At 38.4% G+C, this 282923-nt stretch overlaps 31 protein-coding genes, 4 long non-coding RNA genes and 2 other non-coding genes across 51 annotated transcripts; 16 read left to right on the top strand and 21 right to left on the bottom strand.

Annotated features, from left to right (window-relative positions):
- Positions 1–1361: 1361 nt before the first annotated feature.
- Positions 1362–39746, bottom strand: LOC136251419 (uncharacterized). Of its 2 annotated transcripts, XM_066043867.1 has the most exons (15): positions 39617–39737; positions 37764–37877; positions 37554–37629; positions 36495–36959; positions 29594–29788; positions 29361–29546; positions 28281–28517; positions 19566–19672; positions 17948–18312; positions 12901–13185; positions 12526–12685; positions 6351–6443; positions 4100–4213; positions 3279–3364; positions 1362–1734 (listed from the first exon to the last, which is right to left on the bottom strand). In XM_066043867.1, exons 3-15 carry the CDS (start codon positions 37612–37614, stop codon positions 1524–1526), a joined length of 2565 nt encoding a protein of 854 aa, XP_065899939.1. In that variant the 5' UTR covers positions 37615–37629; positions 37764–37877; positions 39617–39737; the 3' UTR covers positions 1362–1523. The 2 variants fall into 2 exon arrangements, with proteins under 2 accessions (XP_065899939.1, XP_065899938.1); XM_066043866.1 differs by lacking the exon at positions 37764–37877 and having other exon boundaries at positions 39617–39746.
- An 8975-nt stretch (positions 39747–48721) lies between these two features.
- Positions 48722–57596, bottom strand: LOC136248581 (uncharacterized). Its single transcript, XM_066040348.1, has 12 exons — positions 57567–57596; positions 57380–57518; positions 55414–55938; positions 54007–54246; positions 53479–53540; positions 53081–53391; positions 52597–52881; positions 52394–52550; positions 52250–52339; positions 52082–52195; positions 49307–49392; positions 48722–48937 (listed from the first exon to the last, which is right to left on the bottom strand). The coding sequence occupies exons 1-12, from the start codon at positions 57594–57596 to the stop codon at positions 48769–48771; spliced, it is 2208 nt and encodes a 735-aa protein (XP_065896420.1). The 3' UTR covers positions 48722–48768.
- Positions 57597–60100: 2504 nt separating this feature from the next.
- LOC136251418 (uncharacterized) lies at positions 60101–64973 on the bottom strand. Of its 2 annotated transcripts, XM_066043864.1 has the most exons (13): positions 64745–64973; positions 64440–64524; positions 63590–64237; positions 63409–63534; positions 62824–63213; positions 62684–62766; positions 62270–62634; positions 61933–62211; positions 61731–61884; positions 61391–61483; positions 60641–60754; positions 60498–60583; positions 60101–60440 (listed from the first exon to the last, which is right to left on the bottom strand). In XM_066043864.1, exons 2-13 carry the CDS (start codon positions 64492–64494, stop codon positions 60233–60235), a joined length of 2601 nt encoding a protein of 866 aa, XP_065899936.1. In that variant the 5' UTR covers positions 64495–64524; positions 64745–64973; the 3' UTR covers positions 60101–60232. The 2 variants fall into 2 exon arrangements, with proteins under 2 accessions (XP_065899936.1, XP_065899937.1); XM_066043865.1 differs by lacking the exons at positions 64440–64524; positions 64745–64973 and having other exon boundaries at positions 63590–63659; positions 63707–63766.
- A 6859-nt stretch (positions 64974–71832) lies between these two features.
- Positions 71833–77205, top strand: LOC136248617 (uncharacterized). The gene is made up of 12 exons (XM_066040377.1): positions 71833–71885; positions 72136–72214; positions 73732–74244; positions 74294–74416; positions 74605–75065; positions 75123–75490; positions 75547–75825; positions 75873–76026; positions 76457–76549; positions 76602–76715; positions 76775–76860; positions 76918–77205. Exons 2-12 carry the CDS (start codon positions 72151–72153, stop codon positions 77123–77125), a joined length of 2463 nt encoding a protein of 820 aa, XP_065896449.1. The 5' UTR covers positions 71833–71885; positions 72136–72150; the 3' UTR covers positions 77126–77205.
- A 3653-nt stretch (positions 77206–80858) lies between these two features.
- Positions 80859–84731, bottom strand: LOC136251417 (uncharacterized). The gene is made up of 13 exons (XM_066043863.1): positions 84560–84731; positions 84300–84377; positions 83378–83916; positions 83206–83328; positions 82861–83061; positions 82739–82812; positions 82310–82686; positions 81976–82254; positions 81774–81927; positions 81567–81659; positions 81400–81513; positions 81266–81351; positions 80859–81208 (listed from the first exon to the last, which is right to left on the bottom strand). Exons 3-13 carry the CDS (start codon positions 83802–83804, stop codon positions 81013–81015), a joined length of 2124 nt encoding a protein of 707 aa, XP_065899935.1. The 5' UTR covers positions 83805–83916; positions 84300–84377; positions 84560–84731; the 3' UTR covers positions 80859–81012.
- LOC136251416 (Fanconi anemia group M protein-like) lies at positions 84643–103325 on the top strand. Of its 2 annotated transcripts, XM_066043862.1 has the most exons (16): positions 84645–85168; positions 85304–85476; positions 85681–85758; positions 85948–86106; positions 86160–86285; positions 88099–88704; positions 91458–91582; positions 95905–95986; positions 96169–98673; positions 98726–99022; positions 99174–99285; positions 99603–99723; positions 101316–101395; positions 102406–102506; positions 102555–102646; positions 103001–103325. In XM_066043862.1, exons 1-16 carry the CDS (start codon positions 84688–84690, stop codon positions 103101–103103), a joined length of 5241 nt encoding a protein of 1746 aa, XP_065899934.1. In that variant the 5' UTR covers positions 84645–84687; the 3' UTR covers positions 103104–103325. The 2 variants fall into 2 exon arrangements, 1 of the variants encoding a protein (XP_065899934.1); XR_010699085.1 differs by lacking the exons at positions 102406–102506; positions 102555–102646; positions 103001–103325 and having other exon boundaries at positions 84643–85168; positions 99622–99723.
- A 1078-nt stretch (positions 103326–104403) lies between these two features.
- LOC136251415 (uncharacterized) lies at positions 104404–107024 on the bottom strand. The gene is made up of 2 exons (XR_010699084.1): positions 106873–107024; positions 104404–104606 (listed from the first exon to the last, which is right to left on the bottom strand). It is a non-coding gene; the product is annotated as an uncharacterized lncRNA (long non-coding RNA).
- Positions 106232–129453, top strand: LOC136251413 (meiosis regulator and mRNA stability factor 1-like). Of its 4 annotated transcripts, none has more exons than XM_066043857.1 (27): positions 106269–106833; positions 109383–109497; positions 109596–109633; positions 109697–109793; positions 110784–111337; positions 111398–111682; positions 113132–113310; positions 113542–114208; positions 115675–115931; positions 116572–116853; positions 117414–117586; positions 117705–117798; positions 118604–118818; positions 120258–120333; positions 120679–120766; positions 121931–122164; positions 122439–122484; positions 122651–122844; positions 125030–125248; positions 125323–125392; positions 125798–126018; positions 126327–126542; positions 127106–127178; positions 127290–127516; positions 127983–128207; positions 128363–128587; positions 128764–129453. In XM_066043857.1, the coding sequence occupies exons 1-27, from the start codon at positions 106459–106461 to the stop codon at positions 129322–129324; spliced, it is 6006 nt and encodes a 2001-aa protein (XP_065899929.1). In that variant the 5' UTR covers positions 106269–106458; the 3' UTR covers positions 129325–129453. The 4 variants fall into 4 exon arrangements, with proteins under 4 accessions (XP_065899931.1, XP_065899929.1, XP_065899928.1 ...); XM_066043856.1 differs by having other exon boundaries at positions 106270–106833; positions 117414–117595; XM_066043858.1 differs by lacking the exons at positions 106269–106833; positions 109383–109497; positions 109596–109633; positions 109697–109793 and adding an exon at positions 110447–110676 and having other exon boundaries at positions 117414–117595.
- Positions 122222–122293, top strand: Trnag-ucc (transfer RNA glycine (anticodon UCC)). Its single transcript has one exon. It is a non-coding gene; the product is annotated as a tRNA-Gly (tRNA).
- Positions 129386–134201, bottom strand: LOC136251414 (THO complex subunit 4-like). Its single transcript, XM_066043861.1, has 6 exons — positions 133808–134201; positions 133378–133515; positions 132284–132431; positions 129766–129841; positions 129575–129716; positions 129386–129520 (listed from the first exon to the last, which is right to left on the bottom strand). The coding sequence occupies exons 1-6, from the start codon at positions 133997–133999 to the stop codon at positions 129494–129496; spliced, it is 723 nt and encodes a 240-aa protein (XP_065899933.1). The 5' UTR covers positions 134000–134201; the 3' UTR covers positions 129386–129493.
- A 2400-nt stretch (positions 134202–136601) lies between these two features.
- Positions 136602–143558, top strand: LOC136251403 (uncharacterized). Its single transcript, XM_066043845.1, has 3 exons — positions 136602–137999; positions 139108–139222; positions 141795–143558. Exons 1-3 carry the CDS (start codon positions 136753–136755, stop codon positions 143301–143303), a joined length of 2871 nt encoding a protein of 956 aa, XP_065899917.1. The 5' UTR covers positions 136602–136752; the 3' UTR covers positions 143304–143558.
- On the bottom strand, positions 143403–145886 carry LOC136251408 (cerebellar degeneration-related protein 2-like). Its single transcript, XM_066043850.1, has 3 exons — positions 145736–145886; positions 144450–144562; positions 143403–144391 (listed from the first exon to the last, which is right to left on the bottom strand). Exons 1-3 carry the CDS (start codon positions 145791–145793, stop codon positions 143516–143518), a joined length of 1047 nt encoding a protein of 348 aa, XP_065899922.1. The 5' UTR covers positions 145794–145886; the 3' UTR covers positions 143403–143515.
- A 44-nt stretch (positions 145887–145930) lies between these two features.
- LOC136248580 (uncharacterized) lies at positions 145931–146995 on the bottom strand. The gene has a single exon (XM_066040347.1). It carries the CDS (start codon positions 146993–146995, stop codon positions 145931–145933), a length of 1065 nt encoding a protein of 354 aa, XP_065896419.1.
- Positions 146996–147083: 88 nt separating this feature from the next.
- Positions 147084–168329, bottom strand: LOC136251405 (H(+)/Cl(-) exchange transporter 7-like). Its single transcript, XM_066043848.1, has 27 exons — positions 168072–168329; positions 167954–168025; positions 167841–167900; positions 167720–167785; positions 167525–167657; positions 167268–167377; positions 165292–165372; positions 164278–164340; positions 162194–162277; positions 161571–161676; positions 161455–161519; positions 160984–161094; positions 160876–160930; positions 160061–160121; positions 159568–159706; positions 159426–159519; positions 159141–159307; positions 154424–154475; positions 151029–151156; positions 150813–150898; positions 150712–150757; positions 150260–150334; positions 149950–150027; positions 149789–149893; positions 149654–149743; positions 149518–149598; positions 147084–147323 (listed from the first exon to the last, which is right to left on the bottom strand). Exons 1-27 carry the CDS (start codon positions 168255–168257, stop codon positions 147231–147233), a joined length of 2487 nt encoding a protein of 828 aa, XP_065899920.1. The 5' UTR covers positions 168258–168329; the 3' UTR covers positions 147084–147230.
- Trnag-ucc (transfer RNA glycine (anticodon UCC)) lies at positions 150098–150169 on the bottom strand. Its single transcript has one exon. It is a non-coding gene; the product is annotated as a tRNA-Gly (tRNA).
- On the top strand, positions 168296–174546 carry LOC136251411 (large ribosomal subunit protein bL12m-like). Of its 2 annotated transcripts, XM_066043854.1 has the most exons (5): positions 168296–168428; positions 168505–168661; positions 169686–169760; positions 171011–171142; positions 174364–174546. In XM_066043854.1, the coding sequence occupies exons 1-5, from the start codon at positions 168364–168366 to the stop codon at positions 174478–174480; spliced, it is 546 nt and encodes a 181-aa protein (XP_065899926.1). In that variant the 5' UTR covers positions 168296–168363; the 3' UTR covers positions 174481–174546. The 2 variants fall into 2 exon arrangements, with proteins under 2 accessions (XP_065899926.1, XP_065899927.1); XM_066043855.1 differs by lacking the exon at positions 169686–169760.
- LOC136251402 (uncharacterized) lies at positions 174339–180277 on the bottom strand. The gene is made up of 17 exons (XM_066043844.1): positions 179856–180277; positions 178926–179803; positions 178532–178643; positions 178305–178476; positions 178224–178250; positions 177869–177958; positions 177721–177819; positions 177239–177472; positions 177154–177185; positions 175882–177106; positions 175653–175748; positions 175558–175597; positions 175362–175501; positions 175223–175312; positions 175067–175171; positions 174690–174822; positions 174339–174641 (listed from the first exon to the last, which is right to left on the bottom strand). Exons 2-17 carry the CDS (start codon positions 179758–179760, stop codon positions 174565–174567), a joined length of 3507 nt encoding a protein of 1168 aa, XP_065899916.1. The 5' UTR covers positions 179761–179803; positions 179856–180277; the 3' UTR covers positions 174339–174564.
- LOC136251409 (heparan sulfate glucosamine 3-O-sulfotransferase 1-like) lies at positions 179930–181374 on the top strand. 2 transcript variants are annotated; one of them, XM_066043852.1, is made up of 2 exons: positions 179930–180680; positions 180734–180900. In XM_066043852.1, the coding sequence occupies exons 1-2, from the start codon at positions 180033–180035 to the stop codon at positions 180755–180757; spliced, it is 672 nt and encodes a 223-aa protein (XP_065899924.1). In that variant the 5' UTR covers positions 179930–180032; the 3' UTR covers positions 180758–180900. The 2 variants fall into 2 exon arrangements, with proteins under 2 accessions (XP_065899924.1, XP_065899923.1); XM_066043851.1 differs by having other exon boundaries at positions 179933–181374.
- LOC136251410 (uncharacterized) lies at positions 180952–185002 on the bottom strand. The gene is made up of 4 exons (XM_066043853.1): positions 184358–185002; positions 183638–183791; positions 182023–182152; positions 180952–181206 (listed from the first exon to the last, which is right to left on the bottom strand). The coding sequence occupies exons 1-4, from the start codon at positions 184957–184959 to the stop codon at positions 181121–181123; spliced, it is 972 nt and encodes a 323-aa protein (XP_065899925.1). The 5' UTR covers positions 184960–185002; the 3' UTR covers positions 180952–181120.
- Positions 185003–185014: 12 nt separating this feature from the next.
- LOC136251404 (protein HID1-like) lies at positions 185015–195037 on the bottom strand. 2 transcript variants are annotated; one of them, XM_066043846.1, is made up of 25 exons: positions 194888–195037; positions 194669–194818; positions 194554–194617; positions 191565–191662; positions 190692–190745; positions 190585–190638; positions 190488–190534; positions 190117–190238; positions 189534–189654; positions 189056–189302; positions 188754–188810; positions 188624–188707; positions 188153–188243; positions 188003–188068; positions 187642–187727; positions 187516–187594; positions 187400–187461; positions 186969–187071; positions 186819–186871; positions 186598–186772; positions 185652–186181; positions 185499–185590; positions 185349–185448; positions 185243–185301; positions 185015–185187 (listed from the first exon to the last, which is right to left on the bottom strand). In XM_066043846.1, the coding sequence occupies exons 1-25, from the start codon at positions 194951–194953 to the stop codon at positions 185121–185123; spliced, it is 2727 nt and encodes a 908-aa protein (XP_065899918.1). In that variant the 5' UTR covers positions 194954–195037; the 3' UTR covers positions 185015–185120. The 2 variants fall into 2 exon arrangements, with proteins under 2 accessions (XP_065899918.1, XP_065899919.1); XM_066043847.1 differs by having other exon boundaries at positions 185652–186178.
- LOC136251407 (neutral ceramidase B-like) lies at positions 194991–197665 on the top strand. 2 transcript variants are annotated; one of them, XR_010699082.1, is made up of 11 exons: positions 194991–195144; positions 195195–195283; positions 195659–195761; positions 195926–196096; positions 196155–196238; positions 196285–196416; positions 196473–196622; positions 196668–196888; positions 196933–197009; positions 197057–197286; positions 197420–197654. XR_010699082.1 is itself a non-coding variant. In XM_066043849.1 (11 exons), exons 1-11 carry the CDS (start codon positions 195054–195056, stop codon positions 197565–197567), a joined length of 1383 nt encoding a protein of 460 aa, XP_065899921.1. In that variant the 5' UTR covers positions 194991–195053; the 3' UTR covers positions 197568–197665. The 2 variants fall into 2 exon arrangements, 1 of the variants encoding a protein (XP_065899921.1); XM_066043849.1 differs by having other exon boundaries at positions 197057–197173; positions 197420–197665.
- A 134-nt stretch (positions 197666–197799) lies between these two features.
- Positions 197800–205859, top strand: LOC136251394 (neutral ceramidase B-like). Of its 3 annotated transcripts, XM_066043837.1 has the most exons (12): positions 197800–197946; positions 198003–198097; positions 202451–202553; positions 203185–203355; positions 203406–203489; positions 203568–203699; positions 203756–203905; positions 204440–204660; positions 204726–204802; positions 204850–204966; positions 205525–205576; positions 205624–205859. In XM_066043837.1, exons 1-12 carry the CDS (start codon positions 197862–197864, stop codon positions 205663–205665), a joined length of 1329 nt encoding a protein of 442 aa, XP_065899909.1. In that variant the 5' UTR covers positions 197800–197861; the 3' UTR covers positions 205666–205859. The 3 variants fall into 3 exon arrangements, with proteins under 3 accessions (XP_065899909.1, XP_065899908.1, XP_065899910.1); XM_066043836.1 differs by lacking the exon at positions 205525–205576; XM_066043838.1 differs by lacking the exons at positions 197800–197946; positions 205525–205576 and having other exon boundaries at positions 198003–198087.
- On the bottom strand, positions 205802–207978 carry LOC136251401 (PHD finger-like domain-containing protein 5A). The gene is made up of 4 exons (XM_066043843.1): positions 207843–207978; positions 207679–207702; positions 207463–207629; positions 205802–205957 (listed from the first exon to the last, which is right to left on the bottom strand). Exons 1-4 carry the CDS (start codon positions 207892–207894, stop codon positions 205868–205870), a joined length of 333 nt encoding a protein of 110 aa, XP_065899915.1. The 5' UTR covers positions 207895–207978; the 3' UTR covers positions 205802–205867.
- On the top strand, positions 207953–216466 carry LOC136251388 (kinesin-like protein KIF19). The gene is made up of 21 exons (XM_066043830.1): positions 207953–208064; positions 208358–208424; positions 208519–208599; positions 209642–209752; positions 209805–209892; positions 210340–210476; positions 210762–210961; positions 211009–211135; positions 211337–211477; positions 211524–211646; positions 211705–211837; positions 212274–212352; positions 212400–212471; positions 212533–212866; positions 212924–213005; positions 213411–213542; positions 215022–215122; positions 215169–215217; positions 215386–216087; positions 216141–216176; positions 216223–216466. Exons 2-21 carry the CDS (start codon positions 208386–208388, stop codon positions 216390–216392), a joined length of 2937 nt encoding a protein of 978 aa, XP_065899902.1. The 5' UTR covers positions 207953–208064; positions 208358–208385; the 3' UTR covers positions 216393–216466.
- Positions 216412–218447, bottom strand: LOC136251396 (large ribosomal subunit protein uL3-like). The gene is made up of 10 exons (XM_066043840.1): positions 218288–218447; positions 217985–218177; positions 217767–217935; positions 217494–217629; positions 217358–217435; positions 217197–217305; positions 216901–217142; positions 216751–216846; positions 216584–216703; positions 216412–216523 (listed from the first exon to the last, which is right to left on the bottom strand). Exons 1-10 carry the CDS (start codon positions 218288–218290, stop codon positions 216464–216466), a joined length of 1206 nt encoding a protein of 401 aa, XP_065899912.1. The 5' UTR covers positions 218291–218447; the 3' UTR covers positions 216412–216463.
- Positions 218448–218473: 26 nt separating this feature from the next.
- On the top strand, positions 218474–222774 carry LOC136251395 (crossover junction endonuclease EME1-like). The gene is made up of 10 exons (XM_066043839.1): positions 218474–218616; positions 218674–219019; positions 219489–219608; positions 219709–219930; positions 220244–220345; positions 220705–220826; positions 221081–221354; positions 221403–221528; positions 221592–221648; positions 222557–222774. Exons 2-10 carry the CDS (start codon positions 218801–218803, stop codon positions 222650–222652), a joined length of 1338 nt encoding a protein of 445 aa, XP_065899911.1. The 5' UTR covers positions 218474–218616; positions 218674–218800; the 3' UTR covers positions 222653–222774.
- LOC136251400 (IQ domain-containing protein K-like) lies at positions 222645–223742 on the bottom strand. Its single transcript, XM_066043842.1, has 7 exons — positions 223561–223742; positions 223396–223502; positions 223300–223349; positions 223178–223255; positions 223050–223134; positions 222815–222871; positions 222645–222768 (listed from the first exon to the last, which is right to left on the bottom strand). The coding sequence occupies exons 1-7, from the start codon at positions 223574–223576 to the stop codon at positions 222697–222699; spliced, it is 465 nt and encodes a 154-aa protein (XP_065899914.1). The 5' UTR covers positions 223577–223742; the 3' UTR covers positions 222645–222696.
- Positions 223539–231537, top strand: LOC136251393 (transmembrane protein 104-like). Of its 2 annotated transcripts, XM_066043834.1 has the most exons (10): positions 223539–223798; positions 223846–223967; positions 224019–224130; positions 226937–226991; positions 227042–227085; positions 228811–228841; positions 229553–229652; positions 230211–230367; positions 230414–230507; positions 230712–231537. In XM_066043834.1, the coding sequence occupies exons 1-10, from the start codon at positions 223724–223726 to the stop codon at positions 231461–231463; spliced, it is 1542 nt and encodes a 513-aa protein (XP_065899906.1). In that variant the 5' UTR covers positions 223539–223723; the 3' UTR covers positions 231464–231537. The 2 variants fall into 2 exon arrangements, with proteins under 2 accessions (XP_065899906.1, XP_065899907.1); XM_066043835.1 differs by lacking the exon at positions 223846–223967 and having other exon boundaries at positions 223710–223798.
- Positions 231477–237171, bottom strand: LOC136251391 (dolichyl pyrophosphate Man9GlcNAc2 alpha-1,3-glucosyltransferase-like). The gene is made up of 12 exons (XM_066043833.1): positions 236994–237171; positions 236860–236944; positions 236149–236238; positions 236011–236099; positions 234693–234778; positions 234399–234640; positions 234236–234289; positions 233691–233943; positions 232211–232281; positions 231972–232040; positions 231800–231923; positions 231477–231748 (listed from the first exon to the last, which is right to left on the bottom strand). The coding sequence occupies exons 1-12, from the start codon at positions 237154–237156 to the stop codon at positions 231524–231526; spliced, it is 1551 nt and encodes a 516-aa protein (XP_065899905.1). The 5' UTR covers positions 237157–237171; the 3' UTR covers positions 231477–231523.
- LOC136251397 (ketohexokinase-like) lies at positions 237121–240735 on the top strand. The gene is made up of 8 exons (XM_066043841.1): positions 237121–237256; positions 237309–237425; positions 237480–237611; positions 238477–238555; positions 238602–238745; positions 238799–238887; positions 239004–239064; positions 240388–240735. The coding sequence occupies exons 1-8, from the start codon at positions 237174–237176 to the stop codon at positions 240583–240585; spliced, it is 903 nt and encodes a 300-aa protein (XP_065899913.1). The 5' UTR covers positions 237121–237173; the 3' UTR covers positions 240586–240735.
- Positions 240600–242967, bottom strand: LOC136251389 (gamma-aminobutyric acid type B receptor subunit 2-like). Its single transcript, XM_066043831.1, has one exon. The coding sequence runs from the start codon at positions 242945–242947 to the stop codon at positions 240632–240634; it is 2316 nt and encodes a 771-aa protein (XP_065899903.1). The 5' UTR covers positions 242948–242967; the 3' UTR covers positions 240600–240631.
- Positions 242968–243100: 133 nt separating this feature from the next.
- LOC136248578 (uncharacterized) lies at positions 243101–244631 on the top strand. The gene has a single exon (XM_066040346.1). The coding sequence runs from the start codon at positions 243165–243167 to the stop codon at positions 244629–244631; it is 1467 nt and encodes a 488-aa protein (XP_065896418.1). The 5' UTR covers positions 243101–243164.
- Positions 244632–244665: 34 nt separating this feature from the next.
- On the bottom strand, positions 244666–246878 carry LOC136251390 (uncharacterized). Its single transcript, XM_066043832.1, has 2 exons — positions 246541–246878; positions 244666–246412 (listed from the first exon to the last, which is right to left on the bottom strand). The coding sequence occupies exons 1-2, from the start codon at positions 246835–246837 to the stop codon at positions 244799–244801; spliced, it is 1911 nt and encodes a 636-aa protein (XP_065899904.1). The 5' UTR covers positions 246838–246878; the 3' UTR covers positions 244666–244798.
- Positions 246879–258408: 11530 nt separating this feature from the next.
- Positions 258409–261501, top strand: LOC136248616 (uncharacterized). Of its 2 annotated transcripts, none has more exons than XR_010697781.1 (3): positions 258409–258546; positions 258599–260541; positions 260588–261501. It is a non-coding gene; the product is annotated as an uncharacterized lncRNA (long non-coding RNA). The 2 variants fall into 2 exon arrangements; XR_010697782.1 differs by having other exon boundaries at positions 258599–260732; positions 260793–261501.
- An 867-nt stretch (positions 261502–262368) lies between these two features.
- LOC136251387 (gamma-aminobutyric acid type B receptor subunit 1-like) lies at positions 262369–264802 on the bottom strand. The gene has a single exon (XM_066043829.1). The coding sequence runs from the start codon at positions 264691–264693 to the stop codon at positions 262399–262401; it is 2295 nt and encodes a 764-aa protein (XP_065899901.1). The 5' UTR covers positions 264694–264802; the 3' UTR covers positions 262369–262398.
- Positions 264803–270328: 5526 nt separating this feature from the next.
- Positions 270329–273314, bottom strand: LOC136251385 (uncharacterized). Its single transcript, XR_010699078.1, has 3 exons — positions 273176–273314; positions 271601–271784; positions 270329–270844 (listed from the first exon to the last, which is right to left on the bottom strand). It is a non-coding gene; the product is annotated as an uncharacterized lncRNA (long non-coding RNA).
- Positions 272989–275395, top strand: LOC136251386 (uncharacterized). The gene is made up of 2 exons (XR_010699079.1): positions 272989–273420; positions 275194–275395. It is a non-coding gene; the product is annotated as an uncharacterized lncRNA (long non-coding RNA).
- Positions 275396–282923: the final 7528 nt, after the last annotated feature.

Raw genomic sequence — 282923 nt, 5'->3', positions numbered from 1 at the left:
CTGCAAGATGATGGTATACATAAAGAGTTTTAATACTGAAGCTAACAAGTTACTGTTGAGGGCTGAAGGCAGGAAGCGGGTGCCACTTCAAAGTGGGAAGTGATAAGGGATAGTGTCTTGAATGCTGTTACATCAGTCTTATCATAGATGAGAGGTGAGAGGGATCAGCTTATTAGATATAATGGGCAAGGTTCTTTAGAGAAGACTTTAAGAGTTGGATGAGGAAGTATTGTCTGATTCCCAGTCTGGTTACTGCAGTGGCAGACAGTGTGTAGGTTTAATATTTAGTGCTCAGCAGTTGTTGAAGAAAACAATTAAACATCAGCACTTTTCATGTTGTTTGTTGACTTGAGGAAGGCATATGATTCGGTTTCAAGATGTAGGTCTCAGAACAGCATGGTGTGTCTAAGGTGATGATTAACTTGTGGAGGTCACTGCATGATGGCACGGAGACAGAAGTTACAATTGGTAGTTGTTGTACTAGTCCAACATATAGTGTGTCTAATATGGCTTGCATCAAAACTGTACTATTGCTCCAAAATTAGGATCAAAAAGTATTTAAATCGGATGATCATGGGACCATTGCAAGGCTCAAGGTATAAAGATATTTTATAAGTATGGTGGAAAGCTGGCTAGTGAAAGGACAAGGAAGTCATGCATTGAGTATTGAAATAACTAAACTGCTGTTTGCTGATGATGTGATAGTATCTGTACTAGACCAGACATGGAGGAGGCTGCTCAAGTGTTTGATGAAGAGTTTGGATTAACTGTAAATGCAAGACCAGATTTTAAGAGCTTTTCCATTAGTGTAGCTTCAGAGAGGAGACAATTATCACTGAAGGATTAGAGTGGCTGGACCAGTCTCAATCAAACCCCTTTCATTGCGAGATTTGCTATTGGTCTTTTAGAGAGTACAAGACATATCTAGACACAAGTGTGTAACTACCTGCCCTCAACATGGCCAATGATTATTGGCCGTGAGATTATTATTCAGGATAAGCATTATTCATTGAATGGCTTCCTTCCAAATACAAGTGTGTGCTGATGTGTGCATGTGAGAGGGGGATGTGAGTTAGTGAGTATGCACATAGGAGAGAGATCATAGAACACTGGTAATCGGGAGGTCCTGGTTTGACGCTTGTTGTGCCCATTTCATTGCTGCTGTTGTTTCCTTGAGCAATAAACTTTTCTCAGCCTACCCAGCTGTTAAATTGATACAGGATATTAAACAGGGAAGCAAATGTATCTGGCATGGTGAACATGTTTGTGAAAATGATTTCATGCATTAATTTAACCACTACAAGGAATTATATATTAAGCTTCATGGAAGTCGCCATCTATATCTTCCTCTGAGTAGTTTAATAGTACAATGATGTCACAATGATGTCATAAATACATACATCAATATAAACTTGCAAGTGTATATATATTTCTGTGTTTGCATAACTATATATAAAATAAACTCATTGTATAATTACTTACTTACTAACTTTATGTGTAGCCAAGTTTATATAACTAGTTATTTACAGTGCAGACTCAGAGTTATCAGTTAAATACAGATCCTGCAGATCAGTGTAGAGGTGTACACCACAGGTGAGTGGAGCTCCCAACACTGCCACTTGTCCATCAGTCTGATCATCCGCAATTGTAGACCAGTGGAGTAGGTTCCTGTCAGACTTTTGTAATGTTCTCAACATTGCACTGGACAGTGGACGACCATTAGCATCAGGATGCCTGTAAGTGATAGTTCATAACAAGGAAGAGTATCTAGCTGTATAAAATATTCATGTCGAAATGAACTATGAAAACTTATGCCGCCTTCAAGTTTGAAAACCTATGAAATCAAAGGTGAATATTAGCTCTAATTCATTTAAATGGATTAGCATTAACATCGTTGCATCCATTACTTGGCTGCCACCTTTAATTTCAGGTTTGTGGCTTGCTTTACTCACACTGTAAACTGAAGAAAGAAGTGATAGCTGTAGCTAACTTGCGTGGTCTTGCTTGACACGCAGTTGAAATTTGTAAAACCCTTGTACAACACATTTTTGACTTCTAACACACACATATAGAATGATTTAGAAAATGCTAGAACCTTAATTACTAGAACTTTCATTTGTAAGGAAGAATGATAATTCTTATTTATGATTACTAGGCATTCAACACTGCTGGTAATCCCAGGAAAAAAAAAACAATTACAAGATTAGGTATAATTGTAAGTGTAGTGCTAATTTTTAGTGAGAAGTGATGGTGTAAATTCATTGTAAATGAACATTTTGGATGTTTGGGTTTGAAGGCATGTATTTCAAATTCTGTGCAGTTTTTCAACATTTTTCATACATGATTTAAAACTCTAAGTGGCTATTTTATTGCCGGCATTGTTTCAACCAATAATGTTCCATTGTAATTGTTTGGTTTGACTTTGCAACTCTGTAGCAGGTAGATTGGGACTATAGATAATCTACCTGGGTGTAGTTGCAGACTGATTTTCAGTTTTTCAGTTACTCTTATAAGCGGTTTACTTTGTAAGATTTAACAAAGATATTGTCAATCCCATACATACTCAAAGGAGCTTTGAGCTTGTAGAACACTTTGTCTAATAAACACTAAATTGAAGTACGTACTGTTTGAGCTACCGTATAGCTGGTAATTTTCGAAAGGTTTTTATTTTCGGATATTTTGAAGAGGCCCTTCTCTTCGAAAATAAATTCCCACGTCCGGTTGTTTTTCGAAAATAGATTCCCACAAGTGAAAGCAACCGTCCAACTTTCGGCGATTCGTTCGTGTATTCCTCGAGTTTTAGCTCAGTATTGCTGACGATAATGGGTAAACTGTATCATTACTGTACCAATAACCAGAAAACAGGTGATCCAGAATAGGAATTGATGCCGTCTGCTCTAGAATCTATGGTGATTAGGATACTATGAGCTAGCTATGATCGAGCGTGATCGTGCCAGTGAGTTCACTCCACCCGAGACTCCCTCAGTCTTCTCTCCAGTGCACAGGAATGGGGATTATTCCATCAGTAAGTCAGTTTTCGGCAAACATTCACGCATCTTCATAATTTGTGACACGAATTTCCGTTTATTTGAAATCCATTCGGACTTTGAAATAGCTATGCACTCTTCGAAATTAAAATTTTTCGAAATTCAGATTTTGCTTCTTGTACGAAAATTTCTGTTTCGAAAATAACCCGCTATACGGTACTTGACAGCGCCTCAACCTTCAACCTCAGGTTGATAACAACAATATCATACCAGTATAACTCCATAACTTACCAACACTGTATCATCAGTTCATATATAGATTTGGGACAACCAGGAGGAGGTGGGAGTCTATATCCAGTGATGACCTTTTCAATATACTAAAAAGCAAAATAACAAATACATGACCCACCGTAAACAACTAGACATGACAGTTTTGCTTAGCAAAAAAAAAAGTTCATTACATGTACAAGTGTACAATACTTCAAAAAGTTCCAAAATATTCACTTAAAATATCAATTAGGTGCTATGCATGGAAATGAAGAAAATTAATTTTGTATTCATAATTTTTTTATGTGTACAAGTATAAGGAAAATTAGAAATTTTACATTTGACATTGATCACAGATTTAAAAAGTAATTATTAAAGGGATACCTGTAGCTATATATGTGACCTAGTCTGGGAAACTGGTCTTATTGCCTATTTAGACATATCGAGAAATTCCAGTGTATTGTAACTTGCGAATAGTTGAAGCCAACTTTTCACACGTTTTATACCAGCTCTTTACTTTCCAGAGCTTTCACCATACAAGTAGCCAACAGCTAAGTTTCCTGCCAAGGTTGCTGTATCATGTGAGCTCCAATAGGGATGGAGGGAAGGGTGAGAGGTAAAATGAAAGAGGACAGGTATCAAAACTACCAAAAACAAAAGGAAATTTACTGCACAATTCTTTATTCAACACCACAGAGCTGTACAGCCACACATACAGCTATCCCAGGTATTTGGGCGATATTATGAGCCCAATCCTCAATATGTGAGGTACACGTATCAGTGCACACTGTATTAGCAAATTATGTAGAAACTTAGCCCCATGCCCAAGTGATAATTATACTAACCTCAGAGCCAGTAAATGTTTCAAATGGCTTGTGACCCAAACTCCATATCTCATACATAACACATCCAAAACTCCACACATCACTTTGTGTTGAGTACTTCTTGTAGAATATTGCCTGTAGAAGACAGCATCATTCAAGATATAGCAAAGTAAGAATTTTACAAGAGAGACATAACATGCTTACATCAACTTTGTATGTATATATTGCATTACATCATATCATACAAAGTCTTCTAAACATTTTAAAGGACCGTGTACATGAACATTTCTTATTCGATGAACTGTAAGCCAAAATGTCAAAATGAGTAAGGCCTTCAAAAGAGCTAGGGTTAATGTTTTGGAAATCAAAGATTAAACTAGGTGCCATGATTTTCCAACTTTCAACAAGCCAAATTTTATGGCAATCAAATTATGTATTTGCAATAAGGTGAAGTAGATATTTGGTATATGGACTGTCTTAAAACAACTTTTCTGCGACAATTGAAGAAGGCAGCATTGAGCGACATGTACACATGCATGAAAATTGCACTTTGTCTTGATGGTTATTGACACTGGTGTAGTGAGCCAGTTCCCTTGACTACATGACAGTGTCTTGAGTATTAATAAAGATACACAGTAGTGTGTTGTGTGGCCAAGAAAGCCAGTGTGCCACGCCATGCACGTATAAAGAAAATATGATTTTCATGCATGCGTAGTTCCATGGCCCCACACCATTTTTGTATTATAGTTGTACATAAACTACACAGCTGATTTGGTTAAGTTTGCTCTAGCTATTTGTGATAGGCAGCCAGAGTTTTGATTTTTTCTTCTTAATTAAGTTTTCGCACAACTGTTACAAAACACAAATGCGTATATATCAATTGCTTGAAATGTGGTACAGATAAAGAGTGTGTATAGGATGATTCAAATACTAAGTTTGCTATGAATCTGACAAATATCCATGATGCTATGTATGTTTATAAAAGATCAAACTTTTGTCATGGGATACTATGGAAATAACTTGAAAATGGTGTGTATGTACTACATAAGCCAATCATTGTAGCAGTGATTTTTGATTATTTGAAAAACAAAGGAGTAGAGTTGAAAACCAATAACCAAGTAGCTGTAAAATTGTAGGGTCAAGATACTGTAATAGAACAGTCACCATGGGGTAAAAGTGCACGAAAAGCATTGGAAAAACTTTCCAGGGTTCAAACCAGAGACCTCCACACTTAACACCCAGATGCATGAGCCATTGCTATCACTATGGTCCTCCTCACTTAATTTCTGCTTTATAAATTCTACTTAATGGTAAAAGTTGATATGGAAATTATAGAACATTCTATGTGTGTTCTATTAGAAGTCCTCAAAAATGTGCACTTATTAGCGTAATACAATAATATTAACAAATAGTCAAACAGACCATGCAACACAATACATTTATAACTTCTGTTTCTTCAGTATTATCATTGTGTCTGTAGACAAGAATGTGGGTAAAAACTAACCTTACAGTTAGAAGTAAGTTCACACAAAAAAGCAGCCAGGCTGTGAAAAAAGGGTACAGCCTTCAAAAGTCTGGATGAAAAAGTTGTGATATCAAAGGTGGCAGCCAAGAAATGGCTGTAATGGTATAAAGCTTTGAAGATCTTTGGTCACCGGAAAGAGCAAGAACATGGCTCTTTCCATGCAAATTTTCAGCAAGGCTTTTTTCAGTAGGGCTTTTACATGTTATTAACATGAAAATATGCTTGCTTCAATGCAAACACATGTCTAGTTATTGTATTGCTATAGAATGATGAACTTACAGTATGCAGTGAAAGCGTTTCTATTTTATTTTCAATGCAAATTGCTTTTTGAACACAAAAAACCAGCCAGGCTGTGAAAAAAGGGTGCAGCTTTCAAAAGTCTGGATAAAAAAAAGTTGTGATATCAAAGGTGGCATCATATTTGCATTAAAAACAAAACCATGAGAAACACTCATTGCATACTGTAAGTTCATCATTCTATAGCAATACAATAACTAGACATGTGTTTCTCCCAATGATTTTGAAGCAAGCATGTTTTCATGTTAATAACATGTAAAAGCCTTGCTGAAAAAAGCCTTGCTCTTTCAGCAAAGCTTTTACATGGAAAGAACCTCTTTCTTGCTCTTCCAGTGATCTAAGATCTTCATAGCTGTATGAAGCATTTTGACAGCTGGTCAATGGAACAAGAGGTAAGAAAAAACCAGATCACAGATGAGTACAGACTACAATATTCATTATTTGCACAACCTCAGGAGCTGTCCACTTCACTGGTATTTTTCCTCCAGATGCCACGTAATAATTTTCATCAGTCATATCACGTGCCATTCCAAAATCAGCAATCTGTAAAGGAGTACAAATTTATGTAGTAGATATACTATATCATATTATTACATGTGAATACTAAATATGACACTTGACAAGAAAAAGAGCAGAAGAGGTATTGTGTCACAAGCACGATTTTTTCATTACTTTTATCTAGTAAAATTTTGGTAGATTAATCAGTATTTGATAAATTATCCATGCAAAAATAGCCAAGCTGTATAAAAAGGGCACGGACTTCAAAAACCCAGGTGAAAAAGTTGTAAAATCAAAAGTGGCAACCGTGCAATGATGGTGATGATAATAAATTTTAATAATGCACAAAGCCATTATTAAAATCAACATCATTGCAGCCATTTCATGGCCGCCACTTTTGATTTCACAACTTTTTTCACCCAGGATTTTGAAGGCCGCACCCTTTTTATACAGCTTGGCTGTTTTTACACAGATTTCACTTCTTTTTGTATTTTAAATTGTACCCCAAAGCCAACCATTAACTGGCTTTGAGGTTTGTTTTTACACAAATCATTGTTCTTCTTATCTGCAGGTGCAATGAAGATGATAATATTATAAGACAAACTAGTGTTCTACCACTACAAAAAAATACCTACTGATCTGATGCCAAAGCCAGTTTATACTAATATCATTTGGTGTTTGCTTGTTCATGGCTATATAAAGTTGTATTATAGTACCTGTATTTATTTACAATAGTGATTGTACTATTTGTCCATCAAGATTTTGTAGTAACTGTTCTATTAGAGTATCTCGATTTTCATGCAAAACGTGATAAGTTGCAGTTGCTCAACTTTTATCAATGCAAATCATTACCTGCATCTTTTATGCTAGAATACGATCTCCAGCCTGTTGTCACACATAGCACTTATGATAATTATGATGATGACGATTGGTCTTACTAGTGTAGATTTTCCATTGGTAGATCTATGAAATTATGAACTTTACTATTGAGCAGATTTTAGCTAGAATGTTTATTTATAAAGTAGAAATTAAGTGAGGTGAACAGCCGTGATAGCAGCAGCTCAGTGGTTAAGGATTTGGGTGTTCGGTATGGAGGTCCCTGGTTCAAACACTGGTAAGTTTTTTCAACATTTTTCGTGCATTTTTTTTACCATGCAGTGACTGTTCTATTAGAGTATTCCAACCCGCAATTTAGTTGTTTGGTTTTTGTCTTGTAACTCTATAACTATCAATGTAATTTCTTTAAGCCACAAAAGGTTTGAGCTATGATGGATAACTTATACGCATACCAATTTTCAAGCAATTTTCATAAACAGTTTACCCTGTGGGCGTGACAAGTCAGCTTTTAATGCAAATAATCATCCATAACTTTACGACTATTAATCAGATTTTCACCAAACTTGGTATGTGATTGTGCCACATTACATTCTTAAAGTATACTAAAGCTCAAGAAAATCAAACTGTGCATTTGCATTTTATAATGGTTTTTGTAAAGTGTGCAAAAAGAATAATCTAAGCCCCTGACCCCCCTAAATGAAGAGAAAAATATTAAAAAAATTAAGCCAAATTTTGAAGGTTCATATCTCACAACTGCATTAGGCAATCTTACTTACATTAATATTGGTATGTGGGATGCTGAAGGTGGAAGGCATTTGCAATATAAAAATGATTCCAATTTAAGAAGGGAGTACAAAGCTACATATGCATGAAAATTGCATTTTGTTTCTTCCTGAAAATCATACAGTACAATAGTACTGTATAGTAGGGGTTGGTAAGAAATCATATGACTTAGTGGATTTTCGCACCTTAAAAATGGCCTTGCAATAAGATTTACCTGAAAAAACCACCTGGAATGCATTAGTACTGTTATAATGATGCTGTACCTTGGTTAAACGAAGCGAAAAGTCGAATGTTCAATGTACGGTGAGTTTTAACAATTTTGAAATTCACCTGGATTTCGTCTGCCTGCATGCCGGTAGCACTAGGCGTACAGCTCCAGAAATTTCAGACAGCCATGGTAATGACGGTCTGTTGTTCCGATTATGTTCTGTCCACTGCACCATGTTGTTTGCTTTCATCATTTATTCGTTCCTTTGTTCTTCTCGAAGGATAATTAATAGTTGCGGCATTTAATAATTGCGGCATACACCACAACTTCAAAACACGTGATTTTAACGAAGTGTGAATACGTGTGCGTAAGACGAGGGTGAACGGGTGTAGTACCCAAGGAGTTGTCTCTAGCACTTATTATCACTAGGTAGTCATTTTATATAGTCTTAATTACCAGTTTAGCTTTTTGTGAGGTAGCTAGTTAATCAGAGCCTCTGCTAGCTAATAATGTCCTTGAGGGGCGGATCCACCTCAGGATTCAGACTCCTAAAAGCGAGGGTTCCACTCTTAATGGTGAACTCTCCAGTGATGTTTTTCTGTGAATTCACAACATTTAGGCCATTAGAAATGCAGCTGAAGCCTTAAACAGTTGCTGTAATAGTTTTAAAAGACAAAACAATAATTATTTTAGAGGCACTTATTGTGCATGAAGGTAAAAGATAGCTTCTTCATACTATGTGGAAAACAAAAAGAGTATAATATAACATAGCTAGCTAGCTAGACAAAAAGTAAACAAACTAGCTATTTAAAAATTAAAAATTTCAAAAAGTAGTAGGGGTTGATATAATATACATGCTACAAAAGTAAGGAAATAAGCTCAAAAATGTTACAGCTGAAATGAGAAATTATCCAGCAGTAAAACGTAAGGAAACAAGATTAGACGACTACTTGCTAAAATGAAACATACTTTAATCCCTACTTTTAGCTAATTTGATGGTTTCATTTCAAGATGCTAGCCAAAAGTAGGCATTAAAGTGTGTCTCATTGTAGCAAGTAGTCGTCTAATCTTGTTTCCTTACTTTTTACTGCTGGATAATTTCTCATTTCAGCTGTAACATTTTTGAGCTTGTTTCCTTACTTTTTGTAGCATGTATATTATATCAACCCCTACTTCCTTTTGAATTTCTAATTTTTAAATAGCTAGTATATTCATGATGTGGTGTACTGGCTTTTTGACCGCACAACACACTACTGTGTGTCTTGATACTAAAGACATGTTAAATCAAATTAATCAACTAATTAACTTGACTATGGATACTACTCTCCAACAAATCATATCAGTCTATTTGTGCACTATAGCACAATTATTTGATTTTTCTGTACATAAATAGCTAGGAATTTGTTGCTATCCATGACTATGACTCAACAGTCACTTTTCCTTGAATCAAAGCTTTGCCAATTTTGTATGTATTTTGTAGCCTATTAAAGGTGTTAGTATGAACAACCTTTATAAAATCGAGATACTCTAATAGAGCAGTCAGTTGTATTCTAGCAGAGTAGTCAAAACTACTCTAACAGAACATTCATAAAAGAAAATGGGTGTTAAAAACCATATAAATGTAAGTAACTTGAAAGAATAATTTAGCAGCTAAATCTTGAGTTTTAATTTCATTTGGAGAATTTGGATAACTGGCCAGCCATAATTTACATTTAGGACTCAGAACAAAGCGCATATTGAAAATAGTTTTCTATCTGTGAGATCATCAATTAGCTAAGTAAATTCTGAAGTATTTTAATGCTCAACATCTATCAGTGGTTGGGGGTTGCACCCCCAGACCCCTGCAGTATAGACCAATCTGGAAACCACCTATGCCCCTGAGCAGTACCTATATCATATTCATGTCTTATAAGGGGGTTGCCTGGTAGGTATGACAACTAATGGTTTGTTTTTTTAATTTGAAAAACTTGATCACACTAACTGTCACAAAACTTGATTGCTCAGTCATTACACACATTTTGTTTTGGGTTATATCTCTATGGTCTTTATCTTGATTCTTTTCAAACCACCAAAAGGCGCTCCTACGATAGTAATATACCTTTTCAACTCATTTGATATAAAGCAGTTTATCCTGTAGGCATGACAACAGATCAATCTTTTTAAAGGGACAGACAACTATGTCCTATGGCTTCCATGAATAAAATTGTGCACTTTATATGAAGCCGTAAAACCAACACAGATATTGTTCCCCACCTGATGAATAATGCATATGTTGTAATTTAGATATTGAACAGTACATTCTCAATAAGCAACCATAGTAGCAATTAAGTTTATGGCTTCTGTGGGGTGCCTTCTTTTGGCCACAAAACCATGTTTTCAACGATGTATTTTAGCCTTGCTTGGTACTCCAGGATGTTGGGCTGTATTAAAGAATGCTACGTATAAAGTTTTAAGACTGCTCTCTAAAACAGACCATGTTGGTAGCTCATAGCATGAAACATGACATTAATATGCAGCAGCGTAAATAATTGCTCACACACACACACACACACACACACACACACACACACACACACACACACACACACACACACACACACACACACACACACACACACACACACACATATGTATATATGACATAATTTGTGTGCGTAATCTAGAAAGTACAGAAAAGAAAGGCTAGAACAGTAAGGAACCCTATCAGAAACAGTAGGACAAAGAAAACATCAATTACAACAATTACACTTTAAGATTTGATGGTCAGATTAAGGGAAACACCACTATCAACATGACAACTAGGTTTACTTAGATGGTGAAGCAATACAGCACTTGTTAATGGCTACAAAGCCAAAAAACTTCACCACAAAGTGTCTACCTCACAAAAGAGCTATCATTCCTCAAGACAACTTGCACACAAATGATGTCATAACTGATAGGTCATCAGTATCATCTCCATTAGTGGTTACAGCACCATTCAACAAGGATCAATTAATAGAGTGATTCTAGAAACTTCTGAAAATCCGTATCACTAATTGCTACACCAAAGTATGCTAGATCAACAGCTAATCAAAAGTGATGTCAAAATATATTGGAGCCTATGGAAAACAGGTTTTTGCAGTTAATTTAAGGTACCCCAGTAAAGCCATACAAGAAGCCAAAGAACACTGCATACTACCCTTATTGAAAATGGGCTTTCAGTGCAAATTTGAGTGAAATCCTCCAAGCATGTACAAATTATTTACCATAGTAGCATTATATACAAAACACTGTAATTTTAAACTAAAAGCAATTCTTCTCCAATGGCTAATTATGAAACTCCCCAAAAAATCTTGTAGTGGCTAGTAACAGTATTATCTCTAGAAAAGTATGGAAACAGGTTTTAGGTAATCAAACAGTATGGTAGTACTGTCTAAGTAGGCTGACCACAGTTGCAAAGCTGGAGGCCAAATGAAGCAGTGCACAGCCACCATTTTACGCCATGGTAACAAACTCACCAGTGGGATGTGCCTTTTGGGGTTCCAACAAATGTGTGCTCTCTGCACCTTGTCTTTCCTTTTATCTTTAATCACCTTGTTCTTCTTTATGCAATGAAATCATATAAAGGCATTAATTTTCCCTATCAACACTTTCCTTGAGATGCTGCAAACTTATTTACGCACTTCTGATAAGTTCAATACCACAGTAATGCAGGTTGGTTAATCGTAACAATCAGCACTGAGGCCACACCTCTTAACAATTTATTTACTCAATCACAATGACACGCCCCTTGGCCTAGTTGTATTCATAATGGTAGTACAGTGAAAATATGACCCACTGGTAGTGAAGGCTGACTCGAGATACTCTAATACAGCAGTCACACAGTCACACTTGTATAGCTGTATGCTATAACATTAAACCAAACGATTTTGTTATACTAATTTTAACAAAATGTACGGAACCAAGTGATAAACAGTAGTGAAACAAGGGATGAATGATGGTATCAACATAATATATAAACTCTTGATGGTATTACAGCACAATTCGGTGGGATTAATTCGAAAACCTACTTCCATATTTTTGTTACTAATATACTTAGGTAGCAGATGGCAAAGTTTGAAGAGCATACAACTAAAATTGAGAGACTAGTTTCAAAATTTGTAGAACTGTGTAAATTTCTCCTACTTTTTGGCCTAAAACACTAAAGCAAGTCTGATAGTCAGTACTTCTAACTAGAGATGATGGTTTTTAAGCACAACTAACATATAAAAGGAAGTGGAAAGCAAGCACATATCAGTGGAAATCAGTCATTTTTCCTACCTTGCACACATCATCAATTGATATTAATATATTCCTAGCAGCCAGATCTCTGTGTACAAAGCCCTTGCTGGAAAGGTAGTTTAATCCCAATGCTACCTGTCTGCAGAAGCTCAGTAAGTCATGCTTTAGTTCAAAATCTTGTTTATTACGTTGGATGGTTCTGTACAAAAATAAAATAACACATGTAAATGATAAAGATTTGGCAAGACCATAGTTTGGTGAATCAACTTGTTAAGTTATTAATAATGGGGTATTGGGGGTATTGTGAATAATGTGAACTATGCATGTGCAAGAGCTAATTGATAAATAATTTTCTTGATTGATTCAGTCCCACCAAACTATAGTAACTGTAAGAATATGTTAAGAAATTCTTACACTGTCTTAATCCTGATTAAATGTTTCAAGAGATCTCCTTTTGGCATAAACTCCAGTACAATCATTGTACTCTCCTCATCAGTTACTATTCCATGAAACTGAACTATACTATCATGTTGAAACTGACCCATAATGGCTGCCTCCCTCAGAAACTTCACCCTGTCTGACTCTGAACATTTTGAATTGAGTGTCTTCACTGCTACTTGTATAGGATCAGCAGAACCATCAGTAAAAGTGCCAGAATGGACCACTCCAAATTCACCAGATCCAATAAATTCAGCAACACTAAAATAAACAATGCAAATAAAAGCTATTACTATTTATGTACATTGGAAGTTTCACCCATGATACGAATTGTATAGACTCAACCCTAGTCTGACCTGTCCACCCAGATTACTGAGTCTATTTTAGCTTGTATCAACTAAGCCACTTCTACTAGTTACCCTACTAAATATCTCTAAAAGGGATCTTCCACACACATCTAATTCTATGAACTTGGAGTAACATAACGTAGTTTTCAAGAAACATACGAGCCTGAAATTTTCTGCATTTATTAAGCTGTGTTGGTGCTTACTGCTGACAAAATTTCAAAACAACAGCCTTTTCCAATCTGACGTTATGAATTGTTATGAACTGTCAAAATAAATACAATGGATGTGTTTGGAAAACCCCTCTTCACAAATCCGGTCACATCTTTACAAATATTTAAGAGCATGTGCACACATATTAGTAAAAGATGTAAAGGTCAAGCCATGTGTTAAAAGTTATTACCAATACCTACTATACACAAGGATTGATACAGGGTTTAGAAATGGGGGGTAGTAGGTATATATGTATAATGAGTAGGGATTGGACTAGGACACAGCCCTCCTCTCCCCCCTCAACAGATATTATTTTATAAGCTTTAGTACTGAATTTTTTGTATATAGCAGATTTTGTGTACAAATATTTAAACTGTGGTAATAAATTATGTTTTTTGAGTAGTGCTACATAATTTCCATTGAGTAAGTTTATGGCTCTAAAAGTAATTCTTTGCATGTGTTGTATGTTATAGTTATATCACAAGAGGAGTAGAATATCTTAGTTATTGACACGATTCCGAGATTAAGCTGAGTAACTACAATTGATTGCCAACATTGCACATTTGGTGTTTAACACCTCACTGAATAATATGGTAGTTATTGTCCAGGCAATAGCCACCATATTGTCCAAGTAAATTCTTTGAAGTATGGCTTCATTGGGATGGTATACAAAAGTGAGTCACTTCTTGATTTCAAGCAGACTTTTCTAAATTAAAAGAGGTTGGAGTGTTTAATGAGAAACATTCATTTGCTAAATTCTTGCAATGCAGGGGCTGATACAGGGGGGGGGGTGGCTAGCCACCCACCATGAATCAAGATACACGATAGTGTCTCGTGCGGCCCAAGAAGCCGGCGCGCCACACCGTGAGTATATTAACAGGAAGAAAGAAAACGCGATTTTCACACCTATGTAGCTCTGTGATCCCTTATCCGATTGGAACCAAATTTGCTACAGACGTGCCGGCCAGTTATGGGAGTCTACATACCAAATTTGAAGAAAATCGGTCCAGCCATTTCCGAGATACGAACGAACAAAATTTCGTTTTAATTTCTTCGTTTTTTTCTTCTTCATTTCGCACACTTCGCAAAATTTGCCATAAAACACGAATGCGTACTCCAATCGGGCTGAAATTTGGCACACTTTAAGGGCTCATTAAGGCGGATCTCAGTACCAACTGTAGTAGGAATCCGATGAACATTCACGGAGTTATGACCGATTATGTGGGTCTATGGTAAAATAAGGTCGAAGGTCTGTCACGCCTACAGAGTAAACCCCTTTGAGGAATGAGTTGAAAATTGATATATAGATGGAGTAACCATCGTAGGAGTGCCTTTTTGTGGTTTGAAAGGAATTGAGATAAAGACCATGGAGATAATGACACAAAACCCAACCTGTGTCAAAATTACGCAATCGATTTTTATGAATAAAAAACTATTAGTTTTCACGTCTACCAGGCAAACCGCTTAGAGCAATGAGCTGAAAATCAGTATGTAGCTAGAATAATCATCATAGAAAGTCCTTGCAGTAGTACAGAAGAATCGGATTACAAATCACTGAGTTATGATTCGAAAGACAACTCCCTGTAGCAAATGCGAGATCGAGATACTCCAGTCACCCTAATAGAGCATTCAGCAACGTTTATAACTTACTCCATTATAGAATTATATTACATTGCAAGTTATTCTGTACGGAATTCAGCTACATGCAAGTCACCCTGTAGAGAGGTCATCTAGAAACAAGTCACCCTGTAGAGAGATCAGTTAGAAGAAGTCACCTTGTAGAGAGTTCAGCTACAAAGAAACCATCATGTAGAGAGTTCAGCTGCAAACAAATCACCCTGTAGAGAGTTCAGCTACGAACAGATCACCCTGTAGAGAGTTCAGCTACAAACAAATCACCCTGTAGAGAGATCAGCTAGAAGAAGTCACCTTGTAGAGAGAGTTCAGCTACAAAGAAACTACCATGTAGAGAGTTCAGCTGCAAACAAATCACCCTATACACAGAGTTCAGCTACGAACAGATCACCCTGTAGAGAGTTCAGCTAGACAAAAGTCATCCTGTAGAGTTCAGTTACAAAGAAACCACCATGTAGAGAGTTCAGCTACAAACAAATCACCCTGTAGAGAGATTAGCTAGAAGAAATCACCTTGTAGAGAGTTCAGCTACAAAGAAACCATCATGTAGAGAGTTCAGCTGCAAAAAAAAATCAATCACTCTGTAGAGAGTTCAGCTCACCTTGTAGAGAGTTCAGCTGCAAATAAATCACCCTGTAGAGAATTCAGCTACAAACAAATCACCCTGTAGAAAGATCAGCTAGAAGAAGTTATCTTGTAGAGAGTTCAGCTACAAAGAAACTACCATGTAGAGAGTTCAGCTACAAACAAATCACCTGTAGAGAGTTCAGCTAGAAATAAGTCACCCTGTAGAGAGATCAGCTAGAAACAAGTCACCCTGTAGAGAGTTCAGCTAGAAGAAGTCACATTGTAGAGAGTTCAGCTACAAATGTAGAAAGTTCAGCTGCAAACAAATCACCCTGTAGAGAACTCAGCTACAAACAATTATGCCCTGTAAAAAGATCAGCTAGAAGAAGTTACCTTGTAGAGAGTTCAAGCTACAAAGAAACCATCATGTAGAGAGTTCAGCTGAAAACAAATCACCCAGTAGAAAGTTCAGCTATGAACAGATCAACCTGTAGAGAGTTCAGTTAGAAACAAGTCATCCTGTAGAGAGATCAGCTAGAAGGATCACCTTGTAGAGAGTTCAGCTACAAACAGATCACCCTGTAGAGAGATCAGCTAGAAAAAGTCACCTTGTAGAGAGTTCAGCTATAAAGAAACCACCATGTAGAGAGTTCAGCTGCAAACAAATCACCTGTAGAGAGTTCAGCTAGAAACAAGTCACCCTGTAGAGAGATCAGCTAGAAACAAGTCACCCTGTAGAGAGTTCAGCTAGAAGAAGTCACATTGTAGAGAGTTCAGCTACAAAGAAACTACCATGCATGTAGAGAGTTCAGCTACAAACAAATCGCCCTGTAGAAAGATCAGCTAGAAGAAGTTACCTTGTAGGGAGTTCAGCTACAAAAAAATCACCCTGTAGAGAGTTGCAAACTATTTAATGTATTATTATATATATATAATTTGTACATTTACTGATAAAATCAGAATTGTTAAAGTATTTAAAAACTTCTTCATCTTTCTCTTCTTCCTGTGGTAAAGAAAAAAAGATAGGTTAAAAAAGCCCCAAAGCCGGCCTATACAAATACAAAAAGAAGTGAAATCTAATCCAAAACAGCCAAGCTGTGAAAAACGAATGCAGCCCTCAGAAAGGCTATGGTGAAAAAAGATGTGAAATCCAAGGTGGCAGCCAAGAAATGGCTGTGATGGTAGGTTAATGGTAAAAATTTTAATAACGACAATTCAGGTGAATTTTGTGCCAAGTGGCACCAAGTTCACCAGAATTGTTGTCACAGCCATTTCTTGGCCGCCACCTTGGATTTCACATCTTTTTTCACCATAGCCTTTCTGAGGGCCACACTCTTTTTTTACAGCTTGGCTGTTTTGGATTAGATTGAACTTACACATGCAAATCAAAGCATTAATAGCTATACTCATACTAATCACACAAAACACTTGTAGTGCACATTTTTCTATTATGTTTAGTCACAAACTCTTTGCATATTTGTTCAACATTCAGTGGGAAACTAAATCCTGCATTGCCAACACTCCGAGGTTACCCAGTGTTTCATCACTCATAGTGGTGCACAACCATGAATGGATTTGCCTGAGACAAGAAAAGGTCCTTTCTGCCTCAGTGCTTCCGATGGGTAGTATTGCCAATATGTATATATTGGGGAAAAATAGGATCTGCATCTTCACTCAACAAATGAGTTATAGACTTATCCTTTAAAGTTGCACAAAATTTACTGCAGTGAGTTTTCCATCTAGCAAGCTCACTATCAAGGTTGTCATCTGCTTGCAGTAAATGATTCCATTTAGATTTTAAGATGGTACATAACTGATGCTCGTCTTTTGTGGCAATTACAAGTGTTTACAAGTACCAGTGTTTCTTTTGGTTCAGTACAAGTAGCCAGCACAAAATTTACATTTATAATTTTCAGTCAAAATCACTTCCAGATTCAATCTCAGGGGAAAATTTTCTAAATTTTCCTGGGGGGGGCATGCCCCCAGACCCCCTTAGTAAGAGCATGCTCCGCATGCTGAATGTACTTTGCACACTGAACCTATTAACACAAACACTTTGATAAATCCCCACTTCATTACTGTATATGGCAGTGCTCATTGTATAAAAAACTAGCAAAAGCATGAAACTAAGCCAGCCACCCCCTTTGATTTATTTCTGGATCAGCCCCTGCAATGTTGTGTACTGTAGCTATATAACAGTTATATGTGATGAGTGCTTAGGGCATACGCCCCCATTATTTGCATACATAATAATAGCTGAGTACCTGACATCATTTTTGTTGAGTTTACGAATCTTCTTTTGTTCAAACCACTCATATATCTCTTTTTTGACATGCCCTGGGTCTACATAAAACTCTTCATCCTCAGGTAGTCCCTCTCCAGGACGCAATGTCATACTACTACCAAGATTATTTTCATATGAAGGAATAGGAATAACTGCATAACGAGCATCATCAAATATGCCACTGTGTGGCTGTTCATACAGGTCCAAATTAGGAATAACTTCATAATCTTCCCCATTAGCTGCTGGCATTGTCACTGGATCCAAATAATCCATGGGTTCAATAGAGGTATTTCCATTTGAGAACTGAACCTTTTGTTCATAACTAGGATTGTCATATACTTGGTTCTAAACAAAATGTCATAAATGAATAAATTCTGCAACATGTATAATGCAATTGTGAGTAGCAGGGCTTATGACAATGGTCAGACAACAGACAAATTCCTGACAAATTGCACATTTTGTGGTCATAATTGGATTTGGCAGGGAATTATGTCCTTTCAAAGTATAAGGGGAAGCCTTATGGCTGAGTTGTGCATGACTGTTCTTCTACTAACAATAACTACCAGTTGTTGCGAGAAGATGCTACATTCTTGCAAACCAAGGGGGGGACCACAAATATACTATAACCAACCTCTCCAGTGTACTGAAACCCCATAAAAGCAGCTATACAGTTTTGGAGGGGGGAGCAATTGGAAACAGTAGCAATGGAAATGGAAAATGCAGAAATGGTCAAATCGCTATATAGGTGTATCCTAGAGTAAAAACCTCACTTAGTAGTCACCCTTAAAGACCATACAAAGACCTCCTCTGTGCAAAGACCACATTGTAAGACAGTTAAGGCATACTTAATGATCTGATTGATTAGACTACTTCATGGTAACCTTTTGTAAGTCCACCTCTTTACAAAGACCATCTTTTTACATGGTACATGTATTTCATGACTCATAGAAAAGGGTCAATGTCACCTCCCATATTTTGGTCCATAGTCATCTGGCTATCTGTATCGTTTAGTTTGTACCAGAATGTGTCATACAAAAACAGTCCATGTAATTAAAGTGTAGCTAATACACAAAGAAAAATGAGGTCTCATAAGGAGGTGATGATCTTAAGAGCCTAGCCTTTTTTAGCTGATTTGATAAAGTCATAGATGTTTGGAACTTAGCTAATATTACAATGTGAGGGGTGGTCTTTGTATAAAGAGGGTGGTCTTATAAAAGTGACCACAATATGGTCTTATTTATAGGGTCATTAAGTATGCTTTAACCATCTTTGAAATGTAATTACAATGTAGTCTTTGTACAGAGGTGGTCTTTGTAAGAAGGTGGTCTTTAAGAAGTGGCCACTAAACAAGGGCTATACTGTAGGGTACATTTATTATAATGGTTTGACCATTTCTGGTTTCCATTTCCACTGTTTCCCCGTGGCTGTTACAAACAACCTTGGCAGCACAGCAGGCAAAGTTCAGTGCTATACAGTGTATTTGTGTGTCCATCCAACTACAAGTTATCCAGCCATTTGTTGGGAAATTTGTCCTGGCACTTAGAAGTTCTTATCATAAGCCCTGGAGTGAATAATCTGATAGGCTAGTACTGCTATACCTTTAGTGTGCCTTTTCCAGGATTGTGAGTATCCTTTTGGGTAGCTACTATGGTATTCAGACCAGCTCGTGTAGCTGAATGTGTTGGTGGCTGTTCATAATCTTGATCTAATTAAACATATTATAAATAAGGTGGAAACCACAAGTACATATTTGACTATGCATGTAAAATTGAAAACCCTTTTTCCTCAGCTATGAAACTTTACCATAAATGAAACAACAATTGTTTGATGGCATATTATTATCATAAAGTATGATAATGTTGTATAGTAGGGATCATGAAGGTTGGGGTTTCATGCCCAAGATATCACTGAAAACTATCCTCACTTTTCTTTTGCGACAGCTTGGCAAAATTGGTTAGACACCCAAAAAAATAACTTCAGGGCAACCCAAACCCTTTCACCAAGTTTCTATAATTTTTTTATTTGACTGGATTTTCTGTTAGCTAACTAACTGATGCCTTCAGCCAAGCATAACTTGATTATGGTTAAAACTATATACTGGCTTGATTCTTCACTGTTTGATATCAAGTTGTGCCTATTCACCAACCACACAATTAATGCATGCATCATAGATTTACCTTTGTCCTCCTTTGTGTCCCATTTCTTTCTCCATTGCCTCGTAGGTCAACAATTTCCAATAACATGTGTCATGACTTCAGTGCTGAAATTATTTGTAATTTCCATAGTGACTGGATTGGACTGATTGGTTACTGAGGCACTTTTTGTACTGTTCTTTGCTTGTAGCAAACACTGTATAACAGGTGGAACATAGCTGAAAATGAAGCAGAATGGCCACTAACTTTTCAGTAATTGATAGTTAGAGCATACTTTCTGTCATGTTATTTAATATCCTGTGCCAAAAAAATCCCAACTGTAAAAAAAGGCAAGGCCAAGAATGCACAAGTACATATTCATGGAGTAACCAAAAGACATGATATCAAAATCTGGCCAAGAAAGCATTTACAGTATAGGCACTTTTGTGCATTCATTTTCTATATGCTTCACGTTATCACATCCAGCTAGCTGTACATGTGTGCTTGCAATATAAACAATACTACTGAGATGATAAAAGATATTACACTGCATTGTTACCAAAATTAATTTAACTAAAAATTTCTACTTGGCCATCTTTTTATTTTAATATACAGTGCAAAAAGATGGTCAAGTAGGAACCAATTGTAAATTTTTAGTTAAATTAATTTTGGTAACAATGCAGTGTAATATCTTTTATCATCTCAGTAGTATTGTTTATATTGCAAGCACACATGTACAGCTAGCTGGATGTGATAATGTGAAGCATATAGAAAATGAATGCACAAAAGTGCCTATACTGTAAATGCTTTCTTGGCCAGATTTTGATATCATGTCTTTTTGATTACTCCATGAACATGTAGTTGTGCATTCTTGGCCTCGCTTTTTTTTAAAGCTGGGCTGTTTTTGGCACAGGATATCACTACTTTTTGTTGAATAGAGAACATACAGTTAGGTATTATATTACATAGGAGACACTGCATGCATGCATGCATAATAACAGCTTCAGCAACAGATTAGCTAGCTAAATTAGTAGCAAAAGCTTCCAAGTTCAGTGTTTAGAAGTGCTACTAAAAGTGACTTGCTAAGAGAAAATTCATTCAAACTGAAAATAATGTTCAAATTCCTGCAAGGACTCACATGATATCTCACGTGATGTATCACGTAAATAAGAACTGGCAAAGTCGAGGCTACAGTCTTAACTGTTCTTGCTGAAGCAGTGGGTTGGTGATATAACTAGTCTAGTCAAAATCTGTGCATGACAAATGGAGCCGAATCAGCTGCGAGTTGTTGCTGAATGTATGCCTCGGAATGGACATGAAACCTGACGGCACTGAATGCATCACACTATTCTCCCAGCAAAGTCAGTGCCGGGTAAGTTTGTGTATAGCTAAGTCATTGTAAACGGCTATATAACTACCGTCGTAATTTTAGACAAGAATCTTCCATGCCATAGTAGCTTCCTGGGATTATATACTATGCTTATGTAGGCCAGAGCCTCGTAGCTGGCTTGTTCTAGCTGTGTGCGGTGGGTCCGAGTGTGGGTCAGACCGCAAACAAGTTGAGCTGCATGAACCCTGAGAAAACAGCTAAAAATTAAAGAGGATATTTTCTCAACGTTTCAACCAACCAAGATGGTTGGTGATGACAACAAAGATATCAAGAGCAAACAAGTGCTTCCACCAACAGTATATACTTTTATGGCTTCCTATAATGTATGGTGAAAACTTTGGCTATAAATAATGTGCCAGGCATTTGAATGATTAGCGGGTAAGTCAATACTACAAATGAGTTAATATTTTTGAGGGCTCAGCTCAATGTTGCATTATGTTCATTAACCCTGTATAGTATGTACGCGTTGAGCTGGATCCTCAAAAACATTTAATAACTCATGGATGATGCAATTACACACAATCTTGAAATTTGGCTCATTTGTAGTACCAAGAGTACATATTATTATGTACTCTTGGTAGTACTGCTTGACCCACTAAAAATATTTCAAAATCTTTTCGTTCAAATGTCTGACATAATATTTACGGCTAATCAAAATTTTCACTATACATTTCCTATGTGGAAGCCATAAAAGTACAGTGTCCATTACAGCCCTTCCTCAAACTTGTATTGGAGCCAAACTGTACATGTCTGTTGTTGACTCCTTTGCTGTCACCATTGATCATCTGGTTGGCTGAAATGTTTACTCTCTTGAGAAGAAATCCACTTTTATTCTTTAGCTGTTTTTCAGGATCCAGTTCAACTTGTACATACTATAGTCAACAGCTAAAAGCGTTGCCAAAAAAAGTTTTTAACTGGCAAATAGCCTGTTTTAAATAGTTTCAACTAAAAGTTAGTGTTTTAGTTAAAATGCTTTAAATTGTACCTGTATAATTGCTATAAATTAATCTAATCCAAAACAGCCAAGCTGTAAAAAAAGTGTGCGGCCCTCAGAAAGGCTATGGTGAAAAAAGATGTGAAATCCAAGGTGGCGGCCAAGAAATGGCTGTGATGGTAGGTTAATGGTAAAAATTTTAATAATGACAATTTAGGTAAATTTTGTGAAGAGCCACAAAAATTCACCTGAATTGTCTTTATTAAAATTTTTACCATTAACCTACCATCACAGCCATTTCTTGGCCGCCACCTTGGATTTCACATCTTTTTTCACCATAGCCTTTCTGAGGGCCGCACACTTTTTTTACAGCTTGGCTGTTTTGGATTAGATTTCATTTCTTTTTGTATTTGTATACCAGCTTTGGGACTTTTTTAACCTACGCTTTTTTCTTTACTACAGGAAGAAGAAAAGATGAAGTAGATGTACTTTAAATATTTTATCAGTAAATGTACAAATTATATATACTGTATAATACATATTTGACCGCATTTGCAAAAAGGGGTCTTCCACACACATCCGATTTGCCAACTTTGACAATTGATAACTTCAGATTGGAAAGAGCTATTGCCTTGATATTTGGGCAGTAGTGAGCACCACTATAGCTGAATACATGGTGAAATTTTCAGGTTAATATGTTACTTGAACACTGAGTTATGATCTCCAACGTTTACGGAATTGGATGTGTGTGGAAGACCCCTTTTCGCAAATCCGGTCACATATATTGATTACAGAAATCTCCATGGTGGTTTCTTTGTAACTGAACACTCTACATGGTGACTTCTTCTAATTGCTCTCTCTACAGGGTGAATTGTTTGTAGCTGAACGATCTACAAGGTAACTTCTTCTAGCTGATCTCTCTACAGGGTGATGTGTTTGTAGCTGAATTTTGTATAGGTGATTTGTTTGCAGCTGAGCTCTTTACAGAATGGTTTCTTTGTAGCTGAACTCTCTAAAAGGTAACTTCTTCTAACTGATCTTTCTACAGGGCAATTTGTTTCTGGCAGAATTTTCTACAGGGTGATTTCTTTGCAGCTGAACTCTCTACGTGGTGGTTTCTTTGTAGCTGAACTCTCTACAAGGTAATTTCTTCTAGCTGATCTCTCTGCAGGGAGATTTGTTCGTAGTTGAATTCTGTACAGGTGATTTGTTTGCAGCTGAGCTCTTTACAAAATGGTTTCTTTGTAGCTGAACTTTCTCCAAGGTAACTTCTTCTAACTGATCTTTCTACAGGGTGATTTGTTTGTAACTGAACTATCTACAAGGTAATTTCTTCTTGCTGATCTCTCTACAGGGTGATTTGTTTGTAGCTGAATTCTGTACAAGTGATTTGTTTGCAGCTGAGCTCTTTACAGAATGGTTTCTTTGTAGCTGAACTCTCTACAGGGTGATTTGTTTGTAGCTGAAATCCCTACAAGGTAACTTCTTCTAGCTGATCTCTCTACAGGGTGATTTGTTTGTAGCTGAACTCTCTAAAGGTGATTTGTTTGTAGCTAAACTCTCTACAAGGCGATACTTCTAGGTGATCTCTCTACAGGATTCCTTGTTTCTAACTGAACTCTCAACAGGGTGATCTGTTCATAGCTGAACTTTCTACTGGGTGATTTGTTTGCAGCTGAACTCTCTAAATGGTGGTTTCTTTGTAGCTGAACTCTCTACAATGTGACTTCTTCTAGCTGAACTCTCTACAAGGTGACTTGTTTCTAGCTGATCTCTCTACAGGGTGACTTGTTTCTAGCTGAACTCTCTACAGGTGATTTGTTTGTAGCTGAACTCTCTACATGGTGGTTTCGTTGTAGCTGAACTCTCTACAAGGTAACTTCTTCTAGCTGATCTTTTTACACTGCATATTTGTTTGTAGCTGAGTTCTCTACAGGGTGAATTGTTTGCAGCTGAACTCTCTACATGGGAGTTTCATTGTAGCTGAACTCTCTACAATGTGACTTCTTCTAGCTGAACTCTCTACAGGGTGACTTGTTTCTAGCTGAACTCTCTACAGGTGATTTGTTTGCAGCTGAACTCTCTACATGGTGGTTTCTTTGTAGCTGAACTCTCTACAAGGTAACTTCTTCTAGCCGATCTTTCTACAAGGTGATTGAGTTTTTTGCAGCTGAACTCTTTACATGGTGGTTGCTTTGTAGCTGAACTCTCTAAAAGGTGACTTCTTCTAGCTGAACTCTCTACAGGATGATTTGTTTGCAGCTGAACTCTCTACGTGGTAGTTTCTTTGTAGCTGAACTCTCTACAATGTGACTTCTTCTAGCTGAACTCTCTACAGGGTGACTTGTTTTTAGCTGATCTCTCTACAGGGTGACTTGTTTCTAGCTGAACTCTCTACAGGTGATTTGTTTTCAGCTGAACTCTCTACATGGTGGTTTCTTTATAGCTGAACTCTCTACAAGGTAACTTCTTCTAGCTGATCTTTCTACAGGGTGATTTGTTTGTAGCTGAATTCTCTACAGGGTGATTTATTTGCAGCTTAACTCTCTACAAGGTGACTTCTTCTAGCTGAACTCTCTACAGAGTGATTGATTTTTTTGCAGCTGAACTCTCTACATGGTGGTTTCTTTGTAACTTAACTCTCTACAGGGTGATTTGTTTGTAGCTGAACTCTCTACAGGGTGATCTGTTCATAGCTGAACTCCCTATAAGGTAACTTCTTCTAGCTAATCTTTCTACAGGGCGATTTGTTTGTAGCTGAGTTCTCTACAGGGTGATTTGTTTGCAGCTGAACTCTACATGGTAGTTTCTTTGTAGCTCTACAATGTGACTTCTTCTAGCTGAACTCTCTACAAGGTGACTTGTTTCTAGCTGATCTCTCTACAGGTGATTTGTTTGCAGCTGAACTCTCTACATGGTTTAATTCTTTGTAACTGAACTCCCTGCAAGGTGACTTCTTCTAGCTGATCTCTCTACAGGGAGATTTGTTTGTAGCTTAACTCTCTACAGGTGATTTGTTTGCAGCTGAACTCTCTACATGATGGTTTCTTTGTAGCTGAACTCTCTACAAGGTAATTTCTTCTAGCTGATCTCTCTACAGGCCAATTTGTTTGTAGCTGAACTCTCTACATGATGGTTTCTTTGTAGCTGAACTCTCTACAAGGTGATTTCTTCTATAGCTGATCTTTCTACAGGGTGATTTGGTTGTAGTTGAACTCTCTACATGATAGATTCTTTGTAGCTGAACTCTCTACAAGGTGATTTCTTCTATAGCTGATCTTTCTACAGGGTGATTTGTTTGTACCTGAACTATCTACATGATGGTTTCTTTGTAGCTGAACTCTCTACAAGGTAACTTCTTCTAGCTGATCTCTCTACAGGACAATTTGTTTGTACCTGAACTCTCACATGATTGTTTCTTTGAAGCTGAACTCTCTACAAGGTGATTTCTTCTAGCTGATCTTTCTACAGGGTGATTTGTTTGTAGCAGAACTCTCTACAAGGAAACTTCTTCTAGCTGATCTCTCTACAGGGAGATTTGTTTGTAGCTGAACTCTCTATACATGATTTGTTTGCAGCTGAGTTCTCTACATGATGGTTTCTTTGTAGCTGAACTCTCTACAAGGTAACTTCTTCTAGCTGATCTCTTTACAGGGTGAATTGTTTGTAGCTGAACGATCTACAAGGTAACTTCTTCTTACTTATCTCTCTACAGGGTGATTTGTTTGTAGCTGAACTTTCTACAAGGAAACCTCTTTTAACTGAGCTCTGTACAGGGTGAATTGTTTGTAGCTGAACTATCTACAAGGTAACTTCTTCTAGCTGATCTCTCTACAGGATGATTTGTTTGTAGCTGAATTCTGTATAGGTGATTTGTTTGCAGCTGAGCTCTTTACAGAATGGTTTCTTTGTAGCTGAACTCTCTACAAGGTAACTTCTTCTAGCTGATGTATCTACAGGGTCACTAGTTTGTAGCTGAATTCTCTACATGTTGGTTTCTTTGTAACTGAACTATCTACAAGGTGACATCTTCTAGCTGATCTTTCAACAGGGTGATTTGTTTGTAACTGAACTCTCTACAAGAAAACTTCTAACTGATGTCTGAACAGGGTGAATTGTTTGTAGCTGAACTCTCTACAGGGTGATTTGTTTGTAGCTGATCTCTATACAGGTTACTTATTTCTAACTGATTTCTTGAATTCTGTTCAGGGTGACTGCTCTATTAGGATGACTGCTCTATTAGAGTATCTCGATCTCGCACTTGCTACACCAAGTTGGATTTCGTGTTATAACTCCGTGGCTTTAAGTCTGATTCTTCTACACCATTGAATAGCCTTTCTAAGATGATAACTCCATCTGTACAGCGATTTTCAAAGCATTACCCCGAGTGGTTTATCTGGTAGGCGTGGCAAGCATAATAATATTAATAATAATAAAATAAAAAAATTAGCTAATCTCGATTGCGTAATTGTTACACACTGTTGATTTTTTCGCTGTATCTTCCTGGTTTTTAGCTCGATTTCTTTCAAACCACAAAAGGTTTGAGGTTCAATAGTTAACCTATTCACCCACCGATTTTCAGCTTCTTCCCATACGCGGTTTACCCTGTAGGCGTGACAACATATTGGTGTTATTTTTCGTGCATAATCGCTCATAACTCTTTGTCTGTTTATGGTATTCCAGCCAAAGGTGGTACCGAGATGCGCCTTTATACCCCCCTTCTGTGTGCCAAATTTCAAGGAAATCGGATAACGCGTTCGCGTTTTATAGCAGTTTTTGTAAGTGTGCGAAAAGAGGAAGAAAAATAAGAAGAAAAAAAACGAAGAAACTAAGCCAATTTTTGAAGTCGCATATCTCAGGAATGCCTGAAGCGATTTCGCTCAAATTTGGAATGTGGAGTGCTGAAGGTGGAGGGAATGTACACAGCAAAATTTGTCTTGTTTCATCAAGGCAGCACAGAGCTACGGAGGTGCGAAAATTGCGTTTTGTTTCTTCCTGTCAATATACTCACGGGGTTGCGCGCCGGCTTCTTGGGCCGCACGACACACTACCGTGTGTCTTGATTTTGGTGAACTTTGGGACATTGTGAAAGCTAAAATGGCTACAGCTTCTGGGGAGTACAGCCCCCCAGACCCCATGCTGCCAGAGACTATACTCCAGTCAGTCCCCTCTCATATCAACTACTTCCTCCACCACTGGACTTAGCAGTCCACTGTATAGAACTCCAAAGAACACAGTGTTATACACATGCATTGAGAAGTGCTTCATTTAGCTAGTTACAGAAGGACACTCCTATCATCAGTATAGATTAGAGCAAGAGTACATAATAATAAAAATTATGTATATATTATGTACTCTTGATTAGAGTGTTGGTGACATCAACATACGATAATGGAGCAGTCGTGCAGTGTAATGGAGAACCCAACTGCAATACTTCTAGCAGTCGTGATTCTGTACAAAACAAATTTTGGCAGGAGAAAAATTGGTAATTTGACTATATTGTGCTTTGGCAGAAAATCAATTTTTATATGTTGTAATGGGTTCTTGATAGAATTATAAGCAGAATTGGACAAGAAAATAGTTTTGACAAATCAAAACAAGCTTGCCAAGCATTCTCCCTTCAAACTTTTGTCTAGTATGGTACTATGCCATCAACATGATAGGATGGTCTCTTGGGGATTTGGAAAACCACTTATATCTTGGTATCCACAGTCCACAGCTCAGCCCACCTGTAACATCACTTCCCCAAAACACTACAATTAAGTATACATTAATGTATTTCTCCCATCAAGACAGCATTGAGTAAATTTACATGCACACTCTATGTTCCTAGTTGAGAGGGTGTACAGCACTATACCTTGGTTAGTTTTGTACTGCTCTTTCTTCTTAGCTCGATACCACAACAAGAAGACAATTACACACACAATGACAACACAAACTAAAATTCCAACAATGACACCAGCAATAATTCCACCAACACTACCACCACCACCACTGCTACCTCCACTTTGACCAGTTCCACCTGGAGTAGGAGTAACTGCTCCACTGCGGGTGCTAGTAGTCAGAGTACTGATGGTAGCAGATGCTATAATAACTGAAGTATGACATTGCAATAATACATTATATCCTACATACCTGCATGCAGTTATATAAAGTACACGACAGAATAGTGTGCATGCAGTGCTCGAAATAACGTTCAACAATCAGATAATTTCTGGTCAATATTACATATTCTTCCCTGGCCAATTTTAGTGTTGTAGAAACCTTGTGTCTAGGTAATACTACACTATAGCAGGAAAGCAACGTTACAGAGACAGAGCATTTCATTAAGCCATTTGTTAATGGTTTGTGGTGATATACACCTCAAACAAACTATGAGGTTGAAGCACTGGCCTACTTGTACTTGTCAGCTATGAAAGTAATTATCTTTGACTTGTGGGATATATGAAACATGATTTTAGTGATATCAGTTCTCTAATGTATTACACCAATTTTCCTGCTTGACTACAAAATGTGTGTATTATGTTACTCTACTATTGACATTTGCTCTATGTGTTAGATATGTCAAACTAGAAATTTGTGGTGCAGACAAATTTAAGCTATGGTAGGTCATAATTATACTGCTTTTGATCAGACATTGTAACAAATTATTTTAATAAACTGTATGGAGTACTGCATGTACATATGGTTACAATCTACCTCAATGTGTGTAGGGCAGTGTTCATGATATGTAAGACAGATAATTTAATTCAAAGCAACAATAAATTCTAAGTTCGTTCTGCACCTACATAGCTAGTACTCCATGTTTGTCTACTGAAGTTGAATTATATAAATAAAAGATTTTCTATGAGATTCAAGTTTTTATGATGCAAGCATACATAGGCACATAGTCATCATTGGTGTCAACCCTTGCTAGCCACACATTATGCATACCTACCTTCACACATTACTCCACTACCACTCCAGCTCCCATCACTCTGACAGGTCCTAGTGTCACTACCAGTTAACTCATATCCAGTGTTACATGTGAAACTACAAGTGTCTTCATAGGAAGGAACTCTATCATCTCCCAGTGAACAAGTGATCATTCCATTATTAGGATCAGTAAGTGATGGACAAGGAACTAAAAAGTTGATAAATACCTGGTAGTATTAAAGTATTAAAACATACCTCTTCTACACACAACATCACTACCACTCCAGCTTCTATCACCCAGACAGGTCCTAGTGTCACTACCAGTTAGCTCATAACCAGTGTTACATGTGAAACTACATGTGTCTCCCTCATAACCCACTCCTTCTCTACCAAAACTACATGATGTAATATCTCCATTAGATGGTGTTGATAGGTCATCACATCTTCTGGCTACAATAAAACACATGCAGCCATTATCATACAGTATGGTAATACTGTATAGTAGGGATCATGGAGGTTTAGGCTTTCCTGCCCAAAGGTATCACCAAAAAACCATCCTCACTTTTCCTTCATGCCAGTTTCACAGTATCAAGACACACAGTAGTGTGTCGTGCGGCCCAAGAAGCCAGCGCACCACACCGTGAGTATATTGACAGGAAGAAAGAAAATGCAATTTTCACACCTTTGTAGCTCCGTGATCTCTCATCCAATAGGAGCCAGTTTCACTGCAGAGGTGCCCACCAGGTAGGCCACCCCACATACCAAAGTTGAAGAAAATCGCCCCAGCCATTTCCGAGATATGAGTGGTCAAAATTTCATTTTTATTTCTTCGTTTTTCTTCTTCGTCTTTTCTCACACTTTGAAATACTGCTATAAAACACAAATGCGTTAACTGATCACCCTGAAACTTGGCACACTCAAAGGGAGTCTAAGGCTGAATCCTAGTACCACGTTTGGTGCAAATTCAATGAACAGTTCATGAGTTATGATCGATTATTCGCGTAAAACAAGATCAATTTGTTGTCACGCCTACAGGCAAACTGCTTTGAGGAATGAGTTGAAAATCGATATGTGGATAGACCAACCATCGTAGGAGTGCCTTTTGGTGGTTTGAAAGGAATCAAAGTAACGATCATGGAGATATGACTCGAAATCGAAGGTGTGTAACAATTGCACAACCGAGCTTCGTGAATAAAAATAACGTTAATTTTCACTCCTACCAGGCAAACCGCTTAGAGCAATCAACTGAAAATTGGTGAGTAGCTGCAATAATCATTGTAGAAGGAAGTTGCACTAGTACAGAAGAATCGGAATGCAAACCACTGAGTTATGATTCGAAAGCCAACTAATACCCTACCCTAATAGAGCATTCAGCTATGTTTATAAGTTTCTCCATTATAGAATTCTACAACATTGCAAGTTATTCTGTAGGGAGTTCAGGTACAAACATAGACAGTTCGGTTACAAACAAGTTACCATGTATAGAGTTCAGCTACAAATAGAGATTCAGAACATTACAAGTCACCAGTGTTGGGCAAATTACTTTGTAAAAGTAACTAGTTACATATTACATATTACTTGCAACTGAACTATTTAGTTACAGTTACATATTACCCATAAAAAAAGTAACTATAATAATATTACATATTATATTACTTTGTGTCCACAGCCTTAAGTTGTCACGTGTGAAACTACCACCTTATCACGTGACATAATTGCATTGTTGGACAATGTGCAAATCTTGGTTATAAGTAAGAAGCTGGTGAATAAGCTTCATTTAGTAGGCTCGATTACTTCGCTGTGGCTAGGCGTTACTCAGTGGATTACTAATGAGATCAGTAACTCCGTTACTTGTAGTAATAATATTATGTAATATTAGATTCGTTACAGTAACTATATTACTCAGGTAACGCGTTACATTTGTGAGTAAAGTAACTTGAGTTATATTACCTGTTTTATAGCGTATTTCGTTATATTACTTAGTCACCACAAAAGTAATAATATTATGTAATGCGTTACATAAGTAGCGCATTACTCCCAACACTGCAAGTCACACTGAAGAGAGTTCAGCTGCAAACAAATCACCCTGTAGAGAGTTCAGCTACAAACAAGGCACTCTGTAGAGAATTCAGCTACAAACAAGTCACTGTGTAGGGAGTACCACCCTGTACAGAGTTCAGCTACAAACCAAGTTACCTTATAGACAGTGGCGTAGCCAAGGGTGGGCCTAGGTGGGTATGTGCCCACCCAAATTTCCCTAGGACAACGGCACCCGCTCGCTATTGCTGTCACAAAAAAGAAGCAAGTAGTGTATACCTTCACAGCACGAATTTTCATTGTAAATCAGCTGAGAAATTACATCACGTGACCCAAATAATTTCAACAGTTTCTATTTAACGCACATTATTATGTGATCCAAATTTTAGCAGAGAAGAGAGGAATACAAGGAAGAAGGGGATCTAGTCTAGTTTTCACATCCGGAATACTCAGTTGTGATTAACAGCGGATTTTTTTTGTCGGCAAGGTTAATTGACCTAAAGTGATGAGACAAAAATTTACTGAAATCTCTAGTGTTAGGCAAGTTGGTTGGCCATACGATTATCTGAGGAGTTAAAGAGTTGTGTACAAGTAAAAAGAGAACAAGACAAAGAGGTGTAATAAGTTAATTTTCATTTCTAGCTTCTATATCATTCATGCAGTAGCATTATCTAGTGAATAAGCTGCAGGAACAGCAGCGTATAGCGTATTGTTAGCTAGTTACATTCATGCACAGTTTTAAAACCAAATGTATGTAGAGTCCACAGGGATGGACTCGCATTTTGTGCTAGTTAGTTGCATGGGGTGAAATGTGTGAGTGAGTGTGCCCACCCACTCCCGAAGCCCTGGCTATGCCACTGCTAATAGGGATCAGCTACAAACAAGTATAGCCCTGTAGAGAGTTCAGCTACAAACAAGTCACCGTGTAGAGACTTTAGCTACAAAAAAAACATCCTGTAGAGAGTTCACAAGCTATCCTATACAGAGATCTGTTAGAAACAAGTCACCCTGTATAGAGCTCAGCTAAAAACAAAGCAACCAGTAGAGAGTTCAGCTACAACCAAACCATCCTGTAGAGAGTTAGCTACAAACAAATCACCCATCAGCTAGACAAAGTAACCCTGTAGAGAGTTCAGCTACATCCAAATCACCCTGTAGAGAGATCAGCTAGACAAAGTAACCCTGTAGAGAGTTCAGCTACAAACAAGCTACCTTATAGAGAGATCAGCTAGAAACAAATTACCCAGTAGAGAGTTCAGCTACAAACAAATCACCAGTGTTGGGCAAGTTACTTTGTAAAAGTAACTAGTTACATATTACTTGCAACTGAAATATTTAGTTACAGTTACATATTACCCATAAAATAAAGTAATATTATATTACTTTGTGTCCACAGCCTTAAGCTGTCACGTGTGAAACTACTGCTTTATCACGTGACATGATTACGTTGTTGGACAATGTGCAAATCTTGGTTATAAGTAAGAAGCTGATGAATAAGCTTCATTCAGTAGGCTTCGTTGCTTCGCTTTGGCTAGGCGTTACTCAGTGGATTACTAACGAGATTAGTAACTTCGTTACTTGTACTAATAATATTACGTAATATTAGACTCGTTACAGTAACTATATTACTTAGGTAATGCGTTACATTTGTAAGTGAAGTAACTTGAGTTATATTACCCGTTTTTATAGCGTATTTCATTATATTACTTAGTTACCACAAAAGTAATAATATTACATAACGCGCTACTTATGTAACGCGTTACTCCCAACACTGCAAATCATCCTGTAGAGAGATCAGCTAGACAAATTAACCCTGTAGAGAGTTCAGCTACAAAGAAATAACACTGTAGAGAGTTCAGCTATAAACAAATCATCCTGTTGAGAGATCAACTACAAACAAATCACCCAGTAGAGAGTTCAGCTACAAACAAATCACCCTGTAGAGAGTTACAAACAAATCACCCTGTAGAGAGATTAGCTACAAACAAATCACCTTGTAGAGAGATCAGCTACAAACAAATCACCTTGTAGAGAGATCAACTACAAACAAATCACCCTGTAGAGAGATCAGCTATAGACAAAGTATCTGAACTCTCTACAGGGTGATTTGTTTGTAGCTGATCTCTCAACAGGGTGATTTGTTTGTAGCTGAACTCTCTACAGTGTCATTTCTTTGTAGCTGGTTGATTTGTCTAGCTGATCTCTCTACAGGATGTATAACCTTTAGAGAGTTCAGCTATAAACAAATCATCCTGTTGAGAGATCAGCTACAAACAAATCACCCTGTTGAGAGATCAGCTACAAATAAATCAACCCTGTAGAGAGTTCAGCTACAAAAAAATAACATTGTAGAGAGTTCAGCTATGAACAAATCACCCAGTAGAAAGTTCAGTTACAAACAAATCACCCTGTAGAGAGCAGCTAGACAACTTAACCATGTAGAGAGTTCAGCTACAAACAAATCACCTTGTAGAGAGTTCAATTACAAACAAATAACCCTGTTGACAGTTCAGCTACAAACAAGATACCTGTAGACAGTTCAGCCACAAACAAGTCACCCTGTAGAGAGTTTGGCTACATTTCAAGTCAGCCGGTAGAGAGATCAGCTGCAAACCAGTTATCCTGCAGAGAAGAATTGGCATGTAATAAATATTATATAAAATTTGTATAATTACTGATAAAATCAAAAATAGATAAAGTATTAAAAATATACTTTAACTCTTTTTCTTCTTTCTGTGGTAAAGAAAAAAAAGACAGGTTATAAAAGCCCATACAAAAGAAGTGATATCTAATCCAAAACAGCCAAGCTGTAAAAAAAGGTGCGACTCCTGAAAGACCATGGTGAAAAAAGATATGAAATCAAAGGTGGCAGCGATTTAATAACGACAATTCAGGTGAATTTGGTGCCGCTTGGTCTTGGCACCAAATTCACCTGAATTGTTGTTATTAAAATTTTTACCATCAGATTAGCATACCATCACAGCCATTTCTTGGCTGCCACCTTGGATTTCACATCTTTTTCACTATGGTCTTTTTGGGGCCGCACCCTTTTTTACAGCTTGGATTAGATTAGTATAACCAAGCTAAAAATGCCTTCAGATTGATCCTAAATCCTACCAACAAGTTTCTATGATTTTTGGCTTGAGCCAATTATGCTTTGAAAATTGCCTATTATGCTTTTGAGCAGTGCTAAAAAATCCAGCCTATTATGCTCAAAATTATGCTCTCAAAATCAAGATTATGCTCGAGAGCTGACTGTTTTATTAGAGTATATCTGCATTTCCTGACTGCTGCATTAGAGTAAGTGACTGCTCTATTACAGATTTTGATATGAAATGTAGTAATAATGTGCAGTGTGTTCATGTTGTGTAATATTTTTGACGTGCACATTTTAATGAAAATTCTTGAAAATCGTCCTATTATGCTGGCATAATGCTTGATGCTTTTGCTAGCCTATTATGCTCGAAGTTATGCCGGCATAATTGGCGCAAGCCTAATCATACAGTACTATCATACTGTATATTGGAATTTTCTCACCCAAAAACCAGCTTCACAATATACCATCCTGGTTCCTTGGCAGTACTGGTTAGGTATAACCAAGCCAAAAGTGCCTTCAGTATGGCTCTAAATGCTTCCAATAGATTGCCACAAAATTTTTATTTTTTATTCAGTGGAACTTTCTGCTGACCCTGCCTGTCTGCCCACCCACCCACCCACCTGCCTGCCTGCCTGCCTTCAGACAAGCATAACTCAAGGCTATGGGCTTGATGTTTTCACTGTTTGGTGTCACTTCACGTATCATGGGCTTACCTTTGTCCTCCTTTGTGTCTCATTTCTTTTTGCTGACAGCCAAAGGTGTCCAACAACTTTCTGTTGCACTGCAGCAAAATAATGCTAAAATGATCTGAAGGTATTGGGCTCTTCAGGACAGTGATGATGATGACAATCCCCTCTACCCTTAATTATTATATTTCCTTTATGTAGTAGTATAGTAGTAGCTAGTTATGTATGTAGTTGTAACATTTGTCTTTAGATTGCAGAGGCACTTCTTCTACTGTTCTTTATTTGTGGTGCTGTGAAATGGGCTGAACATAGCTGAAAGCGAAACATAATGGCCACTTTCACTTTTGAGTCAGTACTTGATAGTTGGGGCACATGAATCATCCATATTGTTTGTGGTGACTGGATTGATTGCAGAGGAACTTCTCCTACCTGTTCTTTATTTGTAGCACTGTGTAACAGGTTTTTATTTATTTATTTATTAAGGCTTTACAGCACAAGTGCTGAAGGTCTGTAGGACACCTGGTCCTACAGCCTGTTTAAAGTTGTTACATAAAGTATGTTTGAAAAGGTGGGGGAAAAAACATACCTTTTGAACATAGCTGAAAGTGAAGCATAATGGCCACTTAATTTTCAAGTCAGTAATTGATATTTGGCTCACCAGTCATGGTAATGTTACAAAAATAAACAAACAAGTATAAGGAAACATTAAGAACTTAAAGTTTGATTAGGGATCATAAAATAAAGTAGGGAAACAAGGGAGGTCATCTACACCTGCAGATATACTAGTGGACCCTAATTCCTAATTCAGTCCCTAATCCCTAATTTAGTCTACCTATCATGACTGAATTAGGGATTAAATGTCCATTAGTATATCTGCAAGTATGAGCAACCTCCTTTGACATGTTCCCTACTTTTTTTTCTATGATTCGGCCCTAATTGAACTAAAAATTCCTGATGCTTGTATAATATACATTCAATTGAATTTTCTGATAGCTGGCTGTCCGGCTGACTAGCTCATGCCTCCAACCAATTGCATAACAATTTTATAATGTGTGAGGTACCATTCTTTTGTTTGTTGTGGTATGCACTGGTTCACCAGTAATAATTATACACCTGTATAAAACAAAAAATTAAACAAGTGTAATTAGAAATTAGAGTAGGGATCATACACCTGTAGCTATACTTTAGTCATGAATATATGACAGACTGCATGATTAAAGTAGGAGAATTATGTCTACTAGTATAGATGCATGTGTAGATGACTCACTTTATTTCTATTTCTATGAAATTTCTAATACACTTGTTACATATACAACAAAGTCAAATATAATCTCACCAAACATTGCTAGAATCAGAGGTTGTCTATCACCAACAGTTTGTACATTAGTACCGTTAATATCAAAACTGGATAGAGCGCTGTTTGAACTGATAGTATAAGAAGCAGATCCAGCAATGTTCCACACAGTACGGCGTAGATTTTCTGATAGATAATATCCAATAACATCACCTGATTCAACATCAACTCCAGTAAATGTCACTTCTGCCAGATCATAACTTCCCATATTTCTTGCATCATTATTATTTATTGTGTACTGTGATCGCCTATTATATGTGGTCCCTGAGGGGCGCCATATCTCAATACTTGGGTTATCACCACCACCAGTACCCCTAGCCATACTTATCATAAAACCAGTCACTCTGCCCCTACATGAGAAGCCATTACTACTGAGCACTTGGGTGCCAGTATTAAATCTATCAGTTCCAGCTTGTTCTACATTCACTTGAGTGGTGCACTGTCCATCTATTAATGTATGACAGCTGTTATAATACAATAGGTCTAACATTTATACATGTGACAATAAAGCTGGACAATATACCAGTGCACATGTTATTGTTAAACTGGCACCGTTATTGATACTAGATGAATATGTCTAGTGATAACTGATTACAATTTTATATCAAATCAGGAGGTTTCTTTTGCAATCAAGCCTTACAATTTTATTAGAACACAAACTCATTTTAAAATCTTTTGATCACTTTGTACAGTATATTTTACAACATTTTCTAAACACCACACTTGATATTGAAGTATCACATATCACCAGCTCTTTGAAAACACAAATAATCTACAAACCAATCTGTTCTGCTTTTAATGGGTACATTAATATAAACAGAGAGTTACAGTATTGGCATGCAAACATGCAGCTGTTTTTTCAACTCTAATTAAGCAGATAACAGTAGCTACTATTTTATGCTAATTGATTTTACAATACGTGCAGTGCTTATTAGTGAAATACTGTTACACCACCATAAAATTATTACACAAGCCATAAAGTTTCACTATAGCTAGACACCTAAAACTGAACTATAAATGCATATGTTAGTGTTCACTTACCAGACACTGTCAGTAGCTGAACAGTAATAATAAAGACAGTCCAAGTATGTACAATCTCCATTTTCTGGTCTAATACCTGCAATTGTACATATACACAATTGAAGGCTACAATTTTCCAACGAGCTCATTAAATTTTACAAGATAAATTGTAGTCTTAGGTCAAGATATTCTAATAGAACAGTCACCCTACACAAAGAACAGAAAAATTACCTTAAATTAGAACCAGGAACCTCTGCACCAAAACTGACAAACTCACACGGCCCATTGAGCCACTGCTGATAAGTTTTCAAATTACCTCCTTTATTTCCACCTTATAGCCGGGGGCTACAAGATAAATGAAAGTTCTATTTTAATCTAGCTATACTGTACACCTTCTAAGTGTATAAAAGTTAGTAATAATGGAGGGTGTGTTCAGGAATGGACCAGGATAACTTCTTCGTGTGTACTGTACCAGAAACAGTGTTAATACTTATCAATTCACATGCACAAGTATTATTACCATACAGACTGAATTGGTAAACAACAATGTAGCTATTCATGTATCAGTAACCATATCTATCTTTGTCTTTTGTAAACAGTCACAAGTATTTGATAACTGGCACCAGCATCACACCAATAGCCACACACCATATACAGTAAAACAATGTAACTGTATCTGATACAGAGGTGTAGCTAGGTCAATGGATGTGTAACTAAAGATGTATTAATTGGCTTCTATTTACACATCCCACAAACACACTTGGTAATCATATATGCAGGTTGGTAGCATTTAGTAGGCTTGTTAACTTGGCTTCACACATGTTGCTGCATGTAATGATCTGTACATATATGTAAAAATATATAGATATCAGTGTTCACTTCGTAACTGCATTAGTGCCATGAATTGTAGCTATAACCACCATAAAAAGCAAACATTTGAATGAAATTATAGTTATTTAGCTACCAATTATTTATTGCCAGTACAAAACAGTGTCATGCATAGCTATCAGCACAATAATACCAGCTATACAATAATAATGTCGATGGAACACAGACTAGCCTGGATCATGCAGGCAGTAAGCGACTATTAACCCATCATATTATATGCTGTACACAATTAACAATGTGGTTTATAGCTAACCCAGCATCCAAACTATTAAAGTGTCTTATCACACTCTACAGTGATCTATATTGTTGCTATAACAACTATTATGTGATGTCAGCATGTATTTCTCTATGGAGAAGTCATATAGTAGCTATATTGGCAAGGTCGAACTCATTAACCTTGGATTGGAGGGACCTAGGATTGCATGTGTGGAGAAAACCCAAATCACTGAAGAACAATTAATAATAAATAATCACTGAAGAACTAAGTTAGATTTCTGAAGATAGCTAGCTGGCTATGTCAAGGCCATCTGTTCAAATTGGTTGTGCATGGTGAAGTGTTACTCTCATAATGAACTAATTATAATGGGAATGAACCTGCCCGCATGTAAATATGTCTGGGTACTGTGAACTACTGAGGTACAGGACGAGAACTTGCTATTTGGAGTGGCCTAACATTTATGCACTTGTCAATTTCATGCCCCACCCCCACACCCCAGGTGGGGATTTGACATTGCTTCTTGTCCCCACCCCTGGGGCAATTGACAGTTGTCCAATTCACTGACTGATTTTCGGTAGTTGCATTTCTAAACAATAAAATCGCACTCGCTATAATTTTACTAGCTACAATTTTACTAGCTAGCTACAGGTGTATAGTCGCATGCATGAAATATGTGCTTAGTTATCCTTGAGGTGTTGTCAAATCCCCTACTAAGGGGTGGGGATTTGACAGCCATTTTGCCCCAGTAGTGGGGAATTTGACACCACGAATTGTCAAATCCCCTGTATCCCCCCCGGGGGTGGGGCATGAAATTGACAAGTGCATTACAACGCCATTGCATTTTAACTGATGGCTAGTATAGGCGCTATATCTACCACATCCACGCAGATTTTAATTAACTCTATATGTACTTATATATGGCTATACACCCACATGAGTACTGCATACAAACAAGATCCATATAGCTAGCTAGGCATACCTCTGAAGGTAACTCGCTCGAGGTAACTAGTGAAACCCAGTCACTGAAGAAGATATTTTTTTCCAATCTAGCGTTTTAATGCTATTTCATCATATCCACTAACCGGCTGATCAAGCATAGAAATGCCAGGTATTAATTAACAAGAGGCATGCAGGAACTATGTGTGGCTTCAATTCGAGCTTCAATTAATTAGTAATTCATGATAAGCGCTACGTAAGCCGTGGTGTCCGTATTTTATTTAGGCCACTATTGGTGATTTTCTGTTTTTCATTTCAAATGTAGGGTGGCTTATTTTCATACCTTAACTCTCTGCACACAACTTGACCGGCAGTTTATAGCTAACTTGGATGACTACATAAATGTGGCCCACAAACAGGCTGGTCCACTTAATGCACCTATCGGCAATGTATTGCCCCACCACCCCCCCCTCGGGCGTAAGTGGGGCTTTACAGGGGGAATTGACACAAAACTGCTGCCCCACTATGGGGCATTTGACGATCCGGTTCCGTAAGCACCCAAATATTTTTTGTTGTAACTTCCTTCGCTATGTCAAATCCCGAGTAAATCCCGCGTTGCAACTGGGGCCAACGGTGGGGATTTGACACGATAGGTTTGCCCTACTATGGGGCATTTGACATTCGGCTGTGTCAAATCCCCACTATAGCCCCATATATGCCCGAGGGGGGGGAAGTGGGGCAATACATTGATAGGTCGAGGGGTCAGCAACGCAACCTGAATCTCGTACACCTTGAGCCTGAATCTTTGTGAATCTTTGAATCTTATCACGAGATTTTCCGGAGATTTTCGATAATTTCCCGGATATTGATCACGTGATCTACGAAAAATTCGCGATTAGCTGTAGGTGTTACCTCGTGTCGTTGCACTGACTTGGCTAACGCAAGAGCTCACCTTTGTCTGTTGTTAACACTGGTACGTTGTGATAGCTGGCAATAGCTCATGTGTTGACTGTGTTGTACAATAGTTGGTTATTCGATCAGTGCTAGCTCGATGTCTGAAGCTGCAGTGGATTTGGCTCAGGACTTGGACAGATGCGAGGGCAGCTCGGAGCGAGGTGTGGAAGGCAGACTAAATGATGACAGGCACATAGAAAACAAACCACTTCGCGTATGGACGCGTATGGAGGACAAAACTTTGCTGTCAGTTAAATCGTGTTAAATCCACGTTTCATCAAGAGGTTTTGTCAAGCTAGGTTAAAAGCCTAATCCTTGAATAAAATCAACAGGCTTAATAGTGTTGAGACTAAATTGAGGACTGAATTGCATGCCATGTTGTGTTTTTTCAATAATACCTAGCTATCAGTCAAGCTAACAGTCAAGGTTGAAGTGCCAATTTCCTCATATTCATTCTTTGCAAGCAAGATTTACAGAAAATGACACCAATGCCCACAGGATCTACATCGTTGCAGATACTTTTGGTAAACCGTAATCATTGGGTAGTAGCATCAGCTAGTGGAAATGCTGATAGTGCTGATGTTATTCTATATGATTCTAAGTACTCTTTGCTCCATGAGCACACAACTAGATTATCATATTATCCAAGCTCCATCTCTTGATTTATTTAACAATTATATAAATTTGTAAATAAGTAGCTAACTACATATGTACGAATATACTCATGATTGTGTTTGTACATTAACAAATATATATATATACAAGATTACTGCTATCGCAACTTGTGTTTACCAAGAACAAGTATTTTACCATTGGAATTGCTAATGTTAACAAACAATCTGGAGACAATGATTGTGGACTGTTTGCAGCCGCTTATATTACCAGTATTGCCCATGGACAAGATCCATCATCAATTGTGTACAATCAAGGCTTGATGAGAGAACACTTACTTACTTGCCTTGAGACTAAAAGAATGGCCCTATTTCTGACTATCAGGGAGAGAAGAGTGCTTCAATCAAAGATTGTGAAAACAAGTGTATTCTAGTGTTACTGTAGGTCACCAAATGACAAGAAAAAGGAAATGGTGATGTGGCCAAATGACGTGTAAAGAATGGTTTCACTTTGAGTGCATAGGCACTGATAACAATATTGTACCAGGACAAAAATGGTTTTGTAAAAACTGTAAATGAAAAGTGAAATCCTTACAGTTAATATGTTATGTTAGTGTACACATGGCATGATTACTTGTCATGCATGATCTTGATGTCAGTGTATAGATGCATATAGTGCATAGTTTTATTCTGAATCTCAGTCCAACTTAGCCATCTCCATGGCATGTACTAAAAATGGTGAGGTATATTTATATACATGATACATCTGCTACAAGAAATATTACACTTGTATGATACGAGCAGCTACAACTGCAAATTGCCTAATGGCACTCTAGTCGCAGCCTATATATATATATATATATATAAGCTGGACATTCGGTAGTTAAATTTTGGTACAAGGAATCATCACACTGAGTCAGTATGAAGAGCTAGCTAGCTACTGAGTCCATGCTGCTTGATCAGTGTTGTCCAAGTTACATAGCTACAATGCCAAACTTATTATATTCACTAACTGAAGAGAGAGAGAAAACCATCATTATTATATGAGACACAAACATTTACACTAACATTAAGGAATCCTCGGTCACATGCGACCACCAGACAGGGTTGGTTAAAAATGCATGGGTGGGCATGGCAAGGGAGTACAAAACATAAAGAAAGTATACATGCATGTACATTTAACTAACTAAAGAGTCAGTCTGGGGAGGCAGGAAACCACTCACGACAATCCCTAGCCATAAATATTCTTTGAGATACTGTGATACACTTCAGCGAAGCAGAATCCAAAACTTCCGTTATAGAGCTGCTTTTGACACTAATATATCCTGGTGAACATATTTAGTCGCTAGAATGCCGACCTCTGAGCTTTGGCCGGGCTAAATTTGATTCAGTGAATCCTCGAATCTCGGGTGAACCTCACTGCCTGAATCTAGGGTGAATCTCACTGAATATAAACTGAATCGGATGAATCTCACTGAATCTCGAGTGAATCCCACTGAATCTCGAGTGAATCCCACTGAATCTTGGGTGAATCCCACCGAATCTCAGCGAATCTGCATGAATCCCGGGGAATCTTAGTGAATCTCGACTGAATCCCTCGGAATCCCTGAATCTCCGGTGAATCCGTAAAGATTCTGAATCTCGTACGCGATTTCGCTGCGTTGCGGACCCCTCGTAGGTGCATAACTACTGTCAGAGACTATCTTTCACTTCTCTTGGGGACATTGGAAACAGCTGAGATTGAATCAAAACTTCATATTAACAGGTACCTCTTAACAAAGACCACGTCTGTAATAAGACCACCTGTATAATAAGACTGACCATCTCAGGGGCGGATCCAGGGGGGGGGGGGGGCTTCCCCCCCCCCTTCATATTTAGGCTTTACTTGATCAATATGCTGAGTATTATAATGAAATTTTGTCTTAGTATAATTATATGATCACTAATAATACAAATACTCATAAAACCACCTTATAAACATCTTTCCAAGATATTATCAGTGGATTTATGCTAAAGTTTATGCAACAAGGACCCGGATCAGCATTGGAGGTGTACAAGATCGAGGTACTCTAATAGAGCAGTCAGCTAACTACTCTAATAGAACATTCACTGGAAACATGTAGTTGGTTCTGTTATGGAATTTTTCCAAATCTGCCTGCACCTATACATACAATGAAGTGCAGTGGTCTGTTTAAAGGGCTTCATTCATCAACTTGTGTAGTTAATATGTATGGCAATACTTAATTCAGGTACACAATTTCCATTGAAAGTGCTCTCAGATTCAATCTTGTATTGTTCAAATTTCAAAATTTTCCACTTTCAACATTATTATTCTAACATGCACCTATTCAGTGTTGTGCAATTGTGAGAGGGTTGCATCATGTATTTGGTTGTCTGTATCTACCCAAACTTTTCCATTAGCAAAATGCTTCAGAGAGCCATACTTATAATCTAAAGGCAGTATATAAAATATCTACGGGCAGAAAATATTATGAATTTTATGTGGAAATGTCTCCAAATTGCAGTATTTTAGCATCTATTTTTCAAAATTTTCCTGGGGGGGCATGCCCCCAGACCCCCCTAGTTCCAGCATGCTTTGCATGCTGGGAAGTGTACTTCACACACCTCTACCCAAGAGATTAGTACCTTGAGTTAGCCCCCCCCCCCCCCCCCCCCCCCCCCTTTTATAAATCCTAGATCCGCCCCTGCATCTCATTATAGTAGGTATGCATGTCAAGTAGGTCCAGCAAATATGGCTAAGGTGTACCTTGGCTGTTTTTGTGCAGATACTATCTTACCGTGCCAAGACCTAAAGTCCATGGTTGTGTCACAAATAGCAGTTGCATGTGTAATTTACTCTGCTGATATTGGATTTGGTAATGGATTTCTCATGAATTGTGCATGATTTAAGAGTTGCATATAGCTAAATTGTGACCGGATTTGCAAAAAGGGGTCTTCCACACACATCCAATTTACCAACTTTGACAATTCATAGCTTCAGATTGGAAAGAGCTATTGACTTGACAATTGGTCCGAAGTGAGCACCAACATAGCTGAATAAATGGTGAAAATTGCAGGTCAGTATATTTCTTGAACACTTAATTATGGTCTCCCATGTTCACAGAATTGGATGTGTGTGGAAGACCCCTTTTCGCAAATCCGGTCACAATTAATGATCTTGGACTTTGTGTCTTGGTATAGTTAGACACTCGTAATAGGCATCTTTGAGGATTTAAAAACCTGAGGTGATGTCAATAATTACAGAGGCGCAGGTAATTATTGACATCACCTCAGGTTTTTAAATCCTTGAAGATGCCTATTACGATACAAGTGTCTAACTATTACCAAATACCAAGACACAAAGTCCAAGATCATTAATTTAACCATGCAACTCTTAAATCATGCACAATTCACGAGAAATCTATTATCAAATCCAGTATCAACGGAGTAAATTGTGCATGCAATTGCTAAGCACCAGCCGATTATGCCAGCATAATTTGAAACATAATAGGTGACCAAAAGCATCAAGCATAATGCCAGCATAACCTAACAATTGCTCCATTTTCATTTGTGACATGACCACTGACTTTAGGTCTTGGCACAGTAAGATAGTATATCATTTTGTACAACCCTGCAGCTGTCATTTTAACTTTTAAGTACTGTCTGATTGATTGATACTTTATTACATTATGAGTACACCTTAGCCATATTTGTTGGACTACTATAATAAGGCGGTCTTATTACAGGCGGTCTTATTATACAGGTGGTCTTATTACAGAGGTAAGGGGTACTTGTTAATATGAAGTTTTGGCCAATTTTAGTTTTTAAGTTTTCAATTTCAGTTTTCAATTTCAGCTGTTTCCAATGTCCCCTTCTCTTGGCTGTAATGCACATACTGTATGAGAGTGCAGCAATTTACAAACTGAACTGCACAATGCATAATGGGAAAATACATGTCAGTGGGCACTGATAAAAAGCAGAAAATCAATAATATTAATTTTTGATACAGTGCCATCACAGATTTGACCTCTGGAAACCTTTGCAGTCATTTTTGTACTTAAAAATATGTCTTTGTCTCCCTGAGGCATTAACTGATTCATTGATTGATTCATTGATTAATTTTTAGTTTAACCTCACAGTAGTCAGCAAAAGCCGTTCTTCCCTACCAGAGCACACAAAACAATAAACACAGTGCAAAACACAACCACTAGACAACCACATTATAAAAAACTATATACTGTATAACACAAGCTTATTTAAGTGAAAGTTCATATTACACCTGGTCTAGTGTGCAGTAAGCTCAAGTCATTGTCACCAAGTAAATCCCCAGGTCCTGATGGTTATCACCCAAGATTATTAAACCTAACTTCTGAACAGCTTTGTTTACCTTTGTGTCTAATTTATAGAAAGTCTTTAACTAAAGGGATTTTTCCATCTGACTAGAAAGAAGCAAATGTAATTCCTGTCTTTAAGAAAGGGCAACCTAATAGCTAATTATCAGCCAATCAGTCTCACATCTGTTGTATGTAAAGTGTTGAATCAATTATCAAGGATAGCATTGTTAGCCATATGATGAAAAACAACTCGTTTTCTAAGACGCAGCATGGTTTTCTTCCTAGATGGTCATGCATAACTCAATTGTTAGTGGTGACAGAATACTGGTCTAAAGCATTAAATCATGGGGATGCTGTTGATATAATATACTTTGACTTTAAGAAAGCATTTGATTCTGTGTCCCACAAGAGGCCCTTAAAGCATATGGCATTGATGGTCCACTGTTTCATTGGATTGAATACTTTCTAACAAATAGAAAACAAAGAGTAGTAGTTAATGACTCTTTCTCTACCTGGTCTGAGGTACTCAGCGGTATACCCCAAGGATCTGTGCTGGGTCCAGTCTTATTTTCTTTATATATTAACAGCTGAAATGCAGAACCCAGTGCTACTGTTTGCTGATGATACTAAGATTTTCTGTAAGATTAGTAAAAATGATGGCTTAGAAGATATAGCAAGGATTTAGCAAGACATTGATAGGTTGTTTTTATGGTCAGAGAAATGGCAACTGCTTTTTAACATCTCTAAGTGTAAATCTTTGCATCTCAGCAGGTTAAATCCCAAACATGTGTATCATATGATTGGACAAGACATTGCACAAACTAGTAATGAGAAGGATCTTGGTGTCACTATAGACGATCTGATGAAATATCATCTTCACACAATATGTTACTAGTAAGGCTAATCGTACCCTAGAGAAGTCATTCATTAATTAACATCTCAAAAGAAACATGTACATGTTTATACAAAACTGTTGTTCGACCTCAAATTGAGTATGGTAATGTCATTAGGGGGCTTTTTATTCTTTAGATCAGGATAAAATTGAACGTATTCAAAGGGGGGCTACAAAATTGGTTCCATGTATAAGACATCTTACTTACGTACCAGCAGAGACTAGAAGCACTCCGTTTACCATCATTAAAATATAGGCATTTGCGAGGAGACATGTTTACAACATCTTTAATCACAATTATGATCTGGATTTAAATGAATTTTTCTTCTTCTCCAACTTATAGTACCACCAGAGGCCACCCCTTCAAGATATTTAAGCAACATATATCTCATGATGTACGTACAAGCAAACATGTTATTGAATTAAAGTGGTAATATCTCAGTTTAACTACAATGTATTTATCTAGGTTTCTCATGGTCTCTTACTGCTGAAGTTTACAGACAACTGTAGTTAAACAGCACGTTGTTTGTGATGGCTTTACAAAGCTGTAGATGTGTACCAGTAGTGCTCCATATTTGGCCCCTTATTATTCCTTGAGAGTATATTAATTCTATTATTAGCTACACTGTTAAATTACGTAATTAGCTACCTAGTTTTGTACCTCACTAAGTACATGCATTCAATGCATTTGCAAAAGAGCAAATTCATTCAACAGAAGGAGAATATATATGTAATCCTGGAGTATGCAGCATTGTAAATCTCAGTATGTTCAAAGGAGAGCTGCTAAATTGATACATAATCTCAGAGCTTGTAGTGTTAGTGACATGTTGTCAACTCTAAAATTGGATGGCTTGAAGAAAAGCCAAAATGCTCAATCCAATGGCGGATCCAGGATGGGGCATTTGGGGCAAATGCCCCCCCCCCCCCCCCCCCCCCCTTCAAGAAGTTGCATACAAGATCGAGATACTCTAATAGAGCAGTCAATTACTCTAATAAAGCAGTCACAATGTTCATGAGGCAGTGTAGCTTACCTATGAAGCTATAAATAGGATTTTATTTTACATAACAGACGTGATATAGTTGGTAAGGATAACTAGCTATTATTGTCGTGACCTTTTTTTTTTTTTTTTTTTTGGTCTTCAACTGGTTTTCAGAAAGGTGCCCCCCCTCTTTCCAAACTCTGGATCCGCCCCTGCAATCTCTATGTGTGCTGTACAAAAATTATGTATAAATGGCTTGGCAACCCAATTATATACTAGAGGACATAAATAGACATATCCACAGTGCGACATGCAGTTGACAGTTATATATAAGTACAGCTTTTTGCTAGAAAAATCCCTCTATGAAAAGTGAAGCAGTAAATGCACACACGTGCCAATCTAGACAATTTTCATCACTTGTCTTGTACAACTGCCAGTTGATCATCACTTTTTAAACTTACTAATTGATTAACTGACTGACTGATGTCTTACTTACTTACTTACTTACTTACTTACTTACTGACTCACTCACTCACTCACTCATGGCACCCACTCACTCACTCACTTGCTTATTTACAGTAAACAATAGCAATTATTTTAACATACTCTACTGAATGCATTTGAGTTTTACAAATTACAATGAATGCATGCATTGCAATACAGTACATTCTCCATATCACACTCCATTTATTTTACTGTAATTAACCAGAGAGCTGGTATAGACACTAGCTATGCTACATTGTCTGTTAGTTATAGACTGCACAATATGTTACAGGCCTCAGTTGACCACAATGTCTGATGATCGTGGCTTCCTGCTATAAATTTTTAGCATAATGCTAATATTTAACACTGAAAATAGTTGGCATATCAAGTTAGTACATCTTACTAAGTGAAGACTAAAGAGTGCGTAAATGTTTAGTATGTTCCTTCATAAAGATTACACAATCCCTTTTCACAAGCAGCCCAATAGGGGACCAGAAATCAACTCTTATCAACCTGTCAAGTTGCTGATAATTCATATTTAGGTACATGTACACAATGAGATATGACATAAGTGTGGCTAATACCTGCATGGGGCCTGTCACATACATTTATGAGCTAGATCTGTTATCATGTGACATGCAGTTATTTTCAATGTTCATTCACTCTTTGTCCTCCTCCCTATTCATGTATTGTTACCATGTGACTGTCAGTCTTATGTACTTATGTCATGATTAACTGTAACTAATTAAGAAGCTTTGTCATAAGAGTTCAGTGAAGCTTGTCTATGTGTGAGCATGTGATTGTGAGAAACTTTAATCTCGATAATCTATTATGTGCAAAAATGAAACAATAATATACTAATTTGTAACACAAATCATGCTGTCTGTGGTACATAGCATTAATAACTTGTGCATAGCTACAGTTTAATACAAGTAACTTATTTATTGTTGTATGTACATGAACTGCAGGTCAGAGTAATCACATTCAGTGCTGTTTGAAATTGCTCCAAGTTCTAATGTTTGCTCTGTTTGCTGCAGTAAAACTCTGTCAGATTTCTGTAGAATTCTTAGCAGTGACACAGGCAAAGGGCGATGTTGTGGTTTAGGATGCCTGCATGTAAAATATACAGTATAGACTGCCATGATTAAGCCTGTATTATACGCTATGCACTATAATTTGATACAGGTCCAGTATAGTCATATGTGTACATGTAGAACTGAGTTATACAGCAATACATGTATTATTATATCCTGATATCTACCAGCCCAACAATAAGTGTTTGTTTTATATACTAAGGTTTCTTTGAGGGGGAAATTTTGTGATTTCATAGCATGAAAACTTCTGCCCTCAAAATTTGAATCTTGATCACAATGGCATTGTTTAAGTAACATAAACACGTAAAAGATAAGAGAAATTTCCCCCTAATAGTGGCAATCCACTCACTACCCTAAAAAAATAATCTGCTATAATGGTACTTACCAACACTGTATCATCAGTTCATATATAGCTCTGGGACAACCAGGAGGTGGTGGGAGTCTGTATCCAGTAGTGATCTTCTCTATGTACTAGAAAGAGATTTACATGCATACAAAATTCATATGTAATATTACACATGATATAGATGGCTTGTGATCAGTAAGAGCATCGAGGTATGTAATGGAAGTATTTTTGGCAATAATGCACATGCCCGAAAGTTGCCACTTTTGGAAACTTCTGGAATGTGTATAATTGCCAGTTTTGACAATTCCAGAAATTGCCAAAATTGGTTATTTCTCAGAAATTCCAAATTTGGCTATTCCTGTACACATTGTGGTAGCTTCACAAAGTTACCAACATTGGAACTTATAAGCAGTAGCTGAAAGTTCCCAAGTTTGGAATTTTACGTACTCTCTTTATATAATTCCAGGTGTAAAGAATTGATTGTGGGTTTTAGTATCAAAATTTGGTAAAAATAGTATTGGTAGCACAATTCTTCAATTTTTGGCAAGCAAAGATTGTGCCAACTTTGGCGAAATTGCTTTTTGGAAATTCCTAAAGTTGCCAATTTTGATAATCCGATGACTTGCCAATATACCGATTTTATTTTTAGTCATTCCACAATTTTGCCAATTTTGGTAACTACAAAACTTGCCAATCTTGGTAATTACAAAACTTGCCAATTTTGGCAATTACAAACTTGCCAATTTTGGCAATTACAAACCTTGCTAATTTAGGTAATTAAAAACTTGCCAATTTTGCTAATTACAAAATATGGCAATTTTGGCAATAATCGCTTGCCATCTCAATACTATGTAGCTCAATTAATACTCTTAATCATAATAATATTCAACAAGATGGCTGTGTTATTTGGGGGACTAATGTACAGGCACAGGCCTGTAGCCCAGGTGGTTCTGAAGAACTGCCCTCTTGGAAAAAAGGTCCACAATTTTAGCTAAAAGGTCCACAATTTTAGTATACAAGTCCAAATTTTCAGTAGCAAAAGTCCATTAGCTATGGTTTACTAAATACCTCTAATAAGTAGCAACATCAAGCTAAATGAAGTGCTTCGAGTAGCTTATTCAGTGCTTGAAACCAGGGCCGCCCAGAGAAATTAAGGGGCCCAGGGCAAAGAGTTAAAGTGGGGCCCTTCACCCAAGTTGTAAGGTGAAGACCAAAAAAAAAAAAAAAAAAAAAAAAAAAGGTCACAACCTGTTGGCAATGACAATAACTACCCATCACCAACCATATCTCCTTATCTATAAGCTTGCTACACTGCTCCTCTGAAGAATACTGTGACTGCTCTATTAGAGTATTTAGATCTGACTGCTCTATTAGAGTATATCGATCTTTTAAACAGGTATTCAGGGGGCCCTTCATGGGGCCTCCTGGGGCCCCTTTCAGGCTGGGGCTGGGGCAAAATGCCCCAGTTGCCCCCCCCCCCCTGTGGGCGGCCCTGCTTGAAACGGAAGATCGAGATACTGTAATAGAGCAGTCAACCACTCTAATAGAACAGTCACGTTTACATTTTTTTTTTTTTTTTTTTAATGTTATTTAGACAGGGAGACAGCATCAGCAAAAGCTGTTTTTCAGCTGTGCCCTGAACAAGCATACAAAAACAATATAGGTACATATATACACACAATTAACTAAATATGACTTAAATAAGCTAGCTTAAAGCTATTTGCTCTTTTCAAAGCTGTATATTGTAAAATTACATTATGGGGCTTGACCCCATGAATAACATCATACTTCAACTCTATGCAATGTGTGAATTTCATTGTCTTAAAGCATTCCTTGGCCTGCTCCGCTGCCCCTGCTGAGAGGCTTTCCCATCCATATTTACTGTGACATTCCAATACATTTAGACACAAATGGTATAATTACAGTAACAGTAGAGATACTTTGCCAGATGTCATCCACTGTGTATCTGGTCTTGAGCTTGAATTTGCTGCCTAAAAATAGTGTTATTTTAATTGATTGAAATGCCACCAAATTCAGCCTTTTAGTATCTATTTTCAAAACAAATTCCAGGGGGGAGGGGGGGGGGGGGGGCATGCCCCCAGACCCCACTAGCTTCAGCATGCTTTGCATGGTGGGGAAGCACACCCTAAATACTAAAAGGTCCACCTTTTCTTCTAAAAGAACATACCCAGATAAAAGTCTGGCTACGGCCCTGAGGCACCTGAAATTATGATCGATCAAAAGAATTTCTACATAGGCGCCTGACAGTGTACATTAGGCCCCCAAATAACGCAGCCATCTTGTGCTCATGACGTCATTGTGGATAAGGTCCATACTGTTTTGCCAAATTTGGATACTAAAACACTCACAAGTATTGTTCAGAATAACATTAAAAAACATGCCAATAGAATTGCCAAAATTGGCCAGTTTGAGAATTGCAAAAATTTACAAAAACAAAATTTTACTATTTTCTGCCAAATTTAGATACTAAAACCCACAAGTGATTGTTCATGTAGAAGAACATATAAAACATGCAATTAGAATCACGCAGTTGTATATAAGAATCGCCAAAATTAGCTAGTTTGAAAATTACCAAAATTGATTACTTTGGTAATTGCCAAAATTGGCAAAAATTAGCCTAAAAATTACCAAAAATGGTATAATCCAGGCATGTGAAATAAATTACCTAAATTGGCTAGTCTAAAAATTACCAAAATTGGTATAATCCAGGCATGTGAAAAGTTGCCAAAGTTGGACTTGTTTCATACCTGGAGCATCCATATATAGTATCATAATGTACTGGTGACTACTTACTGCTTTACTGTCATATTCATGAAATGGAAGTTGTCCAAGGCTCCATAATTCATACATCACACATCCAAAACTCCACACATCACTTTTTGTGGAGTATTTTTTGTAAAGAATAGCCTATGAATGACTTTGTATTAATTGTATACTATAATGTTACCGGATGTATAAAACCTCAGGTGGCATCCACTTTATTGGAATTTTCTCTCCTGAAATGTCCTCCAAAGTTTCATTTGCATCACGTGCCATTCCAAAATCTGCAATCTGTAGATGTGTTTGGCTGTATTAATATAATTCAATAATTAAAACTGTATATACCTTACACACATCATCACTTGATACTAGTATATTCCTAGCAGCCAGGTCTCTGTGTACAAAGTGTTTTGAAGCAAGGTAGTTCAATCCTGATGATATCTGTCTGCAATAGCTTAAAAAGTCATGCCTTGATTCATGTAACCGTGGTGCACTAATATCCCTAGTACATAATATAGATTGAGCTTTACATAAAACATGTATTATACCTTTTTAACAGAAGAAGGAAGCCGCTTCGTAAGTCTCCCTTAGCCATATACTCCAGTACAATCATCATGTTCTCCTCTTCAGTCACTACTCCATGTAACTGTACTATATTGTTGTGTTGAAACTGACCCATAATGGCTGCCTCCCTCAGAAACTTCACCCTGTCTGACTCTGAACATTTTGAATTGAGTGTCTTCACTGCTACTGGTATAGGATCAGCAGAACCATCAGCCCATGTGCCCAAATGGACTACTCCAAATTCACCAGATCCAATTACATGGAAGCCACTATTGATAACAAAATGCAAGCCACTGGCACAGTGGTGTTAGTGATGTCACACACACGCACGCACGCACGCACGCACGCACGCACGCACGCACGCACACACATGCACCATAGCCACCCACAGCATAAGGTACACATACACAATTACAAACACTATAAATATAAAAACAATCACCACAACTCCAAACAATACCTACATACCTTAAATGATTGTAATGAATGTTTTGAATGTTGTTAATTCTGCAAAACAGATCATTCTCTTGATGTCCAGGATCCTCATAAAGCAATTCATCATCATCTGTGATGATTGTATCGTCTACCTTTTCATCAGAACAAAATGTTTCTTTTGCATAGCCAACTGAATGGCTGTTGATAATTCTAAGTGTACTCTCAGGTTGTTCATAGTCGGCAGGCTCTAGCTGAACATCATCGATGTCAATATCAGTGTATGTGGTATCAATAAAGGATTTGTAGGGATCAATATTTAAGGATTGGCTAGTGGTGTCATCTGGCTGCAAATATAATAATTGACATGACCATCTCTACCATTACATATGTAGTTACACATGCATATGTGCACGTAGTGTGTGCCAACTTACCATTTCATTGTCACACAAATCATTCCATCTACCTGATGTAGACACCCGTACCTCTGTACACACTGTACAAACATGTGTAAACATAACAAGTGCATTAGATACAGATACATGCTATGGGCATAGTTGGGGGTTCCAAGATATTCAGGAAACCCCTTGAATTTTTGCACTACTTTAACAATTAAGAAATTGAGACTTTAGGCTTCAAAAATTAGGGATCCACCATGAAACAGGACATGTTATAACCCTTATACCATGTATTATGAACCACAGTGAAGACCAAGATACTCTAATAGAGCAGTCAGATAACATTAACTACAGTATTCCTGCACCATGCATCCTGCATGCACACTCTGTACTTATATACTATACACATACTGTTGTATACAAGTGTGTATACATTGTACACACACATACACACACACACACACACACACACACATACACACACACACACACACACACACACACACACACACACACACTATACGCACACAAACTATACACGCTCATAGCAACACATGCACATACCAGGTAGTTTTCTTCTTTTGTACCATATTAAAACTGCCAACAAACATGATACAGTTCCAATGACAATAACAATGACTACACAGCCTGCAACAATTCCTGAAAACACTCCTACATTTAATGAGTGATCATCAGTTGAGTATTGGCCAACATTTGTGTTGATGTGAAAAGTTGATGTCATCACCACATTGTGTGTAGATGTGAGAGTCAGTGTAGAAATTACCAATACTGGACTAGTCATAACTGTAACAAAATGTGTGAAAGTCATCAAGAACATGCACCATGCAGGGGCGAATCCAGGAGCTGGCAAGGGGAGGGGCACAAACAGGCTAAGTTGTAAGTGGTTGGGGAGAGTTAGTTCTCTAGATCAATGTTGCATTTTTGAAGCAGCCAATAATCGCCTCTTAGTAGTGTCTCACTGTTGATTTTTGTCATTTTGGCCTTTTCAGATGGTTGTGAAGTCTTAAAGGCTGTTTAAAAGGCTCTGAATGTCTTAAACAGCAACACGATAATTAGTTTAGAGGCGCTTAGTACGCATGAAGGTGCTGGGTGACAATTTCATAGCTAGTTTGACTTTTGTTCGCTTTGGTTTCAGGTGAATTTATAATAAATACTAGCAAAATGTGTATATTTTCATGAGTTTCTTGGCCTAACAAAGTTTAGTAGCTATTTTAATCGAAAGTATGGCTGGCTCCTCCAAAAGGAGGGGGGGGGGCTTGCCCCAAATCTTAATGCCCCATCTTGGATCCACCATTGCCATGGATATACAGTAGATATCCATTATATGTTACATGAGAATCCTTGCAACTATTTGTCCTAACCCCAAATCAAACGAACTATCACCCTAGCTAGCTATGAATTACAAACGTCTTTTAATGTCTCAAAATAGTTCCGTCGCTATATGCATAAAGCATAATAAACTTGCCAATATGATACTTACAGTAGCTGCAATGGTATCCCACTAGGGACTATCCCACTAGGGACTATCCCACTAGGGACTATCCCACTAGGAACTATCCCACTAGGGACCTGTGAGAAGGCTAAAGCCTGTGAATACAGGGAGTCAGAAACATGTGACTGAAATGTCGAATAATGCAGAAAAAATCCCAGACCCAGTGGTGACTTGATCCCCAGCAACATGCAGTCTAGGCATGTACCAGAGGAGCCACAACAGCTGGGATCTGAGATCTTCTCTGCATTCAACCTCTACTTAATCATTGACCTCTCGCCAGCATGGGGGTTTTGTTAAATTGTTAGCTGTAACTATATGTACACATTTTGTGTTTATTGTAGCATAAACATTTACCACCCATAATTCATAATTTCATGGAGTAGAATAGCTACATATGCCAGTAACAGTATTAACAGTATTGTGTACACACAGTAAACCAGTAGCATATATCCACTTGCCTGTGTGCTGGCTGCTAGTTTGCTTCAACAGTACTCTAACAGCAATGTTAAAATTGACAGTGTCATCTTGTCCAGCATTCCTTGCCAGCTCAATATGTCCATCATACTTAAAAGTAGATATTGGAGTATTCCTATTGGATCTCAGCAGTACAGTTGCTCCACTTTCAATATACAGGCCAACTGCAGAATCATTTGGGATGGTAAACCAATCAGATGTGTTTAATTCATACAATAGGCATGAAATAATGCCGACAGAATTAGGTGAAAATGTAATAGTGCTCATGTTCACAAGTTCATAATTAGTGTTAGGTCCATTCCTTCTAGTCACTTTCCATATACTGGGATAGAATGTCACTGGTGGACCTGCATCTGTCTTAAAACAAAACTCCCAACCATACACAACACCTTCACACATAACATCACTATCACCCAATATGAATGTGACATCTGTCTGTGTAACAGTCAAATTGTCATGATTAAGTGAACCAACTACATCCACACAAGAATGGCAGCTTGTCCATGGCCCTAGTAATGTAATATAGTACCACTAAACACACAGAGCAGGTTTTGATTATTGTGTATATATACTCCATAGCCTGGTGAATTTAGTTGATCAAACTACTCACTCAATGCATGCCTGTGTATGTGTTAAACTATATATGCAAAACCACACTTATACATACATTTAACCTGATACTATGAATTACTTAGTCTATTACTTACATAGCAGCACAAAATACAATGTCCAGAACATTTTTATTCATCACAATCAATGTTACTATCTCTACAGCCTAAGGATATACACCATATATGGTCATTATTTACTACACTCAAGCTGTCAAATATGTATATTTTAGACACTCAAATTGTTACTATAGTCAGCAATGCTACTAAATGGTAAGAATTGACATGCTCTAGAACTGTGCACGTGAGTCCATATACAAACAGCCTGACTTTTAGGAAGTGCCAATGTAATAATTATATTGTATGCATTATCTGCTTGCACCCTTACATAAAAAAATTAAGCATTATAATATGTACTAAATATTAGGAAACAGCAGTATTATATACAAATCAAACAATTTTACTGCCACATTCATACTTATATGCGTCTACTCTTTTTCAACAGCATGTATATGCTGAGGTTGGTACCTTCACAATACCATAAAAAAATTCTGCTCTCAAGATTCCACGACATCTAACTTTATCACTAGTCATTTCATCAACACACAACTCATACATAAACTACTAGCTCCAGTGGGTGCATAGGAAGTAAGTGCACCATCCTGCTCCCCTCTTAACCCTGCAAATCATATTAGAGCCATTCACACATATTAAATAGTGATTCATGATCACATACTAAATAGTGGTTCAACCAAAGCAACATAGTGGCTGATGTGTTAGACAGTAATTGGCCATATCTCTGGAATGCTTCAAGGTATCAAGTTGAAATTTTAACACAATATAAATAAACATCCAATGCTTCATTTTAGCTATAAAAGAGAAAATTGACCAATGTGCCAAAAAGGATGCTTTTCCAAAATTGGGTCAACATTGATTGTTATGTTGAAGCTGACCCATAATTTTTTTTTTTTCCCCGGGCTGGATGGACTGCCCTTGCCTACCACCCCCAGCACAAAGAAAGTACGTGCTGGACAACTGAATAAAAAGGACCAGATTGCTAAAAGTTTAAAAGTCCCTGTGCTCATCAATGCGGCCCATCTCAGGAGAGGCATCCGAGGAGCGATGCGAGATGGACCTACTTCCACGTATGCACATTGTAGCTGACCGAAGTAGAGAAAAAGACAATGTGCATCGGATAAAAGCCAGAGTCTGACTGTAACTAGTAGAGCCGCGGCGAGATAGATGGTCAGCCAAACGACGGTAGAAAACTATTGCCTCCCTTCCCACACAAGGGGAGTGAAGGAGGCCTGCTCAACCTCTCTGACACGGTCACCATACTCACGTTTCTTCTGTGCCTCGTGACGTGACCCATAATGGCTGCCTCCCACCCTGTCTGACTCTGAACATTTTGAATTGAGTGTCTTCACTGCTACTTGTATAGTATCAGCAGAACCATCAGTCCATGTGCCCAATGGACTATTCTAAATTCACCAGATCCAGTTTTGTGTAAAACAGTATTATAGTCATACATAAATATGTGGAGTTACAACAGGATGCATATTAAGTACTAATTGTTGTATACTCTTACGTGTAATGAACACCTATAGCTGGTTAAACAGAATTACTCCGGATTTAAAATATGTTTTTTGTGTCAACCCAGTGGCAGATACAGGGGGATTGCAATGGTTTCAGCTGAAACCCCCTCTGAAAATAGCGCGTGCCCCAAATTTATTGACGAGTCGTCGTGTCGGTGATAAAATCGCCACGTGTGTTATAGAAGGATTCTTTACTGGCGAAAATCTTCATAGTTTAGCTTTTGAAATCACAATTATGATGTTGTACAGCAGGTTGTGACCTTTTTTTTTTTTTTTTTTTTTTTTGGTCTTTGGCTTACAGCTAGGCTGAAGTTGAGTGGAATCTGAAACCCCCTCTGAAAATTTCTAGATCCGCCACTGCAACCTCTTGATGCATGGTACACACAAATGTTACACATATACACAAACAGTAAATTGTATCTAGATGTATATTTTTAGTAACACTTACTCTAGTTGATCGTAATGAGCAGGCTGCATATGTTACTAGTATTTTAAAAATTGTTAATTTAAAAATGAAGTAGGGATCTATGCAATAAAAAGTAGTGAAACAAGAGATGAATGATGGTATTACAACATAGCTCAGTGGAAAAGTCCCTACTTTGGCATTGAAAAAAATTATAGCTAATCATAATGTGCCAAAGTAGGGACTTTTCCACCGAGCTATGCTGCAATGCCATCATTCATCTCTTGTCAGTTTCACTACTTAGATCCCAATTAGCAATTTCTAAAATACTAGTTTTAGTTTTCTAGTTACAGTGTAACTTGTGACTGTTGTATTAGAGTGACTGTGCTATAAGAGAATCTTGAGCCAATAAACGGGTGTACAGCTAGGCTATACCAAAAAGGGAAAGGCGTAAAAACGATTTTCAGAGTGGGGGGACAAAGATAGCCATAACCATAAACTGCCATGCAGACACAAAAGGTCCCATTGATATTGCTCCTGTATCCAGTTCATACATGTGTTTATATAAAGGTATTGTGGAGTGTGTTATCACTAGCTAATAGCCCTACACCTATACTGCATAGCCATCTACATAGCTATCCTACTATGTTCCTCTATACCTACTGCATATATGCTCAATGCATGTATAATATATCACACAAGAAATCATGGTCACATGAAGGTCTTCTCTTTATGCTAGCTTTACTGACGTACTTCACACTACAAGGATTACAACATAATAGTTGCTATCCGCAAAGTGAAACATAGTTACCGATGTAGCACAGACCTTATAAACACATACTTGCACACACACACATGGACCTGCATCTGTCTTAAGCAAAACTCCCAACCGTACACAACACTTTCACAATATAATTCCCACATCCCTCTGTGTAGCAGTCATGATCAAGGTGTCATGCTGGATGGAGTGAACTGGTTACATCCACACAAGACTGGAAGCTTGTTCTTGACTATATTCTGATGATACAGCATCACAATTTTGACATATACATGCACGTGTCCTCTATCAGTGTATGTGCCGTGTATGTTATGTTTTGTGAAGCAGCATAGCCAAGTGGTTAGGGCATCGGCCTGGTAATGAAAAGGTCCCAGGTTCGATTCCACTTTGGCGTTGTTGTTGTTGTTTCCTGGCACGTTGCTCCAGTCTACCCAGCTGTTTAAATGGGGACCTGGTGGCCTGGTGTCAACTGGGGAAGCATCCCACCCAGCTATAACATCAATGGGTACCTGATATAAACTGGGGAAGCAAATTTCCAACTGTCCTTGTCTCACTTAGTGGTGTTGGGGTCATTGTGGAACTTTAGGTTTCACGACCTCTCTCCATGAGACCTATACAGTCCTCCTGCAGGTTACTAGCCCTGCCCCAGAAGGATTTGCCTGCACAAGGTTCAAATGCCTGAGTGGTGCACAGTCATTACAGTGCTGGTTCACTGGGTGGCGATAGCTATGTTTCGAATGGCTGCCAGAGGCTTTACTTTGCTTTGCTTTGGCTTTGTATACGTTGTGTCCTTGCATGTCCCTAGTGGGATAGTAAGCAGTAAAATCACTGGCTAGGCTCCTGGTTCAATGCTTGGAAATATTGTTGTTTCCTTGAGCAAGAAATTTTACTCATATTTATAGGTCACTATCACTACTATATTATGTATGTATACAATGGTGTAGGGAAGTCTTACATGGTGGAATGTAGAAGATGAGTAGTTTGTTAGGTTATCATAAATCACTAAAATCAAATTCACCTGCAGTAAGAATCAAGTTATGGAAAAATAACCCCACCAAATTAATGAACAGCTTATGCACATTGGAGCAATGTCTTCTAGGCCTATAGCTGTAATCCTAATTCTCTCCCAGTGTTAATTTCTCTTGCACAGCAATTAATTTTTAGCCAACTACTTTAGTATTAATATTCAATTGCACTGTGGTCCTCTCTGGCCCATTTGTCCCTCCATTTAATGTACATACTATATCCCGGTAGTTAGATAACAATGAGTTGACAGCATGCATAAGGTACAGTAACATTATAATTATGTTGATAAAAATAAGTGCATATATATTAGTGAGGTATATCCATATATTATCTTGATTATTTACATTATACATGTATATACAGGATATTCACAATAAAAACTGTTATTCCTATTTAACATGGTGTACTAGAGATATAGGAGGACTGCAGGTCAGTATAGAGTGATTTACTGGTATCAAGAGGAGCTCCTAACACAGTCACTAACTCATCATCAAATGATCCATCACTTTCTACTGGTGGGCGTAATAGTAGAGTCCTATCAGATTTCTGAAGTGTCCTCAATATTGAATCACTATGTGGACGATGATTAGCTTCAGGATGCCTACAAATAAACATTCACCAATAGTATACCATTCCTCTAGCTTGTTTATCAGCTAACCAACACTGTATCATCAATTGATATATAGCTCTGGGACAACCAGGAGGTGGTGGGAGTCTGTATCCAGTAGTGATCTTCTCTATATACTATAAAATTAGTGGTATGTGACTATGTGTTAGTCGTCATATTAACCAGCTGCTCACCTCGGGAATCCTGATAGTTTCAAATGGCTTGTGACCCAAACTCCATATCTCATACATCACACATCCAAAACTCCACACATCACTTTGTGATGAGTATTTCTTGTAAAGGATTGCCTAAAGACAATAAGACAATAATTAAGAAGTACTCACAATTCATAATTAAAGTAACATACTGAAGTGAGGATTAGCTGTGTACGTATGCTTGCCTTAATATGTGTACATACGTACAAGGAGACCATTCAGTATACGATATATCAAATCACCTCTGTAATCCAACATTGTACAATATCTGGAATTATGTCAGATTGTGCAGTAAATTACAGGTAAAACAGATCACACAATTTTTTAAACATGAATTAATTTTATAATTTGCAAGTATTACAGCTTTCTTCTATTATTTTTAACCAATTAAATGCTTTGGTTGTTTCAAAATTATTTTCTGTGATTGTTTTTAATACTACTATTATTCTCTGTCGGATTACCAAGGTCAAAAATAATATATTTCTAAATCTAGGGAATCACATTTTGTGTCAGATTACAGAGCATAGATTACAGAGGTTGTTTCCTATACAAAAGTGTTGGTAAATGACATTTTGGTCACATTATATAGAGAGGATACTGGATTAAAAAGGTGTTGGATTATAGAGGTTCAACAATTTAGTCAGTGATATGTGTGGAAAGCCCCTTTTCACAAATCTAAATTATCTCAAGTTGCCTTAGAGTATAAAATATTCCACTACTTATACACACCTCAGGAGCAGTCCATTTGACTGGCAGTTTTCCATTTGATGACATATAGTAACTTTCATCAATTACATCACGTGCCATTCCAAAGTCGGCAATCTGAGAAGCAAATAACATCAACTGATCTTACAATAAGTATCACTGTACAAATCAACAGGTGAATATATTCCTCCACATTTATCTTACTCTATATCAACAGAGCATAAGGTTACAAAATATTGGCTATAGATAGGCTATAAAAATAGTAAAAGGCTGGGAAAACATTGTGATATACTTTGTGATTAGGTTACCATAATTCTACTGTATACCCACCTTACACACATAGTTACCTTACACACATAGTTACCTTACACACATCATCACTTGATACTAGTATATTCCTAGCAGCCAGGTCTCTGTGTACAAAGTGTTTGTTAGTAAGGTAGTTCAGTCCTGATGATATCTGTCTGCAGTAGCTGAGTAGATCATGCTCTGATATGCCAACAGTAGCTTGTTGTGTCCTAAAGAGGTACATCTTCACCAATGAAGCAAGCTTAAATGTCATTTACTTTAAATCAATTAAAAACTCGCGAAGATTTCCTTTGAGCAAATACTCCAGTACAATCATCATGTTCTCCTCTTCAGTCACTACTCCATGTAACTGTACTACATTGTTGTGTTGAAACTGACCCATAATGGCTGCCTCCCTCAGAAACTTCACCCTGTCTGACTCTGAACTTTCTGAATTGAGTGTCTTCACTGCTACCTGTATAGGATCAGCAGAACCATCAGTCCATGTGCCCAAATGGACTACTCCAAATTCACCAGACCCAATGTATTGGGAAAGCCTGCAGTGATCAAACATGTGGTAACACTATTATTTAGTTAATATGCCACTTCACATACGTAATGCTCCTTAAGTTAATAAGTTGTATCCTTTTGGCCTCAAACCATGTATAGATTTCACTACTCTCAACACCAGGATCTTGGTACATTATAATACTGCGAGATCTCCTCCTGACTGGAACATCATATGGACTACTACAGCACTCTGTACTGCCAGATGTAGGGAGCATCGAACTACGTATTGTACTCACACTATCAACTGGTTGAATGATAAACTGGTCGGTGAATACAACAGACTGTCCATTGGGGAGATCATAGACACCATCGTGTGGGATATTACTATAACTGTCACTATCAGGGACATTAGTATTATCAGTAGTGCCAATGAGGGCCTCAATAGTGTCCAATGTTTCATAGTCACTGCACTAGAATTTGTACACAATAGAATAATAACACAATATCTCAAGTACTTACACTATAGTCATCTTGTTTATCACTACTTTTTATTGTTACAACTGACATTCGTGGCCGTAGGACATGCACATCATCATAGACTCCTGGTAAGACATTATACAACCATCATCATCAAAAGCTCACATTAATATATAGTGTACCTGTCATACAGTCATCAACTGAGTTGATTCTCTGAGACTTTTTCACACTCCTTATTTTAAACCAGATAAAGATTGTTATCACAAATACTAGCAGCAATAACAGAATGAAACATCCTCCAAATACTAAAGTAAAATTACGATTGATAAAACGTCGTGATCTGGATGAGTCTGAGGTATGATTATTACTTTCTGAGGCCTGAGATGATGCAGCTGGTAATAACTGTGTTGTACTTTTCAATGATAACAATGTAGATGACAAAAATGATTGCACCAATAACAAAGTTGGTTGTACAACTGGTTGTACAGATGGAAAGGATGGTTGTACAGACTCGGATGAAAAAGATGCATATGGTTGCACATTTGTTGATGATATCTCAATACTGGACATCACTGAAGGAATACAAAACAATGTAGGATCATGTTTGTGCACAGACACACATACAACATGCATCTAGTGTGCACGTGAATAAACTAATATACAAGGTCAATGATAACAGCAAATAAACTGCATAAACTACACATGGTTGTAATCCACAAAAAAACTCCCATTATATGGTACTTCTAGCAGGAGGTAATTGTACATACCATCACAGTCAGTTTGTCCTTCAGGTAGCACAGTACCATCTTCACAAGTGCACACAAAACTTCCAAGGGTATTGCTGCAGTTATCCTTACAGCCTGCTCCATTGTCATTAACACATTCATTGTAATCTACATGTGTGCACATAACTGAACAAGGATCAAATGATTGTCAATACTGACTAACCAATGTAAGCCTGGAGAGAAATAGATATGTGCTTTTTACTTTCCTTCAACAAATCCTCATTCAATTTCACCTGAATATACCTCCCAGGTACAGCAAAAACAAATTTGTAATTATCACCTTCTTCGTACGTGATATGTGCAGATGCATCACTCTCATCACCATTGTTACTGGCAAGAACATACAACCCCAAGAAGGAATCCACTGGTGCCATAAATTGTTCTTCTGGCTTTAAATCCATCGAAGTACACCTCACCCTATCATTGTCATCATTATTAGCATTGTTGATGTCACTTCCACCAAGATGTAGAGTAAACGTGTTATTTTGAATTAGTTCAAACATACCACTGATATCAGTTTTTTTCCAAACACCAGGGTAAATATCTATTGACACGTTAGCCTCTGTCTTGTCTACATAACAGAACTCCCAGGCATAAACAGTTCCAGGACATAAAATTTTGTACAGTGGCATGATGTATGTATGGTTGTTGTGGATTTCAGAGTTAGAAGTCAAACTGTCATCAGCAGGAGTTTGTGGAATGACAGTGGTGCGGTTATTTATTTCTTTACCATCAATGCCAATAGCTCTCTTGTCTTTAGCTGATGGCAACCATCCAATTATTCCATCACAATCTGACATTTGTTGGGTCTCTAAAGAATGATACAATTATTACAAGCTCTCTGTGCAATTCACACCAGCTTAACAATTAACTAACTAGCTATAATACGCATAGCATATTTGCACTAAAACTCTGTGTCAGGTCACTGCTTAGCTGTATAGTCAATAAATACTTTTACAAGCCTTCTAAGCAGAAAGCTACAACTGCTAGCTACTGATAACAACTCAACTTACCACCATTAGATATTAGTGTTGAACCAATACAGATCAAAATCAAAAGCAATTTCATGTCTGGATGGACTGACCGGATCCTAGTGATCTATATAGTGATGAAAAATAACCGGCACAAGGTCATGAGAATACACACAGTACAATTGTTAGCATAACACTATGATATATAGCTATAATTATAATTATTTATTATTAGCGCTTTACAGTGACTAGCACTGAAGGTCTGACAGCAACATGTGCTAATGCTAGCTATAACAGTCAACCTAATGATTTTACGTATGCTATTGGCAAACACAAGACACACTCACCTATTGAAAACTTGATCATCTCTTATTAACTGATCCTTGTTTCCCGAGGTCTGTAGTTTTGTTCCGTCGTAAGGTCCGAGAGTGCACGTGATCAGTTCGTGGAACGCCAGGATAACACATTGAAGCAACAAACCATTCGGTGGTTTAGCTAAATTGGGCCAACATTTATTAATTCCTTGTTTCCCGTCATACGCCTGCATGCCACTTGGGATCCCCCCATCCCCCTGCCACTTTGCCCACCGCATTGGTAATTATTATTTTGGTAATTGAGATTTAAAATTATTTAGAAATAGAAATTTAAAGATCAAGATAAGACTGTCCACTAGCCAACTTGTTTCAAGCAACAGGCTAGATGTTTCAAAGGGCTGTGGCATTTCATACATGTCACAAAGCACCTTTCCAAGAAATTTAGTAACAAAGGAAAGAAGTTTGAAACTAGTAAAATGCTTCCCATGCAGTGAATAATGCTGTAGGAGTGTTATGAGAGCGTATAGCCATTTTGAAGGCTCACCAAAAATAATGATAATAATGACCACCCGCCCCCTTACTACCTGATTTCTCTCAAGGTAATAGGAAACTTATAGTAGCTATGTTGGAACTGAATGGAACCGGGAAACAGAGTAGCATCCCTTTATAATTACATTGATGTAGAGCATATTGCAGTAATTATAAATCAATGTAGTGTACAGGTGTATATAGTAGGACCTCCATTACCTGAACAGTATAAGTGACTGCTCTATTAGAGGATTTAGTCATTAGGTGAACGTTCTATTAGAGTAAGCGCATGTTCTATTAAAGTATTTGAACAGAACTCTGTATATAAATGAATGGGCTTCATTTATCTGAACAAATTCACTTATCTGAACACTTTTATGATTTAATTGGGACACAGGAGGTCCTACTGTGTGTAGTGAATATGCAGACCTGTTAGTCCAAAACTCGTGGAGTGTGTGATTATTAGATTGTCGTGGACTTGTGGATAGGTATAATATAGTATTACATAACTCCTGAACAAATTTAATAAGATTTTTGTAGGTGTGACAGTATCTATTTAGCAAATTTGATTTTTCTTAATTTGTGAAACTCATTGGAAAAGGCAGGAGGCTAAAAGGCCACTAAGAATTCAGTAATAAGACTCTCAACAAATTAAATACTTACAACATTTTTATAGTTACATGACAAAAGAGAAACACAAAATAAACTATTACATACATAGCTAGCTAACTCATAGCTGCTGACCAGACTACTAGCTGTATAAAGCAATTGGCAAGGGCTTTTATCATATCAAATCTCTGTGTAGCCTAGCCAAATATATTTTATTCTAATTACTAGGCAGACAGCACAGCTGGTTTACCTAGGATGTAAAATCAACAACATTACAGTGTGTATGTTACAGAGTATGTAAGCATGTATGCTACAATTACTAATAAACAGTAAGTTGCAGTACCTTATTTGAACTCTGTGAACATTCAATTTTGAAATTCATTGAAATGGAAAGATCAAGTTTCACAGATGGCTTGACCATCAATTCATTGCTAATATTACATAAACTTGTGGACACAAATACGTAAGTATAAACTCCTGGTTAGTTTATAGGCCAGTACTTTAAATGATCAACTAATCTTTTATTGGTACACCACTTCACTTAAGTATGCATAACTGCCTATAGCTACTCATCTATTGTTTCATAGACTCTACATAGAAGTCAGTCAGTATGCATACAGAGTGGTAAGTTGTCTTTCCAGTTGTATATGCCACACAATAGCAAATTGAAGATCCTGTCCAGCAATGACAACCCACAGTCACCTGATTATCAACCCATGCTATGAATCTTTGAAGAAGTGTTAAGGTCAGCTTTAATCCTAACCCTCAGTACGTATCTAATCACATAACTAGTTATTTCTGTGCTTTCTCAGGGCTTGACACTGAATGTACACATACATACTAACAAAACCTACTAAATTGTAATATGTTTGGAAAGCAACTACATAATAATATATCATATAATACAAAGTCGTGTTAATGTGGAGTATGTAAATGTAAAATGCATCAGCAATTTATTTTGCTGTACACTAGCATGCACTGCCAACACATGCTTGTTGGCCAAGATTATACATTTGTGTAGTTACTAATGGGCTACTGTGTGTGTGTGTGTGTGTGTGTGTGTGTGTGCGTGCGTGTGCGTGTGCGTGTGTGTGTGTATGTGTCTGTTGCTTTGTGTGTACGAGTGTTTTAGACTAGAGCATCAGGAGAGAGTCAGAGATCCTTCCCCATACCTACTGTTCCTAGGCGTAGAGACCAGTAATTAAAAGCTACCAAAAGACAGTAACTATGACCTGTATACCCAAACTACAGCTATGGAATTTGCATTTAAGTCTGTACAACACAAGTGAACAGTAATTAAAGTTGAGGCTTAAAACACTCGTCCTATTATACAGTTCGCTGTCCATGTCTCTCATTTTCAATTGCTGCATTAACAATTCATTGTTGACTAAGAGTGATGAAATGAGATATCCATACCTTATAAATGAATTCATTGTCATGATACTAATTAGATAAAAGTATTAACTGGTAGGAGTTTGCCTTGTGTTTCATTTATTTAAGGATGAGACTGTTACACTTACAGTGTCCTATTACAGTACTCCATGTACTTAGTACCCACTAAATATTTCTTTGACTTTTCTGTATTTAAGAGAAGTCTACTCTGAACCTACTCTAATTCTGAGCCTTACCCAGTAGGAATTACTGAATGGTTCAAAATCCAAATGATGATTAAGACACACATAATATATTAAAGTGACTAAAATCTAAACCATGATAATAACATGACATACCAGCATATGAAGTTTGTCACATGACACATCAAACATCATTATTAATTTTATAGTCGACAGTGCCTACTGTATTCAGTTGCTCATAGCTACATATATACTCAATGGTAAAATGCTGCCAAGAGTAAATAATGTGCTACTACTAACTGGTGGAACCATTTGTCAATTGAGCTTATAAGTATGAGGAGTTTGTCACCGATGACCAAGACTTATTATCTAAATAAAATTTTCCATGCATGTTTGATTCTGTGTTTGTTCTTTGTATCTCACCTTATGTAGATTTATATTCCTTGTATATATTAATGACTTCAGGGGTGGATTGAGGAAGCCATTTTCCTTTTTGCCAAAGTCTGACAGCAACATGTGCTGCAGCCTTAGGATCACCTAACCTAATTTCAAGGACTTAGACTTATTGACTTGACTTGGTGACTTGACTTAATGACTGAAAAGGTGTAACAGAAAAGGGGCCAAAGTAAGGAAAAAATCCCTCCAACCCCAGGATTTGAACTGCAGGTCACCCAATGTCTAGTCGGGGCCACACTCAGTCTTCCTCCGGGAGGGATGGATTTTCTTCCTTAAACCTAAAGTATTTAGATTCCACTTATAGTATGATCATCCCTTACCATTGTTTCACTATTAAATCCTTTGCAGAAGGGTTTAAAATAGCTATTAAAGGTGCTTGATAAGATGTACTGTGTATAGTGCAAAAATAGCAGCTTCAAATGATAAAGGAACTTTTTATGTTACAATAAGTACGTATTTCCTTAAGTCATAAATTCCCTATTGGCTTAATACGTAAGTGATATATACACAATTTTCACAAAATGGGATTCGTGGAAGTCTTGAACTCCCCCTGAATCTGCTGCCACTGGTCTTCATGTATTATCTATGTTCCTTTTGCATACTAAGAACCACAACAGTACATGGACAGTATAAATACATACAGTTAACATAATCAGCTTAGCAGTCTATGCCAAATGTCATGAGTTTAAAAATCAAATTAAGAAAGAAAAGTTTCAACTATTCCCACAACTTTTCTTCACATGGACTTGCTGAATGAACTACCTACGTACCATAAACAATAATCCAAACCTATAACCGAATCATATGTACTTCAGCAAGTACATACATACATACATACATCTCTAATGAGATTATACTACTTTGAATGTGAAGAAAAACTGTAGCTAACTAAAAGTGAAATGTTCACATGCACACACACACACACACACACACACACACACACACACACACACACACACACACACACACACACACACACACACACACACACACACACACACACACACACACACACACACACACACACACACACACACACACACACACACACACACACACACACACACACACACACACACACACACACACACACACACACACACACACACACACACACACACACACACACACACACACACACAAATGCACTTCAGAAGTATATGTTGCTCATTTGTGAAGTAGTTAATATGGTACATCTATATAAGTAAGGAATTCTTTAGTATATAGAAACATTTTAGTCTTTTCCTCAACCAAATGAACTTATAGACTACGTTGGTGATGATAAGGCTGTTGTTATCAATAGCTAATCAAATCTTGATAGATGGTGTCTTAGGTACACTATAAACTTTGTACATTGTACCTTCACAATGTGATTCTGTTTTCAGTGAGACATTTGCCAGGTGCTCCTTCAAAGGTACATGGAAAATTTCAAGACCCTGTTGAAGGGGCGGATCCAGACTTTTGAAAAGGGGGGAAATGACACTACAAGTCTAGGGACATCTCCCCTAGGAAATGTTTGAAAATTAGACCCTCTGAGATGGAATCTGAGAGTTAGAGGTTCCACTGTATACTCAATCATTACAAAGACTCAAGAGGATGCAGAAGAGGGAAGTGCATGCATCTTTGTAGGAATTTGCAGAAGTACGATCACATCTTGGAGCACTACTAGCATCTTCTGTGGTTTGCTTCCACCAGACTCTTTCATACAGCATTTATAATTATGCTTGATACATCACCGGTTTTATGGAATGCAGTGTATACCACTGCAACCACCTACTCTGTTTGGTAGCCATTGCAATGGTGGAACGGATTACCAGATGATGAGAATTTTACTGTTACTATTAACAACAGTTGTTCTTTTCTGTTTTCATGTAATTTGTTCAATCATCTTTGTTAAAGTTGTTGCATTCATTTTGTTTTGTATTTGTGTCCATGTATTTGTTTGTATCCATGTGTTAAGTTTTTTACTTGTTAGCGAGCTATGTGTATTTATATTGTATGCTGCTCTGGTAAGGAAGAATGGTAGTTTCCGATTGTCAGAGGGTAATTTATAAATCAAATCAAATCAATACTTTGATTTTGATGTTTATATATAGTGTTATTGTTGATGGATAGGGTTTCCAGCTACCGAACTATTTTATATAGCCTGTACAGCAGCTCTGTACATGCACACGGCACTCAAATACAGTGGGAGCAGGATCTTATAGAATGCACTCCCTTAAAAATGCTGTATATTGAAGGTCGTACATTTAACAGATTTTGGTGTGTACAGTTATATAGCTATTTAGACAGCAATCAAAAGAAAGTTACTGTTTGTGCCAAAGATATTTTGTTTATTATATACAATCATTACAATGCTACTCATATACACACAGCTAGCTGTGTACTTTTATACAACAATCAATTGTGGGTTTTAATTAGCATGTGGGCTGGCTGTTGAGAGTCTTGAGTGTACGGCATTTATTGATAGAGGCTGGTAGTAGCTATTTACAACTAAAAGTCACAAATGGAAAGATAAAACATCACTGAATGAGATTTTCATAGCATATAATTATATATGATATATACACGTACATATAGAGCACAATTGACATGTATGCTAAAAATTTTTGGATGGGGGTCAAGAGCCCCCCTTGATCCGCCCACTGCACTATTGTAGTGTGACAACATGTTTTCAATTAAGTGAGAATTGTTTGGTATGTGCTTGTATCAGTATACTGTAGCTACATCCTCCACATATACACTTGTTGGAGTAGGAGTATCATGTGATAGTCTACTATAAGTCACATGTTGGTAATCAATATGCAGTTGTACTTACTGCTTACTTTACAAAATGCTCAGAGACATTTGCTACTAAGCTCTAAGCCGTACTTATGATAAAGTTGCTCGTAGAGTTTTTGTCGTGGTGTGTCAGTTGCTGTCAGATTTTGGTATTGCATTCTTATTATATCTGTCAACACACCTCTGTAAGTTATTACCCTCAAACCATACAACAGTATGATCCAAAGGATATGCAGTTAGCTTAATTAGAACTGTTTTAGATACATACGTATATATAGCTAATGTGACCTGAATCAAACTCATAAACAGCATAGTGCTGATCACCACTGATCTTCCTCTGTTTGGTTGCTATTGAGTTATTTTATTATTACTGTTACAATTGATACTGCTGACACCTGAACTGAACAGGATGTCACATGACGGTTAACTAGCTTATGTTTTAAGCAAGCAGACAAGAAATTATTCTCAAGTGTATATATATATAGACTCCAAGAATAACCCATCACCATCAGATTATCAAGCCATACAAATTGGACACAGGTGACTATAATACAAAATGCATAGTACAAGCATGGAAAATATGATACATATACAAACAAATGCACATACATAAAAAAGACAATGCATAACTGTCCAGTTCCTTATTTTCAGACAATTCTGTAGCTATACATGTGCTATACATGTGCTATACATGTGCTATACACAGGTTTTTGCAGAACTATAAACAAAACAGTAAACAGGGAGTTAATTAATTAATTAACTTATACTGCAGCATGTAACTGCCTATCCCAGTCCACTGATAATGAGTATAGATTGTTATCTACGTACTGCTGCTGCTTCCACCACCGCCGCTGCTGCTGCTGCTGACAGTTGACAGCACTTGAGGATGATTACCGTTATATTATATAGCACAAGAAGTGGAAAACTATAACCTTCCTAATAGCCGAGTCGTGTATGTAACTACAGTTTTACAAACCACTATAGCTAAATTGTAACTTTTAGGATGTAGTTAGCTACTTGCCTTAACAGAGCAGTGTACGTTTTGTCTACTTTATATAATACTAGGTGTAGTTATTAAAGTACAGGGTACATACGTCATTAATCACGTGATCGGAGTTCCATAACAATAAATAGGTGAATATTTTTCAGCTGGTATCATAGATTTATGTTAATGTCTTATCTATTATCTAGCTAAACAGTTGCAGATTTTCAACGGCACGTAACTCGTAAGTGACAGCGTGCAGTAGTTTAAATGTAGACTAGCTGAACGTTTTCGGGTAGGATTCAGCGAGTCAGCCATGCACCTATATATAGCTAGCTATAGCTAGTCTTTTGTGCATGGATTGGGAAAATTCGAGGGAAAAGTGTATTAGAAAAATAATACAAGCCCAAGATTTTGAGTACTATATGTCTAGAACAGTTGTGGACTCTAACTATAGCAAATTGCATAGCTAGTATGTTTCTTTCACTATGCAGCTATTTGCATAATATATGCTAGAGATGATATTACTTGCTACTATCTACAGTGTACTGGTACTGGTCGCTTCTGATGATGGTGAGTATAGTCATGCATATTATGATTATGATTATGATGTGATTTGGGTTGAGGCTTAGAAGCCTGTACACCCATTCAATTACATACATACACATACATAAATTAGATGCAATAAACAAAAATTAACTACAAATACAATTATTACTGACATTAACATAAATCTATAATCATAAAAGTAATTATCTATTGCTGATTTTAAATTATTTAATGAAGAATTTCCTACAATATCACTTGTAAGATTGTTCCAGTCATTAATTACTCTAGTACCAAAATAGTTGACCCGACATGAATGGTGGGCAGGGGGCTTAAGTAATTTATATATGCATGACCTCTAGTTTGTGTATTGTGGGAAAGAGTGAAAAAGTTGGAGTGATCCAGATTGAAGTAACCATTCAACATCTTGAAAAGAAATATTAAGTCACCATGTCTGTGCCTGTACAAAAGAGATGGTAAATTCATTAATGTCAGTCGATCTATGTATAAGGCTTATATTTGATGGGGCAATTGGAAACAGTGGAAATGGAAGCTGGAAACGGAAAGTGGAAATGGAAAACAGAAATGGTCAAATCATCATATAAATGTACCCTAAGTAAAACTCTTGTTTAGTGACCACCTCTTAAAGACCACCTTTTTACAAAGACCACCTCCATACAAAGACCACCTCCATACAAAGACCACATTACAATTACATCTCAAAATGGCTAAGACATACTTAATGTCGGACTTCATGGTCACCTTTTATAAAGACCACCCTCTTTACAAAGAGGGAAGTTCCAAACACTTATTTTCAAAACAGCTAGGTCAGCTAAAAATACTAGGCTCTTAAGGTCATTATCTCCTTATGAAACCTCATTTTTCACTTGCATGGACTATTTTTGTATGACACACTCTGGTACAAAACAAAACAGATAGCCAGACTACTTGAGTGAAGTGTGTACCAAAGTATGACATTGACTCCTTTCTATGAGTCATTACTTAATTACATGTGGTCTTTGTACAGAGGTGGTCTTTGTGAAAGGTGAAGAGGTGACTCTATGTGAGGGTTTTACTCTAGGATTCACATTTGATAAAACCATGAAATAGATGTTTAGAACTTAACTATTATTACAATGTGAAGTGGTCTTTGTAAAGAAGGTGGTCTTATAAAAGGTGACCACGAATTGGTGTCACAGTGTCATTACGTATGCCTTAGCCATCTTTGAGATGTAATTACAATGTGGTCTCTGTATGGAGGTGGTCTTTGTATGGAGGTGGTCTTTGTAAGAAGGTGGTCTTTAAGAAGTGGCCACTAAAGAAGGGTTTTATCTGGGTACATTTATATGACAATTTAACCATTTCCGTTTTCCATTTCCACTTTCCGTTTCCAGTTTCCATTTCCACTGTTTCCGAAAAATTGCCCTATTTGATGCTATACCTGCACAGTAAATTCATTATACCACTGAATACTCCAATAAATAAACTAATGAGTGACTAAAACAAGTACAATAGCACATATTTTATGATGTGTCTCCATATAGACAGTCACATCTGTGAAGGAACTATTGGAGAGTTAACTTTTAACAATAACAATGAAGAAATTCTTAACAACTACACCTATATCATTCCAGACTACAAGATCTCATGTAACAGTATTGTGTATGCTTGGGAGTTCTGTTATGCAGTTCCACCTGAGACTAATATTTCAGTGGATATGTATCCCAGTGTTTGGAGACAAACAGATAATACTTTTGAACAAATTAAGAACAATACATTCACTTTACATATTAATAGTAGTCACAATGGCACTGCTGAAGTTAAGTGTGGTTATATGTGTGTACCAAGAGAAGAGCAGTTTATGGCTCCAGCAGCTTCTGTTGTGGGGTTATATGTTGTAACTACACATCACTATAGTGATAGTACTGGGTTTATTTTATATGGAGAAAGTGATGATTATGACACTTATAATTTCCCTGGATATCATGTTCGTGTGACACCTAATGTAGAAAGAAACCGGCAAAAAGGTTGTTTCATTTCTCTCAAGGCACACATAGGTTAGTTTAAGCATGCATATATAGTTACATACTGGTGTTATGATTACAGATTATAATGATCATAGCTGTATCAAAAATGAAGACTGTGATGGCACCAACAATACATTTGGTAGTTTTGTGTGTACTTGTGAAGATGGCACCGAACTACCTGAAGGACAAACTAACTGTAATGGTATAGCCAGTTCAACTATATTAATGCATACAGCTACATATGTAAACTATTAAAAATGATGCATGGGTGCAAAGCAGGATAATTTGTATATCATATATTTTATGTACATATATAGCTAGCGGTGGCTGTGTTGTCAGCCGATGTAGATAAGCAATGTTGTACAGTCATTTTTTTTGCAATACTTATAGCTTTAAATGTCTCGTTAATACAACCGTCAACAACACTGCTACCGGCTACATCACTAATGTCATCATTATCGATGACAATATTGCTAGCAACACCCAAAACACAATATTTGTCAGCAACTTTATCAACATCATCAACAACAGAGATGACAGAATCATCTTCATTACCAATGCAATCATCAACAAATGCATTAGTTGTGCCAAGTGGTGAAACATCTGAAGAAGAAGCGGCATCTGATGATTCAACCAATTTCAATTATTTTATTATATTTGGAGGATGTTTTGTATTGTTACTATTGTTAGTACTTGTAATAATGATCTGCTTTTGGTTTAAACTGAAGAAGATGAAACACTTTCAGAAGAAAAACAATTGTACAACAGGTAGGTATGTCATACCAGCAGTGCAAGATGATGTTTGCATGCAGATGCAAGCAGCACTAGCAGCAAATGGAGATAATAATTTTGTAAGTATTTACTGACCAACAGAATTTCTGTGTGACCTCATCGTGTACTCATTTTAGGATCCTACTTTGTGTAGAGACTATGAGACACTGGATACAATAGAGCATTACATTGGTAGTAATACTTCAATGAATGTCACTGATGATGATGGCTATAGCAGTGTCCATCATATTGATGTTTATGACCTGCCTAATGGACAGTCCACCATATTTGGAAATCAGTTTACTGTCCAACTGGCAGTTGGTGGTGCAAATACAATTCCAAGTATATCATCCCTTTCAAGAGGAGAGCAGCAGTACTGCAATCCATATGAAACTCCATTTGGATCTCACACAATATTGTATGAAGACCCTGGTAGAGAAAGAGATAAGATCTATACTTGGTTTGAGGCCAGAAAAATGTTAGTTATAGATTCAAAGACTGTTACGTAAGTATAATGATGTAGAGATCCATCTTAAGCTTGCTGCCCGACCATTACTGCAGGCGATTTCACCATATTGGGTCTGGTGAATTTGGAGTAGTCCATTTGGGCACATGGACCAATGGTTCTGCTGATCCTATACAAGTAGCAGTGAAGACACTCAATTCAAAATGTTCAGAGTCAGACAGGGTGAAGTTTCTGAGGGAGGCAGCCATTATGGGTCAGTTTCAACACAACAATGTAGTACAGTTACATGGAGTAGTGACTGAAGAGGAGAACATGATGATTGTACTGGAGTATATGTTGAAAGGAGACCTTTGTGAATTCTTACTTGATATGAGGTTTGATTTCCTCCCACGTAATCATGGCTTTAAATATATTAATTTAGGAGGCAACAAGCAAATGTTGGCATATCAGAACATGATCTACTCAGCTACTGCAGACAGATATCATCAGGACTTAGCTACCTTGCTAACAAACAGTTTGTACACAGAGACCTGGCTGCTAGGAATATACTAGTGTCAAGTGATGATGTGTGTAAGGTAACTAACAAGCACACAAGGGTCTGGAAATTCATAAATACATGGTTAGATCCATATTTGAAGAGATATAGCCGATGCCAGTCTAGTTCAAGTCCCATCATGCACAATATAACTATACTGAATACTGAGTGGGCCGGTATTATACCATGAGCTACAAATTCCATTAAACACCTTACTATGCACATGGTACAGTAGCTACAAATGACTTCAAACCATGGATTAATTATTGACCAACCAGAGTACACTGTAGGTGCACGCCACCATGCATCAAATTCATAGATCATATACTTTTTTAAAATTCCAGATATGCATGGATACGCACATATCCTTTTGAAAGCTACATCTCCCTGTGACTTTATGTGGTGTATTATACCTGTGACTGGAGACAAATAGTTTAATAAAAGCAGCTGTTAATTATGTATGTACACAGATTGCTGACTTTGGAATGGCACGTGATGTAACTGATCAAAGCTATTATGAATCATCTGATGCTAAACTGCCAATCAGGTGGACTGCTCCTGAGGTATGATGCTACACTTCATTTTTTATTGTGAAGCTAACACTTTACTTCACAGGCAATCCTTTACAAGAAGTACTCAACACAAAGTGATGTGTGGAGTTTTGGATGTGTAATATATGAGATATGGAGTTTGGGTCACAAGCCATTTGAGACCGCTAAAGTTGCAGAGGTATACAAACATGCCATTACCTTATATGGCTGTATGTACACATCATAATTGTTATCTAGTGCATAGAGAAGATCACTACTGGATACAGACTCCCACCACCTCCTGGTTGTCCCAGAGCTATATATCAACTGATGATACAGTGTTGGTTAGCTGATAAACAAGCTAGAGGAATGGTATACTATTGGTGAATGTTTATTTGTAGGCATCCTGAAGGTAATCATCGTCCACATAGTGATTCAATATTGAGGACACTTCAGAAATCTGATAGGACTCTACTATTACGCCCACCAGTAGAAAGTGATGGATCATTTGACGATGAGTTAGTGACTGTGTTAGGAGCTCCCCTTGATACCAGTAAATCACTCTATACTGACCTGCAGTCCTCCTATATCTCTAGTACACCATGCTAAACAAAACAGCTTGAGCACACATAATAATTTTTGATAACAATTTTTCAGATTCAGATATGTACATAATTGCATGATAAGATAATTGTCACTATTGTGTGATTATTTACTGGTAATGTTGTGAATTACAATGACTGTGTTCTTTAGTCATAAAAATAGTAAAGTGAAGATGTATATAAAGAACAAAATGTCCATTTCCCTGGAGGAGACATAAGTGTGGCACTTGAAGTGACCTGTCAATCTTGGTGTGTTCTCATTTTGAATATATTTGCTGGTTTTATAGGTTAAGTTATTACTCTGCAAAAAAATTTACTGTTAGGCTGTCAGCATACGTCATCTGGCTTAGTATATACACATAGGAAATTTGTAACTAAAATGTTCCAGACCCTGTAATCTAATCTAAACTTTGGCAGTGATTCATAACAGGACAAGAATTTTAATGAAACACTTGATTGATTGATTGATTGATTGGATTGTTTATTACCTCTAAACAGTCCGCTCTTATCTGCCAGAGGGGCACACATACATACAACCAGGGCCGCCCAGAGAAATTAAGGGGCCCAGGGCAAAGAGTTAAAGTGGGGCCCTTCACCCAAGTTGTAAGGTGAAGACCAAAAAAAAAAAAAAAAAAAAGGTCACAACCTGTTGGCAATGACAATAACTACCCATCACCAACCTCCTTATCTATAAGCTTGCTACACTGCTCCTCTGAAGAATACTGTGACTGCTCTATTAGAGTATTTAGATCTGACTGCTCTATTAGAGTATATCGATCTTTTAAACAGGTATTCAGGGGGCCCTTCATGGGGCCTCCTGGGGCCCCTTTCAGGCTGGGGCCCGGGAAAAAATACCCCAGTTGCCCCCCCCCCCCCCCCCCCCCCCCTGTGGGCGGCCCTGCATACAACAACATAAAGTATAACAAACATACATAGAGATACTACAAAGACAATAAACACAGCAAACAATTAGCCGTTTACTCTAATAGAGCAGTCAGCATAAAACACTGATAATGCAAACAAACAATGCATAGAAGGATGACATTTTTATTTTTACAGGGATGACAACATCAACCAAGTATATATTTACAAATCATCAAAGGTCTTCTATATAGCTGCTCACTTGCCATCTGTTCATAGCTATAGTGTCGGATGATTAAAGGTCTAGCTGGGATGTTTTTCTGCATTCAACACAGTTCCAATGTAGGGAAGACTCCTTGTTACACAGATCTTCTCATGGGATTGCAATGAAGTGACAAATTATTGTTACTTTAAGTATAATGACATTCTTCTCTTTATTTCACTTTTACAGCAGTTTTTCTACCAATCTATGAACATCTGTACTAATACAACTATAAATTATATCTCACTGAACACATGTACCAAAGAAATAATTCAGTGAGATGGTTCTCAATGGAAGGTGTTAAAAGAAGCAGCAATACATATATACGTAAGTTAACAGAAATCTGAAATCATTTTAACCAGTAATTCAAGTGTCTTAATTATTTACATCTGTCTTCGGCTTTAAGATATTCTATGCTCCTACTGTGATCAACTACAGCTATCATGCATGGTGACAGATCCAATGGTCACCCAGTTGAATAATAAACCAGTCATTGAAATATGCATCTCACAGTTTTACATTGAATTAATGGAATAAGTCAAAGGAACCACAACAGCATGGAGAGATCTGAAACATCCTCTTGTGCTCAGCGTAAACTTAAACACATTAACTTCTTACCAACAAAGAGTTTTAACAGGTAGCTCAGCCAATACCTGAAATTGAGGTTGTTTATTGAATGTTCTATTAGAGTGTTTAAATCTTTTCTTGCAGTTATCTGAACCAACCACAACCATACTATTGCATGGCCCATTAGAATATAGTGCAATAGGCAGCATGCAAAGTGATAAATTCATTGATGCTATAAATTCCATTACAGCTTGGAAAGTTCTGAGGAAGAACTTTTAAAATGCCTTCCTTGAAAGCCATATGAATACTATTTGCATTTGTAGAGAGATTTCATTACAATGACAACTGCAAGCAATCTCTGCTTATGAGCCAAGTGCGTATCCAAAGTTTCCCTTTAAATCATTTTGGAGAAATGGATAAAAATACCACAAACTCTCAAGTTCTTTATTACTGACAAAATCTCTGTAAAACAGTTGATAGGAGAACGCACTCATAATGTTTGCATCATGACATTAATCAAATTATAGTCCATTTAGCTGATTGAATTAGCTAGATTCTCTTGCACATAAACTGTTTTATGGTAGAGTAATATATAAATCTCGAAGAACATTTTATGCAATAGCAATATCAAGAATTCATAAATCTGCATTTAACACAATTGAGGAGTTACTGCCACACCTCACTATCTGTGCATTGTCATAATTCATAACTTACTCTTGCAGTTTTATTTTGGTAATATCCACGTCATATGGCATATTGCATAACAATCTAAACTGCAGCAGCTGACGCACATATTTCCTGTCACATTCAGCAGGATATTGACATTAAAATATACAACACAACACCACAATTATCAGTATCATTATTACTAATGTGAAGTGTGCATGACCACTCTCTTCCCCACCTGTTGATCATCAGATTTAACAAAACAAGTTTTGGCAATGAATTTAAGCAAAACTGAATGACTCATTGCATGTTCATTGGTAGAGTGACTCCTACTAGTACTAAAGGTTATTTTATGCTTTTAGATATTTAACCTTGGGAACATGTAAATAGATAGCTACATCCATAAACATAATACTGGTATTACATTTACTGCATTAGTACTGCTCTCTCCTTTAGCATGTAATGTTAATCTTAATGCTATACAAATTCATATTTCAGTCAATGACAGTCATGCATGATCTCTCGGTCATGATACCATTTTATGTAAAATGTATGAATATTTGATCAGTTCCAAACTTTTGTGCACACCAGCAATTGAAAAAATATTGCCAGTTTTTCATAACTCAAGGGCATCCCTAATAACTGTTTCTAGTTTGTTATTGAGGAGCATGCAGTGGAGTATGCAGTCATGATGCATATCTGAAATCTCTGCTCAGTTGTAGGCTTAATTATCTTTCCTGGTATGTAGTTTTAGATGTTTGAGTCACATTTTTATGCAACTAACTCAGTTATGGTGGTTAATGATGCATGCAGTATATACATGTAGCTATAAAAAAAATAAGGCTAAAAATAAATGCCAGATGGCTATAGGCTTTCAGCTATATGTGTGTTATTATAATCTGTTAGTCTCGTATATATACTTGTATGGATCAAAAACTGAGTTAATTGCATAAAAACATGAACTTCTAAAACTATGTACAAGCAAAGATAAGCAGGTCACATGCAGGTCACATGCATAATGCGACTGAGCAGAGATTTCAGATATGCATTAGCCATATTAAAAAAGAAGGCTGAAACTAGTTAGTTAGACAGGTACAGACTTCCAGCTATATATATACATGTGTGTGTATTATATCATCTGCTTATCTCATGTAACCGTACTAGTTATCTGTGGACTTGGCTGTCTGTTTATGCTAAGCAATCTACATTGTAGTGTACACTTGTCCAGACAGTTAGTGTTAGCTACATGGGCAAACCTCAAGTTGAATAATATGTTTCATACTTGAGTATCAGCAGTTAGATGGTTTATCACCGAATGTAATTATATTTTCAGTAAAAAGCAAACTTAACAGTATAGCACTGATCATATTAGTGTTATCATAACATGACTTGAGACACAGATGTAATTTCACCATTGACACATTATAGAGTTAATTAATTAGCACATACACAACATACTGTCACTATAAGATTAGTTTGATGTATCTGCAAACAATGCATGTATGTAGCTAGATCAAACTGATATTATAACAATTCTACTAAGACGTATACAAAAATTGCAGGTCAGAATAGAGGGATTCGTTGGTATCAAGGGGAGCTCCTAACACAGTCACTAACTCATCGTCAAATGATCCATCACTTTCTACTGGTGGGCGTAATAGTAGAGTCCTATCAGATTTCTGAAGTGTCCTCAATATTGAATCACTATGTGGACGATGATTATCTTCAGGATGCCTACAAATAAACATTCACCAATAGTATACCATTCCTCTAGCTTGTTTATCAGCTAACCAACACTGTATCATCAGTTGATATATAGCTCTGGGACAACCAGGAGGTGGTGGGAGTCTGTATCCAGTAGTGATCTTCTCTATGTACTAGAATGTGTACATACAGCCATATTAGGTAGTGACATGTTTGTATACCTCTGCAACTTTAACGGTCTCAAATGGCTTGTGACCCAAACTCCATATTTCATATATTACACATCCAAAACTCCACACATCACTTTGTGTTGAGTACTTCTTGTAGAGGATTGCCTGTTAAGTAAAGTGTTAGCTTCACAACATAATTGATCCACTTATACAAGTACCTCAGGAGCAGTCCATTTAACTGGCAGTTTAGCATCTGATGATTCATAATAGCTTTGATCAGTTACATCACGTGCCATTCCAAAGTCAGCAATCTGTGAAGCAAGAAAAGATAGTAAATGACAGAGTAAACAGCAACCAAAGCAAAAATAAATCTGAAATGAAGGTGATATTGTATCATGCTCATACTGTTACTGTCTATTATTCACCTTACACACATCATCACTTGATACTAGTATATTCCTAGCAGCCAGGTCTCTGTGTACAAAATGTTTGTTAGCAAGGTAGTTCAGTCCTGATGATATTTGTCTGCAGTAGCTGAGTAGATCATGTTCTGATATGTTAACATTTGCTTGTTGTCTCCTAAAGAGGTTAGCCTTTACCAATGAAGCAAACTTAAATGTCACTTACTTTAATTCAATTAAAAATTCGTGAAGATTTCCTTTGAGCACATACTCCAGTATAATCATCATGTTCTCCTCTTCAGTCACTACTCCATGTAACTGTACTACATTGTTGTGTTGAAACTGACCCATAATGGCTGCCTCCCTCAGAAACTTCACCCTGTCTGACTCTGAACATTTTGAATTGAGTGTCTTCACTGCTACTTGTATAGGATCAGCAGAACCATCAGTCCATGTGTCCAAATGGACTACTCCAAATTCACCAGATCCAATATGGTGAAATCGCCTGCAGTATTATATTACACTATTGCACTGCAGTAAGTACACAGCTAATATCTTACATAACATTTCTTGGATTAACAGTTTGGATCTTCTTGTCCTCTAAACAAGCATAGATCTTATCTCTCTCACTTCCAGGATCCTCATACAATATTGTATGTGATCTTCTCACTGGAGTTTCATACAGACTACCACATTGTCCACCAGTTGGTGTATCAATCATTGAACTGCGTATTGTGGTAACACTACCGACCACTGGTTGAGTGGTGAACTGATTAGCAAATGCACTAGACGTGTGACCATTAGGGAGATCATAGATATCAACACAATGGACACAGCTATAACCATCTGTATTGTTTGTAGAACCATCACAGTTAGTGTCACTAATGTAACTCTGTATAGTATCCAGTGTCTCATAATCATCACTCACCAAAATACCCTGTATTGTACACATTAGTCTAATGCCATCATTTATTCTTGGATTTGCTAACGTGATTGTCTCTCTTCACAGCATTTTCTGTAGTTCTGGGAACAACTGGTACTGGAAGTACATCATTGTACACTACTAAATGAGAGGCCAATATAACACAATCTTTCAAATGTAGCTACGTACTTTCATTCCCATGTGAGACGTTCATCTTCCTCAGTATAACAAATATCATCACTAATACAAGCAGTGTAAAAATCACAACAGTTCCACCAACTGCTGCTAAGAAATAATATTTTGTTCCACTGTTTGATTTATTTTTGCCAGACATTGCAGATGTTGGGGATGGTTGTTCTGTAGGTGGTTGTGGTGAAGAATGAGAAGGTCCTTGGTTTGGAAATGGAAAAAGAAATTGCTATGATATACATAAACTTAATATGTTCATGTAGATACTTGTATTTATGAAAGCAGCTTCAACCACACATGTTATAAGCTATTTCTTGAAGAGTGTTTTTACTAATACATACTTACCACAGTTAGTTTGTCCTTCAGGTAGTATAGTACCATCTTTACAAGTACATACAAAACTACCAAGTGTATTAGTACAGGTATCTCTACCACAACCCCCATTTTCAGTAGCGCACTCATCATAATCTGTAATCATACAAGTTATTAGCTCTATTCTACATGATGTAATACTAACCTATATATACTCTGAGGGATATGGGATGATCCTGCTGATCTACTTTATTGTCACTGATATTGATATGGTTATGATTACCAGACAAATTGTAAGTGTTATATTCCATATTGTTTTCATATATAAGATATACCATTGTTTCGTCACTGTTGTATGGAACATGTAGTCCTACAACAGATCCAGTGGGAGCTGTGAACTGTTCTTCTGTCTCTATATAGAAAGAGTCACATTTGATTTCATCGTCATCATTGTTGTCATTGTCATCACTGCTAAGATGAAATGGAAGTCTGTTACTCTGAACTAGTTCAAAGACACCATCTTCAATTTCTCTCCAAATTCCAGGTTCTATCCAGTTGTCTTTGTTTGAACTATTTGTATGGCAGATGGTGTATGACCAGGCATATACAATTCCAGAACACCCGTGTGACATGATATTGTATTTGGGAATGATGTAGGTTTGGTTGTTCTGAACTTGCTTATTACCAGCACTAATGTCTGAAGTCAACTCTCCAATAGTTTCATCACAACCAAGGAGTATGTGCCTAAAGGAAAGGTAAAGCACAACCTATACCTGTGTAGTTGATCATGTCTTCCTAGTGAAACACTACACAGGCCACCTGTGTACTACTCAGGTGTTAACAGTCAGCGTAGAAAATCCTCCTGGGGTGAGACGGCTGTACCATGTCTCACTGGTGAAGGTGCGGGCACCCTGCAAAGCCTCAAACATGAATCTCACACAGGTAACCCATTGATGATACAGCCACTGGGTGAGATGCTTTCCCAGTTAACATCAAATAAGGACATGGCTACATATTTGTGCATTATCTTAAGTCACCTTATATAATCTTGCTCACACACACACACACACACACTTATGATTCTGTATTTAAATTAACTAATATCTACCTCAGGCTAGTGTACTCACCAAACAGTAGCAAGAAGCGGAAACTGCAGATTAGAAACAGTAGTAATCTCATTACTGGCAGGAGGAATGACAGATAGTCTATCAGTGTTGAAAAAACACACAGAGGTGACACCCACCATGTACTATACTGCAGCTAGTTGCTACCATAACTACTCAGTGACTGATGTTTTAACTGACGTGACACATTGGGAATTAGCTATAGCTATTGAGCTAGCTAGTAAATTTAATTTCCAGGCTTAGGTAACAAGCATATATCTCACCTCTTGAGCTAGTCGCTGTTGAACTCCAATCTGCACAACTTCCCCTCTGCTCTCTTTATATCAACGTGGTGCACGTGATTAATTGCAGCATTGTTTTGCTGCGCGTTAATAGAAATAATGTAATCACGATGCAAGCATGGAACGCTGACGTGGTAGAAATAGCACCAGAAGGACTTGACCTAGATGGATTTTTTGAAGACGACATAGCAGCATCACAACCGGCCGGTAATCCTGTAGAACCTGCTAAACGTGCTGCGGGACTGGATGACTCATTATCTTATGGATCACGTGTACTAAATATCAGCTCTGAGACTACTAATGGATTTGACCTCACTGCTGGTAACCAATGGATCTATCCTAACAACTTACCCACCCGTAGTTACCAGTACAATATTGTACAGAAGGCATTGTTCACTAACACTCTTGTAAGCTTGCCAACTGGTTTGGGGAAGACATTCATTGCTGCAGTGGTGATGTACAACTACTACAGATGGTATCCCTCAGGGAAGGTCATATTCCTGGCACCCACAAAGCCTCTAGTAGCTCAACAAGTGAGGGCATGTTATAACATCATGGGAATTGCTAAGGAACACACCACCGAGATGACAGGTGCAATGGTGTGTGTGTAATGTATATAGTGGTTGTTTGTAAAGTTCTTGCGACTTTCCATAATTCATTATGTGCATGTCAATATATCTTCCTTACAACATACTAAGAGATGATCCCTTGTCCTCTAATATACAGGTTCTCTGGCTCCTGAGAAAAGAGTTGATGAATGGCGCAGGAAGAGGGTGTTCTTTCTGACACCTCAGGTGATGCAGAATGACCTAGCTCGAGGATCTTGTCTGGCTGACGAAGTTGTTTGTGTTGTTTTTGATGAGGCACACAAGGCCCTTGGGAACCACGCCTACTGCCAAGTAAGGAGTCCTAATAAGATGAATTTGCTGGGTAGATACAGTTTTCTGCTTTAAGCGTTTCAAAGTTTCAAGCTATAATTTTATAGATTTGAACGAGTTTCACTAGCCATTTAAAATGTGCATTTTGCTAGATCTAATACTAAGTACAAAATGAGGTCATATTGTGTATAGATTATAGACATTGTTGTCACCTCATTTTGTTAGGTGATTAAGGGGCTTATTGCCATCAATGGCGAGTTTAGAGTATTGGCCTTAACTGCTACACCTGGAGATGACCTTAAGGTATGAACACACCATTAACACATACAACTGTTTAAACACACTACACACTGTATGACTATGTACACACATGCACACACTCTACATCGCACGCAAACACACACACACACACACACACACTACTACACACACTACTACACACACTACTACACACACTACACATACAATGGTTCACTAGCCACTCTCCCTCAGGCTGTTCAACAAGTATTAACTAATTTACTGATATCTCACATTGAGCTACGATCTGAGGAGTCGCTAGACATCAGACCATATGTGCACCAAAGAAAAATAGAGAAAGTTGTAGTACCTCTTGATGGAGAGATCAAAGAGATTAAGAGCTGTTTTCTTAAGGTGATGATTTGACCTGTCTATTGACACTTCTCACCATGACATGTGCACATCAGATCTTGTCAGGAATCATCAACCGTCTGATCAGCTGCAGAGCAATGTATGCCATCGACCCTGAGAAAGTGTCACGTTTCCAACTACTTCAAGCACGTGACAAGTTCAGGTCCAATCCTGACCTCCAGGTAATAACTTATTATACAATGACCAGTATTATTTCAGTATGTCTGGTAGGAATCAAATGTGACCGTCTCAGCGATAACCTACCTAGTTTACACAACTTCTGAATTTCTCTCTAGTATCATCTACGATGTACGAGGAATGGATTACCAAAGTTTCAGCCTTTGAGACTAGCGCTAGACAGTAAGAAGAGCAAGGAAATTGATTTGTACAGCAACTATACTGAAAGGCATTCAGCCATAACTTCTGTTTACATGGTCAATATGAGACTAACTTCCCTGAGTAATGGCTCAATGAAAACTTCCGTATTTTTTCACTGTAGATTTTCACCAATATTAAACTTTTCTCAAAATGCATACTTGTGCAAACTAGGTGAGTTTTTGCTGAGACGGTGATGGTATTCTATATACCTAACACCAAATTGAATAAGTTCAACACAACTGTTTTTTTTTTCCTTGTTGTTTTCTTTTTAATTTGGGTGCTTGGTTCACGAGCTTTATAGTTTTTCTAATTACTGGATATGCTAATTTCTCAAACATTTGTAGTTCATAGTAGCTTGTGTGTGGATAGTTGTATTACACAATAGTGCTAACAATTTTAAGTGAATTACAGAGCACAACCAACACAGAACTAATTGTAACGTGTTTGAATAGCAATGGGATCGTCTGTGCTACGTTTGGTAGGAGTTTCAACGCAACCATAAAAAATTAAATTTAAATGTATTAATTACTGTCTGATTTCAGCTACTTTGATATTTCACCATATGATTTATAAACTGACTTATTTTAGATTTGTTATTTCTTTTAACTACACGTAAGTTAGTTACCATCAATGAACATATGAATGAATAATTTATAGTTTACTTACTAATGGAAAGTTTGCAAAGGAAAATCATTGCAGCAGAAAGTGTAACATTCTTACGTTAAATTCTCAAGGGACGTAATTATTTTGCAGGTGAGGGTTTTTATGGTCTAATTGTTCCACACGAGTTTCCTAATCATATGATGACTCACAGAGTAAAATCTTGACAAGCACACAGAAAATTTTGCAGGTAGCTATGCAAGCATCCCCAATCTACTTTTGTACGTACTTGCACATGTGACCTGATCTGCGAAAGGGGTCTTATAGCCTTTCCGAATTGTCAAGTTTGACTAATCATAACTCCTCATGTTTTCAACCTATCACCTTCATATTACACCAAGCCATAGTGATATGTTAGGGATATATGGAGACCAAATTTCAGGGTGATGCCACATTCACAAGTAAAGTTACAGGTTGCCAAGTAAATGCAAGTGAAAACCCCTTTTTGCAGACTGGGTCACATATATGTTTCTTAAACAAGGTTACCGTAGATGTTATCTGTAGTAGAATTCTTAAGACTACACATTTAGTGTACACTACAGTGAATAGTGCTCAGTTCATGAGTAGAAGTGTTGTGTAGATGTGTAGTGATGGCAGAAAAATTCTATACATCTAGTCTTTCTTTTGTGTCACGTTATTGTCAAGAGCAGGCTCCAATTATCTTCTGCTGTCGTGGGATAGAGTGACGAGTGATCCTTGTTAAATGTATTGTTATGATGCACAAATACAGTGGGAGTTTAGTGTCTTGTGTTTCATGTCTGTACATGTGTAGTATATTATTGACATCCTGTTGCCACCAATAATGTTTATCAATTTCCAGGTCAGTTAATGTACTATGGGATACGTTTGGGACCTTAACTAAGTGTCTGGATTATGTAGGTGTCCTCAAGTGTCCATATTGACAGATTGAACAACACGATACACTTCTTAAACTATTTATGTCTCTACTTGTGTTAGGGTAGAGTGCCAGGTGGAAGTGTTGAAGGAGACTTTGCCCTCGGTATCAGTTTATATCACGCGTTTGAGTTGCTGCAAGTTCATGGAATGCGCTCGTTTTATCAGACCATAAGTCAGCTGTTGGATGGGCCATCCTCTAGAGGAAAGAATGAGCTGACAAGGGACCACCATTTTGCTGGAATGTTGAGAAGACTCCGTAGCAAACTTGAAGAAGTGGATGGTGTAGACAGCAGTGGGGTTGACTCCAGAATGGCACTGTCACAAATGTACGCACACAATGTGGGAACCTCATTCTTCTATAGCCACCCAAAGCTAAGGAAGCTAGAAGAAATCATTTTGTCTCATTTTAACATCAACAGCGGCCATGCGTCGTCATCATCTGCTTCAGTTCAGACTACATTCTCGTCAACTGGCAGTGTACAGAGGGAGACTACCTCTCACAAAGATGACACTAGAGTGATGGTCTTCTCTCAGTACAGGGAAAGTGTTAAGGAGATAGCTACAATGTTGTCAAGACATTCTCCATTGATACGAGTGATGAGTTTTGTTGGGCAGGCAACAAGTGGGAAATCCAACAAAGGACTCACCCAAAAGGAGCAACTTCAGGTGTGTCAGTAATATATTACGTTTGTGCAGTAGAACTACAGACATTTTGAGATGTGTCCTTATTAGTGAGGTGTACACCAATATAAACGGGATCATGGACAAGTGTCCTGATTATCAAGGTGTCCTTATTAGTGAGATGTCCTTATTAGTGAGGTGTCCTTATTAGTGAGATGTCCTGATTTCAGGGGTCTAAATGTGTGTACACTAGTCATACAGTATGATAGTACCGTATATTAGGGATCATGAAGGTTTTGGTTTTTCTGGTCAGTGATATCAGCCTAAAACCAGCTACCTCACAATACCATCCTGGCACCTTGGCAGTATTGGTTAGGTATAGCCAAGCCCAAAAGTGCCTTCAGTATGACCTGAAACACTTTCAATAAGTTGCTACAACTTTTTAAAAATTATTCAATTAATTTTCTACTGACCGACTGCATGATTGACTGATTGACTAACTGATGTCTTCAGACAAGTGTAACTTGATAGCATCTAAGGCTACACATCTAAGGCTATAGGCATGAGATTTTCGCTGTTTGACACCACTTCAGCCTGACAGATGTCTTTTGGCATTCTGCAGTAAATACAATACATGCTACATTTGTAACGGGAGTTTCCATTGTGACTGGATTGAGCATTCTACGCTGTGTAACAGGCTGAACATAGCTGAAAACAAAACATATTGGTCACTTTGCTATTTCAGTAGTTGATAATAGGGTACATGTTCAGACAAAAGCAATAAGCCTGGTGCCATTCTTCAAATGTGGTATGCGTGGGTTCACCAGTCATAATAATGTTGTATAAAAGCTACAAGGAATACACAGTATAAGGAATTTTAAGTTTGATTAGGGATCAAAGAAATAGCAAGTTGATGTTGTGCTACTTCAGGCGCCATGCACCAAACTGGAATTAATTAACAGTGTATTAAACTAATACAGTGAAACCTGGTCATCATAGGGACTAAATTTTCTGACCTCATAAAGGAGGTGGCTGGTCACTTTGTACACAGTTAGCACATGCGGGGACTTTTATAATGGCCAGTTTAGACAGTTGACCTCTTTATGCAGTGACCTGATTAGACAGGTTTCACTGTATTTATTTTTGGTTTTGCTTTGTTGCTACATAGTAGTTAGACACCAAGACCAAGGGAACTAAGCGATTTAGTAACCCTAATGGCCTGAGGCTGTAGCGTCCCGAGCGCAGCGAGGGCGCTACTAAGGGCCAGAGGGGTTACTAAATTGCTTAGTTTCCGTTGGTCGCAGTGTCTAACTTATTTAGACTATGGTTTAAAGTAAGTACCTTTATAGCCAGAGCATGAGTGTGGGGTGAAAGAGCAGTGCAGAACATTAGAACGGTTTCTTCCTGAAGTCCTTATAGCGCCCACAAAAATAATTATTCGACTGGTAACCAGAGTAACGGCTAGAGCTACAGTAGATACGCTGCTTAGTCTACTATTTGTCCAGAATTATTTGCAGAACACGATAAGAAGAGTATTAAGTATTATCAAGTACTGCAGTGTGCCTTTCGTGTTATAATTATTTATCATGTACAAAATTGCTTGAGGGCGGGTTACTAAATGAACATGTGTAGGTGACTAGATGAGCATGTCAGGTGACTAAGTGATTTAGTAACCCTGTAAATGAGCTGTACCATAGTCTAAATACACAATAATTTGAGTCATAGTTATTTAGTACTTTGTATTTTGTAATTGATGAAATGTTTTGTAATTCTGTAATTACGTTGCTAAGGAGGCGTACCTCGAATAAACCACTTTAACCCACTAATAATGCACAGGAGTATCTTCGTAACTGTTTTATAGTTCGTCTATAACATTTTCTTACACAAATTCTCCAGGCAAAGCCTCAAAGACTCTCTTCATTTTCATCCGCGTATGTATGGGCACGCCTCTAAAGAATTCGTTATACCTGGTGGCCTAGGAGGCCAGCTGTGTTGTTATTCAGCTGTTTAATGTCCGCAGAGCCCATTGGGAAAGGCTTTCACCATGTCCTTATAAACTCGTTTCACTTGTATTTCAAACCAGCACATATTAGCCGAAGCTTACCTGCCCGGAATTTTAATACTGGTTCTATATGACCTTTATTTCTCATATAAAGGCTGTTTTTAGCGAACAAAGTTTTGCTCACGTGGGTAAGACAAACAAATATATAAACATACAAACATACATACATTACATACATGCACACACACACACACACACATACATACAAACATGCACAGATATACTAGTGGACATTTAATCCCTACTTCAGTCATGGTTCTTTATGTATGCCGTGTTTGTATCAACATCATATGTATGCCCGAGGGCATGGTTTACATCCTGGAATATTTTAACTTCCTTTTGTGTTAGGTGTTGATGTAGCCCACCAGTTGTATGTGTAGTTATCATCTTACTTGATCTGTGTTTGGGTGTGAGTTTACACCTGGCTACTCTCTTTCACACAACAAGCTAAAGATATGGTTAGTGTTTTGATAACGGATTAGAGTGGGTGAAACGTAAACACTCTGAAATGTTGACACCTTGCTATTCCATATCCCATTGTACGCACAAGTTAGACACCTGGATTGGTCAGAGCACTGTCCAGATTATGCAGTGGATGTTAAATATGGACCCCTGGATAGTGTTAGTATCTTACTATCAAGATACAAAGTAAAATGCTCCCCCCCCCCCCCCCCACTACTTATGTTCAAATGGTCATTGTATATAGAGAGCACTCATACCATCGTTTTGTCTTCAGGTGGTGCACAAGTTTCGTGAGGGAGGCTACAACACTCTTGTAGCTACTTGTGTTGGAGAAGAAGGATTGGATATTGGAGATGTTGACCTCATTATTTGCTTTGATGCTCACAATTCTCCAGTGAGGTATGTACCCTGTGTGTGTGTGTTGTGTTACATGTTGCGTATGTACTTGTAGCTTTTTATGTGTACACATACAAAAATCTTTTATACAATTTAAATGTAGATAGACTAAAATTAGTGTGGTAGAAATACTGTAAAAAGCATTAAATACCGTATAGCGGGTTATTACAGTGTCCAAAATTTCCTGCGAAATTTAATTTTAGCGGCACAAAGTTTAGTGAATACAGTGACTTGCTAAAATTAAAACCTCACTATTATATTACTATTGTACGTAAAAACTTTACGCTCCAATAAGGTTGAGCCTGCAGAAAGCCTGCATGTGGCTCCTAGTAGGTTATTCCACTATGAAGCTCATATCTAGGAACTCACAGTTTATAGGTGATCAAGCATTTATGGATAGCTTCAATTATCCACGTGAAGTTATTAAATTTCGAGGCTGCAGGTGGTGGTAAACTGGTGCGAAGATGGAATTGCGCATGATTTCGTGTGTGAGAGGATACCATGTCTATGGTGAATCATGAACAGCAGTTCTAGGGGAAGAGCTGTATTATGAGTGAGAGATTAGAAGCATTATGGATTGCTATACTGTTGCCGTAAAGAAGCCTGGGACAGGTGAAACTGTTGGCCATCTGCCTCGAAAAGTATCACGAAGGTGTAGCATGTTTCTCCAGAGTGGTGGGATTATCACAGCTACAGTTACTGGAAGGAGGAGGTATTCTTCAGACCTTGTACAATGTGGCCTTGAAATTCTGTGCCAATTAAGATTTTGCGGAAATGAAAAAGAAATTGTAAAGTTAAAGAAATTGAGAAAGCTGAGGAAACGTTTACAGCAGTTGTTAATCTGACTCATTAGTAGGAGCTTAAGTATTTATGTAGCTAAGTAACTGTTGATATGTAAAAGAGTATCTAATCTATAAAAATGTTTCAGTGTTTGAGCTAACATATAGACTACAGTGTGTAAAGCTAGTAGCTCTGTGTGGTGATAGTTGTTTCTTTATGTAAACTCAAATTAGTTGTTTCAGGAGCTCATCACCAATTGTTATAGTTTGACATTTTTAAAAACTATGAACAAGAGTGTTTTTTTTAAATGCACTGTTTGCTTTCAAATAACTACAGCTGAAAATAAAGTAAGCTAGTGCCATTTTCTTCGAGACCATGGCAACTTAGTACAGTGTAACCTGTCTTAGTGGCCACCTCTCTATAAGGGCCAACTATAAATTTCGCTTAAGACATGTGCATATGCACTAATTTATCTGTCACAACAGCTATTTATCTATTAAGGCCAAGAAATTTTGACCCACAGGCCCACAGGTGACCAGCTTAGATAGACAGTATTGGTAATTCTGTATTCTATGCCAATCTCTTAACATTTTGTTCATGAACAACTAAAAAAATTGAATTGACTATGTTCCACTGATTAATACAGTTGTATAAGTCATTATTACACTAAAGAACTGCATATGGTCATGTAGCTAAGTAAAATGTCTAGTTACTTGTTACTTATGTCATTGTTCGTCACTACTTGAGATTTCATCAAGGTCATGATCTTCTCATTCTGTATACACATCATGTACATTAAGTGACACAGATGTATTGTCCAGCGGCAGCTCATTTTCATCACTATTTTCCTCCTGGAAATCATTCTCATCAGACATATCTTCCTGACTCTCATCCTCATCAGACTCTTCACACTCTGCTTCAAACTCAGACAAATCTATATCATCTCTAAAAACGCCTAAGGCTTGATGAATACTGGCATGTTTGAATTCTGTGTGGGTTGTCTTGTAAATATTCTATTACTTCTTCCAACCATTGCCCTCCTATGTATTTCATTCTAACCGCTGAAACATCGACCAGTTCATCTTCATCACTGTTGGTAAATGGCTCGGTCAACTCAGCCAAGTACCATTCTGAAAACTTTGACATTAAAAGAGATTTGATCACTGTGTTAACTGAAATGTCAATTGGTTGTAGCTCTTCTGTACAATTGGCTGGAATTATGACAGAATGAATGCCATTTTTATCCAACTCAGCAGTGATGGCTTCTGTTAGCTGGCCCTTAAAGTGATCAAATATGGCAAGAGCAGGTTGATCATCTGGTAAATCTAGGTGCTGCCTGATACCATCCACAAATGGTACAATAACTTCTCTCATGTACTGCAGCGTAGTGACCTCATTGGACCAGTGATTGGCACTGTGTGAAATAACCCAGGAAAGTGTAGTGTGGATGACATTGTGTGGTCTTGCCTCCATATATCAGCTGTGGAGGTAGAAATTCACCAACAAGGCTTCCACACATCACAGCTGTTATCTGTCTTTTATCCTGCAGTCCAGCAATCTCTATCCGCTTCTTCCCCTTCTTGTCCAAGGTACACTTGGTCCCAGGTACTACCAGTTTGATCCCAATTGAAGATGAGATCAGCAGGGATATCATTAAGTGCCACCATCTCAACAATTTGTTTAAAAAGTTTTTCTTGCCATCTGGTGTGGTATTCCACCTTTGGTACTCCCCCTCCTTTTTGTAAAATTCATTTGGTGGAGCAGGGATTTTGCCCACGCCACAGACAAAGTTGCAGGACTGCCATTCTTTGCCAACCTAGATGGATCCATCACTCGAAGGAGTCCTCTGGAAGCTGCTATTGCTACTTCTGTGTTCACAGGGTATGCTCTTTCTCGTAACTTTAATATAATATTCCTGCACAGCTACGTCTAGGGATTTACCAAGTAACAATGGTCTGCCTCATTTTTTTGATGGTAAGGTTGTCACAGGTTCATCATCATCTTTGTGCTGCCTTTCTTCGATGTATGCTCTCTTTATTCCACGCATGGTGCTTTCATTTATGTTGGTCTTCAACTTGGCAGAATACTTTCGAGCAGCAGCAGTTGCTCCCACTTTACACACAGCTTTTCCCATTTCAGCTCTTAGCTTTCCATCATGGACATTGTTCTTTACAAATTTTCACTTGTGTTTATGGGTAGTTGGTGCCTGTGTCGCTGCCTGTACTAATTCAACTTCATGATTAGCTGCAACAATTGCCCTAGATGGAATTTTACATGACAGTATTCCATTTGGGTTATGTAGAGCACTGTTTCTTGAGAAATAGTTAAGTATGGACATTTACACACTTGACAAAACAGCTGCCTCAAGGAAACTTGCGCGATTTCAAAATAAATCACGTGGTACATTTTATTGCTTTACTAAATTACTCGCGGTTTTAAATTTAGTGGATAAAGCCAAGCGCTAAAATAAATTCCTCGCTATAAAAAACCCACTATACGGTAGTAGTAGTTGTAGTTGTATAATTCAAAACAGCCAAACTGTGAAAACATACCCAAAATTAAAGATGCGATACCCTAGATCCAGTGATGACCAAGAGTACCATGTCTGAGATCAAGATATTCTAATAGAGCAGTCACTTACCAGTTATTTTAGCAGTCACATCTATGGTTACCTTAATAACCATGGTTACCTTAATAACCATGGTTACCTTAATAACCATGGTTACCTTAATAACCATGGTTACCTTAATAACCATGGTTACCTTAATAACCATGTTGATGTAGAAGTAATGTAATTGTATTGTTATGTCTCTGAAATGTGTCATGGATCTACTTTAACTTTTAATACAAGGCTTTAGGAAATTCTGGTTTTTGGTGAACGTAGTGCTATGTAAAAAAAACAACAAAAAAACATGGACAATCTCTATTATGAATCACAACCATAGTTCATGAAAATAAATGTACAATTTATGAGTTATTAAAAGTGTGCTGGAGTTTTAAACAAAGATTTTGAAGAAGTATTCGAAGATATAGCACAAATTTCAAAGATACATATTTTAGAAATAGCTAGGTAAATCAGCAGCTCTAATTTAGAATATGAGGTGTCCCACAGGGGAGGGGTTCTGTCCTGGCATGGATAAATCACGGTGTGTAAATTTTTATTTTATTTCCTGTACAGTATAGACTAGTCTGTCACACATAACAGCTATCCTTGGCCACCTGACACACTTCTTGCTTTTTTTCCTTTTGTGTGTGGGCGGGGAAAGAGGTTTGATTATCTGTGGCAACCACGCAAAACAAGAACAGAAGTTCTGTTCCTGTTTGCAGCTTGTTCAAACTATCCCTAATATTTAGGAATTCAAAATGAAATGACTATTGGAGTAACAGTAGTCCTTGTTTCTTCCACCTGAAAAAGACAGTTACATGTTACACTATAAAGTGTATTTTAATTTTACATTTAGCTTAACAGTCTTCCATGCCACCATATACAACATGTTTACATACAGTTAAACAAAACACAATACCATCACATACTCTACACTTAGACTTATTCAAAGGATGGGCAGGACGGGTAGGAAGAGAAGTGGAAGGATCGTTGTACTTGTGACTGAAGGGAAAGAAGAACGAGTAAGTAATATATGTCCCTAATGCAACGCTATTAAAAAGTTTTAAATTGTTTTGTGCGTTTCTGTTCTTTATTGCCATCTGGCAGTGCAAAATATAGAGCAAAAACTTTAGTACAGGTCGAAATTATTCCTTTGACTGTCACCCCCAAAATAATGTAACTGTTTGTTGTGTGGTGATTACAGGTTTACCAGCAGAGTCAGTCCAGTAAGAAATCCATTCACAAGATTATCAGGGATGGTTGTAAGTCACTGCAGTTTTATGGGAACAGTTATCGGATGGTACCCAACCACTTACGACCACAAGTGTGTCACCTACACATGCACATTGATCAGGCAGATACACCCAAGAAAAGTCTGAAAGGAAGCACAAGTCATGGAAAAGGGAAGCAGCAATCTCAACTGAGTTTTGGGATATACCAAGGGCACATTCCTGGAACACTGACAGATGCAGAGTTGTTGGTGTGGAAAGAACGATATTCCTTGTCTGAAAGAGAATCAGAGAGATTACGACAGGAGATTGTGTCGTGTGTGAAACCATCTCGACAACTTTTATGCCTGCAGCAGCAGAAAAGTGTCCAAGATGATACAGACAACACAGAGTGTTCCAGTACAACTGGTAAACTAAACTTGTCACTGGATAATCAGATAGAGTGGCAACGAGCTCCAGTATCAGTTGGTTATGTGGGACACTCTAACAGAACTAAACAACTGATGAATGTACTACAATTCACTGAGAACATCTCAGTAACTGAAGACTTTGGCTTACATTATGACATGGAAATGCAGACATTTCTGGATCCCAATGACGTGATTATCCCTTCTTCCTCCTCCAGACAACAATCAAGTGAACAAGAAACCATAACTACCACTGTGGCTAGCAGACGGAAGGGCGGGAAAAGGAGGTTACATTTTGACAGTGATGACGAAGATTTTGTGGCAACCTCTAACAACAAAAGAAGACCTGCAGCCCTAGACAGTAGTGGTAGCAATGTTGCCACTCCATCACCAGCTAAGAAACAGGTTATCAGCTCTGCTGAAGTATCACAGGATACAAACATGGCCGCCAATTCTACTATTGATGTTTTAGTTGAGGATGATGTGGTGCCTCGTAATGATAACATTTCGCTTATACCTCCTCCACCTGATCTAGATACACTGGACTGGATGGACAACTTGCCGCCATCTCAGTCCCCCATAACTACTACTACTACTACTACTGCTGGTGGTCCTGCCACCAGCAAACCTTCCACTGGTCCTGTAGGTTACAGTACTCCAGTTAAGACATTGAAAAGAACTAAAATCTTTCCTTCAACTGTCAGGAGTTCTTCATTAAAACAAGATCTGAAGTCTGCTGCAGGACATTCTCCACTTAAATTAAAGAAGGTTAAGCAAAAATCCTCTCCAAATAAACATGCAGTGTCTCTGAAAACATCTGGTGGTATGCAGAAAACATCTCCAGTTTCAAAAAATTCTTTGCTAAAACGTACTCTTCCTTTGGGCACCATATCTCCTATGGAAATTGGTTTACCAAGCAGCAACTTAAAAATGTACTTGACTCTTTCATCTCAAGGAGTGGGAGGGAGTTCAACAAAACAAGCTGCCAGTGTGGGCCTAGAGTCACCTGTGAGACCATTCAGTTTTAACTCAGCTAATGCCAGTCCAATTGCTCACAAGTCTCCAATTTCAAAGTCACCTGTCAACAAACTGTCTCCCACAAAGGACATGATAGATACTATACCAGAGTCAGATTATGAAGATGAAGGCATCACAGCAAGTACCAACAATGGATGTGATAGTGGTCACTCAGTTAAGGTTGAAGATGACAGTTTTGTGGCTGTTCACAACAAGAAGAAAACAAACAAAGAGCCCAATTTTTTGTGCACTCAACTACCTCCAGCTGCTTCGTCCAAACTATCAACAAGAAAGAGAATGGATTCTTCCACTGATGATGATTTTACGCCTGTGAAGAAAACTAGATTTGCCAAGCAGCCGTCAGTTAGCTCAGCACAGGAAGATACAGATGATTTTCTTGAATTAGAAGCAGAAGTGTCATATGACAATGTTACAAATGATGAAGATAGCATGCACGAACAGTGTACAAATGTTTATGACGTTGAAGACAGTTTCATCAACGATGCTACACAGCTAACCCAGTTACCCTCCAAATCTCCAGTCAACATGCAGGCTATATACAGACAGTCTCTCATTAGCCCCAGTAATGATATGTTTGGTGGGGAACACACTGCACGTGGCAGCAAGTATCGTATGGCAATCAGTAGGCATCATAAATTGTTACACCATTTCACTAAGAGTGCTGGTATCCAGATAACAGCCAGAGATCAGAGTCAACTCTCCAGCTCTCTAGCACCTAATGACTCATTCACTGGTAGTGAGGCTGAAGAAGATTACTTGCCATTAAGTCAAAATATTGATGAGGAAATTGATGATAATACTGATTTTGTAGAAGATGAGGGTCACAGTATTTCAGTGAAAAAGATGTCTTCTAACAAGAGAGCCATGTTAGTGTCACCTGATTCAGACTGTGATGTGAAGACTCCCATGGCAACATCATCACCTCAGAGAAGGATTACTGCCTCACCAAAGAAAGTGTCATTTTCTCCAGTAGTACAAGCAGCAAAAGCTAACAACATCTCTAGAGCACCAGTTATAGTCAGTCCCAGTCTAATAGTAAGAGAAATGTGTTCCTATTGTGTATGTTTGTTGTGTTTTCTATTTACAGCTCACCCCTCCCCCTGGTACTGACTTTACTAGTGGTCACTTGGCACGCTTTTCACTTGGTATGGATGAGTGGGTGTGTCCTGGATCAAGAAAGATGGTGGTTGCTGGGCGTGGTGCCTCACGTAATAACCAGCGGCAAAAGCTTGTCCTAGAACATGCCCAGCAACATGAACGTGCTCATTCTAGTAGCCAGTTTTCCAGTTCTTGTACACATACAGTTTTATCATCACGCAAGTCAGATGGTCATTACCAATCTCTAATAGTGTTAGTGGATTCTAAACAAATTTCAAACCCGCAGGTGTGTGTAGTGTGCGTGCGTGCGTGCATGTAGTTTGTGTGTGTGTGTGTGTGTGTGTGTGTGTGTGTGTGTGTGTGTGTGTGTGTGTGTGTGTGTGTGTGTTGCTTTTACACATTTATATTATAGACTACCACACTATTGCACATTGCAGGTAGTTTCTTTGTTGAGACAGAAACATCACCTGAAGGTGGTAGTATGTCCACTTGGCTATGTCAACTATGTTGTCAGTAACAGGATGGCACTACAAAGATTTACTGTGTCAGGTGAATAACACTGTGTGCTGTGCAATGCAGCAATCTTCATTCCCTCTCTCTCTCTCTCTCTCTCTCTCTCTCTCTCTTCTCTCTCTCACACACACGCGCACGCACACATGCACACACACGCATGCACACACACACACACACCTCCATGAGAGGTACCTATTTACCTATCAAAAGAAACTGGATATCTCTATAACAAGCTTTGTAGACTCCACTAGCAAGCAGTGTGTTAAATTAACATGTCTGTAAGAAGGATGGCACACATGCACAACTGCTCACCATTTTGATCTGTGTCACTGAAATTGTGTTGTATTTCACAGAATTATCTAACAATTCCAGTGCCCGTAAAGCTGCAGCAGAACTCAACAAAGTGAGAGACATGTTTGAGAGTGTTTGTGTACTTGTGGAGAAGGACAATGCCAAGAAGGGTGACTTGTCAAGGTGAGTTAGCAACCACCCTGCTGTCTTGTAACCATGTTACAATACCATCATTCACCATATCTTACTTTTTTATTGTTTGGATCTTCATTGTTAACCCTTAAATGTGCATAAGCATATGTATAGCTGCCCCTGGAAAGTGCATAAGCCTATATATAGGCTTTTACGCATGGCTGTAAACAAAACGTTGTAACTTTCGAAGTGTTCATCGTATGGCTTTGTAATTTGTGCCATTCTACTCGTGATGTAATAAGCATTAAAATGATACCTAGGGATTTACCCTATGACTAAAGTATAGGAACTAAAACTTGCCGTGAATATAACTCTTAACAAAGAACTACAAAAATGTGCTATATACCTTTAGAAAATGATCCATAACTCCTTGCCAGTTGGTCCGAATCGCTGCAAACAAGTATTAGTCGAATCGCCATTCAATGGTGAATCAGGCCATATACAGCCCACGTGATTAAACCCACAACCAATATGACAGGCAAGACAAAGAATGTGCTGTTGCAATAAAGTGAGACGATGTTCTTCTTCGCTTTATAACAAGTAAGCCTTTGTTGTTACAGTGGTTATTTAGCCTTCCCCAAGTAGGCCAGTGAATAAGCTTTTTATTGATATCTCGTTTTAGGCTAATAGAGTTAGGAAAGGCTATCTTGCCTCACCATATAAGTTTGCTTTGTCTAAACACGTATTCCTTAAAAGTTATGTGCACATTTATGGCTTAATTCCTTAAAAGTTTCATGCGCATTTAAGGGTTAAATAATTTTTAATACAATAGCATAGCAATGATATAAATGTGTGACTGTTCTATTAGAATACTTTACATGTTGTATTACAATGACTGCTTTATTAGAGTGTATCAATCTTGCAATTGACCTCAAGTATAGTAAATGCCACAATAACCTGTTAATATGGACACTTGGGGACACTACATGACCAGAGTATCCCTTAGTATATCAATACCAGTACACTTGGTTGTTGTCAAAGTGTCAATGGGCTCCACTGTATGTAATGCTCATTGTATCAACCTGTAAGACTAGAGTGTTACAATATTATGTAATGTTCCAATTACTCTAATAAAATGTGTACGTGCATGTGTGTGTGCGTGTGCATGCGTGGGTGTGAATCTAATTCACAGCATAACAGACTGGTTTCATGTGATTGATGCTGTTCTGTTTACTACACATAATATGGCCACCTTGAAATCTAATCAACTGTAAAACAATCTAAACTAATTAATATATTACTTCAAATAGTGTTCTATGGTGTTATTAAGAAGTGATTCACCAGTTTTCATCATCACTCCCAATACACATGTGTAATGAAACACATGGTTACCATGATGACAATGCCGGAACTTAAACTATCCCTAGTGGTTACAGCTTCTTTACAGAGTTAAGAACTCAAACAAATAACAAATTTTAAGATAAACATTTTCTGTGATAATCCATGAAGAGTGCATTTATCCCAGTGAGGGCTTCAGAGTGATACACAAACAAGTTGTAGCAAAGTCAAAATTGTACTCAGTGCACAAGTTATTACATTAGCTAGTAGTTGTGATGATTAAATGAATCTCTTGTGTTATGTAGTGCTAAGATGAGTTACTACAACCTCTCTATCACTCAGCTGTGTCAAGCTAATGTCAAGTTACTCTTCAGTCAGTCACAAGGTTTGTATGTCACATAATACAAGCCCATCGTAAGGTATAAATAAGGCCACCCTTATGTACAAGTCGTTGTCAGATTGTACATACAAGCACTAGTTATTGGGTATCACTTTTCCTACAAATCTACTGAAACCAATTGTAATTACAACTCTATTATAGGAATTGGAAATGTGCCACATGCCCTAAATAGCCATGTTTGAAACATATGCAGTTTCTGTAATTCGTACTGGATACTGGCCTTTATTGGAGTGTAGCAGGTTTAGCTAGAGGGATTAGAACCTGTGAGTGAAGTGTTAGCTAGAGGGATTAGAACCTGTGAGTGAAGTGTTAGCTAGAGGGATTAGAACCTGTGAGTGAAGTGTTAGCTAGAGGGATTAGAACCTGTGAGTGAAGTGTTAGCTAGAGGGATTAGAACCTGTGAGTGAAGTGTTAGCTAGAGGGATTAGAACCTGTGAGTGAAGTGTGCTACCATTTTATTAATTGTGTTATTAACTACTTGAGCATTAGATTAAACCTTGAAAGAGACAAATAACTTTGTTAGTTAGCAACTGTGCTGAGTTATAAGTGCAGAAACACAGCAGCACTATAGCAACACTGAGCAGTAAAGTTGTATTTAAGGAAATATGTAGTGAGAATGTGACTTACAAACTGTTCTGTTAAATTCTATCGACCAATGGGCTCTAAAACGGTAACTGTCATTGATACCAGAACGTAAGTACAGAGGCTACAGGAACGTAGAAGTGATACCGGAACAGTATGATATGACAACTTCTGTGGGGAAAAGCCAGTCAGTGGCTTCACCAAAACAGCAACAAATTTTTATATTATAGAAACCCACAATAATAGTCTAAAGTAAGAAGTGTTAGTCTTTTAAAGTCAAAACACATCGTATGTCATCAATTGTACAAATACTATACCAAGTTTGTGACAACATTTCCAATATCTATGGTTTGCATTAACACATCATGTGCAGTGTTGTTTTGCTATTATTACTTTTAAAATATTCTCGTTAGAGGAAACTGCTTCACTGATAGCAAAGGTGGCTAAGTCAGAGCATTCAAGTGGATTAGCGATAGATGTACCAGTAGAAGTGGCCGATAGTGTTAAACAACAGGTAATGGACCTGTTAGAGCTGCTACCATTGTTGTTACATCCTCCTCAGGTTCATCTTCTGTTCACAGAGCCAAAGATGAACTACATTACAGCATTAACATTATGTCATAAGTATAGTAATCTTCAGGATATCATCAACTGGTTAGTTACTAATGGAAATATATCTACTGTATAGTGTAATTTTACAAGTGAAGTACTGTCTTGTAATTGATCACACTATACGACTAGCTATTAATTTTGCTAGGAAATATATTCCGGACACTTAGTTATGGTCCCAAAGTGTTATGGTCCCAAAGTGTCCCTTAGTGCATACACTGACCTGGGGACACCTTGATAATCAGGACACCTTGATAATCAGGACACCTTGATAATCAGGACACCTTGATAATCAAGACACCTTGATAATCAGGATACTATTGGTTGGTCCCAAGGTGTTCATGTTACATAAAATGTGGTGTCTTCATCATCTTGTATGTGTGTGTGTGTGTTCCGTAGCTCTCCAGAGGAGATGCACAACAAAATTCCTTTTATCAGTTTGGACAGAGCGATGGAGATATGCCATTTCTTCCAGCGACAGTTCAACAAGGACCTTGTATAATCTTCTAAACCATCCCTCCACCTTAGGGCAGTTTTATTTTTATTTTATCATGCGTTCACTCATACAATGAAATTGTAAAAAAATAGTGTAATAATAGTCGTCATCATCCCGTGTAATGAACACAACTTTGTATATTTCTGTGCTGCTCAAGATTTGTAATTAAATGATGTGCCTTGTATCTTATTATTAATCCATCCTGCAGTGATTATTAAGTGCTGTAATTATCTGTAATACATTACTATTAGTGAATATGTCTTACAACATTGCTGGTCTTACATGGGAGGTACTCTATTGTGGTCACAGCATTAGAACACAGTAATTGCAAATTAAGGATAAGTTACATATTCTCTGTATCCCTAAAAATATCCTTTCTGAGGTGAGTATTGCAATGATATATAGACTGAAGTTGTAAGGTCTGAGAGCTGCTAGCAGAATATCCTTTAGTTTTGCTAGGGTGAGTAAGACACAAGAAAAGTTACTGTGTTAACCACAACCCATATTAGGTATAGCTGTATACTACATTCAGCTGCTAATAAAAACATCTAATAAGCAGTAATAGGTACTGCATTATGTTATATATATTATATAATAATGATTATTCAAAGTGATGTGTCATTCCCCAATTACATGTAGTTGTGATATGGCCTCCAAGTAGTAAACAACATCAGTTTCAATTTTGCTTTGCCACAGTGCTCACAATATTCTACCCATTATGCCTCAGTTCCAATATATTGTTGTTTTCTGAGTGGATCTATGATAACCTCGGCTTGTGGATCCAAAGCATAATGTGCTGGCTGTTCTATTAGAGTATGCAAATCTTTTTCCATTTCATGAACACGACTTACAGTATTGCAAAATTAGTTCTTTTAATCAATAGTCAAGTGATTGTGGATAACCAATTGTACATTTTGTTCATATGTGAAGTACATTAACCATACCACCAGCTGCTTCAATTGTGGGTTGTCAGATTATCTAGGAAATCTTGTTGGTGTAGCAGGTGTCAAAATTAGAGAATACGTTTCTAGTAGGCCCTGCAGAGTTTCATGAAATCCCTTCCAAAATTTGGACTTTGGGTCTTTCAAGTCACAGAATTGGAACAAATAATCAAAATACTCTAATATAACAGTCAGAGGCAAATCAACCGAACACAGGCTCAGTTGTGAGGAATGACTAGAGCTTTGACCATCCCAGTAGATAAAATACCATCATTTTCAAAGTATATATTATACCATGTTTTCTAATACATAATTTTCACTATTCATACATGATGACCCAGCTTTGTCTCCAGCTTCATCACAGCTTTCACTTACATATGATGAAATCAATTCAAAATAAGTACAATAGCATAATTGCTGTTCAATTTATGTACTTAAACTTCCAATGAAGTGTTTTATGATGGAGTCAATGATGACTGGCCTCACTACTAGTAACTAGTTGTACAGTCAATCTTGTTTTTGGTTTGCTGTCTCTTCACTTTTGACTTTGTTGAGTTCCTTTACAAACCTAATTGGGATGATATGATAATTATGGTTATTCTACATTTAACACACAATGACTAGAATACCGATTTGGCTTAAATCTTGTCTGCTTGTTATCCTTATAAATAAAAACTTATGTAACACTTTACATGGCACAACCAAATTAGTAAACAAAAACAGTAACTTAACTAATAAATGTAACAGCAGACAATACCTGATGTTTTGTTTCCCTGCCAACATTGAAGCTTGCTGTTGGGTAAATAGAATGGTTTATCATATATGTGATGTTTCTGTTCAGGATAGTGGGGGGATTGTACAAATAGGTTAAACACCTTATACATGCTGGCTAGCCTAAAGGTCACGAGCCTGTCCAATATTTCATTGCTAATAGAGAAGGTGATGCTAGTCTTGATGTTTTAGCCACAGCACACCTCACTCGGTAAACTTACAGTTAAACAATAAACTCCATTGTGGAAAGTCACACATGGACAGAGGCAACTCCAGGGGAAACAGTTTCTGATAATTCGTCAAGTACCTTAAGTGATCTGACGATACTGTACAGTGGCAGTGGAAATGGGATAGGGGCATGCCTTCTTGTTGAGATACTTAATAGACTGAAATAACCTGTTGTGAAGGAGTCGTCCATCAATATTCATCATTTTGAGTGTCTATACCATACATGTGGCTACCCATACATGTGGCAACATCATAGTAATCGTGTGTGACACTTTAGACACTCAAAATGCCATTATAAAACTATCGCCATGGTAAACTGAGACATTTGTATAAGTGACACTAGATCCAGTCAGTCAATCTAATAAAACAGTTATATCTTAACTACTTGGTCGTAGCAACAGTGAAAACAATTGTCTCAAGAGTGTTAGAAATTTCCTGGTATCCATGTCGGTCATATGGTTGAAACTTTACTGTATAACTTTATCGTCAAAATAGGTCCTCCCTCTGTGGTTTTGGTGCCCGATACTGTACCAGCAGAAGCAAGTACAAGCAGCGTATGTGTCAATAAGGCTTGCTCCCAAATCAACATTACTTTTTTTTCTTCTTTTGGGTGAATATTCCTCCCAGATCCCCAAGAATTAACATTTAAATAATATAGTTTGGCATGCTAGCAACTAATGCTGGCACCCCTTGTACTGTATAAAAATGGTGCTTAAAATTAATACGACTCACTTATGTGTGGGAGTTCCATGACTAGAGAGAACTGTTTTGAATATGCAGCAAGAAGTTTGATAAGCAGTTATCACAATAAGAGCCACCCATAACTACAAGATTTGCCACATACAAGATTGAGGTGGGCTAACAACCCATAACAATACCAAAAGGATAAACCATGACAAGAAAGTCATTATCAAAATGAGATCAAGAAGCAATCAAGCAGTTAGTAAATGCAATCAAAATATCAACTTATTGCACTCAGGAAGTAAACAATAGCATTATGATCACTAGTCTACATTGAGGAATGCTGGTTAGTGCCTGTATGAAGTACATCTGTGACTGATATCAAATGTCACAAGGGATAGTGACCATAATGTGCTACACATACATACACACCAGTAGTCACGTGACATGTACAAACCAGTTGATAGCTAATTGTAGCCCACCAGCCAGCACAGCTAAAAACACCAGGTGGATGTTAACTCCCATTATCAACATCAGTACTCCCAGACATATTATTAGTCCACAGAACGTGCAATTGACCGCCACAATGACAGCAGAATTGGCTCCAGGCTCAAATATTGAAGCCCCAATGTCTTCAAAGAATCCCCTCGGCGCTTGATCTTGCTTCATTAATATTCTAATTGAAGAGCACCAAAAGGACAACGAAGCAGAAAAGATTTACCCCCCTCAACTAACAGCCGATGTCGGCTGCAAAAAAGAGAAGCCAGTTCCAGGCAACCTTTCCCGTATGGGTGGGATCGCTTGACGCCAGCGTCAACGAGGACGTTCTGTTGGGCGCTTTCCAGCATTTCGGGAAAGTTCAAAGCGCGGTAGTTCAAAGGGATGAGTTTGGAAGATCAAAGTCTTTCGGCTATGTTAATTTCGCGTCAGTGTCGGCAGCTGAGAAGGCGGCAAACACCATGAACTCCAAGACCGTGGCTGGACAGAAGATTAAAACAAAAGGACCTAAAGTGTTGCAGAAGGAAGGTTACTTTGTGAGCGGGAAGGATTATAGGCCGTTCACTGATTGCCGTTTCTTTATGAAGAGAGGATACTGCAAGAATGAGAGAAAGAAGGTATTAACAAAGTCTTGTAAATATGTGCACCATATGTACCTGTAAGGTTTCCTACGTCCATGTACGTGTTGGTCGCCGGTTTGTGTAAAACTTGTTTTAATTGTTTTGAGCTTTAATTTGTCTAAAACTTTCCCTGCTCATTCAGTTACACAAGGCACTGAAAAGACTTAATTGGTTGTTTGTTCTTTCATTTCATCATACTATATAAGAAATCTGACTAGTGCGGTTTGTCAAGTAAAAATTCATTTTACTGTTGCTATGGAGTATGAATGGGTAAAAAGCCCACAACAGGATCCCCAAATGTCCTATACTGCTATGCTAAAGCTACCCATCTCCTTCAACCTAATTGGTGAAGAACCCAAAGCTGAACCCAACCTACAGTTTACCTGTTAAGCATAACAGGGTTATGCCCAGAAATATTTGGATGGTGACTAAAATAAATTTATTTCTAGCGTTTTAATGGTACAAACTTGTGGTGCTGGTCATTTTCAAGTAATGGTGGCCCACTTCTGCTGACCGGTGTGGGATGTCTTTCAAATAAATAAAATAGCCCGTGACCACTGCCACTCAACAACCATTACAGCTCTGACACATACACAAGTTAAGGCCTCACACTACATTCCTGGACTCAATCCTGTCTCCAGTAACAAGAGTTCATAATTATATACTGAGGAGAGTATCCTACTCTCATATACCCCTGTAGAAGGACATATCGTGAAGTTATGACGTAACGACAAGATGTTGTGGTTTGTGACCTACGAGCAGCCACAAAGTGCAAGAATCGTTAGTACCATTCCACACTTGCAACTACGGCTCAAATGAATATCCGACTTCGTAACCGAATCAAGTACTCGAAGCTATAGTAATGTCTTTGAGTAATCGAAAGTACCTGGGATCCAAATTCTGTAATTAATTGGTTATCATGTGCTAAGTCAATCGTTTCCTCTGTGCTGTGCGACTACACGTATACACGGATATACTTGTGGTGGACCCTCCCTTCTGGCAAACAGTGCATAACACACTATTATCCTGACTAGCCTGTTGGTCCTGCCGGTCACATGTACACTGTAACCTTCCTGTCCTAAACCTTCTCATGTCAAAAACCATAACTAATTTCCAGTGATGTCAAATCATTTCTAAGAACACCTCTCATCTCTTCTTTTGCCCATGAAATGGACATGTTTGAGGTAACCACGCAAACAAACATATCTGGGGGATGCAATAGTTAGGCATCCGTGCAAATGACCAACCGTTACCTCTTTCCTAAGTTTAGTACTGATAGAAGATCACCCCACATCGTTCTCACTGCACTTGATGAAATTCTCTGCTGCCACTGCTGCACCTAACACTGACTAAGATGAAACTGTTCAACTTCCTCAGCTGTAGGGATCTGCAATACATATCGATACAGCAAATAAGTATCATGATACAATACAGTACTTAGAAATATCGATATATTGAAGTTTTCTAGTTGAACTGTCAGTGATTGTTCTATTACTGTAACAGTGATCTCTCAGATACTCAAATAGAGTTGCAGTTCTCTATACTTAAAGTGTAACAGCTACTGTATTCAGAGGACCTGGGTAAGAATATTTTAGCCATAACAGCAGCACTTAAACACATGTATTTGTATGGCTTCTCGTGATGCTGCAGGTAATGGAGAGGCTTTCTAAATGCAGAGTAATCTGGATAAGCCTTTGTGGGAGCATGCATTAAATGTTTGTGGTAGCTAATTGTCTGGGTAGTGTACAGAGGCCACACCACCATAGGTATTTAGGTAGAGATGTGCTTTGTAACAGCGCTGGTCTCTTTTTTTTTCCATACTACAATCGTATCAGAACACACTAGCTAATTGTCACATCTGTTCATCTGTGGTTTATCGACATTCTCTAAATACAGAAATCGGTATACACAATAAATGCAGAATCGGTGTTGCCTCTTTAAGGTACAGATAAATTGGAATATATTCTGTTATGCTAGCTAGTACCAGTCATAACTACAGCCATGACTACTTCATTATAGTATCGTGATACAGTATCGTATCAAACAGCTTATTGATGGTGATACGTGATACACAAAATGTACTGTATTGCAGAACACTACTCAGCTGCCCACTAATAGGTATCCAGCACGCGCACACGCACACACACACACACACACACACACACACACACACTACACACACACACCACACACACACACCACACACACACACACACACACACACACACACACACACACACACACACACACACTACACATACGCACGCACACACATACACACACACTACACACATACACACTACACGCACACACACTACACACACACACACTACACCACACTACACACACACACACCACACACACATACATACACACACCACACACACATACATACACACACACTACACACACACATACATACGCACACACACACACACACACACACACACACACACACACACTACGCACACAGCATCCTCACAGGTGGTTTGTATTAACTGCTGTGCAGTGTGCATGTTATTCATTCATACTATTGTGCTTGACAGTTATGCCCTTATCGACACAATGATATTGCTCGGAGCACCACCATTCTATGCAAGAAGTGGCAGGATAGAGATTGTCTTGATGTGAACTGCTTTATGCTCCACCCTGGTGGTTTAGGTGAGTGTGTTTGTTTGTTTGTGTGTATATACATGCATTTGTTTGTATGTAATGTGCTAGTGCATTTGTCAATTCACACCGATATTCCATCCCACCAGGAGTCAAAAGATCATCAGGCAGTAATGAGGAGGAAGGGGTATGTTACATGTGGTCGAGTGTGATCAGTTAGGGAATTACTGACATGATCATCTGACAATAGATGTATTATGATGATGATGATGATGATGATGTGCAGTTCATGTCTGACTCAGATGATGATGACGATGATGATAGCTCTGAATCTGATGAAGAAGTTGGTATGTTAATTGTGGGCCTACTTTATTCCACGGACTGGACTGGACTCGTGGACTGAGCTGGAAACAGCTTTTAAATAATAATCCAGGAATTATCCATCTCTTGCAACACTGGAGACACCACTATCGAGCTATAACTGCTGGTACTGCTCTTCCTTACAAGTCGGATGACACTAGCGCATGCACTAATCAATTAAAATACACTTACGATACACGTGTACTCGCAGTGATAAAGCGTGACAGAGGCTATTGTTGTAGTGTACATGTTTTCCTTTGTTGCTTTAGTACTTAACACTAGCGTTAGGGTTGTAGTGATGAGCCAGATTATTTGCATAGCCCCATCACCTTGCCTGGTGGTGCTCACCTAGTTACCTGCTAACAATAATTGCTAGCTCATCTCTACAGCTGTTAACACTAGTGCTAAAGCAACAAAGGAAAACATCTACGCTACAAGAATAGCCTTTATCACGCTGTATCACTGCTAGTACAGCATGTATCGTAAGTGTATTCTAATTAATTAGTGCATATGCTAGTGTGTCATGACTTGTAAGGAAGAGCCAGCAGCAGCAGTTATAGCTCGATAGTGGTGTCTCCAGTGTTGCAAGAGATGGATAATTCCTGGATTATTGTTTAAAAGCTGTTTCCAGCTCAGTCCACGAGTCCAGTCCAGTCCGTGGAATAAAGTAGGCCTTAATTGTGTGTGGTGTCTGTTGTTTGAATGGAGACATGGAGTAAATTGGGGAAGGAAATGTTGACTGTCTATGTCTCACACAATGGACAAAGTTCAGTACACCCAAACATCCTCACCTATGAGACATAATACAGCCTCCCATGGGGGCTACTACTAGTCAGAGAGTTTGCTACACTAATTCATAGACATGCACAGGTAGTTCAATATAGATGTGACTGTGTATATGGTAGCAGGTTCTGTGTGTGCATTTATGTGTGTGGATGTGTATTATTTTATTTTGTATTTACAATTATCATCTTCAGGTGACACGGTCATGTACAGTCACAGGATGAGTGATGACCAAGTGGCTAGGATGATGGGACTGGACATAGATGACCAACCTACACCTGGTGGCCAATCACGTCTCAGGGAACGAGCCAGCAGCAGCAGTAGTAGCAGTGACGAAGATAGCATGGAAGAAAAGGCAATGAAATCAAAGAAAATCCAACACTCTAAGGGCAAAATTAGAAAGAACATCAGCAAATCTAGTCTCTCAAGTGGCCTATCCCATTTCAATAGCTCAGGAAGTGAAGATGAAATTCAAGTAGTTGACACTGGTAGAGCTAGTAAGCATTCAAAAGGGAAGTCTAGTGGTGGCAGTAAAGGCTCTGGCAAGAAATCTGCAGCACAGCTGGAACCAGTTGGGATATTCTGGGATATTGAGAACTGCGTAGTCCCTCCTGGACGTTCAGCATTTCACCTTGTCCAGAAATTCCGACAAAACTTTGTGGAAGGAAAACGTGAAGTGGAGTTCATGTGTGTCTGTGACACTTTGAAAGAAACTGGTGAAGTTATCACTGATCTAAATAAAGCACATGTAAGTATTTTTAAATACAGTAATTTTGTATATTGTTATTTCTATTGTATTTCTCACTAGGTTACTGTAGTACATGTTAGTGCCGTTGCCAAAAATGCAGCAGATGACAAACTTCGTGTCAGTTTACGTCGTTTTGCTGACACCTACAATTCTCCAGCTACTGTTGTCATGGTTACCAGTGATGTCAATTTTTCCAATGACCTTCATGACCTCAGGCACAGACACATGTTCACGGTTATACTGGTGCACAACAGAAATGCATCTGATGCACTCAAGTACACAGCACACACTACAGTGATGTTTGATGATTTTGTGAGAGATATTCCAACTAGAGGAGAAGATGCGGTTAGTGTTTGAGTGTTTATAATCCTTCTGGAAAATCAAAGCCAATTTGTCCCTTGTCAGTAATAATAGTAACAGAAGATACCTGTATAAAAAGGCCACCTCTTTGCATTTCTCTTTAGTATGTACATGTTAAGTCCTCAAAAACTTTTAATGATGAATTGCACAAGTTCTTGAAATATAGCTCATTCTTGACCTGCTAAAAATACCACAAAACCATTCAAATTTCTGACACTTCCATACATTTTCTTGTGAAGCCATAAAACTGTATTGGACCCTGTTTTCAAACTTGTTATGGAGTCAAGCCGCACATGTGTGCTCTTGACACCTGTGCTATTGATAGCTCAAATGCTATTTTGAAAAAGAATTCACTTTTGTTTCTTACAGCCTGTTTACACTAGCCATCTAGTTCGAACTATCTCTAGCGATTTCCAAGTCAGTGTATACGCGTACCGTATTGAACCGAACTGTGTCGAACCGCTCTGAAATGGACCTGTTAGGGATGTGGGTCTGGTTCGATCTAGTTTGCTCTACTCACCCAGTATAAACAGTTGTGAACCTGCAGTTCGATTTGGCTCTAATAAGCACGGAGAACTACAGTTAAAATGGCGACTGTAATGACAAAATGAAGTAACAGCAAAGTATTTAGGGTACGATACAGAAGGACAACCTCAAGAACAACAAAAGGACTCTGGTCCGCATGCGAATGAATAGTTGACCAACTCCACAGAATTGAGAGGTTGTTACCAACGCCAAAAACTTTATCATGCCTACTAACCTTACGATAACAGAGCGCACAAATCCTTTAACTCCATCAACAATCTCTACTTCGATGAAAATTATGATTGTGGGTTTAAGTTTTTTTGGTGATTGGAGCGGGCTTGGCCTTTGCAGTATAAACGTGGCTAAAAAATTGATCTGGATCGAATTGAAGCGATCTCGTCCAGAGCGACCTGTAGTGTAAACAGGCTGTTAGTACAGTGGATCCTCAGTTATCCGAACAGCTTTGTTCTTATAGTTTGCCAAAAGTGTTCAGATAAGTGAATTTGTTCGGATAACTGAAGCCTATTGATTTATATACAGAGCTTCGTTCAACTACTCTAATAGAACAGTCATTTACTCTAATAGAATGCACACTGATGGCAAAATACTCTAATAGAACAGTCACATTTGGCGTTCGGACAATCGAGGTGTTCGGATAACCGAAGTCCGGATAAGCGAGGATCCACTGTAGTTACTCAGCTCAATGTCTACTTATTATAAAACAGCCAACTTTATTTCCCGGAGGGTGTCCTTTAAACCTCTTAATGGTTTAGGGTACGAAATGCCATAGGTGACCGACTTGTAAGCAGGTCACACTAAACAGTTTAATGTAGATAGTGGTAAATTAAAATAGAAGCTAGCTTTTACCAGTTATTGCTGCCTTGAGGTTTAATTTTATTTGTATTGCAGGCAATGAGGTTGAGTTTTGGTGTTAAAGTGACAGGGTTCTCCTCAGCTTTGTCTCGGTACAAGGTGCGGGACAAGTTGCTCCATCTGTCAGAGAATTGTGGAGGCTTCATCAGAGATGTGAGTGACATTAAGAGTGGAGCAGCTCGCATCCGCTTCAGGACGTATGATGCTGCAGCGAGGTAAGTACCAATCTGTTGTGGAACCAGTTAATGTGGATACTAGAAGATACCTGCATAATCAGAGACTTAGTTAAGGTCCTAAATTAGTATGTAAACTGACTTGGAAAATCATAACACCTTGATAATCATGACACCTTGATAATCATGACACCTTGATAATCATGACACTTTAATTACAAGCTTTCCATATTATACAGGGTCGTTTAAATGATGAGAAAATATTTCTTACAGAGCTCAGCGCAGGATCGATGGTGCCAACATGTTTGGTTATCCGCTAACTGCAGTCTTGGAACAACCACAGCAACCACAAGGCCGTCCTCAACCAATGTCATGGAAAGTCAATGATCATCCACTGCTACCTCCTCCACAGCAGCTACAGCCACACCCATTCCAGTCACGCCCACACCCTCCTCTACCACCACATACAAACATACCCAACAACTACAACTTGGCTTCAACCTTCCCACCTGCCAACTTCAATCCTCTGAACACCAGTAATCCCGTGTTGTTGCCTCAGTATCCTAAACTCCCTCCTTCCCCAATGAACAAGGCTGGTCCACCAATTATGCCTAGTCCACCGAGGATTACAGCTGGAGTTCCTGCTGAGATGTACCTTCCTCGGCCCAAGCCTCCTCCACCTCAACCTGTCCATGTTCCAAACTCTCTTTTGGGCATGCCTCCCCCTGGGGCATTTATGACACAGCAGCATCGTCAGCCACCCCCACCATTCTTACCACCTGCTCACCATGTTCCTGATCATGATATAATCATAGTTGGTGGGAAGGGACGAATTGTTATTAATGGGATCAAGGGGGTCAAGGACAAGACATTAATACCTGTACTGTTTAGCAAACTTACTGGAGAAGTAGTCAAGCTGTGTATGATGGCATCTGTGATGGTGAGTGAACTATTCTAGAGTTCCTATGGATACATATACATGAAATTGACAAGGAGAAAACATCTTCACTGCCTGGCAGACTCCTGTAAGCATTCGAGCGTTAATCGGATGGCTGCAGGTTCGAGGCTGCCCAGGTTCAGGCATGTGTTGTAAAGTCTTAGTAAAAAAAATAATGATAAATTTTGTAAATGAAACTTTGGGGCCAAGAATTGTGTCTCCGTTTTTACTGTATTAAATTTGTTATCCTTTCAAAGATAAGAATTACTTCATACCTACTTGAGTCAGTCTCTATTATTTATTAAGTCTTAAGGAAAAAAAAGTTTATTAGTAGGGTAAACTATGGACCAAAACATGGTCACTATGATGAGGTGGTCTTATTAATGAGTAATAAGTAAGGTATCTGAGCATGCACACATCAAGTTGAGGGGATAATCTTATCAAGAGTTCATAATATATATATACATTTAGAATAATGTTATGCAATAGTCATCATCACCAAAGGTGTTAACTTGCTTCAAGAGCTATTAGGGCCTTGAAGTGCTTGTAGGTCTTCGCTTTGGTATATCAATGCCTATCAACAAGTATTTCATGGGGAAGCCATGTGTTGGAGTTTACTGAAATTATACTAAAACAAGTACACAGAAAAATTTGGAATTTTCAACTAGAGTAGGGACCACAGCACATCGATAAAAAGTACTGAAACAAGTTGGAGTAGTGCACGATATTAAATCACAGTAAAACAATAAGAAGTGTTATATCCCTACTGTGCTCAATATCGATGTGTTGTGGTCCCTACTCTAGTTGAAAATTCCAAATTTTCTGTGTACTTGTTTGTTTACTTTTTTTTTGTAAAATAATTATTATGACTGGTGAACCCACGCATACCACATCTGAAATAGCACTGTCCACATGCTATCGCCAAATCGACACTTCACTGTCAGCAAAGATGAATGGGACACAAAGGAGGACACTGGTAAGTCCATGCATTGTACGTACTGTGGTGTGCCAAAAGGCACCTGTCGGGCTGAAGCGATGTCGAACAGTGAAAAAATCAAGCCCATGGCCTTAGCTGTTATCGAGTTACGCTTGTCTGAAGGCATCAGTCAGTCAGTCACTAGAAAATTCTGTTAAATAAACATTTTTTTTTAATTCCGTAGCAACTTGTTGAAAGCATTTCGGGTTGATCTGAAAGCTTGTTTGGGCTTAGTTTTACCTAACCAATACTGCCTCATCGTCATCAGGGGGAAATTAAGGCTGTTTTTTGGGTGATGTTATTTCGTGGGCCACACCTACTCCTTTGTGGTTTCTACTATACACTACTACCGTAGTGTATGATATTAGTTATGTTGCACAATTATTACATGGTGCGTTTTGAAGGGGTAATACAGGTGTCGGATATTCTCCTAAATATATATATATATATATGTATTATGAACTTTTGATCATATGTATCATGTTTCCTTTAGATTGACCAAGACTTGACCATTTACTGGCACAACTCAATGGAATACCTTATAGTGGTTACTGTGGACCTGTTGAAAACCTGTCAGGTGATGCAGGTGAGCCCCTCTCCCTCTGACATCCTGCACAATCACGTTGCTAGCCGTGCACTGCTCAAGAGGAGCTGTGATGTGTTGTTAGGACAATTCCGGTCTGAGCAGTTACCATGGCTGGTGCGACCATGTACCTGGTCCCAGCTTCAAGAGGAGAGCATCCAGATCAGGTAATGGTGTGTGTGATGTGTTTATACACTGGAACTTGTTAATGTGGACACTTGAGGATATCTACATGACAGACACTTAATTAAGGTCCCAAAGAATCCCTTTGTACGAAAATTAGGGTACCTTGATAATCATGACACTAAATTTATTGGTCCCCCCAAGGTGTCCATATTACACTGGAACCTATCTACACTTTGTTATTACACGTGTTGTGTACAGTAGACGTAATTTTGTCGAGATATAATCTTCAAATAAACATGAATCACATCACTCACACAGAAGGTGGTTTAGAAGTTGGGCACAGTCCTACAGTATTGGGGTAGTCTGAGGTAACAAGTATGTTATAATGTTTTGATTATCAATGGTAGATTGAGAATAATACCAAAGCACTGACTGTTCTATTAAACTATTTTTACACTGATATCACTAATGAGCGTATCAAAGCATGGGACACAGGTTGAGAGGAGACCTTTAAGGAATGGGCCCCAGGCCATTTGCCCGTGACTCTGTGCCTGTCCATATAGTAATACAAGTTGTAGATGATATTACATTATTGGTATGGATGATAGGATCATGTAACAATGCCAGATCTCTTGCTAAGTACATTGTATCTTAGTAGAGTAATGATGTTATTTTCTTCAGGTCTAAAGTTATTGAGATACTGAAACAACAAGAGTTTGGCTGGACTAGCTGGACTACCTTACAACTACAGTACAATATGTTGGTGAAGGGTAGGATGATCGTTGCCGACCAGGTCAACATGTGTTGTCAAGGAGCAGTGGAGCTACAGGGCAGCAACATGGCTACGATGATTGCTATTCTGTCAGAGATGAGTCCTAATGTTGGGGTGACTGCTGAACCATCCATCCCTCGGAGGTTTATTAGAATGGTGAAGAAGTACCCCCAAGGAGTGCGCTTGTTGAAGTACGATTATATATAATAGCTATAGATACGTTTGTAGTAGTATTCTTCTCTTGTAAGTCCCTCTTTTACAAATCTATCTGTAATCTAATACCTCTGAAGATTCCATCCTACTACAACACCACTTCAAGACCAACAAGGAGTTACCATGAGATGCACTACATTTTACCCCCCTCATCTACTGACCCTTACAGGTTTAGTTTTTTTCCCCCCAATACAATCCGTGATTGGAACAATCTCTTCTTCTGGATCATTGAATCAGATTCCCTTGAATCATTTGTAGCAAACTTGAACCAATACATGTAACTTAAGTCTCTTTAAATGTGTATGTATGTATGTATCTATTGTGTGGTGTGTGGTGTGTAATTCTTCTTTGGGCTGGTCCCCTGGACAAATCAGCAAATGCTGCCTGTCCAGTAATAAATTCAAATTCAACTATATAATAGTATGAACTTTGAACTTTAAAGAGAGACAAAAGGTTTGTACTTTGCCACAAAATAATAAGCATGGGAAGTCTTGATGGGTTAACACCTAGTAATTATTCTTTAATGCTATCACTATAGTTTGGTGGGCATGTATTGGAAGGAATATGGACCCTTACCGATAGACAAGGCTAGTGGCAGGAAGTTGCTGGACTTGTTGTTGAGACAGAGACAGAAGGGGTTTATGGTGGATGGTAACCTTAGTGATTGGTGTAGTGTGATGACTAGGGTAGTGGATGGTAGCAAACAGTCTGGTGAGCCAGTTGTGTGTGCAGTGTGTGAATTGCTATAACACTTCTAATAATTATGTTTTGGGTAACAGCAAAAAATTGAAGTAATTAATTGTAATTTTTTCTCATTGTATTATTGCAGGTACAGAGTTACCACTTTACCCAACCCTGCAGCAGTTGTTTGAAGAGTTCAGGACATTACTGCTCAATACTTCTTATCATAGTATTCCATTAGAGTAAGTTGTTAGTAACTAATATAAGAGTGTGACCTAACTGTGTTCTAGTGTAGGGACAATAGTGTTAATATCAGTAAGTTTGTTCCAATAAAATAAAGCCCTTTCATATGAAGCTCTGTTTAATTACTAATAGAGCATATATACACACTAACATTAATAAAATAATTAAGTTGACAAAATACTCTAATAAAGCAGTCACTTATTCAGCTTGCCTAATGGAGGTATCCTACTGTACTATGAGTAGAGTATAGTTCTATTAATACTGCTCAAATACTTCAGTCCATGGACTTTACCCTCAATAATGTCACAGACATAAACAGCTCACCATGTTAGTGTGTGGGTGTACTAACAACTCCTCAGTATAACCATAAAAATATTTAACAAAGTTTAGATGAAAGTACAACTGAAGTACAAAGTAGATGATGTGAGAGGTCTGTACCATATTGAAATTCAGTTTTCCAGAGAAGATGTCTTAGATGTCATCACACATCACATGATCTCATAGTTCAACCCAACACTTCAGTATCAACAACTCCAGCATATCGTGTGGCTTAGGAAGTCAGTGCTTTATTACCATATTTTTAAAATTATGAAAGTGATAAAAGAATTTGAAAATATTTGGTACCAATTCCAGGTGCCATATAGTATGACACACATGACATCACAACATGTGTGTTGAACAAGTGTTCATAGCATTTGAGAAAGCCCTAAGCCAAGTATGTGCCCATCTATCACTATCATAAAGAAGCCCCGCTTGATTTAACAAACTGTGTGTGGTCATTCCATTGTTTCCCTCTCTATGCAGTCAGTTCCAGCCGTCCTACCAGAAGCACTTCAAGAGAAGTTTCCGTACCTCCAACTATGGCAAGGACAAGATGAGGGACCTACTGGTAGAGTGTCCTCACTTAAAACTGATTAATGACACTGTCTACCTGACTGGGTCTGAGGGGTCAGCTCATGTGAGGCCTTCTATTACCATGGCTACATCCAACCTGTTGTCATCTAGTTCATCTGAATCAGGTAACATCAGTAAACCATACATGAAGTAATTGCTTCTATAAAAATAGTTCACAATGTCTGTAGCTGTATAGTTGGTTACTGGACAGTAATAATCCTTTACTAATATATAAATGGAGCCTCTGTAATCTGATGCTCAAAAATTGTAACATTAGTGAAGAAGTTCAATTGTCAACTGAGTTAGTGTTTCAGAAAATCTTATTGGTACAGTAACTGTTAGGTACAACAAACCCGAAAGACTTGGGAATTTACTCCACTGATATAGGACACAAAAGAACCTCCATAATAAGGACTGGTCCCAACTGGTCTAGTTCTACTTCTAAAAGAGGAAACTCTGTAGTGCAGCAAAAACTAGCTAACAATCTTTGGTTGTCCACTACAGAGGGATTTTACTGTACTTTGTACAGAGGTGTTGGATTAATATTTCTGACATGTCTCTGTGTAACTATAGCTATACACAAATACCATTTGATATTTCCCAATCCTAGACTGTAAACTTTAACGGTTTCTTAAGTGGAGTAATTAAACTGACCATTGTGTCATAATGTCTACTTGTACTATATCTGTTTATGTAAATCATTTTAAGTAACGATTACTAGACACTGTTTTTGAGGCAAAAATCGATGGCTCCCATATAAGAAAATGAAACTTTCTGTAATTGTATACAACTGAAGATGAGTTGCCTATACTAATAATAGCCAGTTCAAGAGCAGGAGTAAAGGGACTGGATTAACTCTTCAGTAACAGTGAGTAACTGGAGTTTAGTTTATGGCTCTTTACCTTCCAGCTATAAAGCGACATTACTATAATCAACGAACAACACATCACAGCTTCCTTATTTTTGCCAGCGTTCTTCAGTTTGTAACTCAGTCTTGCCTCACACATTTTTGTGATTATATAGAAAATGTGACATCAAATGAATACCATCTGTAACACAGTGGAAACCCTGCAGACACTCCACAACAATGTAATAAAGGGGTTTACCTCTGTAAGAGGTAAAGAAACATTTAAAGTAGGGCTGTGTGATAGTAACGATAGTATGATTATTGTGACACCCATGATAAAGGTGATGAATTTTCTATTATTGATGTCTCAAGATAACAGCAAATCTCTGTTGACTATTGTATATTAAAAGATGATACTCTTATGAGTGAGGTCACAATCAGCTGTGGCAATGCACTGAAAAAAAAAGCGATTTTTTCAAGAGATACTAGTAATTACACAAAACTGTGCTTATAAAACTACTTCATAACAATATTTCACCATCGAGATAATATCATTTATCATGATAAAATGTTTTTTGTTATCAAAACTATCAAAATGTAGGTTTTCATTATTCCATACCTGTTGAGACCAAAAATTAGTCAATATTAAGGACAGTTTTTCTGTAGAGTCTGAAAGGAGTCCACTAACTAATTAGTTACTGCCTTAATTTCCACCAGATGCTGATTTCTCAGAGCTACACAAGTCCATTAAACAAATCCTGGCTACTGCTCCTGATGGAAAGATATTGTTGAGGTAATGTTAGATAATAATTTGTATGGTGAAGAGTATCTAACTGACCCCAGTATAACCTGTACAAACACACTGTCCCCAGTATAACCTGTACAAACACACTGTCCCTAGTATAGCCTGTACAAACACACTGTCCCCAGTATAACCTGTACAAACACACTGTCCCTAGTATAGCCTGTACAAACACACTGTCCCTAGTATAACCTGTACAAACACACTGTCCCTAGTATAGCCTGTACAAACACACTTTGATCAAATTTATGCTTCTACTGGTGATAGAGAACTGTTGATACTCTCTCCCATACATTAATATCAATCCTGAGTAAACGTTATGTTATATTATTCTAGTGATTTGCAGTCGCGTCTGAAGGCAGACAGGTTGGTCACTAATGTAGGCTACACCTCTCAGTTGCTGGAAGAGTGTCCATTTCTGAAGGTGTGTTGTCTTATTTTATGTGTGTGTGCATGTGTGTAGAACTTTCTACTGTCTCCTTATTTCATTATGTATTGATGAAGTTGTTATACTATTCTTGGGGCCTGTTGAGTCAGATAGTTTCAGCACCAAACTTAGCAGTAGAGCTGTGTGATTGTGATCATAATCAATTACTGCTCAGTAATCACAATTGTGACATATGATTGCATTCTGTATATTCTGAGCTATGTATGTGCCTTGTTTAAACAGTTACTTGCTTAAGTTTAATAATTTGGACTCTTGACAGTAGATTATTAGGAGAACGTACTACTGATTAATTCTAAGTTTGATATCATGGGTTAGTGCTGCAGTCAATTAATTGATATAATAACACTGACTGTACATAACACTGACTGTACATAACACTGACTGTACATAACACTGACTGTACATAACACTGACTGTACATAACACTGGCTGTACAGTAGTGGCAGTTTAGTGTAAACTTCCCAACTTACATTACACAGTCATAGTAATAAGTAAGGTAGTGTTTATGACAGTAGTACAAGTCACTAGGTAGTTGTCCATAATGTAGCAGCTATTAGTCTCAGACTACTATGGATGATATCCACATTGACATTTTTTGATGATTTGTTGGTGTCACAAAACAAGATGGCCATGCTAGTGTGGAGATTTTGTACAGGAAGATATTGGTTGAGGTAGTGTTTCCCTATAATAGCATTTATAAATTTGATAAAGGTTGAAGGTGAAGCGTACACAATATAATGCAATTTGAGAATTTGTGTACACATTTAAGAATTTTAGTTTGCTTTCCTCATCGGAATCCATTTCAATACTTGTAGTGCTTCTTACCTTTATTATCTTCTGGATCCATGTGTAAACAACAACGAACCATTTTATTTCCAATACTACATGCCAAAGTCTCTGAAGCCCGTACACTAACACGGCCATTTTGTCAATTATGACATCACGTTTCATCATTTCGGAATTGTCCATTGCATGAGCAGATTAAAACCTGTATAGCAAGAAGGCAGAATTTTGACAATGAAATTCTGTTGAATACTGTGGTGACTTGACTCCCAGATAACTTTCCCTAAAGACCTTTACAGCCAGGGAAATATCATGTACTGTCTGTAGTGAAGTATGTAGTATTACTATGGTTACTAGGTGGAAGATACCAAAGAAGGCAAGATGGTGGCATGGTCAGAGAAATGGCTAGCTGAAAGGAAGAAGGCATTTGCTGCAGAGTGCAAGGAGATACTCAGTAAAAGCAAGAACAACGAAATGGATGTGAAGAAGTTTGCTGAAGAATTTTGCCGCGTTTTCAAACGCCAGTTGGTCTGCGCGGACTATGGAAGCAAAAAAATCGTGAATATGTTGGAAAGCATACCAGATGTAAAGGTGCGCCATTGTATGTACTGTAATAAATAGCATATAAATTACATGACATATCAAGTGGCGTTGGTGGTGTAATGGTTAGCATTGCTGCCTTCCAAGCAGTAGATCTGGGTTCGATTCCCGGCCAACGCACACTTTTTTTTTTCGTTTCACAAACCTTTTGGTGACATATTTTTTTTTTTTCTATGTTTGTTTTTAGCTGAGTAGACTCTATCTAGTTTTGTGTATTTCTTTTATTTATCTGGTCAAATTGTTTTAGACACCAATCTCATTTTAGGTGACTACAGTTGATAACCAGACTACTATCAAGCTGACTGAAGATGGTAAGTGTGACTTTTTGGGCCTCAATAATGTCATGAAAGTACATCTTGGCTGTGTTTGGGACCTACTTACTATAATGAGGTAGTGCCTTTGGCTACTGTAATGAGGTGGTCACCAAGTTAGATTATCTGTGGAATTGTTACTGAATATAATCACTGTTCTTTCTAGAATCCAATCTTCCTAGCATGTCACTACTGAAGCTACAATTGGAGGAGTACCTTTGGAGTTGTCCTGATCACATTTGTACACTGGTGAAGTTAAGGCCAAACTTTGAGTCAGCAACAAGCTACAAGCTTGACTACTCTGCCTATGGCTATTCTAAACTAACTTACATGCTGGAGGCTATGAGTGATACCATAAAGGTACTACAATACCAAATGTATTTTTAATCTTTAGGATATATACCTACATAATCCAGATACTTAGTTAAGGCCCCAAAGTGTTCCTTAGTAAATAAACTGTTTAGGTTAGTCAGTGTGTGTGTTTGGTGCTGTGATGAGGTCCGCAGGGGTCCAGAATTTGTTGAAATGAGGACACAAAGTTGTAGTTTCAGTTTGACTGGGTAACAGTTATTCTGTGCAGCAACTTGACAAAATGCACGCTCTGAGCACCACAATACTCTATACCACATGCAGTGTATACAAGATTTCATGTAGTAACATTATGAACTCTTGGCTAGTAATCGGTACACACTGGAATATTATACAAGCCTATTCACAGGAGCCATGTGTTTGGGTTATTTTTTTATACAAGCTGCTTACAAAATAAACTCTCCTATGACCTACTTATTAGGCAACAAGCTAGTGTTCCTAAGTTTTTATTGAGATAACTTTTCTACGGATATATTATCATGAGATAATTTGATGACTTTAGCAGAACTGAAAGTACCAAGATAGTAGCTGTATTAGTAGACAGCCAACTAGAGTTATTGTCATAAGACCCACACAAGCTGTCTGAGCAGAAAAGGAGCCAGTTGTCTTTTTGAAATAACATTTTAGAAAGGGAGCCTGGCAGTATAAATGTTGGTTAGTCTATCCAACATGAAGTTTAGAAACTTTCTTCATAGTATTTATGTGTGGAAAAGGTGTGCTAACTGCCTGTGTATAAACACACTGAAGTTCACCATTGATCAAATTAATGCCTTTGATTTGAGCTGAAGCCTTGGTAGTCACTAAGGTGTTAGGATAATACAGTATATTTGCTGAGTGTATTTCAGATCCTTATTTATAGTAGGATGAACTAAATGGAAGATTCCCATAGCCACACTTAAAACTATGTTATGAAGACTATAGTACCGTATAGAGGGAAACTTTGGCTGGGAGAAAACTTTGGCAATTTTCACAATTTGCTACAAATTTGTCAAAGTTTAACCTGCCAATTACTCATAGTGCTGAGATTAGCATCTTCATAGCTAAAGATTGAGCTTGAATTCACCTTGCCAAATGCAATTTAGCTTGCTATTCGCACAAGTTTACTCCTGCCAAAGTTTCCCTGTGTATGGTAGTTCAATATACAAACCTGGTTACTGCTAGAAGACCTTCATGAAAATCCATCTCATCAGTTTCTCGTTAACCCTTTAAGGACCAAAAATTGTGTGCATAGTCTACCCTGAAAGCCCACACGTTTTATAATTATTGCGCATTTAGTGTTTTAAAAAAATATAATAAGTTTATAGCATTGACAAAGCCCCTACAAATGCTCAATTGTATAACAAATTATACTAAAAGACTCGCCTGACAATAATAAACAACATTATCTAACTTACCAAAGTGTAGAACCAATGTCTTAAAAGCACTAAGGTGAGTTTCAAACACTTACACGTGACCGATTTCTTCGTGACACAATCAATAAAAACAGTCCACCATTTTAGTTTTTTAAAACCGCATCACGTGATCTTGTATATCAAATTATTTGCCTCTAAATAGTGAGCACTCTGAGCTTTATTTGAAGTTAATACGATGAACACAGCCAAAGTTATGGAGCGATTTCTACAAGGTTAGTTTTATTGTTGTGTAAATATTAAATGTTTGTACTTTGTTAGGAATTTTACACAGGCTTAGTTTTGCGTGATAAGTTGGCCTTATATATCAAAAGAATCGCTTATGAATGGCAAATACAATGGCCCCTGTTTCGATCTAATAGCTTCATTTGTTGCGGAGTTATAGCTCTTTGTTTACTGCCAATAATCTTGGACGTAATATTACGGCGCTGGTCTTTCAAGCAATACCTACTTTGGACGTAATATTACGGCAGCCTCCTTAAAGGGTTAAGTGCTTTAACAAAAGAAGTACATTACTTTAATAATGTGCTTACACCAACAGGTGTACACTAACATGTGTACACTAACATGTGTACACTAACATGTGTACACTAACATGTGTACACTAACATGTGTACACCAAACACAATCTAAACATCTGGCAATCTCACTGTTTGGTTCCAAACATAACTATGCAATTAAGGTAATATTTTAAAGTAATGTTTAAAATGCTTAATGCCCCTATATTAATGAGACATACTGTTTAGCTGTTGTCTTCCACTGCACAGCTCACTGGAGATGGTCCTAATCGTCTGGTGATGTTGCAGCCATTGAGGAAGTTTGCATGTGAGGTTCGTCGAGTACTGGCAAACTATCCTAGTGGTTTATTGTTCAGTACCTTTGCCTCTGACTTCCGGAGTTGTTTGGGGTATGAGTGTATTGTTGGACACTATGGTAGCTATACCAAACTGGTCCAAGTGTTTGAAGGGATTCCTGATACAGCTAAGGTGTGTCTGTCTTTCCATTGCATGTGTCTGTTTGTGTGTCTGTTTGTCTAAAACTAATTCACTTTACTCATCAGATTGTTGGTGAAGCTCTAGCTAGGAAGGTTCATCTTTGCCACTCAGAAATCACCGACAAAACCATCATAGGTACAACAATAATAACTAATAGCTCATAATAAGGGACTCCCTAGTGATGTGTGCAATACTCTTGACTATTGCAATACAGCTATTTAGTGTATTAATATGGTATCATAGAAATATAATGGACTGGTCTTGAGCTATACTTGTTTACTTGTGTGTTTTGAGATTGTTGTCATAAAGAGCTTACCCATTTCAAAGGTAAAATTGTCTTCATGCAGTCTGTTCAGAAACTATTCCTTTATAGAGAGGTTAAATGTGTATTGTCCTTAATTTAGACTGTAAATAACTGGGAACTGCCTTAGCACTTGGCTCATTGTATACAATAGTATACACTACTGTTATTCTACATCTCTTGTACTCCCTTATTGTGAGCTCTTGGTTGTTTTGACTGTACATACTTCACTGTTGCAGAACCAATCCAAGCTGCTGCAGCTGCTGCAGTGTCTATGCCAGTCAAACTGGGTCCTGTGGCATGGAACACTTTAGTGTTGTTGTCTTCAAGTGATGATCACAGGATAAGATTGGGGGACCTAGCCGGCCATTACAATAATGCATGCTCTCGTCAACTAAAGTTAAACGACTATGGATACAGTAGCATGGAGAAATTCCTTTTGGCTATTCCAAAAATTCAGGTCAGCTAAAACATACACACACACACACACACCTATCATAGCATAGCATCGCTTGCAGAACTTATAGTATGATGCTACAAAGCCCCGTAGGACAAAATATACACTGGAACCTGTTAAGTACATCCAGTAGTAGCATTGATTATAACTAAAATCATTGTATGATCTGTTACTTTCAGTAGGTAGTATGATTGTGTCTAATAAAAATATGATTTTTGTTAATTCATGTGTGCTTGTCCTACTTCCTGATAAAATGATGGAAAACAAAACCCACAATCAAATTACCTTCTACACTTACAACGCTGTTACAGGTGAAGGAGGTTGGAGCTCACAAATATGTCACTAGTTCCCTACCAATACTGTTCACAAGAGATGCCATTGCAGTTATGATATGGAGTGAAAACTACTCACTGAAGTGGAATGAGTTCTTGTTTACTTATGAAGCATTCACTGGTGAACCATTTGCCCTAAAGATGTACGGGTCAGACCTCAACCAGATGTTGTTGAGCTGTGAACCATGGATATTGGTAAGTAATTCAACAAGACAACTTAGATGGTTCATACTCCTCTACAGTGTTTTGTCTATTAGAAATATGCCAAATTATGTAGATATATTTTAGGGCCACAGTTCTAGCAGATTTTCATGGTTACTTGGTTGTCCATCTCTACTAGACAGATGCTAACAGCATCCTTGAGGGAGAGCCTGATAGCATTGTGTACAAGACACATGAGTACAACAGTTATATTCACAATGATATGAAGTATTGTGAATGTGAACAGGCTGGCTATCAATTTTAATTTCTACCCAGAAGCAATATTGAGTTGTCATTTGCAGTCAGAAAATACATACACTATATACATTTATGACCATGTTTATGAGCTTCTTCAGATATGTGTCAACCAAACATGTAGGTAGTTGTGCTGAGTCAGCAGCCAAGTAGAGAAATTGTGAAGGAATTTATAGGAATTATGAGAATTAGCCCTAAAAACTAGCATGATGAATTAACAGTGTGGTAACATATGCTCACACCAGTCTGATCAGTAAATGTTTCACTACTGATTGTTGTTTTTGTTGTTGTTGTTGTTGTAGACTGATATAGATGGCATGAACGTGAGCTTGAGACTGCCACCTTTTGCTACTAAGGATGAATTTATTGAAGCAGGTGTGTCTGTGTGTGTGTCGTCTGTCTGTCTGTCCTACTCTGTAGTAGTGTGTGTATGTGTGTGTGTGTGTATAGCAAGTGTACAATAACAGTGAACGATTCTCTCTCCAGTCAACAATTCTAATGTTAAACTGAAGATGGTTACTAATGATGGATTAGCAGCAGGCAAAGATTATCGACGTTTGATTTCGGAGACTAAACGACTGCTGTTGATGTCACCAACATATTCACTGACACTGCAAGCAATTGTGGAATACTTTGTTGACAATAATGACCCTCTATGTAAATCTGTCGATGAGCTACGCCATATCCTGGCAACCACCACACACAGTTTGATTGTAAGAGCATATATTCCTCATTTTGTGTTTTTATAGCACAAAGATCAAAGTGCTATTATTTCCATACAGCATTGCATACAGAAAATACAGCACTGTTGATCATGTGCATAACATTTTAAATTTCCAGAACGATGCTATCTGTTTGTTATATGACCAAACTAATTTTGCAGATCCAGTCACATATTAACCAATATTCACAGCGCAGTGATTTGTTATTGTAAGAAATTTGTGAGGCTCTCAATTAGTTGCACTTGATTAGTTGATGTACTTTCTTGCCTGAGGCATAAACAAACAAGCTGTGACAATTTACACAAAAGGACAAATGTCCTAATTCTTTTGTGTAGGTAGTGAGGTAGTTGACAAATCATTGGCAGCTGCTGATGTCATAAAAACATTTTTAAATAAATATAATTATTGATGTTTGTACCTGAATAAGAAGTGTATTAATCCTTGTCATCCACCATAGGTCACAGACTCTACATCTGTTGCAGTAGAAATTGAGGCTCGCAAGAAGAAGCTGTCCAAGGACTTGCTGTATTTGTTTAACGAGTGCAATGTATGGAAGCTGAGCTTATTAGAACTAGCTGACTGGTACGAGCAGTGCTTCTTGCAACCCCTGGAAGCACACTTGTATGGCTGTAATAGTGTTGCTGAGCTGGTCAAGTGCAAGCACATTAATCAAATCTTGGAGGTGTGTTGCTTGGCAACCCTTGGGGGACATTGTTGTATGTGTATAATCATTAGTGGGATAGAGGTTCTAATTAAAGCACAAAAGAAAATAATCTTAAAATGAGCTGCTACATTACATTTCAGAGCAATTTAACACAATCTGTATTATTCATATAGTTGGATGGTACTGGGAATTGTTGTGTGTTAACTTACGCTGGCAAGCTCAACATACTGGCAGCACAAATGGCTGAGATGGTCTTCACCTACAGGAACCAGTGGGTGCTAATTGACTGTGTGGACACTTATCAGAGGTACTTTGGCACCACCCTGGAGTTGAGCAGGCTGGGATTGTGTAGTATTGAGGAGCTGCTGAATAAGCCAACCTTCAAAATGATTGTTGGGGTGAGTCATTTGTCATTGTAAACATTTGATAAGTAGAATGTATATTGTGGACACCTTGGTACCTAGTGAAGTGTCCTGATTATCCAAGTGTTTTGATTTCAGAGATTCTGTATTGTTCCATTAGCATCATGTTGTAGACATGTTTACTGATCACTTGTTCTTGTTATACTGTACAGAATGATGGTGGGGTACTGAAGTTAAAGTCACCAGCCTTGTTCACCGAGTCATTACGTCACTTACTCACCCTTTATGATGGTAAACTACAACTGGACCAACTACCAGACCTTTTCAAGCAGTCCTTCGGCCAACAGGGGCTGATCGCAGAGGACACTAAAATCCAAGAATGGCTGACCAAGGGAAGTGTTCTTTCTGTGGCCTCACAAGTTGTCCACCTCAATAATAATCAATGGATTGTCTGGGCACCGGGTGCATACAAGTATCCAAGACGTCATAACATCCAAACCATTTCACAACACTTGCCAGTATCAGACAAGGGAAGATTTGCTGGTAGCCATGTTGTTACCTTACCATCTGCTGTTAATGACTATTCCCATATTTTACATGGAAATCAGGTCACAATGGACAGCAGCAGTAGCAGCAAGCTTCCTATTACCTTGTCTCCTTCTCCTGGGAAGAAGGCTGGCAGTGGCAGAATGAAAATGGCCATCAAGTTTCCTTCCCCGAGAGCCAAAGATGATCTGCCCCCTGCATTGATCGACTCAGATGAAGAACACTGAGCACTGCTAATTTCATTAAGGGTTACTGTTTTAATTCAGGCTGGTGATTTTTATGGTCATGTTTTCTAATAATCAGTGTAATTTTTTTAATTGCCACAATTTACAATGAAACTAAAAAAGGGTAAAATAGTTTGTATGCATCAAGTAGTGCAGCGTCAATTAGAACATCCTAGAACTGCATGTCTTCATCAGTTGACTACAAGTGAAGAATTACAATAACTTCACAAGTTCATAACAGTATGGTGGTTACCTTCTTGTATTTGTCTAATTCAGCGTCTAATTCTTCAGCAGTCACGGTGGGCTTGTTGCCACGTCCTCTGCCTCCACGGCCACCACCTCCACGTCCACCCCTTCCACCACGGCCTCTGCCACCTCGTCCACCACCACCAGAACTGTTACCAGCAATGAGTAAACATTTTAACTGAACAAGAACAGACTTACAATGAAGACCTCCTTTGCTGGCCGCCATTTTGTTGGGTAAAGGATACACCAACCAACTCTATGTTCATAGCTCGGCCTGTAAAAACAAGTATTACATATAACAAACCCTCTTATTGTGACCAGGTACAAAGAGAAGTACAACAAACTGTAGAACAGTGTAGTTCAGCCACAAATGTACCAAATGCTCTGTTGTTAAACTGTCACCGACACAAAAGTGTTGGCCTATTGTCATCTTCAATGAACTAATAATTATACTCAAGAGTATATAATGGGGAGGGAATGTTGAACTACACTATATGCTGTGAAAAATGAGCCCGTAATTACCATGGCATTGTTCAAAGGACTCAGTGATTTGTGTTGATTGGTGACTAATTATAAGTGCAGTGGGTGCACTTTGTACATGTGACTACTGAGTGAAACAATGGTGTACTCGAGAAAAGTAAGGCATATTACGCAGAGGACCTTGCCATACAAAGAGAAAGATACAAGCAGCTAACCTGGAAAACAAACATTAGTTTCATCATGGTTGAGCGAGGTTGAGATTTTGATATTTCATCATGGTTGCCATCCCATGCCTCACTTTTGACAGTTCTACTAATTAAAGTGACACATCTAGATGGAATTTCAGCTATTGTGCTTCCATACAGACCACCCAGTCAAAACATTTAAGGTGTTAAATCTGAGCAATCAACAGCAGTCAGGTTTACAAGAAACAAAAGTATGCTGGTCACTTTATGGGCTCATTTATCACAGCCTATAGTGCAGTTCGACACTCTCCCTTCCCATTATATACTCTTGTTGTACCATATAGCTTAAATATCTTGAGACAAATTTTTCAAGGTTGAGCACTATTACCTAATTTAAAATTTCCGTGGTTTTGCAACCAATCCCAAACTATATGGAGGTCTACAGATATTTTAAGGATAAAATTTTTGCTGTTAACCAAAATCAGAAAAAAAAGCAAGTACAAGCATGATGAAGAACATGGTATATTGTTACAAGAGATAACTGCTTGCAAAAAAGGTCCAATGTATTTCATGGACTGGACTTGTGCACTAAGCTGGAACCAGATTTAAAACAATAATACAGGCATTATTCATCTCTTGCAACACTGGAGACAACACTATCAAGCTACAACTACTGGTACTGCTCTTCCTTACAAGTCAATGAAGTACCGTACAGTGGGAAATTTTCGAGGGAATGAAGACTTTTGTGAAACTGTAAAAGTAAGATTTTCGCCTTTTTAAATTCATATAAGTCTAGAACACGATTTTGTTAAGGTAATAGCTATGTGTATAAACCTAAACATATCTTTTCACAAAGCTATCACGTTAGAAAATTGTAAGGTGATCGGGCTATGCAAATATATTGGTTCATCACTACAGCCCTAACACTAGTGCTGAGTACTAAAGCAACAAGGAAAACATCTACACTACAACAATAGCCTCTATAACTGCTATTACTAGTGTACTCTAATTAATTAGTGCGTGCACTAGTTTGTTGACTTGTAAGGAAGAGCAGTACCGGGGGGGGGGAGGACAGGACCACGTGCACTACAGAACACTAACAAAAACATTTATTTTAAACGTAGTTGTACTACCTGTTGAAATTAATAGATCGTACAAAAAACGATTGTAATCATTGATGACCACTGTGAAAGTCGTCACCGCCACACACCGTCATCGTTGTAAGCCTAATTACTTCATAACGGCAGCGTTTTTCCAATCGTGAATCACACCATTGCACACAACAAACTAAGTAGAACTAGAATATGTATTAATCCCCGTTGATCCCCTCCCTCTACTTTTTGTACAGGATATATTCAGCTCACGTAAAATACTTTAGTAGTTGCACAGGGTTATTACGTATTCATGTGGGCTTGTCCCCCCCCAAGCAGTACCAGCAGTTGTAGCTCAATAGTGGTGTCTCCAGTGTTGCAAGGGATGGATAATGCCTGGATTATTGTTTAAAAGCTGTTTCCAGCTTAATGCACAAATCCAGTCTGCGAAATACATTAGGCCTGTTACAAGCACTGTTTTGTGACCCTCAAAAGCATCCCATTATTGTTATACCAATAAGAGACCATACCCAAACTACTAGTACGGTAGGTCTGTGTAACCATCACATTATTACAAGTGGTGCTCAAACTCATTTGGTTGATTTGATACACACTGTACCTCAAAAAAGAAATCTTGATATTAGCAAGTGAATTACCAATTAGTGTATGGTCTGCCTGTTTACTATGTTCTGCTCACAAGTGCTGAGTAGGCTTTTACTTTACACTCTGCCAATTCAGGCTTTCTTACTGACAGTCAAGAAGTGTTGATAAAATCAATTGAAAAACACTTCACAGTTTCAATAGTTCATAAACAAGTCCAAGAAACTTAACAATGATTTACCAATAGCAAGCTAATACCATGGAATCCATAGTGTCCTATAACATACTAGCATGTCTATCGCAATGTTAATTGGTAGTGGAATGGCTGAAAGGACCATTCAGGGGACAGGGTCAACTTACCGTCTAATGGTACGTTATTATATTGCTTCATTGCTCGCACAGCGTCAGCCCTTCTCTCATAAATGATATTAGCTGTTCCCAAGGATCGGCCACTCTTATCATAGTGGATGAATGCCTTTCGAAGTGCTCCAAATTCACCAAACAGCTCCTGAAAACAAACACAAGTAGATTACATGCTGACATATTCTATTTACTGCACACCAAAAGTGGTTTGTTAGCCAGGATTATTATACCACTCATGCATCCAAAAAATTGGTAATTAGCTTTGCAATTATGACTATTAACTTGTTTACATTGGCCCATAATGAAAGCAATTTATCATAAACACACATCAAGCTTTGTGTCAGATGTAATGTAAAATTTTGACTCCATTATATTTAACAACACTTTTAACCTGATAACTCAGGAAGGAAAAACGGTAAAATAAAACAACTGCAAATAGGCCATCATCCCTTCTGCCTTAAACCCACTGACTGATGGAATACAAGAAAAAGCCTGCCAAAGAACTTCTTTTATGAAGCAAAGTATGTCCTCTACAAACAATATTTGAAACTACGAACACATGTACCCCACTATAGTATGTTCGCGTTCAGCTGAATCCTCAAAAACATTTAATAACTCTTGGATGCAATTACACACGATCTTGAAATTTGGCTCATTTGCAGTACTGCTTGATCCCCTAAAAATATTTCAAAATCTTGTTGTTCAAATGTCTGACAATATTTACAGCCAATCAAAATTTTCACAATACATTTCCTATGGAGAAGCCATATAAGTATAGTGTCCATTAGAGCCCTTTCCTGAACTTGTAATGGAGCCAAACCGTACGTGTCTGCTGTTGACACCTTTGATGTTACCAATGATCATCTGGTTGGCAGAAATGTTAACTCTGTTGAGAAAAAATCCACTTAAACTTTTTAGCTGTTTTTCAGGGTTCAGCTCAACGTGAACATACTATAGTGACCCCCAAAGCATTACACATGTACTTTCAGCCATGTTGATGGATTAAACTAACAGAATATGTTGTTTAAACCCATTTAGTTGCTTAACCAAAGTTTCTATATAGTGCCCACCAACATTTTAATGATGCCTACCTGTATATCGTTGTCAGACACCCCATAGTCGAGGTTTGATATCAATAACTTGGCAGGAGCAGCAGCACCCATGCCTGCTGAGCGCCCTGACTGGAATTTGTCGTGCTCCCATTTTCCACCGGGGACTTGCTGTGTCGGCTGAAGGAGAAACCATTTCAATGAAGACTGCAAGGCTTGTAATATAGATGGTAGACTGGCATTGAGCAAATGACAAGACACTTCACATTTAACTGTAGGCTCTAAATTTCTACTAATTAACAAAGAAAAGTCCAGGAAAATCTTCCAGAGCTGCTTTAGCGCTAACTCTGTAGAGCTTCCATTGCACCATACAAATGGCGCCTACATGTGCTAGGGTTTTCTTTACAACCCTATTGCATTTTTTGAACATATTTTATAGCCATCACTTTTAGCACAACGAAAGGGAACGAACTCTTGTAAAGCCGCCGCGACCTCCTCTTCCACGGCCGCCTCTTCGTCCTCTGCCGCCGAATCCTCCTCCCCGGCCGAATCCACCGCCACCACCGCCGAATCCTCTTCCTCTTCTTCCGCGACCACGACCTCCCCTGCCGCCTCGTTTAGATTTGATTATATCATCCAACGGTCTATCCACCATATCCGCCATCTTGTGTAATCTTGCTTTACCGGATCTGCTTTTCTTAAGAAATTTTCCCCACTGAAAATTGTCAAGACAAGTACACAGTTCCTTTCTTTAACGGTTAGTTGTTTCTGCTCAACACTGTTTCGATACTACACAAACTTTCAGACCTCCACGCACTCTTCCACGCACAAGACTACTACGCATGCGTGGCACGTGAGCAGCCAGGGGCTTTCGTGCATGTCATACTACTGTACAGTTTGCAAACCTTTGACCATAGTAGAAGTATGGATCGAGGTATGGATATATATACGAGTTGTCTGTGCCTCATTCTGTACAGTGGGCTTTAATATTGATAGCTAGTCTGAGGCGTCCTCCTCTTCACAAAAAAAGACTATTGTTTTGCAAAGGCCACCCATAGGTCGTGATAGGTACAGTTTTATCTAGCCAGTCGTCATTTCAGCTTGTTTTACAAGCTGTTCATATGTATACAGTCTGGCCCCTTTTAAAACATAGCACTGAATTGTGGTTCGTCAGTCCGGCACACTCATGTGCATCAGTCCAGGCCAAACCTTTATGCAAAACCATGTAGTTTTGATATAGGCATGAGCACACAACTGTAGAACGCTTCTTGTCATTACCAGTGCTGAGACTGAATGAATCTACATGTAAACGTAACAATGATAACAACAAGCAACCCATGGATTCAGCGGCAGAGGGTGAAGAGGCAGCTGCCGTGGAAGAGGAGGTCATGGTGGCTTTACAAGAGTTCAAGATAACAAGCAATCCATTACCAGTAGTTACCGGCTAGTTATTCATTACTTTTATTATATAGTATCCCATGTAACTTAGTTACAGTTTAAAAGGTAACTAAGTACTTTAGTAACTATGCTTGCACATAGCTATGTCAGGTACTTCATGTTTTCTCCTGTCTTCCCTTTCTGATGCATATTTGAGCAAAATACTGACAACACATGCACTGGAAATATTCTGTGGCCATTTCAGCTCAGTTAGTTTCAATTATTGCTACATCTGTTACTCTAGCTGAACAGTGCACAAAATGTGTCTACTTCATGTGGTGTCTACTTCATGTGGCTGTAATATAAAAAATAATTATGGCACAAAAACTGATAGTGTACTTATCTATAGCTACTCATGTAGTTACTTTTTGACAGTTACTAGCTGAGTTACTAGTTACAAAGCGTGTAACTAGTTATACGTAACTACTCTGTAAGTGACCTGCATTCTTGCTCATGTAGTTACTTTTTGACAGTTACTAGCTGAGTTACTAGTTACAAAGCGTGTAACTAGTTATACGTAACTACTCTGTAAGTGACCTGCATTCTTGCTCTTGTAGGTCACTCTGCAAGTGACCTGCAAGTGACCTGCAAGAACAAGAACTTGGCATAATCTGTGTGAAACCTGCAGCTGCACTTTTGTTAGGTCCATAGCTATACTTCCAGCGAATTGGACCATAGTTTCGTGGGTCAGATATGCAAGACTGTATTCCAGTGCTGAGCTGAAAACACAAAAGTCAAAAGTATGTTAAACTATAATTATTCTCAATCTGCATGAAGTCATAAGTCAGAATTATAGATGGTAATTGAGGCAAAGATACATTGGATGCAAGCCCTGGCTATTTCTCTAGTCTCAAAATTTTGGCTTATGCCATCTGGATCAGGTCACGTCAGTTATTCAGCTCATACATCACAGTCCCCCCACAATTAGTGCCACACAGTAAAAACAAAGTAGTGAACGTCACTACTAATTAGTAGTGAAACCTCTGCCACAATACTCACTATTTTTGTGTAGTGACGTTCACTACTTTTTTGTAGTGAACGTCACTACATTATGATTTCACTACAATGTAGTGAATTAAAATGTAGTGAAGGTCACTACTTTTTGTAGTGAACGTCACTACATTATGATTTCACTACAACGTAGTGAATTAAAATGTAGTGAATGTCACTACATTGGTAGTGATCTTCACTACTTTGATAATTCACTACGTTGTAGTGAATCTAAAAGTAGTGAACGTCACTACATAAAGTAGTGACGTTCACTACTTTGATTTTACTGTGATGCATAGATGCAAGCAAACAACTGATGGTGTAGAAGACATCTAAAGTGTGGCTAATCGGAATTCTGGGGTAGTTTACATAAGGGTGAGAAACTTTTCCCAGGAACAGACTCAAAGTCAAAAAGCCAACCCACTGGCAGTACAATGATGTTCTTCTGTCTTTAGCCAGCTACTTTGCATACAGTGCATATATGAGTTAAATTATTGTCTGAGTATTTGGAGTGATATTTGACCTAACAATGTCCGTATCCCTAGTGACATCACTGAGTGATGTGGCTAGCTACCAGTCCAAACAATGACATCATAGGTCTGTAGCTATTGCTAGTAATGCAGTTACATCAGGGGTCAGTTTGTAATCCAACCATACTGGTCTAGCTGTGTCACAGTGATCACGAACGAGGACTTGGCAATTGGGTGATTCTTCTAGTTAGCACGCTATAAAGTTTCAATACATTAATAAACAAATACCTCAGGGCTAGCAAACTTTAAATTCGCAAAACGAGTCTTTTAATTTGGTTTGGGGCACGTGGAGAATTCTGATCGATGCCTGTGGTGTATATTGTGGCTTCCTAAAACCAACCTAGTGTATGGGATTGGCGTCTTGGTATAAAAGAGTCCTCGCTAATTGGCTCCGATCCACTACAGCCAATCTCAGTTGATTGAATGTTGTGAATATTTGGAACCGGAGAAGTTAGTCACGATGCTCTCAGCTAATCTCCTATTCTATGCTGGCGGTCGCTGCCATGAGCTACCGCCTACCTCCCGGTCCGTCGATGTCAAGTTGGTCGGCTCCAAAGGCGAGGGAAAGTGCGTGCTACATTTTGACTTGTCCCAGAAGGAATATAAAGAGATCTTGTTGTACGTGCCAAGTTACGTAAGATATCAAAGTGCAATTCACTATTGTAGAGTAACAGACGTTGCCTTGACTTGTAGTAGACGTGAGAAATGTGAAGAAAGAACAGAAATGGTGTTTAAAGACAGGGAGTGCCTGAAAGGAAAAGTCACACACAAACACAGAACGTTCAGTAAAATAAAGAGCCACTTTAGACAACTGGTTTGCTCCAAGACAACAAGCAGCTATAACGTGTACACTTCCAATGAGGATTGTGTGCTACGTGTGCAGGAGATACCAGCTAGCTCAATGCTCACTATTGATTTAAACTTTCTTCTTGAGCTAAAGCCAACGTATGATGGTAAATCTAGCTGTATTCCAGTGTGGTATGGTTGGAACAAGAAAACAATGTTCTCCTATTCTCTAGAGTGTGTTAGTCCACATCCAATAGACACAGTTAACATTTGGGATGAGGAAAATGCTGCTGCAGTCAAGTGGCGTATCCATGGAACTAATAGAAATTTTGCCAGTTTATGTTTCACCAATGAACATAAACCCTCTACAATATTAGAATTCACAATTGACTACCTCCCAAAGCCATCACCTCATCTCCTGGTAACATCTTCAAGCAGTTTGGAACGCTGCAATGGTTCATGCCACAGAGAGTACCTTGTCATGCTTGATCACTTGTTTGTATCAGATCACGACCCTCGAGTTGCACACTTGAAGTTTCCCTCAGAGTTCATTTTTCTTGTAGACTGCAGTGGTAGTATGTGCGGTGCAAGTATTCAGAGTGCAGCAGATGCACTGATGCTATTTATCAAGAGTTTGCCTGTCTCCTGTTACTTTAATGTTGTTGCGTTCGGCTCAACTTATCGCAACTTATTTGAAGACAGCCAGAAATACTCTAAGGAGACGGTGGAAAGAGCAATGGCGTTTGCACACAAGCTTCAAGCAAGTCTTGGAGGTACGGAGCTGCTCAACCCGCTACACTGGATTCTGAAGAAGCCCCTCGTAGGTGACATGCCTCGACAAATATTTATTCTTACTGATGGAGCTGTCACCAATACTAAAGCTGTTTTGAGAGAAATACAAAAATACAGTCACCAAATCAGGTACTTCAATATTGATATAAGAATAACATTAGTTCTTGTGTTCTGCATACTATTCAGTTTATATGGTTTCTAACTGATAACAATCTACTCAGACATGGTCTAATTCTTAAATAGCTTTGTATATAATTGGTCAAGGCTGGCTGGCCACAAGATGGCTTGAATAGTTAATGGTTGTTTTGGCCACAGCTTATGAATACTTCTATTAAGTGTCTTCTGTCATCCAGGAATTCTAGGAGTTGGGAAAACACATTAATCCTCTATCTAACACCATCCCATTAGCATCCCCCCCCTGCATAGCTGGGATCTTTTATTGGATGACAAACTTGGTACAGGAAATATTAGCTAATTTATAAGGGAAATGCAATTCTTGGGGTGTAGCCCTTAGCTCATGCTATCCTACTTGCTGTGGTATGCCCTGTACATGTTTGTCTGTAACATAAAGGCAATTGGAACTGTGTTTGTTTGAAGAGTTCTTTATGACTGCTTTCCATTTCTTTACAACTTCAGATTGACGTTTGTACTAAAGTAAACTGTTGATTTATGTGAAGTAGATTACAATTAGTGATTTGTGTAAACTAGGGAAGCCAGAAATGTTCCAGACATAATGTATTACTAGTGTAATCCCAGGGTCCATATAAGCTGTCTATTATAGACAAATAACTTGTGAATTTGGATCTGTTTTCTTAGTAGGGGGTCCCGAGTATTGGTTCCTCCCTGCACGAAATGTTTGTAATATTCACACCTGCTTGACTACTGGTCTGTCTAGACATACATCCTCCTGTTGCTATAGCAAACACCACCTGACAGTAGTAGGGCATTAGAGTAATGTAATTATTGGCGTTGTAATATTGTCAAAATTAAATTCAATATTGTCAAAATTAATTCAACAAGGAGATAATTTTTTCAACTGTGTTAAAATATTTAAATCCTGTTTGATGTAATGTGTGTAACACTTCAGTTGGAAGTTTGGTCTGAGGTGAAGCCTTGTACAATCCTATTCATTGCTAGTCTATATCTGTAGGTAGATCAAATTTTGTTTTATTGCTGACTAATTTCAGGACAAAAAAGTGACTTTTTGATGTGCCTGTAATTTCTTTTCATCTCTTAGGTGTCACACGTTTGGGATTGGCTCAGAAGCTTGTCAAGAACTTGTATTGGGAGTTGCAGCTTTATCTAATGGAAGACATGCTATGGTCAGCACAAAAGATCGTCTTCAAGAAAAGGTACAATGTGTAAACAAACCTCCCTAGAGCCCAGAACAATTCTGGGTGGCCAAACATCATGAATGTTTGCAACAATTAACTCAACTTGTTGATAGCAGTGCAACATTGCTACCTTAGTGTCAGATTACACAAAGTGGTTAAGTGTGTCTATTGCCTGAGGTGTTGTATGTAAGTGTTCAGGCCCTACATTTTATGTGCAGTTAGGCACATATCCTGGTTGTGGCTATCTCTTAACATTGCCAGACAACCACACATCACTGTTTTAATATCATCCATACAGTATAACTAGTTCTGTGGGCAGACATTAGGCAGACATGTTGTAGTGTGGTTAAACCCACTATTCCGTGTAAACACTGGTCATGTAACCTCTGCTTGGCTAAGTGAGTGTGACTGAATGAAGCATTAGGTTGTGTTGTCTGGTGTGTAGCCAGACAAATAATAAACAAGCGTAAACCCCATCTGTTATTTAATGTCAGGATAATTGACTGCTAGACAAATCACAAATGAGCAGAGCATCTCCAATGTGAGGCAGGCTTCAGTGTGTTGAGTGATGTGTCTAGGTCCAATACCCCTTAACTAAGGACACATATTTTCAAAGGATAAAAACTAAATGGTGTCCAAAATTGGTAACTGATGTTTATTGCTTTAGTCGATTGTAAAGCAACCAAATGAGGCTGTCCTCAATTTAGTATCCTTTAACATGGTTCCACTAATGCTACACAGTGTTTCCAAAAATTGCCAACCAAGACTTGCCAAAACAATTTTAGTTCTGAAAATTACTGTCAATTCACTGTGTTTGTTGATAAGCCTCTTTATGAAGCTGTGTTATACTTTGATAGTTCTAACAGTTTGTGTGTCAGTAGTTACCTTTGGGTCTTGAAAATATCCAATAACAATCTTTCTGTTCCTGGTTGTCTGCTGGTCTCTGCCTTCTACAAGTTTTAGATATTGTGTTGTCTCCAGACACAACACGACTGAAGTCAAATGGTTGCTGAAATTGTATCACCATCAATTACAAGAATTCTGTAATACTTGTACAATACCAGAATGCCACGTTGTAGTATTGGTGTCAAGCTACTTTTGTGATTAACAGTAGTATGTAATTTGTGTGTGTGGCATAGTTAGTACTGAGAGATTACCAGCCTCTTTCATTGAGGCAGGACTCGATGAGGAAAAAATTGACCAGATTAAGGACAAGGCTTTGGTCCCAGCTTGTCTGACTTCAAATAGAAGTCCATCTAGTTACTAAAGTATTCATTATAAAGAGGTTATTTTGTAGAGTCTACCTTTAACCAGAGTGTCATTAAATTCCTTTTAGTTGTTAGGTGCCACCTAATGTTAGAGACTGTCACCAGTTGACTGATAATTGGATTCTTCTACCAAAACTCACCAAGTCTGTCCAGCATCTTAATGAGATTTGTGTAGCAGATTTGTTATAATTTTTATACAGAATATTCATGATGGGCTGGGATAGATCTGGTAGACTAATTTCATCAAAGATTTTGTCTTTGGCTATCCGATATTTCTTTTGAAGTGGCAGCATTTTTTGTAAAAGTTTTCAGTCATCTCTATTGCCTAATATGTCTACCCTCCTACACCAGTATCCTCAGTTAGACAGATCACACAGAGGCCATTGGCTGTGGTGTGAGGATTCTGTCTCAACATGCCCCAGCATGGTATCCTGTTACTTGTGGGAGCTCCTTCTCATTGTGTGTGTGCATTGTTAGGGTTCCCGTTGTGTCGTAACTGCCGGCATTTTGTCTCCAGCTGTCTTCTGTTGTTATATAACATCAGTCAGTGATGTGAGTTTAGGAGAATTGTTGGGGATGTGTGTTACAGGTGTAAACCTTTTTGGAAATCTTTCTTTCACTATTTCAGCTTTGTAATTTGGGGTGTGTGTGTGCGTGTACGTGTGTGTACGTGTGCGCGTGTGTGTGTGCGCACACACCCACTTGATCGTGCTTGCTCGCTTAGTACATAGCTAGAATGTACATGTGTGTATTTATCCCAGCTATCCAGAATTAAGTCACTACGTAGTCCGCATTATTGGTTATCTTATTATTACAACTTACAAGCGCTATGATGTGTTATGATGCAAAGTAATTAATCCAATGACAAAATCTAATCCTATCAGTTGACATAGTAGATGTGTAACATAACATTACTAGGGATTAGCCCATTCACAATTATTTCTTATTTAGTCCTATTTGATAGTGTGTCTAGACTTCTCATTTCTTATTATATCACTAATAGCATGTTGCACATGTGTGTTAACAACTGCTTATAGTCTGTCTGTGAATGTGACTCAATCGTGAGAAAAATGCTTGTTGCTGTGTAATCAGTCCCTGGCTCTTTGGGAAGCCAGTCCAGTTGTTATCCAATTGTGTTATCAGCTGATACTTGCTATGGTTGCATAGCAGCTTATGAATAGTATCAGCTTTCCAAACATTATTCATGATAGCCCAGTGTATTCTATTAACATGCCTGGCTATTGTAACTGGCCTCTCCTTAAAGGTGTAGTTCTCCCTGCCATATTGAAATGTTACCATTGCTCTGTGTTTTTTTTTTGTAGGTGATAAGAGCTTTAGAGGAAAGCTTGAAGCCAGCCTTGACTGATGTTGGCATTACTTGGCACCCTCCACTAAACTATGATATTGTGGAGACGGTGTGTGGCCATCGTGGAGCTGTGTTTAATGGCGGTAGTGTCTCATACTGGGGGAGAGTCGTGGACAATGGCACTGATACAGCTGATGCAGATGATGCTGAACCCTCTGCTGTGGTCTCTGCCAAAGTTGGAAGTACGCACAGGTTTGAACAGACTTTCAACAACATCTGTGAAGTAGACAAGTCTGGCATCTGTGAAGCTTACTCCATCACAGATAGATTATTGGGATGGTCTAAGATTCAGCAACTTGAAAGAAGCTTGTCCATTTCTAGACGCAGAAGCCAGGATGAGCAGAGCCTGACAGAGGATGGGGACAAGTCAACACAAGCCTGTAATGTCAGCCAACAATTGACTCAGTTGAGTAGCCAACATCACATCCCTTGTTGTCTAAACTACCTGTCCAATAAGGATTCATCCTTCCTCACTGTAAACCAAGTCATTCCTGAGGTGTGTGCCCAACACAAGCCACTACCAACTTCTAGTAGACCAGCTCATCATAAGGGACATAGACATTACTACCGGCAACGAAATGGATCAAATAAATATCACATAGCCGATACACCATCTTTCTTACCAACATCAAATTCTCTGGGTAATATGTTTAAAGGAGCGGTTAGTTCAGTCAGTAATTCATTGAAGTCACTCATTTCTGTCAGTCTTGACTCTGTGTTTGGTAGTTATCAAGATTTAGTTGAGGATGGTCAACGAATTGAAGACGAGATAGACACTCAAAGCTCCACTGAGAAGTTGCAGTGGGGCCCAGAAGGACAACTGATCCATCCATCAATCTATTTCCAGTCTGGCAGTGGTGAAGTGTCGGATGAGACATCTTATGGAACCATGAATGGCGACGTTGTGAGAAAGAGGAAGCTTGATCATGTTCCTCAAGTTGCTAAATCACTTAGGCTCGATGATTCGTTAATTGAAGATTCTCTACCTAACTCCAGTATGGCTTGTATGTCACTAACAGATACCAGTCAAGATGACATACAGGACTATGGTAGTTGTCAAATGAACATTATTCAACAGCCCATCACAGGACCAGCCGCCATGATGCCCCTGATCAACATGCAGGCCTTTGATGGAGCATGGTATGTGAGTGAACCGTTCTCTGCAGCAATTGGGATCCCTCACAAACAAGTAGAAGATTTTATCCACACTCAAACTGGACTGGTCAACTGTACAAGCTCTCTAAAGTGTAACGGAAATGGGAAACTCCCCTTTGACCATGAGCCATTCTGGGCTACCGCACTTGCTGTCGCTTGCCTGCAACTTCACTTCATTATCTATGAAGCTGAATGGAAACTTCTAGTGGAGAAGGCCATTGGATGGTTGGACAGTGTTAACATTAGTAGCTGCCATGCTGTGGAACGTGCCAGGAATTTTATTGAACAGATCAGTGTTTCATCTGCGTAACTGATCATTTTTATTTTTTAAAATTTCTTAAATGTATATTTTAAGTTGTAAACCTACTCTTACTCACAGTCACAATATATTGTGTTTATTCTACTCATGTATATAAATACACTCAGTTCTTTTGTAATGAAATATATTATGTACACTGTACAGTATTACTCTGTGTATTCTGTAAATAATACAAAAACAGAATTGGTTATTTTACTAACAGTTTATGATACAACTCCCTCAGTGATGTTTTCAGCATCCATAGTATCCATTGTAGTTTGTAGGAGTAGCCTATCTGCAACGATTGTTGTCTCCTTCAGAGTTGCGTAGATCTTATCAAAGATGTGTTGAAATGGCTTCCTCGTAACTGATGGAGACCTTTGCTGCTCAATCTTCTTGTGGGCATACTTGTCCTTAAAAGGCAGGCTGGCAGAACAGTTGCATGTTGTGACCAGATCTTGAAATTGCTTTTGCAGCTGAAGAAATTGCATGTCTAATTCACCAAATAATGACACTCCATTTTTGACTGATCCTTCTACTTGGTTCTCCATGACTACACCAGGGTGATCTGTGGAATCCACATTGTTGGTGAGGTGATTTTGAGTCTTCTCGGATTCCAGCAAGTCCATTTTTGACATCAACTTGCTTATCTTTCCCTCTGCTTCAGCTAGTGATTGTTCTAGTGTACGATTTGTATCTACCAGGGTAGCTATTTCTCCTTCCAGTCTCATTTTCTCTTTTGAAGCTGAATGTATTTTACTGTTTAGAGACCTATTACTAAATTTCAATTCCAAAATCTCCTTATCTTTGCTGACATCACTAGAAGTCAATAGCAATTCTGATATTTCTTCACTCTTCTTCTTCAGTAAACAATTTTCCTCTTCTAAACAAGCATTATTGCTATGAACATCATCTAGCTCAACTTGAAGTAACTTGATTTCTCCCATCTTATTGCTCATAGCTAACTCCAATTGTGCAATCTTCTTTTCCAATCTGGACTTGACAAGATCAAGTTCAGTCAATCGATCCTCGAGGTCACCACACTGTACTGCATACTGGGATACTGTCTCCTTGCATGTCACCAGCTGTTTGTTCAAGCACTACAAATGGAATATGTCATCATACTAATGACACATACACCTGTAGTTTGTGTCTTACCTGATTTTCTAATGTCGTCTCTTCAGCTACCTTCTGTAAATTTCTCAAGTCTTGCTCAAGCTGCTCATTCTTCTCCAGTAACATTTTACCAAATGTTGCAGCCATTTGTAAATCTGCACAATTAATAAAATAATGTTGTTATTGTTTGTTAGCTCTAACAGACTATAACAGAGATATATGTAGTGAGAAATGCGTAACAAATGACCAGACATGAATACAAATCACAGCCTAGAGTACAGCAGGACAATTAGGGGAATATGTTTGTAGCAAGAGATGATGCACTAATATATAATTTCTCTCATGGTGAGAGCAGAAAATGTGACATCTATCCAAGAACTATCTCCACAAACATTGCCCTTATAAGGCATACTTCTGAGAACTCAAGATGCAGGTGAGATATAATATTTATTAGATTAGTATTAAGGGAATCTGCAGCAATTCAGGACAAAAATAAGATTACAAACAGGAAAACAGTTCAGACAAAGTCTTCCATCTTCTCAAAGTCAACCAGGTATAGCTGCTAGACATGCATCAAATACTGCAAACATGGCACAAATTACCCAAACAAAAAGTCACTTGAACTCCAAGTGACTCAACCTTGCTCCATAGGACAACCAGATACCTGCTAAATGCTGTGTCCATCTTTGTGTGTGCGTGTGTGTGTGTGTGGTGGGGGTGAGTGTCAGCAGTGCATAGCTGGCTACATGTATACATGAACAATAGACCGGTAGCTATTCCTTATATTGGTCTGAATCACTCACAGCACACACCAACAAAACCATACAACTAGGGATACAATGAGAATAAAAATACATTTTTCCTTCCTGCCATAAAAACTATGACACGGAATAGAATATCAAGAAATCACACCGACTGGGTGACATGCATTGCTTCATTTGGGGGACTGAACCAAGTATTGTTGTCTCTCCTCTCTTATTAGCTATACCCTTCAACATCAACATACAGTGATAATAATAGAACTATTTCAAGTGACTGGATTTAACCACCTCCTTCACCATGGGGCTATAGCTACTCCACAAATCTAGTTGCTATGAATACGATTTAGTACCTGAAATTCACGAGCCCACAACAAGTAATGCTGCATATTAACCTCTCTCCTTACACAATGAATACAATCTAGGTTAGTTCTATTCCGTTAGAAACAGTACAAGAAGTTTATTTAGCTAGAGATTTCGAGTCTACATTTGGGCCAAAAGAAATGTTGACGGGCAAAATTTTCGTGAAAAAGTTCATCATCGCTAGATCTAATAGTCTATGTTACTCACCATTGTCCCGATCTCCGGTAATATTCATTTCGCCGCGGAGTCTTCTTGCCGTGATCATAAAGCCGTCTTAGCTATCACACATATAATACAACAAAGGTTAACACTAGCGCTTATGATTAACACTTAAAAGATCAAGAGCACATAAAATTTATTATACAAATTAATACAAAAAAAATTCATCTACTATCATGATAATTAAAATAATATAGTTCCTTCATAAATTGCAGCCTTTTTATCAGCTTCATTAAAATCAGTTCCACAACAATTGGAGTGAGACAGGTTGGCTTTTACAAGTGATGCTCCACGGAAACTGGCCCTACTCAAGTTGGCATGTTTTAATGTTGCCCCACTGAGATTAGCTTCTGCTAAAACTGCGCCAGTTAATTCTCCATAGTCTAGACAAGCATTCTTCATTTGTGTATGTGCAAATGATGCCTCTACCATGTTAGCACTGAAGAAATTACAGCTCTCTAAAATAGCTTTGTTAAACTGTGCAGATTTTAGGACACAGTTCGTAAAGCTTCCACATCGCACAGAACTATCTGTGAAATTAGCTTCTGTCAAATCAGCCTGATCAAAACAAGTGCTTCCACCAGTAAATTTAACATCTTGAAAATTACATTGACACAACTTGGCACCTTTAAAAGATGCTTTTATTACTGATTTCTCAAAAGTAGCATTATTCATTAGAGCATGGTCGAAATCCAGCCCTGAGCCAGTAGTTCCAAAGTCAATATTGCTAAGGATGACTCCTCTTAGGTCGCAGCCAGTGAACACAAACTGTGTACAGTTTCTCACTAAGCTTGTCTTCGTGAACAAGCACCGCAACCCCGTGATGCTCCTCAGGTCAGCGTAAGTCAAGACGAAATGGCTGTTCTTTTGACCTCCATCAGAATATAGTATACCAAGTTGGGATAACTTCCAGAAATCTGAATTAGAGATCTTCTCCCTGTAAACAATGTTCTTTAGTTTAGTACTGAGTGCCTCCAGCAAGAAATAATCCGCTTCGACTTGTAGCGCCTCTTTTTCTTCAATTTTGCAAAGTCTTATGTGTCCAGTTCTAAGCCATTCAAGTAAATGGGAAAACAAGTGGCCGTCCCTATCAATGAATACGGTGCCGCCCTTGTCCTTAACCAGAGATCCCGCCTGTCTGTCAGAGAACATAGTTGCCAACATAGATGACGGATATTTGGTTAACGTTGAACGACCAGTTGTGAAAACCTGGCCACCAACATTAAGCTTTACCATAGTATTATCCATTCCCTCCTCACCATTAACTATATTAACACACCATAATTCGTTTTATAATGTGGTTTGTACCTTAGGTCATAATATGTAGTTCACGTGATTCCTACATAACAATTTTTAATATGAAGCCTTCGTGATATTTAAAATTCTTAAAACATTAAATGTGTCCAGCAGAGAATAAAAAATAAATAATATTTTGTGGTGCTATTTATAATACACACAGATTCCATGTTGCTATTAGCAACTGCTATAAGATATCCAAGAAAGTCATTGTAACATTTCCCCTGTAGTTGTGCTCCCTGAACCGAGCAATGTCTTTTCTTGTTACCATGCCAACAACCTACAGAAGAAAAACCAGTATGATTAACATTCAAGTATGCTGTGGAACTTCATTTTATGGTCCGGATTCTGGGACAAAATTTTTAGGCTGCAAGAAGTTGGGCAACACTAGATCTAAGTTTGGTGAATCAGCATGTATTGGTTACTTCAATTCACCAAACCATATACATGTATTATGGAGAGGGGATAGAAAACCATCACATGATTTATTAAAACTTGTTGTGACAACCAGCCTTACATGATTCTTTATCACAAACTAGTACCTTGAAATGGTTTATAGTACTCTCAGGTAATGCTTACTCGTATGTCTAAGCGTTCCATCAACTATCCACTGCCTGGTTGGAGTTTATTCTTGTGCGCACTTCTCACCTACCCCAGCCCACGAGTTTGTGGCACACCTTACCAGCGACAGGAGTGGAATTGGATAATTCTAACCCTTCACTGATGAATGTCATACACCCCAAAATGTATTAAAACATCAATGATAAAGTCCTCTGGTCGTGTATAATTGAAAGTGGCAAAATGTGTTCAACAATTCATGCCCTTTGAAGTGTGACTTAGTGGCACGACTTACTCCTTGATAACAATTAGATGGCTCTGCTTTGAGATACAAAGTCACATTGTGCTACTATACACCCCGCAGTAAACAACCTTTCTCTGCCACAGGATGGTGCTCCATGTTGAAATGTCTCCAACGCTGCTGCCATTAATAACATTTATGTTGTATGTATTGTACACACATTGCTGTGCTTATGTTGTTTGTTTTAAACAATGAGGTCATATCGTAAAAAAAAAAGTTTATAAGAGAGTTTACAAAAGGTTTAAATGGAACTGTAGGTGAGAAATGCGTCCGTAAACAAGTTGATGTTGTGCTACTTCTAAAAACCAGGTGCCATGCAGCTAGCTAACTCAAACAATAGGTTTTTGGTTATGCAATAACACATAATTAACTTATTGTAATTCTTGGATTTTGTAATTCATGAAATTTTTGTAATTTCTCAATTATGTTGCTATGTATTGCTAAGGCCACTCCAAATAAATTTCTTGTTTCCTGTCCTGGCCTCAGGCATATTTGCATGTGGGCGGGTGGTCCATTTCCATTATTTCATTATGAGATTGGTAGCTTTCAAGCCATTATTTGCCTGGCACAGCTATAAAAAGCTGCACAAAAGCTTGCTCCTTCCTTTTCAAGTTGCAAAAATAACACAAACATGAAGTTTGTGCTGACTTGATAGCACTGCTGACAAGTGAGCTGACACTGCTTTTACTAAGTCTGTCAGTATGCAAGAATAACTGGAAAATAATGGAAGAATACGGAATAATGGAATATCTAGAGCTGACAGTAACCAGGTGTGGGTGGTGGATGGGAAACAGGAAATTTATTTGGAGTGGCCTAAGGAAGCGTTTGTTAAACAAACCGCTTTTATCAACATACTGGAATTCCTTACCCTATGAAATTGCCACTTCTCCCAACGTACTAAGTTTTAAGACTAATTTAGATCATTTTTTGTATAATAAAAACGTTTTTTATTTGTATGATTTAATTGAGATTGGTTTTATAAGACTCCGTCTTCTTTTGACCAATTATACATAATAATAATAACAGAAGTATCTTTTATAGTTTGACTATTGCGTTTTTCCCCACAAATTCTCTCAACAAAGCCTCAGAGCTGCTCTTCAGTTTCGTTCACATATGTAGGGGATACGCCCCCTTCCCAACTCGAAGGGATAGGCTATTTCTGGTAGTCTACAAGGCTAGCACTGTTGTTTCTCAATCGTTAAATGCCTGTAAAACCCAAAGGGAAGGTAATTCACAAAGCCTGAGGAGAGTTGCCACACCCATATTTCAGACCGCCGAAAAGAAACCATCTCAGAGCAAAGTTTACCTGTGCGGAAGTTTAGTACAGCCTTCATTTCGCTTTTAATTCTTACGTAAAAGCTGCTTTTACCATTATTAAACGGTTTTGCTCACGTGGGTGCGTACAGACAAACATAGGTAGATAGGTACACGCACACTTTTACGAAAACAAATTTCAGTAAATTGCACGCACCTGGTTAAAAAAATCTGTTTTCTATCCCCCCTCTACGCTCAATTCACCAAATTTGCCAACTTTCCTACTGTTTATGATTTTGATAGAGGCTCCGAGTCCCAATTTGGAGAGTCATTTAAGAAAGCAGTTCCACTAATATCATACCTCATTGTCTCTGTTCACTATTACTAAATGCCTGAGCCCGAGTGCTCTGAATAATCCAAAGATCTTGGGGTAGTAGGAGGTCTGTGTAGGAGAGAAAGCATTAGAAGTATGAAGCAGATGGGAAGCCCTGACTAACATCATAAGCTGTGAACGGTGTATTATTAATGAATGGTTTCAGGTCGATGTAGTAATCCATTTCTTCCGCAGTCAGAGAACCTTTCACTTCCTATTAAGAACAAATTCTAACAGATTCATAAGCTGTCTCACTCACATTTAGATCAGGGAATCTGGGGTATGCATCTCTGAAGTCTTCCAAACACAGCTCACTGTATTCACCACTATAGGACACCGTCTCATCATTAGAGGTCGCCATCACCTGTAATAATATAATGGTAATGGAGAATGCTACCTAAAGTGACACAACTAACATACCCTGTCTTTGTGTTGTAATAAAACTAATAGTTGTGACCGCAAAATGAGACCACGGAATTTTCCAAATGGTCTGTTACGCTAAACAAAAGACAATAAATAACTCACATCAGAAAAAGATGAATAGAAAAAAAAAGTGAAGAAAAAAGTGTGCGTTGGCCGGGAATCGAACCCAGATCTACTGCTTGGAAGGCAGCAATGCTAACCATTACACCACCAACGCCACTTATGTAAACTATTGTTTTTAAAGCCTTTGTATTTGCACACCAGAAGCCACTTAAAACATTCCTCTAACCAACACAACATGGCTTACTCCTTCAAGTAGTTCATCCACCACAGGGAAGGCATTGTGGATTGTGTCTGTCAGAACTTGAACTATTTTACTGACCTACACAAGCAGTAAAAGAAATACATTGTCATCAACAACAGCACATATATCATATACACTATAGTATGAGGGTGTAAATGTGCACTCTAGTTACACACAAAGCAAAGCCTCAACGTGAGGATACATTTTGCTAATATAATCGATAACATTTCTGTTTCTCAAGTTTTATATGTCTCAATTTCCCTTAGGCGAGGCCACCATGGAGGTCCAGCTGGGTAGACTGGAGGCTCAAGGAGACAACAGCAATAGCAACTGGGCATCATGGAGCATCAAACCTGGTTCCCTAAGATTACCACTTGGCTAAGCAGCCTCACATACACGCATGCACGCACACATGCATGCACACACACACTAATACAGCAATACAACATACTAACCTTCTCCACACAACTAAAGGCACACACATCAGTGTTCATGATGTGACTACATTTAAAGGTGATAACACACCAGCATGTCATGATGATGACTGATGACTCACCGAGCTTGTAGACCAGCAGCTGAGTCTGGGGGCTCCCAACCCAACAATGGAATACTGTTTAAGTGTATATGAATGTCATATAACCCCTGGAGTAAAAGAGTTGAGTGACATGTTAATACAATACTGATATAGGACATGCACGCACGCACGCACGCACGCACGCACGCACACACAACACTACAAAACATACACTACCTGCAGACAATGTATTATTACCTCATTAAAATAATCACCAACCCATTTGGCTATCAATACAGCCAACATGATGGGGAGGGAATACAACAGGTTACCAGTAGCCTCAATTATGATGACTGTCAGACTGATTGTCATCCGTACAACTCCACCTAACAACAATACAACACAGCTGAACCTGTTAATTTGGTCACCTTTGAGTAAAATTGTTAAACAGAGGTAGCCACAATAGACACATTAAAACTGAAGATTTTTGAGTTGGTTGGTTGGAGGGGCCTAATTCACGAAGTGAACTCACAGACTAGGCTGGAAACAGTCTCTTTCCAGGCATTACCTAATAATGTAGCTCTTATAATGTTGGAGACACCATAATCAAACTGTAACTACTGATACTTCTCTTCCTTATTATGAATACATGTGCACAAGTTTATTAGAATATTTACAAAACATACATTTTGGCAGGAGAAATTTTTGGTAAATTTGGCGAGTATGCATGGATTCGCCAAAATTTTACTCATTTTTCTAAACACTAAAAGTGTAGTAGATGCTGTTCATCAGTGAGTGAATGTTGCTACAGCGGTGAGTGGTTAGTCTTCCGCAAGTATCCCATCGCATACAGTATGGTTTTAGACTAATAGCTCAGGCAGATGGGCAATTCAGCTTGAGCGATTCAGCTCAGTGCCCATGCACACGCTTTTCCTCGCTTGCCAGGCACATTTCAGTATTCATTACTGACTTAGCGAGTGCATGTTGTTTTTATTACAGCTAGCTATTTGCATAAGAGCACGTCGATTCGAATGTGAACTGTAGTACTTGTCCGTAACCATTGCAAAGCTTCGTCACAAACGCTGTAAGATTTAATAAAATTGTGTGGGCAAAGTAATGTCACGTATTGGACAAAATATTATTGGCCAATTTCTGCCAATGATCCATCTGCCAAAATTTTCTGCTATAGGTATGTGGGGTAAGAAGGGTTTACCTTTGATGAAATTAATACCTCTCCTAGCAAAAGAGAACTGTAGATTCGTGTTGACTAAGAGTTTGTAATCCAAAGAACAGACTAGAAGTGTTGATACTATAGTATGCTGAGTTGAACAGTGTCTATTGCAATGAGGCATGTATTTGGGGGAGGTATAAAAGCCGGAACGGAATGGAACCGAACGGAACGCACCCCCTCCTTTAATTATTTTTTATTTGTCATAATGACATTTTGTGTTCGTTTTCTACATATAGCTACATGATTTCACCTCAGCTGAATCAGGCCTATCGTTGACTTCTACACCAACTGCATCAGCGATAATTCATCATCTCCAAAATTAATAGTGTTGACAGCTACCTTATCGACGAGTATGATGATTCATCGTATCCTCCTTTTCCCGATTGTGGCCATAGACAACATAATTATACCATGCGTACCTTTAATTTGGCTAGTCTATTGCGGTAGCAATACGATATCATTTCATAGCTATAATGTACGAGACTCGAGATATAGCTATTGCACTGTTCAAGCTAGATTAAATTAGATAAACTGCACAGCACTGCATACAAGTGTGTGATTTATACAATTAATAACATTGGAGGTACAGTACTGAACTCGGGTTCGCTGGCGGCTACTTCTACAATCTCCACTTAAGTTGTAGCTGTTCAGCAGATTTTGTTGCTTTAAGTTTGTATCTTCACTTAAGTACATCAAAGTTTATCACCGCTGTTCTCTATCCGTCGTCACCAAAATGCAACTGAGCAGGGCAGAACGTGCTACGGTCACGTGCTATTAGCAGTACACTATTTGGAGATGATAAATTATCGTTGATGCAGTTGGTGTAGAAGTCGACGATAGGACGATGGGATTCAGCTGAGGTGAAATCATGTAGCTATATGTAGAAAATAAACACAAAATGTAATTATGACAATAAAAAATAATTAAAGGAGGGGGGTGCGTTCCGTTCTGGTTCCATTCCGGTTCCATTCTGTTCCAGCTTTTATACCTTCCCTGTATTTGGTCTTATTCCAGACAAGTACACAAGAAATTGGAATTTTTAACTAGAGTAGAGACCATACCACATCAATAAAAGTACTGAAACAAGCTGGAGTAGTGCAGGATATTAAATCAATATTATTGATTTAATATCATGCACTACTCCAGCTTGTTTCAGTATATGTGCTATGCTCTCTACTCTAGTTTAAAATTCCAATTTTTTGTGTACTTGTTTGTTAAATTTTTTTTTTTGTAAAACTATGACTAGTGAACAGCGCATACCGCATCAAAAGAAAGAAATGGCGCCGTGTTCCCCAGCTACCAATTATCGCCTGAAAAGTGAAGTATCCATTACGCTTTGGTGTCAGCTATGTTCAACCCATTACACAGCATTATGAATCAACAATTGTTCGAAAAACACCTCTGCAATCAAAGTAGCCACTGTGAAAAATTGGATGATGTCCACAAAGGGAGGCCGTCACATGCTACCACCAAATTGACGCCTTTTGCTGTCAGACAAGATGAATGGGACACAAAGGAGGACACTGGTAAATCCATGAAGAATGCATTGTACGTACGGTATGCCAAAAGGCATCTTTAGGGCCGAAGCAACATGAAAAAATCAAGCCCATAGCCTTAGCCGTTATTGAGTTATGCTTGTCTGAAGGCATCAGTCAGTCAGTCAGTCAGTCAGTCAGTCAGTCAGTCAGTCAGTAGAAAATTCTGTTTAATAATAAAATAATAATTCCGTAGCAACTTGTTGAAAGCGTTTCGGGTCGATCTGAAAGCTTGTTTGTGCTTAGTTTTACCTAACCAATACTGCCTCATCATCGTCTGAGAAAAATGAGGCTGGTTTTTGGGTGATGTTTTTTCGTGGGCCACGCCTACTCCTTTGTGGTCCCTACTATACAGTACTATCTTACTGTATGATTGTACTGTATGATGACCTCAAGGCCCTATTTGGGGGACTCTAGTAGCAGTGAATTCTGATGGGGTTGATTGACTTAATTGGAACAAGTCATTGACCTGGTACATTAATATGAAGGCAGGTCACTGTGTACATATATAACACCTTCAAGTTGGATGGTTTAGACAGGTGACCTTAACACATAGTGACTTAGTTAAGCAGGGAGCAGCTTACTTTGCATACAGTCATCTCTGGGGATTTTCAAATTGGCTAGTCCGGACATACTATATTAGACATGCTATGTTAATATGACTGCTCTATTAGAGTGTTTAGTAGTTAAATGTAACTGCTCAGTGGAAACCAATCTCATTGCAGTCAGGGTCTCATTTATCTAGTGTTAGTGTGGGTATTAATGCTGGGACATAAATGAGTCTTTCAGAATGGCATTTTGATCACTTGTACGTACAGACAGACATGCTATGTGCACAATATAACACACACACACACACACACACACACTACACACTACACACACACCTAAATTTGCTGCTGCTCCAATTAATGCATACTTCCCCGGATCAGACAAGGACTACATGAAGACAATACAAGTTAACAGTCTCACCAATATACAGAAATGACAACATACAATAGCTTATGAACCAGCAATGGCTTTCAACTACATAACATCAATCCAATCTCAACACACATACATACTCCCCATACAAATATAGTCTGTATTTGAAAAGTGTATGGAGCGAGACCTGTTGGAGACATATTATATAGTGAATAAATCCATAAGAGAGTTTGTTAAGAAAGGACCAGGAGCCTTACAGCTCTAATGAAGTTAATATAAACATCTTAGGCCTTTATAAAGCCTTCTGGTATACAGGCTCTGCCTTTACCAGGTACTTTAATCATAATGGATTATTCTCCTCAGTGTAACAAGTACACACAGTGTAAGAACTTAATATGGAGACCATAGCTCAATTATAGTTATACTGGGCTAATAGCCATCAGAACGTTGTCCATACGTTAAAACATCATTAATATGTTACTATGCTTCAACACGCAATGTTAGAAAACTTGTGATTTCGGGATGGAGTTTATATTGTTATCATTTTTGTACTAAGTTAAACCAACTAACTTTGCTATTGAGACAGTAAGTTATTATATTAAGTTAAGTACTTAGGACTTTTAGTTACTAGCCTACAGTATTTCAATATAGCAGTAGTAGCTTTACTGTTCCGTGGTCTGTTCAAAGGTTGATATGCAGTAGGTAGAAATACGCATCCACGATCACCCAAACAATTATTTTGTACCTTCATTATCCTTTAGTAACAACCAACTAGTCAGCAACCACTACAAAAATGAGTCCCACAATACAAAGCTCTATGTCGCTCAATATAACGAGTCAAAGCGCATTGTTTCTTTGAACTGGCTGGGCATCAAAGTCATTGGCAAACCGCTTTCCCATGATATTGCCTGGGCAATATGCGAGTTAAACCCGAGTGGCACCTTTGAATTCCCACACTAAAGTGGTATATCAGGCAAAAACCTGTGTTACAGCTAATATGCAAGACTTCCCATCTGTATCCTGCGCAGGGCAATCAATCACCCAAGCCAATATGAATGCAACCACTGGATATATTATATATGCATGCCTAAAAATTCGATTATGGGCCAGCAACTAGTGCATTCTGGTTATGATGAATGGACAAATCCTAGAGATATCACAGAGAATTTTGGTTACGCGAGTTTAATGTTTTAATCAGAGCTATTGAATTGTGCATGGAATAATTATGGAATTTACTACTAAAGGCCTACATAGGTAAGCTTGCTTGTAGAGTGGTTACTTTGTGCAGAGTGGTAACTTCGTGATGTACAAATTCTCACCTTAGCACAACTGTTTCGATAGCAAGGATAACAAAACGCTCTCCATCTGAGTTGTTTTCATAGTGAGATCGAAGTCATGCATACTAATCATGTGAGTATAAACTGATTCCCACAAATGATTTTGGCCTTAACGTCTATACAAGTACATGAAAAAATTGGAATTTTCAACTAGAGTAGGGACCATAGCACATCAATAAAAAGTAGTGCTGGGACTAATGTGAAAGATTCGAAGGTTCATCTGAATGTTACGTAATTCGAATAGAGATACACGTGATTCGAATCCATCCGTTATGAGTCACGTGCGCATTGTTTACAACCGAGTAAAACGCCATGGCATCTGGTTCAGGCGCCGGCTTGGATTTAGGTGACTCTTCCCAGCGTAATAGGTCAGATGTGTGGTAGTACTTTAAGAAGGACGGGAGCAGAAATGTTATTTGTACTCTTTGTAAGGGCAAGTTTGCTTACTATGGCGGCACATCAAATTTAAGGGACCACCTGCAAAGAAGCCATTCCGCTGTGTACGCTCATGATTCTGGACAGCCCAAGATTGATTCAATAATGAAAGTACAGAAGTGTAGCCCAGCGCGTGCGAAGATTCTAGACAACCTGATAGTTGGACTGACCATTCACGATTTACGACCAGCGAGAATGGTTGAAAGACAAGGATTTCAAGAGCAAAAAAAAAAACAAGAGCTAATGGAGTACTGTGAACCTGGATACACTGTACCATCATGGAAACATATCAGTAAGCTTATGTTCGATCGATACACAAGTGGAAAAGCTTTACTCACTGACAAACTTCAATCAGACGCGTTCTCACTCTCCCTCACCACCGATATATGGACGAGCAGTTCTACAGAGGCTTATATTTCACTTGTCACTTCCTTACTTCACAGTGGGAATTCGTTGATTGTGTACTTGCTACAAGATCATTTCTGACCACCACACAGGAGAAAACATTTCTTCTACTATAAAGGAGGTACTAGAATCTTATGAAATTGCTGACCGTACAGTCAGTAGTATTGTACATGATCAAGGATCAAACATGAGACGGGCCACTGATCTGTTGCAAATTGAAAAAGGATGGGCCAGAGTGAATTGTTCAGCTCACATCCTGCAACTGTGCATTAGTGATGGATTTAAAAATAATGCATCTATTGATAGAGCTCTTGGTGCTGCCTGTAAATTAGTAGGCCATTTCCATCACAGCACATTGGCAACAGCTGAATTATACAAGCAACAGTCTCAAATGAAGATGAATCAACAAAAACTCAAAATAGATTGTACAACGAGATGGAATAGTACTCTATATATGATTCAGTGTTTAGTAGCTAACAGGTGGCCAGTCTCTGTTGTACTTTCAGATACTACCATTACAAAAAGGCAAGACTGTACCCTCGATCTCACAGCTCATCAGTGGGTTTTACTGGAAGAGTTAGCTAAATTGCTTGAACCATTGGAAGTAGCAACCGTTTTCTTTTGTACAGAAAGAAAGGTGTCAATATCTTGCATTTTGCAAATAATGCATAATGTGTTTACTAGCATGGACAGTGAGGAAAGTGATTCAGCAAGTATCATTGCATTCAAGACAGCTGTTAGAGAATCCATCATGAGAAGGTGGAGCTTGGATGGAATTGAACCGGATTCACCACTTATGTTAGCTGCTGCGTTAGATCCTCAATTCAAGAGCTTGAAATTTCTTACGGTTGACTTGAAACAATCAGTCAGAGAAGAGCTGTCGCAACGGGAGGATGCTGATTGTGGAAACCCCACTTTTCAGTGTGTTGCTGTCAAAGAGAAGGCACAGCTTTGAAACAGTTTTAAAAGTGTTTTGTTATATGAAATGTAAGAAACAAATAATTTGAACATTCGTTTACTTTATTTATAGAATATTCGAATGTAGAAAATTGACATTCATCCCAGCACTAATAAAAAGTACTGAAACAAGCTGGAGTAGTCCATGATATTAAATCACAGTAAAACAATAAGAAGTGTTATATCCCTACTGTGCTCAAGATACCACAACAGAAATGCACAGTAGAGACATAACACTTCGTATTGTTTTACTGTGATTTAATATCATGGACTACTCCAACTTGTTTCAGTACTTTTTATCAATGTGCTATGGTCCCTACTCTAGTTGAAAATTCCAATTTTTTTCTTGTGCTTGTTAGTTAACTTTTTTTTGTAAATAATTTTTATTATGACTGGTGAACCCATGCATACTGCATCTGAAATGGCGCAGCATGCCCCAGCTCCTTATCATCTGAAAAGTGAACTATCCATTATGCTTCATTGTCAGCTATGTTCAACCCAATGCAGGGCCAGGGCCCAGAGATTTTGAGTGGTCCGGCCATCTATGGACTGCAATGAAGGTCATAGTCATGCATACTACTCAGTTTTTATTGATCTAATATGATCTGTAAATCAGAGATTATCTGCTTTGGTGTGTTACTTAACTGCATGTGCTATAAGTACACACAGCATGCTAAGCTAGAAGGGTCAGGGGGCATAGGATTTTTTTTTTAAATAGATGCTCTGAAATAGCATCTGGAGACTATTTTACATGCAAAGTCTCTTCTTTTTGTTAACATCAATGGTAATTTTGTGTTACATTACCAATTAATTGAGTTTCATATCTGACTATTATAGCTAGTAGATAATTTTATTTTCATGATATATACAAAAATTTCTCAACGTGAAAGTTTAGTTCTAGATTGTAACTGCATGGTAATGCATGACATGCGTGATCAATTAGCTCAATGTAGTGTGCCATGCTGATGACTCACTGGGTAATTTTAAGACAGTTAACATAGATGTAATGGCTTAGACTATAGATAAATTAACAATAATATAAGCTATATTCTATACTGAATTCTTTATTAGAGTATCTTAGCTGTTATCGAGTTACGCTTGTCTGAAGGCATCAGCTAGTTACTTACTTACTTAGTAGAAAATCCTGTTAAATAAATTATTTTTAAAACTCCGTAGCAACTTGTTGAAAACGTTTCGGGTCGATCTGAAAGCTTGTTTGGGCTTAGTTTTGCGTAACGAATACTACCTCATCGTTGTCTGGGAAAATTGAGGTTGATTTTTGGGTGATATTATTTCGTGGGCCACGCCTACTCCTTTGTGGTCCCTACTATACAGTAACTATCGTACTATATGATAATCGCTGCCCAGATGTAGCCTGATCTACATACGAAATGTAGCCAGGGCGGTTCCTTTGATCTGAGGTTGAAAGTGTTACATACATACGTACGTACATACATACGTACATGCATAAATTCGTCCATTCATTCACACACTACACACACACACGCACGTACACATGTAATAGCACAGGCCCATCAACACTCACCCATGGTAGGAAGCCATGCAGCGTTTGGCCAAGGAGTCTGCCCCAGGCAGCTCCAGTGAGGATACAGGGTACAAATAGTCCACTGGGTACACTAAGACCATATGTCCAGAATGTGAGGATGTAGTAGACTATGGCAAACTGTAATAAGGTCTGTGAGCCATAGCTGACTATAAGGGATGATAGAATATAATATGTACCATGACTAAATACAAGTACCTTATGCTGTAATTACCACACACTTACACGCACGCACGCACGCACGCACGCGCACACACACACACTTACAATCAGTGTCATGGAAAAGATTCCTTATAGACTTCTCAGGGGTAGACAGGTAGAGAGTAGCTATTGTATTATACTCACCATCTCCACAGAATAACTACAACAACAAACTCAACACCACAATCAACACCTCCACACTACCCACTTGTATAGGATTTCCAGGAGCACCATAAGCTAGCGGCTTACATTCAGTCATGACAAACACTGACATACACCCAACAACTGCAGTGATGGCTGCAATTAGTAGAGCTTCACTTAGCTTGAGCAGTTTAGTACGAATGTATCTGTAATGAATGGTAAGTGTGAAATGGGCACCTCACTAATAAGGACACCTTGATAATCAGGACACTTGTCCATGATCCCATTTGTATTAGTGTACACACATTTAGACCCAAGTTGGCCAGTCCGGAATGCATTCGCATTATATCCTAGCCAAGGCCAACCCGTGCCAACTCAACTCATGCTGGGTTGCGCCTGGTTCAGCACAGTTTAATTCAAGCTGTGAGTGTAAATGGGGTGTAAATCCCTTGGTTTGCCATATCACATTTTAGGGTGCCCTTCTTAATGTATTACATAGAGGTCCAACAACAACAACAACAACAACCACAACAACAACCACAACAACACACACACTCTACCTGCGTCTGAATAGTGATAGTCGATAGTTTAAAAAGTTGAACAAGGCACCAAGAAAGCCACCTGCATGAAGAAATAAGAATATACTATATGCTTGTTTACTATGTACAGTGGAAGTGTCCTTATAAGGAGATTCCAGGAATTTATGAGAAGCCTAAAATCTCCCACTTGAGGAGAAGGGTGACTAAAATTTTCTGCAAGCATTTCAGAAGTGGTCATTATCAACAAAAGGTTTTAAGAATAATTAAAGGATTAAAGGTTAGGGGTTTAAAGCTACTTATTGATAAATCTCGAAGGAAGGTGATAAGAAAGTTAACTAAAATACAGTGGAGAATTGGGGGAGGGGTGTTCATATAATCAAATATCCATTGATTTACATCGAGAGCTTTGTTCAATTACTCTAACAAGGCATACACCTTTGACAAAATACTCTAATTGAGCAGTCACTTTGGTGTTCGGGCAATCAAATGTTTGGATAATTAGAAGGTTCGGATAATCGACTCTCCACTGTAGCCTTATTTTGAAAATTTGGGTCAAATACCACGATTTATTCTAAAAGTCGTAGTTCTAAAGCTATAGCCGGAAATTCCTTCTTCTAATATAAAAAGCTAATACGACGTCTCATAATTTAAACATATATTTTACAGATATGGAGACAATGAATGTTAGTACATGACTTCTTGTAAATTCCTAGAATCCCCTATTAGTGAGATGTCCCCCTTGTTAGTGGAGTGTCAGATGTCCTGATTATCAAGGTGTCCTTACGGTTCCACAGTACAGGATTGTTGACAAGTTACAATACACACATTGCTCTCACCTAGTATTCCCATGAAACTGAATATCACTATCTCATACCACTGGTAGGACTGGTTCTGTAATGTAGTGTGTTACACCTTACAAACTGTAGACAGGCTGCACTACTCACATTAAATCTTCCAAAGTTGATCAGTCCATTAAACGTGAAGTCACCAGGATGTTGATGATATGCAGACAACACACCGTTCAACGTGACCACAGACACCATTGAGCCAAAGAACTAGAAACAACAAGTAACAACATGTAACAGTGTACAGAGGAACCTCAGAAGGTATTCGTTTTATGTTTCACAGATTGCTTGTTACTCTCCAGTAGTGAGTGATCTGGCAAAACATTTCTAGTGCATTTGACTAGTATTAGAGTATTTCAATACACAACTGTCTGGACTAAGTCCTTCTCTAAAATAAAGTGGAAAACTGGAAGTGCTCCATTTTCCATATTCTCTTGTTCACTACTTGTACAGCCTACAGGCAACCTAGCACTTTCTAAATACACCATGTCATTTTACTAGCTTGGCAATAATAGTCTTCATCCTCACTGCACATTCACCCTAAACTACACTACCATATTAGGAACTTACAATTCTCCAGGTTAGAGCTTGATTCCAAAAACTGGCACCTTCTTCTAGGCTGAACAGTACACCACCTAATGGGATCACATGATGTTAGGGTTGTGCAGTGAGCCACACCCACTAACCCAGTGGTGCACCAAAAGCAGCAGCTACACCTGCAGCTGCACCTCCAGCTACAAAATCTCTCTTCTCTGTGTCTGTACGGAACTCCTCAAAGACTGGAGCATAATGCTGTGTAACACAACAGTGATTATGAGACTAGGAAAATGAAAATCCCTAAATGTGTCAATTGTGTACAAAGTGACACATTTGGAGATTTTCAATCTGTAGCCATTTTATTATTATTACTACTTTACAGTTCCCAGCACTGAAGGTCTGACAGCAACATGTGCTGCAGCCTTAGGATTACCTAACCTAATTTTAAGGACTTAGACTTACTGACTTGACATAGTGACTGACTTAATGACTGAAAAGGTGTAACAGAAAAGGGGCCAATTAGTATTGTGTAGTCATGTTAGATTGTGTAGTCATGTTAGTATTGTGTAGTCGTGTTAGTATTGTGTAGTCATGTTAGTATTGTGTGGTCATGTTAGTATTGTGTAGCCATGTTAGTATTGTGTAGTCATGTTAGTATTGTGTGGTCATGTTAGTATTGTGTGGTCATGTTAGTATTGTGTAGCCATGTTAGTACTGTAGCATCTCTAGTCCACAGTATGTATTATCAAGATGTATTGTACAATTAACACACCTTACAATCACGTTTGAATGTTGTTGATCGACCTTGTGATATTCCAGCTGCTACCACAGACCCAGCATGAATCATTGGCCCTTCCTGCATAGAAAGAGTGATAATAGTACAATCTGCTTTGTGATTCAAGCTTCAATGTTCTAATCATTATTTACCACAGTTAATAATCTGAACAATGTCACTGTTCCCAGATTATGGCAACAGCAATCACCATGTAATTACCGTATAGTAAAAAAGTTTGGCGAAAACCCACTCACCTCAAAATTGACGAAAAAAACTTTGGCGAATGCGGCTTCATCTGAATTTTTTTAGCTACCACGTACTGTACTGCTCAAATGCAACATTGCTCGCTACACAAAGAGCTCGCCAATTAAGGGGCGTGGCAGCCAGCCATTGCGATCACGAGTCTTTATCCCTTGCATTGAGTGATGATGACTCACGATGGAAACTGCTGCCACACCCCTTTTAATCGTGTGTAGTGACACTGCATTCGAGTGGTAGCTACCGTACAAGTGTAAGCATCGTCCGCTGGTTCTTGTGATGTCGAGAAGGGTGTTGAGAATAATGTTTGGATTTTCATGAACTCTTGTAGGACAATGAACCTTGCGACAATTGAAGGGAACATTTGGAAATACCCACGATATAATTGTCATGATACTTCAATACCCATCCTTTCAACAAGGCTAATCTGCTTATGTGATTGCTAAAAATAATTTGATTGTAACGCTATTCGCCAAAGTTTTTCACCGCCAAAGTGTTTTATTATACGATACACAGAAAAATTTGGAATTTTCAACTAGAGTAGGGACCATAACACATTGATAAAAAGTACTGAAACAAGCTGGAGTAGTCCATGATATTAAATCATAGTAAAACAATAAGAAGTGTTATATCCCTACTGTGCTCAAGATACCAAACGGAAATGCACAGTAGGGATATAACACTTCTTATTGTTTTACTGTGATTTAATATTGTGCACTACTCCAGCTTGTTTCAGTACTTTTTATCGATGTGTTATGGTCCCTACTCTAGTTGAAAATTCCAAATTTTTCTGTGTACTTGTTTTTTTTTTTTTGTAAATAATTTAATTTTTTGTAAATAATTATTATGACTGGTGAACCCACGCATACCGCATCTGAAATGGCGCTGTGCGGCCCCCATTATTGTCTGAAAAGTGAAGTATCCATATATTACGCTTCGTTGTCAGCTATGTTCAAGCCATTAAGAAATGGTGCCATGCACCCCAGTTATATTAATTATCATCTGAAAAGTGAAGTACCCATTATGCTTCATTGTTGGCTATGTTCAACCCGTTAACACAGCAGTAAGAATAAGAACTGTTCGAAAAGCACCTCTGTAATCAAAATAAGCCACTATGAAAAATACGGACGATTTCTATTTATACGAAGGGAAGCCATCACGTGCTACCACCAAATTGACACTTTTTGCTGTCAGCAAAGATGAATGGGACACAAAGGAGGACACTGGTAAGTCCATGAAGAATGCATTGTACATACTGCGGTATGCCAAAAAGCACCTCTCGGGCCGAAGCAATGTCAAACAGTGAAAAAATCAAGCCTATAGCCTTATCTGTTATCAAGTTACGCTTGTTTGAAGGCATCAGTCAGTTACCCAGTCAGCTACTCAATCAATCAATACAAAATTCCATTAAATAAATTATTTTTAAAATTCCCTAGCAACTTGTTGAAAGCGTTTTGGGTCAATCTGAAAGCTTGTTTGGGCTTAGTTACCTAACTCACCGTCGTCAGGGAAAATTGAAGCTGGTTTTTGGGTGATGTTTATTTTGTGGGCCATGCCTATTCCTTTGTGGTCCCTACTATACAGTACTATTGTACTGTATGATAATACCAAGAACAATTGAAGAATGGAATCATTTACCCCACCATTTACTTGAGTTGGAATCAGTCGATTTATTTCTAGTTAATGTAATTGCATGTATGTAAGTAGTTAGCTAATCATGTACGTGTGTTTGATTTTTCTTGGGGCTGGTCCCCCTGGACACATCAGTAATTACTGGCTGTCCAGTATAATAAAAAAAAAGATCACATACCAACTCAACTCACCTTTCCAACTGACAGACCTCCACTGACTGAGAACAATACTCCAACAGTTTTAGCAATCAGTGTCTGTGAGGGTGATGCATATACATGGTGACGTGGAACACCACACACACACACACACACACACACACACACACACACACACACACACACACACACACACACACACACACACACACACACACACACACACACACACACACACACACACAACACCCACTACACACACACACACACACACACTACACACCAGACATGTATCAAACACTTGTGCACTTCCACATATTAAGTACTTTAGGTACTTATTTTGAAGTGTTTGAGAAGTATTTGCTGTTTATAGGTGTTTGTGCTACGTTGGTACTTATGCACTTTATGAAAAACAATGTCTATAAGTACTTCATAAGCACTTGTAAAGCACAAAAGCTGCCAGCCCTTAATAATTATAACAATTGACTTCAAAAATGTGCTGGTGGAAAAACCGTTTTTATTTCTTCTGATGTTCTGGCTTCCTGCATGATACTAGGTAGTTGAATCATTTCACTAAGAACTACTTTTGAAGAAAGACAATGGCAGAGAAAGTGTTGTCTTCTGTACTAAGTCAATTTGATTTTATGATGGTTATTTGTTAGGCTACATGTAAACACTGCCCAAAGGCAATATCTGAATTGACCAGAGTTACATCAAGTGAAACAATGAATCAATAGAAACAGCTAGTACAATATTGGAGCAAAAATCTAAGTGAACATCCCCAAGTATATTAGTAAGAATTCCTGCATCATCAGCTCCTGTAGAGTGATGAACACATTTGATAGATTAATGTTTGTTCTTTATTAACAATTACTTAGAACATTATAGGCTCACAGTTTTGTAAATGTACACCACTACCCCTCTTATCTTATTTTGGAAATTTAGGCATTTGTGTTTGTGTTTAAGCCATTTTGCAAGTGATTGACCCAAGTCTGCACGCATACACGCATGCGTGCACACACACATACACACACGTACTATAAAACTCACCTTTGCTCGTACCACATGGGGGACCTTTATTCCATTTAAGTAACACTTGATCTCTGGTATTCCACTGCCTGCAGCAACTGGCTACATAATTAGTGCACACAGTAACAACAGGTAAACTCCTCAAATAGGATACCCTGAAATGTGGACACCTTGATAATCAGGACACTTGTCCAAACTCCCATTGTAGCCATATTTAAAATCAGGACACCTCACTGATAAGGACACCTCACTGACAAGGACACCTCACATTCACAACACACAAAATACCTATTTGGCCTTTAGAGTGTGTAGATAAATGTACAATCTTTAATTAAGGCAAGCCTGAGCAAGCCCCACACTAAGCAGAAAGCAGTACGTATGAACTCTTTTAAGTATCAGGGAAAATTAAGAATTTTAAGTTTGATTAGGGAAAACCCAACCACCCAAATACAAAAAGGAAAGAAGCAATCTGAGTACGAGACTATCGGATGGTATTGTGAAGCTGGTTGCTGAGTGATGTTTTTTTGGCAAGAAAAGCCCAAATCTCCATGATGTCTAATGTATAGAGGAAAACTTTGGCAGGGGAAACCTTTGGCGAATTTGGTGATTCGCTACAAATTCACTAAAGTTTAACCCGCTAATTACTCGTAGCACTGACAGATTGAGCTTGAATTCACCAAAGTTTATTTCGCCAAATGCAATTTAGCTTGCTATTAGCCACAAAGTTTACTCCCACCAAAGTTTCCCTCTTATGGTATACTCAACACCACCAACTTTCCCTAATCTTGCGATGATAGAATGGTCGCCATCACAGATGCAACATTGTACAATTTTCTAGATTAAAAATCAGTCTGCTTCAAATAAAATATGCAGGCAGTATGGGTTACTGTGTTCATCAAAATAAGTTGTTACAAATTTACTCCCGTCATGTACACCATAATTACAATTTCAGTTGTAGTACTCACAACGATAAGATTATTTCATGTCCACTTGAACCCTATTAGCTTCCATTACACCAGCCACCTAACAAAACATTTACTAGGGCCATGTATGCAGCTAAAGAGAAGGTTGTCAACATGTCAACATGTCAACATGTTAGTTCTGAAATACTAAACCATTGACAAAGAGGACACTTGTTTGCTTCTTGGATTTTTTGTGGTTTCCATAGGGTGAAAAGACTTTGGGTTCTTAGTGAGATCTACAGGGTTCATTTATCCCACAACCTGTTAGCAACACCAGATGTGGATTTCAATTCCTCTGTTGCCTATTTACAGCTCCAAAGTACCACAATCATTGCATCATGGAGTAAATCATCACCTTTCACAGTTCACTTTTGGAGTAGAGTTAGTGAAGGAGTACAGTGTATGGACATAGCAAGACAAACTGTAAATGATGCACAAATCTAGAAAGCATATAGTTTGTTTTAAAGGGTAAACTTTTGTCACAGATTGTCAAATTTTGAGGGGAAAATTCTCATGAATTGCCTTTTATGGGGCAACATGTCATCTTCACGATCTTCCTTCATGCTTTTAAACATATTTAAACATCATTAGTTGAAGTGATTTTAACAAATTTTCAATAATAGCTGCCATTCTGCAAATATTGTAGCAAAAAAAAGAATAAACTCATAAAACCACCTATAAAATATATTTACTAGGGGGTACTAAGTAATTTTTTCTCAGTTCCAAGAAACACCTCAACTTAATAGGTGCTCCCCCGGCTATTCATAGCTTGTTTTCTACAACTACCAACTATTGTGGGTTATAGGATCAACTTGATGATCCTATCGAAAAGACATCATTACTGAGAGCTACAGTGGAATCACATCTCTCCTTATTAGTGAGGTGCAGATTCCAGGGGTCTAAAAGTGTGTACAAATGGGACCATAACAAGTGTCCTGATTATGTTAAGGTGTCCTAGGTGGGTACACTTCTGCAATAAATGAATGCTAATAACTGAACAATATATATCATCCTAACGGATAGAGTTAAGCTCACCTCAATCCACACGACTAATGCAGCAGCCACAGCAACTAATCCTACACCAAGGCTCACCCATACTATGAAGGACAGGTATAACATCTCATCCTCCACTGACTGTTCAATGACTAAGAGGTCATCGTCAAGGTAATAACAAAGAGGTCAAATCACAAATTAGGCTATTTAAAATAAACCCTGGAAAGCATTTTTGAGAAAATGGAAGCCACAAAATACATATAACAAACTACTCTAATATAACACACATTAAAGGATACCCTGCCTGATGACTTTAAACTTGAATTCACTTATTATATCGATGCCAATATCAATCATGATTGCAATACATGCTGTGAACACTCCAATCAAGAACATTACAAACCAACGAGTTAGGTTTATCCAATAGAATTGCTGCATATGAAAACCAAATTCATTTAAAAGCTTAAATTAAAAACACAAAATTTATTTCTTACATTTCCAGACTTTTGTTTCTGTTCCTTAACATACAGTTCACTGTCCATCACCTCATAATCAAGGCTCTGTAATCAGTGGCTATGATGTCTGTTGTACGTAGTAAATAATTCTGTTACCTACCTCATACTTTGTAGAGAGGAATTTTGTTCCATTGTAGAACTTCCTTGGTAAGCTACCAACCTGTAGTTGACAACGGTCAACACAATATAACACACACAAGTCCACTCGCTTACTTCTTCCCCAAACCATTTGGCGGGACATGACTGCAGTTTCTTTCTCTCAACCCGAACTGATTCAGTAAGTTGCTACATGAAGTGACAACTCACAATATTCTATAATGGTTCCTCTTACCTCGCTGTCTACTTCGTCATCACTCCCAATCTTTTCCCAGCCCGATAGACTTTGAGCACTGAGCACTCTTTCTCGCACACTTGCTTGTTGAAATACGTCATTCACCAACGGTGTCATTTCGCTGGGTGTCAGTTCCTTCGTTGGTGGACTCATAAAGCTCATGTTTTCAAATACTTCTTCTGCCATGGCTGGCGACCCCTGCCCCTTGGATTCGTCACGTGTTGGTACTAATGGACATATAATTGCGATATTCTAATATATTCGATTTGGCAGCAACGTGATCGATAACGCGATGAATCATCTGCGCACTCTACGACCAGTATTGATGCAATTGAGGACGCTGCAATACACATGCAGGTATGAGTGGTGTTGTAGCGGTCGGTATTTGAGAGAAAACGACAGCTGAAGTTATTGCTATTTGATGCGCTTATAGGAACACCAGGCGCCTATTGTGTGCAGCTTCAGAACAGCCACTACCCATTCCACAAGATGACACAACGAAGAATTACTCACAGAACATACAGAGACTGGCAGAAGACATCTCCCAGTTGACACTATTAGAGACCTCCCAACTTAATGAGCTATTAAAGGTACACACACAATTGGGGGTGCATAATTCAAGGGGGTGTCACGTCAGCTCACGCTTTAGGTAGATCTGTGACTGCGGTCAAAGTCTTGACCGGGAAAATTTCACCTTGACCCTTGACTTGCAGCGTTTATCGTCTTTGACCTGTGACTTGAGCATTACTTGCCGAACTTTTGACCTCCACTTATTTATCTATTTCCTAATCGCACCTGCGCTTGTAACCTAGTATAATATTTTCTTAGTGCGTGCTACCAGCAGCTGGGAAAGAAAAATCGTTATAATTACGGCAAAATGCCTGTTGGAGCTTTAAAACATCTTCTTGGAGGTCCTTACTTCTTGTGAGTATATGTATAATCCCGTAAACTTGATAATAGCTACGTATAGTTTTCGATTGTGGGTTTTGAACCTTCTGTATCGTCTTGACCCTTGACCCACTGTAAGAGTTATTTTGTGGCCTTGACCATTGGCTTAGTGTTTGACCACAGTCGCAGATCAACCTACAGTAAGAGCCTGAGTGACACCCCCTTGATAATTACAAGTGCTCGTCAAATCCTATGGACAAGAAGTGTGCAACTCCGTACACTACCAATACTAGGGGAGAAATTCAAACATGGCGTCCAGTATTACTATGTATATAAACTGGTTACATCATTCTTACACACAACAGGGATACACTAAATGGGCTGCTACTCCATTGTCTTGTGAGAAGGTAGTAAAGCTGCTTCTCAAGTAAAGCTTGGAATAGTCAAGTAGATCAAATTTTGTGTGAATAGTGACTAGAAAGACTGTCCTGCTAAATCTGTACTATTATCCCATTGTGCCATTGAACTTTTTTCCCATATATAGCTTCGTCACAGCGGAAATGTGACATACTCAAGCATGCACATCTGCATAATATCCTAATTAGGAAATTTAAGATATAGTACATGGCAGCCATGTTTGAATTTCGTTGTTTACGGAGTTACATGCTCCCTTGTCTGTAGGATTCAATGTGCTCCTGATAATTGTTATTATTCCTTGTTGAGTAGAGCAAGTTGAATATTCAAGATGTTCCAATGATGGCAGCTGGTGTAATGCCAGCAGCAGCTGGCACTATCCCTGAGGTATGTAGTTTAGATGTAGTGGTTAACAGTTTAATTAGAATTTTTCAAGTGGTGCAAATTTTGCAGTTTTTTGGAAAACTACAGGATTTGTTCCATGCTGCAGTGTGAGGAAGAACTTTACTGGCTAGTAGGAACCATCATTGCAATAGTGCAGAGATAGGGTTCCAACTACAAAGAAGCAGTAAATAAGTGATGATATTACAACATAGCTTGTGGGATAATCCCTACATTGGCATGTAACCATAGTTAGTCTAGCCCCCCAGACTACATGGGTAGCAATACAAACTCTTGGCAGTGACTTACACAACTGAGGAATTCATTGGTTGCCAGATTCTAGAATATCTCTGATGTCAGTTATTCCAATACTGTACTTTTGATTACTTTTAAAACTTACTTTGTTCCTTATCACTGTCTAGTTTACCAGTCATACTGACATTTCTTTTCCATAGTATCTAAGCAATGCTCCATCATCAGTGAAGATGAGTTCACCCCTAATATGTGATGTTATGTAGATATTGTAAGGCTTTTCAACCAAGCGTTTCTATTGTGTGTCACCCAGACCCTTGTGGTCTGGTGATACTACTGTACGGTAGGGATTATCCCACATAGCTATCATCATTTATTGTGCCGCTAGATCACTTTTAAATTAATAGTGCTGATTTTATAACTTTAGTAATGAAATATAACATAGTGTGTTCACAGTAAGGCTCATGGTGTGTTCACAGTAAGGCTCATAGTGTGTTCACAGTAAGGCTCATAGTGTGTTCACAGTAAGGCTCATGGTGTGTTCACAGTAAGGCTCATGGTGTGTTCACAGTAAGGCTCATGGTGTGTTCACAGTAAGGCTCATGGTGTGTTCACAGTAAGGCTCATGGTGTGTTCACAGTAAGGCTCATGGTGTGTACACAGTAAGGCTCATGGTGTGTTCACAGTAAGGCTCATGGTGTGTTCACAGTAAGGCTCATTGTGTGTTCACAGTAAGGCTCATGGTGTGTTCACAGTAAGGCTCATGGTGTGTTCACAGTAAGGCTCACTGTGTGTTCACAGTAAGGCTCATTGTGTGTTCACAGTAAGGCTCATTGTGTGTTCACAGTAAGGCTCATGGTCAGTAAGGCTACTTGCCTTTTCACTTGCTATTCACCAATTTATTTGTGATCAGCGTTTACTTGTACTAGAAACAAATATGTCAAATACAAAGGTTTTGGCAATATTGTCCTAACAGTCACTAAACTACATGTTAAATGGTGCAGGATGAGAAAGAAGAAGCTCCGAAGGAAGAACAGACAAAGTTTACTGTCAAGTTACTGAAATTTGATGACGGAGCTAAAATTAAACTCATAAAAGAGATAAAAGGAATAATAGAAGGAGTGAACCTTGTACAAGTGAGCAGCCATACCAGTGTTGTTTGGATATTTTTTATGATGTACTTTCTTGCTCTAATCTAGGGCTTAGTTAGTATTGTAGTAGTATATCATAGAACATTACTAAATATCGCGGTGGTTGATAATTCAACCAATGTGTCGATTGAATTCTTTATTAGTACAACATTTTGAGTGTTCGACTGCTCTATTAGAGAATTTCACTAAATCTGCAAATACACTGTTCAGTTGCCTCATGTGATGTAGTCTAGAACAAAACAATATTAAGGATGCTAATACCATGATAAAATCACACAATATTGTTGTAGTATATTGTGATAATAGTCACCATCCAGCCTTACTCTAATCAGTTCCCCAAGGTCATCTTTCTGTCAACTTGATAATCCCCAAATGTATCATTTGTGTACAAAGTTACCTGTCTAACGTGTCAATGTGTAATAAGGTTACCAAACTGCTCGATAATTCCCCAGTTTCTAATTCAATCACTGCTGGTCAGGGGATTTCCCAATACTGATTCTCTGTATTAACTTGGTCAGTACTATGTTGGCTTCACTACCTTGTGCTATTTTAGCAACTATTGTACATCAAGATAAATTGTTTACCTTAGCCATAAAAAGTCTGTCAAACATCATAGAAAGGTTCAACTTATTCCATTTCTGTTGATAGAGTACGTATAATTGTATAGCAGGATTTGTGAATTGTGCCATACTATCCGTATTCTGAAAGCAACACAAGAATTTACAGGTACTATGACTCATTGTTGTGGTTCTTTGAGGGCATATTCTAAGTTGATGATGAGCTCATCCTGAACAAGAACTCCAATTTTGCAATCAAATGCAATAATAGCACTGTTGTGTTAGTTTGGGCTACAAAGCTTCAACAGTTCAGTTATTATGTTATAGACTTTTGTGATTCCAGGGCCTAGCTAGCTGCATAGTACCAAGAGTTCTCTCTTATGAGAGTATTTCATCTGCAGAATATATTCTGTATTATTGCATTGCATCATACCCATATATAGTATAATTCAGAAAAGACTTTGCCACAATAAACATGGAGATATCGTATCAAAGGGAAGACCTGCAATCACTTCAAGGTGCTTAGTATTAGCCACTGAACTTGTTTATAGTGAGCCACAGTCGTTGTGTCATGGCAATCAAAATGTCAGCTTCAAATCAGAGGAGGTGGAAAATTTTCTGGTGTTGCTTTGTAGCAAAAGCCGTCTTTCTGCCACACTTCCTAGTGGCTACTTAGTTCTGGATTAGTATTGTCACTGTCCAGCTGGGTCATTGGTAGTGTCGGCGAGTGGTGTTCGTTGATAGGTTAAACTTGTGAAAATGGTCCTCTTTGGTGGGAGAACAAAGAGGACCATTTTCACAAGTTTAATCTATCAACGAACATACAATATCTTTTTAATATGCATTTTAAAAAGATATTGTGTGCTTACAAGTTTTGATGCAAGTTACCACCTTTTGATGATGATGAGAACTACATCAGGACAGTGTTATGTGACACGCGACAGACAAGTTTGTATTTTACAGGAACCAGATCTGTAGTTTGATAGTGGAGTCCAGCAATCTCACGAGATATGCGCCTTCAAAATTTGTCTTACTTTTGCATATTTTTCTTTATCTTTTCACACACTTTAGAAATTGCAATAATTCACACATGCTTTAGTTGGTTGGCTTCAAATTCTAATATGCAGCACATTTACAGTACAATTTACATGTAACAGATCGAATTAAGAAAAAGGGAGTTATATGTGATTTTGTAAATTGTGTAAGCAATTTGTTGTCAAGCCTACAGGGTAATCTGCTTGACTAAATAACCAGAAAGTCAGTCTGTACATGAAGTAACTATAACCTTTTGCAGTTTGACAGTACTGTATGACAGAAAGTTTTTGACAGAATTGATGAATTTAAGCATTAATGAAAATCAAGTAATCGTAGACCTAAACAAATAATTTTAGAGATGCTTATGGATGTTTGACAAATTACAATTTGATGATTTTAACTGATTCATTTTTCTTTCATCAAAATTTCCTGTTGTATGGTACTGACAGTATTAGCTGAGAAGATATAAAGTAAAGAAAATGTCAAAAAAACATGAGATGCTCTAATAGAACAGACACTGAGAAGTTAAAAAAAAATGTGCACAGAAAACATTGGAAAATTTTCCTCCCGGGTTTGAACCAGGGACTTCCACACCTATAAACCCAAACCCTTTATCACTCCACCAGTTGCTCACCTCGTTTAAAAAAGGTGCACAAAATTCAAACATTTTTTGTGCACCTTTTTTCTCTGTGGTGACTGCTCTATTAGAGTATCTCAATCCCACGATTTTACACTTGTTTGAATTTTGCTGTATAACTTTGTGGCTGTAACTCTATTGGTATTCAAACTATCAAAAGGCACTGTTACAATGATCAGCCTATCTACACACCAATTTTCAAGTTATTCCTACACTTGGTTTACCCTGTAGCCATGACAGAAGTTTGATCTTTTTTTACGTGAACAAACGCTCATAACTCCTTGGATATTCCTCAGATTCACATCAAACTTGGTACATGAATCCACTGTTACACGGTCTTCATTTGTGTCAATGATAGAGGCAATCAAGTTACACATTTGCATTTTATAGCAATTTTTGCAAAGTGTGTGAAAATAAATTGAATCCCCCGTAGCCCTCATACTATATAAGAAAAAAAACGAAGATATCAAAACGAAACTCTGAACACCCATATCTCACAACTGGCTATTGCGAATTTAATCAATTTGCTGTGTAGCCTACCCTACCTGGTGGACAGCTATAATGCAAAAATGGTGTGCTTTGGAGAAGGGGCCATGGAGCTATGCACACGTGAAAAAGCTGTTTTCTTTCTTCCTGTCAATACTCACAGTGTGACGTGCCGGCTTTCTTGGCCGCACGACACACTACCGTGTGTCTTGATCATTTTGTGTGCAGACCACATGACCTTATATGTCCAATGACAACCATTTTATTATATTTCTAGTATGTAACTTCCTTATTAGGTTACACCCACACAATACACAAATAATGTGCTACAAGTTTCCTGTGAATTTCCCACAAGCATTTGTTACCTGGTCCATATATGGGCATCATTCTCAGTTGTATAGTGACACTTGTTCTGTTGGCTGCAGTTTAATAGCAGTATATGATTACCACATATTTGAAAAACACAAGTATAGCTGTTTATTTGTTTGTAGGCAAAGAAATTTGTAGAAGAACTACCACAGACTGTGAAGCAAAGTGTTAGTAAAGAAGATGCGGCTGCACTAAAGGAAAGACTTGAAGCAGCTGGTGGTGTTGTTGAAATAGACTAATTGTACCATAACTAGGTATGTAGTTATACTATTACAGTTGTAATTAAGAAATATTTTACAACCAGAGTGTGGTGCATGAATTAATTAGGTTCGATTGGAATCCCACTTTATTATATTGCTGAGCATGTTATGTAGACAAGCTATACTGCCATTGGTGAGATCTGTAAGAGTAGTAGTGAAAATTAACATTATAGTAGTAGCCAGCATACCTTCTGGTTCAATTCCCCGTACATTAATACGGAGTTCTTTCATGAAGTCTGTCACTAGTTTCCAATTGCTCATACGTTGTAATGGTAGTATGGGCCATTGATGATATCGAGGTACCTTTTTGCCACTGGCGTGCTATAAGAGAAAACAGAATATTGGTAAATCTTAAAGTAGCAGTAAATATTAAAAAGAACTAAGGCCATGAAAAGTAATTTGTGTTTCTGGTTAGTCATGTGAGAGGGTCCACTGTAATCATATAATTTAATGATAAAATTACACACTGATGTAGCCAGCAGTGAGGCAACTGGTTTGGTGAAAATAAAGATATGGAAATTTAACACTACAGAAGATCAGATCACTTGTCTATCTCTCAACTCACCCCTAGTGCCAATAACACTAAGACACCATTTTCTACTGACTTGGACAAGTCATCTGCATGTTGTCCAATTGGTTTAAGGTGTTTGTTCAACCATGTGAGGTACTCCTGTACAATAAACCATGTTGTGTTCATGGCTGTTACTTAATGTTAACTTACCTTCTCTTTTGTGGCTCTTAATTCAGCACGATCAGTAGTAATTGCTTTTGGAGGTGAAGTGTCCTTTTGTTCTTGTGTCTCCTGATCTCCCTATGGGTGACTTATTGAGTTACTGATGAACCACAGCTAATCTACTTACCGATTGAGCAGTGAAGAAGTTAGTAAGTGTTAAGACATGCTCAAGTGCCTCATCAATAGACTCCTCAAGTGTTGGCTCTTCCACTGGATCAGGCTCATGACACGCCTTCCTCCAGCCTTGGAACACTCTAGCCAACTGATCTGTATGAACAAGATAGTATTTAATAAGTAGCAATTCTTTTGTTTCCACTCCATACCTTTTTGGGTTTTTTCAAACATGACTTCAGCGTTTTGGTACTAGATAAATGATAAATGACACATAGTACACTCCTATGAAGTCATTTGTGCTTACAGCAACTTTCATATAATCCACATAGGACAGCCATCCTTTTATCAATTTTCTTTGTAGTCTTAGACTCCAGAACGCTTTAGCTCTTTCCTCTGGTGTCTACAATTGTGTAACACCCAACCAAATAAACAATCTATTTACAATTATATTGAGCTGATAACATTGATTTTGGTACAGCACATTTTGTGGAATACATCCCTATGGATACACTATGTATGACAGAATTTCATACCCCAGAATGGAATCTTTCTTCAACCTCTTCAGCAATCGTATCTAATCTGCTAAGTCTTCGTCGGGAGAACAGTCTTGGTCGGTACACTTGTCTCCTCTGGACTAGTCTCCCTCTGTTGATCACTCCACCGAGTGGAGTTGGTGACAGTTTTCTCTTTATGTCACCTGCAGACTTATAGTCCGGTTTGATTAGGTTCAACTGTACAAATTCATCGACGTCTTCTTCACTAGATGACTCCGTACTAGTTTCATCATCATCTTCACTATCATCATCGTCTTCCTCCTCATCTTCTGGCTGAACTGGTGATGTGTAGTGTTTACGAGGGTATGCGTCTCGTTGGTTGATCATGGTCTGCATGGCTTGTAATTGGTTCTCAATCTCCAACAGTGTAGGAGACACTGAACCAGGTGACTGGGCGTCATCATCAGTTTTGGTGACCCCGTTCTGTCTCATTACCCTTGGTGGATGGGTTGAAGTGGTTGCTATAGCTGTGTTCAAGGCTTGCATAAAATCGTATGGTGAACTTGGTGAGTTTCTGTGGTCATTCTTACTCTGTGATCTGCCTGACTCCTTACGGAAAGATGAACTTGGTGTAATGTTTTTGCTAGAATGAGCAGAAGAGAATGGACTAACAGTCGGTGAAGGTGTTGAACGTCGAGGACTAATTTGACCAGGAAGTAATTCATCATAGTGAAGTCGTCTGGGCGATATACCCAACTGTTTTGTTTTTCCTGTTTTCACCATAGGAGTTAGTTGTCTTACTCTTGCCCGCCGTGGTAATGGAGGACTTGAGCCAGGCTTGTTGTGATGTCTCCGATGTCTTGGGGAACCTTCCCCTTTTGATCCTCTTCTTTTCCTCTCTGATGAACCCCCAGAACTTCGACTGTGACCAGGTTCTACACTTGCTGTATCACTATCATTGCCTTCTGGTAGACTCTGTTGGAGTAACATTTCTGCTCCCAGTAAATTGTTCATTTGAATCTGTTTAGATTTTGATAATTCACTAGCTATTTGTTTCTCTTTTGGTACTTGAGGTTGAGATGGGATCCTGGGGGGAGAAGTAGCATCAAATAAATTTCCAGTACTCCTTGAATTTTTCATTTTTGGCTTTTCAGGTTTGTCCTGTATATCCTCATCAACTGAACTGGAGGATTTTGTTCTTGGCAAGCGACTATCAGAATTGGTTGACTTGCGTAAGAATCTATTGAGAAACTTTTTGTTCTTCCTGTAAAGAGACAATACAAACAAGATGGTTAAGTTGTATACTGTTACTTTGCATCGTGTTCTTCTGTGTCTTGTGATGACTGAAAGATGAATTATTTAAGTTAGGTTTTTGGTTATACAATGAATAACTCACAAGCAATGCAGAAGGCATCGATAGTGGTCTATTTCGAGTAACAGTTTTTGTAGAAATTGAGACATAGCCAGACTCCTTGAGGGAGTTTAAACTAGTTTTCTCTTCTATCAGAAGGTTAGCTCTTATTCTATCCTCCTCTTCTTTCTGGCTCTTCATTTTTTCCATCCGTAATTTCTTTTTCATTTCTTCTTCTTTCCTCATTTGTTCTCTAAGACGCTTTCGTTTCTCCTCTTCCTACAAGAGTTGTAAAAGTTTAGAATAATTATATTTGTCACATGTAGAAATTTTCGGAAATTTATATGGTTAGAAATCTTTGAATGACAAAACTTTGAAGTAATTAATTACATGCAGTGGTATGAAAGAAATTTTCATCATACACAAACATTATTGGGGGCTGGCTATACCATGATGTCACATTGTAATGGAATTAGATGAGTATGTTCTACCAATTTCACAGCAGATTTCACTGACTTAACACTCACCACATCATCACTTTCGTCAAACTCTTCCTCATCACCAATATCATCATCATTGTCATCACCTAGTAAGAGGTCTTCACTCTCCATTAGATCTCGGAATGTCTACAAGTGTTGGTCACTGGTGACCTCATAATAGAGTGACATTACTCACCTCCCACTTGCCACCCTTACCACCTCCTCTAGTACCAGGACTAGAACCATAAAAATCAGCAATCTCACTAATGAGGAGCTCATCATCTTCCTAACCAGAAAGAATATCAGTTTTCCAACTGAAGGAGTTGTTAGGGCTTTTGTACAAGAGCCTAATTTTATTTGATTTATTTTTGTTTTCACTCTAGTCTGATTTTGTGGCTTTAAATTTGTGGCTATTAACTTTCTTTTCATATCAGCAATGCACTGTTCATAGTGTAAGCTTTAACTATGAAAATAATTAACTCTGTGTTTTAATTGACCCATGAGTAGCTAACAGTATGTATATAGCATATTATACTCTTGATAGGGCATACCTCGTTTGGGACTGATTCATCATCACTCTACAAAAAATATGTTCACTCCAGACACTGTTAATATAGCAACCTCTAGCTTACCTGTAAAGATGTGTTAGGTGTAGGTGATCGAGGTAGCTTGTTCTTCAAGGCCATTTCAAGGAATTGTACACACATCTTCATAGCTCTACGACTAGCTAGATCTAATGGGGTGTCTCCCTGAGCATTAGTCATTGCCATATTAACCCCATGATTGTAGAACACTTGTAAGATTCTTCAACAATACATTATATAACTGCTATAATACAATAGCATAATAGTGTTCATACTTTACTCTGCCCTCATCTGCAGCATCGTGTACTGGAGTGCTCCCTATGAAATCCTTCTCTGTCCCATTACATTGTCTTTGTAGTAGCAGCCAGCTAACTATCTCCTCATGACCTTATTTGATTGTGGACAACATTGCAAATAACTACGCGTGGTTTCTTTATTTTGAAGTATATTAATTGTTCATTCTATAGCTATAAACTGTCAATCACAAACTTTTTGGACATGATACTACTGATACACCAAAGCTGCATAGCAGATTCAATGGAGAAAGTTATCTTTATAAATCTCCTAGCTAGCTAGTATCATGAAACTCTTTGACACTAAACAGTATGATGCTTATATAGAGTTGTGTTGTGTGCATGCTACACTAGTAGTTAGTTATCAAGTACTCACCTTGACAGGCAGCGTAGTGTAGGGCACTTGCTCCATCTTGTCGTGACCTCAGTCCACCAGCTGAAGTGCCCACACCAAATTTAAATAAGTATTGGACACATTTGGTGTGTCCCTCTTGTGCTGCAGCATGTAACGGTGCCATACCCGTCCCAGAGAATATCAACAGGTCGGCACCAGCCTTTTCTGCTAGCCACTGCACTATCTCAACATGACCCTCTTGTGCTGCAAAGTAGATGGGTGTGGCTCCATTTCTAGCCCTGCTGTTAATCAGCCTCATGGGATTGGGATGCTTCTTGTATGCATAGTTTGTTAACCACTTGAGCATCACCAAATGTCCCTTTGATGCTGCAAGATGAAATGCTGTCACTCCAGTTTTAGTGATGGCATCCAACTGAGCGTTCCCTTCCATCACCAACCAGGACACCACATTTAAGTGACCAAACTGTGATGCCCAGTGTAGTGGTGTACTACCATTGAGGTCCCTGTCATGGGATGAACAATTGGAGTGCATAATCAGGTAACGTAGGCACTCCAGATAGCCTGTCCCTGCTGCATCGTGCGCTGGAGTAGCTCCATTGGCCGCTCTAGCCACTTCATTGACAATGTTGTTTTGAATAAGGTACATCAACACAGCTATTTGTCCCTTGCGCGCTGCCATGTGCATCGCGCTTGCGTTAAATTCATCTCGCACATTGAGACCTCCTGAGTCTAGTGTTTGCGAAAGACAGGCCACATGGCCCGCTGCAGCAGCCTCTAATTGAGGGTATTTGGCCTTTGCACAGGTGGAGCACACGCCCTTCTTGACACTACGAACAATCCGCCTTACTAGACTCATACGTCTGTGTTTGGGACTACCAGCAAGTAGTAAAGGGGCGTGGCTGCAAATAGTAAGTAAAACAGTTAGCTGCAGTACAATTTGGTCATACCTACCATATGATAATTCTTGCCTCTCTGCTGCACCTACAGCTAGACACACCCTTAGGAAGTAATAATCGGAGTTCCGTTATATAACGCTCACTTTATTTAGGTGGGGTGTAAATAGAGTAAAGTCCCTAGGCTTCAATCTAATGGCTTCAATCTAATGGCTTTAATCTTTGCGTGTATAAAATGGAATTATGGAGGGGACTGGTTAACAGGTGCTCTCTTAAGCAACTCTTCGTGACATGTCTACTTTGTGGAATAGTATTCGTCGCGACCTACCACATGAAATGCGGCGTTCCTTTAATGAACAGGGAACTAGTTTTGGAAAGAGATGTCATGGACGCCCGATACTTACCTTCTGTGAATTGTTCTAGTTTTCATCAAGAGTTTCAAGTGGACGAAAGAAAACGATTCCCTACCGCCATTATAATTGGAGTAAAGAAAGGCGGCACTAGAGCACTACTGACAATGTTAGAACTACATCCTAGTGTAGTCACCGCCCACCATGAGGTACACTATTTTGACTATGACGAAAACTTCCAGAAAGGAGTGGAGTCCTATATTGATCAGATGCCAGTCAGTAAACCTGGTCAAATCACTATTGAAAAATCACCTCATTATTTTGTGACAGACGTGGTACCCCAGAGGATGCGTATGGTATCACAAAACCTCAAGTTGATATTAATTGTAAAGGACCCTGTCACTCGACTGATTTCAGACTTCACTCAACTGGATGCAAAGAAGGTTGTAAACAAACGAGAAAAGAGACCAAGTTTTGAAGAGGCTGTCCTACAGAGAGATGGCAGTGTTAATACTAACTACATTCCTGTGCAAGTAAGCAACTACGCTGTACACCTCACAAAGTGGTTAAAATATTTTCCACTTAGTCAAATTCTTATATTGGATGGTGATAATTTTGTTGCTAATCCGTATGAAGAGCTACTAAAGGTTCAGACATTCTTACAAATCAAACCATTTTATACGAGGTCTCAATTTGTGTTCAGTGATGTCAAAGGCTTCTACTGCTGGAAAATGAACATTCAACAAGAGCCAAAATGTCTGGGAGATAAAAAAGGACGAACACATCCGACTGTATCAGAAAATGTCAAACAGAAACTAAAACAATATTATCAATCATCAAATGAACAGTTCTACAAATTGGCACAACAAAAATTCAATTGGTAAAATGTACAAAAAATACAATTGAAATACATGAATTACAATTGTATATACTTAACAAAAAATAAGGGGGGAGGGGGTTTGTATGATGATATTCAGTCATACTCAGAGCCGATGGTGATGCTGATGTTACCAGGGTGAATATATGTAGAGTGGAACCATTGATTGGTGTCTATTACAACTGCACAAGGAAACAACAAGTACAACATAATTATTATTTTTTGAAAATGAACAAATATACCATAATTATAGTGGGATATTTTTGAAAAATTTGAAAACAGTAAAAAAATTTTTCATAATTTATCAGAAAGGCCAAGGACCAATAATACAATTACATGTGACAATCAAAAGAAGTATATTAACGAAGTTCGCAGTTAGCTATATAGGCCATGGTTATAGGCAATGGGCCACTGGAAGGTGAACATGATTCAAGCTATGTGATATATGCCAGCTAGTCATGCATGGTTCAATCCACAGACCATTTGGATTAAGGCTAACGCAACATATGGTTCAAGCTATGAATCGAAGGAGGAAGTTGTAGCTAGACAGATTCTAGATGGGCCTTTATCAATATCTATTATGTTAAACAATCAAGCAGCAAATCCTACTGTATTCTCATGATCAACACAACCATTGTTAGCTTCATGCAAATAAGTCAGCAAATCTTTCTAGTTTATCTACACTGCAGCATGGTAAAGAGGAAATGTTTTGAAATACATTTTTGAACTTTCAATCAAGCAGTCTTTTTTGAAAATTTAATCTTGAAAATTTCCCACTACTGTACGCAAGGAAATTTTGATGTAAGAAAAATTTGACGAATTCAGACTTCAGCAGATTTGACGAATAAAATGTTGACGAAAATCAAGAAATTGTAGGCAAAACCTGTATTATAATTATGTTTCATCGTAAGTTTTTGTTTTTATATACTGAACCAATACATTTCCTAACTGTTCAAAACTGTTATGGTACATAGTGCTATAACAACTGTTTCACTCACTCATTTCTCCAGTGTTAATGGTGACATTAAATGATGAGCACACACTGGTACATTCTGGGGGTGGGGCTAGTGTCCACGTCTTTGTACCAACAAGTTGTGCTTGCCATGACGGACTGCCAACATGATCAATCTATAACAACATCTGTAGTACTGTATAGAACCATATGAGTGACCCCATAAGACATGACCACAATAAATACTGTATAGCCTAAATATTCTAAGGGGGAAGGTTGAGCTGTGCAACAATCCCAATTGTAATACTGTATGTGGAGGTCTGAATATTTCACTGTTAACCCCTAAACACTTCGAAATCAGTAAAGAAAATTTCCGTCTTGAAATATGGTAAGACCACCTCAATAATGGCCATGTAAAGTGCAGGTGTGGGTCCCAAGGTATACTTCATGATTTTGTGTCTTAAGACCACCTCATTACAATGACATGTAGGTTCCAAACATAGATCAGGAAATCACATTCAAATTTTCATCATTATTCTATTTTTAAACACTACACTTTCACTATATCAAACAGTACAGTAGTACTGTTTAAGTAGAGATCCCCCCAAAATGACATGCACCGCCTAAAATGCTGCCTTTAAAAATCATCCTAGAAACATCTTACGCGACGAAATGAAGCCCCCCGTAGCCCAACAGGTCAACATGCCCAGCATTTTATGCCACAATAACAAACTCACCAGTGGGATGTGCCTTTAGGGTTCCGACGAGTGCCCTCTACACCTAAGTCTTTCCTTTTAACTGCAATCAAGCTGGTCTTTGTCCTTCTTCATGCAATGAAACCATATTGAGGTACTAATTTCCCCATCAACACTTTCCTTGAGCAGCACATTTAGACGCTGCAAACTTATTTAAGCACTTATGCTCACTAGATACCTGTAACTAACTTCATGATAGGTTCAATACCACTCGCCTATTAATGCAGTCTTGGTTGATTAATCGTAACAATTGAGCACCGAGACCACACCTCTTAACAATTGATCATAATGATACATCCTGTTATTATTGGCCTAGCTGTATTCATAATGCTAGCACAATGTGAAATATGAAATAGTCCCTGGTAGGTGAGATATTCTAATACAACAGTCACCCTAACAGAACAGCCACACGTGTACAGCTAAAAAAAAACTAGAATATTGAAAATTTATTAATTTAGTAGGGATCCAAGTGATAAAAAGTAGCGAAACAAGAGATGAATGATGGTATTACAGCATAGCTCGGTGGCTACTTGGCATTGAACAAAATGATTGTTACAACATGCCAATTGTAGGGATTTTCCCACCAAGCTATGCTGTAATACCATCACCACTTGTTTCACTAATAATTTTTAATATACTAGTATGTATCCAAAAAGTACTCATATTCCAAATATTTCCTTAATTACTCAAAATATTTTAGCAAGACTTTGAAGCAGTATTAAATGTTGTTTATAACTTTTAAGATACTTAGTAACTATTGTAAGATTATTCCACTGAATATTCTATGATTGCTCTATTAGAGTATCTTGATATGAAGATAAGCTCTTCAATTCTTTTACCCTCATCATTATTGTACCTTATACTCTATACATCTGCCTACAGTGACCCATACATACACTCTCTTACATGCAAGCTGGCACCAGGTCCTGGCGCTCCCATGAAGATCCAAGCTAAGAAACGAGGTTCAGCATCTGGAAGCTCATCCATTGGTTGTGGAAGGAAGTAAGGATCAGTGAAGTATTTGCCCAACTCATTTCTTATGTCCACATCACCTGTTGACCTGAAATAAAAGTGAAATAACAGTTGATGGGTACACGTTAGTTCTAAATCACACCATAACAACCAGTATTGGAAGAAAATGTCTTCTTCTGAAAAAACTGCATTTATCTTTGAGCTCAATGGACAATGGGACCATAAATACTCTTGCTATAATACCTATGGTGCCAGACCAAAAACCCTGGTCATTCAGAGTTTGTCATGTACCTATCAATGTCATACCCCACAGTGGATATACAAAAACTGTACGATAAATTCCCTGGACAACTTCCAAGTCACAAATCTCCACTCCAGGAATCAATTGCAAATGCTCGACTTCAGGTGACCTGCTGCCTGATGTGGGGTGTTATTATTATATTTGTTACTGTGCAGAAATCAAAAAGATTGTTGTGCACAGGTGTGATCATAATGAATGTTCAGGTTAGTACAAAACTCATCTAAGGTAGGGGAGTGAATTACAAAGGGGGGGAGTGTGTTCCAGAGTCTGATTGTAGAAGGGAAAAAGGAAAATTTATAAGAATCAATCATAGGGTGTGACACTGATAGGTACATTAATTACAAGGTTCTCACCATCCGATATACCACTTCTCAGTTTTGAATCTAGCACTATCCTCAGACATACTGAACAGTTCATTAAGGTTCCTAATATTGGAGTTGTATTGGAAGAATTGTCCATGAGTCTTATCATTCTCTAATGAGTCAGGATTACTCATATACAATTGTTTGAAGAAGTCGTAAGAGAACACAGATGATGCCTTCCATGACTTTGTAGCATCAGTCACAACGATTGGTCTACCACTAAACCCGTAGTGCTGCACAAACTCCACCGTGGATAAATTGCTGAGTTTCGGCACATGGTCAATTCCTTTGCAGAACTCGCAGTCAGCCAGTGGCCCCAATATTTCTTGTAGCGGTGCAGGCACGAAGTAGTAACACGGATATTCCTGGTAATAGTTCCAAACACCATATCCGAGTAATCCCACTACACTAAGCAATGGTAACAGGTAGAATATGGTGACGTATACGAGCCCGCTAATGGAGCATCTCGCCTTCTTGTATTTCGGTAGACTGGGCAGCTCTGATTCCAATATTTTCCTGATAGTTGCCTCAGGCACACCAGCACTTGTAGCCTGGTCTACTGCTGATACCAAACTCTGGCGTACGTCGACCATTTTATGCTCACGTGCGCGAACGGTTACCTCGCTACCATGCCAACTACCCTGAACGTTCTATTAGAGTAACACATTCTTAAATAATACCAATGACAAAATGGGTTTTCCATACATATTTTTATAGTGCAGATTTCTACACTTTGGTGTAATTGAGCTAATTTTTAGTCAATTATCTGAACTTGAAATAATTGTAATTTGGTGTCCATCCATATAGGGGGGCTGGTACTCCTGTCAAGGGAGACAATGTATACAGTATTTTTTTTACACAGGTGACCGGTCTTACCTTACAAATATGACCCCCCAAATGTACGTGTGGAACCACAAGTCTGTGCTGATGTTTTGCTACAACAAATAAAAGTCAGTTATGTACAATCACACATCACACTTACCCGATAACTTCGTACAATTATTGGATGTGGTACAGGCAATAACCCGACTAGTGTTCCATTCTTCAAGTAATCCAGTATGGCCTGCTCTGAACTAACCTCACTAACAAGTGAAATGATATTATGAGCAATGTTAAGGGTTAATTGTATTACTTGTCTTTGCACATTTTATCAACTTGTGGTACCAGAATCTGTAGCAACTTCATCAACGTGTCCAGCGGTAGCTTGGACTTCCAATTGTTTAACTACAAATAGTATTGTAAAAACACATCTAGGTGAATGTTATATTAGAGTAAGCTAGCTTACCCATTCTGCAGTGGGTACAAACCCACCCTCAGTGGAATACTCCTGTAGTTTACTGGCGTTGTCTGCTAACTTTTCTCGTAATGGTAACAACTTGTCTTTTACACTACTGCGCTGGATCACATGACCATGGCCACCAACTGGCGACTGGGAAAATGGCATTGGTCGATAAGCCCGAGGTGCTGGAGTAGGCTTGGGACGGACTGCAGCTAGTTTAGGAAGTGGATTATTAGTTACATCAGGAGCTTCGGCAGTTGAGATAGATAGAGATTGCAGTTCTGGAATAGAATTTTCAGCTGCGGACCTGTCTTCCGGCTTTGGAATGGGAACCTCTTCACCAACTTCTGTTGTCTCATCTTGTTTGCTGTTAGGTTCATTGTGTTCATCAGTTGCAACGGCATCATCATTATCAGGGAGATTCCCAGATGATTCTGTCACCTCCAGGCTAATATTAGGGGTGGTGATCTCAGGCATACCAGGTCCCCCGTTATCAGTGATGTCAGGTAGTACAACTGTATCAGACTCCTTACCTGCTGGTAGAATCAAAATAGCAAAAAAAAACAAAAAAACATAAAATGACACACAGGAGCCTGCTCTACATAATCCAGACACTTAGTTAAGGTCTCAGTATCATACCACTAGTGTATATGGAGTGACCCAGTGTACGCACCATATTTGGGAGTGGATTAGTACAAGTATCATGCACAAAATTTACATTACAAAAAGGAGGAGGCATTCTAGCTACAAGCGTTGTGTCTAGTTGTAATAAAATAGTAAGGACATCACATTACAAGTCTTAAGGCTCATGGTTTAGTGCTGTAAGGACCTCAAATAGTGGAAGTGTATGTTCTATTAGAGTAGTTTAGAACAGTTGAACAGAGCTATCCAAAAAACACACTTATCAAAACTATTTTCATGATTGAACTGGACACCCCAGTATATCTGATACCTGTTGTATCTTCATGCACCTCTACTGCATGTTGCTGTGGTTGTTCCAGGCTGGCTGCTGATGATGTCACTGAAGTGTCATGGTGATGTTGATTTAGTGAATGTATTGGCATGGCAGCAGATGGGAGGGTGGGGGACTTGGGGATACGACATGTCTCTTCTGTCAAGCTTGCCAGCTATACCAGTGTTAGTAGTAAGATGTAGTGTAAAATTGGGGAATACCTGATAGAAAACTGCCTTTGATCTAATAATGGAGTACACCAAATTGGTATTCCCTACAGTAAAACATACACAATGTATTTTTCTTAAAATTCACAACACATACATTGTACATGGTATAGCTCAGTTAACCATGTTAACACACTAACGTACCATCGAATTGATACTGCACCAAATTATTGAAGGTCTCCAGCAGGTAGAAGACTAGGAAATGATTGTTGGGACGAGCACACAAGAACCATGGAGTGGAGAACGACTAGATGAAGATGAAAGCACTTGATAAGATGTACTTAGAACTGTTATAATAATGTACTGTGTAATAAGGTCACCTGTCTAACCAGCCAACTCGAAAGTGACCTGTCTAATGTAGCCACCTGATTAATAAGGTAACTGTGTATTAAACAAGATCACCAATCAAAACCGGTAAACTCTAAATGAATTGGTCATTAATGTATAAAGCGACCTAGCCACTTTATCAACAGAGCCACACTACAGGTGATCAACACAAGGAATGAGATGACCTGAGATGCCTGGTATACAGTGACATCACAAACTCATTTGATGTGCACAAAACTAGAACTCACCTCTAACAAATGGATCAGTCTTGTACAAGTTAACATACTTAGTGACTTCACATATGGTGAAACTGTTAAATATAACATGCTAAATTAAGTAAAACATGACACACACCCTCTCGTACCATTGGCTACAATTGTCAACAGACAATCATACAGTGGCTGTAACCGTGGCAACCCACTAATGATGATCCTGTGTAGAACCTGCACCAGATATTATATTCTAATAGTTTAACACACTTCAGTCTTACCAATAACAACAGGTCAGCATGGTTACCGTTGAATGACGGCAAGTCCAGTTGTAGCTTGTGGTTATATGGCTTGTTCAGACGAACACCTAACAACATGGGATATTGTTTTCATACCATATTTTATCAGCTGCAGTTTAAATAACAGCCAACCCCGGCACACCACAATCGTAAATTATACAAATGTCCACCTCTAATAAATTCTGCAGCTGTTATAATGAGGGGTAGGACAAAGGAGTTGAAGTTCCATCTTGAACTAGTACTGTTGATGGATCAAGTGAAGGAAGATCATTAGAAAAACAATGATTAGGCACAGAGTGCTTAGACGTTACTATAGCTGCAGTTATACAACAGAGCAACATACCAAAATTTCTTTCTCCACTCATCACTAGGAGTATGAAGACACCAACATGTAGTAACCCAACTTTATCTGATAATAAGAAAATGTGTGTATTTCAGTAACATCTAATTGAGGAGGCAAGATTTACCCTCAGAATCTGACCCCCTAACTTACTAGGAGCAGTCTTGGCACTCAACATCTCATACAGGGTAGGAACAATGATGTCAAACAGCAATGAGCTCTGTAGCATGTAGGCTAAGAATTTCTGTAATAAATTGAATATGTAATAAATAATTCATCTGGAATTACATGAACACAACACTACAAGTGACAGGATTGCTTGTGAGAGGTGGTAGATGAGCCTAAAATATGTCACGCATGCACGCACACACAGACGCACACACTAACAGGGCAGAGGAGGTCTGTCACACATTACAATTACGATGTGTGAACTATAGCTCCAGGTGTTAAGGCTATTAGCTACAAAGCAATATGTCGTGATGAGAAAGTTTCTAAGATCCCTTGGCACACTATAAGTACAAAATATTCGTCCTTTACAATATTTGGTATTGCTATATTGAATGTTCTTTTGAGATATATGATGATGGATGACCAATATCCAGTGACCACAGGATCTAGAAGTACCTTATTTAAGTCCACCATCTTCCACAGCAACACTAACACTTCTTGAGTGAAGCTGATCTTCTTGCTACTCATCGGTAAATATGACTATCAACATTATGATGATGTCATTAACCCACTATCACTAGCTCACATGTTTGATGGGGTTGCTTAGCAACACTGATATCCCCTTAGTGATAAACTGCAGATCCTACAAGATATAACATATGGTAACAGATGTTGACCTTCCCGTATACAACAATGAAATACCTAAACCTAACCCAACCTTTAGCAACCGTATCATAACTAATATACATGCAAATCCTTTAAAGGGACACCCATCAAATTGTTAGAAATAATAAGTGCTCAGTTGAGAATAATAATTTTTTCCATCAAAGATTCCAAAGTTAACATTTCAAATGACACCCAGTTAGCTCGGCATCCATAACAACCTACCTCCTTCTGGTGTAGCCTACTGATGTACAGTTTAAAGAGGTTCTCATTGGCTGTTTGTTGTCCAGCTAGTGACAATGAAGTATCTTCCTGGGTGGGTGGGGCTGCTGACAGTGCAGTGGGTGGAGCTATGGTAGGCATGGCTCCTGGTTGTGCAGGAGGTGGAGAATAATCCAACAAGATCATCAGAAGATGTGCAGACACTTCAACCAAACGCTCCCGATAGTCAAACACCAATGTGTGATAATACCTACATGTTATACATGAGAAATGCTCCACTATGGCCATACCCATTGGAAAAGCTACTGCTTTAGTTATCCTCCTGATAATGGATGGGTCGGTTTCAAAGATATCAAATTTCTATTGCTACATTTTCTAGTGATAAAGCTGAAGGAGATTAAAACTTGTTTCTTCTACAAAATTGGCTGAAAACAGATTCAAGCAACATCTTTTCAAACAGATATGGCTCGAGGGACATTACGGTATGCCACTGCTGGGATTGTATGCACACACTGTGTTCATTAGTGACACCAACATCGGTAGAACATGTCTGTTACCAACGGAGACCAGGTGATCCAGCCACTTGTTGCCTGACAATGAGCCTGAAGGTTAACAAGAAATATTTTACAGCAACACAAAAACCAGTAAAACATCAACAAATATTGTCGTTCACTAGAATGTAACAAGTGTACACATTAATGTACAACAACGACAACCTTTTATCAAGCAGAAAACAGTTTCCGATTCACCTGCATGGCATCATGGAGGAAATTTCTAGCAAATCAAGTATTGAGGAATGAAACGGGACATGAAACACTGAACCTAAACATTAACTTGAGAGCAGTAAATACCTCTCCTTTAACAATTATAAACTTTGGACCTCCTGACTGATTTCCAGGTCAGTTCATTACTAGAAGAATGTGAAGGCTAAGTGACTTGTTCTATTAGAGTAGTTTGGTTGGAATTCCTTTATGCTATTCCACAACACACAGCTACACACATCAGGTAACTCTTCAGTGATACTGACGTGGTGTCCACACTCACCTTGTGGTGTCCACACTCACCTTGTGGTGGACGATAGAGAGACTCAGAACAACACGTCACCAATAGTTGTAGTAGATCAGTTCTATTACTGTCCATCTGCCAATTACTGGGAGGAGCCACTGCACAGCCAACACCAGCCTCCCTATATGTGAGATTGTGGGTTTGTATTTGTAGTGTGTGTGTGTGGGGGGGGATGGACACTGAGAAATACAATTACTGCATAGATACTGCATAAATTAAACAAATATCGAATGATTGGCAGAAATAGAATTACTACATAAATTACACGAATATTATAACACTCTTAGTATAACAGAAGTGACAAATAATAGTATATTGTATGGTGCAGTGTGTGTCTATCTACAAACACTTAGTTACCATAGTAGCTCACCAGATATATTCACAGCTGTCCACTACACTGAGGTCCACTGGCTGCTCCTGTTATTGTTGTCATGACAATGACAAAGGTAAACACACCAGTAACATACCCGTCCGGCACTTTTCTTAGCAACCACAGTGAAGTCTGGGCAAAACAGAAGGTCCTACAGTAGATAAAATGTCTGCCATTTTGTCATCACATGTGGTGACCACTTACAGTGATAGCTGATAACAATGTCTGAGCTAACGTGAGAGATGGAACCTCTTCATTCTGTGGATGAAGTTAATAGTGTAATGTAACATGTACATACTGGCTGTTAATAAGGTCATTTATATATATGTTTGGGACCTACTTGACATGGTCACTATAGTGAGGTGGTCTTATTAATGAGGTCATGAAGTACACCTTAGCTATGCTTGGGACCTACTTGACATGGCCACTATAATGAGGTGGTCTTATTAATGAGGTCATGAAGTACACCTTAGCTATGTTTGGGACCTACTTGACATGGTCACTATAATGAGGTGGTCTTATTAATGAGGTCATGAAGTATACCTTAGCTATGTTTGGGACCTACTTGACATGGTCACTATAATGAGGTGGTCTTATTAATGAGGTCACGAAGTACACCTTAGCTATGTTTGGGACCTACTTGACATGGTCACTTTAATGAGGTGGTCTTATTAATGAGGTCATGAAGTACACCTTAGCTATGTTTGGGACCTACTTGACATGGTCACTTTAATGAGGTGGTCTTAATAATGAGGTAATGAAGTACACCTTAGCTATGTTTGGGACCTACTTGACATGGTCACTTTAATGAGGTGGTCTTATTAATGAGGTAATGAAGTACGCCTTGGCTATGTTTGAGACCTACTCGAGGTGATCAATATAATGAGATGGTCTTGTTAAAGAGGTGGTTGTTAAGTGAAATTTCATTGTATTATATAGCAATCAAACTCTAACCATATTTGGTCACACTGTACTATCATGTACCTCATAACTAATTGTTGACACACATTGTATTAACAAGTAACCACAACAATCATGGTAGTCACCATATATGTACACACACACACAGAAACACACCTCAGATACAGTGATCGGGGACCAAAACAAATCCCTCCACTCAGCATGTTCAAACAGAAATGGCAGAATCCTCGTCAGCAACCTCACACAGTTCAACACTACACATAATTCACTCATTATATACAGCAGCACACAAAGTCACACAACACATCAATGTCTGCTACACTCCATACAATTACATACAACACACACAACATCACGTATCAACAACTTATTTGCACAGCAAATTACAAACGCTTCATACGAAGGTTTAAGTGAGTGGACAATTTTTGTGTTCAGTGTAACCTTAAAGTTAAGTATGACCAACCTTATGGTGTATCAGTCCTACAAGTTTCACTGAAATATCTCTATATCAATTAGGGTGTGAACAAATGTCAAACATTCGTTAGAATGTTCAATAAGCTTAACATTCGAATGTAAACTTCAACAATCGAACATTCGTTATCTCTCCCACACTCAATTATTATCATTGAAGTAGGTTTTTACTTTATATGTTGTTTAACATTAATTTGCGGTAAAGGTTTCAGAAATGTACGCAAACCTATCTTTGGTACATGTTCATAATACAAAATTATTATTATTGTACTAATTGAGTGGGTGTAACAACATTCGAACATTCGTTAAGAAAATTAAAGAATGTTCGAATGTTTAAATTTAACATTCGTTCATGCCCTAATATCAATTGAGAAGCTACACTCCAAATTCAACTATGAGTAAATTTTGCATCTTGTTCCTAACTCCTAACACTTGTCAAACACAACCTAAAAACGACACTTCTGGAATTATAAACACTGAAACATTAAAATTGTATCTGTGGCACTTGATTTTGGCTACTATAATATTTTGCACTGCACAATTATTGTAAAGCATACATGAAGGTTTGGGCTTTTCTGATCACCCCAAACCAGCCTCACAATACCTTCATGGTGCCTTGACAGTATTGGTTAGGTATAACCAAGCCCCAAAGTGCCTTTAGTATGACATGAAACACTTCCAAAAAGTTGCTACAAATTTAAAAATAAAAATTAGTCAAATTTTCTACTGCCTGCCTGACTGACTGATGCCTTCAGACAAGCGTAACTCAATAACGGCTAAGGATACGGGCTTGATTTTGGCACTGTTTGACATCACTTCAGCCCGACAAGTGCCTTTCGGCATACCACAGTATGTACAATGCATACTTCACGGACATACCTGTGTCCTCCTTTGTGTCCCATTTATGTGAGGTGTTGATTCGCGGTAGTGCCATGTGATGACTTCCCTACATTTGACGGGAATCAATTGATGTGACTGGATTGATTGCAGAGATCCCTTTCCTAGTGTTCTTCGTTTATAATGCTGTGTAACACAGCTGAAAATGAATATGTCTTTCAAGTGACCTCAACGAGGTCATAGGTAAAGATTACACCATAGTGATGATGATATAATGGCCACTTCGCTAATTCAGTAATTGATAGTTGGGGCACATGTTCAGACAAAAACAATAAATGTGGTGCCACCCCTTCTGTTCTAATGTGGTATATGTGGGTTCACCAGTCATAATAATGTTACAAAATAGCAAACAAACAAGTATAGGAAAAATTAAGCATTTTAAGTTCGAGTAGGGCTCATAGAAAGTAATGAAACAAGGGGGGTTGTCTATCCTACAGATACACTAGTGGACATTCAATCCCTAATTCAGTATAGACAAATTAGGGATTGTATGTCCACTAGTATACAGGTGTAGGTGACCTTCCTTGTTTTGTTACTTTTTTTTACTATGATCCCTAATTGAACTTAAAATTCCTTGTCGTCTAGTTGTATTGAAATAACTAGATTTTGAGATATGACAATAAATGTGACCATCTCAGCAAAACCCGACTTGTTTGCACAACTTCTCTCAGCATTATCTGCAATGTCCAAAGAATGGATCACCAAAGTTTCAGCCTTCTGTGGTGCGTAATTATAGCACAAGACAGTAGGAGGAACAAGGTAATCAATTAGTACAGCAACTATACTGAAAATAAACTACAGACGCTTACATTCGCAGCCATAACTTCCGTTTGGATTAGTCTACAATGTTGCAATTTGGCTTACAATGTTCACTATGGATTAGCAAATCAACCAAAGTATAGTGTTAGCCCTGTAGTCACTTACACATATGAGTATGAAGGTGGTTTAGTTGAAGAATGACGACAATCTTTCTTACATTTAGCACATCATAAGCAAACACACATGATATGCATACCATTGGAGCTACAGAAATGAAACAAAGATTTTCAAACTCTCCATGAGCAGGCGAATACGATGGTGTATAGATTTAATCAATTTGAGTCTATCTCCTCCAAGTAATGGCCTGATAAAAACTTCGGTGGTATTTTTTCTTTGTAGCATGCGTAATTTTACATTTAAAAAAATAATCATTTTCTCAATACACATGCTTGTGTCGGGTTTTTGCTGAGACAGTCACAACTATATGAAGTGTCTGGAGTTAGGAACTGTCTGGAATTACTGTGGGCCACCACTAACACAAGGTATACTATACTAAAAAAATCATTTTAAAATGCACTTTGAGCTTAGAATAATAAAACAGCGCTTTGAAGCAAGAAGTATATTGTTAAAAGACAAAATCTTATAGAAATACTTCTAAAACCAGGCACCCAGTTTACATACATCTGCACAATTTCATCATGTACTGAAACTTGAATCATCACCCCACACAAGTGTTAGAATTCACACAAGCTAGCAAAATACAATTCAGACAATCCCTTCACACCTGACTAACAATTTCAAAATTGAAAACTAATACTAGGACCAGAAACCTTTACTACCAACACGTTACTGTATCAAATAAGAGCCACTGTAACCTTTGCACATAGGCAACAACTAATTTCACACAAGTTAGGGTCTACATGGCGGGACAACACTAAGCCGTGGCAAACACAAGCAGGTTGTGTCTAGCAACACACTAGCTAGCAAGCTCAAACATCACATTGTAACTTGACCTTACCAATAGTACGATCATTAACATCACTACAGCCAGTGGATGTGGCCTGTGACAACCTCTGTACTAGCTAATAGAGAAGAAGGGATGTATTAATGAAAAGCAAGTTGTCTGGCAGTACCTTGAAGCAGAGAGTGGTGAGGTTGCCTGACGCCTTATCCCTTAATGTCCGCACATCTTCAGGTAAAATAAGCTCAAATAAATCACTTGAAGATAGACCAGTTGCCGACCAGAAGCGTTCCCAATACGCGTCGTCTTGGCCCATTACCAGCTACAGGAGCGCAACAATTTAAAGACATTGTCGAAGCAAAGCGCTGTGCGCCTTCGAGACAACAGTTACCTGTTCTTTGTTGGCTAGATCTTGTACCGCCTCCTTAAACATCGCCTTGCTATCCACTCCACCCATGGCGAGGAGTTGACACCGCGTACCTTCCTTAACAATGTAAACCCACAATCGAATATTCGTGTACTTTGACCACGTGACAAGTCTCTCCAATCAAGAGAGAATGTTGACGCAACTTGCTCTACTAGTCAGTCTCTTAACCATCATCCTACGTGAGGCAATCTGTTTGAAGGTTGGAGTAGCTAAAGTTGATGGTAATGAAGCATCATACATGAGTGTACTTATCTACTATCACGTGTTGTAGCTACACTACCAGTGGGTGTTCCTCTGGCTGGATATGGTGAGAGGAGGGTACCTGACTGGCCACTAGCAAAAGAAACGAAATACACAACAGTTAGTGTAATTTGTGTACGAGTGTGTGATTGGTGGTGTGATCAGTGACAAGCTACTAAGTATGCATATGGAGTACTCCAGTCTTACATACATGGAATTCTGCTGTGCTTGACTGCTTTATTAGAGATGGCTGAATTAGAGTATCTCGATCTGAGCTATTCTCTTTCGTCTATACGCTATATTCCTTTAAATATAATTCAAGAGATTACATAATGAAAAATGCTCCTGAAATACCTGCTAGCAGTGATGATAAGCTGTGAATTACCTGTGGCTAAGTATGTTCTGGAATATGTTCGTATTATCCTTGATAATGTATGTACACATGTACGTATAACAGTTATGTACAAGGCTATGTACATTGTAATTACATTTCAGTGGATGTTGCCAAGCACAGGCCATCTCACACCAACCTGGGTGAAGGCACTAGTCATTGACACTGGAGATGAACAGATTTGCTTTGTGACTGTGGATGCCATTGGTATGTGTTAGCAGTGTTGTACTAGCATAAGAGTCTGATATAAGACTAGGCACATGGCTAATATACAATTTTTGGTGAATTATAAAAATTATAAATTAGGTGAATTTACACAGCCAAATATTTTCACTGTGTAGATCGCTGATAATTGTTTGTCACTGTCACAGGATCAGACGGAACATTAGCTGAACTAGCTTATGACATTGCTACTTCCAAAGGATTTAGAATTCCGTTTGATAATGTTGCAATGTTTGGTTCACACTCACATAGTGGACCTGGGGCTATCACTCCTGAGTTCCTCTGGGCAGTGGTCCCAGCCACGGACTTGCTAGTACCAGGTAAGCGTGTCCTAGCTGGTCTAGTAGAGAGGTGTTACAACGGGTTGTTGATAATCAGAACTGCAGGAAATGTTTGCCACATCAATAGCAAATGCCATGCTCCAAGCACAAGAAAATTTGCAGGATGGAACGATGGGCATAGGTACATATCATGACCTTATTTAGTTGACCACTGCACACATTGGTAGATATTGCACAGTTAAAAGGAGTCACTAGGAATAGGAGAGCTGGAGTTAGTCCTTATCTACATGAAGATGACATTGACCCCAACCTGGGAGTGATCAGTGTTAATGATGGTGATGGTAAACCACTAGCTACAGGTATAGCTACCATCTCAATTCTGTAATTTATATTTATGTATATTTCACTAATTTAGTGTGGAATTATGCAATTCATGGCACATGTTGGGGATCTAGTCAGTTGTTATCTAATGGGGACATTATGGGTGGTGTGAATGATGTACTGGAGACTATGAATAGTGGAGTAGCTATGTTTATTAATGCTGATGCTGGGGACATCTCTCCTGGTGAGTTAACAGTCATACATCATGAGCTATTAGTTACCTCACTAGGTGGTGATACATGCAGTGGCGAGCCTAACTTCCAGGGAGCTCCAGTCATAGCTAAAGCAGTAATGGACGCTAGGAACAATACTAAAATGTCTGACAACGTGGAGATCAGAGTAGCCACTCAAGTGGTCCCATTTGGAGAGACTAACCTTAACCTGACATTTGCTAGGGTGGAAAACTGTACTAGTGGAGGTCCCGTGGACATCTGCTCCATTTGTAAAGTGGTGGGTGAAGTATATATAGTTTACAGAGTACAATATTGCTATAGTTAAACTGTGATGTTAACCTTCACTTGAATGAAGCATGGGTGGAACAGAATCCCAAGTTTGGAGCATTTGCATTCAAGTGAGTTAGAATCAACGTTGGCTTATGTTCCATACTCCATTCCACAGTATCGATGGTACCAACACTGGAATGGTAACTATTCCAGGGGAGGCTCTGAGTGACCTGGGAACAGAGATCAGAAATGACTTGCTCAATATGAAATTTGACAATGTTCTACTAGGAGGGTATGGTATTGATTGCAAATGTCATTTTATTACTTAATAGATGCAACTGTGCCCAACCACTTTTGAATTTTTGCACTCACCCAAAACAGCTGGGCACAAGACTATCTTAACTGGTGTGTGTTCTATTAAGAGGATATTATACCTGTTATGTATGGAGGTCACATTATAAAAGTAATAACTGCCCACCTGCTTAGTAATGAAAGTATCGCCGGATGTGTTAATCTATTATTCACTATTATTCTACAGGTACAGTAATAACCATATGGGGTACTTTGCAACTGAAAGAGAATACGATGTTGGGGGATATGAGTCACTGTTGACCTTCTGGGGAGTGGACACTGCTGAAAGGATCAGGACTAATTGTACCCTTGTTGCTAAGAAGGTTGCCCCTTAAAAACTACCATTTCTGACATTAAATTAATAAATATTGTATATTTATTTCAAATAACATATCTTATTTATTTGTTTATATTATTGATAACTTATGTACAAGACTAGCTATGAGGGACAGAAGAGTTAAAACTCGAAGCCAATTCAATGGTAAACCTGTAGCTAGAACAAGTGACTACACTATTTTTGGTAAGTGAAATACTCTAATAGAGCGCTCAACCAGTTGTGAATCTTAAGCCCACAATCGGAAAGTTTAGCTATTATCTTTCCATCGCTCGTTTCGCCCTTCATTCCCGCAATGAAGTTGATCAGACTTGCAGTCCTCGTGACCTTCACAGTATCACAGGTTGCCTCGTTGAAAGTTGGAGTATCGAAAGTGGACGGTAAGTCGGAGCGAGGCTGAGCTCCGCCCCTTTTCACCACGTACCTCGTTGTACAGCTACACTACCTGATGGAGTTCCCCTAGCTGGATATAACTATGCTGATAGGCGTGTACCCCACTGGCCAGAACCTCAAGAAACTAAGTATACAACGGTATTGTGTGTGTGTGTGTGTGTGTGTGTGTGTGTGTGTGTGTGTGTGTGTATGAAGGCCATTTATTGCTAATTTTATGTTTCAGACCCCCCCGCCTGCATTGCTATGTCTCACCACCTAAATTTGGTCATTATTATGAAACTTTCCATCATCTCATTCAATGTATAATAATTATATAGAAGTTATTAACTAACTTACTTACATCACTAGGCCACATAGAGGAAGGGGGGCCAAATGCCAGGGGAGCTGAAAAGAATTTAATTGTAAGTTCAGCAGAATGGTGATTAATAAAAGATCGAAACATTCTAATAAAGCATTCAGCTAGTAAACCAGTTAGGTGCATGATGAATAATGAGCCACCCATCTGCATGGTTTAGGCTAAGTTTCTGATCTGAAACATGTAAATAAGTAGCCTAATGGCAGCTTTTCCTAGTGGTAGAGACCAGGGACTCCCTTGCATTGGCCTTGCAAGCCAACAAGATGGCTTTACATTATGGGTACACCATGCCTTGCCATGAGACAGACCAAATATCTGACTCAGGTCCCTGAAATTGTCTATGGCCTATCCACCCTCCTGGGGGTCCTCTCACCTGACCTAGATTTCAGATAGGTTACTCATACAGCATCTGCTGGTTAGGTGAGTTCTCTCCTAGCCTAATCTCAATGGTTTGTAAATAGGTTACTCAGCATTTTAAAATGTTTTTATGATATGACCTCATCATTTAAAACAATTAGCACAGCAATGTGTGTACAATACATACAACATAACGTTATTAATGGCAGCAGCGTTGGAGACATTTCAACATGGAGCACCATCCTGTGGCATGGCCCTGTAGCAATAAATTGGCAGGTAGAGTGTCCCATATTGTTGAAATTGCACCATGCCAACTTCTGCGGAACCTATCCAACAATTTGATTGTGATAGGATTGTGCAGTCTAGGTGCCCGAGCAGGATCTGATACATCAGTTAAGTGAGACAATCTCCTAGTGAAGTTGTAACAAATTGAGGAAGAAACGACTGTAAATCTCCACCACCCTCACCATCCGATAATCAACCAATTGCTGCAGCATGCTGGCGTGGCTGCAGGGATGGAAAGGTGGTATGACAAATACCGGAAGCTTGATGCTGAGAGCATCCAGATGCTCCAAGTGACTTCTGGCAGCACCAAGATGGCCATACTCAAAGCAGGAGCGAACGAAAGATTGTACATTATAACATCCCCTGGCTAGGTGTGGGTTCTCTCTCCTAGCCTAAATTCGATTGCTTGTAAATGGGTTATTCAGCATCACCTGAGTGTGTTCCTTCCATGTTGGGGCAGAGATGATGATCTCTCTAGAGAGATAATCAAGCAGTAGAAGTGTGTGGTGTAGTGTCCAAAAATTGGAAAATCGGTCCAGGTACACTGATGGTACCCTGACTGCATACTCCACTTCCATGACCCAAGAACTGCATCACAGCTACACAACCTGCATGGTTTCAACCATATTAAAGACTGGAAATAACCACTCGTGCTAACTGGACAACTTTCAGCTGATATCCATGTATGTTGATGCAGTGAGCTATTAGCTAGGATTGCTCTCTAGATTCACAGTTTGCTGTAATGTTAGTGGACTATCAGCATGAAATGTCCTGCTGTTTAACCACAGCTATAGGTATCTTCTGCAGTCCATAGATAAGACGAAACTACATCAAAGACCCAGCCAAAGACATTTACCTCTATCAACCAATTTAGGAACCATATTCACAATAATTTTGTGATTGTTAATTCCCCCTCCCCCTGTGTAAAGTCTTTTGTTATCACAGTAATGAATAAACTAACGTAATGCATGTAGAGTTCACATGACCAATAGATCCAGTAATCCTCTAGTACTGGTGATTTAATCAGCATAATCAAATTATTTTAGCCGGCTATAAGCAATGGAATAGCCAAAATATATTCTGGGGCAGAATAGGCCAAACAACTTAATTCTTCAATTCCCATTTCAGTTCTTCCTGCATGCTAGAAATGGGAATTAAACAATTAATTTTCAAATCTTCAACTGCTTTACCTCATGTATTACACCCACTGGTTACTATACACTACTAGGTGTGTCTATAAGAATAGGACAAAAGCCATGTCCTATTATTTGAGCTCTGACTTAACCCATCATATTCCAGTGATATCTAACCTGAACCAGTTATGGACCAAGTTTGGTTGTCATAGCTAGTCTGGGCCAGACCAATTTTAAAATTGGCCAGCCCATGCATACCAATTTTTGTTGACTACTATAATTGGCCAGATTTTTACACAAACCAGTATTTTGCCACAGTGCATGTAAGCACATGTTTTTGTTTGCAAGGCAGCAAAATTAAAATGGCAATCACAACTCCAAATCAGTAGTAGAGAATGCCCACAGTACCCACACTGAATGTCATCATTGTCAAGATTTCTTTATGTCATGCTACCATATGTGAAAGGCTTTTCTATGAAGTATATACATTATTATATTGGGATAGTTATAATACTAGTTAATTCATGTCTTTGCTCTGTCACACTTTAAGAAGAGACAAGTGCAGTGGTTTATCTTATTGGACAATATAAATTTTGAAAACATTTGGATGGGAAGCTACATTCTCAGTACCACCCAGCGGTAATTCTGTGAATATAATAATTATTACGTTTGTGTCCATAATTTACTATCAATAAAACAGACTGCAATGAAATATGCAATATGGCTACAAGCAAATTCTATTTATGTGATCTGTGCATATCACTTTGTGAGTGATTCAACATAGCCATTAGGAAAATATGCACAAAATATCCAGCAGTGGCAAAAAATGCATATGGGGTAATTTTGTGAATTTCTGACAGTAAGCCAGCAACAAGAAGATTGTAGCACAGCATTAACTTCCAGCAATTTCAATAATTCAATCACATTGGTTGGGCTTTGAGAAAGGCTAGATTTATGTACTTGTTGGCTATTAACTGTATACTAAGCTAGTACAAATGTTGCACTTGGAAGAGATAGCTAGAGACTTGGCTATAGCAAAGTTTTGGGAATGGAACTGAAGTTTTTTAATGTCCAATCAAACTGTGTTGTCATAAAAACCAGAGTAGCTAGAAACTACCACTTTGGTACCGGTAATCACCATACCCTGTGTATCTTCAACACAAAATATTAAAATGATTTCATTAGATGGTTACAGCCCATCAAAGTTGAAATTCACAAGTCACAAAGTTACCTTACCTGGTGTGAAGTGAGGAAGCAGATGCACAACTTTGCATGTCATCTAGTGTGGACTTCAGTTTCTTTGCTGGTTACTAGTACTCTAAGTACCTGAGTAGTGTGGGTAGTGATGCTGGATCATGTCATGACTGCTGAGATTTTTGTGCATATGCAGTCATCGATAGTTCAGTTTAGCTATACATGATGTCATTATGGGCAATGCTTGTGGCTCTGTTGATAACAGGTCCAGTAGCAGACAGGTTTGGTCTCATCTTAACTTATCTCAATCATTGTGAGCTTAGTTAACAGTGTTGGGCAAGTTACTTTGTAAAAGTAACTAGTTACATATTACATATTACTTGCAACTGAACTATTTAGTTACAGTTACATATTACCCATAAAATAAAGTAACTGTAATAATATTACATATTATATTACTTTGTGTTCACAGCCTTAAGCTTTCACGTGTGAAACTACCACTTTATCACGTGACATGATTGTGTTGTTGGACAATGTGCAAATCTTGGTTATAAGTAAGAAGCTGGTGAATAAGCTTCATTCAGTAGGCCTCGTTACTTCGTTGTGGTTAGGCGTTACTCAGAGGATAACTAACGAGATTGGTAACTTCGTTACTTGGAAGTAATAATATTATGTAATATTAGGCTCGTTACAGTAACTATATTACTTAGGTAACGCGTTACATTCATAAGTAAAGTAACTTGCATTATATTACCTGTTTTTATAGTGTATTTCGTTATATTACTTTGTTACCACAAAAGTAATAATATTACGTAACGCGTTACTCCCAACACTGTTAGTTAATGCCAAAAAAAATTGTGGTCCTTCAATGAAACATTGTAACAATCATTGGTGCCATACCCAGGACCTCATAGTGGAGAACAGTGGGATAAACTGGCTGTGTACCATGCACCCTGGTCTTATAACACTTACCTAAAAGGTGATCATCATCACAAAGAAACAATGTAGAGTTAGTAAGTGTGGCCACTCACAAAAACATTTCTTGTGCATGAAACTGTTAGTTTATATGCATTGGGAATAATGTCACCATGGTGATTCTGATTGGTGTATGTCCCTCACTCAGCTACTGTATGCTGTAGTAATTGTTTACATGTTGTTGTCATTCAGTGGATGATGCCGAGCAAAGGTCATCTCCAGCCAACTTGGGTGAAGGCACTAGTCATTGACACTGGAGATGAACAGATTTGCTTTGTGACACTTGATGCTATTGGTATGACATGAGGACTTGAGATCTTTTTTTAAAGTCTCCATTTTCTGTCCAGAAAGAACACATTATAGTATGTTCACGTTGAGCTGAATCCTGAAAAACAGCTAAAAATGTTTAATGGATTTTTTCTCAACAGAGTTAACATTTCAGCCAACCAAATGATCATTGGTAACAGCAAAGGTATCAACAACAGGCACGTACAGTTTGGCTCCATTACAAGTTCAGGAAAGGGCTGTAATGGACACTGTACTTATATGGCTTTCCATAGGAAATGTATTGTGAAAATTTTGATTGGCTGTAAATATGTCAAACATGTGAACAAAAAGGATTTGAAATATTTTTAGTGGGTCAAGCAGTACTATAAATGAGCCAAATTTCAAGATCGTGTGTAATTGCATCATCCATGAGTTATTAAATGTTTGTAAGGATTCAGCTCATGCAACGTGAACATACCATAGGTATAGCCTTTTTGCTCTCCAAGGTCTGTTTGATTATCGGAAAGTAAACACTTGATTGATATTATTTTGGCACAAAATACCTTTATATGGGTTGACAATATTTGGAGGATACAAGTTGTCATTCTGCCAAACTTACAAGTGATGTGGTAACTGATCATTTGTGTTGTCATTCACAGGATCAGATGGGACACTTATGCAACTAGCTTATGACATTGCTACCTCCAAAGGATTTACAATTCCATTTGATAATATTGCATTATTTGGATCACACACACATAGTGGTCCTGGGGGTATCACGCCTGAGTTCCTCTGGGCAGTGGCCCCAGCAATGGATCTGTTAGTACCAGGTAAGAATTAGGGGAGAGAGAATGACAGAACATGTGTTTCATTGCTACAGAACTACAAGAAACACTGGCCAACTCAATAGCAACGGCCATGCTTGAAGCTGCTGCTAACCTGCAAGATGGCTCTATTGGCATAGGTATATCCACTACACACACACGCACGCACTCATGTACACTACACATACTAAATTCACTCCTGAATTTTCTACTGGTAGATATTGCACAGTTGACAGGAGTTACTGAAAACAGAAGAGCTGATATCAGTCCCTACCTGAAAAAAGATGACATTGACCCCAATCTGGGAGTGATCAGTGTTAATGATGGTGATGGTAAACCACTAGCTACAGGTATAGCTACTATCTCAATTCTGTAATTTGTATTTATGTATATTTCACTAATTTAGTGTGGAATTATGCAATTCATGGCACATGTTGGGGACCAAGTCAGATGTTATCTAATGGGGACATTATGGGTGGTGTGAATGATGTACTGGAGACAATGAATAGTGGAGTAGCCATGTTTATTAATGCTGATGCTGGGGACATTGCCCCTTGTGAGTACACTCAGATGTGCACAGAAATTTTAATGACTGTACAATTAGAGTATTTCAATGCCCCCACTGTAGGATAGTTTGATGAATTTTATGTATGAGAAGCATTTCATTTTCTCAAAATGTTTTTATTTACCACAATAGATAATTTCACTACATTGTAAACTTTTTTTTGTCAACAAACTTCAATCGAGTAAATTTTCTCCTCCTGCTTAACAACTGTATATTCTATTAGAGTAGTAGGATGGAGCTCTGTGTATCAAATATCCCAACATATTCACTTTATATGAGCACTACTGCTAAAATTCTTGCCTCTCAAAAATTCCCAAGATACGGTAGTTAGTAACTCATCAACACCTCACACATTTAACAAGCTGCATAAACAATAAAGTCAAATGAATGCTGAGGAACACTTGATAACAGTTACATAATCCAGGTAAAGCCCCAAAGCATCCCTTAGTACATAAACTGACCTGGACAATCAGACAATTTTAAAGTGTACAGGTTCCACATTACATTATTGTTGTTCCCATATAGCCAACAGCACTTGTAATAACATGCCACAATTTGACGGAGCACCTGTTATTGCTACGGCTATCATGAATGCCAGGAACAATATTAAGACTTCACAGAATGTGACCATCAAAGTTGCAGCTCAGGTAATCCCGTTTGGGGAGACGAATGGTAACTTGACCCTAGCTAGAGTGGAGAACTGTACTAAAGGAGGTCCCTTGGACATCTGTACTATCTGTAGAGTGGTGAGTTGTGTGTGTAGTGCGATGACACTTATTAGTCCTATAGTACTTGTGTTATATTGTTATAGTTAAACTGTGATATCAACCTTCACTTGAATGAAGCATGGGTGGAACAGAATCCCAAGTTTGGAGCGTTTGCATTCAAGTGAGTTAGAATCAACGTTGGCTAATACTTCATACTCCATTCCACAGTATCAATGGTACCAACACTGGAATGGTGACTATTCCAGGGGAGGCTCTGAGTGACCTGGGAACAGAGATCAGAAATGACTTGCTCAATATGAAATTTGACAATGTTCTACTAGGAGGGTATGGTGATACCATGTTGCAATCTTTGTTTAATGGGTAGTGTTGCTGAAATTACATACAACTCTTTACACCTTGAGCACTTAGTGACCACTTCATCCCTAACAAAAAAGTCTACCTCATTATAGTGACCATGTCAAGTAGGTCTCAAACACATACAAACATGACTTAGTTTATTACCAGAAAAAAGACTACACGATTCATTTGTGGGTTTATCCCGCCAAAATCACTAAGTGTAATATTAGAGTGTCATATGATAAACAACTTGATTGTTATTGATAATTGTCAAAATGTATTACATATTTAACAAAAATATTTATCACTCTAACTAGAAACCAACCACTAGACCAGGTTGTTAAAACTTTACCACACAATATTGCATGCTAATTTTGGCAGGTCTTTGTCAGTGGATTTCAAAATTAAGAGTGGCTTGTCAACATGAGGACACCTACATAATCCAGACACTTAGTTAAGGTCCCTAACTTATCAGGGCACCTTGGTAATTGGTTGATTCCCAAAGTGTTCAGGTTCTACTTCACAATGTTTATTATTAATGTGTAGAATTCACAGGATGAGTATGAAAATGCAGATAATTATAGTCTGTGGGGAAGAGGTAGCAGATAAACGTTCACCATAGTCATTGTCCTATTATTTCAACAGATACAGCAACAGCCACATGGGATATTTTGCAACAACACGTGAATATGACGTCGGTGATTATGAGTCTCTGTTAACATTCTGGGGTGCGTATACAGCAGATTGGATCAGGGGTAACTGCACTATGATCGCCAAGAAGATTGCCCCTTAACAACCACCCACATTCCTTAGCAACATAATATTTACTGTTAAGCTGTATGTTATTTTTACACATTGAATTAATACATGTACCTATAGTAGTATAGTTCTATCTCTTCTTGAAGCCGTACTTCTTTCTCTCGTAGAACAAATCTGTTTTTGAACTGCCAAGGTTTACTATCTTCGGACAACCATCTCTCTGCAACAAAAAATAAACTTCATGACCAAAGATAGAGACATGTCATGGGTGGATGATACCTGAAAGTTTTGATTTAATATGTGACCATCTCAACAAAAACCCGACTTGTTTGCACAAGCATGTGTATTGAGAAAATCGAAATTTAATAAAGATCGTAAAATTACTCATGCTACAAAGAAAAAAAATGCAAGTTTTTATCGGGCCATTACTGTATATCAATTAAATTTGGTGGTGAACTAAAATTGGCAATTCATCACTAAATCACTAAATTTAAATTTCGTCAATATTATTTCAGGTCAAGCAGTTGTTGAAGCATAATATGTTTTCAACAAACCTTTGTGGATACTGCTGAAACTGATAAATTAGTGTGGTTCCACGCATGTAAATGGGTGTGGCTTACTGACTAGACTAGAACTCGATTAGTGGGCGTGGCCCATGTAAGCAGCAGACATGAATTCGTGCGCAGCTATTGATAAATGGGCGAGTATGCCTACAGACAGCAAATAATCCTGAAAGTGAGTGTGGCCACGACATTCGAGTACAGCAGGCGTCTATGGAAGCAGGACCCGAATATTCTTTAAAGCGAGTCAGTACAACATCGTACTTACGCCATTCATCAATTTTTCAGTATCGCCAAATTAAAATTTTGCAAACTGCAATTTTATAGCAAATTGCCAAATATTCGTTTTACAATTTTTGTTGTCATACGGTATTCAGAGAAGGAAGACTCAAATCGATTAAAACTATACACCACCTTATTCGCCTGCTCATAGAGTTCGAAAATCTTTGCTTCGTTTCTGTAGCCCCAACAGTATACATATGACGCATGTTTCTTTACGATGCGGTAAACGTAAGCAAGATCTTCATCATTTCTTCAACTAAACCGCCTTCATACCCATATGCGTAAGTGATTACAGGGCTAACACTATACCTTGGTTGATTTGCTGATCCATGGTGAACATTGTAAGCCAAATCCCAACGCTGTAGACTAATCCAAACGGAAGTTATGGCTGCAAATGTAAGCACCTGTAGTTTATTTTCAGTATAGTCACTGTACAAATCAATTATCTTACTCTTCCTACTGTCTAGTGTTATAATTCCAAAACCACTCACCACAGAAGGCTGAAACTTTGGTGATGCATTCCTTGGACACTGCAGATAATGCTGAGAAAATATAAAAATTTGCGAATAAGTCAGGTTTTTGCTAAGATGGCCACACGATTCCAGGTACTTTTGTCATAATATTGATATGTTCTGATACTGTGTAAGCTATACAGCCTTGTAGTGAACAAGTAAGGCTAGACAGGTTGAAAATAAAGCATGCTGTGTAGTAATCTCTTAACAAACATATTTAATTTACATGTTTGCAACCATAATACAAGGCCACTGCAAGTTCAGCAATATTTTTTTTTGTGAACATAAGGAATTCAAACTTTAAAATCTGTATACCAAGGTATTAGACATTCTAGTATTGATGTTATACTCATCTTATTTATAACTCTTACATCTTTTTCTTGCACTGTACATTCTTTGCAGTAATACGCATCTGAGACTCCTGGTCCACCACAAATAGTACAACGTCCCTGGTAGGACCCGTAGTTACACTCGTCACATATCCGGACTAACGTACACGGACGTACATACGAGTCGCATACAACACATTTGCCATCGCCTGTGTTAAAGTATTAGAATACAACCACTTGCAACTATACACAACTTACATTTCTCACAAAGTCTTCCGATTGCTGAAAACAGGGGAAAAAAGAGAATAAAATACATTAGCAAAAGTTACATTACGCTTATACTTTTCATATTATTTAAAACCATCAACATCAGATAATACACCTATGATGAGATAAAAGTATTTATATTATAAAGTCCTTACCTACTCCTGGTTGTTTTCTACACATGATCAAGTCGGGATGATGTTTCGCCATCGTTCAACAAACGTGTATGCGCACGTGCACCAACACAACCGGTGTCTTTAGTTGCCCAGGTAACCGTAATTAACAACGCTAATTTATTTATGTGGCTTCCCAGCGTCTCCACTAGTTCTAATGGAAAAGTTGAAGACGATGGCGTCCGATTATGATACGAGCAATTTAACGTGAGTTGTACCCATCCGATCTCTCAAGGCGTAGCACAATCTTTAGCTATGATCGTAGCTAGCCAAAACCTAACACCTCTAGTTACTGAAGCCCGACCCCCCGTGGTGCGGCTTCATGCAACCCGCACATCAAAGAGTTCCTACGAAATTGCAGCAGCTTACAGCACAAAGGCTATAGGCAGCAGAGCTCTTTGTAAACCGAAATTTTCAGTTTAATACTTACTGTGTTTTCGTGTTTTTGCAACCAAACTGAACCGGCCATTAACAAACCGATCATCATCGTTTGTATATAGGTAATCGACCATTGGGAGGGGGAAAACAATGATGCCTGCCGACAACGCTTCGCAACAATCTCTAACAGTAAGTCTCTGCACTTTATTTGTATTGAGTAGCCGTAATACTTGATCGGCTGAATTGCTGTATTAGCTACTAGACTCGTGGTGTGTTCTTGCAGGTGGCATTGCGAGTACGACCCATCAATACATTGGAAGTGAGCCATGGAGCACGCTACATTGCCCATGTGGTGGATAAAAATGTACGTTGTGATCTAACCTTGTATAAATGTCAACTGTAGCTATAGCTGTATAGAGTGTGCTGAGCACTTAAGCATTTTATCATATCACACTATTGTTATGTAAACACCATTAAAGCTGTATTGGAATTCTATGTTTCTATGGTGATATTGGTAAATAATAGCTGCTATAATCTACCCGAAAAGACATAGCTAAATTTGTTAGCAGAAGTGTGTTCAAGTCCCATACCATACCGCATGTAGAGCCATGGTTATGGATGCATTACAGGTGGCAAATTCTTAATGATATAACCTCTGCAATATAACAAGTTTTGCTGGTTTTAATCGAGCTAATGACTAAACTGATAGTCTGGCGGTGCACGCCCCTTCACAAAAAGTAAGGGTTTGGTATGCTTAGCTGTTCTGGAGGGATCAGTTTAATTTGAATGTAATGACGTAACAAAAAATGGCTTTAACTAAAGTGTCTCACCAAAAACTGGTAGAGATATTGAACTTTCTTTGCCTTTACACAGGCGAAAGTGGATTGGTCTACTTTTATAGAATACACGTTTCTCCCTACCTAGGAAATCAGAGCATAACCCGGCTTTTTCGCATATCAAACAAGGTGAAAAGCCCTTCCCGAAATAACACTTTCTTCTCTTTGTTCTTTATCACCTAACTTCTTTCATTTCTTTCAGTATTGTTAGAGCATTTGATTCATTCCTTTGATGTAACATGAACAAAAATGTGCTCAGTAAACGTGGAGCGTTCTGATTGGTTGCACCAGTTTTTGGTAATCCAGTACAACTTTGCTATGCTAAGCTGAAGCATACTTTTGCGAAGGGGCGTGTGCCACCAGACTACTAAACTGACACCAGTAAATTTATATGCAAGCTCATGTCTGGCTTAGTTGCCTGGGTAATATGCGGCTGTGGCTGCTGACAGAAGCTAGGCATTATTGGTAGGCAAAGCACTCTATGTATATAAGGCAGCCATGTTACTTATGTATACATGTGTTACTATCAGAGTAATTTGCTCTCACTACTGTATTAACTGGTCCAACCAGCTTGTAGTGCTACAAGATCCTTGTGATACAGCTGATGACATTCTTCGGCAGAACAGGTCTCGACAGAAAGAATATTTGTTTGATTGTGCCCTGGGACCACAGACACCACAGGTACGGCTAGTAGTAATATCCATCGTGTTGAGTGTTTGATTTCCTTTTGTAGGTAGAAGTGTATGAGGCGACAACAAAATGTCTGATTGATAGTGTTCTTACAGGCTATAATGCTACCGTGTTTGCATATGGGCCCACAGGTGCATATGTGTATGTTTTGTACATTTGCATATTACTGTACACTGAGTTGGATGGTTGCTATTGAAAACACTGCACCTCCTCAAGTTAGGTAGGTTGATTGGTTTGCATTGAGTCCCACAGTACCACCTAGTTACTGCACACCTGGAGTATCTATAGTTGCTACAAAGGCCCGGATAACTATAGCCATCAATTAATGACAATTACTCACAAGGATTTTTTTGTTGTTCATTCCATAGCAGGCTGGGCTGCCAATGACTTTAAGGAACTAGGACCTCACGGCTGATCTAGTTATTTTGGTCACTTTGAGTTCAAATTTTTTCCTGACCTAATTAAACAGGTGGCTACATTAGGTAGGTCACTTTGTAGAATAGTGTCACTTTGGGGATTCTTACAATGACAAGTTATCATTTCTTTGCATTGTTATAACCATGTGTGTCTCAATACAGGTACAGGGAAGACTTATACAATGTTAGGTACAGATTCAGACCCGGGGATAATGGTGCTGACATTAAATGATCTCTTCAAGCAAATGCAACAAGATAGAAACGTGATGAATTATCGAGCCACCATCGCCTACCTTGAGGTGATAATCTGTCACTTTTAACAGTCCCTGTTCTAGTAAACACCCTGGAGTGATCTGTTTAGCCATCTTAAGGATTAGTTTATTACATCATCATGGTGTGAATAGCTATGAATGAACACCTCTAGTGTGTGTGAACACTTTATGACCTATCATTTTTGTAGGTATTGTTCTTTCATAGCTAAAACACATAGCCAGAACTCAAATCTTTGACTTTATTTAATAAGCTCTCATTTGGAGTGTTTTTTAGTTTATTGGACAGACATACAGTCACATGATCCCTCACAGGTGTACAATGAAATGATCTGTGACCTGCTGAGGCCTAACAGTGGCTTCTTGGATCTGCGAGAAGACAGCAAGGGTAATGTGGTAGTCGCTGGCCTCTTGGAGGTGGAAACCTCCTCCACCACTGAGGTCATGCAGCTGCTAAAGATGGGAAATGAACGTCGATCATGTGAGCCAACTGCTGTCAATATGACCTCATCAAGGTGAGGAGGGAATTAGCATTACATTGTTATGTCACATGATGCCACAGATCACATGCGGTGCTGCAAGTTACAGTGGAGGCTAGTCGGCTGGCAGTGGGTGCACAACAGACGGTACAAACAGGACGATTGTATATGGTGGATTTGGCTGGATCAGAACGAGCAGCACAGACTCAGGTATAATATATTTACTGAAATGTTGCACATATACTGTAAGGTAAAGCTGTACTGTAGTATGATCCAATAAGTTGCAAGTGGCTAACACTAATGTAATACTGTGTACTAATATAACTAAGTGTGTGATGATATGGTTTTATATATGTGCTTGCAAGTTTAATTGGGTCTGTGGTACTGTTGGTCCTTTGTTTCCGTCTTCAGAATCGTGGCAGACGGATGGTAGAAGGGGCACACATCAATAGATCGTTATTAGCATTAGGGAACTGTATCAATGCATTAGTCAGTGGCAACAAGAACCACTACATTAACTACCGGGATAGCAAGTTGACTAGATTACTGAAGGTACAGTACACATTACACTACACTACACTACATGCACAACTTACAGGAAGCACTTGGAGGCAACTGTCGCACTGTAATGATAGCCCATGTCAGCCCAGCTAGTAATTCATTTGAAGAGTCCCGTAACACACTCGGTTATGCAGACAGAGCAAAACACATCAAAACCAAAGTTGGTACACCTAGTCCTAGTAACCAGATGCATGTCATAACAGTCTCCCTTCCCTCAGGTGCGGCAGAACACGACAGACGTCAACTATCACATTCTACAGTACACTGCTGTGATAGCTGACCTGCAACAGGAGATCACCAGATTGCGTCGTAAATCACAAGTACCGGACACATTTCTTAGCATACCTCATGGTAAGTGGTGTAAATACAGTAGTTAGAAGGTATCTTTACTCTTTACTAACTCTAATAGCGCACAGACCAACCTGTATGTCTTAAGCACAGTTTGTGTGTGTGTGTGTGTGTGTAGTGTGTGTGTAGTGTGTGTGTGTAGTGTGTGTGTGTAGTGTGTGTGTGTGTAGTGTGGTGTGTGTGTAGTGTGTGTAGTGTGTGTGTTGTGTGTGTGTAGTGTAGTGTGTGTGTGTGTGTTCACCATGCCCCACATAACAGGTCAGGTTCAGGGGGGAGTTTATGTGCCCTCACCTGACATGGTACAGTCTCCTGTGGGTTATATACTAGTGAGGATTTGTCTTCACTGACTCATAATACCTGAGTGTTTCATGACCATGTGTACTCAATCGAAGCATTTGTTGTATGTGCGTGTGCGTAAGTGTTATGTTATTTGTTCAAGGTGACAACCGTAACATGGCTGAATTCAGTCAAATTAGTGGAGAATTGAAGGACATATTAAAAAAGCAGTCATCCTTAAGGTAAGGACATTACCACACTCTACTATGGCACATCATATACAAAACAGACAAGAACTTCAGTCTAAAGATGAACTGCTTTATCAAAACTCAACAGATATCCAGAGGCACAAAAGTATCGAGTAAGTAGAATGATGCACCTCCTGTAACTAGTGAATCATCATGTACTATAATCCTTATAAGGGTGGATCGATCAGACAGTAGGAACACTGGGTCTCACTTTTCCCTTAATGATGCAGCGAACACAGCTAGCAGTACGGAGGTGACTCTGCTGTCAACAAACCCAGTGAAGCCGTCTGCTCTGGGCCATTCTCGAGACACAGCTGGTGGAAGTGTTAGTCCAGATGGTGGTGGAGTTACGATGCTCAACATACCAGGATCTATCGGCTGGTGCAGTGAAGATGTTGTGCAGGAATTGAACCTGCTATATCATGAAAGAGAGCAACTTCATGAACAACAGAAGAGTACTTTGGATCGGCTGGAGCAGGCCCAGAGTAGAGCTGTTGATTTGAAGGATGTGAGTATATTGTGCGTGTGTGTGTGTGACATCATTGCTTTGTGGTATACTCCGCAGCGATTGGCTGAATACATCACGACTGATAGCCAACATGAAATATTTGACTATCTAACCAAAATCAGTGAATTAGAATCAGACAGTATCCTATTATATTCAGTTGTGATTGGATTTGCATGAAGGAGTCTCCACATTTTAATGACTTTTCCAACTTTAAGTACATGTAAATAGAACGAGCTATAGATATGATGTATATAGTGATCACTGAGAGCTGCCTCAGTTAAAAAGAGGACACCACATATAGTCAGATGTGCTTCAGCTATTAAATTTTTCTTGGCTAGTTTTTTGAAAGTACTAGAGAAATTGACTACAGTACTGCATAGCAGAAATATAAGTGGGGAAAGTGTTTTAGTCTAAATATATTGAAACAAAGTTATGGCCCTCCATATTAACAAAACTGCATGTGTGTGGAAGACTCCTGTTCACAAACCTGGTTATTGCAGTCACAGTGTATTGCAGTGTAGTTGTTGTCCTGAACTAGCTTCAGATATACATCAGGTACGTAGCATGTCTCACGTGCGCAATGGAGTGCTGCAAGTCCGTCAAATGATGGAGCAACTCATACATCAGAACAGACAATGTATGGAACTGATTGAGAAGCAGAGGAGCCTTATCAGAGGTACCTTGTAATATAAGACCACCTCATTATAGTTGCCACATTGAGTATGTTCCAAACATAGCAAAGGTAGGTCACTATAATGAGGTGGTCTTATTAATGAGGTCATGAAGTACACCTTAGCTATGTTTGGGACCTACTTGACATGGTCACTATAATGAGGTGGTCTTATTAATGAGGTCATGTTAGCTAAGTTTGGGACCTACTTAACACATGGTCACTTGAAGTCATGAAATACATTTACCATGTCGAGTAGGTCCCAAACATAGCTAAGGTGTACTTCATGACCTCATTAATAAGACCACCTCATTATAGTGACCATGTCAAGTAGGTCTTTATGGTGTACTTCATGACCTTGTTAAGTTTGCTACCAGGACCATCAGCTTTGGTCAGAGGGGTAGGTAATGAGCCAAAATCATCTACTAAGGCCAACATAATAAGATTTCTTGTTCCCCGAGAGCAATCAGGTAGTAAGGGCAGCAGTTATTGCTAAAATTTCATTATTTTGATGAGCCTTCAAATGACAATACACTGTCCACCAGTGAATTAGTTTCAAGCAACAGGATAGATGTTTCAAAGGACTGTAAGCTTTTCATAAGTGCAACAAAGCACTTTCCGGAAGTTTAGTAACAAAATAACACTTTTAGATGAGTTTGAATGCCTCCCAGGCAATAAATAATGGGTATGATTGCTGTAGTAGGATAGCTGAGTGTTATATTAGAGTTGCTGACTGCTCTATTAGAGTATCTCGATCTTGAGCACAGAAATAATTCATATTTCTAATGCAGTATGTAGGCAAAGTGGCACACAGGTAGGTGACGGGAAACAAGGAATTAACAAAGGTTGGCCTAACCTTCAAAGATAGCACATATTATTTCCTTGGTTAAATGCTGCACCTTCAAAGTTGCTGCACTTGTGTGGTGCCAGTAGCCGATTATGAATGGTCACTGCATTGATTTTTGTAAGAAATGCCTAACCAAGTAAACATACAGTATTTGTTAAAGCATTATAGCACAAGTGCTCTAGGTCTGCGGACACTAGTTGGAGTGAACATGTTATTTTGATATGTCTGTTGTCTTAAATGTGGTATATATGTGCAGGTTCACTAGTTACAATTATGATACAAATTATACAATATATACCAGTTCATCTTTCATCTCTGTCCATAACATTCCAAAACTGGTTAATCTGTAAAATTTAGATTTCTATTACATTTTTGATCGTTAACTTTCATCATTCATGTCTTTCAAAATGTACAAAATTTCAGGCAATATTTCATCTTTCAGAAATAATTTTAGAGGTGATCTGCGAAATTTCAGGTTGCTACCTATAGCCATGTATACCCTCCCTCATCAGTCCCACACTTGGCCCTATTAAAATAAGGTTAGAATTCCAATCATCTATGCACAAAAGTGACCATCCTACCTACTTTGTTATGGTGGGCAATAAGGTCACCTGTCTAATTTACTAATCATGTTATAGATCACTTCTCCGAGTGTCTACTGTCAGTTGAGGAGCAGTACAAACAGTTAATAGAACAACAACAATTACTGTCCATTAGATTGAGCTCCACCCACTTACAGGTAAGTAGCCAGCTGTGATGTCACTCATGATCATGTGATCATACAGCTCCACCCACTGATGGACAATGGCAAACATTACTATGGCAACAGACAAGGTATAGTCTAAATACACTGGAACCTGTTAATGTGGACACTTGAGGACACCTACATAAGCCAGACACTTAGTTAAGGTCCCAAGTACATCCTGATTGGTGGGTGTGCGGCCCCACACTATTTGAATACACTGCCAATTCGATATTGCTAATTATGTTATTTTGTCACAGCCATAGGGGACTCAAAAGCTCATCTCTTTGAAGCAGACAGTCATTGTGAGGAGTCCATGCCACAACTACCAGTTCTACCAGTAGCTACTAATGGTAGTAACTCTCCACAACCGTTAAAGAAAATGGACACTGTGGCCTCATTGCCTTCACTTGATGCTAAATCTAGCCAACCAGATGAGGGTATGGTGCGTAGTCATAGTGAGCTGTGCCTTCAGAATAGCAATGGGTCGACCACCAAAACAACAACTCTGCCACAAGTTGCTGGCAACACTGGAGCCACTGTAACATTAGTACATCAGAAAGAGCAGCAACGAACTAGAGCAGGTAGTAAGAACACCAAACCCAACTTGGTACCTGTAAGAGTGGCGAATGGGAAGAAACTGAACACTACAAAACCATTTGTGGACTCCCCTCTCCCTGTTTTGGAGATCACAAATCCTCCCAGTCAAATTCCTCACAATGCAAAAGGGAGACCACTCATGTCAGAGCCAAAGAGGGGAGGTGCAGGAGACTCTAAGGTGCCTCTATCAATGAGAAAGAAACTGCTCAACAATAAGACAAGAAGAAATGTGATGTCCATGACCAAAACTCTCACTGGCAACACAAGTCTCACAAATAAACCAGCCGACTACCACAGGGTGTATTACAAGACTCATGTAGCTAGAAAAGAACACATTAAGAAAATTCCACTTCACACAACAGGTTAGTTTTTGAATGTGGACACATGTAGTACACTGCTTTGTTGTGAACTGCAGAAACAAAGGATTTCAATGCTCCTCAGATTGCACAAGGTAAAATTATAATTTAAAATGTATACTTGAAACAATAGGTTTTTAGGTGTTGGATCAAGCAATACCTTGTTAGAGAGCCACCAAAGACTACAAGCTGAAACACCGCTAGTCAACCCTAGGACTAGATCTATTCCAAATGGTTCCTCTCGACTACAAAAACCTACTAACAAACTGTTAACTATCACTGGCACAGGTTTCTCCAGTAACAAGACATGATGCCCCAACCCCTTGTAAATATTGTACATATTTTTCATTTCTCAATTTGTGTCATTCACAGAATTAAAATGTCATTCAGCAGCTGCTGCAGCTGTCTCTCTCTCTTGTTCCATCTCTTTCTTGAGTTTACCCTGCAAACACACACACACAACAGTGAACACATTGTGTATGCCAGAAGACTACAAACATACCATAAACGTTCGCTTTTCTTTGTCTGTTTGGAACCTTCCATGACCAAACTTGGATGAAGTATCGATGAATTTGAGTTCAATATCTTCACGAGCCTTCCTGCTAGTTTGAGTCACTAGAGACTGTAAAGGAATGATAAAGTGATTGTCCACTAGAGGAAACAGCTCACCTTTCTCATTGTAATAACCCTTTTCTTTGGCCCCATTACTGCTCCTTTCAACATGACATAGTCTTGATTAACCACTCCATAATGAGGAAACCCTCCCTATTATAAAAGGAAAATCCCATCAAAATCAATTACTAAAATTACTGTATGTACCATTGGGGTAATGCGTTTTTCTGTGATATCAAAGCTTGTTGATGCATTCTTCGAGTCGGATCCATCCCCAATACGATATATCTTTTTGTTCATTTCTGTACGATGATGGTAGCCTGTCTGTCCTGCCCTAGCCACTGAGAACTGCACACGACTGGGATGCCATGCTCCAATACAAGCGACCTTCCTTAATCCTTTGTGTGTCTTCCTGGGTAGCTTCTTTGTACCCCATCGAAATGTAACACCTTAGGAAGAAACGTCATATTACCCAAGTGCGCCATCTGAAACTGCTAACATACCTTTAAAGCCTTTTCCTTTGGTAATTCCTATTACATCAATCACTTCACTCTGCTTGAAAACTTCTGATACCTGTACAGCCTTCTCAAAGTGATCCACAGCCCAGTCTACCTGTTAACAAAGACCTTCACTAACACCAACAACATGTATGATACTAGCTCACTTTATCTGCCACTGTACCACCATTAATTTGTATCTCCATGATGTGTGCCTTCTTCTGTCTCAAGCCAATAAGATCCATCTAATAGAGCATGTGTATAACATTCATGTTGCCTCCATTAATGCTATTAAAAACATACCTGGGTGTGGCAGATGGCACGGACAACTTTGCAATACTTCTTGATTGAGCTAATGTCCTTTTCAATGCTTTTCTTGCCAGCATCATCTTCCCACTTCTTAGATACACGGGTGTATGCCTTCTTTTTTGATCGAACCCTTCAGTAAAAATATTGAACCAAACTCATCAGCAAGTCTGAGAGGAGTTTGGAACTGTTGCAAAACCAGACCATTCACAAACTGTTCACAAGTGTAACTACAAACACCACTATCTAGCTACACTCTGTTCTCCTTACCAGTTCTTGTAGAAGCGGCGCCTGCAGCCTTCGCTAAGGTGCTGAGCGAAAACGGTTCTCAATGCTCGTAGACCACGTGGCGTCTCCACATAGCCCACTACCCCTACGACCATCATTGGAGCCGTCTCTAATATCGTAACTGCCTCGACTACTTCGTGTTTCGTAACCTCTGTGATTGGAAAGATAAACGTCATGAGAGCTTTCTTTTTGTTGCTTACTTGACCCGGTTCTAGTAGCTTCTCTCACAATGTGCGTCATTCCCGCCTTGTAGCCCATGAAGGCAGTAAGATGACAAGCCTTAGTCTGATCATCTTTTGGGAAGGTCTTCACCTTTCCTTGGTGTCGTCTACATCGCTTCCTTGGTAGGAACCCGATAGAGCCGTGTCTTGGTGCTGAAAACTTCCTATGAGACTAAAAGAACAACAAATACAATGTCAGTTAGTCATCTTTTAACTCCACACAAGCAGTTAAACACAACCGGCTACATGGATTACAAAGATAACGACTAACGCACAACTCACCATGTTGGTCACGATGGCTCTCGAGAACGTGCTTGATTACGCATGCGCCTCTAATTGGTAGGTATCAATTGGAATTATACCACTCCTCCAAAGAATGAGCAACACAGAAGACAGCGGAACGTCTACGGACGGCAACCAAATTGTAGATGTTATTGCGAAGAGACGAGAGAAACAAGCACGTAACAAAGAAAGACTTATAGCCAGAGAAGAAGTTAACATACTTCGTGCCCAATTGAGGGACTGTGCTCAGCGAGAATACATTAACAGAATTCAAAATTGCCAAGAAGAGGCTAAGGCGTATATGGACGCGTTTAGAAAATACAGAGATGGTGGGTTGAAATTAAGCGCCCGTTGTTTTATTTGGGCATTTTTTATTTATTTTGCAGAATACGGCTTCTAGTATACACCGTCACAACATGCACTACAATATACTATATGAAATTGCAGCGTCAAAGATTTATAAATTATTTCAATAAAGTCATGTCTTATGTATTAAAGTAGTGTATATAATATATGATTGTGGGTTTGTGTTTTACCGGGACATTTCAAATGTGCGATGTAGTTGAGATAAGCGATGACGAAGTGGATCTACCACAATTTCCATTAGGACAATGTCGTGTTGGTAACCGCGTGTCCACGGCCAGTTCTGAGAGCTCACAAGAAGAGGCGGCTACCTTGTCATCACAAACAGACTCTCAAGATTGTACCGTGAGCTCCGCAGACCGCAGGAAGGTACTAGGCGATCACTAGTCGCTTGTAGTTAATAATTGTAAACTCACAAAAAATTGAGTATCAATACAATATCTTAGATTACTGTTTATAAAATATAGTCGGAAAATATGTTCAAATTCAGTTAGTGTACAATCATTAGTAATTGGCAATTTGTTCCACAAATTTATTGATCTAGGAAAAAAGCTAAATTTGTAAGAATCAACAGTGAAGTGGGGTAGATTAAGCTTATGTTAATTTCCTCGTGTAACTGATCTGTTATTATTGGAGATGTCGGGAGATGTAGCTGGGTAAGGAGAGTTCCACTAATTTGTGTACAATCTTGTATAACATCAATAACCAAAATAGATTTTAGACCCAAAGAGTTGGAACACTACTTGTCCTTTGGTAGTCTTTAAAATTCTTTCAAGTTTGTTAATACAATATTGAGTATGGGGAGACCATATAGTATTATTATTATCATGACACACAGGCTGAGAGGGTAGCTAAAAGGAAAGAGAAAGAAGAGAGAAAAGCATTAAGGGAACAACAAAGGTTGGAGAAGAAGCAGAGGAAAGCTAAAGAGAAGGCTACGGATAAAGCCATAAAAGAGGTAGGCATCATTAACACTCCTGCACATTTGGTCATCTCACATGCAGAAATGTTTTCATTCAATTTCTGACTACACAACATGACTACTACTATCCTTTAAGGTACTCAAGTCAGCCAGTCAAGACACCAAACCAGGAGGGAGGGTCAAACACATGGTGTTGCATGTTGATAGTGCTCTCATGAAGAGATCAGGCTTTGTGGAAACATTGGCTGCAGAGCTGGAGCAAATTGAAGTTACATATTTGCTGGAGTCAAATCGTGTACCAAATTCAGTGACATGGCATCGGAACATTGTCAACCGAACTGTCAGTGATGATGCCACGGTTAGTGACATACCACACATGGCTAGAAAATGGTAATACAATTTATCTGTACCGCACAAAAAAGCTTTTGTGAAGTACAAGCAGTCCATCACACTGTCTGTGTAGGGGTTGAATTCCAATTCCAGACTGTGGCTCTTCGGGCACTTGCCTAGACTGTTTGCCACCTGGTCTGGGATTTCTTTCTGCATTCAACATAATTTCACTGTCAAAGTTTCTGACTCTTTGCAGGTATACAGGACATTCAGAGGTGTCTAGTGGGATGATACATTTGTGATAGTCACATGGTGGCTACTAATATTGTGTGTCATTACAGATAGTGTCCACTACATCACAACAAGAGGAGCAACATTTACTGGTTGTTGTTGATGCTGAACAATTAGCTCAACTTGTAACAAATGGCAGGATGGAGCAGTTGGTGAGTGTGTTCCCATTTGTATAAGTGTACACACATTTAGATCCCTGAAATCAGGACACCTATCTTAATAAGGACACTTTGATAATCAGGACACTTGTCCATGGTCCCCTGAAATAGCAGGCACCTCACTAATAAGGTCACTTCAGCATGATAATTGAATAGGCTATAGATAGAACACCATTCTGTGTAAATTTTGAAAAACACTGTGTAACTCTATTATTGCCCTTTCTGCATTTCTTGCTTGCTGATGCTTTCTAATTCCTGCTGTGTTATAACATACAGTATTGATAAGCATATCATGAATACACATAACACATAGTGCATCTCTGACTGGTTGGTGTGTTGTTTCTTTTTCACAGAATGGTGTGGCTTTGAGCTCACCTGACCATCCTACTTGTAAACAATTTGTGGAGAACCTTCAGAGAGGACAAGAAAACAAAAGACTCAGTCTAGTAATTGTTGGACTGGATGCTTATGAGAGGTGTGTAGTATGTGTGTGTACGTGTGTGTGTGGGTAGGGTGTAGCCCAACTGTTCATGTCTTGCTAGGGTTGTTGTGGAGCTTTAAGTTCCTTGACCTCTATCTGTGAGGCATTAGTTCTCCTGCAGGTTACTAGTCCTGCCATAGAAGGATTAGCCTGCACCGACTCTAGTACCTGAATGATTCACCAGTATTCCCTAGTCATAGATGCTGCACTTTTTTGCTTTGTGTATGCATATCAATGTGTTATTACAGGAGTCTGAAGACAAAACACAATCGAGACTTCAGGAGGGCGGTCCTAACACAAGGTTCACTACAAACAGACACTGGTGGTATAGAGAGAGCAGACTTGGAACAAAGTCTAATAGAACTAGAACTATGCACTGGCTGCAATATCCGCAAGTGTTCAGATGAGGCCAAGCTAGTTGAGCTGGTGGTGCAGACAACAAAGTCTATCGCAGATGCTCCATTTAAGCGGAAAAATGTGTTTTCCTTTCATGATGATCTGGGACCTGGGCCATCAAAGAAGGTTGTTGTGTCACTATTGTTTAGAAGTTACCATTAAGCACATCAATAGGATTGCTCATCACAGAACAAACTATCAATTATTTGGCAACATCAGTTGTTACAGTTTCCCAACACTGGTCCTCAGACTGTTGCAGCTATTGTAGATCTGTACCCTACACCATGCGATCTTATTAAGGTGATCGATTGTAGTGATGTCACTGTTGTTATGTCATTGCTTGTGCTGCATTACCCCCTGTAGGCCTACCAAGCTTGTAGCAATGAAGAAGATGCAACATTGCTTCTTCAAAACATTCCAGTAAGTTTTAACATTGCATGGGACCATGATTGGTGAGCACCCATACATATCTGTATAGATGCCTGAGAATTATTTTTTTCTTATAATCCACTCCCAAAAATCTTGGTACTCTATTGTAGCAGCTGCTGTTGACATCCTTGTGACAAGTCACTGGTTTCATTAGTTGTAGTAAAGCCATACCACCAATGGACTTTTTCCCCTCTATTAATTAGTGTGACCTGGCAGGTTGAAAAATTATAAATCATTTCAGCTGCAACTGACTGTTTTATTAGAGTTTATGTGATGAGTATCTTTTCAGTTTCAACTGCTAATAAATTGAAAAAGCTCCAATTCCCTCCCCTTTGCTATTATTACACCTAGCACAATATTAAAGAGTTTACAGCCATACTAGCAATCTTTTAAGAGATCACATGATTTACATTGATTTTTGAGTTTGTCAAAATGATGAGCACCTGCACACAAGATTAGTCTAAGCGTAGTTCTACAAATTGAGGCATTGTAGTCTCACTTACATTTAGGTAGCACCCCTGGCCTTAATTTAGGACCCAGCAGCTATTTGAGCCGGCTTTGATATGGATATACATGGTGGGGAAAGTCAAGCATAGAAATTGAAATGCAGAAAATAATATATAAACATGTTTGCAAAATGTTAGATAAACATTTTGCCAATTTCAGTAGTAATTCTTTGTTTTCAAAAAGTGCTTTGTGTTCACTATCCACTTTATAACTCCTGCAATACCAACTCTATAGCAAACATTTTGGGAGCAAGAAGTTTTGCTTGATTAACAAAGAGGGTTTCCTCTTTCAGAAGTAAAATGTTTGGAGGAAATCTTTAACTATACTAGAATGTCCTTAATTTGGGGAGTTCTGTCAAGTACTTGAAATACATTCAAGTTCACAATTTGCAGGTGGTCAGATCTACTAGTCGCAGGTTGGGTCCTGTCCTGTCCAGGAAGATCCATTGTTTCCTCACTGCCACAGATGGGACCACTACACTTGAGTGATACATGATTTATCAAATATACATGAATTATTTATTATTTTTCTGTTAAGTATTATTTTGTCTTCTTGACAAAGTCTTTCTCCAATGTGTCTGTATGGTTGATACAGCTTGTCTCTCCTGTGATACATGTACACTAACATAATGGGTTAGGTTATAGACTGACCTTCCATAATCCTCTCTGCCACTGTCGGAACTGCTGTACTTCAGGTCTGCATCTCACCTGTGGACCACCACAACACAACATATTACTACACAGGGAAAGTACTGTTTGATAAAACATGATGTAAGCCCTCTTGTTGATTGTAAGAACTGCCTGGTCTCCCCCACATAGTCAGGGTCACCACCAATAAGCGATGTTTGTCAAGTATGTACAATATTGTATTACCACACACACTCACTAGAAATCCCCTGGCATGAGATTGTATTATAATGACTGCCTCCAGTTCAGTTAGTGTAGCTGAGAGTGGTAGGGGAGGCCTAGGACTACACAGAGTAAACAAACACATCAAATACCAGTACTACCAACTTGATCTTCCATTCCTCTTGGACAAATGGGATATCTTCCAATGTGACCCCTTCACGATCTAGATGTCTCGGGTTGTTCCTATAAGTCACAACTGACACAAGTACACATTGTCCTCCAATAACCTGTATAGATATCCTGCTAGGAAATCTAGTGGGTTAAATCTCTTCCTTTTCTACAAAGTTACATATACTAGTATGTACTAACTGGGAGCCACTTACTTCAGTCACTTTAGCAGTTCTTAACATCTGGTTGATGGCTGGGGTCAATATGGGGAATATTGTAGTATTGAGGTAGTCACGTGGCTTGCTGCTGCTGCTGTTGTCAGCTAAATAACAATTTAAAAAAAAAAAAATGAGGTGTGTATTATTTGGAACATTATTAACCATTTTCCGTCTGCATTGAAAGCAATTACTTGTACGGATAGGATGACACGCAAAAGGAAGTTATCCACTTAATTCTCGTCCAGTAGGCTAATCGGAGCTACGAACTGGTAGGGAATTTATTATCGTCTCCACAGTAACAGATAGCACGTGATCTCTGGAAATAATGGTGACCGAAGATAAGGCCACTCCCAAAGACATGGCTAAAAAGCCGCTGCCAGACGATCCTTATTCGTCACCAGTAAGTTAAAACTATTACCAGTATTAACGTCACTGTGTTTGGGGCAGTTTGCTTTCGTCTATGTGTTCAATTTGATCGTAGGGGCAGGTGCCCTGGCCATGCCCCTAGCTTTCCACGACGCCGGTCTGGTACTGGGCACTGTAATAGTTGTGTTGTTGTGCATAGCCAGGTAAACTGTTATCTGTGTATTAGCTATGTCTTTACAAGTGGATTTGTTTAGCTACGTGACAGCCACGTTTGTAGTGGAGTCGATGGCAGCTGCTAATGCTTGGAGTCTGGGTAAAGAGTCAAGCACTAAAAAGATCAAGGCTGTTCAACAAAATCCTTTCAATGTAAGTCATTGCTTGTTCATTATGCACCTATCAAAGTTTTTCCCCAGGAGGTTAGCTCTAATTCTAGTTGGGGTGAAATTGAGTTCCTTTCTTTGTTTGAGTATCTTGATTCTTTGTTACAAGCATTCCCCACACTTAGGGCATAAATTTTATCTACTCCCCTTGTTTAGCCCCTCTTGCCTGCATGGTTAATTACTGAGAATGGGAATTGTATTGCCTCCTCAAACTGTACATGTCCCATGTACACAGAGTTGTAGACTTTGAGACATTGTATGTGTGTGCTGAAATTTACTGTTAGTATCCAAACCTGTTCCAGTTTGGTGTATGTGAAGACAGAATGAGTGAAATGTGTCCGAATTGCAGCCACAAAATTGAAGAGTTATCCAGCTATAGTATGTACGCATTGAGCTGAATCCTCAAAAACATTTAATAACTCATGGATGCAATTACACACGATCTTGAAATTTGGCTCATTTGTAGTACTGCTTGACCCGCTAAAAATATTTCAAAATCTTTTTGTTCAAATGTCTAACATAATATTTACGGCCAATCAAAATTTACAGTACATTTCCTATGAGAAGCCTTATAACTACAGTGTCCATTATAGCCCTTTCCCGAACTTGTAATGGAGCCAAACCATACGTGTCTGTTGTTGACACCTTTGCTGTTACCACTAATCATCTTGGTCGAAATGTTAACTCTGTTGAGAAAAAAAATCCACTTTTATTTTTTAGCAGTTTTTCAGGATTCAGCTCAACTTGTAAATACTATAACTTTGTATATATGCAGATTCAAGTTTTCACATTATTAAGGATGAAAGCTTTGTAGATACTTGGTTAAACACCGCACCTCAAATAGTTGATGTGTTTGAACAGTGGGCACACTGTGTCATTATTCCATAGCTATTGGTTTGAATCTGTATAGAGTGTAGTATATTATTATGGTTGTTCTAAGGAGTTAACTACTTACTTTTGGGTTAGGAAGGATATATCCTGCTAGTGTTATTTAAGTAAGGAACAGAGCAAGATATCATGTGTCTGGGGGCCTTGCCTTTTACTTGCTGTTCCTTTTTAGTACACATTGCAGTGAATTTAAAAAGAGTTACTAAATATGAAGTACATAATCTTATAGCACAATTTTTATATTGACAATCTGAATATGCTATAAATGCCATCCTTGCGTGAATAAGATCACAGTAGCTGCAGTGTTTAACCAAGTATCTAAGGAACTGAGAAATCTTCTAGATTTATGTCCCTCAAAAAGTGGTATGTGTGTGTAACTGCAGACCTGACGAGGGTGTGATGTAGGTGTAACAAGAGTGCCTGAGGTCATTTTTAAGTGGTACTCCATCGTTAGATTTCAGTGAGGTGGTTTAATGTTGTGACTATAAATGTATGACAGTGTTCTGAGGACAGCATAATTATGATGAGTGATAAAAGTTGAACTGCTATAAACAACTATACATTATACCACGGCTGCAAGGGATTTTGCTGATATACACCCAAACCCCGAGAACCTCAGGTCTGAGGGGTAAGGGTGTATATATCAGCAAAATCCTTACACAGTTGCGGTATGTAAGTGATATATATCACTCAGGGCACACTCACCTGATAGGTGAAAGAACTACAGATAACTCACCCCATTTGTTTCATACACTAGCATCTGATGATGGATTGTGGCTTCAATAGTGTAGGCAAATAGCTCTCAGAACATTATTCCTATGTCATTATGTTTCAACACACGCCAGGAACTTTCGATTGTGGGATTGGGTTTTGGGTTGTAAAGGATCTATGGTTTTTTTATGCTACATTAAACCTTTGCTATTGTGGCAGTAAGTACTTAGGACTCACCTAGTTGTCATATTCCTCTTGTTTCGTGGTCTACTCAATGGCGGACGCTCCCCCGCACAGTGGGAAGAAATTAGTCTGGCGCCGCCCGCCCCTTCATATAAAGTAAGGGTCTGGTGAAATACAGATACTAAATCATTTCTAGCGCCCAGATTCGGCGCTAGCCAATTAGTGCATGCCAATGACGTTCACGCAGAAATCGCCTTGGCAACACAATACTTTTGTTTGAATTGAAGTGCAATCATCTGACGTAACAAGCATTACGTGCGCTGTCTAATTGAATTCCTTTTGAAATGATTAGGTATTTGTGTTTCACCAGACCCTTACTTTATGTGAAGGGGCGGGCGGCGCCAGACTAGGAAGAAATATGCATCCACACATCGTCCAAGTGATTGTTTTACAGATCATTAGTCTTAGAATGTATAGTTTAGTAACTGTCAAATAATCTAAACTTAACAACTACACTGAGCATTGCCTAATGTGTAAACTAAAACCCACAATAAAATGCTCCGTGTCGCTCAATAAAAGGAATCAAAGCATTTTATATCTTTCAACTGGTCGGGCATCAAAGCCATGGGCAAACTGAATTCCCATGATATTGTTTGGGTAATATCTAGATATTGCCCAGGTGATACCTTTGAATGCCCACGCTAAAGTGGTATATATATATCTGAGATCAATTTCTAGACCTGTCCCATTTTTGCTTCAGCTTTCAGATGCAAGAGCCAGACCTGTTGACTGCAAAGTCTTTGTGAATGACATTTTTCTTCTTTGAATTGCTTCAATTCTGAAAGAAGTTTTGTTTTACCTACAGTGTAGTAGACGGCACAACACATACACATTGTGTATTCGGCAGGTTTGTTATTATTAAACAGTGATGCCTTTTCTGTGACCTTCCTTGAATGTTTAGTATACATCTTGATAAGTATGCATCTTGGTCACATGATGTGTGTTACTAGGAGGAGGAAGTGAGTGACAACTTCTCGGAGAGTTTCCCTCTCATATTAGACCAAGGTGAGTATGGTGGCCATTTGTGTATCACTACATACTGACTGTTCTATTAGATATACCAGAGAAAGGATTTGAGATTGTGAAGAAGTTTGAAATGGTTAGCTTGTGTGTACACTATAGTCAGAAACAGTAGTGATTGTTACTACCTTTTTTGTCTACTGCTTGCTACAATCCTTCCATGAAACATATACTTTGTGAGACCAAAGAATTTTCAACCAAATATGCACTTCATAATAGTGGACAGCAGTTAATCAAGATTTTGCTAATAATATCTTTTTTATGGAGGTACCAGTTAATAGCCACAGCTACTATAACTATCAGTAATGAATACCCTGTTATCAAACAGTACGGATCTCCCCAAAAGTGACGAGTGCTGCCTGAAACGTTGCCTTTAAAAATGACGAAAATAAATCACCATTTTCGTCTGCCTGCGTACCTGCTTGCCTGACCACAGTCACAAGGCTGGAGACCAAACGAAGCAGCACACGGCCACCATTTTACACCACAATAACAAACTCACCAGTGGGATGTGCCTTTTGGGGTTCTGGCAAGTGTGTACCCTCTGTGTCTTGTCTTTCTTTTTATCTTCAATCAGGCTTGTCTTCTTCTTGATGCATTGAACCATATCAAGATGTTAAATTTTCCGTATCAACAAGTATGTTTAGACACCACTAAATTATTCAAAGCTCTTATGCTGGGTAGATACGTGTAACTTCACAATAGGTTTAACACAACTTGGCTGATCAGTAACAATCAAGTACGGGGTCTTGTTACTTCATTTACTCAATCATGATGACCACACACCCCTTATCATTGGTCTAGCTGCATTCATAATGCTAGCACAATGAAGAATACAAAAGTAGTGATATGCTCCCCACTCGGTAGATGAAGGATACTCTAATACAACAGTCACCCTAATAGAACAGTCATACTGTACAGCTGATATGCTGTAACAAAAAAGCCAAACAAACTAGTATATTAAAAATTATTAATTTATGGATCCAAGCAATAAAAAGTAGTGAAAACAAGAAATGAATGATGGTATTACACCAAAGCTTAGTGGGAGAATTCCTTTAACAAAATGGTTTGTTAATAGCATGCCAATGTAGGGACTTTCCCACTGAGCTATGCTGTAATACCATCATTCATCTCTTGTTTCACTACTTTTTATCACTTGGATCCCTACTTCATTTTAAATTTTAATACTATTTGAGGGCGGCTACATGGGCTAAGCCTGCAATGGTCATTGAATGACTGACCTGACGTTTCAATACTGTTGTCCACTTGGCTCCTCTCATAAACGCTATTTCCTGGATTAAACAACTCCTTTGCTTAGTTTCTCCCTCAAACTTGTGTTGTCAATACTTGTGTCAGCATATTCAGATACAAGCCACACAGCTGTAATGACAATAATTTAAGTTGTGTTATGGCTACTACCCAGAGGAGGTTGGTCACGTGTCATAATCCTATGACATGAAATTATGCAACCAAGCATAGTTATATGTGTTAAGGCTTGGGTAGCAGCTAGGAAAGCTGCGCATTGTACTGAGAAGGCTTGTAATATCACTGGGACGCTCTGGTATGGATATACAATCCATCCTTTAGAATATTAAGAGGTGTGAAGGTTGAATTAGTTCAACCTGAGATCACGAGATGAGTGATGACATGTGACCAACCTCCTCTGGCTACTACCTGGGAAATACAGAGTATGCTAAACCTCCATTGGTATGTTGTGTGTAGCTAGCACCTGATAAACACTTCAATACTGTTGTATTGCTGCTACTAAGATAGTACCATGTTATACCACCTGGTGTTTTTGTAGGCACAGATGGCTGATATGTTCTTTAACACTTGTAAGTGTTATGTGTTGTCTGTCTGTCCAGTTGTATGGTACATTGTGTTAGTCTCGTGCCCAGCTGGGCTCGCGCTAATGCGCAAACACCGTCTGGTGACAATGCTCGAGTTTCTTGGGCCCGGAAGTGCGATCCAGCCAAAATATTGGCTGGCCAATCAGAATCGAGGAGTTGCATAATCGTTTTAAAACAGTGAAAAACCATTCGAAAATGACTAGGAATAAAGTAAAACTCAGAATGGGGCATTTACTAAATGCGATCTCTTCATTCATTGTATTAGTAGAGGAAGCGTTTCATTTCTGGTGAAATGTCGAGTCACGATTCATAAGGTGAGATCGGAAAAAACAACTTGACAACAAACATCTTGAACAACCTAGGTGAGTAACTTCTGATAAAATGGCTTTAAATAGTCTGCTTTTTCATCTACTTCCAATAAATTCATGCGATTATGCAACTCGTCGATTCTGATTGGCCAGCCAATATTTTGGCTGGATCGCACTTCCGGGCCCAAGAAACTCAAGCATTGTCACCAGATGGTGTTTGCGCATTAGTGTGAGCCTGGCTGGGCACGAGACTAACATTGTGTGTGTCACATGATTTATTTTATCATTATTAAATTGTCTATTTGTTAAAAATATTGCTGCACAAATATCTGGCCTTATGTACAGTGTAGATTAGTATGTTGATAATAGTTACACATTGTGTCACTAGTGGGTGTGATCCTCTACTACTTGTGTATCTGTATCTACCTGTATGGTGACCTGGCCATCTATGCTGTGGCTGTACCTAAGTCTATGAGGACTGTAGTATGGTGAGTTGTGTGTGTGATCACTGTAGTGTAGTGTATGTGATCACTGTGGTGTAGTGTGTGTGATCACTGTGGTGTAGTGTGTGTGATCACTGTGGTGTAGTGTGTGTGATCACTGTGGTGTAGTGTGTGTGATCACTGTGGTGTAGTGTGTGTGATCACTGTGGTGTAGTGTGTGTGATCACTGTGGTGTAGTGTGTGTGATCACTGTGGTGTAGTGTGTGTGATCACTGTGGTGTAGTGTGTGTGATCACTGTGGTGTAGTGTGTGTGATCACTGTGGTGTAGTGTGTGTGATCACTGTAGTATAGTGTGTGTGAATTATCGTAGGACCTCAAATATTCAAACACTGAAATGACTGTTTTAGAGTATATTAATTAATTGTCATCAGTTGAATGTAGGAGTATGTTCTGTTAGAGTATTTGATAGTGATCTGAACAATTTTTCACTTATCTGAACATTTGTGATTGAACTAGTATACAGGTGTCAAAGATAAGAATCTGTACCATGTGTTCACTAATATTACTTCAGAATTGAATGTCAAACTATATTCCACTTATAGCCCAGACTACAAAGGAAGGAGGTATATTTGTAACGAAAGTAACGACACTTTACTGGACTACGGTAACTCAAGTGGCTGTGAAGGCAACTGGACGTGGGTGGGCAGGGACATTTGTATGGGTTCTCTCTCATACATAGAGACGTACTACGTGTTTCTGGTGAGTTGATGGATTGAGTGATCAAGTGTTGTTAGGGCTGTTCCAGGCGGTGTTCACTCTTCTGCTGTGTCCATGGACCTTCTTTAACGTGCAGAAGACTAAAATACTCCAAATAGTGACCACCATCACTAGAAACTTAGGTAGGCCAAGCAAGTGCAATAGTGTGAAGGTTTGATGATGATGGAAGACATGCAGTATTCTTGTATGAAATGTACAGTGAAACCTCTCATAGCAAATTCTAGGGACTCTAATATAATTTCTTGATCCTAGTGTCCATTATAGAGAGGTCTCATTGTGCCCTAACTTACTGTCAACTCACATTCACAATTCTTGTTCTTTCCTAGCCTTCATCATGATGATAGTACTAGCACTGATTGAGATTATTCAAGGCAATCGTGTTGGGCCAAAAGCATTTGACTTCAAAGAGCTACCCAATCTATTTGGTATCTGTATCTATGCCTTTATGTGCCAGCACTCCCTACCTGGGATGATCACACCAATGAAATCAAAGAAGTATGTGTACCCGATGTTAGCGGCCGACTACGGCTTGATCTTGTTATTCTACTTGGTGATGTGTTACACTGCCGTGTACCGTTTTGGTGGTAAACTGGAAGATATTTATACGCTCAATTTCATACATGACACAGACGTGTGGTCACCATTGAGTTACTACCTTGCTTTGTTCCCTGTGTTCACTCTCAGTACTAACTTTCCTATCATTTCAGTGACTCTACGAGAAAATCTCAAGGTGTTAGGTCGTAAGCTGGTTAAGGGAAAGGAGTACCCCTTTGTAGTTGACAGAATTGTGTTCCCTTTGTTAGCAGTCATTCCACCAATTGCTATTGCATATGGCACTACCAACGTTGAAATACTGGTCAGTTTAACTGGATCATTCCCAGGAGTTGGAGTACAGTATGTCATCCCAGTGGCTCTGGCTTACTTTGCTCGTAGGAAGTTTTACAAACAATTCCACAGTTACAAGAATAAACACAAGTCACCAATAAGCTTTGTTTTCGTATTTGTTGCTATTCTTGTCTGGGCAGCTGCTAGTATCATAATGATTATAGTTGATGATATTTTGAAGATCCTACAATAGAAATGTGTGTATGTTATTATTTATTTAGATTATTATTGTAAATTTTTAAAAATAAAAACACTAATCACTTTTAAGGCGTGTGTTTTGCACAGTATGGCTGTGTTTGAAATGAACAGTTTTGTGACAACTGAATTGTGTGATGTTGAAGTACACACATGATAACAGGAATAGTATACAAGAGTATCCTGAGATAAGTACTGGGAACAGGTCTGGTAGTCGACTAGGTGGTGATATCACATGACTGGCGGCACATAACATCATCAAACCAACCACGGAACTGACACACTGAAATATATAATCCCACAACTTAAAAAAATGACAATACACGAGACTTACAAAGGTAAGAGTTATCTTTGATACTTTTTGATGTGGTAGGCAATATTTAGAACAAACGCAGAATATTCCAGTTAATGCCCAGCATGCGATTGCCAGTCCATCACGGACCAGTAGAGGGTACATACTAATATGTTTAATTCAAATATCACATCGTACAATCTGATTGGCTAACCTGAACAGGCTGACAACAGCAAACCATGTGGAGACAATAGGGTGTGTGAAAGACAGCAAACTGACTGGCCTGAATTTGGAGGAACAGGAGAAGTAATAGTGACACTAATAGAATCATGGGATTCGGTATTCAAGTACCCTCTAATTGAGTACTCATAACTACTAGCCATCTACCACATCTAACTAGCTACCAAAGTATTTATAGTATCATTATGTTGATGTGACACATTCACTACTCACATGACAGCCAATAGGATGCTCTTCTCGTGCACTTGAAAGGAGAACAGGAAGAAAGCCAGTGATGAGTTGATCTAGACAAGGGATAGAAGGACAATAGCTTCAAGTGTACTTGATATAATCATAGTATAGTCTTGGGCCCTTTTATGGGACAGAACTTTCTTAGTTTTCAGATTAATGTCTAGAGGATATGCAGACACAAAATCACAGCCACTAGATTATAACCCCACTGTCTGGTATTAAGTGTATGACTGACTGGAATAACCACATCATTTTGCTGTAAAGCATGTTATCATACTCTAATAGAGCAATCACTTGTTGCAGAGAATATACAACATGGATAACCGAGGATGTTATAGAGGATTAGACAAATTTGGGAGTTTGACAGGAAACAGGATCATTACTTTAGCTTGTGTTATCTACAAAGCATTTGTGAAACCTGCAGCATGGGATTTATTGCTACAATAATAATTACACTGCACTTAATTATTGTCTAATTACCAAATACAAAGAATATGCTATATTGCCAAATTAACAAAATAAGTGCTCACTACTTCAAAGGGAACCACAGTTTTGTCATCTTAACAATAGTTTTAGACTAAAGCCATGAATCTTTTGTAACACCACAAATATAAGGTCAAGTTTCAGTGAATTTAAAACTTGACTTCAAAATGAAAACTATTAAAACATGAACACACTAGCGTATTTCAATAACAAAAAGTTTTGCAGATACCACCATCCAAAATTTTAAGGGGGGAAATTTTCACTTCTTCAGGATTTAGTACTAGTTAAAGCACTGCCGCCAGAGTGCAATATGGACCATGCCAGAGTGCCCATATTACACGAGCGTGGTGGTACTTTAACGACTGGTTTAAAGTGCTTTGTGGTCATCTGGTTCAGAGTGTTCATTTTGTACACTAGAACCATGTCAGTTTTCAGCCATCAGACAATCGGTAAACGTCTATATAGTTTGGTCATAAAACAACCAGATAGCATCGTTTGGCTACTTCGGGTAATTTAAAATGTTATGCACGTGATCAACAGTGCTGTATTTTCCGTATGCAGTGCTGTATGGAAATAATAGCACTCTTATTTGTTTGATCTTCGCCTACGCAAGTGCTTTAAATACAAGTATAATACTTAAACAATGTTATTTTGAGCTAAATACTGCATATTGCTATTTACTTCCTCAATATCATAAAATATGGTCCTAATCTGCTAACACATCCTGATAGCTATATTTCTAGTCAATAAGTTTTGATTACTCACCACAATAATTACTGCATAGCTCATTGGCACCAAATTGATATCAGTCTGACCACTGGAAGATTACTTTTACATAGAGGTGAACTTTCTATACAGGTGGCATTGTTACAACAGGTACCAGGTGAATATTGCAAGGAAAATTTTTTGACAAATTTGATGCAATTTTTCATAATTTTCCTGCCTTAATTTTATTGTGCTACATGATACACCAACTTACCAAAGCCAGAATGAAGCAATAAGGAGTTGGGTTTAACATCAAGTGTACTCCGGATGGAAGGACTGCTAATAGTGTAGTGACGGCTGTTAACATTGTCAAAATCTCATGAGACAGCAACTGACGCAACTTCAACACAACAGATGCCGTGCACCAAAAATTGGCAACTTTGTCTTCGTAAAGTCCACGTGAGAATGGGAACAGCCGGTGCAACACTTGAAGGACATCAGCTTGTGAAGAAAGGTAAGGCAGCCAACTAGAAACAAAGAACACTTACAACTGTTTAGCTGACAAGGAAACAAGAAACTACAAAATGAGGGAAACTGTGTGTGGGCTACTTCAAGTCCCGACTATAAATGCATTTAGACATTATGACTCCATACAAAATCATGGCATTACATGAACCATATGGTGCATGGTGTTGTGTAACATGAGCTAAATGAAATGCTGTGAATATGTTACAAGACTACCAACCATTAGCATACAAGGAAGTATGTTACACTTGTAGGAGTAACATAGGTAAACAACTATAGTAGCTCTTCACATACCATACAATGAAAATTCCTATCACCATGGTACCAAGCTTGACAATCTTTATCATTCTGAAAAAGAAAACATCAATGCTAATAACAACAGTATTAATTATAATAAACATCATTTCATATAGTACATACTGAAGCACATTAACCATTCATACATGTGTGTAGTTACCTGTTTGGACAGTAAAGGCTTTTCCCTAACAAATAAAAGAAGAAAGGCAGTGCATGGTAGAGTTCCATTTGTTTGTAGTTGAGTGACAACATGAATGCCACCGACCCAACCAAATCCCAGTCGTGTACTACAGCAACAACTCCAAATAATGCTAACCCCAAGCTGATACAATTATACTGGAAGTGTCCATGGTCAATGATGATCAAGGATGGTTGGAGTAGCATCAGTATGAGGCATGCCAGCTGAATGGAAGTGTGAATAATTTAACTGTGTACTCAACTTGTGTATACAAACCTTTTCCAACCAGGTCCACTCTGGCATACACACAGTGACAAACCAAACTACAGCTGAGAAGTACAGTAGAACATCTGCAACTAGAACTAAAAGAAGGAAAATATTTTAAAGAACTTAGCAAAAAATTCAAAGGAAAAGTACTTTCACCTCTTGGAAAATGGTATGTTAGCAATGCTTTGAAGTTTCATTAAAAATAGAAGTTTCTTATTCACAAAGAGACTCCACCCAAGTCTCTTACTACTAAGAGACTCACATTAGTAAATTAGTTGTTCACACCAAGAATTTATTGTTAGCTAACCGCTGAAATATTGTCAACAAAACAATAACATAACTAAAACCGGCAGCATGTTCTTCACCGCCCTATTCTGGTGCCAGAGGGTTAACTGGACTGCCAAGGAAGGTATTGGTGTCTTAAAATGGGCTGCGTTGCCGCTAGACACGTCTGACAAGCCAGCACCATTATACAGTGATTCTGCTAGCTGTCTTTCTCCACTTTCACTCCCTTTACATGAGGCACGGTGACGCAAATCCATTGATTCTCTCTCGTGGTATAGACTTGCCTTGAATGGTTGCGAGGATACTCCGGTGTCTAGTCAAGTGTTTGGTAGCTACATCATGCAACCATGATACAACCTTACAGTACGCTAATTTTTCACAGATTTCTCTTACTCAAACTTTGTTGCAATAGCAGTGCCAGTGTATCACCAATAAAAGTGCCGTTTCAGCGCTGAGAAAGAGGAAAGTAAATTAGCCTTCCCATGTAGCCTTGTGCGTGACACCGTCACTAGCAGTGGCATGAGACATAGCTACAATGTCCTTTTCACTGCTGGCAGACCATTTTCTAAAAACAGTAAGACACACCAAACTAGCACCTTCAAAGTATAAACATCCTTGGAGTTGGTGTTAGAATGATGAAATAAAAACCTCAGCTCCACCTGTGTCATTCTAACACCTCCTCTTCCTCCTCAGACGTTTATACTTCGAAGATGCTAGTTTGGAGTGTCTTACTATAACAAACATACAAGGTCACACACACATAAACAAACAACAAAACATATATTCAGGGGTTTATAGGATAATTATACATGTAATTAAACATTAAGAACTTCGGAATCAGAAAAGTGAGTTTGACCAAACCTTTACAAATTGTATGACTGAAGGTCTACCTAGCTACTAGTTTCAATGGGAACACAAATACAACACACATGAAACTTTCTATGATTTGCTGAGCATGTGAAAAATGCATAAGTTAGTTTCATGCAGATTAAAACAGTACATTGACTGCTACATCACATTACTATAGCAATGTAAGACTCACCTGTATACCTCATAAACAGTTTGTGCTGATAACTCTCATATCCATGTGAGTTATTTAATGCCACCCATTCAGGATTAATGTGATGTGCACTAAACAGAGTAACAGTAATTTCACATAGTGACTATACAGTTGGCTCACATGATCCCACATAGCCAGCTGTGGTAGGCAGTCAATGGTGGGTAATCCAGTCCCCAGTATTGTAAGTTGTTATTACTGGAGTTGTAGTACCTGCAACGATTGAGGTGGTATCTACGCACATGCAAAATCTTCTAGCTTTCAAGCCAATTCATTGAAACAATACTCCCCGTAGTAGTCTAGGAGTATGATGCAATATGAATTGGAATTAAATGCAAAGCCTGTGTAGAAACTTGACACTAAAACTCTATGAAAAAACCCCACAAGTGGGCAAAGTAAACTGAAACAGTGGTCTAACCAGACTGCTGTCTCACCTCCTCTTTTTCTTAGTGACATCATTGGTTGGTGAGATAGGGTCTGGTGAATTACTGTTGATAAAGTTGCATTCGTGGGCGAACAGTTACCATAGTTTCTTGCTATTCTTGCAGGAAAATGCTATGTAGCAACAGTATCAGCCCTCTGCCATGCCAATGTCCAGTACTAGTAAATTTTGGTGGAATTCACAAGTCAATGGTAATCCACCACAAGACGACCAATGACATCACAAAGGTGAGATAGCAGTCTGGCCATGCAAGATTGTAGTAAGCCACAGCTGCAAGATCCAGGCCAATTTTTCTTTTGTACTGGGTAGGGCAGAAAGGTCTGGTTACACAAGACCATAGATCCATGTAAAGGATCTATGGCAAGACTAAACATGTATGGCAGTACACACACCACTGGTTTGGTGGTAGGTTTATGGTCAACTCCATCCAATGTCTCTGTGCCTCATAGTCTCCGTACATGGGAGGCTTGCCAGCACCTTACAGGGATACATTGCATCACGTGCACCCGCATATATTTTGCCTCACCGGAATATCCGCTCAGCCCAACACACAGTCTCACTAATACTGCAAACGCGACAATGGCTGACACACATAACAACAAAAAGTCTCTCCTAATGACTTTCCTTTCCTCCATTCCAAAGTAGCACGTGATGTTACAAACCACAATCGAATCTGACAGCAGCGACATCTAGCTTGGGGTGCACGATGAGTATCCTCGTTGTTGGGATGATCTGCTACGATGTGGTAAACACGTGCGAACGGTTACCTTACGAAGACGAAGAAATGAGGTACTTCGTAATAGCTCTTTGTATACTTATAATGTACGGAGACTTTTTGCAGGTGTGTTGGCCAACGCGAGCAGCAAGGAGGGAATGCAGCAAATAGCTCGTACGTTCTGGGGCTACTTAACGCCTCTTGTGAATTCTATGGTGCAATTGGCAAAGGGCCTAGAACAGAGTGAGTTCACGTGATGCTAGGAGATGTGGTATAATGCTTTTGTAATTGTTGCAGGTTTGTTCTAAAGCGTTTAGATCGGGTGGGCGTGGCTCACCACCATTGCGTGTGCTATGCAAACAAGACCATCCCCAACTCGAACATCATGTTGAGTCTAGCTACCGGCAGCCGTACAACTGTGCATTATAGGTATTTTAAATATATACAGAGGGCCACTCACAGGGAAGGAAAACATGCCCAGACTGCTTTGTGCGTGGGTGGGGAAAAGGGCCCAGTTTATCTCCATAGCAGTTTTACTACCAGATCCACAACCTTTGGGATTGTTGATTGGTGCTGATGAAAATTAGAATGGTACACACATCACAGTGCTCTTGGATTCAGAATTAAACTAAAGGCTTGTCATTTAAACGTGTATCCCATTTTGCCTACTCTTGCTTTGTTAGGTGTCCTTTCATCAGCTTTTATCTATCTACACAAAATTGTTTACATATGGAGATCCACCAGACTTCTTTCCTACCACAAAACTAGTCAGGGCACTAGACTCCCATACTGTAGGGCCTTGTACATTGAACTGCATCTCTGGTCTCCCTAGGGTTTATTGATTGTTTTAACTCCATGCAATTGGGTGAGCCGTTCTTCCTTGTAAAGAGACACTAAGTACACATAATGTAAAACATGACATACTGAACACACAAGTACACATCACAATACAAGATATATTACAAATCATTTAAGAATAAGAAGCTATCTGAGTGACTTTTATTTTGGAGTTTTTCACCCAAATTTGATAAAGTTTCTCATATATTTGAAAAGACAAACACACTTCAATAAACTAGTGATAGCTTATAAACAAACTAGTGAAAGCTAGTAATATCAACATTTTTATTTGTAATCATTACATGTACACATCATTTTGAGGTCTGTGCATATATATAAATATTTTGTAGTGCAGCGCCTTACCTGTTAGTGTTTGTAAGTTTTAAAGGGGGATACTTTCTAACACCTTCAATGTCTTCAAGTTGCTTATAAATTATTTGATTGTCTTCATTTCAAGAGATAAGGGCTTTCCTGAATTGACATTTAATGACTTCAAGCAGCTTGATCTCTCCCCTTACAAGTGGATACACTTTGAGGTGCTTTATGTCATAATTATGTCATCATTACATCATCAATGTGTAGACACGAGGAGATGAATCTGATCTACTAAAAATGGTCCAACGAATCATTGAATATAATTTATCTCAAGACAGAAAAATTACTATTTCTCTAGAATTTGAAAAATACCGAGAAACAGTTCTAGAGTTTATGCCTTTGGCAGATGTAGTGAGTGGACAGTTGTTACATTTGAACATTTCATTATCATGACTACTTGACAGCTACTAGTGGGCAAACTGTTTGCAAGTCACCTTGGTTACAAGACTGCTGATGAAGCTGTCACCCAACTCAGGAACAGAGCAAAGGAGAAGTGAGCTTTGATATGTTGTTTGTACACTGGTCACTGTTCATTTGTCTAGCTGAGAATCATCATGAAGCCATTTTATGTCATTGTATGGTTTCTGTTGCTATTATTATCCCTTGTAGTGCTTTAATATTTTGTGCTTGGGGTGAACTTGGTGCATCAGCCAGTGGGCCAGATGGAGAGGTGAGTAATTAAGCATTAGCTAATTTCCTGCATGAGATGTAAGATGGTGTAGGAGTCTTCAGTGGCTTATTAACATATTGGAAGAGAGGTGTGACAAATTTTAGGCTTGTACTTCAAATGTAAGAAATTGTGTTGGTCTTTCTTGACCACATTTTAGCTTACAGGCACTAGCTAGTTGTAGTTGAAAATATCATAGGCACAGATTAAGCCTGTAAGCACTTTCACTGTTTATTTGTCATACAGTACGGTAGTACTGTATATTTGGGATGGGCTTTTCCAGCCAAAAATATCACCCTAAAACCAGCTGCAATTTCCAACTTGGCAGTATTTGTTAGGCACAGCCAAGCCAAAAAATATCTTCAGACCAAACCTAAACCCTTCCAAAAATTATATATAATTTTCTATTTAACAGAATTTTATTCTGACTAACTAACTAACTGATGCCTTCAGCCAAACATAACTCGACAATGGATATAGCTACGGAATTGATTACTTCACTATTTGCCGTCGCTTTGCTCCAAGATGTGCCTATTCGCCAACCACAGTATGTACAATACATGCATCATGGACTTGCCTTTAATTTGTCCTCCTTTGTGTTCACTGACAACGCAAGGTGTCAATTTGCGATAGCGTGGTGTGGCTTCCCTGTGGCTGTACAGTACCTCACCCGTATTTTCCGTAGCAACTGGATTGATTGCAGAGATGCTTCTTGTACGTACTGTTCTTCATTTGTAACGTTGTGTACTGGACTGAAATAGGTGAAAGTGAAGCATAATGGCCACTGTTCAGTCTCAGCTCGCAAATTGTCGTGGTGACTGGATTGATTGCAGAGGTGCTTTTCCTACTGTTCTTCATTTATATTGCTGTTGAACATAGCTAATATCAAAGCACAATGGCTACTTCACTTTTGAGTCAGTAATTGATACCTGGGACGTGCATTCCGACAAAAACATTAACTTGGGCACCATCCTTACTTTTGATGCGGTACGCGAGGGTTCACCAGTCATAATAATGTTACAAAAGAGTAAACAAACAAGTATAAGGAAAATTAACTTCGATTAGGGATGATAGAAATAAAAAGTAGGGGTATCTACACCTGCAGATATACTAGTGAACATTTAATCCCTAATTCAGTCATGGGTATAGACTGAAGTAGTTATTGACAATGTCCATTAGTATATCTTTAGGTGTAGGTGACCTCCCTTGTTTCCCTACTTTTTATTTCTATAATCCCTGATTGAACTTAAGATATTTTTCTTTATATACTTGTTATTAAAGTTCAGGAATTAACATGTCTCTTTGATGTTTTCTTGTCTGATTCAGGTGTTACATGTTGATGCTTATACTCCTGGACCAGTTATCGATACACTTGGAGCAGGTGACACATTTAATGCTGCTGTGATCCATTCTTTGTCAAGAGGAGATACGTGGAAGGATGCTATCAAATTTGCCTGTCATGTGGCAGGGACTAAATGTTGCTCTCCAGGTTATGACCAAGTGAAATCATTTGCATCACATTAGCTAAATTGTTTAAATTTTGAATGTAAATCAATTTTTAATGTTTTTTTTATAAGAATGCATAAAAACAATTATAGTACAAATGTTTAAAAAGTGGTATCATTTTGGGTACAAACAAAGTCAACTGACATGTAAACGCAATACATAAAATAGCAGTACAGTTCAATAATAGTGATACAGATATCTTATCATATATATCATTTGCTGGTGACACTGCATATGATACACCAGCACAGATTGGGACCACTAGAGCTGTGATGTAGAAAAATGTTGCAATATTCTTTGCATCATTGAATTGTTTATTGCGCACTTTGCGGATGGCAAATGCAAGCACACACAGTATTATCATCATGACAAGATGTGGTAGATAAAGGATACCCCACCAGTTGGATGGCTGACAGTACATGACCTTCTGTCGTACAAAACCTTCTGACGGTAAAATCTTTACTCTTACAAAGTTTGTATTGTTAACCATAACAAACACTGAGTGATAAATTGTATTGATGATAATACAACCAGTTGTAATGGCAATAAATGTGTTGTCAGTGAGAAACTTTCCTGGCTCAAAGCTGTTGAATATTCTATAGATCCTCCAACTTTTCAGTAATGTGATGATAAGAACTAGTAACAGTCCAAGATCAAATAACCACCATGTGGACTGGCATAGTGTACCAAACACAACTGCTTCATATTCATCTGTCACCTTGATGACCACCATAATTCCACCTAACAGTAACAAGTTATTTCCAGCGAACATCAAGTGATTTAGTCGAGCACTTGATGATTTGATTGAGTAAAAGTTTTGATAATGAAAGTTGATCAGTAAGAAGAAATTATTCCATAGAATACCCACTGTTAGCAGTAGGCACATCAATACCACAACCCAAGTTTCAGCTAACAATGTTTTGATAGGAAAGCTATCTGCTGGAGGATTTTCTACTGACCAAAGAAAGGCGTTTTCATTAAGAGACAAAATACCCAGTTGTGAACTATCACTTGAGGGAGAGTAGAGACCAATTTTCTTGAGTGCTCCATTTTGTACTTGTTGAATTGCTATTGCAAGAAATTGTCTTTTGTGAGTTTTATCAAATGAAACATTCCCTGAAGCACCAGCAAAGTTAATTCCAGCTAATTCTTCTATTATTGCTTCAGAAATATTAGAATTTCCTAATGTGAAGTCGGCTAAACTGGAATTGATGTTAGATAATTTTTCCTCAGCTTTGTGCAGAGCCAGACCTAATGCCCACATGGCATCGTAAGTAAACGTAGACCAAATGTTTCCAATATTACTATCATTATGTTTCCTTTCACTAGCATAATTCCTAGACTCATTAATATAAGATTTGTAATATTGTTCAAATGTTTTGTTAGTAACATCAAAAACACCTTCACTAGTAGAGTTATATTGGTGGCCCATATAGATAATACCTTCTGTGGCTTGTCTCATTTCCTCAGGTTTACAGTCAGGACTATATAGCTGATCATATGTTCCTAAGTCAATCAGCATCCAAATGATTTGTGGATAAACAAGGTTATGACGGTATAAAATACACAACAAGTCACTCATCAGAGACTCCTGTAATCCATATATCATTCCAACTCGCATGCCACTTGTACGAATTTCATCTACAAACTGTGCCTTCTCAAATCCTTTATTTCTGATGATTTGTTGGTAAGGCTCTCCAGTGTACACCTCTTCTGCTCCCATAATGTGTTGCTGTATGCCAGCCCGTAATGCAGTGATGCTGTGGTCTATCCACACTTCATTATCACCACCTATTTCAGTGTTGTGTATACCATAACGTTTCCAGTTAAACTTCTTCATGAGACTTATTCTAGCTCCTTCAATATATTCATCAGTTGGTACTGTCCTGTAGAAGTATGGAAACGAATCTGTGAATGATAAAAAAGGAGATGCTGCTCCGTAGGACACTTGAGGAAGCGCAATATCCTTTCTTCCACAAATGGAAGCAATGGGGATGGTAGAACTAGAACACCCTGTGCCTATAATGGCCACTGGTAGATGCTGTTCACTGTGCAGGGCATTCCTCACGAACTTGCGGACTCCACGGTCACGATCGCAACCTGAGTTAGCTTCTATCAACTCCAATACATATCCAGGTAAAATACTATCATTTCTGTTTATCTCGTCTTTAGCCAACCTCGCAGCTGGTATGACGTATTCTCCATCCCAGTCTGATCCTCGATAGGAGAACAATCCAAGTACTTGTAATGTTGTGGGCACTTGTCTCTCGTTAATATGCTCTCCTGTACTTGAGCCTGCAGACCATAACAATGCAATGATTCCTGTAACTACTTGGTAGTTGTACGCGAATTTTAATATGCTGAGGATTCCACGGAGCATTATGATGAATTCAGTCTGTTACCACCTAGTCTCGTGCCCAGACCGCTTTTTTTCTTTTTGTGTGGGGGCGGAGAAAAAAGGGTCTGGTGGATCTCCAATACATTTTTTGTGCAGCCGGATCTACAACTTTTGGGGATCGTTGATTAGTGGTGATGAATAGAGAGTTTTCATCACGTGATTGAAATTACGAAGCCGCCATTTTGTTGCACAGGTAGCAATGGTGTTATGCGCGATAGTCGACTGTTCAAGTCGTTCTGACAATGGCAGCGGAATATCTTTCTACGGTATTCCTACTGTGACTGATCGATACGGAGAAGCAGAACTTGAACTACGGAAAAAGAGGAGAGACGGATATTTGGCTGCTATTTCCAGGGCAGATTTAGACCTAACTGCACTACACAATTACAAGATTTGTGAAAAGCACTTCCATTCTGGCAAGCCGGCTTATCTCTATAATACAACGGATCCTGACTGGTTACCCACCTTGCACCTTGGCCACAAGGAACATGGGAGTGCTGATACAGCGGATGTCACAGCTTCAGTGGATAGATGGAGAAGAGCTCAAGAAAGAGAGAAGTGGAAGAGGATAGAAGAATTGTTGCCCACTTTAGTAGCAGAGGAAGTCCAGGTAATTGTTGCAGAAGAGATTAGACTAGTTGCCACAGAGCAAATAGAAATTGCAAGACAGTACTTTAGACCAGTGGACAGTTGTGAGTGCTCAAGCAAGATTGAAAGTCTGCAGAAGGAACTTGCTAAGAGTAAAGAGCATGCTACATCTCTAACAATGGAACTTAAAAAACTCACTTTTAATGAAGAATGCTTAGTAGATGACGATTTTGCAAAGACTCACACTGGTTTGCCTAATGCCAAAACTGTAAAAGCTGTTTTTGAGCATGTGCTCAAGACTCTGCCATCAGATGGTGTAACCAAGTTATCACCATTTCAAGAGTTCATGTGTGTGTTGCTCAAGTTAAGAATGAATAGTTCAGTGGAATATCTGGCATATCGTTTTGGAGTCTCACCGTCGACAGTATCTAGAATATTCTTAAAGTGGTTGAAGCAGATGGATTTACGACTAAGCAATTTGATATTGTGGCCAGACCGTGAAGCTCTTGGTAAAACAATGCCAGCCTGCTTTCAAGCCTCTTTTGGGAAGAAAGTTGCTATCATTATCGATTGCTTTGAGATTTTCATAGATCGACCATCCAACTTGCAAGCTCGAGCTAGCACCTGGTCCAACTATAAGCATAATAACACTGTAAAGGTGCTTATTGGCATTACACCCCAAGGAGTAGTGTCGTTTGTGTCAAAATGTTGGGGAGGCCGAGTAAGCGATAAATACCTAACAGACCATTGTGGTCTTTTAGGCAAGTTGCTACCTGGAGATGTTGTTTTGGCTGACAGGGGATTTGACATTGCCGAATCTGTTGGTTTAATGCAAGCTAGTTTGCATATTCCAGCGTTTACTAGGGGTAAACAACAGCTTTCAGCCATAGAAATCGAAGACACAAGGCAAATTGCAAATGTTCGTATTCATGTTGAACGGGTGATTGGCTGTGTCAGGCAGAAATACTCTATTTTGCGGAGCACTGTACCAATTAATTTTGTAACGAAAAGGGCAAATGAAGAAGTGCCTATTCTAGACCATATTGTCCGTCTGTTGTGCCTTGAACAACCTATGTGATTCCGTTGTTCCGTTCGAATAGCACACTTTGTTAACTACTACATAGTGAACATTTTCATCCATGTACATACACTGTTAACATTTTTATTCATGTACTATATACATAGTGAAAACATTTTTATTCATGTACATACACTGTGAACATTTTATTACATGTATACTAATAATCACTTCTTTGATTTTCTTTTCCCTTTTGATTTGCTGAATCTGGGTAATATTCTGCAATCTGGGCAGTACCATTTTCCCTTTGGCACAGAATCTGCCTTAATTTTTAAGCACTTTAAATGGAACCATTCAATGGTACAATCTAGATTGTCACACCCTATCATCTCGCCAATTTCTGGGCCATTGCAGTAACAAAACGTTTGACTAGGTGGTGGCCTGGTTTCGTCTGATACACTGCTGCTATACTGAGAATTGTCTACATGTCCCTGAGATGAACTGTGGCCATGAGTTTCCAAAGTACTGCTATCAATTGTAATCTCATTGGGTGTAGTGAGGGGTCGTGTGTACCAACTACCCAATAATTCAGGAAGCAAGCAAGTCCTGAAAAAAGCTTCTGCTCTTGGTACACATTCATTCTTCCAAAACGCATTGTTTCTGGAGATTCTTTCAATGTGAATTGTAGACTCCTCATTCCCAGAGAAGGTACACACACAGAAATCACAATAATCAACATCACAAACAAATATCTGTGTCTGCACCTGATAATAGTAGGCATGGTCATGATCTAGGCTGATTTGTCCATTCACTTCAATAAGACAAAAATTCTTATCCTTTGCAACAGCAGCTGATATGGACTCATCACGATGACAATAAGGGCATTTAATTTCAAGCACACCTTTGGGACAGCAATCACAATAGATGATGCCATCTGGAGATGCCCCAATGTAAGGCCATTGTGGATTAATGAACAACCCGCATTCAGCTACATGTAAGTTTGTATGCTTGGATTTAACTGTTTTTTCGTACCTTTCCCTGGCTTGCTTTTCATGTCTACAACCCCAGCTTGTCTGCTTGGATGTAAAGCTGAAAGCATCAGGATAACAAATAGTTTTTACCAAGCTCTGAGCCGGGTTGGTTACATCAGTGTGACAGACTGCCTTCATCCGAGATGCAGTAACTCTTCCAGCCCTGTACTTAAACCATAGTGGTGTTTTACTTTGCTTCCTTGTTTCCTTCTCCACAGCCTGTGACATGTCATCAGTTATTTCTATAGAAACTTTTTCACAGGCATTCAACAAATCAGGGTAATTTAGTTTGCAGCTATCTGAAGTACGGAGTGATGGTAGTGGTTTGGGGAAATTTGAAAGTGATGTTTTTGGAATATATCTATCTGAATGTGGTGGAACTAATGATAGAATTGCTGGCTTTGTATCACACAAGCTCAGATTGTTAAAAAATTGCTCCATTTCTGTGTCTGTTGGTAATGTACCACTTTTGGAAACTGGTCTATCTGAGTTGGTTTCACTGCCCTCTAACGTTTCATCCAATTTTCTCTTCTTTCCTCGTGCCGATGTGAAGTCAATATCTCTGATCTCCAAGTACTCAACTGCTGTTGATGCTGAAGGTATTATCCAACCACACTGCTGTTGTGTGCAAGTTTGTACTTCTTCCATTCGGTACAGAGCCTCCAAATAAAACAATAATGCTGCAACATGTGTGCACACTTCTCCTAGCCCTGCCATGCAGTTACAATGTGCACAGGAGATTTCACCAGTGGTTTCAATGATAACCCAACACTTCAATGGAGTCTCTCTCAGCCGTTGTGAATGACGGACCTACACGTTAGAACAAACAAGAGTTTAAACATTTTTATTCAACACAATGCAGTGTAATAATAGTACAAGAAATGCATGTAGATGTTGCTGGCAAAAAGAGCCAGAAGTTGTACGAAATAGCTACTCACTCGACCAGTAGTGAGATACTTGTCAGCAACTTTACGAGTCTTAATCTCCTTCACCCATCCACAAACAAACTGGTTATATGCCTCTAGGCCTTTAAACTGCTTAGCTGTGACGAAACTAGTCTGTAGTACTAGGTAGGACACCAAATCACACGCATCTACGGGAGGTGTCACATCCACTTCTTCCCCAAACAGGCCGTCAGATAGAGGATCTGTTCCATTAATAACCGAGATTTTGGCAAGGTACCTGTCTTTGGCATCAGGTGGCAGGTTTTCGGCGTATAACGATAAACGCTGCATGAGTCCTGTTCCATACGCAACACATGTGCAGACAAATGGCGGATTTGAAAAATTACGTAATTTAAATTACGTAATTTAGATCACGCGATGAAAACACTCTATAGCAAAGGCCTGTTAACGAAGCAACAATAGGAATACGGCGCGCGTTTGCTTGGCAAGGTTACATCCTTGGCTACGCGCGCCGTATTTCCTATTGTTGCTTCGTTAACAAGCCTTTGCTATTCATCACCACTAATCAACGATCCCCAAAAGTTGTAGATCCGGCTGCACAAAAAATGTATTGGAGATCCACCAGACCCTTTTTTTCTCCGCCCCCACACAAAAAGAAAAAAAGCGGTCTGGGCACGAGACTAGTTACCACCCGAGTTACCATCATTGTCAAGAGTAGCTAACGCCGGATGTTATGTTAACCAGGTCGAAACTAACCACGATTCAGTGGCTTTAGGGGGGGTTTCTAGTCTCGCGTGGCCATACCCATAGATTATATATACTACGTACCCGTACGTACGTATGTTCGTACAAATAATTCCTTCATTTAGTAAACCTACGAAATACGAAATGTTGAGTTAAGTAGCCTTTATATCTCTATTAGCTAGCTATGAATTCACAAGAAGATGAAAAGAATCAACTACTCGCCTGGCTAGGCGCTTCGCTGTCATAAGGGTGCGCTCCAACGCGGATAGTTTGGATAAAAACCGGCGTTTCCAATCCCGGGTACGTAGTATATATAATCTATGCCATACCGCTTTTTCTCCCACGGCGCTTATCGATTAGAAATTATAAGCGCCTGCTCGAAAAAAACAATTTACGTGGAAACCTTGAAAACCCCGCAAACTTTTGCGTATCTCATGTCAGTGTATATCTCCACCTTCTAAACTGGAAACCCCCTTTATAAATTCCTAGATCCGCCACTGAGATTTTCTGGGGATGCATGGTTTGCTGCCTGACGTAGCCGCGCCCCTTGATTTTTTAATCGAAAGGGGGCCCCGCGCCAGACTTCATATGTTTGCATGGCACATGGTGAAGATCTATTATTCTTATTATATTAATACTGTGCAACAATCAATACAGATTATAATGCACAGGTGTGCTGTATTGTATGTAGCTATGTAAATTATTACAAAGGTGATCAAGGGATGGGAGTTAGTTACAAAGGGGGGTCACGATTTTCAATTGGGAAAAATGAAAACTTAAAAAGAGTTGATTCTTGTGGGCAGTTGGGTATGAAGTAGCAGGTGGGTATCAATAAGGTTTATTGGTTACTTTATAGTATTTTGTACATTATTATGCTTTTGCTTCGAAATCTTCTTTCCTTGAGTGAAAATAAATTCACATGTTAGTAACGCTACTTGTTGGAAATAGTTATTGAAACAGAATCTTGTTGCAGACCTCTGAATATTCAGAATTGTGTATGGACTAGGGGTCTCAAACAGGTGATGCAAATTCAATAGTAGGGCTGACAATAGATTTTTACTGGCAGGTTGCATTTGACAAGAGATAAAAGTTTTGACGTAAGAAGGCATTAACTTAATTGTCTAGCTTTGTTAGTAATGGCTAGAATATAATCATTCCATGTCAGCCTTTCATCAATAGTCATTCCTAGGTACTTATATGATAGAGTTGCCAATGTAGCAGTGGTAGTAAAAAGGGTTCTTTTAAGGTTATTCAATACAACATAGACAGACTGTTAAAAAAAGGTTCTTTATTAATCTGCAATTGTTGTCAGGCTCCCCCTTAGGGTGTCCCAGTACACCCTTAAAGGAGTTTCAGTAACACTCACCAACGGTGTTCCAATAAACTTTAAGGTGGTATACATAACACCCCTAGGTGTTTCAATAACGTCTTTAGCAGTGTTCAGTACTCTTACAATTTTATTAGGGTGATATTAAAAGTAAAAACATTGAAAACTGCTATACATAATGTATAAACTTAATTTCATAAGAGTTTACTGTTCTATACACATTTTCTCCAGATTGGAATAACAGTCTCCAGTTGCAACAGTTACTCATCTTTGAGATTAAACACTTAGTACTGGAATGGAACTAGTGATGGAAGACTCAGCTACCCTCATCTTCAGGATCGCATCCGGTAATAACCAGAAATGGTTCTGCTGACAATTCGAAACTGCACAGAGTCTACATCGACATCACGTCACTGCAAATAAAAGAATAAAAATATATAACATATAACAAGCATGACAATAGGTACATATTTCAAGGAACTATAGTCTTGGCCATATGCTGCACAATACAAAATTTTGGTGATTTTACTCAAGACGGAATTTGGTGGATAATATATTGGCGAATAGTTGTGTCATATTGCATTTTTTGGCGAATCAAATCATTTTACCAAATTAGCCAAAATTTTCTCCCACCGTACAGTAAGTAGTACTGGACTATTATTGATTTTGGATGCCAAGAAGCACTACAGCCTATCTAGAGTTGTGAATTTATATGCTAATACGTAATTAATGCTTCATGCAGTGAAACTATTAGAGGTTTTATATGTCAACCAAACATAACTTTGTGAATGTACACTACAGGTAAACATACCTCAAAATTCTTAAGTAAAACATTATCCTTGCAAACCATCTTGGATGCAACAGATGACAAATCAGCTTCCAAGTACACAATCAATAACATCTGAGAAAAATAAGACCTTGTTACATACATTCAGTATTTTTAATTGTTACTTACCATCTGGGTGGACAAAAATCATTAGCTACATTCACCAAGAAGTCCCAATAGCCTCTTAAAGTATGGCCTGGTCTTACACTAAACTGTTGGCATCAATTTTGTTCTCCACATAGGCCAGTTGATAAAAATGAAGTCCTTTATATTGTCGTCAATTGGAACAGTTGCTTTAAACTTGTTTTGTATCTATATACCAAAAGAAACCATAATTTTCAATTATAACAAATTATTATGGTACACTTACCCAAGTACTTGAGTGCAGAGGGGAATTTTGATCAACGACCTCTGACAAAAGTGGACATTCAGTCACTATTAAAGCCAGGCATTCAGTAGGGTTAAATCCACTTATCTTCGAATTGTACAGCTCCTTTGCCACCCTCTTTTAATAGTCACCCTTCATGGACTGAATAGTGTCATCATACTCAGCCACCAGAAATTTCCAATCCATTGTCGTTGGACTCCATTCTCAAGTTTTTTAGTTGGTTCATTACTGATACTTTGATCAATTTGTTTGCTACACCCTCATCTGAATTCTTAATCTCTAAAATAAACCAGTATATCAAGGTTTTACACTTAACACAAGTTCACTGTCATCCAGGACCTAGCTGGATGCCACTTTTGAACCAGCTTCTGGCACACCACATTGTAAGCCTCTGACTTTGGATGTGCAATGATGCATGTTCCTGGCATCTGAGCTATCTCCTGTCTGCCCTGCCAGTTGTCAAACCAGTGGAAATGGCCTCTAACATTGTCACGAGAATGTATAAAGTTCTACTGAAGATACCAGTCTCATTACGCTGTTAAGTGAACACTTCTAATCATCGCCAGTTCTTTCTTCACAGCTATAGATCATGTATTATTCACGCCAAGGTCGCCAGGCCGTTACTCACCTTTTCCCACTCTGGGCGCCCAAGCACTGACAGCCGCTGCAGCCGGGTATTACTCTTTTCACCCTATTTCATAACCCTACAGAACTTACACAAAAAACGGTGAACCAAAAAGGCGAAAAAAAAGTGCAGTATTGAAGGAGGATCGAACCCAGGATCCCAGTGCCATGATCCAGTGTGCTACCGATTATGCTACCGCTGCTAGCTCACTTGATTCCTTTCTTTTGTATCTTATAAATGTGACTAACGAAATAAGCTTAGATTTCTCAAAAGCTTTTGACTCAGTTCCTCATAAACGATTATTACAGAAACTATCACACTATGGAATACAAGGAGACCTTCATCAATGGATTAAGGCTTGGCTAACACAATGCAAACAAAGAGTAGTGCTAAATAATGTAACTTCCAGGTTTGTTCCAGTAAAGTCAGGTGTCCCACAAGGCACTGTACTTGGGCCATTAATGTTCCTACTTTACATCAATGACATATCTACAAATATCAACTCCTCGATTCGTCTCTTTGCCGATGACTGTATTATTTACAGAATTATTGATTCAGAAGAAGACAATAGTATCCTACAACAAGATCTAAATAAAGTCTTCCACTGGGCTAAAACTTGGCAAATGAAACTAAATGTTGAAAAGTGTGTTTTTCTACGTTGTTCAAGAAGCAAAACTCCCATGCTCACCACCTACAGCATTGACAATAAAGCTCTGGAACTGAAGAGTCAGCATCCATATCTAGGGGTCATATTCCACCAATCAATGTCTTGGTCCCACCACATCGATCATCTTTGCGGCAAAGCAACTAAAAGTCTCAACTTTCTTAAACGTAATATAAGTAAATGCTCCAAAGAAGTTAAGATAACAGCCTATTTAACATCAATACGTCCTCTGCTGGAATATGCTAGTTGTGTCTGGGACCCTCACCAGCTATACTTAATTAATACTTTAGAGAAGGTACAACGTCGTGCTGCAAGATGGGTAGCATCGGATTACAATCCAATGAGTAGTGTCACTTACCTGTTGGATCAACTGCATTGGAAGAGCCTACAGAGCAGAAGATGTATTGATCGTTTGAACTTACTATATAGAGTATTACATCACGCTTTGCCATCTATCCAGCTCCCTGAGTATTTCAAGCCTACTTCATATCCAACTAGATTGCATCACCAATACAGATATATAATTCCTCCAACTAGAACACTTGCTTACCAACAGAGTTACTTTCCAAGAACTATCAAGCAATGGAATAACCTCCCTAATCACATCATCGATACAGAGTCACTAGAACAGTTTAATAATTGTATTTTTGGACTAGATTTGTTGTAATTAACCCCCTTTTTGTTTTGAGGGTCCCCCCCCCCCTCCTGGATGTAACCAGCACTGAGTGCTGTCTTTCCAGTATCTAATCATAATCATAATCATAAGCTGTATATAGAACCTAACCCTAAAGGTGAAGAAGAAACCAAAGCTGAACTCTAACCCTAACCCTAACACTACTAGACGCTTCCCCTAAAGTCTACTACTCGTGGCAACTACTGGACGCTTCCCCTAAAGTCTACTACTCGCGGCAACTACTAGATGCGTGCCCTAAAGCCGAAGAGAGAGAGAGCAACAACTACAGTAGGAAGTCTGGATGCTTTTGAGCTTAATATTACGTAAGGGTGAAAGGTGGTGAAAAGAGTAAAACCCAGCCGGGTACAAGTCGTCTTCCACATTCCCGCCGTCGATGCTGTTGAATTTTGGTACATTTCTTTACTATCGAAAGCTGCTCGCACGTTATCGTCTCAACTGCTTCTTTCGGTGGCCATATTACTGATACTGTGCACCTGGTCTCGCACCTGGTACACGCTATATAGTGCGCACTGCCGTTCAAAAGCTGGGCATTCAATGGAACCCAATTGGATCGTCAAGTCATCACTTATTTCTTGGTATATTTTGACGTTCTGGAAGGTATGCGTGTATATAAATGCCAACACACGGGCCCAGGACTGCAGGGAGTGTAGCTCAGTATCCGCTTGAATTGTCCATTGGCCTTGTCACAATCCACTTTCATTAGTGAACATGTGTTGACATCCATTAGTTATTGCAATTTTAAAGGTCGGATCAAGTGTATGAAAAATCTTGATAGCTAAGCTTGATGTATAAATCGGACTCACAAACTGGCATTTTGAATCACGTCACAGTGTGATGATGACCACAAGGCTACCCGCCGGCATCACAAAGGAGAATTTCCTTCCATTTTGAATATGATATGGAGTCTCTTAATGATATTATTACATGACCAGCTGACGATTGGAGCGATTGAAAAGATGTTGGATTATGAAGTAGCATTTAATGTGTAGCCTTGTAGCTATCAACACTGACATTACCATGCTTATATAATGGATTGCAATCCTATGGCTGACAAACTAGTTAGTACAGCACACAGAATTATTTACTTTATCGACTGCACGCACATTTATGCTCATATATGTGACCTCTGCCTTTTGCACAGTGTACAATTTATATTTTAGATGTCTATAATTGTACAGAATTGAATTATTATTAATGGACACTAAAATCAAATATACAGAATGTACAAACACTATTAGTACTTGTAAAAGCAGTTATTGACATGCACAATCTAGCAAGCTACAGTACGTTGATGGATTGAGTGTGGATATAGTATTGCTGATCTGTCCGTCTGCATGCTGAGCTCAGTGTAACATTGTTTGGGCTTCACTGTTGCACTTAACTAAATCAGCAACACTGCATGAGCTTTAAATCCTATAGCATCACTGTATGGTGTGTAGACTCATTCCTACATAAAAAGAAATTCATTTCAAATGTATCAGTATAGAGTCAGTGTACAATAACACCTTTAATACACTCCAAAGGTGCTTCACTACACCTATTACAATCCAATAACATTATAGGCGTAATATAACACCCCTGGGTGTATATGTACACTTTTAAAGGTGTAGGTGTTCCATAAACACCTTTGTCAGGGTGTAACTAAACACCTCTGTTTTAACAGTGCACTTATGCAGCAATCAAGGGAGGCGGTTAATCTTTAGCTTACCATACGATAGGAAATTTTGACAAAAGAAAAATTTGACAAATCAGTTACATTCATCAAATTTAATTTTTCAAACATCAATAAGTGCCTCAAAAGTCATGCAGTGCTTAGATCTGTGATTTTTTGCTTTTCGTCAAATTTTATATTATTATCTATGGTCAAAGATTAATTCTGGATTCATCAAAATTTCCTTTCATCAATATTTCCTGTTGTATGGTAGCTACTTGGTTTTGTGTGGGAGCAGTTTATTTGCTGCCTCCACACAAAGTGAGACGGATTATAAAGATGTTTGTGGATTCTCTTGCTGGTTTTCTCTCCTGGGCTCAGCTATGCTCTACCATGCAGTTTAGGAAATTGTATTGCATCAAGATTTGATGTGTAGTAGAATTCAAATTAATGGATATACACACACTCAGTTATGCATAGCATATACAGCAACACTCCAACTGAATTGTGTATACATATCCCCAGTGTTGGGAGTAACGCGTTACTTATGTAACGCGTTATGTAATATTATTACTTTTGTGGTAACAAAGTAATATAACGAAATACGCTATAAAAACAGGTAATATAACGCAAGCTACTTTACTTACAAATGTAATGCGTTACCTAAGTAATATAGTTACTGTAACGAGTCTAATATTATTACTACAAATAACGAAGTTACTAATCTCGTTAGTTATCCTCTGAGTAACGCCTAGCCACAACGAAGTAACGAGGCCTACTGAATGAAGCTTATTCATCAGCTTCTTACTTATAACCAAAATTTGCATATTGTCCAACAACGCAATCATGTCACGTGATAAGGTGATAGTTTCACATGTGACAGCTTAAGGCTGTGGACACAAAGTAATATAATATGTAATATTATTACAGTTACTTTATTTTATGGGTAATATGTAACTGTAACTAAATAGTTCAGTTGCAAGTAATATGTAATATGTAACTAGTTACTTTTACGAAGTAACTTGCCCAACACTGCATATCCCACCAAAAACTTTACAGATACTGAATGATACCCGGACAATAACTATAACTACTATAAAGTCCAGTAAAATGTTGATACAAGCTTAGAGGACATCTTCATGACAACATCTTCATGACACATGCAGATATTCAGTGTCTCTCAATCACCAGATAATGCACATGATGTGTATATGTTAATGTACCTTTGTTCATATACAGTAGTAGAGTATCAACACTAGTCTGAGGTGAAGGCAAATACAACTGTCAAAATCTATAAGATATGGCTACACTGAGATATAGCTGGCCTGCAAACACGATTTCTGCATGCATAATGTAATTATGTAATCATACTGTAGCTACAGTTGTTTGACACCCTGGCACCAGAAATTTGATACATGATGTGGTTTCTGACTTATCAAGGATCATTGTATCAGTGGCTAAAAACACCCACAACTATAGCTATAGCCCTATAACCTGAGCCCAGGGAGCGGGTACATATAGTGTTTGAGTAGTTACTTTTTGTGCTGCATATTGTCATGATTGTCCAAGCAGTAAAAGTAAAGAGAATGCTTATGTGACAAAGTGCCAGTAAAGAGGAAAATTGTAGGGATTTCTGATGGGGCCTGGGGCATACTCCCCCTGGGAAAATTTTAAAACATGAATGTGCTAAGATTGAATCTGGAAGCAATTTTAGAGAAATCATTGAGATCTGGAAGTAGTTACTAAGCTGGAGGGAAATTTTAAAAGAAGAATTACGTATACTGAGCTAATTACATGCATGCAAGTTTTGTTTTATTGGACTGTAAGAAAGAAAATCATCTAGGATTGTATGGTAATTTTTAATCAAAGAGTTAAATAGAATTTTTTGAAAATGACTATCTCAATTGACTGGATCTTGAGGTACATGTAGCTATATGTCAAATCATTGTAAAAAAGTTAATATGTTCAACACGTAAATATTATAACTTTGAGTTTATAACTACTTTTCTGTGGTGCAGCTGGCTATTTTTGTCTGAGTATAATTACAACCAGCCCAGTTACCATTTACAACTAACTTTTTAGCCACGACTAGTCCCCCCTTTTTTAGTCCCTGGCATATATACATATATTATATATGCATGCAATTATAAATATCACCTATAGAGCATGTTAATTCCTTTGATGAAGTCACTAGCAGGAAGTGTGGTGTAGAAGCTGCAGGATTATTGTGATGTTACTGGTGTGTAGCTTTACGTAGCTAAATTTAAAGTTGTGAATTAGATAGGACATGCGTGACTTGCTACCAAAGTTAATGGTTTATTTGGTTCCTGCTATCTTAAAAATCTAAATGTCAACAAGGGTTTCCTGAAAATCTTTTCCCTCTGCCCTGAGCTCTATGTTATTGGTGCTTAAGGAGTGGTATCATTTGAGAACAATGGTACTTAAAGTTATCGGTTAGGTGCTTAATATTGAGCTATTACATGTATATATGTACCACTTTCACACCTCAGATCAATGGAAAGCCAGTGCATATATATCACATATTGCACTGATTCAAAATGTTAACGAGATATACGCACTGCCTTAACAACATATACACACTACTTCCAGTGCATACATCTGCAGTGCATACATCTGCAGTGTGTATAGCTATCTCATTAAGGCAGTGTGTATATCTCATTAACTTGAGACATTGCACACCTAATAGGATTGCACACTATATCCAGAAATCATTATAGATTTCTTTGATATTATACTGTTATCTCTCTTTTCTTATATATAGGGAATCAAGCAAGCTGTGATTGAAGTTTGCCAAACAACTGAGCTGTGATTGTGGGATTCAATTTTAATACATCAACTGCAGTTTGTTTTTTACTTTTGTAAATGTAGTAATATAGTACTTTACTATATTAGCAAAAGTAAAATCAAACTACTCTTTGATGTATTAAAATTGAATCCCATAATCGCAGCTTGTTTGTGGCAAAATTGAATCCCACAATCACAGCTTACTTGGTTCCCTATACAAGAGAAGGGTATCACAACTAAAGATTTTGCCAATTAGGTAAGTCTGCATGCTTAAGTAAAACACATTAGTTATACCCAGTGTTGGGCAAGTTACTTCGTAAAAGTAACTAGTTACATATTACATATTACTTGCAACTGAACTATTTAGTTACAGTTACATATTACCCATAAAATAAAGTAACTGTAATAATATTACATATTATATTACTTTGTGTCCACAGCCTTAAGCTGTCACATGTGAAACTATCACCTTATCACGTGACATGATTGCGTTGTTGGACAATATGCAAATTTTGGTTATAAGTAAGAAGCTGATGAATAAGCTTCATTCAGTAGGCCTCGTTACTTCGTTGTGGCTAGGCGTTACTCAGAGGATAACTAACGAGATTAGTAACTTCGTTATTTGTAGTAATAATATTAGACTCGTTACAGTAACTATATTACTTAGGTAACGCATTACATTTGTAAGTAAAGTAGCTTGCGTTATATTACCTGTTTTTATAGCGTATTTCGTTATATTACTTTGTTACCACAAAAGTAATAATATTACATAACGCGTTACTCCCAACACTGGTTATACCACAGGCACTTGTGCTTTGCCTGTATATGCAGCCTGAGGGCAAGTGCGTATATACAGGCAAAGCATACACTCGTGCCCATGGTATAACCATTACTTATAGCACTTTCTGTGATGCAGGACCTAGCTACACGACACCCTAAGTAAAATCATTAGCACGTATGTCATAAAACCATTGCAATGATAATTACCACTTCTAGCATTACTGCATGGTTGGCAATTTCAACATAAGATTATGGCAGTAATTGGTTATTTGTAAATGTGCAATTGGTGATTATTGTTAATTTATGGGTCTTATGTATAATTATATATGTTAATTCTGCCTCCCCTCTCTCTTTTAATATATTATGCTCAGTTTGTGTCTATACACAGAATTACAATGCCAAGAATAATAGTCATGCATGCATGGATTTAAGTGAATAATCATGGTTTCGTAAATTTTTATAAGCTACTTAATCATAGTTTTGCATGTAAATCAACATGCATTGTGAAATAACCCTGCATGCTTTTGAATATAACCATGTGCATACTTTTTGTGAATCAAATGCCTGTAAGTTGGTGTACATATATTTGGAGGTTTGACACAAATAGCCTCAGTACGTAACAGCGTAGTAAACAATATTACTTTTTCTGGTGAGCTAGTATATACATCTAATGTCCTAATGAAACATAAGAGTCATATCAGTGTTGTTCAAACTGGTTGAATGCGGAGGAAATTCTGGATCCCAAGCTGTGTGATTCCTCATGCAGGTAAGTACTGCAATCTGTCTGTGAATCAAGTTACCACCTGGCCTGGGATATTTTTTTTCCACATTGAACAGTTTTAGTATCAGCATGCATGTTTCTGCCTATATTCATATCAAACATTAAGCCACCTTGTGCACCCAACAGTGCTATGAAACCTGTAATCAGGTCACTGTATAAAAAGGCCAGCTGCCTAAACTGCAGGGGTCATGGTAATCCCAAATGTGCCATTTGTGTATAACTGGCAAAGTGCAGGTACCTACTCAAATTAAAGGTCACTGACTCAGGAATCTTGACCCAAAGAGACCAGAATAAGTTTCACTACACTGTGGTGATCACACCATTATCAAACATCATTACTGGTCAGGGGCTAAGTGGCATATCATGTTGTAGTGCATGAATGGGTATATGCATAATGTTCTCAAGTGCACAACTATTCACAGTATAGCAACTTGGTTATTTGTTTCAAAAGGATACCATGCAGAATGGCATGTGCACACATATATATATATATATATATATATATATATGCATGAGAATTAGTATGTTACTTTTAGCATAGTTATACATTATTGGCTCACTGTGTGGGAGCCTTCTGCATGGGCTTCTGACATAGCTAGATAATGTTTAGGAAAACCATGTGATTCACTATAATAGTAATTATAAATAAAACTACTTATTACATTCACATCTACAAATAGGTGAAATCTAGGCCATATAGGACAATGGATGCCACTATTTATACACAATCCTAAGAAAATGCAGGGGTTGGCATGTACGTAGTTGTGCAGATGCATGCCTCCCAAAGCTGATTGATTTTCTGGTAGGGTATGAAGCTGATCCTTGGACAAGCGGACTAAGATGTGGAGTAAACTGTCTGTGCATGTGTGCAGGTGGTATGTACCACTGTGTGGTAATAATGTACACTGATCTGTATCATGCTCAGTGTATTAGCTTGTATTTATCAATGCATGCGGGAAACTTAACAAATAACAATGACATTACTGACCTAGACTATCCCCCACAATGGGTTTCAGACAAAGGTTAAAATAACATGAGCCATATAACTGCACGGCTAGCAGATGGCTCAGAGCACTATGGCTAACAGTGGCACTGAGGTCTAGAAAATTTCAGAGGGATTTCAGGTCAGAAAAGTTTAGACAACAGATGCAAATCTAAGGTATTCTTACATGGGCATTGGTGGAAGTCACTCAACAAGTGTGCAAAACACACTCAGCATACGTCTGTGGGCATGCAAATCAACTGAATGTGTTCCACAGAAAAAAAATTGACTTTTTAGCTTAAATTTACATTGCAATTTTAGCTGAAATTAATGTATTGAAGATACATTGTAAGTGATCACATGTTTGAAAGAAAGCTCATTATACCACTGATGCAGTTTTTAGAAGTGGCAATTATGAATCTGCATGATATGCAATGTATAACTAAGGTACAACAAATTACTGTAGTAGTATGATTTCACATGCACATCCGATTCCTTCCACTCTGGAATGACTGATCATTTGGTTCTCCTACTCTGAATGCTGGAGCTGGCTGGCAATTGCAGCTTCAGTCTAGAACACCTAATTATGATTAGTACTACCACTAAAGGCTTCACTTGCATTTTCTAAGGCAAATTGGTAAGATTTTAACAGTGAAACATTGCTGGAGAGTGATTATATTAATATAACACTAGGTATAGCTATACACTGTAAAAAAATAGTGGTGAATTTCACTACCGATTCCTGCTACAACACTCACCATTTTTGTATAGTGATGTTCGCTATACTTTTATAGTGACCATTGTAGTATATGGTAGTTCTGTAGTGGTTTTATAAGTATTGTAGTTATGTAGTAATAGCATTAGGCATGTGATTGTATGGCTTCTGGTTAGTATATACTGTGTACTTTGTAGTTATAGACACTCTCCATATTGTGTTGTACAGTTGTTATCACTTGTCAATAGTTATTAGTGTGGTCATTAATACAGCTAAGTATATAGCTAATACAACCATCACTATACATAAACTTAATTATTAGTTTATCATCCTCCTGTGCTCAAAATATCAGTACAGGAGTGCAGATTTTTATTTTATTTTTTTACTAACTAGATAGCTGACCAGGCTTAGCTAGCTAAAATGCAATTTCTTAAACTGCAAGGTACCAACTATAAAAGGTGCTAATTGGCCTCCCTTAGGCACCAGTGATGCAAAAAATCCTTGATGAGGTAAGAAAAATAGCAATGTGGGTGGGGATGAGAAACTGATAATTAAGTCCATGTGGCCTAATACAAAGCAGGACATATAAGGAGAAATCCAATAAAAGATATTAGGTTGTACGAGTGCTTGGAATTTTCAACTAAATTCCTCTGTGCTAAAGTTTCCCATAAGTGCTTTAATAACAAAAGACTAGCAAGAGTTAGTTTTGTATTATTTACCATTTCTTGATATTTTGTAAGTTCCAAAGAGGACACTTACAGTCTCTGATCAATAAAAGCCACGGTATTAGGGTCTGAGTCATGTAAAACAGGGTCTGAGTCATGTAAGACAGGGTCTGAGTCATGTAAGACAGGGTCTGAGTCATGTAAGACAGGGTCTGAGTCATGTAAGACAGGGTCTGAGTCATGTAGGACTAGCCAGGGACCATTTACCCTTCAACACCTTCAAGTAGATTTAATTGTGTCTATTTCCAGAGATAAGGGCTTTCCTGAATTGACATATGATGACTTCAAGCAGCTTGATCTCTCCCTTACAAGTGGATACACTTTGAGGTGCTTTATGTCATAATTTTGTCATCAGTACATCATCAATGTGTAGACATGAGGAGATGAATCTCATGGTCTAGCAAGTAATTGAATCCAACCTCAGTTAATTTATCTCAAGATAGAAAAATTTCTATTTCAGTTGTATTTGATAAATACCAAGAAACATTTCTGTAGAGTTTATGCCTTTGGCAGACGTGGTGAGTGGACAGTTGTTACATTTGAACATCATTTTTTTCATTATCATGACTTCTTGACAGCTACTAGTGGGCAAACTGTTTGCAAGTCACCTTGGTTACAAGACTGCTGATGAAGCTTCCACCCAACTCAGGAAGAGAAGTTAGCTTTGATATTCATCAAATTCTGCCACCATTCTTCCTGTAACAAACTTGAACATGTTTTCACATCATCTAACAAACAAAGAAATTTTTACTCCAACAGACTACCTAGAACTTTCAACAGCCTACCTACAATTGACTTAACCATTTCTTACCATCAAAGCTCAGTTAATCCAAATTCTATGGCAGCATTTTATGAAGAATTTTAATCCTGATAACTTACACAGTCTTCACTTTTCTTGTCCCTGCAGCATCTGTTCTAAACACCCCAAGCCACCGAACTTTAATCAGTGTTGGGCAAGTTACTTTTTAAAAGTAACTAGTTACATATTACATATTACTTGCAGCTGAACTATTTAGTTACAGTTACATATTACCCATAAAATAAAGTAACTGTAATAATATTACATATTATATTACTTTGTGTCCATAGCCTTAAGCTGTCACGTGTGAAACTACCACCTTATCACGTGACACGATTGCGTTGTTGGACAATGTGCAAGTCTTGATATAAGTAAGTAGCTGGTGAATAAGCCTCACTTAGTAGGCTTCATTACTTCGTTGTGGCTAGGCGTTACTCAGTGGGTTACTAACGAGATTAGTAACTTCGTTACTTTTAGTAATAATATTACGTAATATTAGATTCGTTACAGTAACTATATTACTTAGGTAACGCGTTACATTTGCAAGTAAAGTAAATTGAGTTATATTACCTGTTTTTATAGCGTATTTCGTTATATTACTTTGTTACCACAAAAGTAATAATATTACGTAACGCGTTACATAAGTAGCGCGTTACTCCCAACACTGACTTTAATGCACATAATAGTTAGTTATTATAAGTAATTAAGTACATAACGGATTCTTTTAGTGCAACTTGCTCATGCAGCTATAACTACTGTTTGTATCATTACGTATTTTTAACATTACACTATATATAAAGCTTTTTACTACTATATGTAGTTTGTAGACTGGTCATTATTCATTTGTCTGGCTGAGAATCATCATGTTGGGTACAATCATGAAGCCATTTTATGTTGGGTACAATCATGAAGCCATTTTATGTTGGGTACAATCATGAAGCCATTTTATGTTGTTATAAGGTTCCTGTTGCTACATATTTGGAGAGGTGAGTAATCAAGTGTTATCTTCTGCATGAGATGTTCAATGAGGTATAAAAACCTGTTTTTGTATGTGAACGTCACATCTCTGTCACTGCCTTGATAAACCATTGAATGACTCCTACAAGGTGCCATCATAATTCAAATTCTTTAAAGTGTGAATCCATTAGGTTTCTGTTTCAAGCCATATTGCAGGAACTCTGTTAGGTTTCCTTGCTGCTCCACAGGCACTGGTTGCCTGTAAGATTCTTGTACTATCAAATTTGCCTGTCATGTGGCAGGGACTAAATGTTTCCCTCCAGGTTATGACCAGGTGAAATCATCAGTAGCTTAATGGTTTAAGTTTTGAATGTAAGTCAATTTTTTAATGTTTTTTTTTTTGTTTTAATAAGAAAGTATAAAAACAATTATTGTCTATGACAGTACAAATGTTTAAAAAGTGGTATCATTTTGGGTACAAACAAAGTCAACTGACATGTAAACACAATACATAAAATAGCAGTACAGTTCAATAATAGTGATACAGATATCTTATCATATATATCATTTGCTGGTGACACTGCATATGATACACCAGCACAGATTGGGACCACTAGAGCTGTGATGTAGAAAAATGTTGCAATATTCTTTGCATCATTGAATTGTTTATTACGCACTTTCCGGATGGCAAATGCAAGCACACACAGTATTATCATCATGACAAGATGTGGAAGATAAAGGATACCCCACCAGTTGGATGGCTGACAGTACATGACCTTCTGTCGTACAAAACCTTCCGAGGGTAAGATCTTTACTCTTACAAAGTTTGTATTGTTAACCATAACAAATACTGAGTGATGAATTGTATTGATGATAATACAACCAGTTGTAATGGCAATAAATGTGTTGTCACTAAGAAACTTTCCTGGCTCAAAGCTGTTGAATATTCTATAGATCCTCCAACTTTTCAGTAATGTGATGATAAGAACTAGTAACAGTCCAAGATCAAATAACCACCATGTGGACTGGCATAGTGTACCAAACACAACTGCTTCGTATTCATCTGTCACCTTGATGACCACCATAATTCCACCTAACAGTAACAAGTTATTTCCAGCAAACATCAAGTGATTTAGTCGAGCACTTGATGATTTGATTGAGTAAAAGTTTTGATAATGAAAGTTGATCAGTAAGAAGAAATTATTCCATAGAATACCCACTGTTAGTAGTAGGTACATCAATACCACAACCCAAGTTTCAGCTAACAATGTTTTAATAGGAAAGCTATCTGCTGGAGGATTTTCTACAGACCATAGAAAGGTGCTTTCATTCAGAAGAGACAAATTACCCAGTTGTGAACTATTATTTGAAGGAGAGTAGAGACCAATTTTTTTGAGTGTTCCGTTTTGTACTTGTTGAATTGCTATTGCAAGAAATTCTCGTTTGTGAGTTTTATCAAATGAAACATTCCCTGAAGCACCAGCAAAGTTAATTCCAGCTAATTCTTCTATTATTGCTTCAGAAATATTAGAATTTCCTAATGTGAAGTCGGCTAAACCGGAATTATCGTTATGTAATTTTTCCTCAGCTTTGTGCAGAGCCAGACCCAATGCCCACATGGCATCATAGGTAAACGTAGACCAAATGTTTCCAATATTACTATCATTATGTTCCCTTTCAATAGCATACTTCCTAGACTCACTAATATAAGATTTGTAATATTGTTCAAATGTTTTGTTAGTAACATCAAAAACACCATCACTAGTAGAGTTATATTGGTGGCCCAAATAGATAATACCTTCTGTGGCTTGTCTCATTTCCTCAGGTTCACAGTCAGGACTATATAGCTGATCATATGTTCCTAAGTCAATCAGCATCCAAATGATTTGTGGATAAACAAGGTTATGACGGTATAAAATACACAACAAATCACTTATCAGAGACTCCTGTATCCCATATATCATGCCAATTCGCATGCCACTTGTATAAATATCATTCACTAACTGAGCATTCTCAAATGCGCTGTTTCCAGTGGTACGTGAGTCCTGCTGGTAAGGCTCTCCAGTGTACACCTCTTCTGCTCCCGTAATGTGCTTTTCAATACCAGCTCGTAATGCAGTGATGCTGTGGTCTATCCAGACTACATTATCACCACCAAATGCAGTGTTGTGTATACCATAACGTTTCCAGTTAAACTTCTGCATGAGACTTATTCTAGCTCCTTCAATATATTCATCAGTAGGTACTGTCCTGTAGAAGTATGGAAACGAATCTGTGAATGATAAAAAAGGAGATGCTGCTCCGTAGGATACTTGAGGAAGCAGAATATCTTCTCTTCCAGCAACAGAAGCAATGGGGATGGTAGAACTAGAACAGCCGGTGCCTATTATGGCCACTGGTTGATGTGTGCTGTGCAGGGCATTCCTCACGAACTCGCGGACTCCACGATCACGATCACAACCTGAGTTAGCTTCTATCAACTCCAACACATATCCAGGTAAAATACTGTCATTTCTGTTTATCTCGTCTCTAGCCAACCTCGCAGCAGGTATGACATATTCTCCATCCCAGTCTGATCCTCGATAGGAGAACAATCCCAGTACTCGTAATATCGCGGGCCCTTTACTCTCGTTATGCTCTCCTGTACTTGAGTCTGTAGACCACAACAATGCAATGATTCCTGTAACTACTTGGTAGTTGTACGCGGATTTTATGCTAAGCATTCTGTTGCCACTACTCGCCACTAGCTACCATCGATCATGATTGTTGCTGTCATTGTCAAGAGTTCATTAGCGAAGCCTCATCAATGCCTGTAGGTTCGAGCAGCTGCACCCCGGCCGGATGTGAAGCTATAAACCTATAGCTATCTGAAACCGGATTTTCTGGGGATGCTGTCACGCTGCAAGTGGTCCCCCGCCCCAAGTGGTCCGGCCGGACCAACTACCGCGCCTCAAGTAGTCCGGCCAGACCATGTAAAGTTGCTGCAGATGGTCCGGCCTGCTGCAGATGGTCCCCCCCAAAGAAATCTTCACTATCAGCTTCCCAGTCAGTGCTAGCTCAATGTCTTGATCAAAACGCACTGCCCTCCACGGAATATGAGTCCTGAAGCAGTGAAGCGAAATTTGAGTAATGCATGACCTATTCTTAAACATATAATTCTGAACATTGCATTTGCACGTGGTTCTTAATTTGTGTAACGCCTTGTGGGCACCAGTGTCCCTTTCGATCCCCTTTCAAAAATACCAACAAAGCATACTCTAATAGAGCAGTCACCACTATGATATAGCTTAGTGTCATGTAGTCATCCACATGCAGTTGTCAGCAGTATGTGACAGGATAACACTAAGATGCATATCCAGAAGAGGCTACAAATAAAGCTTTTGGGAATCTTCACCACTTCAGCCCGGAGTAACTTGCAATGCTCAATATACCATCTCCACTTTCCAGAGGCTATGACACACCACCCGAACAGTTGGCTATAGTTTTCTCAGTTCTATAATGAAACATGATTTAATCTCTATACTGTAATTTAGGCTGGAGTATGGGTTAGACAGCTGTTCTACCAATGGTGAATATCATTAATTTACTTGGATATAGTCTTGGACAGTGACCGGGAACTACTAGCTGACAACCCTTGTACATTTCATTTTTTATGCCCATGTAGTAGATGTTCCAACACACCCCGCCCCCCTTTAATGTAACTCTTTAAGTATAAGTAATGTAATTTTTATAAGTAATGTAGCTAATACGGTAAATATAAATTTTTTGATTTTTAATGGCCGGTAGCCTTGAGCTAGCGGACCATCAGTACTGTACCCTGAAGATTTTATTAATTGTACATCTCTTATTCTATACGTGTATGCAGTACTGTACCCTGAAGATTTTATTAATTGTACATCTCTTATTCTATACGTGTATGCAGTACTGTAAAGTAATAATCAATCAATCAATCAAGCTGCATGTTTCACGCCTCATACGCAGCTTCAATAGTTATAGACAATAATTTTTTGAACATGTCAGCATGTACTAAAATGTCAGTTTCGTCAAAAATGCTATATACAGACAGGCTATAGCTGAAGAGTTGTATTCTAGTATTAGTGTGTAAACTTTACACTCTCCATTAATGATACTAGAACTGATGCAGTTTGGCGACCTTAAGTGGTTCTTTCAAGCCAATAAGTTAGTAACACGTAATAGTTTAATTGAATCACCACACACAATGGTTTTATTGTTCTATACTGGCCATATCATATACCTTATTTACTTGGTTAAACACTGCAACATTTATTACCTCAGTTTCAAAAATCAGTGTAGTGGCTATTCAAACTTGACCACCTCTTGATGTTCAAAAACAATGTTTAAATTTTGAGCATGCACCATGGGCTGGATTTTTGAGCACTGCTCAAAAGCATAATAGGCTATTTTCAAAGCATAATTGTGTGAAAATTTACCCATATATATATTATAATATATATGTGTGTGTAAACTTGAAGCATCAGTGTTATATGACCAGACCACCCTCACTGTTGGCCAGTGCTATGATATAGGTTAGAATGACTACCAATCAAGTTAAATAATTGCCAAATCTGAAAGATCCACTTGATGTCCATGCAACTATTTAAGTTACTGTATTTTTCACCATTTTACACAGGGTCGCGGGTGTCACATGGTTATATAGAAAAGGTTTCACCATGTTCACAATAACACTTCACAAAAGCACTGATACACAATTCATCGCGAAGATTGTACAGGCCATTCAAAGTTGCAGGACTCTAAAAGAGTATACATGCAATATAAAAATAATTATAAGTTTGAGTAAGTTAGTTATTGATCACATGATCTTTACAGACAATTATTGTTGACAACGATATCTGGTATCTCTGATCTATTACTTGATATTATGACATTCTATTTTTGTGCATTATACTCCTTGACTGTGCAGGATATGGTCAATAGCTGTAAAGAGCTCAAATACTTTAATTATAGATGGTGAAATTGCAGTTTCAGTTTACAACTGCTACATAGCTATTGATTCAGATGGCACTGATCTTCCTGGAGACTTAATGACTACAACATAAGCTCATTGTGGACTGCATTATAGTGTTGTGCATGAGATCAGTGAAGGCATATATTACTGTACTTGTATGAAAATCCAGCTCCTAATTTAATCATGCCTCTTGTCAACGATATAAGATTACCTTTCCAAGAACCTATTAAAATTGCATTTACGTGATGTGGATTATACTTTTCATCATCATTTAGATAGCACTATAGCTATAATGCGTTGATGTGGGTACATTATATGCTCAGGCATCACAGCCGATAACCTCCAGTAGCCTCTTGCTCTGCCAGTGGATTGTGCCAGTCAACTTCAATACTATGAACACTAATAGTTAGCTACTAATAATAGTAACACTAATAATAGTATCAGCTAACGTTTTGGTGCTATGTCATTTTATCTTGTCAGCATTAAGCTGCAAGTTTAATTGTACAGTGGAACCTCTCTATTATGGACATTGTGAGACCCAGAATTTTTGGCCACTTTTTGCTGTAATATATTTCCTTTTTCAGATTTAAAATGTATTGACCAGACCAGTTGGGACCAAAATTTTTGTGCTTATTATGGACGTTTATTCTATTGTGTCCTTAATTTGGGGAGTTTGTTAAGGTAGGTTCCACTGTATGTACTAGCTAGCTATAGTGTTTTTACCCCTAATGTTTACAGCAGCTGATCCAGGGTTTATCAAAAGGGGTGAACCAGTATATGGAGTAGGGATCTGTGCCCCCCAGAAGCTAAAGCTTTATGCAGGACCAAACATCTTGAATGGTTTAGATCATACTGCTTTTATGTGGACTACATTGATCAAGAGTTGTATAGAGTGACAATCATGCCAGCAGATTATTATTATTATAGGCCTAAAGAATGGCATACACAAGATCGCATGTATTTCATTTGCAAGATATCCTTAGCAGGCTAAATGTACCAATGCAACTGTAGATTTTAGGTGACTGTTCTATTAGAGTATTGACTGACTGCTCTATTAGAGTATCTCGATCTTGTATAACACGTACGCATACTAGTAATTATAAGGCCACCTCGGAGGCCACAGTGGAACGGGAAGCTATGTCGGCAATTTTTATCCATTTTTTGCAGGTTTTCCTCTTTCAGAGGTAAAAAAATGTATTAACCATAACTGTTGAGACCAAAATTTTTGTTCTTCCCTTGTTATCTAAGAGTTCTTTAAAGGGTCAGAAATACTACTGAGATCATTTTGTGATAACCTTTTATGGAGCTCACTCCAAAGACATCCTAAAGAGCTCACTGGTCTTGTAATGCCATTCCCAGAATATGAAGCCTCGACTTTGGAAGATTTTCATTTCTGGTCAAGTTATTTTAATTCAGTTACTGTATAATGTGCCAGTGCCCATCCTGGTCCGGTTACTCTAGCATTCAAATCAGTAGCATGTTACAGAAAGCAGGCTGTGCCAATCAGATTATGTTGTTGGTATTCACAATTTTTTTTTAAGTTACCATGCATTGATACTATAGAATTATCAAGAGTTAATAATAGCTCTTGGAATTATGTAATATGTTTTGTGAAGATGTAATGGCTGCTTGTAGTCAACAATAGGGTGTTCTTTAAAAGAACAAAAGATGGAGGTAGAGGGCCATGTAGTTGGAGCTGATGTACTCGTGATGCCTAATCAATATGAAAATATTTTTTTTGGTTGTGCTTTTTGGTTAAGTTTGTTTAACCTATATATACTTATACTTTGTATGGTTGTTAAACATGCCATTCTTGCTGCCATTGTGATCTCATTGTTTAATTATATTCCATAGTTACAACTCTGTAATGCTATAGTGAGAGTGACCAGACCCTTCCTCTTTTTGTGAAGGAGTGGGTGCTGTCAGGGTAGTACTCTTTCTAGTAGGGTGTGGGTGGAATCCTTACATTTTTACATTGTGCGGCCTCAAGAAATAAATTCAGAAGTCGTTCTGTTTAAACAATTACTATATTATCCATATGCTGCTGATGGGACCAATGCAAAAGGGGAACCAAACATCTATTCATCGCTTGACTACGGAGACCAGCCATTGTTCTTGTAGTATTGGTATGCTCTATTAGAGTATCTTGTACCTTCATTGTTTACTGTGAGACTGTCAACCATAGTCATATCACTAGGGTGCTTTTCAAGAGAGAATTTATAGAGAGCCATTTGGAGCATTTTGGCATCTTGGAATGGAACCAAGGCAATGGCAGATTTAGCATGGGGAATTTCCAGAATGAGGTTCCATGGAACCCTTTGAACTCCCTGGATCTGCCCCTGTGTTTATATTTGACCAGCCGTATTTCCAGTCTGTATTGTATCACTTCCAGTAAATGCAAGTGCTGAGCAAATATTTAACATTTCAATACTGCAAGAAACAGGATGATGCTAAACCTGTTATATGTTATCGGCTTTTATTCAATTCAATTCCATGATCGCTTCTGTATGATAGCGATAACCATTCACAAATTGAATCATGCATATGATTGCCTGCTGCCGTGAATACTCTCACCACCAGCCCTACATGAAACACTGCCAAATGATAGTGTCACTGAGACATGTACCAGCTTTCTCAGAAGCTTTAAGGGTAAACTCGGAGGTACCAAGAGTTACTTAATACTGTAGCTAATGGAACTCTAGTAATCAGATATAGCAGAGTCAATTATCCACAGTTATAATAGTGAGCGAAAACCAGCTGTTTTTGTATGGTTTAAAGGTACTGAGTATAAAAATATGCATGCTACGTAAAAAATTATGCATGTTTTAGTTTTTATGTACTGAAACAAAGCACGAATCAATAAAACCTATATAAACCATCAGATTTGCCTTTTCATGGGGAGTAAGACAATCTTTATTTCATGTATATACATCAGAAGCCATGTGAGTTATGGGTGATGCGGTAAAAATTAAGTTTACCATGGTCACTTCATTGTTGGAATGGTCTTCTTCTTTGTCCACTCCTTTTGTTACTATAGATAACGGAGAAGCAATAAAATAGAATCCAAGGAATGGGCGAAAATAACCGGTCTTTGCTCAGCCAATCACATATGCAGTCACAAAATATTTGTTATTATTTCATTATATCTTTTCAGTTTTAAGTATTGTTTTCTATTGCAGATCTGTAATGGCCACTGCATGATGAAAGATAAAAAAGAAGTTGTAACTTGGAAAGAAGCTGGCAAAGGATGTGTCTTCAGCTTGGCTACGTTGCATTTAAAAACATAACTAGATACTCGGTATTATTATCTTAGATGTTAAGGTACTATAATTCTAGACTGTATGTGGTTTATTTACGTAGTATATACTATGTAGCATAAAATACTGTATATTCCTTAGAATACGTTAGTATGAAGTTTACATGAGTACTGTACATTATTACTAATATGAATACACTATGAAAGTACATGTAAATGAATACGCTATGAGAGTGCATATAAGTATGCTATGAGTACATACACACAATATGAGCATTGCCATGAGTACACAGTACTGCATGTTTGTTTATAGAGTTTAGTATCATTCTTCATTGGAGTAGCCTAGTCTCCCCAGAAAAGCAGCCAAACGAGTCTTTCTACCTGGCTTATTGCAGCCAAGGAGAATGGATTCAAGGGCTGCGTAGAAGTTGCTGCAGCCCTCTGTGTAGTGCATATAAAATATGTAAAATGCACCCAATAGATGGATGGCAGTCAGCTCTGGTGGCACCACACAAAGAATTGATCTCTCAGCCACAAGAGCGGGCTGTAGTTTGTTCTCCTCATCCCTCTTTACAACAATACATGGTTGTGCCATGGGCAACTGTTTTACCACATCTTCTGTGCTTCCATCCTTTCAAATGCAACAAAAAATGTCAATAAGTTGGTCTAGCGTACTTATGCACACACAAAATACTGAGGGAATGCATTCTAATGTATTTGTTGTAAGACATGTGCTCTAAGTATTAATTAAAACTCCAAAAATCTTGATTGTATGTCATCACATGCAGTATTATTGCTTGTGTATATAATTTGACTTACATCAACTAGTATGCCACCAATCAAATAATTTGCCATGGTCATATAAAAGAAAAAAATTAACAACCTTGTTTTATTACATTTCTATATTAAAAGCAGCTTTGAAGGCTTAGCTGCTTGTAAAGGGCCAGCTATTTGTTCAGCTGTGGGTTGCAACTCATAGTTCCTTATTAGCACTCTGGATCAACAATAAGCCTAACTAAATTCTGGAAAACCAAAGACAACCATTTAGTTTTGTTGTACAACATTTCAAGTCTATAGATATTCTAGTATGTCTATATAATGCACCCCATCCCAATATACAACTATAATATACAATTAGTCCGCTATAGGTTTAGTCCCATTTTTCCTATCCACACACAAAAGAAAAGTACAGTGACCTGGCTATGTGAGACTGTATTGCTAAGGCATACTGTACATAGTAAAGGAAAGGCAAAACTGATTAATACTGTTTCACAAACTCACTAGACATGTACGTACATGTTTTTACAGAAATACCAAAATTACAACTGATGGAGTAAGATATATCACAAAGATATGGCTGTTATACTTGAATTTGATAATAACTTACCGTCCTTTGGGAAGATAATGGAGATCATCGTAACATGTGAAGAAGTATTATTTGTTACATCAGCTTTGCATACAGTCATGTATCATCATCATTTTCATGGCTATGAAGTCCTTGGTACATCTGAAATAACAGTTCGGCGACAACAAACACTCAGCACTTATCATTCGTTGGCAGTATCAAAGCCCTATGGAATGCAACGCAAAACAATGATCTGCTTGAAATATCATGTATTTGACTAGTTGTGAACACACATATTCAAAATATTATACGTATATACAACAACTATGACAACAACAATAGAACACATTATAGTAAAGTTTACTCTCAGAAAAAGTCATTACTCTGAGGGCTACAACTATAGTATGTTCACGTTGAGCTGAATCCTGAAAAACGCCTAAAAATTAAAAGTGGATTTTTTCTCAACAGAGTTAACATTTCAGCCAACTAGATGATTATTGGTAACAGCAAAGGTGTCAACAACAGACACGTACGGTTTGGCTCCATTACAAGTTCGGGAAAGGGCTGTATTGGACACTGTACTTATATGGCTTCCCCATAGGAAATGTATTGTGAAAATTTTGATTGACTGTAAATATTATGTCTAACATTTGAACAACAAGATTTTGAAATATTTTTAGCGGGTCAAGCAGTACTACAAATGAGCCAAATTTCAAGATCGTGTGTAATTGCATCCATGAGTTATTAAATGTTTTTGAGGGTTCAGCTCAACGTGAACATACTATAGTAGTTGTAATTTGTAAACGGGTCCACTCAGTAACTATTATTACACATTATACACTTGTTCACTATAAGCTTTAAACTAAGTGCAACCTTCTGACACCTATAACTACAAGTGACACCAATGAGCCACACTTTCTCTGGTATAGTTCAGCCATAAAAACTTCTTTGTTATAGAAGGACACTCCCCATACACTATATCAGTGTTGTCAGGCCCAAATGTAATCAATCATGTGCTGGATACAACGCACATTAGAAGTAATGAATTACAATTTCCGGATGTAATGTCCATTATAAATTACATTACTCATTGCTTTGTCATGCAGCACATACATAATTACTGCAGAAAGTAATATAACGTAATGCATTACCCCCAACCGGGCTCTGTTAAATGGATTTTGTTGTCTAGAAGGAGTTGAAAAGCAATGGGCTGTTATAAGTTTCAGCGGATAAACAGTGGGAGCTAATACTGAAAAACATCCACAGGTATTTATTTTGCTGATCAGATGATGTCTCTCCAAGGATGGGCTTTCAGGTACATGTACAAGTTCGCTCTTCGATCAGCTGCTGGCACCGCACGTGCCACAGTCCATTTAGCCCGAGAAAAAAATGATCAGTCATACCATGCAACAGTTTATGAGTTGACTTTATATTGTCTCGAATCAATGTGTTAACTATAAAGCTTAGAAATGGCAACAATACAGTTTTGACAATGATAATAATATAAATAAACACTTAAACAGTGGGCAGAGAGGCAAACTCTGCCCAGTCCTGGGATGATACAGTTACATTTACCGTGCTATGTAAGTTACTGAGCAAACTGCACACGTAACTCACGTTTGCCAGTTTAGTGATGGTAATAAACTTCTCGGTTCATACGAGTCTACGTCTAGAGATTCATTAATCTGTTGATAGATGGATCCTGTATGAGTATTCTAATACTTTCGTACAACTTTACTATTCTAATAGTTCAGGGCGCAATTGCTGACTTTGGGACATATGTGGAGCCCAGACACGATGCTGGACGGATGATGGGAAACTACATGGGGTGGCCTTATACAGAATCATCATGAAACTTAAGTGTGAGTGTTAGGTGTGTTCCTTCATAGATAATTAATGGTTACTCGGTATGTGACTGGATTTATGAAAAGGGGTCTTCCACACACATCCAATTCTATGAACTCAGAAGTCCATAACTCACTGCTCAAGGAATGTATTAACTTGAAAATTTGTCCAACCATTAAACTATGTTAGTGCTCACTACTGTCCAATTTTGTAATCAATAGCCTTTTCAGTCTAAAGTTATGACAGACCTCTCAACCTGGAAGCAGATCTGGTTGTGAGAAAGCCAGCCACCCATCCCCATGCAGCTGTGAATCCTACCATCATTGTGCTGGGGCTCATGCACATAGCTACATTTGTTTTAACAAAAAAAATGTTTTAAAAGGCACAACTAGCTAGCTATGTGAGTGCAGTACTGCTGTTTACCGCAGCTTATAATATCTCTGTACTATAGTGTAGCCTACTATATGAGAAGAACCTACTATTTTGCTCCATCGTTGAATCACGTGATATCAGTCTTTCAACTCAGCTGATGTACTGGTTCACCAGTGATTCATTGTTGAAATCACCATCCATTTCTTGAGTAATCAGTATCCAGCTGTGGATTTAGTGTTCAGCACAGATTTTCCACACAAGTACACCTCACAACAACCGAAATTAAGCAATAAACATTTGTAATAACACAACTGGTAGGATTTCACCTAATTCTTCAGTGTGCTGAGTCTTTTCTCAAAGGATTTCACCTTTAAATAGGGCTCAGTTCATTGAGTTTGGCAGCAAAGTGACTTGATCGTGACATATTCAAAAGTATGGGAAACCGCCAAAATTTTCAGCTCAAAATACAGAGGCGCCCCACTATTCTAATTAACCGATCACGTGATACCTTTTGGGGCTTAAATCAAGGAGATTTAGTGTGCCTTAGAAAATTTTATTGGAAATCGTGAGATCAACAAGTGGTCGTGATATGAAGGCTGAAATCGTGCGTCTCATGACCAAATTGTGATAGTTAAGAGGTCTGGTTATGAGTCATTAAATTTGGTAAATTAGATGTGTGTGGAAGACCCCTTTTCGCAAATCTGGTCACATATATGTTGTTTGCGGGCACTTGTTCTATAGTCTAAAGCTGGACAGAAAATACTCCACACACATGCACCTCCACCCAACATAGTTTCACATGCCCAGACTATCTATCTGTGTCAGCTACATATTCTCAACCAGGGAAATATCAACCCACCTTCACAAGTGAACTATTTCACACAGCCTGTTTGCCCCCACCTCACCCTGTATCAGTGGTAGTCGGGGATTACACTGATAGGTGCATAACTCAAGGCAATACAGTATTTGTTGTATTATAAATTAAAGCATAACAGTTAGACTCTGAAACATTGCATAATGCAAAGGTTCTGGGTTACCATTTGCATGGCTTGCCTTTCAAGTCAAAATCAGGACTTGCAATTAGAGAAGCTTTACATTCTTATTGCCTGGCCAAGGTGGGGATTTGCATCACTGAAAATTATAGTTGCCCACCTACCGGGTAAGTACTGACAATGTAAACCCCGACCATGTCTCGACCTGCAAACCCTAGGAATACTCAGGCTAGAAGGGGATTTGTATGGTCGTGTGACATAATGAGCTAATTTGAGTGGATTCTAGAAAGCACGCATCTTTACTGTCTGAGTGAATTTCCTTAGCGAGTAATTTTTTCATCCCTAATAAATACGGAACAAGGCACATTTCACAAAATGTCTATGTTTCCAGATACATGTACATGATATATTGTTTTTTATTTACAGGCTCGTTCTGCCCACTGCTGGATGAAAGATGAAAAGAAAAGCAGAAGCTGGTCAAAGATGTGTTTTTGTTACGTATGTACATTATACGTATACATATATTCCATTGTTAAACTTAACAGTACGTATAGTTGATGTTATACAATATTTTACATTTACCATTTTGATTACACGAATGTGAAAGTTTAGTGGTTTCATAAATGCAGGTATTTATAGCATTTACATACTAAAATTTATGAGTACAGTTTGACATCAGATTTGCCTAGTTTCCCCATGTCCAGAAAAGTAGTCAAAACTTTTTTACTTGGCTTACTACAGCCTAGTAGAATGTCTGCAAAGACTTCATTGACATTCCTGCAGAAGTGCATATTGAACCTAATCAATGAATGAAAGTCCTTTGTGAAGTAAATCCTAGCTCCTTAGCATTGGCAGCAGCATCCCTTAGCATTGACAGCAGCATCCCATACCATATCCCCTGCAAATTTCTAAAGGTTGTCGTGATCTTTCATGTGCAAACTCATAGTATCTTATAAGCATCCTTTTCACATCAATAAATGGCTTCGGGTGGAATCTTAATCTTCAAATTAGAAATTTATCAAATGTACTGTATAGTCCCTACCAATAGAAAATCTGAGGCTACAATACATGACTGCTGTTTTCCAGTGTTATCACATACACACACATGCACACACACACCCACACTCACATATGTACAATCGGATATTTTGTTTTGTTTTGCTACATTTAGCCTATACTACTGTGAATACACAGCAAGTTTACATAGTTGTGGTGAAATATGCAGATGATACTTCTAGTGGACACTTTGTGACCATACTGTTATATAGAGGTTGTCATTTTTCAGAGGTAACATTTTATTTAAAGAATTAGTCTATCAACCTGCAATTTTGGTTTATAGTCTGTTATGATACCTCAGAAACTGTCCTTTATATACCAATGTAAATGTTACTGACAGTAACAGTGTTCTTGACAGTAACAGTGTTCTTGACATGCTGTTATATTGATGTATAGTAAAAATTTATAAATGTAGTGAAGGTCACTACTTTTTGTAGTGACCGTCACTACATTATGATTTCACTACAATGTAGTGAATTAAAATGTAGTGAAGGTCACTACTTTTTGTAGTGAACGTCACTACATTATGATTTCACTACAACGTAGTGAATTAAAATGTAGTGAACGTCACTACATTGGTAGTGACCTTCACTACTTTGATAATTCACTACGTTGTAGTGAATCTAAAAGTAGTGAACGTCACTACATAAAGTAGTGACGTTCACTACTTTGTTTTTACTGTGCACTAGTAGCAGCAACCCTCAGTAAGCCGATGACTATGATGTTAGCTCTAGTTGCGGGGTCCACAGCCCCATCTGGCTATACAGCAACATGCAACTCAGTGGTAACCAAACCGAGGAGGTGAACTGAACAGAACCCTTTATCGGCAGCAGCGCGTGACAAGCCGCTAACTTGTGAGCAGTCGATCACCATACTCTCAAGTAAGGAATTACAGTTAGCTAGTAAGGCTAGTTTCACAGTATATAGGCTGCACTGATGTGTGGGTAGTTGCGTGGGTAGTTGCGAGGGTAGCTGCATATATTCATGGACTGAGCAGCAGTCGCCATATATCCAATGCTAAAGAGCGTGGCTCAGTTTCAGAGACCGAGCGTGTAAGTTGGCATTGGCTTAGTGGAATTGTTAGGCACCCGACTAGAGTTTGTGGGGACAAAAAGGCTTGCTCTTAGCAACATTCTGGCAAGAAACCAAATCATCGGCTTGCCCCGGCTAGCAAGAAAAATTTACCCGTTGGCTAATTCAAGTTCCTTTACACAGTGCACTGAGTGCAGTCTCGGGTGTGGTATACAGTCCTTTTGAGGTGAGCTTTGCAATAGCAGTACCCTGTCTAAAAGAAATTAAGAAGAAAAAAAACTGATTCAAGGGGTAGGTAACATCCTAAACATTGTGCAGATTAACCCCTGAAATTGCTGTTTTGGAAAGATAAATAGTCTATGGCCCAAAATTTTGTATATGTTGGAACACAAAAGTTGACTATGAAAGATGTAACAGAAGTATATACATGGAAATGTAATACTTTGTGGATTGACACGTTTTTGAAATTGTGGAGTTTATCAGCAGAGATAAGCTAGCTGTACAATCCCGAAGGTTGAAATGGGCGGTCAGTTTTCTATATGATACTTCATAGAAGATTACCTCAGTATCCCATTGGGATTCATTGAATAATTAATCTAGTAGTTACTATAGAATAAAAATGGTTACTTGTAGTTTTATCTATGATTACATTGGAGAGAAGGTATGGAAAACTGCCATTTAGAACGTACTTGTGCTGTACTTGAATGCAACTCCTGGTGCTAGTAAATCAATCCTAGCACACCAGGAAGAGATGGTATTGCAGGGGTATCCTTCACATTACATAGGAAGAGAGAGCTGGCCCTCACGGGGAATTGTTGATGTGAAAGTAGGCTACATAGTAGTACAGCTGTGATACAGACAGGCTGATCTGTTGTTAATCCCTAGTGGTGCAGGGAGGTGCTTTAATCGTACAATACGGAGTGTATCTGCAGTGCAGATGGTTATTCTCTTGACACAGGTACTTTATGGTATGGTAGATGTGTTTCCTACCTGGCATATTGGTAAATGTGTAGTGATGTGCGATGCATATCGATATATATATATATAAGAGCATCGGAATATATTGGCTGTTTCACGACATCGATATCATGCTTGTGTATTGATATTTTATTGCACAATCACAGAAATGTGAAGGTCTGGTTTTGTGCAAGTTAACAGTGTAGCTTGGTTGTTTACCAGTTCCTAGACTCTTTAAGCTAGTTATATAAAAGTGCAGAGGGCTAATAGCTGGTATTAAACCATGAACAATTATCAGCCGTCCATGAATTAAATATGAACTGGCTGCTTACCACTTTTCTGAACTCTTTTAAAGCTTGTTATATAACTGCAATGGGGAATAGCTGGTACTTAGCTATGAAAACTTATTAGCAGCCCACGCATTTAACCGCATTTTTAGAAAAATGTACCATATCGTACCATTGACTACACAGCTGTTAGACACAGATACGCTCTGTCGGCGTATCGCACATCACTATAAATGTGCCCCATAAAAATAGAGCTAGCCCACTAATTAAGGAGTGGAGTATTGTAGGGGTGTATCCTACATGGTGCAGCTCTGATACAGACAGGTTTTTCTGTTGTCAATCCCTAGCGGTGCAGGGAGGTGCTTTCTTCGTTTAATACGAAGTGTATCTGCAGTGCAGATGGTTATTTTCTTGGCACAGGCACCTTATGGTATGGTAGGTGTGTTTCCTACCTGGCATAATGGTAAATGTGCCCCAAAAGAATTAATTTATTGTAGGGGTGTATCCTACATGGTGCAGCTCTCATATAGATCTTTCTGTTGTCAATCCCTAGTGGTGCAGGGAGGTGCTTTTTTCGTCAAATACAAAGTATGTCTGCAGTGCAGACAGTTATATGTTTATTTATTTTTTTGGCACAGGCACCTTATGGTATGGTAGCTGTTTTTCCTACCTGGCACAAAGAGCTGTGAAACTTAGCCGGTTAACTGATCATTCAACAACCAGTTATTTTTATAAATTCAGTTATCAGCTATTATATATTTTTATCATAATCAAATAACTGATCTCTAATATTTTCACCTGAAAGATTTGATTTGGGTACTCTTTTCATTCTTCAACATAGATATCCCACTTGTTGTGGGATTCAGCTTAATGTATAATGACTTGTTGCCTTTTGGCCCAGTTTCACAGCTCTTAAAGATAAAAGGTAAATGTGCCTCATAAGAGCTAGAGAGAGCTATAGCCAAAACAGGAGTGAGGTAGTATTGTGAATATGTAGGGGGAGCTTCCTACATGTGGTGCAGACAGGTTTATTTGTTGTCAATCCATAGTGATGTAGGGAGGTGCTTTCTTCACAAAATATAAAGTGTATCTGCAGAGGGATAATCATCCTCTTGCATAGGCATGATATGGTATGGTATGGCAGGAGTGTTTCCTACATGGCACAAAGGTAAATGTGCTTCATTACTGGAGTCACAGGGTTGATAGTATTTGAAAACATAGTGGAAGGTCAGAGTTATGCAATTCAATAGATATGGTCAAAGTCTGAGCCGAGGGGTAGGTAACGAGCCAACACGGTATACGAAATTTCAAAGATGACTGCCCATATTTCACCTTTCAAAGACAAGTTTCAGCTAAATTTCTCTGTAAAATTCAGTAATTACAAAATTAGTAAATCCGTAAATGTCAGACCCTGTAAAATTTAAAATTCTGTAAATTTTTGTTACATTTTCCTGTTCGTGAAATTTCATCTTTCAAACTGCATAAGTTTCAGGCAATATTTCATCTTTCAGAAATAATTTCAGAGATGATCAATGAAATTTCAGGTCGTTACCTACCCCTTGGTCTGAGCATACCATAATCCAGCTAAACCTGAGCATCGAGTTACGAGTTCTGTTACAAATAAGCTATTGCATAAGACCACTTGAGGGCAAGATAATGTTGCAGAGGGCTGCACTTGAAGCTGTAGTGCCCTTAGAAAATTGTCACAACAGACTATATTAAGATGTGATTCATCCACATGGTTGGTGTATGTCTAACCATACTGGAAATTTTATCACCGTAAATCAGTGCTTTAAACACATAGACAGTTTCTCTTATCAGCAGGGCAGCATACTATTAAAAATTCAATTTGAGACAAGGTCATCCCTCATTGGTCTTATGTTCCTCTTTGGTCTGTTCCAACTTTATTATTTTAATCCCTAGATAATTCCCTTTAGAAAGAACATGGGATCAGTGGGGTTTGGTCTACAAGGGGAAGGACTACCTCTCCACCTTTATGGTGTGTAAATTTTGGTCCTTTTTCCTATTGTTAATCTCGGAGCTGCAAATTGGCATGAAGGTGTGAATGTGTGGATCACACAAAGGTCTTTTGACAGTTAGCGTCCTTGGCCTTTGTCCTCCCCCAACAGTCCTCCGGGAGGTGCACACCCTCTTGTCCTGCAAAACTAGAGAGACATCTAGTCCAGGCATTGATTGACTCAAATAGTCTATAGCATACTGAGCCAGACATGTTATAATTACCAATGTAGTGTTTTAAGCACGCAAAGTAGTCTAATTGATGTTTTCTTTTCAGAAAGAATGTCAGTTTGCTGGCATGGACTGTGAAATTCACAATGTTATTGTTGCAGCTCAGCATACTGTCTGGCCTCGTGTTTTGAGATAAGGCCATCCCTCATTGGTCACATGTTCTTTCCAAAATTATTATCATTTTCTTTTAATCCTTAGGTAATTCACTTTAGAAGGAACGTGAAATCAATGGGGTTCAGTCTACAAGGGGAAGGACTACCTCTCCACTTTTGTGGTGTGTAACTTTTGATCCTTTTTTCCGTATTATCAATCTCAGGGCCACAAATCTCCACTAATGGCATGGAGGTATAGATATATGGATCACACAAGGGCCTAAAACTAGGGAGCTAGCAGGACATCCAAAATAGGGTTTGCTCATTGTATACGTACTTAAGGGAATACACAAGGTTCAGGATCAGCTTTATTAGGTCCTGTGTGGAGGTCAACAGACTCATGACCTACTGTTACGATCCCCATATCACAATGAGTATTTAGACAGACGTCACCTAAAAGAATGGAGGAACTACACCGTCAAAGGGAGCAAGACATGTAGATCTAGAGGCTTGCTGCTGAGTGGGTCTCATTCCTTAGAAAAATAAGCCATGAAAGCAGTACTTGATATCCAACATTTTCTCTCCAAGTGAGGATAGTGTAGTGGAAATGAAGTACAGTGTAAATGAATTAAGTACAGAACTGCTGGAGTACTTGGCTCCCCAGATACATAATAGCAAAAGGCTCACTGCTTGTAAGAAGGCCTACAGGGTAGTCCCAGTTTAATCAGAAAGTTACCCCTTTACCCGAATAATATTCCAGTGAAAGAACTAAGTCAGTATATCGGCGACAGCAATGTTAAGAACACTAAGCTACACACTATTTACAGTGGACAACCACTAGTTTTATCTTTGGCTTTTTGAGCAGTTCATTTCAGCTCAAGGACATACAAGTTAATCTGGAAAGGATAGATGCTGACTCTTCTGCATTGTTATTCCTTGCAAGAAGAGGAAACCCTCAAGATGTTTAATTCCAGGGGGAGAATACAACCAACTCTACTGAAACTCTAACAAGCAGTTTAATTAATTTATTTTTACACAGGACATAGCACAAGAAGAGGACAGTTAATTAACACAGTTACAACTGGTTTAGATGAAAACCCTACTATTCAGACCTTAAGTACTGAGCTGTACACTTGGACTAGATAGGCCTCCTCAGCCTGTAGCAGAGTCTCGGGACTTTATCAAGGTGCACTTAGTAGAGTTATAAGGGATCAGAAAGAAGTATTCATATAGTGTCTAAATGGATCAGTAACGTAAGCAGAACTTAAGCTGTTATGCATTGTGGCACGTATGTTGTAACACCTCAGTCTCTGCAAGCAGTTTTTTGAGGGTATCATGTTTAACTTCAGGATTGGCTCCTCATGGTTTTAGAAACTGAGGCGAATGTTGGTTGTGGCAATGATTGAACATAATGGTAATTGTATTTGGAGGAACATCTAAGTACAATCACCTACAGTGATTGCTTGTGTGGGTGAATGGATGAGTGCTTCATGGGCCCTTTCTAGTGGGGACAAATGCTAGACCTTCTGTCTAGCTTGTATGGGTATGTAGGTCCCCACTAAATAGGGATAAAAACCCCAATCATTACTTTGGGATTAAGACATGCGTGACCTTGGTTACCTTGAAGTCACGTGATCTCACGTGATAGTCAGATTACCAATGGTCTATTGAAAGTCAACGGCACGTCATCCCATTCTCCCAACTTCTAGTACATTACCCCCTATTCCTGTGATTTGGAGACACTGGAGAGAAGTTAACACAAAATACTGAGGATTTCCAAATCTTTGCAACACCAAAGCGCAATGCGTTCACGTGCACGCCTATCACGTGAAATCTAAAATTCTTATAACACGCCATGTTACCAGTGAAACACTGACACACGAGAATAAAATCTATTAACAAGCGCGACTTGGTTGAATCACAACCGTTGGTCCGGTCTAAAGGGTCTAAACCGTTGATTGGGTAAAAGGCAGGAAGTGACGTACTGGATCATGTTTTTCTGCTTTGCGTTTCAGACATGTTGCAAAGGTTTGGCAATCCTCAGTAACACAAATAATAAAACCATCTGGCACGTGCGACTGCATGCTTTAGCTATACATGCAAGTCTCCTTTTGAGGCCTTGCCAGTAAACATCATTAGGGACATCGAAGGTGTGGGGGCAATCCGTGATATAACCCAAAAACTTACTGCGATTTCCTCACAACAACATGACAGTATTGGTTGGGTAAAACCAAGCCCAAAAGTGTCTTCAGATCGACCCGAAACGTTTCCATCAAGTTGCCACAGAATTTAAAAAAAAATTATTCAATGGAATTTTCTACTGCTTGCCTGTCTGCCTGATGCCTTCAAGCGTAGCAGAAAACTGGCTACAACTACAGTCCTAATTCTTTCGCAGAAACATTTCTAGTTTGCTTAAGAAAAAAACCTTAGGTATATTGATAATGCTTGTGCTATTGTCTTACCTTTTACCCAATGTAATATTGAC

This window comes from Dysidea avara, chromosome 3, assembly GCF_963678975.1.
Source record: "Dysidea avara chromosome 3, odDysAvar1.4, whole genome shotgun sequence".
Classification (NCBI taxonomy): Eukaryota; Metazoa; Porifera; class Demospongiae; order Dictyoceratida; family Dysideidae; genus Dysidea; species Dysidea avara.
The sequence above is the reverse complement of the archived record's forward strand: the minus strand, read 5'-3'. Positions and strand labels throughout refer to the sequence as shown.

Excerpts from the sequence above, each read along its gene's own strand:
- LOC136251419 (XM_066043866.1), bottom strand. The coding sequence starts at position 37,614 with ATGGAGATTGTACATACTTGGACTGTCTTTATTATTACTGTTCAGCTA. Across the intron at positions 36,960-37,553 it reads TCAGCTACTGACAGTGTCTG|ATGGACAGTGCACCACTCAA; the intron begins GTAAGTGAACAC and ends ATACATTAATAG. Across the intron at positions 4,214-6,350 it reads TGAAGTGGACAGCTCCTGAG|GCAATATTCTACAAGAAGTA; the intron begins GTTGTGCAAATA and ends TGTCTTCTACAG.
- LOC136248581 (XM_066040348.1), bottom strand. The coding sequence starts at position 57,596 with ATGCATCCTGTTGTAACTCCACATATTTAT. Across the intron at positions 57,519-57,566 it reads TTGTAACTCCACATATTTAT|AATAGTCCATTGGGCACATG; the intron begins GTATGACTATAA and ends TGGTGAATTTAG. Across the intron at positions 49,393-52,081 it reads ATGAATATGACAGTAAAGCA|TACATAGAGAAGATCACTAC; the intron begins GTAAGTAGTCAC and ends ATCTCTTTCTAG.
- LOC136251418 (XM_066043864.1), bottom strand. The coding sequence starts at position 64,494 with ATGAAATTGCTTTTGATTTTGATCTGTATTGGTTCAACACTAATATCT. Across the intron at positions 63,535-63,589 it reads TTCTCTCCAGGCTTACATTG|ATTACAATGAATGTGTTAAT; the intron begins GTTAGTCAGTAT and ends GCACACATGTAG. Across the intron at positions 62,767-62,823 it reads AGTTGATGACTGTATGACAG|GAGTCTATGATGATGTGCAT; the intron begins GTACACTATATA and ends ATGTCTTACCAG.
- LOC136248617 (XM_066040377.1), top strand. The coding sequence starts at position 72,151 with ATGCTAGAGATGATATTACTTGCTACTATCTACAGTGTACTGGTACTG. Across the intron at positions 76,027-76,456 it reads CAAGTGATGATGTGTGTAAG|ATTGCTGACTTTGGAATGGC; the intron begins GTAACTAACAAG and ends GTATGTACACAG. Across the intron at positions 76,861-76,917 it reads CAACTGATGATACAGTGTTG|GCATCCTGAAGGTAATCATC; the intron begins GTTAGCTGATAA and ends GTTTATTTGTAG.
- LOC136251417 (XM_066043863.1), bottom strand. The coding sequence starts at position 83,804 with ATGTCACACGGGTGTTCTGGAATTGTATATGCCTGGTCATACACCATC. Across the intron at positions 83,062-83,205 it reads TGAAGGACAAACTAACTGTG|GACCTTCTCATTCTTCACCA; the intron begins GTAAGTATGTAT and ends TTCCAAACCAAG. Across the intron at positions 81,928-81,975 it reads GAATTTTTAATTGAATTAAA|GAGACAACAAGCAAATGTTA; the intron begins GTAAGTGACATT and ends TAACCTCTTTAG.
- LOC136251416 (XM_066043862.1), top strand. The coding sequence starts at position 84,688 with ATGCAAGCATGGAACGCTGACGTGGTAGAAATAGCACCAGAAGGACTT. Across the intron at positions 91,583-95,904 it reads GCTCACAATTCTCCAGTGAG|ACTTATTCAAAGGATGGGCA; the intron begins GTATGTACCCTG and ends CTCTACACTTAG. Across the intron at positions 102,507-102,554 it reads CCGATAGTGTTAAACAACAG|GTTCATCTTCTGTTCACAGA; the intron begins GTAATGGACCTG and ends CATCCTCCTCAG.
- LOC136251413 (XM_066043856.1), top strand. The coding sequence starts at position 106,459 with ATGTCGGCTGCAAAAAAGAGAAGCCAGTTCCAGGCAACCTTTCCCGTA. Across the intron at positions 109,498-109,595 it reads GCTCCACCCTGGTGGTTTAG|GAGTCAAAAGATCATCAGGC; the intron begins GTGAGTGTGTTT and ends CCATCCCACCAG. Across the intron at positions 113,311-113,541 it reads ACGTATGATGCTGCAGCGAG|AGCTCAGCGCAGGATCGATG; the intron begins GTAAGTACCAAT and ends TATTTCTTACAG.
- LOC136251414 (XM_066043861.1), bottom strand. The coding sequence starts at position 133,999 with ATGGCGGATATGGTGGATAGACCGTTGGATGATATAATCAAATCTAAA. Across the intron at positions 129,842-132,283 it reads TAATAACGTACCATTAGACG|GCCGAGCTATGAACATAGAG; the intron begins GTAAGTTGACCC and ends TTGTTTTTACAG. Across the intron at positions 129,717-129,765 it reads CAGCAAAGGAGGTCTTCATT|TTCTGGTGGTGGTGGACGAG; the intron begins GTAAGTCTGTTC and ends TGCTGGTAACAG.
- LOC136251403 (XM_066043845.1), top strand. The coding sequence starts at position 136,753 with ATGCTCTCAGCTAATCTCCTATTCTATGCTGGCGGTCGCTGCCATGAG. Across the intron at positions 138,000-139,107 it reads AAATACAGTCACCAAATCAG|GTGTCACACGTTTGGGATTG; the intron begins GTACTTCAATAT and ends TTCATCTCTTAG. Across the intron at positions 139,223-141,794 it reads AAGATCGTCTTCAAGAAAAG|GTGATAAGAGCTTTAGAGGA; the intron begins GTACAATGTGTA and ends TTTTTTTTGTAG.
- LOC136251408 (XM_066043850.1), bottom strand. The coding sequence starts at position 145,793 with ATGATCACGGCAAGAAGACTCCGCGGCGAAATGAATATTACCGGAGAT. Across the intron at positions 144,563-145,735 it reads TACCGGAGATCGGGACAATG|ATTTACAAATGGCTGCAACA; the intron begins GTGAGTAACATA and ends TTAATTGTGCAG. Across the intron at positions 144,392-144,449 it reads AGACGACATTAGAAAATCAG|TGCTTGAACAAACAGCTGGT; the intron begins GTAAGACACAAA and ends TTCCATTTGTAG.
- LOC136248580 (XM_066040347.1), bottom strand. The coding sequence starts at position 146,995 with ATGGATAATACTATGGTAAAGCTTAATGTTGGTGGCCAGGTTTTCACA.
- LOC136251405 (XM_066043848.1), bottom strand. The coding sequence starts at position 168,257 with ATGGCAGAAGAAGTATTTGAAAACATGAGCTTTATGAGTCCACCAACG. Across the intron at positions 159,520-159,567 it reads CTCCTGGAAATCCTATACAA|TTATTCTGTGGAGATGGTGA; the intron begins GTGGGTAGTGTG and ends TTGTTGTTGTAG. Across the intron at positions 149,599-149,653 it reads CACCGTTCACAGCTTATGAT|ACCTCCTACTACCCCAAGAT; the intron begins GTTAGTCAGGGC and ends TCTCCTACACAG.
- LOC136251411 (XM_066043854.1), top strand. The coding sequence starts at position 168,364 with ATGAATCATCTGCGCACTCTACGACCAGTATTGATGCAATTGAGGACG. Across the intron at positions 168,429-168,504 it reads ACGCTGCAATACACATGCAG|GAACACCAGGCGCCTATTGT; the intron begins GTATGAGTGGTG and ends ATGCGCTTATAG. Across the intron at positions 168,662-169,685 it reads AACTTAATGAGCTATTAAAG|AGCAAGTTGAATATTCAAGA; the intron begins GTACACACACAA and ends CTTGTTGAGTAG.
- LOC136251402 (XM_066043844.1), bottom strand. The coding sequence starts at position 179,760 with ATGAGTCTAGTAAGGCGGATTGTTCGTAGTGTCAAGAAGGGCGTGTGC. Across the intron at positions 178,251-178,304 it reads CACCTAACACATCTTTACAG|AGTGATGATGAATCAGTCCC; the intron begins GTAAGCTAGAGG and ends TATTTTTTGTAG. Across the intron at positions 175,172-175,222 it reads TAAGAGCCACAAAAGAGAAG|GAGTACCTCACATGGTTGAA; the intron begins GTAAGTTAACAT and ends TTTATTGTACAG.
- LOC136251409 (XM_066043851.1), top strand. The coding sequence starts at position 180,033 with ATGGAATTATGGAGGGGACTGGTTAACAGGTGCTCTCTTAAGCAACTC.
- LOC136251410 (XM_066043853.1), bottom strand. The coding sequence starts at position 184,959 with ATGGTCGACGTACGCCAGAGTTTGGTATCAGCAGTAGACCAGGCTACA. Across the intron at positions 183,792-184,357 it reads GAGAAGTGGTATATCGGATG|GTCAACAGGTGATGTGGACA; the intron begins GTGAGAACCTTG and ends CTTTTATTTCAG. Across the intron at positions 181,207-182,022 it reads CATTAACACTGGAGAAATGA|TTGTAATAGACACCAATCAA; the intron begins GTGAGTGAAACA and ends TTCCTTGTGCAG.
- LOC136251404 (XM_066043846.1), bottom strand. The coding sequence starts at position 194,953 with ATGGGTGGAGTGGATAGCAAGGCGATGTTTAAGGAGGCGGTACAAGAT. Across the intron at positions 190,239-190,487 it reads GACAGCTGTGAATATATCTG|GGAGGCTGGTGTTGGCTGTG; the intron begins GTGAGCTACTAT and ends TCTCACATATAG. Across the intron at positions 187,728-188,002 it reads GAGTGGAGAAAGAAATTTTG|GTGTTCGTCTGAACAAGCCA; the intron begins GTATGTTGCTCT and ends CCATGTTGTTAG.
- LOC136251407 (XM_066043849.1), top strand. The coding sequence starts at position 195,054 with ATGTTGACGCAACTTGCTCTACTAGTCAGTCTCTTAACCATCATCCTA. Across the intron at positions 196,239-196,284 it reads GGATGGAACGATGGGCATAG|ATATTGCACAGTTAAAAGGA; the intron begins GTACATATCATG and ends ACACATTGGTAG. Across the intron at positions 197,174-197,419 it reads GACAATGTTCTACTAGGAGG|GTACAGTAATAACCATATGG; the intron begins GTATGGTATTGA and ends ATTATTCTACAG.
- LOC136251394 (XM_066043836.1), top strand. The coding sequence starts at position 197,862 with ATGAAGTTGATCAGACTTGCAGTCCTCGTGACCTTCACAGTATCACAG. Across the intron at positions 197,947-198,002 it reads TGGAGTATCGAAAGTGGACG|CTACACTACCTGATGGAGTT; the intron begins GTAAGTCGGAGC and ends CTCGTTGTACAG. Across the intron at positions 204,967-205,623 it reads GACAATGTTCTACTAGGAGG|ATACAGCAACAGCCACATGG; the intron begins GTATGGTGATAC and ends TTATTTCAACAG.
- LOC136251401 (XM_066043843.1), bottom strand. The coding sequence starts at position 207,894 with ATGGCGAAACATCATCCCGACTTGATCATGTGTAGAAAACAACCAGGA. Across the intron at positions 207,703-207,842 it reads TAGAAAACAACCAGGAGTAG|CAATCGGAAGACTTTGTGAG; the intron begins GTAAGGACTTTA and ends CCCTGTTTTCAG. Across the intron at positions 207,630-207,678 it reads CGGAAGACTTTGTGAGAAAT|GCGATGGCAAATGTGTTGTA; the intron begins GTAAGTTGTGTA and ends ACTTTAACACAG.
- LOC136251388 (XM_066043830.1), top strand. The coding sequence starts at position 208,386 with ATGATGCCTGCCGACAACGCTTCGCAACAATCTCTAACA. Across the intron at positions 210,477-210,761 it reads CCACCATCGCCTACCTTGAG|GTGTACAATGAAATGATCTG; the intron begins GTGATAATCTGT and ends GATCCCTCACAG. Across the intron at positions 211,478-211,523 it reads AGTTGACTAGATTACTGAAG|GAAGCACTTGGAGGCAACTG; the intron begins GTACAGTACACA and ends CACAACTTACAG.
- LOC136251396 (XM_066043840.1), bottom strand. Across the intron at positions 217,936-217,984 it reads AGCTACTAGAACCGGGTCAA|AGGTTACGAAACACGAAGTA; the intron begins GTAAGCAACAAA and ends TTCCAATCACAG. Across the intron at positions 217,143-217,196 it reads CAAAGGAAAAGGCTTTAAAG|GTGTTACATTTCGATGGGGT; the intron begins GTATGTTAGCAG and ends TTTCTTCCTAAG.
- LOC136251395 (XM_066043839.1), top strand. The coding sequence starts at position 218,801 with ATGATTGTGGGTTTGTGTTTTACCGGGACATTTCAAATGTGCGATGTA. Across the intron at positions 221,529-221,591 it reads CACCATGCGATCTTATTAAG|GCCTACCAAGCTTGTAGCAA; the intron begins GTGATCGATTGT and ends TACCCCCTGTAG. Across the intron at positions 221,649-222,556 it reads TGCTTCTTCAAAACATTCCA|GTGGTCAGATCTACTAGTCG; the intron begins GTAAGTTTTAAC and ends CACAATTTGCAG.
- LOC136251400 (XM_066043842.1), bottom strand. Across the intron at positions 223,135-223,177 it reads CAAGAGGAATGGAAGATCAA|TCCTAGGCCTCCCCTACCAC; the intron begins GTTGGTAGTACT and ends TACTCTGTGTAG. Across the intron at positions 222,872-223,049 it reads CTCATGCCAGGGGATTTCTA|GTGAGATGCAGACCTGAAGT; the intron begins GTGAGTGTGTGT and ends GGTGGTCCACAG.
- LOC136251393 (XM_066043834.1), top strand. The coding sequence starts at position 223,724 with ATGGTGACCGAAGATAAGGCCACTCCCAAAGACATGGCTAAAAAGCCG. Across the intron at positions 224,131-226,936 it reads TTCAACAAAATCCTTTCAAT|GAGGAGGAAGTGAGTGACAA; the intron begins GTAAGTCATTGC and ends GTGTGTTACTAG. Across the intron at positions 226,992-227,041 it reads CCCTCTCATATTAGACCAAG|ATATACCAGAGAAAGGATTT; the intron begins GTGAGTATGGTG and ends CTGTTCTATTAG.
- LOC136251391 (XM_066043833.1), bottom strand. The coding sequence starts at position 237,156 with ATGTCGCTGCTGTCAGATTCGATTGTGGTTTGTAACATCACGTGCTAC. Across the intron at positions 236,239-236,859 it reads AACCTACCACCAAACCAGTG|GTACTACAACTCCAGTAATA; the intron begins GTGTGTGTACTG and ends CAATCGTTGCAG. Across the intron at positions 234,641-234,692 it reads AGTGGACCTGGTTGGAAAAG|CTGGCATGCCTCATACTGAT; the intron begins GTTTGTATACAC and ends ACTTCCATTCAG.
- LOC136251397 (XM_066043841.1), top strand. The coding sequence starts at position 237,174 with ATGAGTATCCTCGTTGTTGGGATGATCTGCTACGATGTGGTAAACACG. Across the intron at positions 237,257-237,308 it reads TACGAAGACGAAGAAATGAG|GTGTGTTGGCCAACGCGAGC; the intron begins GTACTTCGTAAT and ends GACTTTTTGCAG. Across the intron at positions 237,426-237,479 it reads GGCAAAGGGCCTAGAACAGA|GTTTGTTCTAAAGCGTTTAG; the intron begins GTGAGTTCACGT and ends TAATTGTTGCAG.
- LOC136251389 (XM_066043831.1), bottom strand. The coding sequence starts at position 242,947 with ATGCTCCGTGGAATCCTCAGCATATTAAAATTCGCGTACAACTACCAA.
- LOC136248578 (XM_066040346.1), top strand. The coding sequence starts at position 243,165 with ATGGTGTTATGCGCGATAGTCGACTGTTCAAGTCGTTCTGACAATGGC.
- LOC136251390 (XM_066043832.1), bottom strand. The coding sequence starts at position 246,837 with ATGCAGCGTTTATCGTTATACGCCGAAAACCTGCCACCTGATGCCAAA. Across the intron at positions 246,413-246,540 it reads AGTATCTCACTACTGGTCGA|GTCCGTCATTCACAACGGCT; the intron begins GTGAGTAGCTAT and ends TCTAACGTGTAG.
- LOC136251387 (XM_066043829.1), bottom strand. The coding sequence starts at position 264,693 with ATGCTTAGCATAAAATCCGCGTACAACTACCAAGTAGTTACAGGAATC.